This window comes from Peromyscus californicus, unplaced genomic scaffold (assembly GCF_007827085.1).
Source record: "Peromyscus californicus insignis strain IS unplaced genomic scaffold, ASM782708v3 Scaffold_16__1_contigs__length_79575227, whole genome shotgun sequence".
In the NCBI taxonomy this organism is placed as follows: domain Eukaryota; kingdom Metazoa; phylum Chordata; class Mammalia; order Rodentia; family Cricetidae; genus Peromyscus; species Peromyscus californicus.
The window spans coordinates 17,242,025-17,463,253 of NW_026294458.1; the positions used below are offsets into that span (position 1 = coordinate 17,242,025).

The 221,229-nt window shown below is 44.5% G+C and overlaps 6 protein-coding genes and 1 long non-coding RNA gene across 19 annotated transcripts in view; 3 read left to right on the forward strand and 4 right to left on the reverse strand.

The window, feature by feature from the left end:
* Positions 1 to 20,661, forward strand: part of LOC128111973 (nuclear cap-binding protein subunit 2) — a 29,857-nt gene extending 9,196 nt beyond the window's left edge. For 3 of the 7 annotated variants that reach the window (XM_052740573.1, XM_052740571.1, XM_052740574.1), the window contains 2 exons: positions 5,126 to 5,326; positions 7,160 to 8,990. In XM_052740573.1, coding sequence (XP_052596533.1) covers positions 5,209 to 5,326; positions 7,160 to 8,715 — 1,674 coding nt within the window. In that variant the 5' untranslated portion in view covers positions 5,126 to 5,208 and the 3' untranslated portion in view covers positions 8,716 to 8,990. Of the gene's footprint in view, positions 1 to 5,122; positions 5,327 to 7,159; positions 8,991 to 10,937; positions 11,134 to 16,283; positions 16,466 to 18,281; positions 18,421 to 18,876 lie in introns of those variants that run through there. The other 4 variants (XM_052740575.1, XM_052740576.1, XM_052740577.1 and 1 more) reach the window with 4 other exon arrangements.
* On the reverse strand, positions 3,241 to 10,822 carry LOC128111975 (protein NCBP2AS2-like). The gene is made up of 2 exons (XM_052740578.1): positions 10,146 to 10,822; positions 3,241 to 3,856 (listed from the first exon to the last, which is right to left on the reverse strand). The coding sequence occupies exon 1, from the start codon at positions 10,820 to 10,822 to the stop codon at positions 10,523 to 10,525; it is 300 nt and encodes a 99-aa protein (XP_052596538.1). The 3' UTR covers positions 3,241 to 3,856; positions 10,146 to 10,522.
* Positions 20,662 to 22,809: 2,148 nt separating the features above from the next.
* Positions 22,810 to 62,721, reverse strand: LOC128111971 (sentrin-specific protease 5-like). 4 transcript variants are annotated; one of them, XM_052740568.1, is made up of 12 exons: positions 62,519 to 62,721; positions 53,241 to 53,268; positions 53,021 to 53,148; positions 50,838 to 52,368; positions 45,408 to 45,513; positions 45,138 to 45,276; positions 44,869 to 44,916; positions 40,522 to 40,599; positions 32,242 to 32,379; positions 29,146 to 29,229; positions 27,263 to 27,313; positions 22,810 to 26,566 (listed from the first exon to the last, which is right to left on the reverse strand). In XM_052740568.1, the coding sequence occupies exons 4-12, from the start codon at positions 52,336 to 52,338 to the stop codon at positions 26,456 to 26,458; spliced, it is 2,256 nt and encodes a 751-aa protein (XP_052596528.1). In that variant the 5' UTR covers positions 52,339 to 52,368; positions 53,021 to 53,148; positions 53,241 to 53,268; positions 62,519 to 62,721; the 3' UTR covers positions 22,810 to 26,455. The 4 variants fall into 4 exon arrangements, with proteins under 4 accessions (XP_052596528.1, XP_052596529.1, XP_052596527.1 ...); XM_052740569.1 differs by lacking the exon at positions 62,519 to 62,721 and adding an exon at positions 62,142 to 62,508; XM_052740567.1 differs by lacking the exons at positions 53,021 to 53,148; positions 53,241 to 53,268.
* On the forward strand, positions 38,595 to 39,329 carry LOC128111976 (uncharacterized). The gene is made up of 2 exons (XR_008218807.1): positions 38,595 to 38,851; positions 38,951 to 39,329. It is a non-coding gene; the product is annotated as an uncharacterized LOC128111976 (long non-coding RNA).
* Positions 62,722 to 88,251: 25,530 nt separating the features above from the next.
* On the reverse strand, positions 88,252 to 151,716 carry LOC128111977 (serine/threonine-protein kinase PAK 2). 4 transcript variants are annotated; one of them, XM_052740582.1, is made up of 17 exons: positions 151,457 to 151,715; positions 130,678 to 130,912; positions 130,217 to 130,347; positions 129,762 to 129,969; positions 117,160 to 117,260; positions 115,220 to 115,367; positions 114,338 to 114,369; positions 113,323 to 113,430; positions 111,199 to 111,331; positions 108,025 to 108,088; positions 105,932 to 105,980; positions 105,034 to 105,146; positions 102,072 to 102,189; positions 98,119 to 98,218; positions 95,182 to 95,378; positions 92,636 to 92,773; positions 88,252 to 90,814 (listed from the first exon to the last, which is right to left on the reverse strand). In XM_052740582.1, exons 4-17 carry the CDS (start codon positions 129,946 to 129,948, stop codon positions 90,728 to 90,730), a joined length of 1,575 nt encoding a protein of 524 aa, XP_052596542.1. In that variant the 5' UTR covers positions 129,949 to 129,969; positions 130,217 to 130,347; positions 130,678 to 130,912; positions 151,457 to 151,715; the 3' UTR covers positions 88,252 to 90,727. The 4 variants fall into 4 exon arrangements, with proteins under 4 accessions (XP_052596542.1, XP_052596543.1, XP_052596540.1 ...); XM_052740583.1 differs by lacking the exon at positions 130,217 to 130,347 and having other exon boundaries at positions 151,457 to 151,716; XM_052740580.1 differs by lacking the exon at positions 130,678 to 130,912.
* Positions 151,717 to 152,744: 1,028 nt separating this feature from the next.
* On the reverse strand, positions 152,745 to 177,997 carry LOC128111682 (phosphatidylinositol-glycan biosynthesis class X protein-like). Its single transcript, XM_052739908.1, has 8 exons — positions 177,945 to 177,997; positions 176,261 to 176,766; positions 175,428 to 175,491; positions 170,753 to 170,894; positions 167,285 to 167,498; positions 164,334 to 164,434; positions 161,052 to 161,191; positions 152,745 to 153,192 (listed from the first exon to the last, which is right to left on the reverse strand). Exons 1-8 carry the CDS (start codon positions 177,995 to 177,997, stop codon positions 153,180 to 153,182), a joined length of 1,233 nt encoding a protein of 410 aa, XP_052595868.1. The 3' UTR covers positions 152,745 to 153,179.
* Positions 176,645 to 188,390, forward strand: LOC128111978 (centrosomal protein of 19 kDa). The gene is made up of 4 exons (XM_052740584.1): positions 176,645 to 176,887; positions 181,590 to 181,667; positions 183,060 to 183,223; positions 186,546 to 188,390. The coding sequence occupies exons 3-4, from the start codon at positions 183,094 to 183,096 to the stop codon at positions 186,905 to 186,907; spliced, it is 492 nt and encodes a 163-aa protein (XP_052596544.1). The 5' UTR covers positions 176,645 to 176,887; positions 181,590 to 181,667; positions 183,060 to 183,093; the 3' UTR covers positions 186,908 to 188,390.
* Positions 188,391 to 221,229: the final 32,839 nt, after the last annotated feature.

Here is a 221,229-nt window from a genome sequence, read left to right on the forward strand (position 1 = left end):
GAAGAATCTGCAACCAGCTGATAATCTAATCTTTGATGATATGAAATGAATCTATGTACACGAAACCCCTTAGTCCATACACTATTATTCTGTGATGGTTCTCTCTCTACACAGCCTCTGTTCTGCTCTCGTGTCTAGCTCCTTTCTTTCCTGATTTCTCTCCACATTTATCTGCTGTCTCCTCTAAGTTCTATCTTAATTCTCTCATCTTAATTTTACCTCATCTAGGTTCTCATCCATCTAGTTCTTTCCCATCTTAGCTCCTCTCCTCATCTCCTTCTCTCTCATCTTGTTCTTCCCCATCTGGCTCTTCCTCATCTTCCATCTCATTCCTCTAGTCCTCTCTTCTAGCCCTTCAATCTAGTTCTTCCCATCTAGTCCATTCCTCACCAGTTCTTACCCATCTAGTTCTTCCATTCTCTTTCCTCCCCTCCGTCTGGTCCTCAAGTTTTCTCGCCAAAATCCTCCTCTAAGTCTCCTTTTCCCTCTCAGTTCTCCCCAAGTCTCTGAGGTATTCCGTTGTAAACCCAAGCGATAGCACTCCTCCCGCTCCGGCCAGGTCCCCAGGCTTGAATTCCTACAGGGTCATAAAGGCAGTAAGAACTGTCCTCAGACAGTGGCCGTCAGGCTTTCTTTTACAACCCAAAAAGGAAGTGGTAAAAGGAGGAGGTCAACTGAGAGCTAATATTGGTTGGTATATCAAAAGGGGGAGCTATGTGCTCAGTCTACATTCCTAGAAGTGGTTAGGTAAGAAGTTAGGAGGCTATACTGTTAGTAAGGCTGTATAAGAAAGGAGGTTCTCGCCGGGCGGTGGTGGCGCACGCCTTTAATCCCAGCACTTGGGAGGCAGAGGCAGGCGGATCTTTGTGAGTTCGAGGCCAGCCTGGTCTAGAGAGCGAGATCCAGGAAAGGCGCAAAGCTGCACAGAGAAACCCTGTCTCGAAAAAACTAAAAAAAAAAAAAAAAAAAGAAAAGAAAGGAGGTTCTCACCTTAAATTGCACAAGAAATAAAGCTAGCTGCCTGACCGAGGAGACAGGCGTGTTTCCATAAGGGTGTTACCTTAGTTCAGGAGATGCTTGATAGGTATTTTAGATAAATACACTGTTAGGAGTTCTTGGAAGCAAGCATAGCATACAAGAAAACCATTGTAGGAACCAGCTAATATATACACAAAAGCTAAAATATCACCAAGACTTCTTAAGCCATGGCTTGACCTTTGGAAAAGTCCTTGACCTTTCCAAGTAGTAGTTTTTGTGATAGTAGCTGGAGTCCATTACATTTTCTTGCGGCTTGCAGCATACGTCCACACATACACACACACACACACACACACACACACACACACACACACACACACACACACATATATATATATATATATATATATATATATATATATAGAGAGAGAGAGAGAGAGAGAGAGAGAGAGAGAGAGAGATTCATTCTATAAGTTCTGTGACTCCAGAGAACCCTGACTAATATAATAATGACTATAACCCAGCACTCCAGAGGACAAGGCAGGAAGACTATGAGTTCAAGGCCAGGCCAGCCTGAATTACATATCAAGACCCTACCTGTCTTAAGGTTTCCTTGCTGTGAAGAGACACCATCACCAGAGCGGAGGTGTGTAGCCAGATGGAACCACACAGCAAGTTTCAGGACAGCCAGGGATGCATAGTGAGACCCTGTCTCAAAAAAAAAAAAAAATCCCAAAGCCGGTATAATCAGAGGAAAGTACCAGCAAAGGCAGCTCACGACCATCTCTGTCTTTCATTTCCCTCAGTTTCCAATGTTTGGGATCCCATTCCTCTACAGTTGATGTTCATCACATTCACAGCAGGCCCCCTCAGATGTTCACAGTAGACCCTCAGATGTTCACAGTAGACCCTCAGATGATGTTCACAGTAGACCCCCCGATGATGTTCACAGTAGACCCTCAGATGATGTTCACAGCAGACCCTCAGATGTTCACAGTAGACCCTCAGATGTTCACAGTAGACCCTCAGATGTTCACAGCAGACCCTCAGATGTTCACAGTAGACCCCCAGATGTTCACAGTAGACCCTCAGATGTTCACAGTAGACCCCCAGATGTTCACAGTAGACCCTCAGATGTTCACAGTAGACCCTCAGATGTTCACAGTAGACCCTCAGATGTTCACAGTAGACCCTCAGATGTTCACAGCAGACCCTCAGATGATGTTCACAGTAGACCCTCAGATGTTCACAGCAGACCCTCAGATGTTCACAGCAGACCCTCAGATGTTCACAGCAGGCCCCCTCAAGGCTGGGGATTCAGTTTGACAAGGTTTGGGCGCTAGTCTCCAGCTGTCTCATCCTTCCAGTTACAATAGACAGAGGCGTGGAAACTTGCAGGCTATTTTCTGACTTGTTGAGATTGAAGCCTCTGGTTGTCCGTGGTCCTCCTCTTCCTCTTTCTCCTGCTCTTCTCTTGTGAAAGGGCACTAAAAAAGCTTAGAGCCCAGTGTGGGGGTGCACAAATCCCAGCACTTGGAAGGCAGAGGCAGGCAGATCTCTGAGTTTGAGGCCAGCCTGGTCTACAGAGCAAGTTCCATGACAGCCAAAAACGACACAGAGCTGGTGAAGATGTAATTGAACGAGGGGGCCATGTTCCAGCCCCAGTAAGCAGCAGAACTTGGCAGCTTCGGCCATATTATTCTGGCTTTAGAGTTAAGGATAGAAGAAACAGACTGTGGAATTTCTCTCCACGCCTAAGGAAAGCCACTGAGGCCAGGCATGTGTCAGGGTTGTCCCTGAATGGAGGCCTAGAGAGGCCATTTCATGAAGCTGTGAAGTCGAAGCCTGGACTGCCTTGGAGAACCCAAGATGTCAGAGATGCCAGAGTCGTGGGATACCTGATGAGGAGAGCTGTTAACAGGGAGTGGAGCCAGCCCAAGAGAAAGAGTGTGTTGCAGTCAACAAAGCCGAATGGAGTTGGAGATCTGAAGAGTGTTTCAACATTCCTTTAATTCCTTTAATTCCACTTGGGAGGCAGAATCAGAGGCATCTCTGTGAGTTCGAGGCCAGCCTGGTCTACAGAGTGAGTTTCAGCACAGCCAGGGCTGGCTATACAGGGAGACCCTGTCTCAAAAAAAAAAAAAAAAAAAAAAAGGAGGAGGAGGAAGAAGACAAATCTAGTCTTTCCCCGATTCCTCTGTTGGCTTGATGTCTTAATTAGGGTTTCTATTTCTGTGATAAAAATCATGATCAAAAAGCAAGTTGGGAAGGAAAAGGTTTATTTGGTTTACACCTTCATATCACTGTTCATCACTGAAGGAAGTTGGGACAGGAACTCAAACAGGGCAGGATCCCGGAGGCAGGAGCTGACGCAGAGGCCGTGGAGGGGTGCTGCTTACTGGCCTGTTTTCCCTGACCCACTCATCCCACCCAGGACCAATGGTCCAGGGATGAGGGCTGGGTCCTCCCCCACTGATGACTAAATGAGAAAATGCCTTACAGCTGGCTCTCAAGGAGACATTTCCTCAGCCCCGAGGCTCCCTCCTCTCTGATGACTCCAGCTTGGGTCACGTTGACACACAAAACGACCCAGTACACTTGGATTGTGGGTATGGAGAGATGCCCCCCTCCCAAATGCCCTCTAATCCCAACATCGGCAGCCTCAGTTCTGAAGAACTCATACGGGGGCCCAGAGCTGGAGCAGTCAGGGTTTACTTCAGCGGGCGAGAAGGAAGAACGGAGGTGTACTCTCGAGTGGAAGGCAGACCCAGCCCGGAATCCACAGCAAAGCGCGGCCTCCAGTGCTGAGACTTGCAAGTCTTTATATACCGTGGCTCCTCCCATTGTCCATCTCTGAGGCTGTCTTGGGGACTGCTTCCTGGAAGAGGTGGAGATTTTCTTAGAAACCATCCTTTCCCACAATTCAGTCTGACACAATTAAAGGAATACGTATACAGGTACAACAAGCCATAAAGTTGAGAAGCTGACTATGGAACAGGCAAGGGTTCTTGCAGAATATACATATGTAAAGTTAACTATCCCAAAAGCTTAGAATTTACTAGGGAAAGGACAGTGATGTTTTGTACCTGCTCCTGGAGGTGGGGTTCTTCCTGGGGGTGGCACTTTCTGGGATCCTTCCAGAGCCTGCTGGGTAGAGCCTTGCCCTTCCTACCTGGTCTGTCTCATACAAGCCCTCTTATTCATCTTCCTCAGTTTACCAACCTTGCCATTTTAACCCTTTCATTTTCTTTTTAAAATTTATTTATTATGGATGCAGTGTTCTGCCTGCGTGTATGTCTGAACGCCACGAGAGGGCACCAGATTTCATTACAGATGATTGTGAGCCGCCATATGGTTGCTGGGAATTGAACACAGGGCCTCTGGAAGAGCTGCCGGTGCTCTTAACCTCTGAACCATCTCTCCAGGCCCTAATTTTCATTTTCTTAAAAATTTATATATTTTATTATTTTATGTGTATGAATGTTTTGCCTGCATGTGTACCATGTGCATGCCCATGGTGGAGGGCAGAAGTTGTTGAAACTGAGTGGTGGTGGTGCCTGCCTTTAATCCCAGCACTCAGGAGGCAGAGGCAGGTGGATCTCTGTGAGTTCGAGGCCAGCCTGGTCTACAGAGTGAGTTCCAGGACAGTCAGGGCTACACAGAGAAACCCTGTCTTGAAAAACACAAAACAAAACCAAAAACAACCAAAAAGAGGTCGTTGGACCCTCTGAGACTGGAGTTATAGGTGATTATAAGCTACCATGTGAGTGCTGAGAACCCAATCTGGGCCCCCCCCCCCCCCAGGAACAAGTACTTCTAACCATCCCTAACATTCATTTTCTTTGTAATGTGGTTTTTGTTCTGGTTTCTCACCTGAGCTTTCAACGTCTGCCTGAGTGCTGGGATTACTGGGTGCACTACCATGTCTGACTTCGTTTTTCCATTTTGTTTTGTTTGAGACAGTATTTCCCATGTATCCCAGGCTGACCTGGAATTTGAAATCCTTCTGTGTCAACCTGTCAACCTCTCCCATGCTGGGGTTACAGATGTGTACTAATCACATCTTATCATTATCATTTTTACGTTGACGTCTTCAGATTGTGGTATAGTCTCCGTTACAGTAACTACCGAATGTCATTCTCAGCAGATGTAGATCTCCAGAGTGGCACCCGTGACAGCCGTGAAGTCATTCCAGGCTGTCAGCCCTGTGTTTGACAATCTGATGTGAAGATGGCAGCCAGGGTGATCTGGGTTAGCCTCGGCCTGCTTCGAGTCTTGTGGTGTCTCCTTCCCCAGACTGGCTACATACACCCAGATGAGTTCTTCCAGTCCCCCGAGGTCATGGCAGGTAAAACCCCCATGTCCTGCTAATGTGATTGGGGCATCGGTCCCTATGTGGTGGGGAAGGACACGCACGTGGGGATGAATGAACAGGCAGAGTTGCAGCCTCTCTGGGATTAGAACTGGAAGTGGGGAATGGGCATTTTCCTCACCTTCTGGAGAATGGTTATGAAATACGAGCCTCTTCCATGTTTTCCTGCTTGGGCCAACAAGTCCTTCAGAATGATGGTTCTGCTGGACTTGTCAGCGGACTGACTTCAGAGCTGGGCTCTCCCAGTGGCTAGGGAAGCTTGCCTGACTTGGGAAAGTTGTAAAGCTGTTCGTGTAGGCTCAGGAGGAAGGGTCTCCTCCCTTAAGACCATGTTTAGTAGTTACACACAAATGCTTTTTCTTTTCTTTTTTTCTTCTTTATGTATTTTTTTATTTTATTTTAGGTATGAGTGCTCTGTCTGCATGTATGCCTGTAGGCCAGAAGAGGGCATCAGAGCTCATTACAGATGGCTGTGAGCCACCATGTGGGTGCTGGGATTTGAACTCAGGTCCTCTGGAAGGGCAGTCAGTGCTCTTAACTGCTAAGTCCTCTCTCCAGCCCTTCTTTTCTTTTTTAAGACATGGTCTATGAAGCCCTGGCTGTACTGGAGCTCACTATGGCCTCAAACTCAACAAAGGTCCTCCTACACAAGGTCTCCTGCAGCCCAGGCTGGCTTTGAACTGCCTATGACCATGAACCCCTGATTCTCTGGCTCCCACTTCTAGAGTGCTGTGATCATGCCACCATGCCTGGTTTACGCTGTACTTGGGATTGAGTCCAGGATTTTGTGCACAATGGGCAGGCAGGTTTTTGTTGTTGTTTTTTGAGACAGGGCCTTACACTGTAGCTCAGGCTTGCCCTTAAAACTCACGGCACTGTTCCTAGTAAGGCTTCTGGGAGTCACCACACACACCTGACCCTGTTCGACACTTCTATCCCACTGGTCAGAATGTATCACATGCCCACGTGAGCTAAAGAAACAGCTGAGAAAGTCTTTATATCCGGCCATGTGCCCAGCTAAGAGACTAAAGGAGAAAGTTCAAAGACACTTGGCTTGGCTTGTTTTTCTTGCCCTTTTGAGATAACATCTGTCTAGACAGCTAAGGCTGGCCGCAAACTCACTGTGTAGTCCAGGAAGGCCTCAAACTTGTAGCAGTCCTGACTCAGCCCCCAAATGTTACAGGTGTGCACTAGCACACTCGGCTTGAGAACAAGAATCATGGCATGGGGGACCTAACTCTGCCACAGGGCTCAACAGGTAGATTTGAACCGTGAGTTGGAAAGTTCAGGCTACTTTCCTGTATTTTTCAGATGAGTCTCCTCTCTCACATGGCAGAGGCTAGTCACAAACTCACTAATAACCTTAAACTTTTGATCCTCCTGCCTCTGCCTCTCACGCACTGGAATTCCAGGCACATGCCACCTGGCTTCCAAGCTCATTCCTGTCGGCAGAATTTTATTCACTTCACTTATGGAACCCTAAGTGTTTCCAGAGGTCATCCACACTGTCGCCGGCAGCCCCTTCGTCCTTAAACCAGCTGGGACACATAAAACCCTTTTCCCGCTGTGTGTCTCTGCCTGTCTTCTCTGCACGCAGGTGAAGGCTCTCTGCTGTTAAAGGGCTAGGAGGAGAGGACAGGCCACCCGAGACTCCCACGAAGTAGCTTTACCCAAGCATGAGTAAAACCCACCCTGTGCAGTCCCAGGGGTTGTCCACTAGGGGGCCGTGCAATCCTGGTGCCAGGCCAGAACGCTTCCCAGCACAAGCCTAAGCTTGGAACTGGCTCACCCCCGCCTCTCTCTCTGCAGAGGACATCCTGGGTGTGCAGGCTTCACGGCCCTGGGAGTTTTACCCCAGCAGCTCCTGCCGCACCGTGGTCTTCCCACTGTTGACCTCTGGCTCTACCTTCTGGTTGCTCAGGCTCTGGGAAGAGCTGGGGCTCTGGCCTGGTCTGGTGAGTGGCTACATGCTGCTGGTGGGGCCCCGACTCCTCCTCACTATCCTCTCCTTTGCCCTGGACTGGGCTGTGTACTATCTGGCCCCACTGTGGGGGGCAGATCGCTGGAATGCCATGTGCCTGCTGTCGGGGTCCTACGTCACCCTGGTTTTCTACACAAGGACCTTCTCCAACACCATCGAGGGACTGCTCTTCACCTGGCTGCTGGTGCTGGTGTCCCCTTATGTGGCATGGAGTCCCAAATCAAAGAAGCCTACCCCAGGTCCATGGTGGCACAGCTGCCTTCTTGGCGCTATCGTGGCGGCTGGCTTCTTCAATCGGCCAACCTTTCTAGCCTTTACTCTGGCTCCCCTCTCTCTCTGGGGCATTCACAGGGCCTTGGAACCTGGCGTCAAGGCCCTGATCCAGGAGGCCCTGGTGCTCCTGCCAGGGGCTGCTCTTGCTGCAATGCTGTTTATCACTACGGACAGCTGGTACTTCTCCAGCCTCTCGACATCCGGTAGCCTTGTCCTCACACCTGTCAACTTCTTGTCCTACAACCTGGATCCCCAAAACCTTGCAAGGCACGGCACGCATGCACGGCTCACTCACCTGGCGGTCAATGGCTTCCTGCTCTTTGGGGTACTGCATGCTCAGGCCCTTCAGGCTGCATGGCAGCATCTCCACAGCTGCCTCCGTGTGCTCCCGCAGATGGGCTTCTTGGGGGTGCTGGGTGCATGGTCTAGCTCCAAGTCTTATCTCCTCCTCCTCTACTTCACACCCCTGCTCCTGCTATCTGCCTTCAGCCACCAAGAGGCCAGATTCCTGATTCCCCTCATAGTCCCGCTAGTCCTGCTTTGCAGTCCACAAACCCACCCTATACCCTGGAAGGGGACCCTGGTCCTCTTCAATGCTCTAGGGGCTCTCGTCTTTGGCTGCCTGCATCAGGGAGGTTTGGTACCTGGCCTGAAATACTTGGAGCACATAGTCCACGCGCCTGTCCTGCCAGGCACGACCACCCGCTACACACTTCTCTTCGCTCACACTTACATGCCTCCCCGGCACCTCCTACACCTCTCCGGCCTGGGATCGCCTGTGGAGGTGGTGGACATGGGTGGCGCTGAGGACTGGGTCCTGTGCCAAGCCTTGAACGACTTCAGCAGACAACCAGCCTGCCAAATGGCTGGTGGGCCACAGCTCTGCCGACTCTTTGTGGTAACTCCCGGGACCAACAGGCATGCTCTGGAGAAGTGCAGTTTTCCTCTCAAGAATGAGACCCTCTTGTTTCCCCACTTGACCCTGGAGGACCCTCCAGCCCTGTCCTCTCTGCTCAGCCGGGCTTGGAGGAACCACCTCAGTCTTCATGTCATAGAGCTGGAGGGGAGGCCTGCTGTGACACAGGAGCCACGGCTCAGGAGCCAGCCATAGAACGGTGCCACGCGACCTTCTACACGGGCTGCTGGGCTGGGACACTGCAACAGGACTCCCCCTGCTGTCTCTCCCGGGCACAGCCGCGGGTGTTCCTCCAGGTGAGCCCACATTCCTTTCCCTTAGACACCAAAGACCTGACCAGTCACGGTCCCAATGCCAAGGTCCCCAAAGAAACCTAGCATACCCACTGGCACATGTCTCTCTCCATGCTGTCACTTCCAATAGCTGTGTCATGTTTCAAATACAGAGTAGCACCTGCTTATCAAAGACAATGAACTGCTGATGACATCCCCGAGTGGCCTCTCCCACCTCCCACAATGCCTGACTTCTTGCTACCATGACAATCTTTTGATTTCCAATCTGGCTTTCTAAACAAAGGCAGTGTGAAGTAGGGACAGCAGGTGGCTCCCATTCAGCTCTAGTCCCCGGTCTGTGACACACAAACTGTAATCTTAAGGAAGTCCCTTCCACTCAGTCAACCTACCACCCAATCTTACAACAGATCGGAGGGTCCTGAGGTCAGTGTCAGCCCTGGAGCCTGTAGCGCAGGTCCCCTAGTCTGATAAACACATTTCTACAAGGGTCTGTAACTAGGAAACCGTAGTTCTGTCTTATTTCATGGCACCTTGGAGTCTGTGGACTCAGTGTTTGGGTATAAGCAAAACAAGCCATTCTAGAAAATACCTCCCTAGCCTCTTCTGCTCCTTTGAGGGCAGTGGAGGGATTTTTCCAGCCATTCTCTCAAAGACTGGGTAATGTAGCTCAGTGGTGGAGTTCCTGTTCAGCATGCTCAAGGCTGTAGGAACTACCCCCGGCACCAAGAAAAAAAAAAAATCACGCTCCTACAATGAAGAACCCAGATGTCCTCCCTTCTTAGTGCTGTTGTGAGGCCTTCTCAGCCTGCCCCAGTGGGAACTGGGAACACAGACGGCTCAGAATCTGGTACTCAGTTTAAAAGCTTTTCCAATAGCTGCAAGCCTTCTAGATGCTAAGGTTAACTGAGGGGCTCAAATAGAGGTCTAGAAACTGAGTTAGGAGTCTCACAATGACAAGGCAGGTTACATGCATGGGTTCCCTAATCACAGTTGAGTTAGCTACCATAGCGAGTACCCCAGACAGACCCTCAAAATAGAGAAGGGGAAACCAAGCATCATGTGCCACCGTATCAGAGGCTTTAGCGCTCAGTAGTGGTGGAAAAGCAGCCCCTGAGTAGGGTAAATCCTGCAAAGAGTAGGGACTGATCAAGAACACAGACCTGGGAGTCCCATGCCAGGGCTCACCTCACTGCAAGACTTTGGGCCTCCATTTCCTCACACGAATGGGGTTTTAAGTCATAAACCACACAGAATGCAACAGCAAATATCAACACAGACGCTTAACGTGTTAACTATTATTAGCAAGATCCTACAGACTTATCACCAGCTTACATATTTAATCAGATTTTGGCAACTTTAGGGTTGTCATTCCATCCACCATCTTCCCTGGTATTCTCCTGAACCAGTGCGGATGCAGCAGCATTTATTCAGCTTCAGTCCCGCTTGTAGAAGGCAGGCGTTCTTTCTGGTTGTTTATCCATGGCTCTCAGTCATGCTATGTTCTGGTCTAGACTCCCCTCTGAGTCCTGCCTAGTCACAGGACCAGCACGCACAGGTCCACTTGACCTTAGGCATCTGCATGTTGACAATCCGAGTCAGGATTCGAAGCCGTGCATCGTGCCCGAGATAACTCATGAACACTGGGGTCGGTGTAGGTCACTGAAGGGAGGAGGGGACGTGACTTCGGCCCGGGAGAGTCCAGTCTGTGCTTACGCGTTGGCGCCCGGGCCCTTCTGATGACCTGGGGGTGGTCCTGGACGGTCCCGGAGGCGGCGGCGGAGTTCCTGGGTGAAGGTGTCCTTGAACCGCACGACGCGGCGACCCAAGGAGCCCGGGGGCTGATCCGCGAGGGCTCGCAGACGGCGGGCCGCGTCGTGGCCGCGCAGTTGCAGCTGCAGCAGCGCGAAGGCCGTGAGTTGCGCCGCCCGCCGGATGGGCCGCGACTCGGAAAGCCGCTCCACCAGCTGCGGGTTGTGCAGCAGGGCAGCCAGCAACCGCCGGAAAACCATCGTCCTCCGAGCTCCCCGGAACCCGGGGCCCGCCGCACTCGCCTTCCCACCGGCCACGCCGGACGACGGACACGCCGACGCCGCATGATGACGACACGGCCGCCCCAGGATTGGCCCCGACCACGTCCGCTTACAGCAGCAGGCCGCACACGCTTCCGTTTCCGCCGCCGCCGCCGCTGCCGCCGCCTGGTCGTTTCCAGCCGTGGCCGCGTCGTGGTTCGTGTCTCTGCACCATGTCCGGTGGCCTCCTGAAGGCGCTGCACAGCGACTCCTACGTGGAGCTCAGCGAGTACCGGGACCAGCACTTCCGGGTGAGGCGGGCCGGGCCACGAGAGGGGCAAGCCTTGGGCTCGAATGCTGAGAAACGGCTTGCACCTGCCTTACTGGGTCTTCCTGTTTTCTTGGGGTCCTAGCAGTGTTTGGAGATCACTGAGGCCACTTTATCTCCTAGGGAACTTGAGACCTGTTTTTACATTCTCTTGATGCCGCTGCTGGTACCAGCACCAAGGCAGGCAGGTCTGGGTAGTAGGGTGGCTGTTTGATGGGCTTGTTTGTCCTGCTTGGGGAAAGTGACTGTCATGAAGAGGAGGTATCCCTGCGGCGGCTGAGTAGACGCTATAGCAGTTTTTGTTTTTATAATCAGCCAGACCCTGCCGATTGGCACTGCAGTCCTTCCTTAGTGTTGTAAGTCAGTCCTACAAAGTTGGCAGTAGGGAGACTCCCCAGTTGAGTCTCGTTTTTACTGTCTGACAGGCATCAGAATGGACAAGCCACACGAGTCACATTAAGGTGGTCTGGATGGCAAAATCCAGTGCAGCCATTGGCTACGCAGAGAAACCCCGTCTCGAAAAACAAACAAAAACAAAAAGAAACTCAGCCAGCCTAATTTGAAAACGTATGCTGTGCGTCTGGTATGAGTTTCACTTCTACCGCTTTTTACAGTTCTCATTACTTTGAACAGTTCCGCATCAGTCACTTAACCCATTTTGAATTTAAAGCATCATGCAAGGTTAAAACCAGGAGAGGAATCATTCATTTCTTCTGTCAAAAGCCTGTAGCTCTCTTCGAACAGTAACAATTTCTGTCGTGTGCTTTTTCTAGTGTCTTCTGAATGCAATGTCAGTGCTGTATTGAGTGTGAAATTAAGTTACACTGATGCTGTAGACTCTTTGGATTTTACTTGTATCTGAGAAAAGAGCAGCAGTACAAAGTAAATCTGCTAGCCAGGTGTGGTGGTGGACAGCTGTAGTCCTAGCTGTTCTGGAGACTGAGGCAGAAAGATCACAAGTTTGAGACCAGCCTGCACATGTAAAAAGCAAATGGTGAAGGGATTGTTTTCTGTAACGGCTCATCTAAAGTTCTAAAACCTTGTGTTCATTTGGTTTGGTGATTTTGTTGTTTGGTTTTTGAGACAGGGTTTCTCTGTGTAACCGCCCTGGCTGCCCTGGAACTCCCTCTGTAGACCCAGCTGGCCTCGAACTCACAGAGATCTGCCTGTCTCAGCCTCACAAATGCTGGGATTAAAGGCGTGCGCCACCACCGCCCGGCTGTTTGTTTGAACACACAGTGACTATGGTTCCACAGACTTCACCTGTTCAGTCCCAGAGTGGTCTTAAGGCAATGTGGCAGTAGGGATAAGACCAGAATTTTACTTGTTTTGTGTTTTGAGGCAAGGTCTTACTATATAGCCTTGGCTGACCTGGAACTAAACTAGGCTGGCTTTGAACTCATCAGAGGCCCACCTGCTTCTGCCTCCCAAGTGCTGGGATTAAGAGTATACCACCATGCTCAGCCCAAGACTAAGTTCAAATTCTGGCTATAACTCCTGTGTTTCACCTTAGGTGACTCAACTGTTTTTTCTCACATGTAAAATGGGAATGATGCATTAGAACCTACCACATATAGTTCTGATAATAATTAAATAAAACAACGTATATGTAGCTTTCTGACCTGCAGTCCTTTGAGCCTTCTCCGGGGCAGGCAGAATTACTATTTTCTTGTGTATAGCTGCATGTCTGACTTTTAAAACGGTGATGTGGAGGGCTACAGAAATGGCTCAGAGGTTAGCACAGGCTGTTCTTGAGGACTTGGATTTAGTCCCCAGCACCTACATGATGCCTCACAACCATCTCTAATGAATTCCAGGGGATCCGATCCCTATTCAGCTCTCTGAAGGCACTAGCCATGCACATGGTGCACAGACATAAAAGCAGGCAAAACACCAATACGCATAAAATAATAATAAACCTAACCCACAAAACCGTAGCTTGGAGATGGGCATGGTGATCCATGCATTTCGGGGAGGTGGTAGCATGAATATCGGGAGTTTGAGGCCAGACTGGGCTCTATGGTCCTATCTCAAAACATAAAACAAACCAATTGGGCTAATAGACATAGCTCAATAGGTAGAATATTTGCCTGGCATGCACACATGAAGCCCATGGGTAAATCTTGAGCTGTACATAAACCTAGAGTGGTGGTGAATGCCTGTGCTTACTGGAAGGTGGGGGCAGGAGGATCAGAAATTCAGTGTCATCGTGGTTGCATTGTAGGTTCAGTAAAGCCTGAGCTACATGAAACCCTGTCTCAAAAAACAAAAGAGCAAACAATAAAACAAAACAAGGGTCTAGAGAGATGGCTGAAGTAGTACTCTACCAGAGGACCCTAGTTCAGTCCCTAGTACACAGGTATCTCAGCCAGTTTCAGGGAATCCTATGCCTATATGCGCGCGCGCGCGCGCGCGCACACACACACACACACACACACACACACACACACACACACACACACACGGGGGGGGGGGGGGGGGGGTGTAACTTGTTTTTTGTTTTTCAAGACAGGGTTTCTCTGTGTAATTTTGGTGCCTGTCCTGGATCTCGCTCTGTAGCCCAGGCTGGCCTCAAACTCACAGAGATCCGCCTGGCTCTGCCTCCCGAGTGCTGGGATTAAAGGTGTGTGCCACCACCGCCCGGCCGAGGGAATAACTTAAAAAGTAAACAAAACTACAGAGCTGGAGAGATGGGTCAGTGTTAAGAGCACATGCTACTCTTGCAAATGAGCCAGGTTTGGTTCCCAGTAGCCACACTACATGGGTTAGAACTGCTTGTAACTCCAGCTTCAGAGGATCCAACACCCTATTCTAGCCTCCAAAGCACTGCATTCACATGGATGTTCCCACACACAAACATACAGACATACATTTAAATTGACCCTTCATACTCTGTCTCTTCTTTCACTTTTCACTCCAACTTGGGATAGCTCAGAGGTTAAGAACACTTGCTGCTCTTGCAGAGCACCAGGGTTTGGTTCCCAGCAACCCCATGGTGGCTCACAACCATCTCTAACTGCAGTTCCAACTCCCTCTTCTGGCCTCCATGAGTACTACATGCAGGTGGTACATGTTCGTGTGTGTGTGTGTGTGTGTGTGTGTGTGTGTGTGTGTGTGTGTGTGTGCGCGCGCGCGCGCGCAAAACACATTAAATAAAAATCTTTAAAAACAAAAAACCAACCAAACAAAACTCTAGCAGTTCCTAGTCCTGGAAGACTGAAGCCCCAACTGGAACAAGCCATGGGGAAGTAAGCCAGACTCTTTAGTTTCCTCTCAGTTTTTCCATGTTTCTCTAATCTATCACTAAATTTGCTCACATAAAACCTACTATTCTGGGCTGGAGGTTAGGAGCACTGGTTGCTCTTCCACTTCCCAAGTTCAATTCCCAACAACCACATGGTGACTCACAGCCATCTGTAATGAGATCTGGTGCCCTCTTCTGGTCTGCAGGCATACATGCAGGCAGAACACTGTATACATAATAAATACTGCTAGCCTGAGTTCTGTGCTACAAAGAATTCAGAAGTGATTAATGCACTCATATTCTCAGAATAAAGAGAACTGGATCAACATTTCCTAAGGACTGCTAAATGGAAAATGGAGTGTTTCTGAGTGAATGCCCTGAACATGAGTCTTCTCAGCTACTCTCCAGCTGGATTCCATCATATGGCTAATGTCTGGGCCCTCACACTAGGCTAAAAATGTCTGGTCGTTGGTGGGCCTGTTGACCACATCTGTATATCTGTGTCCTTTCCAGCGGGAATGCTAGAAAGCGCAGGGATGACACCTAAAATACTGTACTAGTTGAGTGTGGTGGCTCGTGTGTAATCACAGCATTCAGAGAGCTGAAGCAGGGTGTTGAAAGTTCAAGACTGGTCTAGGCTACAGTGTAAGGTCCTGGAGAAAAGAGAAACAAAGCTGGCGTGGGGTTGTTGTTCAGCATGCTAACCTGAGTCTGTTCCCCATAACCACAGTGATCAAACACCAGGTCTAGGCCACAGTGAACCACTGTGGCCCTGGAGGTTGTTGTATGGGCTGAAGCCCACTTGACTCCCATTCCTAGCTTTCTGGCTTCACCCTGTCTTTTAAAGAAAGTGAGTCTTGCTAGGCGGCGGTGGTGCACATCTTTAATCCCAGCACTGGGGAGGCAGAGCCAGGCGGATCTCTGTGAGTTCGAGGCCAGCCTGGTCTACAGAGCGAGATCCAGGACAGCCAGGATACACAGAGAAACCCTGTCTTGAAAAAAAAAAAAAGAAGAAGAAGAAGAAGAAAGAAAGAGTTCTCTTTCCATGCCACTCGTAGGGCAGTGTGGTATAGGAGGAGTTACATGCTCTGTTTCTCCACTAAAAGCAGGCTGTATTTTAGAACGGGAATACTTCCAGGCTGGTAGAGTTCTTGCCTAATGTGTCACATCTTGTGTTCAATCTCCAACGCCACCCAAAACCAATCCACACTTTAAAATATATTTTATTTATGTACATGAGCGTTTGCCTGAATGTACGTTTGTGCACCACATGCATGCCTGGTGACCAACCACAGAAGCCAGAAGAGGGCGTTGAATCCTCTAGCACTGGAATTAGACAGTCCTAAGCTGCCATGTGGGCAATGGGAATTGAGCAGTGTCCTCTGGAATAGTCATCTCTGCATCCACCCCAACCCCCAAACCCCCAAAACCACCTCTCATGGCATGGAAGAGTATGCTAGGAATCAGGGTGATGAGAGGCTTTAATTTCCAAATCAGAATGGGCTTCTTTATTATACTTAGGAATAGGACTTTAAGCAAGGCTCAAGTCTGTTGTTCATTTTATGTATGTGTAATGCTTGCGGAGGGCACAGGAAACTTGAATGGTTTCTCACCTCTCTCCTCTTTGAGGATTCGTTCTTGTCTCTGCTCTGTCTGTGTACTCCAGGCAAGGCTGGCCTCAAGCTTCAAGGAGAATCTCCTGTAGGAGTTCTGGGATTTCAGGTGCATGCCACCACATCCAGCTTCTCACTTGGGTTCCAGGGATCAAACTCAGGTTACCAGGCTTGCACAGCTGGTGCTTTTACCCGCTGAGCATTCAGTAGCCCTAGCTGTAAGCAGATCTCTTTTTAGGTTGTAATGTTTAACTTCGTCTCTATTTGAAATTCTAGGGTGACAACGAAGAACAAGAAAAATTACTGAAGAAAAGCTGTACACTATATGTTGGAAATCTTTCCTTTTATACAACTGAAGAACAGATTTATGAACTCTTCAGCAAAAGTGGTGACATAAAGAAGATCATCATGGGTCTGGATAAAATGAAGAAGACGGCATGTGGGTTCTGTTTTGTGGAGTATCCTTGGGGATCTGATGTAACTGTCGAACCAGGACAGGACACAAGAGCCGGAGGACCTGCCTTTTTCTTTTCCTTTTCTTTTCTTGAGACAGGGTCTCACTGTGTGGCCCTGGCTGACTGGAACTCTAGCCATCACTATAATCCCTATAGTTTCCTCTCAGTTCTTCCTATGAGTCATATTCTGTAAACTGTGAAACTGATACTGCGTTCTGTTCAGAAATTTTGTTCATAGATGAATCTTTAAGAAAAAGTGTCTAATCCCAGCACTTGGGAGACAAAGGCAGGTGGATTTCTGGGTTTGAGGCCAGCCTGGTCCACCTAGTGAGTTCTAGGACAGCCAAGGCTACACAGAGAAATCCTGTCTCGAAAAACCAAAAAGAGTTCTAGCCATGGTGACACACACCTTGGATCACTTTAATCCTGGCACTCAAGGTGGAGTCAGGTGGATCTCTGTGAGTTTGGACTCAGCTTGGTTTATATAATGAGTTCAGGACAGCTGGAGATACAGAACGTCTCCAAAGGGGAAAAAAAGGCATCATCTTATGTTGTTTAGCTCTCCACTCTTGGGATAAGCCTCCAGGCAGGTGGGGCCCTTGCCACCACAATTTCATGATAAGTGGACAAAAAGAAGCCTACTCTTGCTCACTGGTTTTGCTCTTTGTCGAGCATTCATGAAACAAGTCATTAAATGCCTACTGCTTGCTAGGCATTGTCTAGGTGTCAGGTGCTGGAATTTCACCAAAGGTTTCCCTATCTAAAGACAAGGAAAGACTCATTTAAAGCAGCAAGTCCAGGGGGCTGGAGAGATGGCTCAGAGGTTAAGAGCACTGACTGCTCTTCCAGAGGTCCTGAGTTCAATTCCCAGCAACCACATGGTGGCTCACAACCATCTGTAACGAGATCTGGTGCCCTCTTCTGGCCTGCAGGCACACATGCTGTATACATAATAAATAAATCTTTAAAAAAAAAAAAAAAGCAGCAAGTCCAGCTGTGAATTATAATTGCTTAAGTCAGTAATTAGGATTTTTTTAATTTACATATGTATAAGCATGTATATGTTTATGCATGTATATGAGTAAGATTTTTCTTTTTTGGTGGTGGTTCTTAAACTTTTTATTATATTTAACTTTTGATGTTAGTGCTTTGCCTGCATGTATGTCTGTGCACTGCGTGCATACCTGATACCCTCTGAGGTCCTAAGAAGGCATCAGATCTGGGAACTGGAGTTCTGTTGTAAACCACCACATAGGTTCTGGGAATCAAGCCCAGGTCCTCAGAAAAAGCAAGTGCTCTTAACCATCGAGCCGTCTCTCCGGCCACCACCACCACCACCACCACCCCTTTTGACATTGTTTTTGTTTTGAGACAGAATCTTGGTCTGTAGTCCAGGCTGGCCTCACTCTCACAGAAATCCCACTGCTTCAGCCTCCTGAGTGCTAGGATTATGGACATGAACCACTATGTCCAACTTTATCATTGTTCTGCATAAGAAGTTTGTGGTCGAATATTACATTGACCATATTTTTCTATTTGCAAATCAAAACATGGACCAAATAATTATTAGCAGATATACCTAGGAAATCATGACTGACTCAGGTCTGGACAAATGTCATTTACTTATCCTTTATGTGTCCCTAAGTGCTGTTAGAACAAGGCTGAACTGGCTTCTACAAAATGAGTTTCTTTGTTATTAGTCTGGTTGGGCTAGCTTTTCACTTAATTTTTTTTTAGCAACTCTGTATCGTTAGATGTGTTGCTTCCTGTCTCTTGTTTGAAGAAATGCTGGTGGTGTTCCTTAATACTTCCACTTAAGATACTATTCGAGAGCAGATGCGGAGAATGCCATGCGGTACATAAACGGAACTCGTCTGGATGACCGGCTCATCCGCACAGACTGGGATGCAGGCTTTAAGGAGGGCAGGCAGTATGGACGTGGACGATCTGGGGGTCAGGTATGCATCTGAGCTAATCTGCCTGGGGTTCCAGTTATAATACAGGTGCTCTGTCAATGTGTGGAAATCCTTTTCTGTGAGCTTGTGTTTGTTAGTTTTGATGGGGTTTTCCTGAGACAAGATCTTGGCCATGTAGCCAAACTGGCATCAAACTTGAGATCCTCCTGCCTCTGCCTCCTGAATGTTGAAATCACAGATGGGTGTGCACCAGGGCCAACGATAAGGAAATTTCAGACTCTGAAATATTCTGTACATTTCTTTAAGTGTTACTGAACTCATGCTAGGGGCCTTCCTCCTGCAACAAGGTCTGGAACTAAAGCAAAATGCACATCAATGAGTTTTACTGTAATCTTTATGCCCTGCTTGTTCGTGGACATCTGAAAGGGTTTAGCTATGCTGCCATGATTGTTGGTTATATCAACGGCCCATGGTGCTCTGTTGTTTGTTTTCAATTAGGTTCGAGATGAATATCGGGATGACTACGATGCTGGCAGAGGCGGCTATGGCAAATTGGTACAAAAACAGTGAGTGGAGAGAGCCCCGAGTACACAGCTCACTCTTGACTGTTGATGAGCATGACCCAAGGTTTGATCAGATCTCTGTTGCACTGGAAGCCACTTCCGGTTTTCTTCTGAAATATTAAAAGACAGAATCCAAAAGAATGCCTTTAATTCTGGTCTTATTAGGTTGATTTTCTGTTACTAGGTCAAAAACTGTAATCCTGGGCAACAGACTCGTTCTGTGCCAATTAAACTGTCAGCCGGAATCAACACTTCGTTTTAAGAACTGACTTTATAGCCGGGCGGTGGTGGCACATGCCTTTAATCCCAGCACTTGGGAGGCAGAGGCAGGTGGATCTCTGTGAGTTCGAGGCCAGCCTGGTCTACAGAGTGAGTTCCAGGACAGGCTCCAAAAGCTACACAGAGAAACCCTGTTCAAAAAACAAGACAAAAAAAAAAAAAAAGAATTGACTTTACAAGTAGTCTGGTAGTCTTCATGGGAAGTGATGTCATTTTTTACACTTTAGGTTTGCATGTGTATTGCTGAGATTTTCCTATAGTCTGTAGCCTTGCTCTAAATTAGGAACAGGTACTTGTCAACTGGATTTGCTTTTTATATTTCAATATGGCTGGCACAAAAGTCAGCCTTAATTAAGGTCCTAGGCTGCTACCTGCTTCTGTGCTTTATATTATCAGGACAGTATCAGGACTTGAAGAGTGGTCACTAAACACATTCCTCAAAAGATACAAATGTTTCACTGACAGTTTAAAACAAAACAAGAAACAACAGAAAACGCAGAAACAAACAAAAACCTCCAAGGACTTTGTTAGACAGAGAGCCTCTGTTATCCTAAGAAGTCGGGGAAGACACTTGTCAGTGGGGAATGGAATGAAAGTTCAAACATTGCCTGGACATGGAAGCTGCGATTGGGCCATTGGATTATTTTTTCCTATTTTCAAAATGACTTGGACTAGAATGGGCTTTTAAAGGGGGCTTCAGCCAGGCCTATAATCCTGGCTACTTGGGAGGCTGAAGCAAGAGAATCAAAAGTTCAAGGCCAGCTGGGGCACCTTTGAGTCTGCCTCAAAATAGGAACAGAAAAGGGGTGGGGGAGGTGGGTGGGTGGGGGGGCACAGTGGTTAGGTACTTATGTGAGTGGTTCTGGGTTTAGGACTGCCTAAACAATAAAAGAGTTTGAAAACTGGTAGTGTTTAACAACAGAAAGCCTCCTCCAGGAAATGTCTGTTGTAACTGGTACACATCCTTCAGTCTGTTTTCTTATTTTCCCTCAAATTGTGCTTGCTGAGGCCCGTGCATTAACAGTATGCTGGAGGTCTCCACAGAGAGAGTCTAGAGGATTTTGCATTTTCTTTCTAATACTACATATGAGTAATTTTTCAAGATACAAAAAAAAAGGAAATCTCTTCATCTGTTACTTTACTAAAGCATCTTCTAATTCTCACTAGTTTTTCAAAGTTGGGGCAGAACATCTTTGAGGCTGAATTAAGTGTGATTTTCTTGGAGCTGTAACTACTGTAATGGAACAGCTTAGGAAGCTCATTTGCAAACACTTAATGAGGAGACACTTGAGTTTTAAAATAAAGGTTTTTGTACTGTAGTTTGAACTGTTTATCATATTCTTTTGTAGTAAAATATAACTCAGATTTCTATAATCTTGTGACCCAAAACAGTGGGAATTTTATCTTCTGTAACAAGTTTCAATAAATTTAGACCAACTTATTCTGTGTATATTTCCTTGCCTATAAAAAAGGATGTTTTGATGCCCTGTACCCTGGGAGAGGTAATGTACAAAACTCGTATGTCCATTTCAGTCTGACATTTGTAACTACGATGGCAGAGCATGAGAGGAAGTGTGGGTCCCCTGTGAAGACAAAGACGCACCAAGCAGCTACTGAAGGAGGAGGGCAGAGAGGCCAGTTTTCCCAGGATGTAGACTCTAGATGATGGGACAGGAAGGAGATGGGGCTGAATTAAGAGGATGTTTCTTGGGCTTGAGGATGCTAATTTTGACAGTCTTTTTCTATTACATCCCGTGCTGTAGGGTTTCTATTGCTGTAAAGAGACACCATGACCACCGCAACTCTTACAAAGGAAAACGTTTAATGAAGTGGCTTACAGTTTCAGGGGTTTAGTTCATTATCATCATGGTGGGACATGCAGGCAGACATGGTGCTGGAGAAGTAGCTGAGAGTTCTGTATCTTGACCCGTAGGCAGCAGGAATCTGTGTTCCACACTGGGTATACCTTAGGCATAGGAGACCTCAAAGCCCACCCCCACAGTGACACACTTCCTCCAACAAGGCCACACCCACTCCAACAAAGCCACACCTCCTAAGCCACTCCCTATGGGGACCATTTTCTTTAAACCACCACACCCCTCTTTCCTACTGCGGATACAGTATCTGAACTACATCCCATTTTAATCAAAGAAAGTGAGCTCTCAGAAATGTATGCTGAGATGGGTGTGGTGACACATGCCTGTAATCCTAATTCTTGGGAAGGTGAGGGAAAAGACTAGCCAAGGTTACACAGCAAAAACCTATCTCAACATCCCATTTTAATCAAAGAAAGTGAGCTCTCAGAAATGTATGCTGAGATGGGTGTGGTGACACATGCCTGTAATCCATTCTTGGGAAGGTGAGGGAAAAAACTAGCCAAGGTTACACAGCAAAAACCTATCTCAAAAGGCAAATCTCTAGCCCCAACAGCAACAAAACTACAAAGAACTTACAGTCCACAGAGACAGGTAGGCTGCAGTGTGTGAGTGAAGAGCAGAGCAGCCGTCCTGAGACCTGAAAGTCAATAGCTTCCTATGCACTGTAAACTGAGGTATAAACTTGAGACTTGGATTAGAGCTGTTACCCAATATGGTGGCAGAACACCGCAGGTGGCTATTTAAAAATCATACAGTGGTGGCTGAAGCAATGGCTCAGTGGCACCTGCTGTCTGCCAGAGGACCTGGGTTCACTTCCCAGCACTGATGTGGTGGCTCACAACTCTATGTAACTCTAGTTTCATGGGATCCAATGCCCCCCATGAGTACCGACTACATAAGCTATGGTACAGTTATGTGCAGGCAGAACACTCATAAGTAAACTGTAATGACTGTTAGCCAGATGTGGTGGTGCACATCTTTAGTCCCAGCTCTAGGGATTACTGGAAGGCAGAGGTAGGTGAGTCTAGAAAATTGAGTTCCAGGACAGCCAAGGCTACACAAAAACCTTGTCTCGAAAAACCAAAATAAATAAATAAATGATTGTTGTGATTCTTTGTTGTTTTGAGACAATATCTCTCTAGGTAGTCCTGGCTAGCCTGCAAGTCACTATGTAGACCAGGCTGGCCTCGAACTCAGAGGTCCTCCTGCCTCTGCCTCCTGGGTGCTGGGATTAAAGGCGTGCGCCATCACACATTGTAAATAAAAAGAATAAAATTAGCTGGGGAGTGGTAGCACATGCCAAAGGCAAGTGTGTCTCTGTGAGTTCGAGGCCAGCCTGGTCTACAAAGCAAGTTCTAGGACATCCAGGGCTGTTACACAGAGGAACCTTATCTTGAAAAACCAAAAATGAAAAGGAAAAAAAAAAAAAAAAAAGGAGAGAGAGAGAGAGAGAGAGAATTTGAAGCCTGAGTTTTCAGTCACACCAAGCACATTTTCTGTACTCGGCAGCTGCATGTTGGCAAGTAGCCATGGTATCAGATAAACTAGGACACATCCATCCAGGAAGGCGCTCCAGCTGCAGTGCCCAGCTCAATGGCTAGAGCTAGGTAGGGCTTACGATGGTCACTGTTCTTCAGTGAGCCTTGTTACCACTGGAATGACTCTAAGAAATACTATCCACCAAGCATTACATGTTATTCAACACAAGAACGCATGTTTATAAAGGCATTTAGTTTATTTTTCAAAAAAATAGTTTGCTAGAAGGGTTGAGTACTGACTGTAATTTTACATGATCATAATCTTTCAAGTGAACAACTTGTCTAGGTCTGCTTTTGTAACCCCAAATACAATAGCACTTCTTAGATGCTATTCCCCAGATCTTAGATATCTACCAGCCAGGAGGCAGAGCCTAGCACACAGCAGAAGTATGCGCTGTATAACTTGATTAACCTGGTCTCTTAATGAAGCAGAGCAGATAATCAGTGTATTTGAAGTACAGTATTAGCTCACTGTTTCTGACCCCGACCCACTCAGACCCCCGACTGCTTCTCATGCATGGACGAAGCAGTCCACAACTGCAGAGAAAAGGGATAACTCCCATTCGGCAAGTCCTGGCTGTGTCCCCAGTTAGGTCTGTTATTGTCGTATTCCAACGATAAACTCAAGATGACCATGTTATTCATATTCAATAGTAAACAGTACAGTGCAAAGTCAAACCGCACTGTGAAGTTATTGGCAGCAACTGCTCTTCCTTCCTTGAGCAGCCAACTGAAAGTTAATTCTCATGATGCCTAAGGAAACTAAAAGATGAATTAAACCTATATTCATTACTAGAAATTTAACAAAAGGAAAGACCACTGGACAGAAGCAACCACAGCCAGGTAAGTCTGCCGTGAGGATTGGGCAGCTTATGAAGGCTCATCCTATATGAATAGCTCTAAGTCTGTGCAGGGTTTACATTCATCCCAGTGACACAGTCTGCCTACTTTATGGGATCAACAGTTCGGTGCCAAGCCAGTGACAGAAAGCATTCCTGCAAACACCAAGACAAAAAATTACAACCTAAGACTTGAAAGCTAAACAGAAGTTTACATGTAGTCGCAAGAAGAGAGAGCGCAACTATGTATTCTGAAACCAAGCCTCACTAATGACAGAAAGACTTAGAACATACTCAAAACATCCAGCATTTAGGCTAAAGCAAGCTGAGCAGTACACCAGACGGTGCCCTATCATGTTAGAAGGAAGAGTAACTGACTGGACCTGGACAGCTGAGTTCCTGCATGCCTCAGTGCTGATATGACCATTTCTCAGTCGGGAGAAGAGGCCACTCAGGCTCTGGGCATTAAGATTCTCCTAGGATTGAAAATGCTAGTGCACCCATGTAATCCAAACATCAGGGAGGCTGAGGCAGAAGGACTGGAAATTTGAGGCCAGGCTGGGCTAAACAAAGACCCTGTTTCAACAAGATTCTCAAAGGAATACAACTGTAACTTCTCCTGATGGGTCTGTTATTGGGGAAGTGAGATAGATACTTCCTCACTCAAGACATTGAGTCCATCATCTCATTGCTGGCTATTTCAGTATAGGCACAGCAACGAAAACCCATGCTGTATCTCGGATATAAGTTTTGAAGATGCTCATGTTGGTGTAATTATGTCTGAAAGTCTTAGACCACATCTTTAGCTGGGCATGGTGACACAAACCTATAATCCTAGCACCTGGGAGAGAACTGGGAATTCGAGGTCATCTTCAGCTACCATAATGAGTTTGAGGCTAGCCTGACATTGAGACCCTGTTTCCCAAACCCCTTCCCTAGGAGATCTTCAAGCAGTCTGGCCTGCAGGGCTGGCCTGTAATTCCAGCTACTCAGGTGTCAGGGGTGTAGACGAGGCCAGGCTCAGGCACAGAGTGAATTCAAAACCAACAGGACAACTTCATGAGACCATGTCTCAAAATACAAAAGCACAAAGAGGGCTAAGGTGGCAGCTCAGTGGCAGAGCACCTGCCTCGCACACAGACGACGCTGGTTCAATCCCCAGTTCTACAGGAATGGAAGAGACGTCTCCCCTTCTAACTTCATCTTCCCCAGTGGTGATCACCTTACCTGTGACAAAGTACCTCTACTCTCAGGCTCTTTAATAACCTGAAGCACAAGAAACACTGACTGGTTTTATGCTAAGGACTTTGGAGTCTGGATGACTAAGGAGAGGAGAGTGCCAGGGCCACTGCCCAGTGTCCATGCTGTGGCAGGGAATCGTGCACGTAAACTTCAGTTTGATTCAGCCCTTACCTGTGGCAGTAAGCCCTGCTCAGCCATTTCACCTGTTCTGTTTTTCAAACGGCTCATGCCTAACTAGGCAGTTACCTTCTGCCATTTACTTGTAGTTTTCTGCACAAGTTTATTGCTCTCCCTCCTTCAATTCAGAAAAAACTGACTGGTTAGGCTTAATATGCATCTTACTTATTTTCTTGAAAACGTGTCACAAAAGACCAGATTAAAGACACAGGATCTACCACTTTCTTCCTAATCCACAGAACAGGCTACTCTACAGCCGTCCCCAGGGGACGGAGTTAAATAAACGGAGTTCTTGAGTACAGGATTCAGACTATTCTTGCAGAAGCTAAAGACCCCTCAAGATACTGGGCCACCAGAGAAGACTGGAGAAAAACATTCCTCGTGTGCTCTCTCCCCAGAGACCTCCTCCGTGTTGCCCTCTCTTCTCCCACCATCTGCAGAAGAACTCAGCTAGTCTTCTACTGTGACTGTTTGTATTTCAGATACCTTCAAGTAGAACCATTCCTGTAAATCTTAAATACCTTGGAGTGCATGGGAGGCAACAAAGAGAAGTGAGAACTAGCAAATTACTTCTATGAAAAGCCAAATTCTCGTTTATGAGTTTGATGGATGCTAAGGGTTTGTTTTTTTTTTCCACAAGTCAAACCCAGGAAAAAAATCCAAGAAAATTCAGTGTCCCAAGAAAAGCCTTTATGAGATTTAATCCATGTATTATAATCCTAAGACCAAAATGGAAACCTTATTGTAGAGTGTATTGGTATGTACCTATATTACCAGCCCTGGGGAGACAGAGACAGGATTAGCTTGAGTTTGAGTCCAGCCTAGCTACTGTGAGTTCCAGGACAGCTTGGGCTACATAGTGAGACCTTGTCTCAAAACAACAAAACAAAACGAAAGAAACCTTTAAATTAACTGGCCTTCAAGGACGCTGCTTTTTTTTCCTCTCATACCTTAATTCTTCTCAAATCAGCACTGTGCCTGCAAGCACTGTGTCCCTAAGCAGAACAGCCCTCTCACCCTCGAAAGGAATGCATCTCATGCTCAGAGACTCGTCTGAGGGACATCAGGAAAAGTGCTGCTGGTATACGTAAAACATGACTGGCTTTTTCACAACCACTCTGTGCTCCCCTTTATGCCATAGGGAACATCTATTTTGAGCTACACTGCATCAAAAACATCCTGCAGTTTTAAGTTCTGGGGTTAAATTTTAAACCTGTATTCAGTTCACATCTAACTATGTTTCAAAAGCGGCACCAAATCTACTAGGCTTTTTTTAATACTCTTTACTGCATGCTCTGTCTATATGCATGCGTTTGGATAATAAATATTAAATATGGGAGGGATGTATGGAATCCATAAAGTTAAAATGAAACTAAACTGAACATTAAAAAAAGTACATGATAGCAGGAGAAATGAAGAAGGGCAAAAATAAATTTGAGGTAACAATAGTGGCCCAATACCACCAATCTGAAAGATCTGTAAAAATTCAGTAAGTGTTTGGAGATTCAAGTAACAAACTCTCTGCTCCAACATGGCCAGCCTTTTGGAGTCCCTGCTGAGTCTCAGTCCAGGAGCCGGCACTCACACAGCTCCTTATAGATCCTCTTCCGTACTCGAGGCATGTCTTCTTGAGAAAACTGGAAAGGCTGCTCTAAGGCGAGGCACTTGCAGTACTGGAAAAAAAAAAAAAAAAAAAAAATGTCCTCCGTCCCAGAGACAGCTGGGTGGCAGGTGTGGCTGTGCTCCCTCCCCGCCACTGCCTTGTGGACACACACACCCCTAACAGTCTAAGGCTGCAGAGTAATGTTTTTGGTTCTTGGAAAATCATGTTGTTGTTTTTCAAGATGGTTTTTCTGTGTAACAGCCCAGGCTGTCCTGGAACTTGCTGTGTAGACCAGGCTGGCCTCACAGAGCTCTGCCGCCGAGTGCTGGGATTAGGGTTAAGCCGCTAAACTCAACCTGAGAATCAGATGAGAGTCAGCTCTCCAGGCCCGCGTACAGCTGGGCATCCTTCCACCCTGCCTGAGTGCAGTGTGCCGGGTCTGCACTTGGACCTCCCAGGGAAACAAAGTGCAAACTTGAGTTTCCTTATGAGGGTGTGAGGTGTACAGTGGGGCTATCTCCCAAGGTTGTAAAGCTGAGTTCATATATTTTCCCATAAACACATGTACTTCTCTGTCGCTGATTACTAAGGCCCGGGGTCGGGGGGGGGGGGGGGGGGGGGGGGGGCAGTTCTTCCTAATGATTTCATCCGCAAATACAGCCACAACAAAGGGAAGGGATGCCTTCCCTAATACTGTATACACACAGGACTACCATTCTCTCAGAACAAAACAACCAATTCACACACAGTAAACAACAGTATTTACCTGGAGCACAAAGACTCCACAGTCACTGTCATTTTTCTGTTGTGGAATACACTGAAGAGAAAAATAAGATGGTCATTAACATATATCAAGTATCTCTTCACATAAGAAAACTGTTTCCATGGGGAAATGAACAAGAGATGGGAAAACTCGCTCTCTCCCAGATAGCTGGTCTATATCTCCACTATCCAAATACCTTAATAAGGGAGGCCTATGGCCACATGAAAAGATCTTTCAAGTGGCCACCATAATTTAAATGTGGGAAACGAGAAAACCAAATTTTAAAATCATTTTAAAGACCTAGCTAATTAGCTGTGCTATCAATTCAATGTGGATCCAGGAGCACATGCTGGGACACCGACTTTCATCCCTCTGGGTAGAGATACAATGTAACCTCTGCTGCCAGCTAGAGACCCAATGTAACCTCTGCTGCAAGCATCCCCCACAGCCGTGACAGACTGTACTCTCAGACTGTGGGCCACGGGAAGACCTTTCTCCCTTATCTGACAAGTATGTTGTCACAGCAATGAAAAAAATTACCTAATAAAGTTCTCTGTAGTCTTAACCTTTCACCTCAGATTATATAATTGTCTGTTTTATTCTTTGAAGTAAATCATAAAGGCAAAGAGTGTGTTTCCAAAAGAACCGGTTACTGTATCGAAGGCAGGAATATGAAAGACTCTGGAGGGATGTAGTATACCTAGCCGAGCTGAATGTGTAAATCAGACAGTTTTTTAAAAATAAAACTCTACAAGTTCATTTCTCATGTAAATTATTAGAAACAAAAAACTATGGCTCAGTTTTAAAGTTTAGTATTTGACTCAGTTCAAAGATGAACTAATCTTCATCTTTTGAGCTTGGGATCAACATTTGTCAAGACCCTGCCTCTAAAACTGGGCCAATAACCTAGACAGACCTGAGTTCAAGGACCTACCTCTAAAAATAGTTCCAATATCCAGTTTTCTTGTCTATAAAATAAAGAGGCTTCCTAGCCCTAAAGAACTGCCCACCACACAGGCTGTAAGGATCACATGAGATCATCACAAGGAAAAACTGAGGGGCTCCGTTTGCCTCAGCACTCTGCTCCACGTAGAGCTGCTTTACTGTCTACGGGCCAGTGTGGTGGTATTGTGTTCCCCAAAATATTGTGCACGCTAATAAACTTATTATGCCTTTAATCCAGAAAGTGAGCCTTTAATCCCAGGGAGTGATGGCAGAAAGCAAAAAGATATATAAGGTGTGAGGACCGGGGAACTAGAAGCATTTGGCTGGTTAAGCTTTCAGGCTTTTGAGCAGCAGTTCAGCTGAGATCCATTTGGATGAGGACTCAGAGACTTCTAGTCTGAGGAAACAGGATCAGCTGAGGAACTGGCAAGGTGAGGTAGCTGTGGCTTGTTCTGCTTCTCTGATTTTCCAGCATTCACCCCAGTAACTGGCCTCAGGTTTGATTTTATTAATAAGAACCTTTAAGATTCCTGCTACAGGCAAGACAAAATTGGGTCTTAACTACATTCTTGGAAAGTACCCATCCTGGTCCCTTTGTGGGCAAAATTGTCATTTTAGCGCCATGTCTGAGTCTTTATGTATCCCATGGAAACATAACTACAAGGCAAGGTGTGACCCCTCCCTCCGAAATGCTGTTTTCCATAGAGTACCACTCAATTACTAACTACACCAAGGATGACATGATTTATGCTACCTGTTCTCAGCAAGTACTGGGAAACTGAGCCTCACGATGATTAAGTACTAAATAAGCTTTATTCTGAGTTGCCGGAATCTCCTGGAGGCTCTTGGTCCCCAGGCTTCAGATCTCTCAGCAGGCACCCACACTTGGGTCACTGCCCCCCCATGCACATGCTGGGGTTTCATTTCTATCACGCTCTTACCTTTGTAACAGCAGTCTGCCAACCCTGAAGAAATTCAGGTCTGTTTTTTTCTCTGGCTTCAGTCAGCAAATACTTTCTTATATTCTGGTTAAAAAGAAACCACAACACATATCTTGTGTTCCAATAGTTGGTGATAACATGGAAACTGCCCACCACCAGACAGAAACCAAGGTGGAGGCTACAGTCTCCAGCTACGTGACACCTGTATTCAAGTTTCCACTCAGCCTGTACTGAAGTAGGCACTCAAGACTTGGACACTGTATTAGCACATTTTATGAGGGTCAACTTGCTACATCTCAAACCTTGTCTTATATCTAAAGACAGAAGAAAAACATGCTGAAATCATTAATAATGAAAGTGAAATGAACATTCCAGCTCTCGTCTATTTCTTTTTTCTTTTTTTCTAATGTGCATCGTTGTTTTGGCTGCATGTCTGTCTGTGTGAGGGTGTCGGGTCCCCTGGAACTGGAGTTACAGACATTACAGACAGTTGTGAGCTGTCATGTGGTTGCCGGGAATTGAACCCGGGTCCTCTAGAAGAGCAGCCAGTGTTCTTAACCCCTGAGTCATCTCTCCAGCCCCTCTCTTATGTCTTTCTCAGGCCGTTTCCCAACCCTTACTCATTTGTAGAGATGCAGTTAGTATCACAAACATTTCTCCAGGTCTACCACTTGTCTGTAAACTTTATGAACCGCGGGCCATGTGTATGGTAAGCCTGTACTCTACCACGGAGCTATAACTCCAAATCTGACATAGACACAGATTTTGTGATCCAGTTAAATTTACCAAGTGGTTTCTTGTTTTCTTCTTCTTTTGTGTAAGAAGGCCTTCCCTGCTCCATGAATGAATAAAACATTTTCTATATTTTACCCAAGATTTCATGCTTTTTTTTCTTTTGAGATAGGGTCTCACTGTGTAGCCCTGGCTGAACTGGAACTTAAATCCATTTGTATCTGTCTCCTGAATGCTGGGGTTAAAGGCTGGCCCACCATGCCCAGCTTGTGCATGTTCTATCTGTTCTTATAAACAGTACAATGCAAGCCTCTGTAACTTTTCCAAATAGCAGCTAGTTTTCCCAGGGCCATAACTGAAAAATTGGTCTTTTCTCAATTTTACCACATATTAATTCTACACACAGACACACTTTTATTTGTGGATTCTTGATGGTAGATGTTCCAAACAATCTATGCCCCTAAGCCAATATAAGTAACATTTTAATTTTAAAAATTTGATAACATGCTCTGACATCTACTAGATGAGTCTCCTTCACTGTTCCAGTTCCAGCTCACGCACATGAATTTTAGAAGCTCATCAGGCCTCTCAAAGTTCTGTTAATGGGCTGGGGATGTAGCTCAGTGAAGTGCTTGCCTAGCATGCATAGAGCTCTGGATTCAATTCAGCACCATATAAGCCAGATGTGGTGACACACACCAAACATCTCAGCATTTGGGTAGTAAGGGCAGAACCAGGCGTTCAAAGATATCCTTGGCACATAGCAAGCTGAAGGCCAGCCTGGGCTATATTCGACCTCATCTCAACACCAAGCATGATATTGTATACTTATAATCCCAGGACTTGGGAGGCTGAGGGCAGGGTGATCATATGTTTGGTACTAGCATGGGCTACACAGCAGTCCTTCTCTGAATAAAACAAAACAAAATCTTGGGGAATTGATGAGATGAAAATTGCTAGAAGTTAGTTTGGTAAAAATGGATCTCTTTTTAATACTGAGGCTGCCTGTTTCTCGAGCTACTCAGATTTCCTCCAAATAATAAGCTTTAAATTCTTCACCCTAGAGGCTTTGTACATTCCTTACTGCAGAATACCCCAGATGATGGGCTCCAATACTTTAGTAATACAACCTGCTTCTTTTTGGTTTTCCAAGACAGGATTTCTCTGTGTAGTCCTAGTTGGCCTCGAACTTAGAGATCTACCTGCCTCTGCCTCCCGAGTGCTGGGATTAAAGTCGTGTGCCACCACCACCCAGCATCAGGCATACTTTTCTAACTGGTTCTTCATTAGGCAGAAAACCCAGGAAAGCTGATTTTTGTGATTCCCCACCTTGTTGCACTCGTACTGATATTAGCTGGACTCCACAGGGTGTGGTGCCACACCACTACAATTCCCATTTGGGGAGTAGACACAAAACCAGCAAGAGTTCAAGGTCATCTGACCAGTTCTGAGACCAACATGGGCTATGCCAGATCATGTCTTTACCTGAACTCTAATATTTTGTTCCAGAATAACAGTTATTTTGAAGATCTAAGACAATCTTAGCTCTAAAAGAAAGAAGAAAAAATAATTTCTATCCACACTCAATGCATTTTGTTTTTAAGGAAATACAGGAAAAAATGAATTTTTCTGTGTTTCCTTAAAAATGCTAAATCCCGGGGCTGGAGAGATGGTTCTGTGGTTAAGAGCAATGACTGCTCTTCCAGGGAACCCAGGTTCAATTCTCAGCACCCACATGGCAGCTCACAGCTGTCTGTAACTCAAGTTCCAGAGAACCTGACACCCCCTTAAAGGCAAAACACTAATGCACATAAACAAAAAAATAAATAAGTAAATAAATAAAAGATTAATCCAGCTGGGCGGTGGTGGCACACACCTTTAATCCCAGCACTCAGGAGGCAGAGGCAGGCAGATAGAGATCTAAGCCAGCCTGGTCTACAGAGTGAGATCCAGGACAGCCAGAGCTACACAGAAAAACCCTGTCAAAAAACTAAATAAATAAATAAATTAATTAATTAACTTTTAAAAAATGCTCAGCCAGGCGGTGGTGGCGCTCGCCTTTAATCCCAGCACTCGGGAGGCAGAGCCAGGCGAATCTCTGTGAGTTCGAGGCCAGCCTGGGCTACCAAGTGAGTTCCAGGAAAGGCGCAAAGCTACACAGAGAAACCCTGTCTCGAAAAACCAAAAAAAAAAAAAATGCTCAATCTCCAAAGGGGGCCCCAGATCTGACAGCTCAGTCGCCCTGCCCTGACCTATGGCCTCTTACCACCCTGAAGCAGCTCTGATGTCTACTGCTCTGCTAGGGCTGTGATCTATCATGGTCAATCACAGATAAAAAATAAAATAGACAGAATATTAACTTACCTCTACACAAAATTTAAAATGAATGCCTTGGGAATCATAAAATGAAATAATTCGATTGGAGAGTGTCACAGTAATGAGAGACCAGTGGACTTCCAGGTGGATAGGAATCAACAGAAGGCTCTTTTTAAACAAATCCACCTGATTAAGAGAAAGAAAAGGAGCTATCACCACAGAACCAACAACATCACTCATCTACTGACCTTTGCCCTGCTAAGAAGTGGTAAGGCAGAACTTGAACCTATGTCTCATCTTAAGCCCATGTCTGTAATTACTAAGTTAAAATACTCAAAAGTATGACAAATATAAAAATGTTCTCTTTCACTTACTCTACAAAAACTACTTTTGTCATCTGTCTGATATGACTTAGCTTATTGATTATTAATGTGTGAATGTACATGCATAATGTGTACGTGTGTCAGAGGACAACCTTGTGGGGTTGGTTCTCTTCTTCCACCTTTATGTGGGTTCTGGATTTTGTTTTAAAAAAGGGCTAGGGATCCTAGCATATACTAGGGCTAGTATCAAATAGTACTACAAAGCAACAAAGTTTAAAAAAAATAAAGTTAAAAAGTAAAGATCATGCAACCTCAAGCAAATCTCCTTAAATTCAAATACTGATTCTTTTCCTTTGGCTTTATCTGTTTTATTTGCCCTTTTATACCCTGATTTCCTAGAGTGTAACATGTAGGAAACAACAATACCTACTTTATGCAGTTCTAAAGAATAAGAGAAGAACATGAATACACATACTAATGTACTTCAGCACACGTGAACCCTGCAGTCTTGTCTCTGATGTTAAAAGGGAGAAAACATTCTTGATAATACTATACACCCTTTAGTTCAAATAAATCCTTAAATCCTAACATAGGCAGAGGTGGCACATGCCTTTAATCCTAGCACTTGGGAAGCAGAGGCAGGCAGATTTCTTGTGAGTTCCAGGACAGCCAGGGCTACACAGAGAAACTGTCTCGAAAAACAAGCCAACAAAAAAACTCCTAACATGCCCTTTATAGTCTAAAACCTGTCTTTTATAATCTGGAAAGATTGTTATTCTGCTCAGACTTCCAATGGATGGAGACAGTGAGATGGTTCTGCAGGTAAAGGCCACCAAGCTGATGACCCGAGTTCATTCCAGAACCAACACTGTAGAAAGAGAATTGACTCCCACAAGCTGTCCTCTGACTACCCACACACTCACACATAATAAAGACATTGATGTAATTAAAAATTCCAAAGGATAACGAAGTAGTAGATACTCCATAAACACCTATAAAAGTGAGTGAGCTGGACATCAGCACATCATGTAATCCCAGATTTTGGGAGGTGATAGCAAAAGTTGTCCAAAGTCACCCTCTGCTACAGGAGAGTTCCAGGAGAGTGGGCTCCAAGAGACCCTATCTAAATGACTCAGTGTCACGTGCCTGGAGGAGGACAGCACACACGTAAGGCCCGCCTATGTAACTGTGAATTCCTATCGCAAAGTAATAGTCTGGGGTGCTTGCTGGGCCTGATGACTAGTTCTGATCCGAAAGGTGGGAGAAGAGACCCTAGTCTGTAGAGTTGTCTCCTGACCTGCCTGTGTGTGCTGTGGTGCGCAGGCACCTGTGTGCACCCCAACAAGCACACTGGAACACACACAGAAACACCATTTTAAACTTCAAAGCTCCTTCCACATTTTGTTACTACTTTATTGTGTCTTCTTTCCCACCTATTCAAATCCTGGTTGACTTCCTTGTCTTTCTGGAATTGAATTTGGTGACTACTAGATAATAATGAGATTTAAGGCCATTCATTTCCTTCCCTTCATGTGTTTGGGAGAACTCACTGTATAGATGATGATGACCATGAACTCCTTTATAAGCCTCCTCTCCTGTTTCTACTTGCTTAGTTTGGATTACAGCTGTGATCCTATGGCTCCACCAGGAGAATCTTAGGGGTTTTTTTGTTTTGTTTTTTGGTTGGTTTGTTTGTTTTTTTTTTTTTTGGAGACAGGATTTCTCTGTAGCTTTGGAGCCTGTCCTAGAACTTGTTCTGTAGACCAGGCTGACCTCGAATTCACAGAGATCTGCCTGCTTCTGCCTCCCCAGTGCTGGGATTAAAGGTGTGCTCTAGGGCTGGAGAGATGCCTTAGAGGTTAACAGCGCTGACTGATAGGGTCTAGAGAGATGGCTCAGGGGTTAAGAGCGCTGCTTGTTTTTCCAGAGGTTCTTGAGTTCAATACCCAGAGACCACATGATGGCTCACAACCATCCATAATGAGAACTGGTGCCCCCTTCTGGCATGTAGGCATTCCTGTATGGAGAATACTGTATATATGATAAATAAAATCTTTTTAACAAACAAAATAAATAAAAAAATAAAGACATGCTCTACCATGCTGGGCTTTTTTTTTTTTTTCACATTTTAAAATTTACATTTGTGTGTGTGTGTGTGTGTGTGTGTGTGTACACACACACACACACACACACACACACACACAATGCAAGTCACAGGTCATGTGTGGTCAGATGATCATTTCCAGAGTGAGCTCTCTCCTTCCACAATGTGGGTTCCAGGGACTGAACTCAGGTTGTCAGGCTTGGAGGTAATCACCTTTCCCATGAGTCATCTCAGGAGCGACCTCACTGCCACATGTTCTCTTTTTAAGGAACAGAATGCTCTATTAATAATATACTTATGCAAGTCTACTGAATGTATTAAGTTTTGCGACCTTAATTATTTTCTACGAGGTTTACTCATGAGAGACATCTCCCACTAGCGATGTATTTCTTTTTTTTTTTTTTGGTTTTTCGAGACAGGGTTTCTCTGTGTAGCTTTGTGCCTTTCCTGAATCTCGCGCTGTAGACCAGGCTGGCCTCGAACTCACAGAGATCCGCCTGCCTCTGCCTCCCGAGTGCTGGGATTAAAGGCGTGCGCCACCACCGCCCGGCGCGATGTATTTCTTAAAAAGATTTGTTTTTATTAGTGTGTATCTGAGGGTGTTATGTACAAGCATATGTGTGTGTATTAGCATGTGAGTGTAGGTGTCTGAGAGGGTCAGAAGGCACTATGTAGACAAGGCTATCCTCCAGTTCTCAGGGACCCGCATGCCTCTGCCTGAGTGCTGGGCGTTTGGGGATTAAAGGCATGTATCACCACACCGGCTTCCCTGCTACTTCAGTTTGGTTTGCTTTGCCCAGAACATCAGTTAAGTGTCATTTATTTTTCAAACATTCATTTTCATATTATTTTGTTAATTTCTTAGCATTTAGCATATGGCTGGAATATTTTTTAGTTACCCTAATTGAAGAATTCAGAGACTAGAATAATATCTTTTCATTTAACAAAGTAATGTTTATTTTGCAAATATTTCCTATGAACATGACCATGGTCTCTAAGCAATCATGCCTACATAATGACTCTAATGATGGTAGTGTTTGGGGAGCCAAGCATTATATGTCTCCAAAAAAAAAGAAAGAAACAAACAAAACCAACATCAACAAAAACACATGTCCTGGGACATGAATTATCCACACAAAAAATATAAATTTTAAAATGTGAAAAAAAAAGCCAGGCATGGTGGAACATGTCTTTAATCCTAGCACTGGGGAGGCAGAGGCAGGCAGAGTTCGAGGTCAGCCTGGTCTACAGAGCTAGTTCCAGGACAGCCAGGGCTACACAGAGAAACCTTGTCTCAGAAAACAAAAGCCAAAGCAACACTCCCCTTCTGTCTGTTCAGTGTCTCCGCAGGCAATCAAACTACATTACCCACTCTCATTGGCTTTTATTTCCTGGTTGATCTGTAAAGGCCATGAGACAGAGCAAGGGCTTTATTTTCCTCATCTACTCCTAGAAAAGAGATCAGCACCCCTCAGCTGGGGAGTGCAGGAGTCAGTGCTTGTTCGGAGACTGCTCCCCAGGCCACATGGAGGAAGCTGGGTGTGTAAGACACATTTCAAGCCCCAGACTGGAGAGACTGAAAGAGTTACATCCTTAAAGCACACTGCTCAGACAGCTCAGCCTACTTGACAAGATCCGGCCAGTAAGAGGCCCTGTCTCAAAATACAAGGTAGGCCAGGAGCATGCCTTTAATCCCAGCACCAGGAGGTAGACAGAGGCAGGTGGATCTCTACATACTGAGTTCCAGGCCGTCCAAGGCAACATAAATAGCCTGCCTCAAGAACGACAAACAAAGCAACCGAAAAGCAAAGTAGACGGCCCCCTAGAAGAACAATACCCCATTCTGTCTCAGGCCTCTACAGACACGGGCACACACAAAAACCAAGGCAGCGGAACTCACTCAGTGTTGAACGACTGAATGCTGAATTCCACAGTGGTAAGAGCCAGAAAAACACTACTAGTACAATGAGCACAGAGGTCTTGCTTTTGGCCTCCTGCATGTTAGGACTGCAGACAGACCCCTGCCACCATACCCAGTTACCTAGAGTGTGTTTTCAGTCCTTACCAGTGCCTACCTTCATGGCATTCACTGTTCTGATATCACTACCTAAAACAAAGCCTGCCATGAAAAGTTCACCCCAATAGAGAGAAGGGACAATAAATGCATTCTACAAGCCAGGCAGCGAAATATACTGGGAAGGAAAACAAGCTGAGGTAAGAGAAGCCAGGGGAGGTGGCCAGTGATGGCACCTGGCATCCCAGCACTGGGAGGCTGAGCCAAGAGAATGACGAGTTCAAGACCAGCCTAAGCTACACACAGAGATCCTGGTTTGAGGGAGAAGATAGAAGACAGTAAAGGAGAGAATGTGCCGTTTTTGTGTATGTGTATACAGAGACACACTTCTCACAGGATGTATGTATGTGTATACACACACACACACACTTCTCACAGGAAGGGAGACGTCTCTGAGACAAAGCTGAGTGCTTCCAGAAGGCAAACAGAGCTGCAGCATGTGGCTGAGGAAGGAGGTACAAGTGAGGTGTGATTTAGCCTTTGGTTTTCAAATTCCAGAAATAAAACTATTGCCTTCCAACTGTGAAAAAAGGTAGGATACAGAGGTTGGAGACACGATGAGATAGTTCAATAATTGGGAGCATCACTGCTTCTGCACAGCACCTACATGGTGGCTCCTGACCACCCTCAACTCTGCTTCTGGGGCACCTTTGTTTTTACAGATTTGTTTATTTTATTTTGTGTGGTGAGTATTTTGCCTGCATAATGTAAGTGTTTTGCATCTATGCCCAGCGCCCACAGAGGCAAGAGAGGCACCAGATCCCCAGAACGGGAGCTACAGATGGTTGTGAGCCATCATGTGGATGATGGGAACCAAACCCAGGTCCTCTGCAAGAGCAACCAGTGCTCTTAATCACTGAGCCATCTCTCCAGTTCTATTAAAAATAATGATTAAATTAAATTAAAATTAAAAACCTTTAAGAATTAATGACATAGATGGATCTTTGTGAGTTCGAGTCTAGCCTGGTCTACAGAGCGAGATCCAGGAGAGGCACCAAAACGACACAGAGAAACCCTGTCTCAAAAAACCATAAAACCAAAAAAACAAATAATAATAAAAAAAAAAGATTTAATGGCATGTCTTTAACTTCTGGCTTTGTTAAAATTTTTATTGGTTTAAAATATATTTATTGGCCGGGCAGTGGTGGCGCACGCCTTTAATCCCAGCACACGGGAGGCAGAGTCAGGTGGATCTCTGTGAGTTCGAGGCCAGCCTGGTCTACAGAGCGAGATCCAGGAAAGGCACAAAGCTACACAGAGAAACCCTGTCTCAAAAAACCAATATATATATATATATATATAGCCCAGTGGTGGCAGTAGCAAACACCTTTAATCCCAGCACTCAAGAGGCAGAGGCAGGCAGATCTCTGAGTTCAAAGCCAGCCTGGTTTACAGAGTGAGTTCCAGGACAGTTAGGGCTACACAGGAAACACCATCTCAAAAAACCAAACCAAAACAAACAAACAAAAATATATATGTATATATGTACTATAAGAAATAGTCCCAGGAAAGGCGCAAAGCTACACAGAGAAACCCTGTTTCGAAAAAAAAAAAACCAACAAAAAAAGAAAAAGTGAGGGCTGGAGAGATGGCTCAGCGGTTAAGAGCACTGACTGCTCTTCTAGAGGTCCTGAGTTCAATTCCCAGCAACCACATGGTGGCTCACAACCATCTGTAATGAGATCTGGTGCCCTCTTCTGGCCTGTAGGCGTATGTGCAGGCAAAACACTGTATACATAATAAATAAATAAATCTTTTTTTTTTTTTTTTTTTGGTTTTTTTTTTTTTGAGACAGGGTTTCTCTGTGTAGCTTTGCGCCTTTCCTGGATCTCGCTCTGTAGACCAGGCTGGCCTCGAACTCACAGAGATCCGCCTGCCTCTGCCTCCCGTGTGCTGGGATTAAAGGCGTGCGCCACCACCGCCCGGCTAAATAAATAAATCTTAAAAAAAAAAAAAAAAAAGAAATAGTGACTAAAAACCATAAGGTTTACCAATGACTTAAAATTCCATGAAGCTGAAGTACCAATTTACTTAAAAATTTAATTTTACTAAAATTAGCAATCTCATAAGCATCTTTCTACAAATCTTTCTTTTTCCAGATTTCTTTAGAATAAAGACCTAGTGATTGGATCATCAAAAAACTGAAATGAGCACTTGGTGAGTTTCCATGTACATCATGACAATCAGCATCTTACTGTGTATTTTACAATGTGTTTACTGGTTTGCTAAATATAATCTCATTTATTCTCCCAACAGAATAAATACCTTGTAAACCTCTTGTTCTACAGAGAAGACTGACTTTCAGGATAATTAAGCAAGTGTGCTCAAGTCACAGCTAGTTAAGTCACCAAACTGGCATATAAATTCTCTCTCTCTTAGATTTGTATACTTCAGACACTGTACTTGATATAAATTATTTCCAGGTCTGGGGACATGGCTCCCTTGGTAAAGTATTTGCCTCAAATCCACAAAGCCCTGGATTCGATCCCCAGCACTACATAAGGCAGATGTGGTACTCCCACTGGGAATCCCAGCAGTCTGAAGTACAGGTAGAGAGATCAGGAATTCAAGGTCATTCCCAGCTATGCAGGGAATTCCAGGCCAGCTTGGGGTCTAAATAAAGAAATAAATCTTACTTCCATTGAGTTATTCTTGGTTTTGTTTGGTTGGTTTGAGACAGGATCTCACTGCATAGCCCTGGCTGGTCCTAACTCACAAAAATCCACTTGCCTCTACCTCCTAATTACTAGAATTAAAGGCGTGTGTCACCTTGCCTGGCTTCTTTTTAAAATGACAACAAACAGAGAGAGGTTCACTCAGCCCAGACCAGCCTCAATCTTCTGGTCTTCCTACCTCCACACAGGCTACAGAGTCCAGCGAGGACGCACCCTCACTTCCCGAGTCCTCCCAATCAGCTTAAAAGTGAAAAGTATGCCGCGCAGTGGTGGCGCACGCCTTTAATCCCAGCACTCGGGAGGCAGAGTCAGGCGGATCTCTGAGTTCAAGGCCAGCCTGTTCTACAAAGTGAGTTCCAGGAAAGGCGCAAACTACACAGAGAAACCCTGACTCGAAAAACCAAAAAAAAAAGAAAGTGAAACGTATGCCAGGCATGGTGGCCCGCGTCTACCTAGTACTCAGGAGTTCGAGGCAAGACGACCAGGCCAACTCTGGCTACATATCGAGTGTCAGAGCAGCTTGAGCTACATGAGTCTGATCCCTTTTATAAAAAACAAACAAAACACAAAATTATTTCGATATTTATTGTTTGAGTTTGAATGTATTAGTAACTTTGTCAAAAGTGCTTCCACTCGGGCCTCATGAAGAATACCTGTAACCAACACTTGGGAGACTGGACCAGGAAGACTGCAAGTCAGAGACCAGCCTAAACTACATAAACCAAGGCGAGAGCTGGAGCTCAGTGACAAAAGCACTTGCCTAGCTTATGAAAGGCCCTGGGTTCAATCCCAAGTTCACCACCACAAAAAAAAGGTTCTGACAGAGTCACTAAAGGCACTTTAGATATTTTAGCATTTTATTCTAACACTCAGCAATCTAATTAGACAAGTTAAATGTCCTGTCCAAGCTGTCCAGCAGGCTAAGAGGATTGCTGCAATCATGAACTCCCAGACTGGTACTCCTGCCGTACAGCTCATTCGAATCCACAGACTCAAGAGTTTACTAGTGTCTTATTCACCAAACATTAAGATAAGAGATATTCAGCACTCACATGAAGGCTCTAACTGACACCATAATGTTATTAAAGCTCTGATCCTCCAACCAAGAGTAGCTTATCCATTTGAAATTCAGTATAAAAGGAAACGGAATACCTTTTTAGTCCATCTCTTAACTCCATTATAGCCTTTGGTTACCAGCTGTCTGTGAAAAAAGCTGTTGAAGAAGTGGACCTGGAAGAGCAAGCACAATCAACCAGGTTACGTCACGCCACACTCCGAGTCAACGTCACAAAAAAATGGGAACTGAAGAATTGCAAAACATAAAATGAACAAAAGAGGAATGAAAAGTGTTTTTCTTTCTTTCTTTCATTCTTTTTAAATTTGAGATAGGGTTTTTCTGTGTAGCTGTGGGTCTCTTGGAACTCGTTCTGTAGACCAGGCTGGACTGGAACTCAGAGATCTGTCTGCCTCTGTCCCATCACTGCCCCTCGCCCTCCTCTCCCCCAGCGCTGGGACTGAAGGTGTGAGCTGCCCTCCTCTCCCCCAGCGCTGGGACTGAAGGTGTGAGCTGCCCTCCTCTCCCCCAGCGCTGGGACTGAAGGTGTGAGCTGCCCTCCTCTCCCCCAGCGCTGGGACTGAAGGTGTGAGCCGCCCTCCTCTCCCCCAGTGCTGGGACTGAAGGTGTGCGCTGCCACGCCAGCTTTGTCTTTTTTTGAATGAAAAGTTGTTTTGTTTTTTATTAAAAACCTAACCCTGGACAGGTGTGGATGAATGCCTTTAATCCTACACTCAGGAGGTACAGGCAGGTGGATCTCTGTGAGTTAGAGTCCAACTTGATCTACATAGTGATATCCAGGCTAGCTAAGGCTACACAGAGACCCTGTCTCAAAAACAAAATAAAACAAATGAGAAAAAAACTCAAGGCCCAGGAATGTGGCCTAACTGGAAGAGTCCTTGCCTCATAGGCACACAACCCTGGATTTGATCTCCAGGACCACAAAAGCTGGGTACGGCACCACACACCTGCAATCCTAACCTTTAGAGACAGGTGCTGTGGATATTGCTTTGTATATATAAAATGCTGATTGGCCAGTAGCCAGGCAGGAAGTATAGGCGGGACAAGCAGAGAAGAGAATTCTGGGAAGTGGAAGGCTGAGTCAGAGAGACGCTGCCAGCCGCCGCCATGACAAGCAAGATGTAAGGTACCGGTAAGCCACGAGCCATGTGGCAACTTATAGATTAATAGAAATGGGTTAATTAGCCGGGCGGTGGTGGCACACGCCTTTAATCCCAGCACTCGGGAGGCAGAGCCAGGCGGATCTCTGTGAGTTCGAGGCCAGCCTGGTCTACAAAGCGAGTTCCAGGAAAGGTGCAAAGCTACACAGAGAAACCCTGTCTCGAAAAACCAAAAAAAAAAAAAAAAAAAAGAAATGGGTTAATTAAAGATATAAGAACAGTTAGCAAGAAGCCTGCCACAGCCATACAGTTTGTAAATAATATAAGCGTCTGTGTGTTTATTTTATAAGTGGGCTGTCAGACTGCCGGGGCTTGGCGGGACCCGGAGAGAAAACTCCAGCTACAGACAGGAGGTTCAGAAGTTCAAAACCATCCTCAGCTACAGCAGAGTCTGAGGTCAGTCCAAGCTACATGAGATCCTCTCATGCAGCTATAAGAAAGGGGGGGAGGGAAGTTAGGGGGGAATGTAGGTAGGTCGGTCAAGAGGAAGAAAATAGATTACACAGTTAACAGAAGGGTCTATTCCAAATGTTCATTAACAGGATTATTAGCATCCCTTTAATCCTAGCACTCAGGAGGCAGAGGCAGATGGATCTGAGTTCGAGGTCTACAGAGCAAGTTCCAGGACAGCCAGGGCTACACAGAGAGACTGTCTCAAAAATACAAACAAGCAAGCAAAAACAATTAATGATTACCTTAAACTCCAGGGTAGGAATTATGAAACTAACCCAATTTGAAGGGTGGAGATTTGGAGATTTCTCTCTAATAACTATGAACACTATCATTTCTTTTCTTTCTTTCTCTTTCTTTAATTTTTTTTCTTTCTGATTTTTGAGACAAGATTTCCCTGTGTAACAGCCTGGAACTCTTATCCGTAGCCCAGGCTTGGCCTCAAACTCACTCACAGAGATCCACCTGCCTCTGCCTCCTAGTGCTGGGATTAAAGGCGTGCGCCGTCATCTCTAGCTACAAGAATTACCTTGGTCAATGAAACAGCAGGTCTTACATGCTAAGCTTAGAGTTCTTGTTTTAAAGCAGTATCTGCTCATCTGAGAGCATACTCATACTCATTACAATTGTTGCCATGTATTGAGTGCTAGAGACTGAACACAGGCTTTTGTGTATAGTAGACAAAAGCTCTATCACTGAGCTCAATCTCTAGTCCCACAGAGTTGTCCTAAAGTGTTCCCTCTACCTTTAACTCTCTTTCTAGTATAGAACTATCCATCCCCTGGGTGCTTGTGAATCTCAGGGTATGGTCATCAGACCAAAGTAATCACATCACTTGGGAATGTAAAAAAAAAAAATCAAAACTCTCAGGCCCACCCAAGATCTAGTAAAGCTGAAACTCCAGGATAGGTCACAGCAACCTGCTTTTATATGCCTTCAGGTTAAGTCTAAAGGGAATTCTTTTAAGAACTATGTAACCTGGGCATGGTGGTTCTAGCCTTTAATCCCAGCACTGGAGAAGATGAGGCAGGAGGATCCCAAGACCAAGGCCAATCTGGATACACAGTGAACACTGTCTTCAATATATATCCTTAAAAAAGAGCTAGGAGCCGGGCGGTGGTGGCGCATGCCTTTAATCCCAGCACACGGGAGGCAGAGGCAGGCGGATCTCTGTGAGTTCGAGGCTAGCCTGGGCTACCAAGTGAGTTCCAGGAAAGGCACAAAGCTACACAGAGAAACTCTGTCTCGAAAAACCAAAAAAAAAAAAAAAAAAAAAAAAGAAAGAAGAAAAAAGAGCTAGGAGCCCAGCACTTGGGAGGCAGAGGCAGGTGGTTTCTGTGAGTTTGAGGCCAGCCTGGTCTACATAGTAAGACCCTGTCTCAAAAACAAACAAACAAAAAAAGTTGGGTGTTGTTAGGCAGTGGTGGCACACACCTTTAATCCCAGCACTCGGGAGGCAGAGCCAGGTGGATCTCTGTGAGTTCGAGGCCAGCCTGGTCTACAAAGCAAGTTCCAGGAAAGGCGCAAAGATACACAGAGAAACCCTGTCTCCAAAAACAACAACAACAAAAAAAGTTGGGTGCACTGGGGTACATCTATCACCCCAGCACTTCAGCAGGGGCATGAAGATGGCCTAAAGTCATTGCCAGCTGACATACAATAGTGAGTTCCAGGCCAGCCAGAGCTTTATAGCAAGACCCTGTCACAAAAATCCAAATTAAAAACAAAAAAAGAACCATTCTGCTTATCACTGGATTTTATTTTAACTTATTCTTTGATGTTTTGGTTTTTCGGGACAGTTTCTCTGTATTGCCCTGGCTGTGAGGGGACTCAGAAGACATCCATCTGCCTCTGCATCCGGTGCCCTCAGAGGTCAGAAGAGGGCATCAGATCTCCTGAAACTGGAATTATAGACAGTTATAAGCCACTATGTGGGTGCTTGGAATTCAACCCAGGTTCCTTGAAAAAGCAACCAGGGCATTTAACCATTTCTCCAATAGCCCCATAGCCCCAAGACTATTATTTAAAATCTGTAATAACTCTTGTTGAAGATATCTTTAAAAAAAAAAAAAGCTCAGTTTGGGTGCAAATAAATACACACAAGTAAATAAGGAAGAAAATGTGAACACTGTTATTTTTTTGTTTTGTTTTTTCAAAACAGGGTTTCTCTGTGTAACAGCTCTGGCTGTTCTGGAACTTACTTTGTAAGCCAGGCTGGCCTCAAACTCACAGAGATCTTCCTGCTTCTGCCTCCTGAGCACTGGGATTAAAGACGTGCACCACCACCACCTGGCAGAACACTGATCTTAAGCAAAAAAAATTTTTTTAAACTTTATTTTATGTGCATTGGTGTTTTGCTATGGATGTCGGGTCCCCTGGAACTGGAGTTACGGACAGTTGTGAGCTGCCATGTGGGTGCTGGGAATTGAACCCAGGTCCTCTGGAAGAGCAGGCGGTGCTCTTAACCACTGAGCCATCTCTCCAGCCCCGCAAAAATGTTTTGTTTTGTTCTTTTTTGAAACATAGTCTTTTATAGCCCACACTGGCCTCAAATTTGCTATGAATCCGAGGGTGATCTTCTGACCCTCCTGCTCTACCTCCCTAAGTGCTGGATAAAGGTGGTGTACAATTGCACTCAGTTTGAGTGAAAATGATCTCATAGAAAATATGGCAGACTCTAATGCACAATCAAGACATAATCCAACCATTTAATCTAAAGATATCAGATAATTATGTACTGTTTAAAACAAAAACCAACCCCCACCTTACTATTAACAACATAAGCACACTAGTGAAGAGGGAGTTCCCACTTACTTTGTCTGGGACGGCATCCATTATCAGCTCACCATACATATTAATAACCTGTAAAATTAAAACCTGCTGATTAGTCTTGTACAATTCAGAACATCCCCAGCAGTATGAGTTAACATGTTGATAGTAGTGAAGGTAATAAAACCTGAGTCACTTCAGTAAAAATTAGAGACCTTGTTTCTAAAGATCAATGGAAAGGCAATCCAAAAGATAGGTTTAGTTGGGCAACATCCTGTGAAAGTTTTTACCCTGAAAGCCCACAATGCACTAACCTGGTCATTCAACCAATTCTGACCATCCAGGGTCACCAGATCATCCATATCTAGCATGTGCTTATTGTAGAAGATGCGGAAGTTGCACTTCTGATGTCTGGCCCGGTAGTTAGTTATTTCTCTATTGATAAATGGTTTTCTAAAACAGATTTTGAAAGAAAAGGTTAAAATGCATTTTTTCAACATATAATTATTTCTTTTCTCTTAAGGGAAAAGTCATTTTTGGCAATAACTGTCTTTAAGGACTTAACTTTTGCATCACTGACATACCTATTAGAAAAGTCTTCATTAAAGACATCTTTTAATCTCCCAAGGACATCTTTTTCACTGAGTGGGACCAAACTTCCATACTTTTTCATAACCTCATCTAGGAATCCTTACATAAAGGAAAAAGAAAAACATGGGAAATTTTTTTCAGCAAAGTTGTTCTCATAACACATACTACTTACATTTGTTATAGCATACAACCATCATCTGTAACAATACAGTTACATCATTTTTTAAAAAGGTGCGTGTCTGGGCCTCCACCATTGCCGTTCACAAAGAAGTGCTCGCAACTATTCTTTCACATCAGGTTTTGAGTTATTTCACGGTTGATCTTAGCGAAAAGCTGGGCAAGCAGTTCGGGGGTGGGGGTGGCGGTTTTTCTTTTTTGGAGGTTATATATAACACAGACTAGGTCTCAATCTCATCGGCCTCCTAACATGCCAGGGTTACAGGTGTGTGCCACCATGCCCAGCTCATACTATATTTTTAAACTACGGACACACTTAGAGGGGCTAGTGAAGACTAAAGACACTGCCATAGTGTGATCTTGAAGTGGAAACCTCTCCTTAGGACTTGTAAAAATCCAAGCATAGTGCTATGCTCCTGTGGTTCCAGCTCTGGAGAGGCCAATCACTAGGGCATTCTGGGATAGCAGGTGTGGTTTGCACAAGGATGGCCCCTACAGGCTCATGTATTTGAAAGGATTAGGAGGTTGGAAGAAGTGTGTCAATGGGGGTGGGGTTTGAGGTTTCAAAAGCCCACGCCAAGCCATGCCTTGCTGCCTGCAGATCAGGATGTAGAACTCTCGACTACTTCTCCAGCATCATGTCTACCTGTGTGCTACCATGCTCCTCATCATAATGGACTAAACCTCTAAAACTGTAAGCAAGCCCCTATTAAATACTTTTATGTTACCTTGGTCCACAGAACAGCGACTCAGACACCACGGTAACATAGCCAGATGCTATCTCTTAGACAGGAAGAGGAAGGGAGGATGAGCGCTAACCATTTGGTTAAATATGTCCTTTTTTCCTCCAGTAATTAAAGGAGTAATTTCTTAAAAAAAAATATGATTGTCATTGATCATTGTTAATACAACAATGAATTGGTCTCAGTGGCACATGCCTGTAATCCCAGCACTAAGAAGGCCCAGGTAGAAAGATCTTGGCAAGTCTGAGGGCAGCTTCATCCACACAGCAAATTTCAGACCACATGGTGAGTGAGACCTTGTCTCCAAACAAAGAGCAAACCCACTAACTACTGTGAGGGAAGCCTGACAAGGTAACAGTGAGCAAGGCCTTTCCCTCAGGTGCCTAGGTTGGCCTAAGACCTCCCACCTTAGCCTCCACGGCACCTGGGATTACAGACCAGGCCTAGCTCTAGAGAGACCTGGGTTTTTTTGTTTTTGTTTTTTGGTTTTTCAAGACAGAATTTCTCTGTGTAGCTTTGGAGCCTTTCCTGGAACTCACTCTGTAGCCCAGGTTAGCCTGGAACTCACAGAGATCCACCTGCCTCTGCCTCCCGAGTGCTGGGACAGCTCAAGAGACCTGTTTTAAAACAGGGAATTTTTAAAAAACAATTTTTTATTATTTATTTAGCTGTGGGATAAGAGTTCTCCCAATAGAGCTACATCTACAGCCAAGGAAACAATTTCAAAAGGGACCTTTCAGCCAGATTATAAGGCCATCTTCCAGTCAATTTATGTATATATTCATTTGATGGTTTCAATGATGGCCACCGAGCAAGCCCCAGGAAACAGAACCCCAACATTACTTCTCCGGGTAACAAGAAGCTGAGGAAGGTGTAAGGGCTCACAGAGGAAGAAACATGGTTGGGGGATGATGCTGAAAAGGAGGGCAACAGCCTACCAGGCTGACATTAAATCTGGACTATGATGGGAAAATCGTAACCAGCTCCTTCTGGGCTCCCAACAGTGGTTTCTGCTAGGCTGTCAGTTCAGAGTGGAAAGGACTCTTGCACAGGAAAACATGGGTGAAAACCCTGTTAATCCCCCACCAGAGTGGCTCCCAACTTTCTGCAATGCTGGGAACCCAACTCAGGGCCCAAACATGCTAGACAAACCACAGACCTGCAGCCCAGCCCTTCCTTCCTCTCTCTCCATTACATTCATTCACTGTGTGTGTGTGTGTGTAGAGTGAGGGACACCTGCCAGCAGCACAGACAGAGGACAAAGGACAACGTGTGGGAGATGGCTCTCAGGCCATCAGGCTTGGCAGCAACGCCTTTACCCTTCACCACGGAGCCATCTCCCCAGCCCGGCCCTACGTTTTATAAATCATTACCTCTGATTCTCCACCCACTCTACTGGAGGTTCTAACAATAAAACACATAACATTTTTAAATTTTTTATTTTATTATTTTATGTGTATGGGTATTTTGTCTGTATATATGTCTGTGCACCACATGCATGCCTGACACCCAAGGAGGCCAGAAGAGGGTGTCAGATCCCCTGGAACTGGAGTTACAGATGTGAGCTGTCATGGGGGGTGGGGTGGGGGTGCTAGGATATAACCTGGGTGTCAGCATAAGCCAGGTCTGTTAACCACAGAGCTAGTTCTCTAGTCCTGAGAGTATTGATGTTTGCTATACTCCCAGCCTGTCTATCTTAATAGTTACCTTGTTTCTACACAGGGGTCTTATGTCTACATGAAAGAATGGCCCCAACACAAGTCAGGAAACCTTAATATTTGGAAAGACTGCATTTAAGTGGAAAATTATATACAGGTAGAAAGAGACTATTAACTCCACAAAACTGTCCTCTGACCTTCACCTGGATATGCCCTGCCCACACAGAAACACCAGGTATGTATATACAATAATAAAATAAAAATTTGAATCGTTTTAAAATGTAATAAGGTTGGAAGGCTAAGCTCAGAGGTTAAGAGAGTCTATTATTCTTCAGAGGACCACATTTCAGTTCTCAGCACCCTTATTGAGTGGCTCACAATCGCCCGTGAATCCAGCTCCAGAGAATCTGATGCCTCTGGCCTCCACTGGCACCTACACTTGCATGGCATATACTTACACAGACACACGCATATACATGATTAAAAATAAATTAAAAATAGGGTTGGGGATTTAGCACAGTGGCAGAGCGCTTGCCTAGCAAGGACAAGGCCCTGGGTTTGGTCCTCAGCTCCGGGTAATTAATTAATTAATTAAAATATATAAATATTTTTAACGTGTAATAATGAAACCCATTAGTTTGTATGCTAACTTATAACAAATATTTTAAATTACAAAATGAAACCATAAAGAAATTTTACCCCAAAGAAAAATGGAGGGATATCCCAAACAACAACAAAAATTAAATTTTAGGTTCTACAATCTTGATTGATGTTCCTTAAACTAAAAAGAGCAGTCTTCTCATAGAGAAATCAAGCTGGAACTGTGCTGACAACTTCCTCCTACTGGCTGCTTTCAGAGTGCTGTGCAGGCTACAGGGAAAGAAAAAATATCAGTGGTCTTACCAGCACTTGGCCCTGGACCCTGACTGCTACATTACTGACAGGCGGGCACCATGTGTCCACTGGTGAGACGGTGGCATGAAGGCTACGATGTAACCCCCAACTTCCTGGCTGGATCTGAGCCCGCTCCGCAGGAAAGGAATTCATCCGTGATACTGAAGACCTGACCAGAAGCCCATGGGCTGGGAGGTTAAAGGCTTTAGTGGGGGACCTACTACTGTTTGTTTTCTAAATGAACAAGCTGTCAAAGTGCCTTCTAAATATTTATGTTTAGAACCATAGATTAGTACTTAATCTCAAACAGAGAAGATTCTTTTTGCCATGGACTGTGTTTAATGTAGAGACTCATAACTGATCAAAACGCTGAGAATAGGCTTGGCGGTGGTGGCTCATACCAGCACTTGGGATCCACCTGTTGAGTTTGAGGCCAGCCTGGTCTACAAAGTGAGCTCCAGGACAGCCAAGGCTATACAAAGAAGCCCTATCTTGGGGGGAAAATGATGCTGAGAATAAATGTCTCTTAAGTGGTCAGTCAGCCATAACTGGGGCATCTATCACAATCCTCTAATGCTCAGGGAACGCTGAGGAAGAGGGGGCGGAAAGACTGTAAGGGCCAGAGGATGGGAAGAAATGCTGAGAAACGCTGTCTTCTGGACCAGTTATGACCACTGCACCTGTGGGCTCACTGCAGCTATGGCTGCCAGCACAAGGTCAGGCCGACAGATCAGTCGACATCCCAACAGGCACCACTCTCCAATCAGGACTCGGTGGGGAGGGAGGGGTGGGGAAGCTTTAGGGAGAAAGTTAGGTTGTATATGATCAAGATACATTGTACAACACCAGGCATGGTGGCACACATCTTTAATCCCAGTACTTGAGAGGCAGAGGCAGGAGGATCTCTGTGAGTTCAAGGCTAGCCTGATCTACATAGCAAATTCCAGGACAGCAAGAGATATATAGTAAGATCCCAACTTAAAAAAAAAAAAAAAAAAAGGACACTGTACACGTATGGAATTGTCAAAGAAATAATAAACAATACTCTATTTTTAAAAAAAAAAAGCAATAAGAACTAAAATTTCTGTTAAAGCAACAATAAACAACATTGTGTATTAAAGAATGTTATATTTTGGGAGTGACAATCCTTGGCAATTACAATTAATTTAGCATCTTCACAATTAGACTGATATGGTGGTCCATGGAAGCAGAGATCAGTGTATTCTGCTTGTTGCTATGTTCATAGAAACCAGAACATTGGCTGGTATACAGGAGCTTCTTATATATTAATAAAAGAGAAACAATGCAAAGGAAAACTAGGAAAAGAAAAACTATGTACCAATAAAATGCAGTCAAACACACACACAAAAGTCATCATGGCTGGAGACAGAGCTCAGTTGATAGAATGTCTGCCTAGCATGCATGAGCTCTGAGTTCAATCCACAGACCCCCCCACAGCCCCCGTGTACGGTGGTAATACACATGTAATCCCAGCACTTGAGAGGATCACAAGTTCACAGTCATCCTCAACTACATGGCAAGTTTGAGGCCAGACTGGGCTACCTGGACACCCAATCTTACAAAATTCTCATCTGTAATCTGTAAGACTAACTGGTAAAACTTAAGTTTAAAAGGTAATTTGGCCATCCAATTAAAATGTTTAAGTATCAATATTCTTTACCGGCAATTAGAATGGAAATTTAACTTAAAGAAACAATTGGATAAGAGAGTTCACTGAATCCTTATAGCAAAATCGATACAAGTGTCCATCAACAAACCAAGAAGGGAGCTAAGCAACATCTCCATAACGGAGCATTGTAAAAGGCATCACGAACATCTAATGGCTTAAAGGGAAAGCCATGTGTGGGAGGTAAACCAAGACTCTTCTGGAAAGGATAATGGACACCAAGCGTGGGCCAGAGGTTGGAGGGCAACAAGGAACAGTGCATACCAGAAAGGCAGGTGGAGAGCTGCTCATCATCCACGGGAGAAGCTTTCTGACTGCTCCTGCCACCCGCCACTGGGCTTTCTACTTTGAGTTCAGTGCACACCAAGGGAGCATCCAGAGGACTTTTACAGTAGGGGTGGTCCAGCAGCTTAGAACTAAGAATGTTCTGCTTGAGAGATCCATCCTCCTCCATCTGGAAGTTCTCATTCTGAGGAGGCTCTTCAGACACAGGCCCATCGACACTACTCACAGACGTGTCTGCTCCAGACACTGACAGTGTGACTCTGTCGTCACCGGCAGCACTTGTCCCACTTTCCTGACCCAGAGTCAGACTCGCTCTGCCCGTTTCCGGAGGGAACTTAGTGCTAGAAGGATGCTGCTCGGTTAAAGGGGTTTCAGGAACTTGCTCTGTACACTCCCACTTAGGAGAAGAGGGGGACTGGTCCCAGGCGTATGTGGCACTGCCATTCTGTTGGTCAGGGAATGCTTCGTCTAAACTATGCTCCTTGTCCAAGAAAGGGCTTTCTTTAGTGTGGCCATCAGGTACATGAGAGCTCTCCCCCTTCACCGCAACACTGGCGTCCATGTCTGGAAAGTATGGCGGACACTGACAAGGGTCCTTAGGTTCTGGGGAAGGGACTGGGCTGCAACTGCCGCCACCCTCAGTGTTACCCCTAAGGTTCTCTTGATGGTCCCCAGTGACCTTCTGTACCCAGCTTCGCTGGGCTTTTCTTAGCTTGCAAACTCTGTTTTTCGTTCTGAAGTGCTGGGATCTCAAAATCCTATACCGAAATCTAATCATGGATAATTTCTCATACATCATAAGAGACACTTTGACTCTTCGATGTTGATTAAGTTGGAACTTTTTTGCAATCAATGGTTTCCCATTCCTGTGGTGCTCTAGCCCTTGGCAGCAGCCGTAGCAAATGCGTTTTCTATGTTTGTTCAAGACCACAATCTCGCCACTCTCACCTGGACTTTGGCTCTCCCCATTGAACTTCATGGGAAAGTCGGAAGCTTGTGCGCCTGTCAGAGGTTTGTGCCCACTGGCCTTACCCAAGACAGTATTTGCTGACAGGCCAGTAACTGCCTTCAGGAGACTTTCCTCTCTGCAGTACTCATGGTCTGAGGTCTTTGCTGATGGCAGTACCTTATCTGCTTGGTGTTTCGGGAGACGCCTGGAGGAAGAAACGAAGTGCTTGGGGTCCTTTCTTTTCACTTTGGCATACAAAGTACTACCATTGTGAGTGGCCGCTCCAGACTTCGCCCTTGCACAAGGTGGGACATCCCGGATCCATGATTTCTGGATGTGAAGAGTCTTCTTACTACACTGGAAATGCTTCAACTGTCGACCCCAAACAATTGGCCTTCCCACCTTAGCTTTCAGAAAGCACAAGTTTTGAGGAAAATAGAACTTCTTAAAGCTTCCAAATCCAGTATTCCATTTCTCAGAAAAAGCTAAATGAATTCCCTTTTTCCATAGAATTTTCTTCTGTCTTTTCATTTTTCTGATGCATAATGAGAACTGATGTACCTATACAGAAAAAAAAAATGTAAAGTTAAATTTCAGTGTAAATATGTCATAGAGGTACATAGCAATTAAGATTTTGAACAGGGCAGTGGTGGTGCACGTCTTTTATTCCAGCACTTGGGGAGGCAGAGGCAGGCAGATCTCTGAGTTCAAGGTCAGTCTGGACTACAGAGTGAGTTCCAGGACCGGCTCCAAAAGCTACACAGAGAAACCCTGTCTCAAAAAACCAAAAAAAAGGGGGGGGGGGCTGGAGAGATGGCTCAGGGGTTAAGAGCACTGGCTGCTCTTCCAGAGGTCCTGAGTTCAATTCCCAGCAACCACATGGTGGCTCACAACCATCTGTAATAAGACCTGGTGCCCTCTTCTGGTGTGCAGGAATACAAGCAGGCAGAATACTATGTACATAATAAATACATCCTTAAAAAAGAAAAAAAGCCGGGCGGTGGTGGCGCACGCCTTTAATCCCAGCACTCGGGAGGCAGAGCCAGGCGGATCTCTGTGAGTTCGAGGCCAGCCTGGTCTCCAAAGCGAGTTCCAGGAAAGGCGCAAAGCTACACAGAGAAACCCTGTCTCAAAAACCAAAAAAAAAAAAGAAAAAAAATGAAAAAGAGCATATGCACTCCAATTTATTCTATAAGCCATAAAGAAATCCTACCTTGGGCTGGAGAGATGGCTCAGAGGTTAAGAACACTGGTTGTTCTTCCAGAGGTCCTGAGTTCAATTCCCAGCAACCACATGGTGGCTCACAGCCATCTATAATGAGATCTGGTGCCCCCTCCTGGCCTGCAGGCATACATGCAGGCAGAATGTTGCATACTTAATAAATAAATCTCTTTAAAAAAAAAAAGGAAAAGAAAAAGAAAAAGAAATCCTACCTGATCGAGGTTCCCACTGCAAGGAGAACTGGGAAGAAGGAAGATGTGAGCATTTAACAAGGCCCCATTTTCTCTATACCTGTCTCTGATGGGGATGTTTCAAGAATCATTTCTGGCAGGATACAGTCACACATGCCTTTAATACCAGCATTGGGGAAGCTGAGGCCAGGTGGACCTCAATCCTGTGAGTTCAAGACCAGCCTCTTCTACCTAGTGAGTTCTAGGTCAGCCAGGGCTGTATAGTGACACCTTGCAACAAAAAAACAAAACTTGCGGGGCAGTGGTGGTGCACACCTTTGATTCCAGCACTCAGGAGGCAGAGGCAGGCGGATCTCTGTGAGTTTGAGGCCAGCCTGGTCTACAAATCGCGTTCCAGGACAGCCAGGGCTAAACAGAGAAACCCTGTCTGGAAAAACAAAAACAAAAACAAAACAAATAAACAAAAAATTTCTCAGTATACACCAGTTTTTGTGATTTATTTTTATTTTATGTGCATGAGTACTTTGTTTGCATACATGTGGTACACCACTTATGTGCCTACTGCCTGAGGAGGCCAGAAGAGGATGTTAGATCCCCTGGAACTGTAATTATGGATGGTTGTGAGCTACCATGGGGGTGCCGGTAATTGAACCTGGGTCCTCTGCAAAAGCAACAAGTGTTCTTAAATGCTGAGCCGTCTCTTCAGGTCACTGCACATCAGTTCCTAATAGAACACACAGGTCGCGATTCAGAAGAAAATTTCTGTGTTGTCAGTTCTTGAGCCACTTTGCCAGCTACAGAATGTCTTGTATTGACTCTGTTTCTCATTAGCTAAGTGACTTTCAGCAAGTCATTCAGATTCTGTGTTCTCAAGTGTAAAGTGAAAGATAGTAAAGTGAGAGGGACCAAAAACCACTTCAGACAGATTTCATATCTATTTATAACTTGCCCACAGAAAAACAACTTTCGATGGCAATGTTTTTAAGGGGAAAGTATCTTTGGCCCACATAGCCCTCAACCTCAAGGAGACCAGGCTCCGCGTTTACACGTCAGAGTCTAAGTGTCTGCAAGGAAGAAGACTTCATGTCCGCTGCTCTCATCCAGTTCTACTGGCTCTCAAGTGAATATAAGGACCACGGACAAACACAAACACACACAGAATTTCAGGAACAGCTCATAGAGGTGAAAGGTGAGGAGGAATAAATGAAAATCAGACACAAAGCCAGACTAGTCAGTGCCAGCCTAGCATGCACAGGGCCCTATGTTCAATAAACAAGACAAGATGAGGCTGGAGATAGAACACTTGCCTAGCATGCATGAAGCCCTGGATTCAATCCCCAGTACCACATAAAACCAGCCATAAAGACACACACACACAATCAACCCTAACACTCAGGGAATGAGGTAGGAAGACCAGTTCAAGGTCTGTGAGAGAAGGTCCATCAGTCTTACACAGCTATGAACCCTGCAAGCTACAAGCGACCAGGCAAGACATGCCACTGGAGCAGGAATGGCACTATTTTCAGTGAGATCTGAGGTTTGCCACCACAGAAGGGAATTCATGCCTGGTACTGTACACCTGGTCCAGGACTGGGGAGGTGACGGGCCCGACAAGTAGTAGAGCTCTGACTAATGCACACGGTATCACACTGCCGTCTGGCTATTTCTGTCCATACCCATGAGCCTGGGTCAGAGAGGCTTCTAGACGAGCAGGCAACAGTTAATGCAGACTCATAACTGATGAAAGTGGTGTATGTGACTCTCAAAGGGACATCTGTATCATACCCTCCAGGGCTCAGGGAACACGGAGGAAGAAGGGACAAAAGGTAAGTGCTGTGGAACGCTGTCTTCTGACGTGACGTGGCAAGGCTGCTGCCCCCAGGAGCTCACAGCAGTGATGGTTATCTACTTAGGACCTGTAGAGACTGGGCCCGTCAACATTCCATCAGGGATGGAGGACAGGCTCACCCACTCTGCCCTGAGGATAGAGATAATGAAAGATTACTGGGCGAGGGGGCTCATATTCTCCAGCAATGCAGCCACTGGGTAAGTTATTCTTTCTCAAGTAATAACCCCTCACCCATGCTCCTGCAAGCAACTACAATTAAATGTAGTGGGACACCAGAGGGGAAAAAGGAGAAAGAGGCCAGGTGATGGGAGCGCATACCTGAAATCCCAGCACTTGGAAGGCAGAGGCAGGAAGATCTCTGTGAGTTCGATGGCTCAGAGGTTAAGAGCACTGACTGCTCTTCCAGAGGTCCTGAGTTCAATTCCCAGCACCCACATGGTGGCTCACAACCATCTGTAATGAGATCTGGCGCCCTCTTCTGTGTACATAATAAATAAATAAATCTTAAAAAGAGAGAGGGGGGAGGGAGAGGAGAGATATGAAGTAGGAGGTAGACCTACAGGGAAGAAGGAGTTCTATGACAGGGGATAAGAAAGGATAATGAGAGATGAATACTGTGTGTGTTTATGTATCTAAAATTTTGAAACAAGTAAATAAAGGAAGAGGGGAAAAGGTCATCCTCAACCACATGAGTTCTAAGTCAGTCTGGGGTATATAGCCTGCCTCCAAATATGAAAAAGAAAAACCGAACACATGATTTCAGAAATTAACAATGTCTCCTATTACTAAAAGTTCTGCGGACACTAGCCACGAAGAGGAGTGGAAGAAACAGCAGACTGAACCAGAAACCAATACATACTACGTAATTTAAGTTTGCTAACAATGTATTAAGAAAAGGGCCCCATCTCCACTTCCCCACATACCACCACACACACATTACCCCCCTCTGTTTTGTTGTTGTTGTTTTTGAGACAAAGGTTTCTCTGTGTAGCCCTGGCTGTCCTAGAACTAGCTGTGTAGACAGGATGGTCTCCAACTCACAGAGAGCTGCCCGCCTCTGCCTCTCCCTAGTGCTGGGATTAAAAGTGTGCACCACCACCGCCCAGCCACATTACCTTTCTATACATCACTTTCCTGTGAGGAAAGAAACATGAGGGGCTAAATATACATTTACCTCGGTCGGTCCCTTCTCCAAACCCACTGATAAACACTGGACTGGAGGAGGGGCGAGATCTTTCTAAATTACTCAGGCTCGCCTTGAATTAGCAATCCTACTGCCTCTGCTTCACAGATGCTGGAGTTATATGCAGGCCACCACGCACAGCTAGAAGTTAGAGTTTTGTGTGTGTTCATGTGGGTTTTGGAGACAAGGTTCCTCTCTGTATAACAGTCCTGGCTGTCCCGGGATTCACTCTATAGTTCAGGCTGGCCTTAAACTCTCAGAGATCCTCCTGCCTCTGCCTCCTGAGTGCTGGTATTAAAGGCACAGGCCACCACCAGCCCAATGGAAGTTAGATTTTTAAAAAGGCAAAAGTCCACTATGTGCAGCAAGCACACACTCCGATAATCCCAGCAGTCAGGAAGCAGAAGCAAGAGGATCACAAATTAAAGACCAGTTTTGGTGCTATATAATGAGATCCTGTCAATCATAAAAATGCATGAATGAATGGGTGAATGAATGAATGAGCAAAAGCCCCAGAGACAAAGATAATGAAAGAGGAGACAAGACTAATTAAATTTCTAGAAGAAAGGCACACTTGGTGGCATACACCTTTAAAATCTCAGCAGAGTCTGAAGAATCTCCAAGTTCAAATCTCTAATGAGTTCAAGGCCAGCCTGGTCTACATAGCAAGTTTCAGGTCAGTTAAAGTCATATAGTGAGACCTTGTTTCAAGAAATAAACAGCAGATAATGAGTAACACACTCAGCAGGTCAAAAAAGGCGATGCCATGAAGTAAGCTACATGATTTCAGAAAGGCCCCAAGTGAGAGGTAACAAATACCTATGAAGGTTAGGAATACGGACAGAGCTGAAAAAGGAAGGTCCCAGGAAGTCTGAAGAGGAAGTTCCACCCCAATCCTGCCTTCTACCCTGAGAGAGAACCTGTTCCCTTTCTTGGTGAAGATGAGTCAGGAGAGTCACGCCAGTAGGAAAGCACAGAGCAGAGCAAGCTGAGATAAGTGAGTTCATGCTGTGAACCTGCCCTCCTCACCAACACTCTATAAGGATATACTGCCATGAGGAGACCACTCCTACGGGACAAGAGAAGATCATTTAAAGAGAAAAGATCATATCTAATGCTCCCCCCAAAAGGCCGAACAATTATTCTTCGATGTATTCTGACGTCAAAGAAATGTATTAGACTCCAGATCCTAATTTCACTGCTCCTTTCTTCCCCAAGAATACAAGTTTACCCTTCAAAAAGGGTAATATGTGAGGACAATTTGAAGGAGAATGATATAGTCAATGAGATAAACACTCTTGTTCAACTCATCCTCTGAGATTGTGGCATTCGCTGGTTCATCCTCTAGAAAAGTTGGTTAGTTTGTGAGAAAATCTGTAAATCAACACACAGATATTCCCCCAAGTTGGAACCCCATCAGCTAACCCACTGAGTCCCTGCATTAACTTTTTGGAATGTGATGTGAAGTGTCTTCTAATAAATACTAGCCACCGCACTGGTTCCTTCCATCAACTAACACACTAATAAACACACACTGTAACCACCACAAAGATGACGAGCCTAGAAAATACAGAAGTTGTATCAATGAAAATTCTATAAAAAGCTTACGGGTGGTTTAATCCCATGCCTTTAATCCCAGCACTCAGTAGGCAGAGCCAGGCAGATCTCTGTGAGTTCCAGGCCAGCCTGATCTACAAAGTGAGATCCAGGTCAGGTACCAAAACTACACAGAGAAACCCTGTCTCAAAACCCCGCCCCCCTCCAAAAAAAACCCATAAAAATATCTTCCACTTTACTCTTAAGAAAAGAGGTCATGGTTGGGGCTATGCTCAAAGATAGTGTTAACCCACATGTGTCAAAGGTCCAGGTTTGATCAGCACTGGCAAAGAAAAAGAAAAACTGTAACACATTCTCCTTCAGGAGATAAGTTACTTTCTTTACAGCTGGCCATCTCTCCAGCCAAAAGATACTTTGTTTTGAAAGTATCACTCTGTAGGCCAGACCTACCTCAAATATGCAATTCTCCTGCCTATGCCACCTGACTGAAAAGGGCATTTTCAAACTTGGCTGATGGAATTCCAAACTGACATAATCATTTTGGAAGAGAATTTGGTAAGATTTCATAAAAATCACAAAAGTATTTTTCCTTCAATATGACAAGCTTACTTTAAGCAATTTGAACAGAAGACGCAGCTATAACAATGACAAGGCTATCTATTGCAATATTGTTTACAATAGCAAATATTTAACCAATGCCCACAAGCAAGAGCATGGCTGAATAGACTAGTATATTGACATGAATGAAGCTTCATTGGAGTAAGGATTCTTTCAGCAACCAGCATGCAGTGATTTAGAGGATCCATCCTTAGATGACGAAGGTGAAATTCAGGTGAGTTCCAAGGGGGGTAAGTGGAGGAAATGAGAAGGGAAGGGCTGTTTCTCTGTACGTTGTGTTCCTGCTGGTCTGGCTTTAGGACAAACCTGATGCTTCACATCTCAAATGAACCTGGCTTGCTTGCTTTTCCTCTCTGCAGTACTGGACATTAAACTAGGGCCTCATGAATGCCCTGCAGGCGTTCCACCACTGAGCTGTATCTCTTAGCCCCTGTATTTCAAATGACTAATACAACCACACCACAAAAGGAGAAGATGAACAGACCTTAGAAAACAATATTCTGACTACATCAAGAGCTAAAGGCAAAGAGTGCTTACAGAAAATGCACAAAGCACAGCAAATGTGCTTTTCCACGGAAGGAGGAGTCAATTCTGATATCATCAGTATTCCAAGTTGAGCAAATAAGTAAAATATGCTGTGGATAGTTAAAGCTAGACTTTCCACACTAGAGAAACAATGACTCATGAAATGACGAGAGACAAACTGGAGGTACCACTATGGACCCAGCTGGATACAGACACGGAAGTGTACACACACAGACTGTCAGTGAAGCAGGGCACCCCCAGCAGAAAGTGAGCACCCTGACAACCAGACCTTGGTTTCTAAATATACTCATCTACGGCAAGAGGTGGCAGCATGGTGACTCAAGCCTGAAATCCCAGCACTCTGGAGGCTGAGACAGGAACATAAGGAAATCAAGTCATCACTAGTTACACAGACCATTGGAAAGCCAGCCTGAACTGTAGTCTCCAAAAAAAATAGATTGCAGAACTGGGCAGAAAAAGCAGAATATGAACCTGAAATGTCACTGTGGTGCCAGAACATACACATAAATAATCTAAGTGACAGAGACAGACAGACAGATAGACAGGATTTCACCATGTAGCCTTGGCTGGCCTAAAACTTGCTATATAGACCATGCTGACCTCGAACTCATAGAGATTAGCTTGCTTCTGCCTCTGGAGTGCTGGGATTAAAGGCATGTATCACTATGTCCTGTATAATTTTAAAGAGTAGCAAAACTGGTAGAAGGGACATCTTCCTTATACATAATTTCAAATTAAAAAAATACAGAATAAGCCAGGCATGGTGGTGCAGGCCTTTAATCCCAGTACTGAGGAATGGGGAAGGAGAGATTAGAGGTTGGTGGATCTCTGAGTTCCAGGCCAGGCTGGTCTACAAAGTGAGTTCCAAGACAGCTAAGACTGTTACACAGAGAAACATTGTCTCAAAAAACAAACACAAAAACAGAATGAATAAAAGAAATAGAAAAAATAAGATCTGCCATCTCTGTAAGAAGTAACTGACTAGCCTAGAGTGGTGGCCCCAGCCTTTAATCCCATCACTAGGGAGGCAGAGGCAGGTGGATCTCTGTGAGTTTGAGGCCAGTCTGGTCTACAGAGTGAGTTCCAGGATAGGCTCCAAAAGCTACACAGAGAAACCCTGTCTCAAAAAAAACAATTTAAAAAAAAAAAAGTGGCTGGGCAGTGGTGGCACACACCTTTAATCTTAGCACTCGGGAGGCAGAGCCAGGCAGATCTCTGTGAGTTCGAGGCCAGCCTGGTCCACAGAGCGAGATCCAGGAGAGGCACCAAAACTACACAGAGAAACCCTGTCTCAAAAAACCAAAATGAATAAATAAATAAATAAAATTAAAAAAGTAACTGACTCAGCCAGGTGTAACTACACTCCCATAATCCAAGTACTCAGGAGGCTGAGGTAGACAGATCATCAGATTAGCTAAATCTCCAGATTCTATCTCAGTTAAAAAAGAAAGAAAGAAAGAGAGGGAGAGAGAGAGAAAGAAAGAGGAAAGGAAAGGAAAGGGAAAGAAGGAAGGAAGGAAGGAAGGAAGGAAGGAAGGAAGCTAGGAGATGGATGTCTCAGTGGGAAGAATGGTTGCTACACAAACATGAAGATCTGATTTTGGGTCCCCAGGATCCACATAAAAGCTGAGAACAGCAACACATAATCCCAGAACTGGGTAGTAACAGAAGATGGATCCCTAGGGCTTGATGGTCTGCCTGTCAGCCAAATGGGTGAGTTCCACATTTAGTGAGAGCTCCTGTCTCGACACATAGCGTGTAGAAGTGATTCAGGATGATATCCTAACCTTCCCATCATGCATCCCCACACAGGCTAGTGTACCCCACTCCACTTGACTAGAAACTAGAAAACAGTGAAGAAATGTCTTCAGGTCTTCCTAGTTCTGAGGGAAAATTACTTAATATGAGAATTTTAGGCCCATCTAAGAACTAATGACTGAAAACAGAAAAAGGTTTTCAGACAGGTGACTTATCCAAGTATAACCTCCCATATACCTTTTTCAAAGAGCCACAAGATAAGAAGTACCATGACAAAATGAGAGAGTAAATCAAGAAGACATGGGAACCAGGCTCAGTGATCACCTAGCACGCATAATGCCCTGGCGTCACTCAAATGATAATAATAATAACAGCAATAATAATAACAATAATAAAATTAAACGAGGGGGAGAAAGGCAAAGAAAACAAGGGCAAAGGTAGGAGGGCAGGGGAGACGGCTCAGTGGTTAAGAACACTTGTTCTGTTCCCAGCATCCACACAGTGCCTCACAACCGTTCATAACACCAGTTCCAGGGGATCCAACACCCTCTTCTGCTCCCCACAGGCACCAGACAAGCATGTGGTGCACACAGATGCAGGTGAAATATGCATGTAGTTTTTAAGATAAAAGATGGTGAGGTGGCAGAAATGAGAGCAAAAGGGAGAAGATGTATGTACAAACTGGGCATGTAATCCCAACATTAGGGAGGCTGAGACAGGGGGACCACTGCAAGTTCAAGGCCAGCATAATCCACACAGTAAACTGCCTCCCAGCCAACTGCCTCCCAGCCTGAGCTATACACGAAATGTTTTAGGAGCAGAGTATCGGCAATCTGAGATATAGGTGCAAAGGCCTCCTAAATGGGACGAAACATCAATCAATCATCTCCCGGGCCTTTTCTAAAGGCCTAGTGCACAAATGTGACAGAAACTTATGAGTTATCCTTCTAATACCAGTGTTTTATCGATAAGCACAAGGCATCTGAGTGACTAGGTTTCTTGGATGCTGCACACTCAAAGCACAGATTGCAGTTAAGTTCCAACTACACAAGATTCTGGCATCTCTCCTGGCACCCTTCTCGATACTAAGCTTATTCTGGACAAAAGGCAAAAGCATAATTAGGAATGTACCATGTGTCCTGAATATTCTTTAACGGCGTTTTAACCAGAGCCTTAAGATTTTTCATTCAATTATTCCAACTAATTTGTATAGGTATAAGAACATGCCTATGTTCAGGTGGTGAATTAAAAACAATACCAAATGGCAGGCGAGCGCTTCAATTCAGCTCCTCCAGACTCTTAAGTACAAACTCCCATGACCTTTCTGCATCCCACTTTAATGGCCCCACAGTGGAATCGGAGTTAACACTGCCCAGCACAGACAGAATAAAAAAAGTAGCGTCACACCAACCTAAAGCCCAAGAGTATCAGGCATAAGCACGGTAGGAAGGAACCAAAGCAAGAAGGAAGCCGAGCTGTCGGATCAACTCAACCCCCCTCGACTTCCGACTGGGCAGGAGCTGGGAGCCTGACAGCGATCTTCAGGCAAAGCTTCCCCTGGCTTCGGAAGGAGCGGCCCGAGGAGTGGGTTTTCTGGCTGTCTGGCTCTCAAGGCTCGTGCTGCGGAGGAAGGAGGAGGAGGGCCGCGGTCCCCGGAGACCAGCGCCCACTAGGCGGCCTGCGGCGCGGCCGTGGGGAAGCGTGCGGGCCTCGGGCGGCGCTGAGCTGGCGCGGGGAAGGGCTGGTCAGCAGCGCTGCGGACGCCTGGGCTGCCCCGCTCCGGCTTACCTACGTTCTCGGCTCCCGGCACCGACCCCGCTGCCCGGACGAGCGCCGCAGCGGCCGGGACCGCTGCCTCGCCCACGCCCACACCGGGACAATCCCGGCCAGAGACCGGACTCCGGCCTGCTCACGGCCGGCGGGGCTGCCGAGCTTCCTCCCAGCCGCGGCGCGATCCGGGCGCCCGCTTTGCGCGTCACCTCCTCCTCCTGCTTCCGTGCCCTTCCGCCAGAAGCTCCGCCTACGCCTAGTGCGAGGGGCGTGGCTTAGAGGCGCCTGCTCCTAGAAGCTGGGTGTGCTGCTCCCTGGATGGGCACTGGCAGAATGGGGAGGAACTGCCATCTAAAGTTAGTCCAAGTGCCACAAGGCAGGTTTCCGACTTCCGGTTGTCAGCTCCCTTCAAGCTTTTGCCGTCAGCTAAAACAAGCCGGGCGGGGGTGGCGCACGCCTTCAATCCCAGCACTCAGGAAGCAGAGGCAGGCAAATCTCAGTGAGTTCGAGGCCAGCCTGGGCTACCAAGTGAGTTCCAGGAAAGGCGCAAAGCTACACAGAGAAACCCTGTCTCAAAAAACCAAAAAAAAAAAAAAAAATATATATATATATATATATATATATATATATATATATATATATTACAATTAAAACATCAAATATACAGAACAAAGAAAGTGTATGGACGTGGCAAGAGAGAACATCAATTCACAACAAAGGCTTGTCCGTCAGAATAACACAAGATGGTTTACCTGAAACTCAAACGCCAGAAGAACTTGGAATGACCTATTTCAAGTTCTGAAAGCTAGTAACTGGGGCTGGAGAGTTGGCTCAGTGGTTAATAACACATGTTGCTGTTGCAGAGGATCCAGGTTCAATTTCTAGCACCCACATGAAGGCTCACAACCATCTGCAACTCCAGTTCCAGGAGACCTGGTGCCCTCTTCTGACCTTCTCAGCTACCAGGTACTCCTGTGGTGCACACACATACATGCGGGTAAAATACTCATACACATAAAATAATGAGATAACTAAATCTAAAAAAAATTTTAATAAAGAAACTAACGACTGCTAACCTAGACTACTATACCCAGCAAAACTGTCATAACTGAAGAAAGATAACTTTTCACCATAAGAGTAGACTAAAGGGATGTATAGCACTAAACCAGTTCTACAGAAGATACTTGAGTGGATCCTTAGGACTGAGGGGGAAGAAAAAAAACAAATCCATCCATGAGGCTACAGGAAAGAACAGCCCATATCAGAAGAACAGTTAAGGAAGCAGGGGAGAGCAAAAACCCCAAACTCTATCAGCTCAACAAAATGGCAGGAATCAATAACTGGCCTCCGCTGGGTGTGGTGGCACATGCTTTTAATCCCAGCACTCAGGAGGCAGAGGCAGGTAAATCTCTGTGAGTTCGAGGCCAGCCTGGTCCACAGATCGAGATCCAGGACAGGCTCCAAAGCTACGCAGAGAAACCCTGTCTCAAAAAACAAAACAAAATAAAACAACAAAAAAACAAAAAAAAAAGTAAGGTAAAGTTCTAGTTTTTGAAAGCTATTATAAACTATACAGGACAATCAAGAAGCATAGGTCAGTAGTTAGTTTTTTATAACAATCAAATTTGTAGATAGGTTAGGTATGTTTCTTTAGTTTAAATAGATATATTTTAGGTAGGTGGTCTTCAAATACTTCAAAGACCTATAAAATATGACATTTAAAATGTTTTGTTGCCAGGTGGTAGTGCACGCCTTTAATCCCAGAACTCGGGAGGCAGAGCCAGGAAGATCTCTGTGAGTTTGAGGCCAGCCTGGTCTACAGAGCGAGTACTAGGAAAGGCACCAAAACTACACAGAGAAAACCTGTCTCGAAAAACCAAAATAAATAAATTAATTAATTGAATAAAATGAAATGTTTTGTTAACTTAAAGTTTTTTATGACATTGGGACACATCTGCTCCTGGCAGGCGGGCATTGATGGAGTTTGCTTTCCCTGCGGCAAGGTCAGCCACTGGGCAGAGAAACTGCTCTTTCCTTTGACTGCTGACAATTTGCTGTGCAGCCTGGACATGCAGGGCACACAGGAAAAAAAACTGTTGAACTTTGCCAAAACAAGTCAGGACAGTCTTTCAAAATTCCTGCTTCAGCGGGCAGTGGTGGCACATGCCTTTAATCCCAGCACTCAGGAGGCAGAGGCAGGTGGATTTCTGTGAGTTCAAGGCCAGCCTGGTCTAAAGAGTGAGTTCCAGGACAGGCTCCAAAGCTACACAGAGAAATCCTGTCTAAAAAAAAAAGTCCTGTTTCACAGAAGAGTCTGCCAGATGTTCTGCAGGACACAGAGGAAAGTGACTGATGAACATTGCCAACACAAGGCAGGACAATCCTTAAAATATCCTGCTTCACTGAAAAGTTTGCCAGGTATTCTGGGCCTGTAGGTTGAAGTATGCCCCAATGTTGCAGAGGAACTTTGGCTGACTCTCCAGGCAGTCATATGTCTCTGTCATTGCTAGAGTTTTGGAAATTGTTTACAATGCACTTTTTGTTTATTCAAATAATATCATATCCTTTTGGGGACCTTTAGTGGAGTTGAAGACTAATTAGTTATAGTTGCAGTTTTCCTTAGTTATGGTAGAGGGTAAATTAGGTGTAAAATTTTGGATTCACTAAGATAGGATAGATAATAAATTATTTTCTTTGAATATGCTAAGTACAAATGGACAGAAATATTGTGAATGTAATCCTTACTTAATAATTGTTATTGGGCCGGGCGGTGGTGGTGCACGCCTTTAATCCCAGCACTCGGGAGGCAGAGCCAGGCGGATCTCTGTGAGTTCGAGGCCAGGCTGGACTAACAAGTGAGTTCCAGGAAAGGCGCAAAGCTACACAGAGAAACCCTGTCTCGAAAAAACCAAAAAAAAAAAAAAAAAAAAAAAAAATTGTTATTGTATATAGTCTTACCATGTTTAAGTTAAAACCATTTCATTTTTATTTAAATAAAAAGGGGGAAATGTTGCAGAATATTATTTTAAGGTTTTGTTCCTTCTGTTTATGTTGCATTTGTTTAACTCTCTGAAGCTGTGTTAATGTACCTGTCTAAAATACCTGACTGGTTGAATAAAGAACTGAATAGCCAATAGCAAGGTAGGAGAAAGAATAGGCAGGGCTGGCAGGCAGAAAGAAGATATGGAAGGAGAAATCTGGGAGAAAAAAAGAGGAGAGAAGTTGTAGCTGGAGTTTCTCTCCGGGTCCCTCCAAGTCCCGGCAGTTCTGCAGCCCACTTATAAAATAAACACACAGACACTTATATTATTTAAACTGTTTGGCCTAATGGCTCAGGCTTCTAACTAGCTGTTCTTATATCTTAAATTAACCCATTTCTATTAATCTATAAGTTGCCACGTGGCTTGTGCCTTACCAGTATCTTAACATCTTCTCGTGGCAGCGGCTGGCAGTACCTCTCTGCCTCAGCCTTCCACTTCCCAGACCTCTCCTCTCTCTTTGTCCCGCCTATACTTCCTGTCTGACTACTGGCCAATCAGCTATACAGCTAGCAATGGAGTAAGAAAGAAAGGCATACAAAAATAGAGAAAGGTAGCCGGGCGGTGGTGGCACACGCCTTTAATCCCAGCACTCGGGAGGCAGAGCCAGGCGGATCTCTGTGAGTTCGAGGCCAGCCTGGGCTACCAAGTGAGTTCCAGGACAGGCGCAAAGCTACACAGAGAAACCCTGTCTCGAAAAACCAAAAAAAAAAAAAAAAAAAAAAAAAAAAGCTGGCAAGAAACAAGCCAAGCAAAGGCCGGGCATTCATACTTAGGAATAAGCCTCTGTGGGTGATCTATTTGGAAGCTGGGTGGCGGGCCCCCCAACAGAGCCAAAGAACAAACAACAACACAAGCTGAGTGAGCTACAGAGAACAGTGTGGTAAGCAGCGCCCCTCCACCGTCTCTGCTTCAGCTCCTGCCTTTGGGTTCCTGTCCTGAATTCCCTCTATGATGGCCTGAAAGATGAAATAAACCCTTTCCTCCCCCAAGTTGCTTTTGGTCTTGATGTTTATCACAACAGCAGAAAGCTAACTAGAGCAGAGAGGGTTGATTTGAGAGATTGGTGGGGATTTTCGTGGAGAAACTGAAAGAGCTGTATTATCATCAGGATAAACAAAGCCTTTTTCCGCCGTAGAACACTTTCAGGGGCCCTTTGAATTTGGAAGCCAGATTTACCTCCTCTGAGCAGCAGTGGCCATTGGCAAGAATGTGTACTGTGGCCGTGAAGTCTTAAAGTAGAACTTGAGATAGGTTGTCACCATAGAGCCTTTTAGGCCCAGGGTAGGGAAATCTGTGAGGGGGCACGCAAAAGGAGAGTTCCTCCGCATACTGGAGGGATTTTTGGTCTGTGGCTGTGAGGACGAGTTAGAAAGGAAATTTTTTCCTGGCCTGAAGTGGGCAAAAAAGCAAGGGCATCCCCACAAGTTAGACACTCTGCTCAGTGAGATGCCCATGGAGAGGAAGAGGGCCGTGTCCACTGGTCTCCACGACAGGAATAGCATGGTCAGGGGGAAGCTCTATCTGGCACCAAGGATTCTGGGAAGTCTACCTGGTGGGTGATCAGAATGTCAGTTTTCAGAGAAGAGAGAAACATCTCAAAACTCACTGGGTCTCTAGTGTGTAACAGGGAGCCAGGCCCTCGTTACAGAGCAGAGACACAGGAGTGAGAAGATTACAATTTTCTCTTTTTGGCCCATGGTTGGCCGTTGCTAGGGGTATCTAGGGAAACAAGATGAGTAGCAGGTTAAAGAATGTCAAGTGATAGACAAACATCTCCCTTGGGCAACCATCACTGGGGGAAGAATCTAGACAAATGAGTTACTTTAGTTTGGGGAACTGTCATTGTTTAACCAAAATGGAGACACTACAAAATGGCATTGTCATGGTGAACATACATACATTTTTACACAGAGAGAGAGAGAGAGACAGAGACAGAGAGACAGAGAGAGACAGAGACAGAAACAGAGAGACGGAGAGAGAGAGAGAGATTAAATTTTCTTTGTTGGGGGCTGGAGAGATGGCTCAGAGGTTAAGAACACTGGCTGTTCTTCCAGAGGTCCTGAGTTCAATTCCCAGCACCCACATGGTGGCTTACTACCATCTGGAATGAGATCTGGTGCCCTCTTCTGGCCTGCGGGGATACATGAAAACAGAACATTGTATACATAATAAATAAATAAATCTTTTAAAATAAATAAATAAATAAATAAATTTTCTTGTCAATGATTTCTCAGCCTGTTATACCCATTTCTCAAAACCCCCAGAGACCACCAAGGAGCCCGTTTCCAATGCAAACACATAAGGGTCCTTTTATTCAGGTTCAACCTGGGCCACTGCCCGGCAGATGGAAGGAAATGTGGTGGCGGCTGCGAGCCCAGGTGTAGAGGGTTTTTATAAGGAAAAACCACAAGCCGGGAATTGGCAATTTGGGATTGGGCAGAAGGGATGTGGGGCAAGGTGATTTTTTGAAACTATTGGTCTAGACTTTCGGCGCAAAACCACATTTGAAACCATTGGGTTAGACTTTTGGCAGGGAACCACAACCCGCTGAACAGGATTATCTGGGCTGCTCAACAGGATTATCTAGATATCTTCAAGGGCCTAAACTACAGACAGGATGTCTGCAGGAGGATACTGCTTTGTATCTGTTCAAGTTGTCATTCCTGAGGTCCTTCCTGGAACTGAGTACAGCAGGTGGTCTGAGATGGTGGACCTTTCCCTAAAATGAACCTGTAAAGTCAAGTCTAGGCCCTCACAAGCCATTTCATCACCAATGGCAGGGTCCTGAAACAAACATTTACAAGCTTTTGCCAAGCAGCATTGGTTACTCGCTTGTACCAAAAATGTAAGGAAAAGTTGAAGTAAAGTTTGCCATCTTCTGCCTTCATTTTGGTCTGGATTCTGATGGGAAGCACACTGGTAAGTTTCTTCTCAAATCTTGAATTCCAAGAAGAACAAAACCTTACAAAACAGAGCCCATCCCACCCCTAGATGGAGACTAGGTGCTTCTCAACCTTCCCAAGGCTTCCTTTGGCCCTTTAATACAGTTCCTCACATTGTGGTGACCCTCAGCCATAAAATGATTTTCGGTTTTTTTTTTTTGTTTGTTTGTTTTGTTTTGTTTTTCGAGACAGGGTTTCTCTGTGTAGTTTTTGGTGCCTGTCCTGGAACTCACTTTGTAGCCCAGGCTGGCCTCGAACTCACAGAGATCCACCTGGCTCTACCTCCCGAGTGCTGGCTAAAATGATTTTCATTGCTACTTCATAACTGCCATTTTGCTACTGTTACCAATTGTAATGTAAATATCGGTATTTTCCCTGATGGTCTTAGGTGACCCCTGTAAAAGGGTCATTCGACCCTCAAGGGAGTCACAACCCACAGGTTGAGAACCACTGATTTTTGTTTTTGTTTTTGTTTTTTGTTTTTCAAGACAGGGTTTCTCTGTGTAGTTTTGGTGCCTGTCCTGGATCTGGCTCTGTAGACCAGGCTGGCCTCAAACTCACAGACAGAGCTCTGCAAGCCTCTGCCTCCCAAGTGCTGGGATTAAAGGCGTGAGCCACCACCGCCTGGCGAGAATCACTGATTTATGCGGTTAGCACTGTCCCCTCTCAGACTGACAAGCAATTTAACAATGTATCCTAGCACCCTGCAGGCAGGAAGGCCCGGGACTAACAACAGCTCTGGGGTGGCCTGGACTCCCTCTCAACCAGGACCGTTTAATTAGGCATACCACTGGCTGTTTAATTGGGCATACCACTCGATTTCTATTTAACCCTAGCCCTCATATCAGAGCCTGGAAGACGAACACTGAACTCTTGATACAGATGTGGAACCACTGGGCTCCACTCATTCCCCTTCTTGCTGAGACCACAATGAGTAAGTCTTCTCTCTGCTTTTCACATCTCTGGAATTGGTGTCCGAGAGACAGGAAGCGGAGCCTAGCTTCCAAGGGCTGTTCAGGCAAAATTTTGCCCTAGGAAACTCCAGCCTCTTTCATGAGATCTTTGTTTTGCAAACAAAAGATACTCAGAAGGAAACTCAGGAAGGACAATTTTATTGGAATTTAAGAAAGATGCTGGGCAGTGGGGGCACAAGCCTTTAATCCCGGCACTTGGTGGCCAAAGGTAGATGGATCTCTGAGTTCAAGCCCAGCATGGTCTACAAAGCAAGTTCTAGGACAGCCAGGGCTACATATAGTGAAATTCTGTCTCGGAAAACCAAAAAAGAAAACAAAGAAAGAAGAAGAAGAAGAAGAAGAAGAAGAAGAAGAAGAAGAAGAAGAAGAAGAAGAAGAAGAAGAAGAAGAAGAAGAAGAAGAAGAAGAAGAAGAAGAAGGGAAGGAAGGAAGGAGACAGACTGACACACATCTTTAATCCCAGCACTCGGGAGACAGAGGCTTGCGGATCTCTGAGTTCGAGGCCAGCCTGGTCTACAGAGTGAGTTCCTGGACAGCCAGGGCTACACAGAGAAACCCTGTCTTGAAGGGGGGGGAAAAAAAAAGAAAGAAAAAGAAAAAAGCAAGAAAACAGCCAGGCACGATGCCTGTAATCCCAGCCCTTTGGAACTATGTGGAATCAGAAAGATCTGGAGTTTAAGTCTAGCCTGGGCTACATAACACCCTCTCTAAAAAAGAGAGAAAGAAGGAGAGAATAAGCAAGAGTAAAGATTGAGTGTATTGGGGTCACCTCCAGGAGTGTGGGGGAGGAGTCACCTCCAGGAGTGTGGGGGAGGAGTCACCTCCAGGAGTGTGGGGGAGGAGTCACCTCCAGGAGTGTGGGGGAGGAGTCACCTCCAGGAGTGTGGGGGAGGAGTCACCTCCAGGAGTGTGGGGGAGGGGTCACCTCCAGGAGTGTGGGGGAGGGATCACCTCTAGGAGTGTGGGGGAGGGATCACCTCCAGGAGTGTGGGGGAGGAGTCACCTCCAGGAGTGTAGGGGAGGAGTCACCTCCAGGAGTGTGGGGGAGGAGTCACCTCCAGGAGTGTGGGGGAGGAGTCACCTCCAGGAGTGTGGGGGAGGAGTCACCTCCAGGAGCGTGGGGGAGGAGTCACCTCCAGGAGTGTGGGGGAGGAGTCACCTCCAGGAGTGTAGGGGAGGAGTCACCTCCAGGAGTGTGAGGGAGGAGTCACCTCCAGGAGTGTGGGGGAGGAGTCACCTCCAGGAGTGTGGGGGAGGGATCACCTCCAGGAGTGTGGGGGAGGAGTCACCTCCAGGAGTGTGGGGGAGGAGTCACCTCCAGGAGCGTGGGGGAGGAGTCACCTCCAGGAGTGTGGGGGAGGAGTCACCTCCAGGAGTGTGGGGGAGGGATCACCTCCAGGAGCGTGGGGGAGGGACCACTTACAGGAACAGAAATGACTCAGACGCTGCATCACCAGAGTCCACCCCAGCAGGAATGGCAGCTCACAAAGCCGGGAACCTGGAGCGCACTGCACAGCCTGCAGGCAGCTGGACAGGGTGGAGAGTGTCTCTCCTCAGGCAGCTCAGCTGCTTTGAGAGCATGTTTCAGCAGTCCTCACTGCTTATATACGCTTGGGGAGGGTGGGGCCGAACTTGGCTCGTTGAGTTAGACTTGGGTGGTACCCTTACTTTCATCTGTTCATGGTTATCTATCTGGAGGGAGTAGATGCTTGTTGACATCTCCCTGGGAATATTGTCACACAACACACACACACACACACACACACACACACTGACCTGGTTAGCATTGTTAACTTGACACAGCCTAGAGCCATTGAAGAGGAGAAGCCTCATCTAAGGAACTGCCTTGATCAGATTCAGCTATGGGGGCTGTCTGAACTACTGATTGATGAAGGAGGGCACAATCCACTCCGAGTGGCACCATCCCTTAGCAAGCAGCCCCGGGTTGTATAAGAAAGCTAGGAGAGCATGCATGAGCCAGCAAGCAGTGTTCCTGGATAGTTTCTATTGCACTTCCTGCATGTGAGTTCCTGGTCAGAGGTCATGCTGAATGGAGCTGCAAGAAATCCTGCCTTCAGCCACTTGGAGTTCCTGCCCTGACTTCTTTCAGTGACAGACTGTGACCTCAAGTCTAACATCAAATAAACCCTCTTCCTTCCGTAAGCTACTTTTGGTCAGAGTGTTTATCACAGCAACAGCAAGGGAACCAGAACACACACACACACACACACACACACACACACACACACACACACACACATATACACACACAATAAATGTCATGTTTTTATTTGTGAGACAGGGTTTCACTATGTAGCTCTGGTTGTCCAGGAACTCACTGTGTAGCTCAGACTGGTCTTGAACTCATAGAGATCTGCCTGCCTCTGCTTCTAGAGTGCTAGGATTAAAGACATGTGCCACTATGCCCGGCAATACATGTAATTTTTAATTTTTTTTGTTGTTGTTTCAAGACAGGGTTTCTTTGCGTAGCTTTGGCTGTCCTGGAACTCTCTCTGGCATCAAACTCAGAGATCCCGCCTGCCTTTGCCTCCCAAGTGCTGGGATTAAAGGTGCATCACCACTTCCTAGCTAATTTTTTAAAAATTAGAAGAAACGTCCTGGTTTGGGGTTCAAGAGGGACACTGAGGTGCTGAGTTATCTTTCTGCACGAGAAATTCATTAGAAGAGTTATTTTATAACTTATTACATTTGCTTACGGAGGGATGCATTCCAGAGCACGTGTGTGCTGGTCAGAGAGCGTGTGGGAGTCAGTTCTTGCCTCCCATCATGTGGGTCTTAGGAATTGAACCCAGGGAGTTAGACTTGACAGCGAAAGCCTTTATCCGCTGAGCCATCTCACCCACCCTCTGTCTTCCAAAGACACACATTTGTAGGAAGGAACCTTCACTTACACACTGTAAATGACATGGACACATCTAACGGTGTGTCTGTTCTGACTGAACCCAGGAGCTGCCTCAGAAGGATGGTAGGTCTCAGCGGCCGTGGGAGCAGGCAAGCTCTACGGCAGAGACCGTCATGAGAGGAAGGGTGTAGGAGATAATAATGAGAGACACCAACATCAGCAATCTCAGAGACAAGGCTAACTACCGGACCAGAGAGGCAAAGCGGAACTTTGGAACGACTGACTGCCTTGGCTCCCCTCCTTCTAAAGCGCATAGCATGTTTTTGTTTGTTTTGTTTTGGAGGTAGTCTCACATAGCCCAGGTGGCCTTGAACACACTACGTACCCGACTATAACCTTGAACTCCTGATCCTCCTGCCTCCACTTTCCAGATTCTGGGATTACATCCAGGTGTGTTCCACTGCACCTGGCGTATTTGGTAGTCTTTAATGAACCAATCCAGAGCCTCATCTGTACCGTGAGAAACACTCCACTCACTAAGCTACAGCCCACACGGTGAGGCGGCGGTTTAAAGACGCTAGTGTGTCACTGTCTCAACCTGCCAGCTCTCTGGAATTGAGGAACAGCTCAAGGATTCAATGCCTGTCTCTGCTCACTGTGCTGACAGGCAATACACACTCTGGTACCATGGTTACAGTTACATGACGCCATCTTTAAAGGTAACAGAATCCAGGCTTCTGTTTCCTTCTCTGCCTCAGTTGAACCTTCAGACTGGGTATAGGCAGAGTACTAAGAGGCCTGAAGAGCTGGCCAAGGAACGGTCAGACAGGCTGGGCGCGTACTTCTGCTATTGACTTCTAGATGTGTGACAGAATCGAGGCCTGACGTTTTTTCTTCCACCCTTCCCTTCCCTGTCTCTCCCCCTCCCTTTTTTCCTTTCTTTCTGAGCTATGATCCCTTGTATCCCAGGCTGGTCTCAATCTATGTAGCCAAGTGTCTTAGTCTGGGTTTCTAGTGCTGCGATGAAACACCGTGACCAAAAGCAAGTTGGGGAGGAAAGAGTTTATTTGGTTTACACTTCCATACCACGGTTCATCATCTAAGGAAGTCATGACAGGAACTTAAACAGGGCGAGAACCTGGAGGAGCTGGTGCAGAGGCCATGGATGCGTGCTGTTTACTGGCTTGTGTTGCACACGTTTGTTGAAACCCCCAGAGACCGCCAAGGAGCCAGTTTCCGATGCAAGCACATAAGGGTCCTTTTGTTGTCAGGTTCGAACCTGGGCCACTGCAAGGCAGGTGGAGGGAAATGTGGCAGCTGTGGTGGGCCCAGGGGTAGAGAGTTTTTATAGGGAAAAACCACAAGCCAGGAATTACATGCTTTGGCAATTTGGGATTGGGTAGAAGGGATATGGGGCAAAGTGATTTTTTTGAAACTATTGATCTAGACTTTTGGTGCAAAACTGTAGCAGGAATCTTAAAAGGTCTTATTAATAAAATCAAACCCAGAGCCAGGTATTGGGTTGAACGCTGAATGATCAGAGAAACAGAACAAGCCACAGCTAACCTCACCTCGACAGTTCCTCAGCTGATCCTGTTTCCTCAGACTGGAAGCTTCTGAGTCCTTGTCCAAATGAATCTCAGCTGAACTGCTTCTCGAAGCCTGAATGCTTAACCAGCTAAAAGCTTCTAGTTTCTGGTCTTCACACCTTATATACCTTTCTGCCTCTGACATCACTTCCTGGGATTAAAGGTGTGAGTCACCATGCCTGGCTGTTTCCAGTGTGGCTTTGAACTCACAGAGATCCATGCCTCCAGAAGGCTAGGATTTTTTTTTTAAGATTTATTTATTTATTATGTATACAGAAGAGGGTGCAAGATCTCATTATAGATGGTTATGAGCCACCATGTGGGTGCTGGGAATTGAACTCAGGACCTTTGGAAGAGCATTCAGTGCTCTTAACCTCTGAGCCATCTCTCCAGCCCTGCAGAAGGCTAGAATTGAAGGTGTGAGTGCCACCATTTTCTAGCCTCTGTATCTAGAGGCTGTTCTGTTCTTTGACCCCAGATAAGTTTATTAGGGTGCACAATATTTTGGGGAACACAATACCACCACACAAAACCACATTTGAAGCTATTGGGTTGGATTTTTGGTGGAGAATCACAACTTGCCAAGCAGGATTATCTGGGCTGCTCAACAGTATTATCTAGATATCTTCAAGGGCCATAAACCGAAGACAGAATGTCTGCAGGAGCATACTGCCCTGTGTCTGTTCGAGTTGTCATGGCACATTCCTTCCTGGAACTGAGTACAGCAGGTGGTCTGAGATGGTGGCCCTTCTCTAAGATGGAGTCTGTATTGCCTCCACAGCTTGCTCCTCATGGCTTGCTCAGCCTGCTTTCTTATAGAACCCAGGATCACCAGGGATGGCATCACTCACAATGGGCTGGGTCCTCCCAGATCAATCCCTAGTTAAGAAAATGCCTTATGGGGCTGGAGAGATGGCTCTGAGGTTAAGAGCACCGACTACTCTGCCAAAGGACCCGGGGTTCAATTCCCAGTGTCCACATGGCAGCTCACAACTATCTGTAACTCCAGTTCCAGGGGACCAGACACCCTCACACAGACATACATGAGGCCAAACACTAATGTTCATAAAAAGAAAAAAGAAAAAAAAAAAAAAAAAGAAAGAACAGCCCAATGTTTTTTGTTTTTGTTTTTTTTCTTCTTTTTTTCCGAGACAGGGTTTCTCTGTGTAGCTTTGTGCCTTTCCTGGAACTCACTCTGTAGCCCAGGCTGGCCTCACAGAGATCCGCCTGGATCTGCCTCCTGAATGCTGGGATTAAAGGCGTGCGCCACCACCGCCAGGCAGAACAGCCCAGTGTTATGAGGTTCCCTCCTCTCAGATGACTCCAGCTCGTGTCAAAATGACATAAAACTCTCCAGCACATCAAGGATGACCTTGCACATTTGATTCTCCACTGTGTAAATGACAGAATTGTAGCCGTGCGCCACCACCACACCCCATTTAGGAGGTGCGCAGAATCCCACATGCTAGAACTCCCCCCAGGTGAGTTTCGTCCTTTGTCTTTCCTTCTGGTTTCCTTTCCGTTCTGTTTTGAGACTTTTGTTATTTTTAGCTTGTTAACATTTATTTATTTCTGCGGGCCGGTGGCTGTGTATGCGGTGTGGTGCACATTTAGAAGTCAGAGAACAGTTGTAGGAACTGGGTCTCTGCTGGCCCCGCCCCTTGCTGCTTACCACATAGGGCAAGCTAGCTGGGGTGGTGCTGGAGAGCTGGCACTGGTGTTGGAGATGGGGGAGAGCTGGCGAGCTGACCAACCAACCCATCAACCACCCAGGCCCAGAACCAGGAGTATGAGTTCCCCACACCCACCCCATCTGTGATCTGCTGGAGCATGTGAAGGGACTGACGGGTCCTGCAGACACAAAGCTGCAGGATCTCCAGGACACAGGGCAACAACAGGATATCCAAGAGGAGTCCCAGTATCGATAGTGTAGCAGAAACCAGAGGCCTTGAACCAGACCAATCATCTCTGCAATGAACACTTCCAAGTAAAGCTGTATGGACAAGAGGGTGTACTGCGTGACTCGCTGAGTCACACTACAGCTTCCATGATGGGAGTTTTCTTTTAATTTTACTTTGTTTTCTCTTGGGGAGGAGGTTGCAAGGTCCGAGGGCAGACTTGAAGGGACAGGGATGTGAGTGGGATCCAGATGCATGGTATGATATCCACAAAGAATCAATAAAAAGATTAGAATAAAGCATTTATAATGTTTTAGAAAAAAATAATTGGGAGCCCAGCACTGGTGGCGTACATCTTTGATCCCAGCACTCGGGAGGCAGAGACAGGCAGAGCTCAGTGAGTTCGAGGCCAGCCTGGTCTACAGAGTGAATTCCAGGACAGCCAGGGTTAAACAGAGAAACCTTGTCTCAAAAAAAAAAAAAAAAAAAAAAAATTGGTTCTCTCCTACCATGTGGGTCCCAAGGATGAAACAAAACTCAGGTCAGGCTTGGTAGCAAGTGCCTTACCTGCTGAGCCTACATCCTTTTTTGAGACAGGGTCTCGTGGCTCAAGCTGGTCTCAAGCTGGTGGAGCTGAGCTTGGCCTCAAATTCCTGATCCTCCTCTCTGCCACAATGCTGACGCAATACACCACTACCTCCCGTTTAATACTTGATTTCATTATACTTTGGCAGGGAGGCTGTTTTTTTATTTTATTTTTTATATTTATTTTTATTTTATGTGCATTGGCATTTTGCCTGCATATATGTCTGTGAGGGTTTCCAGGAACTGAAGTTAGAGACAGTTGTGAGCTGCCACCTGGGTGCTGGGAAAAGAACCCGGGTCCTCTAGAAAAGCAGTCAGTGCTCTTAACTGCTGAGCCATCTCTCCAGCCCCGAGACTGTTTAATTCACAGAACCTTTTCATGAAAGAACCCAAGCATGTCTGCCTTGGTGGCACAGGCCTGTAATTCCAGCCTCTCATAAGGCTGAGGCAGCAAGATCCTGGGCTGGTCTAGGCTACAGTGAATTGAAGGCCAGCTCGGAATGTACCAAGACTGTCTCAAAAAGTAGGGGGAAAAAAAAGGTGCTGGGAACCTAGTTTAGGGGTAGAGTACTTGCCTAGCATGTGTGAGAGCCTAGGTTCACCTCACAGTAATGGGAAGGGATCTAGGACACCTAAGCATGAACAAACTGAGTGCAAACCCGAACTTTCTTTCTGCTCCCTTCAGAGTCTACAGTCTCAAAAGTGTCTGTGGGGGCCGTGACAGGGCAGAGTGGGTAAAAGTGTTTGTTGCTAAGCCTGAAGATCTTGGTTCAATTCCTGGAATTCACATGGTGGGAGGTGTGAACCCACTCCGGCAAGTTGTCTTACAGGAAGTTGATGTCCACATTTACAATGTGAGATGGGAAGAGCGAGAGAGCGAGAGCGAGAGAGAATTTTAAAATGCAATTCTGAACAGGGCCAGTCTTCAAACTCAGTTTGTGCCTTCTTTCTCTGTTGGAAAAGAGTTTCCTCTGAGATAGAAACATTGCATCCTGTAGGGAAGCTCCTTAGATTTCAGTATGTCCCTGAAACTGACCAGCTACCTGGAAGAAGCAGAAACCAGCTGCCTGGAAGTTTCCACCAACTGAGTCACTTGGAAAGGACACTGTCCGGTCTGTTGAGCTGTCTGTAGGCTGTGCAGTGTGCTCAGCTTTGTGAGCTGTCTGTCAGCCGTGCTGGGGTGTTGCAGATGCCTTTGAGTAATTTCTGTTCTTGTAAGTAACCCTTCACCCATAATCCTGTTAATAACTCCAACAAAACTCATTGGTTCAGGGCTGGAGAGATAGCTTAGCGGTTAAGAACATTGGCAGCTCTTCAGAGGACCTAGGTTCAATTCCCAGCACCCACATGGCAGCTCACAACCGTCTATAACTCTGGTTCCAGGGGACCCAACACCCTCACACAGACACGCATGCAGACTGAACACAAATGAAATTAAATCATGAAAAAAAAAAAAAAAAGAAACTCATTGGTTCACAAAGTTGGACTTGGACTTCCGTGGGATCCATACTTTGGTTTATCGTGGGCTCCAGATATCCGGAGTGAGTAGAGGTGCGTTGTGTCTCCCCAGGGCATGTTTTGTCACAGGACATTCGCTGCCCCACAAGACAGGCTCACAATAGACCATACATATTCACCACAGATTAATGTAATAAGAAATTAAACTATGATAAAGAAATGGCTAGATCCCAGTTGGTGAAACACTTGGCTAACATTCACAAAGGTTTGGTCCCAGTATTGTCTAAATTGGGCATTGCTGTACTTGTTTTTGATCCCTTCTTTGCAAGGTAGAGGCAGGAGGGTCAAAAGTTCAAGGTCATCTTCAGCCACACAATAAGTTTCAGGTCTGCCTGGGATACATGAACCTCTGTCTTAGAAATGAACAAAAAGCGGGAGTGTGTCTTGGGGGGTGGGTCTGGCTATGCAACTTACTAGGTAAAGTGCTTGACTAGCAAGGGGGGTCTGGTCATGAAGCTTACTAGGTAAAGCGCTTAACTAGCAAGGGGGTCTGGCTATGCAGCTTACTAGGTAAAGTGCTTGACTAGCAAGGGGGTCTGGTTATGCAGCTGACTAGGTAAAGTGCTTGACTAGCATGCAGAGTACACATGGTATTGGTGGCACATGCCTGCAATCTCAATCCTTGGGAGGTGGAAGCAGGAAGATCAGCTAGTCAAGCTCATCCTTAGCTACATACCAGGACAGCCTGAAATAGATATACCGTAAAAACAAAAGCAAAGCCTGGCATGGTGGCTGGCACGTGCCTTTGGTCCTAGCATTCTGGAGGCAGAGGCAGGTGGATCTCTGTGAGTTTGAGGCCAGCCTGGTCTACATAACAAGCTCCAGGCCACTCAACATAGAGAGACCCTGTCTCAAAATGAAACCAAAAACCAAACAGAAAACACTGGAGAGGAAAAACTGGCTAGATTAGTATGGGTAACTTTTAGGACCTTGTGTCTTCCAGGGATTATGTATCCTGACTTCAAACCAGTGTTTCAGGCCGATTCTTTGTTTGGTGTGCAACGCTCAGGATCAAACCCAGGGCCCTGGGCAAGCTTGGCACCATCTATGTACCACCATGCCACATGCCCAGTCCCCGGTTGTACCGTACCACATTTTCTCTTCAATAACCCCAATTTAAACTTTCCTATCCATAAGCAGTTCCCAGTACAAATTACATCTTCCAACCAAATCCTCATATTTTCTCTGTAAAGTGTCATATACTTAAATTTTATCTATCTATCTATCTATCTATCTATCTATCTATCTATCTATCTATCTAATGTGTATGAGGATTTTGCCTGCATATGTGGTACATTTGTGGTGCTTGTGGAGGCCAGATGTCATCAGATCCTCTGGAAGTGGTCACTTCTGAGCTGCCATTGTGGGTACTAGGAATTGAACACTGGTCCTCTGGAAGAACAGTCAGTGCTCTTAACTGATGAGTCAATTCTCCAACCCAAGTGTTACACATTTTTTGGTTACTTGTTTCTAGATGATTCATAGTTTTGGTCTGTTATAGAATTTTTTGAGACACAACTCTCCTGCCTCAGTCTCCTAAATAACCGATATCTGCCTCCTGAGTGCTGGGATTAAGTGTACCACTGCATGTACATGACTCCAGCTCTTTCTTCCATATACCTGGGATTGAGGTCAGGACCTCACAACACTATGCACATGCTTTATTATTAAGCAATATTCTCACCCCACTTCTTACTTCTCCCCCTTTCTTTTTTGTTTTTGTTCTTTGTTTTGTTTTTGGAGACAGGGTTTCTCTGTGTAGTTTTGGTGTCTGTCCTGGATCTCACTCTGTAGCCCAGGCTGGCCTCGAACTCACAGAGATCCTCCTGGCTCTGCCTCCCGAGTGCTGGGATTAAAGGCGTGCGCCACCACCGCCTGGTTTACTTCTCCCCCTTTCTAAGGCAGGGTCTCACTCTAACTCATGCTAACCTAGACTCCCTCTATAGCCCAAGCTGTCATGGGATTTGCCATCCCTCTGTCTCAGCATCCCGAGTAGCAGGAATTAAGACCTGCACCACCATGATGCCTACAAATTCTTACTGTGGTTTTTGTTGTTTATAGAGTCACTTCGTCGTGTAAATGATGTTGACTCCAGTCCGCTTAAATATATATTTTAAGTTGTAATTGGTTTAAATTTTTTTATGAATGAAATTATGAATTTTTTCAAATGTCATGAACTTTGCACAGTCCTGCTTCACTCAAGATACAAAGAAACTGCTAGAATTGGCTCATTAGTGATCTGTCATTGGGGGCAATTGCCTCACAATTCTTCCTTGCCTGTATGGCTTTGCTCGTATCAGAATTTGGGGTGTCCCCACGTATTCTGAACTAGTTTGGCAGGGCTGCGATGGCTTTTCCTTTGAATATTTGCACCACTTGATAGTAAAACTGCTTGACTTCTCGCTCCAAATTTCATCCCAGGAATAAGAAAACACTATCCCCACAGCTGAGACAGAGCAGAGGCAAAGGAAAAGGGGCGGTACACCACACTGTGGGGAGCTGCACACGGCACACAGCTGGTCAGCGCCCAGAGGTAGGTGAGGCCCCAGTCACATGCCTCTGGGTTGTCCTCTTCTCTTGGCCAGGGTTTGTGGGTCTTTTCTGTCTCGTTGGTTCTTTGTATTGTCTGGTCGCCACATCACTGACTCCTGCCCTGCGCCCTTCTCCTTTCCTCTACTTCCTTCCCTCCCCCACTGTCCTTCTGTTTCCCGAGACAGGGTTTCTCAGTGTAGCCCTGGCTGTCTGGGAACTGCTTTTGAGACAAACTCGAATGTAGCCAGGCTGGCCTCAAACTTCCTATGCACCTGATGGCGATCTTGAACTCTTAAACATTTTTATTTTTGTATGTATGGGTGGCTTGCCTGCATCTATGTCTGTGCACCACATGCATGCCTGGTGCCTGAAGAAGCCAGAGAGGGTGTCAGATCCCCTGAGACTGGAGTTGGAGGCAGCTGTGAAGTGCCATGTGGGTGCTAGGAATTGAGCCTGGGTCCTCTGAAGAGCAGCCAGTGCTCTTAACCGCTGAGCTGTCTCTCTGGCCCCAAACTAGAACTCAGAACTCTTTTCTTCTTCCTCCTCTTCCTCCTCCTCCTCCTCCTTTCTGGTTTTTCAAGACAAGGTTTCTCTGTGTAGCCCTGGCTGTCCTGGAACTCTGTAGACCAGTCTGGCCTCTGCCTCCCAAGTGCTGGGATTAAAGTTAGTGTCCCCACCAGACCTTCAACTCTTGACCTTCCTTTACTGCTATGATTACAGGCATGCACCACTATGCCCAGCTAGGCAACCCTTGATCTTATATAAGGCCCACGTGGTTTTGCTGAGATAAGAAGGTGATCTGTCTCTCTCTGGTCTCAATCTGTAGTCCAGGCTGGCCTCAGACCTGCAGCAAAGCTCCTGTTTCAACCCCCTCAATACTGAGATTACAGGCACGAGCCACTATGCCTGGCTTTAAGCAGTTTTTGAAAAGGGTGCACTTTTGTTGTTAAATATAGGAAAAGGAAGTGAAGAAACTGAGGGGTCAGCAAGATGGCTCAGTGTGTTAAGGAGCTTGTCGCCAAGGCAAATTGAGTTTAATCCCCACAGCCTACATGATGGAAGGCGAGAATGGACTCCCAAAAGCCGTCCTGTGATCTCCACATGCGTACTGTGGCACACTCATGCCCATACTTAGTAAATAAATGTAAAAGCAAACAAGGGAACTGAGAAAGACTGCAATGTGGGTGGGGTGCTATGCCTATAATCCCAGCACTCAGGAAGGAGCCCATAACAGGATTGCTGAGAGCCTGAGACCATTTTAAATACAGTGAGACTATGTCCAAAAAACCAAACAAAGAGGCCAGGCATAATGGCACACGCCTTTAATCCCAGCACTCCAGAGCAGAAACAGGTGGATCTCTTGAGTTCAATGTCTGCTTGGTCTAGTAACAAGGTAGCTAGGGCTACATAGAGGCCCTGTTTCAAAACAAAAATAATAAACCCACCCCCTTTTGGCTTTTTTTTTTTTTTTTTTTGGAGACAGCCTTTCTCTAGTGGCAATGCATTTTGTTGTTGTTGACAGTGTCTCACCATGTAGCCCTGGCTGGACTGGAACTCACTGTACAGAGCAGACTAGCTTTGGACCTCACAGAACATGTCTACCTCTGCTTTCAGAATACTGCTTTCTGCAACCCCACCCAGCTGGTAATGCATTTTTAAATGTTTTATTTAGATGTGGAAGGGAGAGAAGTGGGGGAGGGGAGGAGGTGAAACATGGGCATGTGTGTGAGAGCAAGCAGGTGTATCTGCGCCATGGCGAACGTGGAAATCACGTTTCTCAGGACTCTTCTCCGCTGTAGATTTAGGGAACTGAATTCAGGTCTTTAGGCTCGTATGGTGTTCTAGTGTGCTTTCTCCTGCTGGGATAAACACTATGGCCAAAGCAACTCAGGGAAGAGAGGGCTTATTTTATCTCACAGTTTATAATCCATCATGAAGAGAGGCCATGGAAGGATCTGATTACTGATTTGCTCCCCATGGCTTTCTCAGTTTGCTGTATACAACCCAGGACCACCTGCCCGGGAGTGGCACTGCCCCAGGAGGCTGGGCTCTCTCACACCAGCCATTAATCAAGAAAATGCCCTAGTACTGTCTGCAGTTCTCTCTTTCCGGATGACTCTAGCAACTTGACAAAGAACCAATCAGCATCCATGGCAGTTTTTTTAACCCACGGAGCTAGATCTTGCTGGCAGAGCCATTAAAAAAAAAAAAAAGATTATTTATGTGTCTGTGTTGTGTGTCGTGAGTGTGCAGGTCACACAAGAGGGCACAAATGTAATTTGACCATTCTGGAGCCAGAGGCAGGAGGCTCTTAAGTTGAAGGCAACATAGTGAGATCCTGTCTCAAAAGCAAAACCAAACCTAAGCGTGAAGATACTAAGTGTGCATGGCATTCTTCCTGTTTGGATTTTTAGAAGGCAGCAAAGCAGGAAATGTCTCACTTGCCATGGAACATAACCAGGCAAAGTGACAGCAGGTGACGTAGCAGGCAGCTTTGGGGAACAGGTTAAGCAGCCCCAATCAGAAATCCAGAATGGCCCAATTCCAAAACTGTTGTGAGCACTGACATGGTACCACAAAACCTCACACTCGGCTCTCATGGAACATGTCACAGACACAGGTCTTTAGACTGTACGTGTGTAAGGTATACATGAAACATAAGATGTCTGAACTGGACCATGAGAGAGAGGGATGGAAGGCAAGAGAGGGAGAGAAGAGAGTAAAAAGGAGAAGGGGCCAAGAGAGGCCATTTCTCCACGCACTTTCTCTCCTGCTCCCCCCCACTTTTTAAATTTTGTGCACACTGGGCAGTCGTGCATGGCTTTACTCAGGACTTGGGTGGCGGAGGCAGGTAGTGTATACACCCAGTTCCAGGACAGCCAGGGCTATGTAGAGTCTTTGTCTCAAACAAGCAATTTGCGCTTGTATACCATGTGTGTTGTGTTGAGTAGTTGTAAATGTGGGCACAGACTTTACAGTGAGCAGGTGGAGGTCAGAGGACAACATCAGGTGATGGTCAACTTCTGCCTTCAGACAGTCTTTTTTTCAAAAGAAAACAAAAACTTCTTGCCAGGCAGCGGTGGCGCACACCTTTAGCCCCAGCACTTGGGAGGCAGAGGCTGGTGGATTTCTGTGAGTTCAAGGCCAGCCTGGTCTACAGAGCAAGTTCCAGGACAGCCAGCGCTACACAGAGAAACCCTGTCTCCAAAACAAAACAACAAAGCAAACCATCTTTACTTGAGACAGGGTGTCCTTTTCTGCTGTGTACACTAGATCAGTACACCCCATTAGCTTCTGGGATTATCTTGTCTCTACCTCCCACCTGCCCATGGCATGCTGGGATTACAAATGCTCCTGCTTACACATCCAGGACCCGCCCCTCCACCCCCCACCCCCCACCACAAGATTTCTCTGTGTAGCCCTGGCTGTCCTGGAACTCACAGAGATCTGCCTGCCTCTGCCTCCTGAGTGCTGGGATTAAAGGTGTGCGCCACCACCTGGCTACACATCTGGCCTTTATGTGGGCTCTGGGTATCTGAACTCAAGCCGTGCTCACGACGAGCACTTTAACCCACTGGCCCATCTCTCCCGCCCAGCAACAGCTTTAATCTTTTTCTTTGAGTCAGTCAGCTATGCCCAATATGACAGAAGTCACTCAGAAAGACTGAAGAGAGCTGGTGAAGGGCCAGACAGATGGCTCAATGGTAAATGCTCTGATGCTCAAACCTCAAGACCTGAGTTCAATCTCAGAACCCGCAGTGGAAGGAGAACTGACTCCTGCAAGTTGTTGTCTGACTTCCTGATGGTGCGCGCACACAAAACAACAACAACAAAGGGCTGGTAAACTTAACTAGGAGGTCACTGGTGATGTTGGCTAGTGTGGTTTTGCTGAGATAGAGGGGAAATGAGAGAGACATCACCGAGAAGCACACAGTAAGCCACAGAAACAGTTGGTATCAACCATCGAGGCACTTTTCAACCTTTCTTAGGCAAATGCTTTGAGAGCTGTAAAAAGTCAGAAGGCAGGTCTGGCAGTCTGTGCCTATGGCCGTGGCTACTTGGTAAGGGCGCTACTTAATTCTAGGAGTTTAAGGTCAGTCTGGGGAGCACAGAAAAGACCTTGCTGCAAGAAAAAAGCCACTGAAACAAAATTATGCATGCACTCATGAATGTATGTAAATGTGGCTTATTAGCACCCCACCTCTGGGACTTGCAGGCAGTTAATGCCTGCTGGGGAAAGAGAGACATTTTCTTCATGGTTAGTCACTGGTAAGGTGCCTATAAGCAACCATAATTAAGTTCATTGGGGTCTTTTCCCCAAAATAAAACCAAACCTGAAGTAGAATAGGGACTAGTGACATGAGAGTTATGAAGTGTGTGTGACTAAGATCAAAGACATTATATAGATTAAGGAAATATCAAACAAAATCCATTATATATAATATATGCTAACAAAAACTTTAAAGGAAACATATGCACAAATAAAGTTATAACATATGTTAAGGACGTGCATTAATTCATCTAAGTCCCCCATCCCCAAAATGTATATGTTAGAATAGAACCAAACCCAATAGTGTAATAAATACACCGTAAGTAATCATTGCTTATACCTTGTACCCCAGCCTAAAACAATACACATTTTCTGCTTTTTCATAGTGGACTTTTTGTGTTACAGGTGTTACACTCAAGTTATACTATCCATTACAAATGACATGTCTTAAGTAATACACTCTTAGGGAGTTCTTGGTGCACAAGAGAAATTCTGGCCAGTTCCTTAGTACCTCACCCAGGTAAACATTAGTTTCTAAGGTGCTCAAGCACATCAAAAATGCTTCCCCCAGCAGCCAGGACAGTGGGTTGTGTGTCCACATGTGCACTAGGAGGCCAGAGGTTGCTGTAAGGTGTCTCTCTCAGCTACTCTTTACCTTGTATTTTGAGGTAGTGTGGTGTCTGGCACTCACTGAATCTGTAGCTTACAGAATTGGCTGGAGCAGCTACCAGAGAGCCCCAGGGACCTGCCCGCCCCTACCCCATCTTCAGCGCTAGATTTTAAGTACAGGGCACCCCCGCAGCTCTTTTTGTGGGTGCCAGGACCTCCATCCTCATGCTTGTTTGGCAAGTGCTTTACTGACTAAAGTAAAGCACTTTACTATCTTGGCTACAACTGTTTTTAAGAAGCTTATTCTGAATCAGATTTAGAACAGAGAAGGACTGTGTTTTCTGTCTAACCATGGTTTATTTTTTAAAATTGTATGTTCATTAGTGTTTGGCTTGCATGGATGTATGTATACTATGTGCATGCCTGGTGGCCAGGGAGGCCAGAAGAAGGCATCAGATCCCCTGGAAGTGGAGTCACAGATGGTTGTGAGAATGCTCTACAAGATTAAGTACTCTTCATCCCTGGGCCGTCTCTCCAGTCCCCTGCTCAGGCTCTAAAGACCCTCCCTAATTTGGAGCTTTGGTAGAGTCAAGATAGTGCCAAGTGTGGCGGCACAGCCTGTAATCTCAGCTCTTGGAAGGTGGGGCAGGAGGATGATCAGGAGTTCAAGACAAACCATGGCTATATATCAAGTTCCAGGCCAGCTCGGGCTACAAACAAACAAATATGGTACCATGACACCATTAACTGGTTGTAAACAGTTATCCTTAAAAACACTAGCATACAGGGTGGGGATCTAGTTCAGCTGGTAGAGTACTTGTTAGCATAGTACAAATTCCTTGCACTGTGTGAAATTGAATGTGGTGGTGTATGCCCATAATCTCAGCACTTGGGAACAGGAGGAAGGGGAAGTCTGTCACCCTAGGCTACATAGCAAGTTTGAAGACAGTCTGGGCTATGCGAAACTCTGCCCCCCCTCAAAATGCTAATATTTTCTCTGAAAACCTTTTTTTCCTTTTTTTTTTTTTTTTTGTTTTTTTTTGAGACAGGATTTCTCTGTGTAGCCCTGGCTGTCCTGGAACTCACTCTATAGATCTGGCTGGCCTTAAACTCAGAGATCTGCCTGTCTGTGCCTCCCAGGAGCTGGGTTTAAAGGTGTGCGCCACCACTGCCTGGCTGGAAACCTATTAAGACTTTTAAATATTCTTTGATGCTATTCTGACAAAAAGTGGATATTTAAGAAAAGAAAAAATGGACATGAAATTTTATTTCTAGCCCTGAAAGAACAAATTATTCAGTCATGAGATACAGCAGTTAATAGCAAAATACAGTTAATTATGTGGGATTAAATTAAAAATAGAAGGCAATATAAAATTTGAAGATAAAACAGAAATAGGTTACTTTTTAAAATCCAACTCAATTTCTACCTACCATAACAAGACAACAAAAACATAGAAAAAGTGATTATTTTCCAAGCAAAAATTTGGAATTTCAACCAATTTTTTTTTTTTTTTTTTTTTTTTTGGATGCAGAATGAACATGTTTGACAAGGTTCTGTGTCTTTTCTTCTGCTCTTTGGGTAACACAGAGCAGGGAAGGAGAAAGACTTGAGCTCTTTCAAGGGCAAGCCAGTGCTTGATTCTGCCCCTAACTCCAGCATCTTTGCCAGAGTGGTCGCCGAATGGACTGACAAGGGGGTAAGCAAGTGTGGAGTTCCTTACAAAGGCTACAGAAGACCACTGGAATATCTATCACAGGCACAGGGGTGGCACCGAAGACCCATCTGTTTTGTATAGTGCTATGAGATTCTGTTAGAAAAACCAAATACAAGTGTTTAACTGGATTTTAGCAATAACTAAATTTTTTTATATTTGAAATTATGCAATAATGTCAAATAGTGGCCTAGATTCTGTTTTTACTGGAGCTAGGGAATCAAGCCTGGAGCTTTGTGCATGGTAGGCAAGTAAGCTACCACTGAGCTATACCTCCAGTCCCATTAACTACAGTCTGAAATTACATTAGAAACAGTTTAAGTGTAGGACATGGTGGTGCACGCCTTTCATCCCACTACTTGGAAGGCAGAGGCAGGTGGATCTCTGTGAGTTTGAGACCAGCCTCATCTACATGAGTTCTAAGCTAGCCAGGCCTATATAGTGAGACCCTGTCTCAAAAAGGAAAGAACAATTACATTTACCCATGTGACTGTGTGTGTGTGTGTGTGCGCGCGCGCGCGAATGTACATGCGCTTCTGTGTGTGCGTGAGTGTATATAGAGGTCAGATGACAACTCGCAGGAGTCAGTTCTCTCAAATCCTAGTGGCTAGGCTCAGCAGAAAATGCCCTTGACCACTGCTTGCTGGCCCCATAATATTGACAGTTTACTGACTACAGATCTCAGTATACTTCAAACATTCTCATATTCAAAACCAGATGCATGCTGTTTAAACACCTGCTTGCTAACTCTAACCAGAGTTAAGGCCTAGCAGCATTCTGGTAAGAACAGAGTGTATACACAGGAGCCCATGAAGAAATACTTCTAGGCAGCTTCAAGTTGCCTGTCAAAGGCAAAGCATGTTTAGGATACATTTCAAGCAGCTTAATATTTTATGTGGAATGGAACAGGATTCCTCCTTTGTTCCAGGAACTCAACCCATGAAGGCAGAGCTGTGCTGGTCATGGTGTGGAACACTGCAGTCACTCTTTACTGTTCTAGGTAGGACACCATGTTCTGTAAAGGCAGCAAAAGGAACAAGAGAAGATACCTTTGGGACCACCACCAAGTAAGACCACAGACAAGTGCGAAGGAACAGTTCCTGCCGACACAGAGGACGACTACCTACTAAAGCATGTTCAATGGGGCTTCTTCCTCTAAGAGATGACGAGAGTACAAAAGGTAATTATTAAAAAAATATGAATCATGAATTCATACAATTGTCTTTCAACAAGATCTCAACATTTTAATTTAAAATTAACTAATAAATCACAATTCTCTATTGCTTTAAAGATTATTTGTTTAAAAATGACACATCTCAAATGAACCATTACTATTAACTAGTACAGGTTAGTCTGTCCAGGTCAGGAGAGAATAAACAGCAGTGCAGCTCCCTTAACCTCGGAGTCAGGTCTGAGTGACAGAGTCCGTTGCCAGCAATGGACGTGCAAATAACCATCCAAGAAACTGTAACTACAAACCCCAAACTGCTTCTGTTGAGGGAAAGCCCTGTGGAGTCCCAGCATAAGGTGGGGCACTGGCATATGTCACAGGTAGTCTCTATGACTTAGGATGGAGTGCCTTCCTGAGCAGTCATGAGACAGACACCCAGTTCCATCATCTCCTTTGTCGGCAGCATCACCATCATAATCTATCCAGACAACTGTTTACAAACAATACTCACATCTGGAACTCAAGGGGCACCACAGCATCCCACCAGAAATCAACCAGTTTGTTTCTGTAATTTAGTGACAGTTGTAGAAGGCCAAATATAGTACAGAAAAAATGAAATCACATGGAAAATAGGTCATTAAGTGCTCTAGATGTTGAGTTTCACTGAAAACCTTTTCATTATGAGAACCCCAGAGACCTCCTCTTATCCCTGTTTGTTTGTTTTTTTTTTTTTTTAGGTTTTTCAAGACAAGGTTTCTCTGTGTAACAGTCTTGGCTGTCCTGGAACTCTCTTTGTAGACCAGGCTGGCCTTGAACTCACAGAGATCCACCTGCCTCTGCCTCCCAAGTGCTAGGATTAAAGGCGTGCGCCACCACCGCCCAGCTTTTCCCCATATCTTAATGGGCACAACAGGAAATGAAACTCTGACCCTTTTCCCAAGTATCCCCAAGAGCAAACTTATTCAATCATGATCTCTACTGTGCAGAGTGGCAAGCCTGTGTTAAGTTCTTCGAAAGGGGACGGTGGGGACAGGCACCTGAACCAACCACACTGCTTTCTCTTCTGTGGCCCCAGGAACGCAGAACGGACAAGTCCTCCTCCACAGGCCAAACAACAACGCAATAAGGAGAAGCAGAGGAAAGACAGGAGGGGAGGGCCGGCTAACAGCTAATGCTACAGGTCGCAGACCTTTCATTAAATCTTTAAAATAAAAGTAGTACTATCAATACGCACATTGCGGTTTTCTTTCTCCAGTTTTTTACGTCAATACTCTACTCATCCGGAAAAACAAAAACTCAAGTACCCCCAACACCTCAAATGACCCGCCACGTGCTTTGCTATTTCATCTCTCACAGTAAAACATTGATAATGGGTTGGGAACACTGTAAAGCAGGTGAGTCTTTACAGGCTACTGCCGCGAGCCTCATCTCTACAACATGAACATTTCATTGTTACAACTAGCCAGGAACTGAGCAAGGTTCAAATCGCTCTTGGTTTTTGCTACTCCCAAATACTTTTCCTTTAAATAGAAAAAAGTTCTTAGCTTTTAAATTCTGAAAATTCAATGGTTATTACTTGCCCTAGAGGGTGGAGGGGTGTATATGAAATAAGGGTTGATTCAAACAAAAGCCGACACCTAGAATCGCAACATATACAGACACTCATTTCCAAGGGAAGAGAGGGAAGGGGCGGCACCAGAGGCGTAAAGCCGGAGCGGAAGAACAACAGATCACTTTGGTTCCTAAAGCCAAATCTGGAGAAACAGGCAGAAAAGACAAAAATGGTAAGAACATACAGTCAGTGGGATTTTCTCTGTATCAATGATTTAGTTATAAATATAGATTATTAGTCCTCTTTCTATACATGTAACAAATGTCAAACTCACTACCATGAAATTTCTAAAGTTGACTCTTTCACATTTGTTAAAAAAGGTAAAAATCACATACTTTCCCCCTTTCAGTTTAAGCTCTAAACTGAACTACTACATGTACAACAGCTGGTCCTAACGTCTATAAAAAGTTAAAACATGTCAAGCTCCTTTGCCAATATAAAGAGCTACATAGTTCCTATCACACTTGCCTTGAATTTAGGCACGAGAAAAACTCAAAAGGAACGGGTCAGAGAAGGGAAGGCTACAGAGGAGAGAGAGAGAAGACCAGCAGATGAAATACTCAGACACCTCGAATCTGCCATTCAAGTATGGAAACACCCCAAAGGAGACAACAAACAGATCTACTGTAGTGGCAGTCATCAGAACAGTACGCAAACGTCAAGCGCTGTCTGCTGGAAATGTAAGGCTAGCAATGCAGTCCACGATTCCTTTTGGACCCTACAGCAGGGGTTCATCTGAAGTCCTAATTCTCTCACTGCAATTTTCTCTTGGTCATCTTTAGAAAATAGTAGTTTGCTTGTTTTCTCCATGTGATGCAGACTGTCTTTACACCCCTCAGAGTAACAATTTCATGTTTTAGAAAACTTCTTTTAGAAAATGGACAGAAGAATACGAGGCTTCAGTGACAACGTTAGCGGTTGCTCTTCATTGCTTCTTTAGCTGCCAGGATCAGTGGCGTCAAGCTAGATAATGGTTTGGCCAGTTTCAGGAAGGGATGCTGCGAGAAGGAGGGGAAAAAGGAAGTGCAGAAATGTTACTCAGTTAGAAACTAAAGCCCCCCAAGTTACCTATGGGTCATTATTTAATAAACTAAACATGTACTTTGATTCCTAAAATTCTCACACTCGGTATATCACTTTTACAGCTCCAAGGAGAGTTGGTTTGTGTGTGTGCATGAGCTTGTTTGTGTCCGTCCGTTGTTTTCATATTTGTGTGTATGTGTGGAGGCCAGAGTTCAATGTCAGGAGCCCTCCTCTATCACTTTTTCTTGTGTCTGTCACTGACTCTGGTGTCCACTGATTGGCTACAAGCTCCAGGGATCTGTCTGTTTCGCCAGCACTGGAGTGTACGGACATATAAAGTGTACAGAATACACAGACATCTCCCCTGCCCTGGTTTTGATTTTTGAGCTGTAGCTTATCTTGACTTCAAACTCACAGCAATGTCTGCCGACTCCCTAAGAAGTTGCTCCCTTCCCTTCTTCTCTTTTCGGCTTTTAGAGACGAGGTTTTGGTGTAGCCCTGGCTGTCCTCTTCACTTAAAGATCCTCTGAATGCTGGGATTAAAGGCGGGAACTATCATGCCTAGCTCTCTTTTTTTTTTCTTTTAATTTTTTAAAAATTTATTTTATGTCTATGAGTGCTGTCTGCATGTATACCTTTTTGCCAGAAGAGGGCATCAGATCTCACTAGAGATGGTTGTGAGCCACCATGTGGTTGCTGGGAATTGAATTCAGGGCTTCTGGAAGAGCACCAATGCTCTTAACCACTGAGCCATCTCTCCAGCCTGTCCTTTTTTTTTTCCCCTTAAATTACATTTTGTGTGTGTGTGTGTGTGTGTGTGTGTGTGTGTGTGTGTGTGTGTGTCTAGAGATAGAATTTAGGTATTCAGGCTTGATGGAAAGTACTTTCACCAAGAGAGCCATTTCATCAACCCCCAATAAGTTTTCCTAACTGCATAACATCTACAGATTTAAGGGGCCAGGAGAATAGCTCAGAAGGCAGAGTGCCTGCCTTACATGCAGAAAGCCCCAGGTTCAGTCCCTAGCGCTGCACAGGAGGATGGTGGTACATCTCTGTAATCCAGCACTTGGGAGGCTCAAGATCATTCTCCATCTTCAACCACACTGGTGAGCTGTAGGCCAGCCTGGGCCATATATACATAAATGAATAAAGACAAAATAGTTCTACAGAGTTAAGACCCATAAATATACTTATGACAGCAATGAACAGGTCCAAGATTTGATTTAGTATAGAAAACTTACTACTATGATTAAAACTTTATGCAATTAAAAATTGTTTTTTAAGGGCTGAAGAGATGGTTCAGCAGGTAAAGGCACTTGCTGGCAAGTCTAATGGCCTGTACCGATCCCTGAGACCTACTTGGTGCAAGGAGAGAACCAACTCTTGCAAGTTTCCTCTGACCTCCATAATGTCTGTCTACATATACAAATGTGCTCGAGACACACACACACACACACACACACACACACACACACACACACACACACACACACACACGCTAAATATTTTGTTTTTAGAGACAGGGTTTCTCTGTGTAGTTTTGGTGCCTGTCCTGAAACTCACTCTGTAGACCAGGTTGGCCTCAAACTCACGGAGACCCACTGCCTCTGCCTCCCGAGTGTTGGGAGTAAAGGCGTGCGGCAGCACTGCCCGGCCACCACAGTTAAGTTTTTAAAAAACTTCATTGCTAGAAATGAAAGCCTGCTGTGGGGGACCTGCCGGACATGTAGCCAGTGAATAGGGAGACGCCGACACTATGAAGTCCATCCCCCAAAAGTTACCTTCACCAAATTTACCTGTAACAGTTCTTTGGCTGAACCCCTCTTCTCCACATCCATCTCCAAACACCGGTTTAAGAAATCCCGAAATATTGGGGAAAGTTTCTCTGGATTCTGAAGTTCAGGAGTTCCATTTGTTGCTATCAGGTACAAAGCCTAAAACATAGAAGATTCTGGCATATTAAAGTCACTCACAAAGTGACAGTGCATCAAGCTTCATCCTCTGGCCGGTCGCCCTGTGCTCTCCAGGGGCAGCTGTCTTCTTTCCCACAACTCAGGCACTACAGGCTGAGGGCTTCTGGCTCCCCACTGCTCTGAGACCTTCACCATCCACCTCCTAACTCATGCTCTGATGGTGTATGGATCTTTGTTTCAACATCCAGGGACTCCAGGCTCCTCCTCCTCCTCACTTCTTCACTATAGCTCTTTACACTGCAATCTCTAATGTTACTCCTAATCTGTGGTGATTTCTGTAGCCATAGAGAAGCACACCACATTCCCTGACCCTTTCTCCCCTGACGCTTCCTCAGATGTATGTTTATGGGCACACACTCTCTTCACCAGGACTAGTAACTGCACTAACTCATTTACTCCACAGCTCGTCTTTTTCACTCTTAGTACCCCAACACTAGCAACTATTCATTCATTCATTCATTCATTCATTCATTATCTATCGATCTATCTATCTATCTATCTATCTATCTATCTATCTATCTATCTATCTATCTAGGTTTTTTTGAGACAGGGTTTCTCCGTGTAGTTTTGGTGCCAGGCTGGCCTTGAACTCAGAGATCTGCCTGGCTCTGCCTCCCGTGTGCTGGGATTAAAGGTGTGCACCACTGCCGCCACCGTTGCCAGGCCAATGCCAGCAATTCTAACCCAGGTTCCACTGATCTTCCCAGTGTCCATCATGCCCTTTTTGTGTGTGTGGGTGCATAGTGGGGATAGAACCCAGGGCCTCGTGCTTGTTAGACAAGCGCTTTGCTGTGGGGGCCAACCTGGTCTAGAGTTCCAGAACAGCTAGGGCTGTTACACAGAGAAACACTGTTTTGAAAAACCAAAAAGAAAAGGCAAAACCATTCTGGCTGACATCCCTTAAACCTGACATCTGCTTACACTAGGCATGGAATCTCAGCATTCCAGATGCAGAGGCAGGAGGTTTACTTGGTCTATGCATAGCAAGTTCTAGGCCAGGCTGGACACACAAAACAACCCAAATAAAGTAAAAACACCACTTACTACCTCATATAGGTTCTTAGTGCTTCCAATCAAGAATCTTCCAAACAAGACCCCCCCCCCCCACTCCATTTAGTCTCCTTCCTGTTATTTATTTATTTATTTATGTTGGGAGTTTAGGGGGAGGTTTCGAGACAGGATTTCTCTGTGTAACCCTGGCTATCCTAGAACTCACTCTGTAGACCAGGCAGACTTGAACTCACAGAGAGCTACCGGCCTCTGCCTCCTGGACTAAAGTCAAGGTCCTCTGCAAAAGCAGCCAGTGCTCTTAACTGTTGAGCCATCTCCCCTGACCCTCTCCTTGTCCCTTGAGACAGGACCTTGGCTTTGTAGCCCTGGCTACTCAAGATATAGCTGAGACTGGCTTCAAACTTGTGGCCATCCTCCTGCCTCAGCCTCTTGGTACCACATTAGAGGCCTGAGCTACTGTTAGGAAATGTAAAGGTTGGAGAGAGAGGTAGAGTCCATCCTCTCAGCTGCTGGAGCACTCAGTGCAGTCTACTCTTTTGTTTGAATATAGGCTTTAACATTACCATTTGGGCATCTTACCTCAGAGAACTAACTTTCCTCATCCTTGGGACTTAGGAGCCAAGATTCATTGGTGATAACCTTGCTATACCCAGGGTACCTAAATGTGTAGGAAAAGGCACCTAATGGGCTGGGGATGTGGCTCAATTGACAGTGTTTAGCATGCATGATGCCATGGGTTCAGTTCTCAGCATCACATAAAACTGGGTGGTAGTGGTATACATCTGCATGTCTAGTGCTTGGGAGGTAGAGGTAGGAAAATCAGAAACTCATGGTCATCTTCAGCTATAAAGCAGCCCCCACCCCCACCCCCCACACACAACAAGAAGGAAAAACCCAACTATCTAGGGTACTTCAACTCTGTAGAAAAGCAATTCCATTCACATTAACAAAACTGTATGACTCACTACCCCAAATCTATAGACTTTTGAACTCTCTACTCTGTAACTCAGAGGCAATACAATTTTTATTGTATACAGAGAAAGAGATTAGATCTCATCAACCATATTCTAAATTCTTGTCTAATGGTTGACATAAGCCAAGTACCCAGTTTGTTGAAGAAAAGGACTTCCTCCTGGCCTTGAGTGATGGCTCCCTGTGAAGACACCCCCTGCCAAGTCTGACAGCCTGAGTTAAGAGGAGAAACCATCCCCACCAGTTGTCCTCTGACCTCCAACACGTACTGTGGCGCGCGCGCGCACACACACACACACACTCAAAGAAAGAAAGAAATGCAAAACCTTTTTAAAGAAAAAGCGAGGTTTTTCCTTACAATAAGGCTAGCATCTCACTGGTCTTACCCTCAGAGGATTTTCATTGAGGTATGGAGGCTCTCCCTCAACCATCTCAATAGCCATGATGCCCAGAGACCATATGTCAACTTTGGGGCCATAGGCTTTCCGTGTAACCACCTCTGGTGCCATCCAGTATGGCGTTCCAACCATAGTACTGCGTTTGCTCTGCTCAGGGGTGATCTGGGCACAGAAGCCAAAGTCAGCTACGGAAGAAAGCAAAGCACCAGGGTTATTGGCTTCAAGGGATACTTCCATCTGTCCCCCTCAGCAGACGTGGCTGCACCCTCATCATCCACCTTCCTCTTTGCAAAGAATTTGAAAATAAAGCAGAACAGTAAGTTTAAAATTTGAGGATGTTATTTACTAATAATTTTCACATTTACTTTTGACAACAACATACACAGTATCAGGTCTTTTTCTTCTGAATAACTAATTCTTTTCTACAGAGTTAAAATTGAAAGTGGTAAAAAAAAATTATCCAAAGTGAACAATAAAACTAAATGCAGTGAGCCAGATGGTGGTGGCGCATGCATTTTAACCCAGCACTCAGGAGGCAGAGGCAGGCAGATCTCTATGAGTTCAAGGCCAAATGGTCTACAGAGTGAGTTTCAGGACAGCCAGGGCTACACAGAGAAATCCTGTCTCGAAAATCCAAAACAAACAAATCCAAAAACCTAAATGCAGTGATTAAACCTGGCAATGTTCAAGACATGGAAGCTACATTTCTTTCTTTTTTTGGTTGGCTACTGTTTCTTAATACTTTCTTTTAACATTTATTTTGTGTATGTAGGGTGCATGTGTCATAGATCACGTGGGAATTCAGAGGACAATATTCAAGAGTTCATTTTCTCTAACCATGTGGGTTCTGGGAACTGAACTCAGGCTGTCATGTTTGATAGCAAAACCTTTACTGGCTGAACCACTTGGCCAGCAGGAATTGAAATTTTAATAAAACAGCCAGAGCTAGATTCATTATGCATCCAACTCAGCAGAAGGCCTAGAAAAAGTCCACACTTAACTGTCTCATTTACGCTTAAAGAACAAGATGCCTACTGTAGTACCTGATACTACACTAGCTGGGATGAGAACTTATAAATTTGTTTCTTCTGTTGTTAAACCCATTTAACTCCTAATTTTTTAGATTTTTTTTTTTTTTTTTTTTTTTTTGGTTTTTCGAGACAGGGTTTCTCTGTGTAGCTTTGCGCCTTTTCCTGGAACTCACTTGGTAGCCCAGGCTGGCCTCGAACTCACAGAGATCCGCCTGGCTCTGCCTCCCGAGTGCTGGGATTAAAGGCGTGAGCCACCACCGCCCGGCTAATTTTTTAGATTTTATTCAGACTGGGTTTCAGGTAGCCTAGGCCGGCTTTGAACTCAAGATGTAGTCAGGAATGACCTTGAAGGCCAGTCAAGGTGGTGCATGCCTCTTAATCTCAGCAATCGATAGGGAGCCAGAGGCAAGTCCATCTCTGTGAGTTTGAGGCTAGCCTGTTCATACAGTGAGTGCCAGGACAGCCACAGCTAAGTGGTGAGATCCTGTCTCAAAACAACAACAAAAACAAATCCCCCCAAATGAATTTGTGAGACTCCCAACAGCCTTCTGAGTGCTGAGATGATAGGGATGCACTACCATGTGACTCCTTACATAACCTGTCAGCAAGTGGCCTTGTTACCCTTAGACTTTACTGTTATTATGTATAAAAACTATCAAAGAACTGCTTGTTTTTTTTAGTCTATAACTTTTTTTAAAAACAAACAAACAAACAAACAAAAAAAAACAGGGTTTCTCTGTGTAACAGTCCAGGCTGTCCTGGAACTTGCTCTGTAGACCAGACTGGCCTTGAACTCAAGAAATCCAACTACCTCTGCCTCCTGAGTGCTGGGATTAAAGGTGTGTTGGGATAGTCTTACTGTATAGACAAGACTGGCCTGGAACTCACTGGAATGAAAGGTTGTGTCATCACACCTGGCTTTATTTCTGGCTTTGTGAAGATAGGGTCTCATATTTATAAGATGAATACATATATAGCTTGAGGCCAGATGAGATACATGATACTGTCTCAAAAACATGGGGGTGAGGGGTGGGGGGGGGGGAGGCACAGTTTGGTACTCTGGGTTTAGTCCTAAACTGCATAAAACTGGGTGTGGTGGCACACCTGTGCCCTCAGCACTTGGGAGGCAAAAGGCAGGGCTTCTGCAGGTTCAGTCAGCCTGGGCTGTGTAGTGACTTTACAGCCAGTCCAGGCTATAGAGCAAGCCCCAATGCAAAAGAATAACAAGTGTTTCGACCACTTGATTATCAAATAACACTTTAGAGAGTGTGGCTAAGAGAAGGGGGTGGGGAGGGGAGAAGGCCCTTTTAGCAGATGAGATTTAAAATAAAAAAGCTTTTGGTTTCTTGATTCAAGATAATGCTTTGAGTTTTGAAAGTGGTCCTCCAGGGGATGTAGTTTGGACTGTGGCCCTGGAAAAAGTCTGGCTGGTTCATGACTTCCTGTGTCGGACAGATAAGGTTTTAGGAAAGGAGACTGTTCCATGTCACTCTGAGGTCAAGGTCACACAGTCTTTCTCCGATTAGGCTGTCTCCAAACACTCTATGAGGGTGAAGGGGCAGGCTGAGAAAAATACGCCAACAATTACACCCAGTCACATTTCCTACAAAACAGAATCCTATCAGGGTAGCCCAGATATCAGTCCTCTGCATATCATTTTGTTTTATTTTAATCTCCAAAAATAATTCCCAACATTAGTATTTTCCCTATTGTTCATATGAAAAAACAAAACAAAACACAAAAAACAAAGACACATCAAGTAATTTGCGCAAAATACTCATCAAGTAGTAAGATAAACACAAGTTGTCCAGTTCACAATGCACATTTAACAAGTCACCCACCCTTCAGACAGTAAACTACAGATACATTAAAACGTCACTTCATTGCTACTCACTAAGTTTAACTGAGCCTTCCATTCCCAAGAGCACGTTGTCACTTTTGATGTCTCTGTGGATCACTTGATTAGCATGTAAAAACTCCAAGGCCTGTAAACACTGAATACAGAGAACACCTATCAATAAAACAACCCAACAAGTCCAAGGGAGGTCACATACAGTGCAAGGGTCTGAGCACTGCCCTGCCCAGTAGGAGGCCCTCCAAGATTTAATATCTGGAGAGAAAAGATATCCTTTTACCTGCAAAGTCAAGAAAAACAAACAAAAGCTACAACTTTGGCTGGGCATGATGAAACATGGCTGTATTCTCAGCACTGGGAGGCTGAAGGAGAAGAATGGAGAGCTCCAGGATAGCCCAGGTTGAGTTGTACAAAGCAACACTGCTTTAAAAAAGAAGGCTGGTGGTGGCGCATGCCTTTAATCAAGCACTCAGGAGGCGTAGGTAGATGGATCTCTGAATTTTGAGTCCAGCCTGGTCTACAGAGTTCCAGGACAGCTAGGGCTACACGGACAAACCCTGCCTCTGACAAATAAGTAAATAGCCTAAAAAACAAACAAACAAACAAAACAACCCAAGATATTCTTCCATTGTCCGCCCTTGAACGCTATTGTATAGTGAAAAATGATCAGAAGTCCTGATCCTCCTGCCTCTACTTCCACAGTGCTGGGATTACAGGGATGGGCCATTACGTTAGGCTTATTAACTAATGCCTCATCTGTTTGCTTGGTCACTGCTTTTTTTGGGGGGAGGGTTTTTGTTCTGTACCCCATGTTGGCTTGGAGCTCCTCGTAAACCTGCTGCCTCAGTCTCACAAAGTACTAGGACTGCAGGTGCAAGGCACCGTACCTGGAGACTGTTTCTCCTCACTGATCTTTGATTATGTGTGGGGATAGCTGTGTACCTGGGTTCAATGCTTTTGGAGGCCAGAAGAGGGAATGGGATCCCCTGAAGCAGGAATTACAGGCAGTTGAGAGTTGCCAGACATTGGTGCTGGAAACTAAACTCCAGCTCCCTGGAAGAGCAGGAAGCATTTTTAACCACTGAGCCATCTTTCCAAGCTCCACTTCTCACTGATTTTCAAAACGTAGTTTTCAGTGGCTCACTTATAAAATGAAGACTGGGCCTATATAACTTCTAGGCCTTTTCAGGTTTAAATGTCTAAGACTGCACCGCACTTGGTAAGCACACACAGATTTTTGAGAAATGATCTCAACCTTAAGTGGACTTGTGACCAGGTATAACAATGGGGGTGCACACCTTTAATCCCAGCATTTAGGAGGCAGAGGAAGGAGGATTTCTGTAAGGCTAGGCAGAGCTACATAGTAAGATCTTGTCACCCACACAAACAGAGTGTATTTGTGATTATTCCTACTAGAACCTGAGCTACCCCAGAGTCTTGGTTTTAACTACAGAATAAGTAGTTAGGATTTGTTCAAGGCTTCAATGTGGTCTAAGCAGACGTCCTCATACTGTCATGGTGGAGTTCCTATCAAACTGTATCCACAGCCTGATGAAAGGAGAGGGCGGTGGCAGGGCTCAGTGGCACAGCACCAGCATGCATGAGGCTCTGGGGTTCAACGCCAGCACCGCAAAAACGAAATAAAGAATCCTTAGTATAAAAGAGTAACTTTCCGAGGCTGTAGAGACGGCTCAGCAGTTAAGAGCCTGACTGTTCTTCCAGAGGATGTAGGTTCAGTTCCCAGCACCCACAGAGCAGCTCACAAGTGTCTGTAACTCCAGGATCCAACATCCTCACACAGACATACACACAGGCAAAAACCAATGCACATAAAAGTAAAAATAAATGAATTTAAAAAAAAATACCTTTCCTCTGATGCCTCATACCAGAAAGCATTGAGTATAAAGACTAAGTTTCTCCTTTCCTTAAACGGAAAATGAGATTTTCGGGGGATTAGAGAGATGGCTCAGCCACTAAAAGCACTGGCCACTTTCCCAGGGAACCTGGGTTCACAGTAGCTCACAACTCTAACTCCAGTCCCAATGCCCTCTCCTGGCCTCCTTGGGTACTGCATGCATACAGTACACAGGCAAACGTGCAGCCCAAACACCCCCCCACACAAAATACAATACACAAAATCTCACACAAAACTCTGGTCTAGTGTTTCTAAACATAAAAGGAGACTGAATTGTAAAACTGAGAAAACTCAGTTGTATTTTTTATTATTCCCATCAGAGTAGATCAAAATTTGTATACCATTTTCAACAACTAAAAATCTTATTCCAAAATCTCAACTACTGCCCCCCCCCCCCCCTCTGGCTTTTTGAGACAGGGTCTCTTGTGTAGCTTTGGCTGTCCTTGTACTTAGAGATCCACCTGCCTCTGCCTCCCAAGTGCTGGGATTAAAGGTGTATCACCATGCCTGGTTATGAACTGTTCATTTAAGTTGGGGAGATAGATCTGTGTCAGTACACCTAATCAGGTTCTTGGGAAGGATAAAGGGTAGGGAAATATTTATACAATTTACAAATCTGTCACAGTTCTAAAATTCTGGCACAGAAAGAAAATCAAAGTGAATGGGTAACAAAACTTTATTTATTGAGTATACAGTATTCTGTCTGCATGTGTGCCTGTGGGCCAGAAGAGGTTGTGAGCCACCAAGTGGTTGCTGGGAATTGAACTCAGGACCTGTGGAAGAGCAGCCAGGTGCTCTTAACTGCTGAGCCATTTCTCCAGGTAGATAACAGAACTTCTAAAACTGTTGGATCAACTGAGCAGAACTGCTAGAAAAACCAACGAAACACAAATTTGTAAATTTTAGCCAGCTTTTAAGTGACCCAATGTACTCGTTAAAGGATGTGTGCTATTTGGAACTATTAAAGAGCTCTGTGTGACACCAGGCACAGCGGTGCACGCCTGTAATTCCAGCACCTAGGAGTACCACAATGAAGTCATCCTCCTGCATATTGCTTGAGGCCAGCCAGGACCACAGGAGGCCCTATCTCACAGAGCAGCAGTTGATATTTTCTAAGAATTGGGTTTTAAATACCTTTGGTAAAAGCCGAAAAAGAAAGACCTCCTATCTGCAACCTTTCCAGTTCACATTTGTATCACTGTACATTGCTGAAGGCTAAAGACAAACCACAGAGAACACAAAATAGTCCTATGAACTTAGCACAAACCTCCACAAGTTGTCCTCTGACTTCCATGTATGTGTCATGGTATGCACATGCCCACCCATATGCACATACATACAAGTAAAAATGTAATAAAAATTTAAAATATATGTATACAAGAAAATAACTAGGTTCATCACCTTCAGTGGTCTTACTAAAGCCAAGGGCATCGCACAGATACTTAAGCATATACATCTTGTTTGTCACACTGGTTCTAGTTTCTACTACTGACTCACACATTTTTGTATGTTTTTGTGTTTGGAGACAGGGTTTCTCTGTGTAGTTTTGGTGTCTGTCCTGGATCTCACTCTGTAGCCCAGGCTGGCCTCGAGCTCACAGAGATCTGCCTGGCTCTGCTTCCCAAGTGCTGGGATTAAAGGCGTGCGCCACCACCACCCAGCTTTGATTCACACACTTTTAATGGTATTCTATTTTCCTATCTAGATGATGATCACACTGCTAAAGTCTGCCTGTGACTTCTATACCTCACAGGACCATGTTTTGTCCCCAAATTATGTTCCAAAGGAAGGAAAGGGCTAAAGTTCTTTTTTTTTTTTTTTCCCTTTTTGTTTTTATTGGAGACAGGGTCTCACTATGCAGTCCTGGCTGGCCTCACATTTATAGAGCTCTCCCTATGCATCCCCATGCCCAGCAGGATTGAAGCTCTTATCTGGGATGAAATAATAGAGGAAGAACTTGCAAAAAAAAGAACACATAAAAAGTATACAGAGAAAAAGTCTCTGCACATACACAAAAAAATCCTTTTCTTCATCCTTGCTAAGTATGCACTCTAACATCCAAAGGACGCAGACCCACCTCTCTGCACACAGCTGCAATCTGTGCTTCGTCCATGCAGGTTTCTGTTACAACATCAGTGAGGGACCCACCAGCAAGGTACTCCATTACCACAAACAACTCATCTCCTACCAGGTAACTGAAAACAGAACATACAAAATACACGTGGGTTTTTATTTTTTCTAAGAACATGGCTCTCTGCACTGAGGAATTAAAATGCCAAGCATATTAACAACAAAAGCAAAGAGCCAACAGTTTGAGAACTAGGAAGAGCACTAGATAGGTACAACAGCAGCACAGATTTAGATGTTCTCAGCTGGGCAGAGTGGTGCACACCTTTAGTCCCAGCACTGGATCTCTGTGAGTTTGACCAGCGTGGTCTACATAGTGAGTTTCTGAACAGCCAGAGCTACATAATGAGACCCCGTATGAAAAAACAAAACAATCAAACAAACAAAAATTTAAGATGTCCTTAGCTGGTAGCAATCTACAATCCCAACACTCAAGAAGCAGATAGGAAGATGGCCCTGAATTGGAGGCCACAAGAGCTATAGATAAGACACTGTCTCAAACAAAACAAATGAAAGCCAGAAAACAAAAATGTTTCAGAATCATTTTAAAGTTATAGTTTTCCCACATTGTCAGAGTGTATAAATATGTTATTGCAATTAGAATAATCCAATATAATTGCTTTAAAAAAAAGAATCATTTGATTGGGGCAAGCTAGGCATGGTAGCCACTGAGGTAGGGAGCTGCAAGTTCAAAAACCCTGTCTCAAAAAAAAAAAAACAAAAAACAAACAAAAAGAAAAAACGAGACCCCCAACCCCCGTATGTGTGTGAGAGGGGGAACGAACAAGTGGGAGATCTGGAAATGTTCAGTGACTCATCCGAGGTCACACATATAGAAATTGACATATCCTCAGCCAACCAGTAACCCCAAAGCCTAGGCTTGGTCTAAGCTTTCATGTTGTGCTGATGGGAACAATATTTTATTTTTAAAAAATTTTAAATTAATTTATGCATATGGGTGTTTTGTCTGTGCATGTGTGTGAGTACCAATCAACATGCCTAGAGGCAAGAAGAGGGTGCTGGAGCCCCTGAGACTGGCATTAGAGACATGTGAGCTGCCATGTGGGTGCTGAGAACTGAACCCAGGTCCTCTGGAAGAGCAGCCAGTGCTCCTAACCACTGAGCCATCTCTCTAGCTCTGTGAAATTGATAGTTCAAAAAAGCAAAAATGGGTGGCTGGAGTGTTAAGAGAAGCTGTCTTTCCAGAGGACTCACACCAGGAGGCTCCAAACCTCTCTACCCAGTTCTAGGCTCCGACCCTCCCTCTTCTGGCCTCTCTAGACACCACCATCCGAAGCAGTGCACATAGACAAGCAGGCACACGCATTCACATAATTAAAAAATTCTTAAAAGGAGAAGGCACAGGTAATATCAGAATTTCAAAAAACAAAAAAGATTTCAAAAAGCAAGCAAGGAAATGGATCTGAAAATTTTGTTTCTTTGAATAAAGTCCTTACAAATAAGGGTCAAAGTCTAAGCAAATTTAAATATAGAACAAAATCATCTGCAATCTATTATATCTAATGCAAACTATGCTATCATTCACTAAATACTATATCTAATACAATCTGTTATCATTCACTAAAGTCTTACTATCTAATACAACCTAGGTGGTCATTCACTTAAGTAAATGAGATTCTTTTAAAAAAAAAAAAATCAGTTGTAGGGCCAGAGAGATGGCTCAGTGGTTAAGAGCACTGGCTGCTCTTCCAGAGGACCCAGGTTCAATTCCCTGCATCCGAATGGCAGCTGTCTTTAACTCCAGTTCCAGGGGATCTGGCACCCTCACAGACATATATGTAGGCAAAACACCAATGCACATAAAAATAAATAAATCTGTAAAGAAAACCAGTTGTAACACACACAATTTTATATTTTGCCCTTTATTTGTTGTTTAGCACAATAGCTAAGCTCAGAGATCTTTTGACAGCAACTTGAAATGGAAACATGAAAAGTAACACCTGTAATAAAAACTGTCTGGCCATGGGGACACATGCTCTGACCCCAGCTTCCTGAGAGGCCAAAGCAGGCCCACCACAGGCTTGAGGCTTTCCTCCTGGGTTACATAAAATAACAACTAATCTCACAGCTGGAAACCTGTGGCTAATCATCTCTGCGACAGACCACAGCACGAATCCCAGGCAGCCATTTCCTCATGTTTCTGCTCTGCTCATCTCAGTGACGACAAGCTCCACCAGCAGAGCCCTTCACTGAGATGTCCTCTCCCCTGCCCAGTGAGATGCTTTCAGAAAAGGCCCTCTGCAGTGTGCGCGTTTTCACCTTTCTGCCCTCCCTCTCTGGCTTCCTTTTCAGCATTGGTATTTCAATCTCAAATGCTGTATGTCTACAGAGACTGGAAGAGGGAGCTGACTGCCCTAGACCAGAGTCACGGTGGGTATGAGCCATTATGTGGGTGCTGGAAGCCAACCCTGGGTCCTCTAGAAGGCAGCAAGAGCTCTTAATTGCTCGGCCCTCTCTCCAGCCCTAAATGTCCACTTTTATCCCAGTGCATGTTTGTTTCTTTGCTCATTAATTTTTTGTTTTAAGATTTATCTATGTAATTTACCTGTGTATGTTTGCCACAGTGAGTTTATGTGCACTATGTGAGTGTTAGCAGAGGCCAAAACAGGGCATGGATCCTCTGAAGTGGAGTTACAGGCAGTTCTAAGTTACCATGTGGGTGCTGGGTCCTCCCCAAGAGCAGTAAGTGCTCAGCAAGAGCACAAATCATTTCTCCAGCCTCTTTTTCTCATTTCTTACTTTCCTTCATTCATTCTCCTTTTTAAGACAGGGCCTAATTAGGCTTGCCCTGAACTCTTCCATCCTCCTGTCTCAGCTCTCCAATGTTGGAATTACAGTCATGAATCACTACCCAAGTTGATCTCAATTTTAAAGAACATATTCATATTTACCTGTCCAAGAAGTTAACTATGTTGGGATTCTTTAATTCTTTCATCACCAGAATTTCATTAATGATCAATTCCTTCTTTGGTTGTTTCTGTAAATTAATCTGCTTAATAGCAACCTATAATAAAAAGATATTTGAAACATCAAAACAGCATTCCTAATTCTCTGACAAAGTTACAAGCACCAATTGGCAAGTTATTTAAATATGTATACCTCACACAGTGAGACTGTAACTTACTCATGCATGATGTTTTTACATGTATGCTGCCTATGCACAATGTTTTTGTGATACAGATTCTAAATTATATTTGAATTTGTTTTTAAAATGGCATTTTGTTTGTTTTATGTGTGTGGTTATGCATGTGCCATATTGCACATGCTGAAACCAGAGGGAACGAACTCAGGGTGGTGAGTGACTTTACCTGCTGAGCTATCTCACTGACCCTAGATTTATCTTCAAGTTTACTAACCAACTAAGGTCAGTCTATACCAGGAATTATTGTTTAAAATTCTAAACTGGCAAATATTTTTAAAACATTTCCTTATTTATGACAGTGAATACATACATTCTTCATTCCCCTAACATGACTGACAGATCAACTCTTACAATACATTCTAGGGCTGGGACGATAGCTCAGCTGCTAAAGCACTTCCCAGGACAAAGATCTGCATTCCTGTCCCCAAACCTGCTGTGGGGGCACGGATTTATAAATCCAGTGCTTGGGAAGTCCACAGAGGCAGACCCCCTAGGTCCCTGATCAGCCAGTCTCACTTATTTGGTGAGGACAGCCTCTGGCTGCTACACATTTATGCACACGAAAGCACACAAGCCCCGTGTACCCACAGCACGGTTCCACCCTGACCCCTTCTCCCTACACAAAGAGCCGATGGAACAGTAGCTACCTCTTGTCCCAGTGCCACATCAGTCGCAGTAAAAACGGTGCCAGAAGCCCTGGAGGAGAAAAGACAGTTACACCATTCACACTATTCCAACACTGTAAACAACTGAAAAGTTATTTAACATCTTAAGACTCAAGACTTCTAAAACAAAAAGAGGGGAAAGACAAAAAGACAATCCTTGTGGCCAAAACTTACCCAGGAAATATTTCAGAACTATAAAAATATAAGGGAAGAAAAAGAAGAGAACAGCATACACTCACAAATCTACTTCTATGCTTAAGAAACAAAGAAGTGGCAGGGCATGGTGTCCCACACCTTCAATCCCAGCACTCAGGAGGCAGAGACAGGCAGATCTCAGTGGGTTTGAGGCCAGCCTGGTCTACATAATGAGTTCCAGGACAGCCAGGGCTAGGTAGAAAGATCCTGTCATACAATAAACAACAACAACAAAAAAAACCAAACCAACAACAATAAAAAAAAAACAAACCAAAATAACAACAAAAACCAACCAACCAACTAAACAAACAAAAACCCCCAAGGGAAAAACAACACAAACCACTCCTATGAATAAGTAAGCCAGGGTGCATATGTCTATGAGCCCTTACTCAGGAGTTTAAGGCAGGAGGGTGATGCTGGCTCAATGCTAGTTTGGGCTTTACAGAGTTTGTCTCAAGAAAGCAAAATTCGGGCTGGAGAGATGGCTCAGAGGTTAAGAGCACTGACTATTCTTCCAGAGGTCCTGAGTTCAATTCCCAGCAACCACATGGTGGCTCACAACCATCTGTAATGAAATCTGGTGCCCTCTGTGGCCTGCAGGCATACATGCAGGCAGAACACTGCATACATAAGTAAATAAATAAATCAAAAAAAAATTTAAAAAAAAAAAAAAAGAAAGAAAGCAAAATTCAAACCAAACAACAAAATCAAACAATAAACTATGACAAAACTTGAAGGCTGCCTTTCTACCCTTTGTAACAGGACCTACTGGCCTGCGTTCTGTGTGTATTCTGGGTTTGACATGTACCACTCCTAAACATGTTTCTGGACTTCTAATTGCAAAAAAGACATGGATATGTTTCTGAAGAAAATATACTTGACTTCATTTTTAAACTTCACAAAGTTCTGTTTCAAGAATTTCTCTTCAATATCAACACTGGATTAGTGATTGTCATTCATATGCGTAAGCATTATTCTTATTCATTCATCATCATTACTATGTAATTAATTAATTATTATTATTCAAAAGTACAAACATAAAAAAGGCTGGAGATGGAGCTCAGTAGTAGAACCCTTGCCTGGCAGGCACAAGGCTCTACATTTAATCTCCAGCACTGAAAACAGTGACTTTCAATTTTTTTGTTATTAAAATCCATGTTAAATTAAGATTGGAAGAGGAAACAAAACGAAAAACCAAAAACTCAATACTTGACTTAAAGATTTTTTCTTTTACTGCCAATAGCCTGCAATAAATATTTTAATTATCTTTAAAATACATTATATATGTAATCTTTCTACCTATCTGATCCCTCATCACCTACGGGAAAAAGCAATGAAAGCCACACATGGTGACATACACTTTTAGTCCTAGCACCAGGGAAGCTAAGGATGGAGGATCACTAAGACTTGGATTACACAGTGGGTGTGGGGCCAGCCTGGGCTACATATACATAGGTCCCTATGGAAGACGATGATGGAGGAAGTGAAGGGGAGAACAGGTTGAGAGAAAGAGGAGGAGGGAGGAGGGAGGAGGGAGGAGGGAGGAGGGAGGAGGGAGGAGGGAGGATAGACAACATAAAGTTACTATTAACCAGTGCTGGATTACTTTTATTTTTTGAGACAGGGTCTTATTATGGGCTCAGGCTGGCCTCCAATCTGTAGCAATCCTACCCCAGCGTCTCAAGTGACAGGGTTACAAGTATGTATCATTATACCCAACTCAGAAGTACAGTGCTGCTGTAACAGTCTCGACACACAACTGTGTTATGTATTTACACAAGTTCCCAAGTAACACCCAGAATAGTTAAGTACTCAGTGTATGAGGGAAGATTCTGTATACCTAGGAGGACTGAATATGAAATCAACAGACTCAAACTTACCCTTGTCCAATTTTTTCATATCTTGTGTATTTTTTCTTAGGATCACCTATGCTCACAATAGTTCCTATTTTAAACAAACAAAATTAGAAGCCAGTCAAGCAAACTAAATGTAAATAAAATTTGGTAATTATTCCTTTTAATAATCTGCACTGATTATAAAGGTGCTTTTCCATACACGAAGTTTCAAAAAATAATTTGCTTTAAACAATCAATACTGAAGAAAAATAAGCAGGGGCTGGAGAAATGTCTCAACAGTTAAAACCATGGGACCTGGGTTCAGTTTCCAGCACCCGCATAATAGCTTACATACACCCATAACTCCAGTTCCAGGGGATCTAATATCCACTCCTGACCTCTGCTGGCACTAGGCATACACGTGATGCATATACATACATATAGGCAAAACACTCAATACACATAAAATTTTAAAGTTGAAAAGAAACCAAGAAAAATAAGCAATAAAAGGTGGTGACACTCTTCTCCATTGGGTTAGACCCCCCCCCCCCCCCACACACACACACAAGGTTTCTCTGTGTAGGTCTGGCCGTCCTGGAACTCACTTCTGTAGACCTGGCTGGCCTCGGATTCAAAGATCCACCTGCCTCTGCCTCCTGAGTGCTGGGATTAAAGATGTTTGCCTTCACTGGTTAGACCAGGTTAGACATTTTAATCACTTTCTTAAAAATCACGACATTTAGCCAGGTGGTGGTGACGTACGCCTTTAATCCCAACACTCGGGAGGCAGAGCCAGGCGGATCTCTGTGAGTTCGAGGCCAACCTGGTCTACAAAGCAAGTTCCAGGACAGACTCCAAAGCTATATAAAGAAACCCTGTCTCGAACCCACCCCCCCAAAAAAATCATGACATTTGCCAGGCAGTGGTGGTACACGCCTTTAAATCCAGCACTCAGGAGGCAGAGGCAGGCAAATCTCTGAGGTCAGCCTGGTCTACAGACTGAGTGCCAGAACAGCCAGGACTACACAGAGAAATCCTATCTCAAAAAACAAAACCAAACAAACAAAAAAGACATTTTAGTATAACCAACTATCTCAGTCAGCCTGAAACTCATGGGGTTCTCAGGATGCAGGGGGTATAGTGTGTGTGTGTGTGTGTGTGTGTGTGTGTGTGTGTGTGTGTGTGTGTGTGTGTGTGCGCGCGCGCGCGTGTGTGTAAAAACAAAACCAAAACCCAGGCTCCTGTATCACAGGCTAGTCTTGAACTTACTAAGTAGTTGAGGATGATCTTAAACTTTTGACCCTCTTGCTTCTACCTCACAGATGCTGGGATGCAAGTATGCACCATCCTGTCCCATTTATGTAGTGCTGGAGATCAAACATCTTAGGGCATTGATGGGAGAATTCCCACAAAGCTATAACCAGTTTGAAACTAGAGTATTAGTACCTGGCTTTGATCTGCCTTTTGTGATTGCACCCCGGCTCCATACCTTCTATTTGAAGTCTTATCTGAGAATTTTCCTATGCAAACTTACTAACAACCCAGAAAACTGTGGTACTGTTACTGAGAATTTGCATTTGGCATTATCCCTCTGGGGGGCTTAGATCAAAGACTTTGGTATATGGAAATTGACTTGTTAAAGGTGTAATTTGTGTAACAATAAAAGGGCCCTTTGCTGAGCAAGGGTGATTCAGTCCTTAGGGGCGAATTCACCCTGCAGCTGGAAAGGATAAAAGTTTATCCTTCAGGTGCCCAGTATTTCTTTCCATGGATCCATGTGAACCCATTATACAACAGGGCATGCTAGGTAAGCACTCTACCAGCTCAGCTCCACCCCCAGCCCTTTTCTTAATTGATTGAGATAGCCTTGGCTAATCCAGAACCTAATATGTGGTCCAGGCTAGCTTTGAACTCACACCAATACTCCTGGCTCAACTTCCTAAATGCTGAGATTACAGGTAAAAGCCACCATGACCATCTATGACTTTGATAAGCTGTGAAAGACTTACTATCAGAAATAATAAATGAGTAAAAAGCTAACTGAAAGACCCTTAAATGCCTTTCAAACTCTTCCAGTCCATCTTTCACCTTTTGTTTTGTTTTGTTTTGTTTTAAGACAGGGTTTCTCTGTGTAGCCTTGGCTGTCCTGGAACTCACTCTGTAGACCAGGCTGGTTGATCCCCCTGCCTCTGCCTCCCGAGAGCTGGGATTAAAGGCTTGCACCACCACTGCCCAGAAAAACTAAGTATTTTGAAAAAACTTCAATATACTAAGAAATAAATATTAAATTCAAGAAATTGGAAAAAAATCTTAAACTCATATTTACTATTAAGTCAAAACAGGAGAAAATGACTCAGCATTGTCAGCTGCTTAAGGCAAGACATGACTAGATGAAGCAAAGTTATAATCTACCTAAGTACTGCACCGCTCCAAGCTATAAACACAAAGCCAAGGCCCCAGTGAGACACTGAAAAGAACTTCGGCAAAGGGGCAGGTAACTAGAGGTCATGACTAAATGGTGGCAGCCACTGTCCTGGTCTAGTGTTTGAAAGGAGCAGCTTGCCAAAGAGAAGGACATTATGTATTTCCACAAACTGCTGGGGTAAAAGCAGGTTCGTACTTGAAAGTGTTGAGGAATAAAAGCAATAACTAGCTACAGGGAATCTTTCCTTGACTCCTAGGTCAGTGCTCTGTGGAGCTGCTGTAGATTTGTCAACAGATACTATTGTTACCTTTTAATGCTTGACCTAAGCCAACAATGGTAGACTATAAGGAAAGAAAAAGAACCCTCTACATACTGTATGCTGATACATATTACAGAAAGTCACATTCTTTAGGAACACTTTATGTTTCTTTTTTGTTTAGTATGTATGTATATGTGTGGGTGCATGCATGTGTCTGCATACACAGAAGTCAGAAAATTTGGGGTGGTCGGTTCTCTCCTTCCTCCATGTGGACGCTAGGGATCGAACTCAGTCATCAGGCTTGGTGGCAAGTGTCCTTTCCCACTGAGCCATCTCACCAGCACACAAGGGACATTTTTATAGGTTTGTATTGAGAAGCTGCATACAAGCCCCTTTGACAGGGTTTTAAACTATGTCCTTTGGATGTGGCTGGCAGGGACCAAGGGTTTTACACACACTAAGCAAATGCTTCCCCTGGGCAGCAGTTATCCCCAGCTCTGGGCCAAATATTTTTAGGAAAATATAGACTGCATACTTAATTTCTCCATAATCTCTTCATCTGTCATCTTGGCTTTCTTTTTCTGTTTGTCTGAAGACTTGGCACCACTGTCAACATTAGAATCACCAACTGGAGCAGGAATAGGGTCGATAACAGACCGTGTGTAAATCTGTAGAAATATAGTTCACTGTTGAGACTTGAGAAAAAAAACATTTTCAGATGGTCTTAGTAGCAGAAAATGCATTTTTTTTTTTTTAAAATAGCAAAACTAAGTTATCTTTCCTACAGTTTTGAAGAATGGGACAGTATATTCACACAACAAACACATAACTGCCAGGCATGGTGACGCATGTCTGTAAGCCTAGCACTCTGGAGGCAGATACAGGAAGTCAAAGGACAGACACTTTGAGCTACTGTAAGACCCTTTTACCTCCCCACAACAAGTAACCAGGAAAACAATGTTTAACTTTTTTTGGTCACAGCATGTATGTGTTTTGAAAGTATCTAGCAAAATAGGTCCATGAAATTCCAGTGTGGCTATATCTAAAGTACTGAGAACAATGTAATGAAAAGAAGCACACTTGTGGGGATAGAGAGATGGCTGAGTGATTAAGAGCACTAGTTACTTCTCCAAAGGACCCAGGTCCAATTCCCAGCACCCACATGGCTGCTCATAACCATCTGTAACTCAGTTCCAGAGGATATGATGCCCTTATCCGACCTCCATAGGCAACAGGTACAATGTAGTGCACAGATATATACCCAGGCAAAATATTCACACACATAAAATAAAAATAATAAATAAATAAAAAGCACACCTTAGTAACACACACCTTAGTAACAGAAAAGAATAAGTCTTGGTGTTGAAATAACTAGAACCACACCCTCTAGGTGAGTTACACAAACTCGACATTGATCATTTCCTCTCAGCCAGCCAGTCCTGGACTCATAAAGAAAACAGTCCTCTACCACTGCATCAGTCTCAGCTCTGTCTGCTGAGTGGAGTGGAGTCCCGGGCAGCACAGGCACCATACTGCATTCTACCTCATCACAGCAGGAAGGACAGTCCGGGAACGGGTTCTCACTGCTGGCACCACTAAGGCTCCTACTCTTAAAATTGCCGGGCGGTGGTGGCGCACGCCTTTAATCCCAGCACTCGGGAGGCAGAGGCAGGCGGATCTTTGTGAGTTCGAGGCCAGCCTGGTCTCCAAAGCGAGTTCCAGGAAAGGCGCAAAGCTACACAGAGAAACCCTGTCTCGAAAAACCAAAAAAAAAAAAAAAAAAAAAAAAAAAAAAAAATTCTCTTAGTCAGTAAGTAATTTCACTCCTAAATGCCTCTTGAATAAACATACAGTCTCTGAGAGCAAGGTCAAATATATAACCCAGGGAACAGCAATGATTTAGTTTTAGATATAATAGCTATCTATATTGAGAAAGCTAACAAAATAGATCTTTAGAACAGAGGGAAAAAAAAGGAAAACCCAGTGAGCTAAGTACTTTAACTTTTAAAGAAGCTGTTAATTGTCTTTTTTGTTTGCTTTTAGAAATGAGGTTCAGGGTCTTAGTATGTAGCTCTAGTTGGCCTGGAACTCACTAAAATGTGGCCTCCAGCTCCCAGAGATCCACCTATCATGCTGGGATTAGGATGGGCACCACCACGCCTACTCAAGACATTACTTTTCTAAGTAGTTTTTATTAGTTTTAATTTACTTATTGTGTGTATATGCACATGCATCATAATGTGCAGCAGGTGGTCAGAGGACAAGTAGTAGGAGCTACTTCTCCCTCTACCATTTGGGTCCTGGGGATTGAATGTACACTGTCAGGCTTGGTGGTAAACACCTTTATCTGCCGAGTCACTCCATCAGCTCCAAAAAGTACGTTTTGATAAATAACCAAGTTTCTCCACACTAATATATATATATTTTCGAGACAGGGTTTCTCTGTGTAGTTTTGGTGCCTGTCCTGGATCTCACTCTGTAGACCAGGCTGGCCTCGAACTCACAGAGATCCGCCTGGCTCTGCCTCCCGAATGCAGGGATTAAAGGCATGTGCCACCGTGGCCTGGCCCGTACTACAATATTTTAAGCTTGAGGGCCTTTAAGCATCTTGACTACGTTTTTAAAAACACACAGTGCAGGTCGTCAGTCAGTCACTCACTGATTTCGTATGATCTGGCCGAGGGGCAATGACAGGAGGAGCAGCGTCTTCATCATCATCGTCTTCCTCTGTCACTGCTGCTGATGTTTCTGATCCCTTGGTATTCAGCTGCACTCATCACAGGAGCAAAAAAGGAGGATAAGCCAAAAAAATTAAAAGGTTAAAATGTGACGCCCCTTTAAAAATATTTTTAAAAGTTTCTTTCTTTAACAGTTCATTTAAAAACACATGAATTTCACTGGATCTGATACAACCAATTACAAAGTAAATGAATACATACAGTCAGTATCATTTTTAGTGGGGAGGCGGCTCTGCTAAGGCTTGAACCCAAGGCCTGTGTATGGTGTAACTGCTCTACTACTGAGCTACATCCATGGCTCTCAAGTATACTGGAGTACTATTCCTGTCCTTTACATAAGCACACACAGTGCTCTGTAAGGAAGCAATCTACTCACAGGACAAAAGCAAAGGTCCTCGGATGCTGGAGACACAAACCTCACTTTGAGGCATTAAAGATCCAGGTTAATAAAGCAAGAAAAGGAGCGGGCATGTTTTAGCTACTTAGAAAGTGCCACAGTTTATCATACTCAGGATGGTAGTGATAGGAGGTTTGGGGAGAAGAGAGTAAGCCACCCAGTTCACCATATTCAAGTTCAATACTGCAACACTGGAGAAGTAGCTAAATTGCTCTGGAGGGCTTTATAAAGTTTAGTTGCTTTAAAGTGCCCACCCAAATCCTACTTACTTAATATGGCTTCTTTCCTTCAACTAATCAAGTAGCTAACTTAAAACAAAAACAAAAACTACACAGATATTTATCTGATGGCTAATGTTATGTCTTTTGAGACATGGTCCTTCAAACTCACAGTGAGTTCACCACCTTGGCTTCTTGAGTGATGAGGTTAGAGACATGGGTTATCACATCTAACTGTTTTATATTTTAGCAAGCAAAATAAAAAGGTTTGTTTTAGGTAACCTACATTAGAACATAAACTATAATAAATTATTAACTTACTGCTGGTGTTCCAGAAGGAAAGCCATCTTTCTCTAAATGTGAAACAGAAAAGATATTACCAATTTGAAAGAGAAAACTAGGATATGACCAGCAAAAAGCCCACCAAACAAACAAACAAACAACAAAACAAAACAAAAGGCAGAGAGGGTTTTGCTGTGTAGCTCTGGCTGGCCTGGTATTTGCTATATAGTCCCTGCTAGTCGTTCTTTCTTTCTCTCCCACCCCAAATGTAGATTTTATTTATTTTGTGTACACCAGTGTTTTGCCTTCATGCATCTGTGTGCATCACCTATGTCTGGTGCCCCAGAGGTCAGAAGAAGGCACTGGATTTCTTGGAACTGGAGTTAGGAATGGTCTGAGCCACTGTGTGGGTGCTGAGAACTGAACCTGGGTCTTCTAAGAACAACAAGTGCTCTTAATCCTGAGCCATTTTTCCAGTCCATTTTTTTGGGGGACGACGACGACAGGATCTTAGGGTGGTGTGGAGCTCAAAATGTAGACCAGAGTGGCCTTGAACTCACAGAGATCTGCCTATCTCTGCCACCCAGATGGAATTAAGGGTGTTTTTCAGCACACCCAGCTGAGTAGAAAAACACTTTTCATTTCAAAGCCTGCCATTTATTTATATAAAAACTTTCATTTTATCCCACTAACAATAACCATCTCCAGCACGAGCTTGTCTATAAATTCAGACCTTTTGTGCCTTCTATCACTGGCAGTCATTTAAAAGCACCAAAGAGGAAAAGATTGAAAAAACAGAGCCAAAACATGCCCTACTCCATTTCTGGCAAACGATGAGACCCCCGTCGTCACTCTCTGAAGGCAGATGTATGCAGGAGGAGGACAGCAGCTGGCCCCGTCTCTTCCTCCCTGCCGTCTTACCAGGCGGAGTGAAGCTCAGGTACTTCTGCTTCACAGTGTTCGAGTCGTAGAACTTCAGGACGTCCAGCACAGCCTGAGGGTTCTTCTTCTGCTCTAGTTTGGTGATGTTGGAGGTCTGCAGCAGCCTCGCCCACTGTTCTGGCATGCCCTAGCAAGAAGTAATCCATAGGTCAGTTATGATGTGAACTGCTCTAACAAAGAACATTTTCATAGACCAAGGACAACCAACCAATACACACACATTTTAGGCTTCGCTAAAAAAAGTTTCTAAAAAATGTATTATTCTTTTTTTGGATTTATGTATGAATGTTTTGCCCACATATATGTCTGTCTATACAGCACATGTCATGGATGGTTGTGAACTGAGATGTGAGTGTAGGAATTGGACCCAGGTCCTCTGCAAGAACAAGTACTCTTAACTACTAAGCAGTTCTACAGCCCCTATTTAGTTTTTAAACAAAGTTTTAACTATACAGCTCAGCCTGGCCTGGAATTCACAATACTTCCCTTAGGTGCTTTGGTATTGGAATTACAGATATATAGTTTTTTTGAGATAAGATTTCTCCATGTAGCTCTCTCTGGCTGTCCTGGAACTCACTCTGTACACTAGGCTGGCCTCCAATTCAGAGATAGGCCTGCCTCTGCCTCCTAAGTGCTGGGATTAAAGGTATACACCACCACATCCTGCCAAAAGTATAGTTTTGTTTTTTTTTTAAAGGACTATGTGGTCAAAAAACAGACTCTAGTGTAGTCCTCAGGTGGCTCCCCATTTTTGTTTGAGATAGGGTCTTCCACTGACCTAGAATGTTACAAGTAGGCTGGGAGTGCAGGATCACAGCATAACATCTGGCTTTTGAGTTTTAGGGACCTGAACTCAGGTCATCTGAGTCAATTGAGCCATTACTCAGCCCTAAAAGTCCATTCCTCTGTATCTGTTTTTTTTGTAACTATAATTGATAGTTTTAGCTCTCTAGAGAAAAAAGTCATCCAACTACTAATTTATTTAAAGGTTTTTTTTTTTTTTGAGACAGGGTTTCTCCATGTAGTTTTGGTACCTGTCCTGGATCTCACTCTGTAGACCAAGCTGGCCTCAAACTCACAGAGATCCACTAGGCTTTGCCTCCTGAGTGCTGGGATTAAAGGCGTGCACCACCACCACACAGCTAACAGTTATTTTATGTATATGAATGTTTTGCCTACATTTATGTAGTTCTGAGCCACCTCTCCAGCCCCAATTACTAATATTTTTAGGACAAACATAAAACAGTAAGAACTGACAACTAATGCTAGTTATAATAGTCAGCATGTAACCCCACACTCTTAGGAGGATTCAGAGTTCCAGGTTCTACTGGGATCATAGCAAGAATTTGCTTTAAACAAACAATAACAAAGGAAAAAAAACTAATCATCACATGGGATAGAAAAGCTCAACACCAGTCATGTTAGCCCATAGCTATCACCCCAGCACATGGAAGGCAGAAACAGGAGGACTGAGTTCAAGACCAGTCTCAAAAACAAAACGAGTTCACAGGAGGCCAGCCTGGGCTACATAAAAATCCTGTCTCAAAAAACAGGAGAGAAAAACTGATTTCAAACTTTACTAAAGATGCTTGAGTACCCTTTTCAGTTTCTTGAGTGTGTACACATCTGCAGGGGTCACAGGGTCATCTCAGACATCACTGTCTTCCACCTGGAGACAAGGTCTCTTGTTTTTACGACTTATATACCACGCTAGCTGCCCTGTGAGCCTTCAGATTCTCTAGTCTCCCATCATACTGTAGGAGTACTACAATTACTTCTGTATTGTGTTGTGTGCATTCTGGGGATTTAAACTTGGGTCCTCACACTTGTACAGTAAGTGCTTCTCTTCACTGAACAATCCCTGCAACCCTTCAGCACTGTTTTACTGTCAAAAACAAACCTCACTTAGGTAAACTTACAGTGAACTCGCCAGTAACAGCGTCAAAGCCAACATGGATGGTGTGTTCAAAATCAGATGGAGGAGAAATCTCTGGCCGTTCTTTTTCTTTCTTTTTACTTCCTAGAGGGCATGGGGGTAGGGAGAGAAAATAATCTCTTTAAACAGAGCTAATTACGGCATTTGTTATTGTGTTTGTATTTTTCCTGAAACTGGTGAGGAATGAAGTTATTGCAGAAGAATCTTCCACTGGGAACAATAGCTGATAGGAAACTGGCGCGCGCACGCACACACACACACACACACACACAGTCTGCACCCTGCTGGAGGTGCCTCCACAGACACATTTATAGAGGCCACTTGAGCAAGCTGAAGTTCTCCTTCTCTCCCTCCTCCTCCTCCAACTTGCTTTTCTGAGACAGGGCCTTATTCTCCAGTGTACACTGGCCTCAAATTCACGATAATTCTTCTGTATCAACCTATAGATATTAAGGTTGAACGCATGAGCCACCACACATGGCTTACACTTTCCTTTTATAGTTTATATATAACTATTTATAGTTAGTAAATGTAACATCTTTATATTATCCAACTTTCCTATGGTTCCACTGCAAAAATTTTTTTTTCAACACTCTTGCTACATCACTGTAACATCCTTTGCAAATTCAAACACACCAATGCCTTCTCCCCACCAGTCCTCCTCCTCTAACCTGTAGCTCCTAAACCTGTGGGTCTATTTCTGGATGCTCTGCTCTCTTCAAATCATGTCTATCATTATGCCAACCCTGGTACCTTGATTACTGTCATCTTTATACAAACACTGAAAGTACAGTCTAAGTCCTTTTTTTTTTTTTTTTTTTTTTTTTACTTTTTTCAAATCTGCTGGGATTATTTCAGGTTCTCTACATTACTCTAAGAAATGAAGAATATTTTAAATTTCTACAAAGAGCCTTCTAGGGCTGTGACAGGAACTGTATTTAATCTATAAATCTATTTAGAGTTTATTGACACCTTGCCTTCTGATCCTTGACCAACAGCAAATCTCAATAAATTAGGTCTTTAATTTCTCTCAGCAATGTTTGCTGGTATAGGGAGACAGAATACAGATTCTGCCACTACTTTATCATACTTCCGCACAGGAAGACTTATTAATTTTTGATGCTACTAAAAATGATAGTTTTGGGGTTTGGGATGCAGCTCAGAGGTTGCTTGTGCTCATCTAGCATGCTTGCAGTTTTGGGTCAGCCCCACCAGGAAATACAAAATAAAACTCATTCTTCAGGACTGATCTTTTCTACTTACTTTTAACCCCGCCCCTGGGGTTTCTTTGTGAAAGTCCTGGCTGTCCTGGAACTCACTCTGTAGACCAGGCTGGCCTCGAATTCACAGAGATCCCCCTGCCACTGCATCCCTAGTGCTAGGATTTAAGGTGTGCACCACCACCACCCGGCTATTTTTAAAATTTTTGAGGCATCACAGAATTTTCTATAAAGTAATGTTCTGTGGTAAACTAAGGAAAGGCTTGCATGTCCTAATTTGGATAATTTTATTTTATTTTTTCCTTCCATTTCTTTAAGAGAATTTTTTATTTTCTCTTTAAGGGAGTTTTTCTTTTCCTCTTTAAGGGCCTCTATCATCTTCTTAAAGTCATTTTTAGGATTGATTTCTTCTGCTTCTTCTGCCTTGGTATGTTCAGGTCTTGCAGGTGTAGAATCGCTAGGTTCTGATGTTGTCATATAGGTCTTTATGTTGTTGCCTGTATTTTTGCACTGGCATCTACTCATCTCTTCCTCTGCTCGGAGTAGGCAGTGTCTGTGTCTGAAGGTGCCTCTCTTGTTCTAATTGTTAGTCTTGGTCCACTAGGAATTCTTGGTTAAATCGGTGCTGTTAGGTTCTGTTTCTCCCAGAGCAGCTTAGTCCAATCAGTGTTAGTGGTTCTGTCTCAGGGAGCAGTTGTTCCCAACTGGTGCAGGTGGGCTTATGGCTCCAGTGGTTGTTAGGTTCGTAGGGGTTTTTTTTTTTTTTTTTTTTGATGGGGGAGCAGGGAAAGGTAGCTGTCTGGTCCCTGGGACTCCGATGGGTAGGGCCTAGGGGCTAGAGACCTGATCTGCCAGTCTGAAGATGGAGGCTTACCTGTTCCCAGTTGGTGTAGGGTAGGCTTATGATTCTGGTGATCTGGTTCAGTGGCTGGGCGGCACCTTCTTTTGTGTTCTCAGGTCACGTTTTGCTCATTCATCATCTCCTCAGCTGATCTTGTTTCCTCAGACTGTAGATTGTAGGCTTCTGAAACCTCTCCCGAATGGATCTCAGCTGAGCAAGTTGTTCAGTACAGCAATCTCACCCAACACCTCCAAGTTGTTGGGTTTTGAAAGATCAGCAGCTGGGCCCTGGGTTGGCCTCAGGCAGAATGTTCGGATCTGTTCTGGTTGCGTCCCACTGAGATGGCTCCTTCCCCGGGTGCTGGGATTAAAGGTGTCCCTGTTCCAAGCTCTTAATCTCCATGTTTTCACTAACTCCTCAGCGGGTAAAAGCTCAGTTTCTGTTCTTTATTATGATTGTGTCTCTGCCTGGCTCTGCTGCCACTCTGGCTATTTTTTTTTTTTATTTTACTTGCTTAACCTTATTGAACTGGCTAGTCCCTACTCTACAACATGGTTCAATAAAGGTGGTAATAGGAACTTTTGTGTTTTACTGATCCAGGGAGTGAAAACAGTCACTGTTTTTTAGTTTAATATCAACAGTCAATGTTTCTAACACGCCCTTATCAAATTTAGTACATTTTCTTCAAATTCAAGTTTGCTCAACACTTACATCAGAAATGAATATTGGATTATGTCAAATGTCTTTTCTGCATCTACTTAAATGATCATATGGCTTATCCTAAGTTACACCAATTTTCAAATGTTTAGGCTTGCAGTCCTGGGATCTATTGCCTTTTTTTTTTTTTTGGTTTTTTTTTTGGTTTTTTTTCCGAGACAGGGTTTCTCTGTGTAGCTTTGCGCCTTTCATGGAACTCACTTGGTAGCCCAGGCTGGCCTCGAACTCACAGAGATCCGCCTGGCTCTGCCTCCCGAGTGCTGGGATTAAAGGCGTGTGCCACCACCGCCCGGCTTATTGCCTTTTTATACACTGTTGGATTACCACTGTTAAGACTTTGCCAAGACTGTCTATGTTCAAGAAATGTATAGCTCTTTCTCTTTTTTGGTTTTTTGAGACAGGGCTTCTCTGTGTTGCTTTGGAGCCTTTTCTGGAACTCACTCTGTAGACCAGGCTGGCCTCAAACTCAGAGATCTGCCTGCCTCTGCCTCCCGAGTACTGGGATTAAAGGCATGTGCCACCACTGCTCGGCTAATCTTTTTTTTTTTTTTTTTTTTTTTTTTTAAAGTAAGCTTTGGAAATCTGTATCTTAAGGAAAGAAATTTCAGTGGGGTGGTAGTGGTGCACGCCTTTAATCTCAGCAAGTGGGAGGCAGAGGCAGGTGGATCTCTGTGAGTTCTAGGCCAGCCTGGTCTACAGACTCCAGAAAGAGTTCCAGAACAGCCAGGACTACACAGAGAAACTTTGTCAGTATATACCTGTACACAACATTACCTCTGTCTTCTCAGTGGAGAATGAACCTGGAACTCAAGCATTCTACCCTGACTTTTACCCCCAACCCCAGCAAACCTTTGAATCTAACCTAACATGCAAGTTCATACAAAAACGAAGTGGATTTCCTAGAGGATGTAGTTTTGGCTGCTTTACTGATCGTTTTTTGCAATCGTTTGAATCAAGTTTTATTATTCTCTTCCATCTCCTGTGTTACGTTTACCTGTTTAAATTGTACAATCCAATGACTTTTAGTATATTCAGAATCCCATAAACATTATCACCATGTAACTAGCATAGTTTCATCATCCCCTAAAGAAACCTTGTATCCATTAGTAATTACTCCTTATTCTACTCCTGCTTTACTGTAACCCTTCATCAAATAATAATCTTCTCAGTATTGTATTTATTTTTATGTGTATGTGTGCAGGTACCCTCAAGGCCAAAAGAAGACATTAGAGTTACAGGTAGATGTGATGCTGGTAACCAAACCTAGGTCCTCTGCAAGAACAGCAGTGTCCGCCGGGCGGTGGTGGCGCACGCCTTTAATCCCAGCACTCGGGAGGCAGAGCCAGGCGGATCGCTGTGAGTTCGAGGCCAGCCTGGGCTACCAAGTGAGTTCCAGGAAAGGCGCAAAGCTACACAGAGAAACCCTGTCTCGAAAAACCAAAAAAAAAAAAAAAAAAAAAGAACAGCAGTGTCCAGTGCTCTCAACTGCCGACTCATCTCTTCAGCCTTCCTTAGTGTGAACTAGTGTTTTACACACACAGGCTAAGTGCACCACCTATGTGAAGTGTCCACGGGGTCAGAAAATAGTACTGGATCCCTAGAACTGGAGTTTCAGATGGTTGGGAACCATCCTGTGGGTAGGAACCAAAAAGAACCAATCCCAGGTCTTCGCAGGAGGAGCAAGTGCTCTTAAACATTAAGCCACCTCTCCAGCCCCTGGGTCTTTTTTCTCATTATTTCTTTATTTCCTGAATTCTATTTAATTTGTCCATTATTGCAACATTGTAATTGTTTTCGTTTACATTTCCTATCTGAGTTTTTTTTTTTAAACTCTGGGAGAATGTTCTTGATTATCCTTTCACCCTTCCATTGATATCACATTTATTCTGTTAATTTTAAACAGTGATTTTCCAAGAATTATTTCTCATCATTCTTTGATCATTTTTTTCCCTCTGAAAATCAGCATTTTTTTTCCTCTGAAAATTCTTTTATTTCATGAATTTGTCTTTCCTCAAAGATTATGTTGTACATACATGTTTGCTGGCAGATGGATTTTCTGCTTTGTTGATTTTCTCCTGAAGTGGAATGCTTCTTCTAAATTTGTTTAATAAAATTACCTGATTCCTGGAGGCAGGGTCTTGCTATCTGGCTACGGCTAGCCTTGATTTCACTTAGTTATCCAGGTAGGCCTCATAGGCATGTGCCATCTGGTACTTCCCATTGTTCTGGGCTCTAATATCTAAGTGTTTTCTTCAGATGTCTGGTGTTCATTCTTACAGAAAAACATTACACAACTAACTGAGAGACAAGCTAGATCAAAGATGAGGATAAGGCTCAGGGCATCTGAAGTATTTTCCCCCCAGAACATTCTGTTTATCCAGAGGAAAGCCTCCCAGTGTCTGGTCTGAGGGCCAGGACAGGCAAAAAGTACTCTGCATGTTCACAAGGTAGAAGAAAGGAGTTTCGTGTGATGATTTGGACCAAATCTGCATTTTTTATTCTGATGCTTCAACTTTTTGGGATCTGCAATGAAAATATCTGTATGGCCGGCTTTATGGAGTGGATAACTTCCTATGCAGACTTAAGTGATCCCTCTCGTTTACCCTGGCTATCCCATTCTCCCCTCCCTACAGTCTCGAATCCTGAGTCACCGAGACTCTGAGAGGAAAGGGGACCCCTTCTCTCATACGCCCCACTCTGCAGTCACGGTCTCTCTGTCCACTCAGGCAGGCATGTTCCTTTTCTCTGCAATCCTCGAAGCGCCTGTTAACAACTCCTGGACACGGCCGCCGCCGCCGCTTCTCCTTTCCTTTCCCCTCACAGGGACTTTAGAAACAAATGACTCTTCAACTGACACTTTAGTTGGATCTTGAGGTTTGGCATATGCACGGAGACACAATGCAAATGTTTTAAAATAAAAAAATAAAATATTGCAGTATCTTAAAACCCAAATCTGTTTGACTCCACTTGTTTCTCACAAGTACTTGCTGTATTTTAGTAGTCTCAGGGGGAAGAGCAAAGTATTTTTTTTTTTTTTTTTTTTTTTGGTTTTTCGAGACAGGGTTTCTCTGTGTAGCTTTGCGCCTCTCCTGGAACTCACTTGGTAGCCCAGGCTGGCCTCGAACTCACAGAGATCCGCCTGGCTCTGCCTCCCAAGTGCTGGGATTAAAGGCGTGCGCCACCACCGCCCGGCAGTATTTTTTTTTTTTAAAAGAATCTGAGTAATTAAAAATGTGGTTAATATGCCATGTTTAACCAAAAAGATCCTACTGCACTGCTGTTTGATAAATCTGTACATAGACACACTAGCACATGCTTTTCTTTGCTCATAAAGACACTACTAATCTAGCACTCACAGGAAACAATACCATTTTTTGACTAATATTGACACATTTCTGCAAAATGTTCATGCTTCCTCTAGATTCTCCAGGTGTACATATTTACCAACAAGAGTTGTGGCAAGAAGGCAGGTCACACCCATTGTGGAAAGGAGCAGAAGGAAAGGCAATTATTAAGCTCACATAAAATTGTGTTGTCGCCGGGCGGTGGTGGCGCATGCCTTTAATCCCAGCACTAGGGAGGCAGAGGCAGGTGGATCTCTGTGAGTTCGAGGCCAGCCTGGGCTACCAAGTGAGTTCCAGGAAAAGGCGCAAAGCTACACAGAGAAACCCTGTCTCGAAAAACCAAAAAAAAAAAAAAAAAAAAAAATTGTGTTGTCTTTACTACAACACATAATTACATCTATCATAAGCAACCTTTCATTTTCCACCAGACTGACTTGAGTAATCTGAGGTCAGGACCTCTAGTTCTCTTTATGTCCCTGGGCTTCTAACTCATTATACTGCAAACAGGAGAAAGCATTTGTTGGCTATGAACTAATAGTTTACTTATATCATTTTTGTAAAGATGACAGAGAAACAAACCCCTGTGTATTATGAAAATATCTGCTGCTTCATTTTAAAAAGTCAGTTGTAGAGGCTTTTTTCCTGTTACCTGATGAATTTCTTCACTATTTCCCAATGTGTATTGTATGACTGGAAAAAATGCCATTTCCTTAGATGACCTAAGATGACAGATGCCTAATCCAAGGTGGGCACCAACTTCAGGCCACATTAGCCCTGGTCCCCCATCTAACATTCCGGCCAACTGCGTCACAGGGTGACTGAGCTATGCCAGACTTACAGAAAATCAACATGGCTCCAGTGACCAGATTATAAGGAAGGCCAGCTGGTGTTGAAAGCTCCCTTTCCTAACACAAGGAAAAAGTCCAGTCTAAATCAGCAAAGGACAGCAAACAAGTACGGGGAAGAGGAAAGAAGAGAGTGTAAGCAAAAACATCCCTGGGTCTTGTTGTATCTAAGGTCCAGCCAGTTTTGGGATTTGAAGAATAAAAAAATACATAAAAGAACATTTCATAAATGTTAGTGATGTAGAACAAAAAGTTATAGGAAGACATGAACATAATTAAGCAGCTAAGAGATGTACCTAGATATATTAGTCCACTCAAAGGAAAATGGTAGGATATTGGTGAAATTATTAAGGCCACTCCACGTAATTAAAAGGAGATTTATTTAATGGCGTAACTTACAAATTAAGGGATAGGTAGGTCGTGGGGTCTGGGGAAGGTGTATCACAGTCCAGCGGTGTTCTCTGGAGCTCTGCTTGGTCCACCTCCACTATCCAGGGTCCCGGAACCGAGAGAGCGCCCGCCGATCCAGATCTCTCCAGATCTCGGGTCCCCAGGCGCCTCCCTTGGCCCCGCCTTGTAGGCGTGACAGTTGCCCAAGTCTCAATGGGGGTTGGAACTTCCAGATCAAAGCTGGAATGGCTACCCACTACAGTGGGAGCCAGGTGGCTCAGTGGGTAAAGATGCCTGCTGCCAGGCCTGACAACTGAGCTCAATCTCCACACATCGTAGAAGGAGACAGACAACTCTCACAAAGTGTCCTCTGACCCCTACATATGCACCACAGTTTGCAGGTATGCATACAGACACCCACAATAAATATAAATCTTTGTTTTTTGAGGCAGGGTCTCTCTATATATAGCCATGGCTGTCGTCAAACTCAAGAGATCTGCTGGCTTCTACCTCCTAAGTGCAAGAATTAGAGACATGTGTCACCTGGTTTAATTATAACTTTTTTTTTTTTTTTTTGAGAAAGTGTTTCTCTGTGTAGTTCTGGCCATCCCAGAACTCACTATGTAGACTAGGCTGGCCTCAGACTCACAGAGAGATCCACTTGCCTCTGCCTCCTGAGTGCTGGAATTAAAGCGTGGGCCACTACATCCTTTTGTTTGTGTTTATTTTTTTAATTAAAAAAAGAGAATGACACAATATCCTAAAACTAAAATCTGTTTAATCGACTTGTTTTTTCACAAGTACTGGCCATATTTTAGTAGCACCTGGGTGAGGATTGAAGTTTTAGAAACAGCATCTGAAACATATGAAAGCAAGCCTCAGAATGAACATGTACTAGACAAACCTGCTCTACAGATTGGCTGCAACTCTAGATGCCAACACTGGGAAGAAATTAATAATTATGCAAGACATCCTATCTTTGGAGAAGAAATCTGCTCATGTTTAAAAAATAAGTCAACTTCCCACTTTTGCTTGTCAAACATAATAATCTATAAGATGTCTACAGATAGCAGATCACTTGATGGGAAATAATGGACCACGGAAACTTCTTTGAATCACTTCTGAAACCTATTAAATAACAAAACAGTAGCAGCAGGAAGGAAGGAAGTAAAATTCTGAGCCACATGCTGACATGGAATCTTAGGGCCACTGCCTTTTTCTACATTTGACCTAGCTGGAGTCACAATTACGAACAGCCTCATGTGAAACTGGGCCTGGGGGCTCATGCCTCCGACCCCAGCACTTGGCAGAATGAGGCCCAAGACTTCTGTGCATTCCAGAACAGAAAAGAGGAAGAAAGAACAATTATCTACTTAAATGGAAGACTCCTCAGTTTCTAGTCTAACAACCAGTGATGGAATCTCCAAATCAGTGAAACTAAACTTGTTCCATCACACAGAAGCGTCTTTATTCTCAAGTATTAATATTAATACTGGACTTCTGGACAAGAAAGGATGTTTACATACCATCTTCATAACCCATCGGATATGAAAAGTGCACACAGGCTGACTCCACTGATGGACACTATCAACTCAACACTAGCTATCTGACTAGAGCCTATAATAAGCCATTTTCATTATTAAAACTACTAAATTGGCTAAAGGCTCCTGCAAAAGCCTGACAGTTTCCAAGATAGTCTCAGACCTAAAACAAAACATGACTTGTATACGGCTACCAGTCACCTGTACCTCAAACAGAAATGTGGCCAGCTCTTGTCCTGGTTTACATTCTGCAATGGTTCCTCAGGAAACAAGAAAAATCTGAGATTTTTTTTTGCGGGGTGGGGGGGGTGTGGGGGGGTTTCAAGACAGGGTTTCTCTGTGTAGTTTTGGTGCCTGTCCTGGATCTCACTCTGTAGACCAGGCTGGCCTCGAACTCACAGATCCTCCTGACTCTGCCTCCCCAGTGCTGGGATTAAAGGCGTGCGCCACCACCACCCGGCTAAATCTGAGTTCTATAGCACAGAATACAAGGCCCTTTGTGACCAGATCTTTTCCCACTTTCTCAGTTTCTGTTGTGTGCAGTTCCATGTGAACATCACACTTGCCTGTAATTATCATGTGCCCTCTTTGTTTTTAAATCACATTGGCCTACATTCAGTCCCGTGAGTATACCATGACCCTGTGGCTGGGCCACTGATGGTTTTTTTCTAGGCACAGACTACACTTTAACCATTGCTTCATTCTAACCTTTTAGTTTTAAAGCTCTGTTTTCATGTCCTTAGAAAGCCTTTCTAGGGGGCTGGAGAAATGGCTCAGCGGTTAAGAACACTGGTTGCTCTTCCAGAGGTCCAGAGTTCAATTCCCAGCAACCACACAGTAATAGGATCCAATTCCCTCTTCTGGTGTGCATGAAGACAAGTCATTCATATACATAAAATAAATATTAAAAAAAAAAAGAAAGCCTTCCTAAACACTCTAAATTAGTCAGACATCTTACACTACCACTGTGTCAGCTTTCACAATTCAACTACATGCTATGGGACACTCCGTCCATCACTCAAAATGAACCTAGGGCCTCACAACATGCTAGGCAAGTGCAGTACCCACAAGTTCCAGTCCCAGCTCCACTAGCTTTTGGACTAGTGTTGTAAGGGTAGGGACACCATCTGCTTTGCTTATCATTTAATTCCTGGTGATTCACACAGAGCAAACATTAATAGGCAAGAAAAAAGGATCCCTTCAGTGAATTTGTTATAAAAGGTATAATTCCAGGGGATTATATCAAACTGACAAGCTTTTCCAACACAAAGAAAACAGTCAACAGAATGAGGAAACAACCTGATGAATGGGAGAAAATATTCAAACTATTTAATCAACAAGGGATCAATATTCAGAGTATATGAGGAACTCAACAATCAAAAAAACAAAGCAAAACAAAACAACAACAACAAAAACCCTACAAAAAAAAAAACTGACTAAAGATGGACAGGCCATCTGAACGGACCGTTTGGGATTGTGTTTGTTTGTTTTGCTTCGGCTGGCCTGGAACTCACAGAGACCTGCCTGTCTCTGCCTCTCAGTGCTGGCACTGTGGGACTAAAGGGGTGTGCCACTACTTTCAGCCCTGACAGACATTTCTTAAAAGACATGTGGAAGCTGCATCAATTCCTTCTGACTAGACAGAACACAGGACAAAATGGTACATTACCACTGAAAAATAAGAAACATTCTTAATTTCAAATCACAGCTGAGTAAAGATTTCAGAAGACTGTGACCTCCTATATTGTCCATCTCTTTTATGTGTATATGAGCACAGCTTGGAGGCCAGAGGTCTACACACTGTGCTCATCACCCTCTGCCTCATTTTCTGAGACACTGTCTCTCACTGAACCTGAGGCTCATCAGCCGGCTAGACTGACTGGACTGCCTGTCCCCTCCCTCCCCCACCCTCCCAATGTTGGCGTTACAGGCACACACTGCACATGTGGCCTTTTATGTGGTGCTGAGGACAGAGCTCAGACCTTCATGCTTGCCCAACAAGGACTTTACCCACTGATTCCATCCCACACTGCCTCTTTGTTTTCTTTTAACGTACATGTGCATGTGGTGTGGGAGTTTGTTCTCTTCATTAGGTGGGTGCTGGGACTTGAACTCAGGCTTCTATATTGCCATTCTTATACCAGCACTGTCTCAGTTTCATTTTGTTTTACTCTCATGTTGTAACTACAACCAGAAACTAAAAAAAGATGAATGTTTCCTTCGACTCAGCTCCCTTTTCCTACTGAGACAGTCCAGGATCCCAGGCAGGGAATAGTGCAGTCCACAGTGGGCAGGTGTTTCCATCTCGGTTCTAGATCAAGCTGACAACTGAGATTAACCATCATGAGCATGGGACCTCAAAAATATCACTGCTATGGTTTAGATATGGCTTGTTCTCTAATGGTTCATGTCTTGGAGGCTTGATCCCCAGTCAGCAGTATAGAAAAGAGCAGGGTATGGTTCTGCATGCCTGTAATCATTCATGCTCTTTAGGAGGTGGAGGCAGGAGGATTAGAAGTCAGAAGGCCTGTCTCTCCATTGAGTTTGAGGCCATCCTCAGCTATAAGAGAATGTCTAAACAAAACGAAAGACAAAAAACTCAACCAAACAACAACAATAAAAATAGTATAGGAAAGTAGTTGGAACTTTAAGAAGGACCTCATAGGAGGTAATGACAACCTTCAGAATAGATTAATGCTGTCAGAGAGCACAATGATTTCTGAGGAAGCAGGTTCCCACCAAGGGTGACTGGCCCCTCCTGACTCTTCTGCTTCTGAATCTTGAACATTCCCATAAGCAGCTGGCTCCTCTTCTGAATCTTCACCATCTGTGACACTGACCTCATCAGACACCAGGGTTGTGCTGTTTGGAGTTTCTAGCCACTAGAAACAGTTCACTATATAGCCTTAGATCACTGGAGCTTAATATATAGAGCAGGCTGGCCTCTGCCTCTGCCTCCTGAGTGCTGGGATTATAGGTGTGTACCACCAGGCCTACATAAAGTACAAAAGAGACTGGGGCAGTCACAAATCTCACTATGTCAGGAAGCAGTATAAAGGCCTCAGGAAACGAAGACACGAACAGAAACACACTGTCTGTAGCGAGCAGACTGAACCAACAATCGCACTTACCAGGTAGTTTGCTAGGCACGACAGCACACCCTGCAGGCAGGAGGACCAAAAGCTCGGGCTACACAGTAAGACGCTGCAAGTCTTGCTTGTTTGTGTTCTGTTTTACAGACAGGGTAGCCCTGTGTCCTCTAGGCTGGCCTTGAATTCCTGAGTTCAAGTGATCCTCCTGTACTAAGTAAGGGTTTGTGCCAGCAAGCCCATGAGAGTCTGTTTAATAGTTCCTATTACCAGCATTTTTTTAAAAAAGATTTATTTTTATTTTATGTGTATGGGTGTTTGCCTGTGTGTACGTATGTGCACCAGATGTATGCCTGGTGTAGGTGGAGGCTGGAGTCCAGAAAAGGGTGTTGGATCCCCTGGGAAACTGCCATGGCTGTTGGGAATCAAACCTGGGTCATCCTCTACAAGAGCAGCAAGTGATCCTTACTACTGGGCCATCTCTCCAGCTTGAAAGTGTTTTCATAGATCTGTTTATTATTCACCATAGAAGATATCAAGATGGGAAACATATCATAAGCAAATGTGAAGCTTCTAAAATTATATAGCAGCTGCTTACCTTTTTCTGTGCCTGAGAATATGGAGATGATTTTGTTTCTGGGTTTTTTTTCCTCTGGAACAGAAGGCAAAGGTTTCAAACTGTGATTGGCCGATAAAGGATCTTTTCCTCCAGTGCTAAAAATGGTACTGCTCATTCGCACAGGAGGTGCTGGGGGCTTGTCTTCTAGTTCTCCGTTATCAGACATGATTCAGAATTACGAAATGGCCTGCAAGAGAGCAACCCCCAAACAATTAATAACAAGGTTAAAGACAACACAGAGCCGGGCGGTGGTGGTGCACGCCTTTAATCCCAGCACTCGGGAGGCAGAGGCAGGAGGATCTCTGTGAGTTCGAGGCCAGCCTGGGCTACAGAGTGAGTTCCAGGAAAGGCTCCAAAACTACACAGAGAAACCCTGTCTCGAAAAACAAAAACAAAAACAAACAAAAACAAACAAACAAAAAAAAAAATCTTGCCTTTTGGGGCTGGAGAGATGGCTCAGAGGTTAAGAGCACTGACTGCTCTTCCAGAGGTCCTGAGTTCAATTCCCAGCAACCACATGGTGGCTCCCAACCATCTGTAATGAGATCTGGTGCCCTCTTCTGGCCTGCAGACAGACATGCAGGCAGAACATTGTATACATAATAAATAAATCTTAAAAAAAAAAAAAAGATAACACAGACAGTAATTACCCCCACCACAGCTGCAAATTAGAAAATGTGACCCCGTTAGGGACATTAGTAAAATTTGGATAAATAAATGATAAAAGATAAAACAAATCTGTCTCAATAAAACCAATCTCCACTAAATAGACACAAAAATGCTTGAAGAACATGTTCACACTAACACATCACAAGTGATTTAACTAACCAATGGTTCTGAGATGATTCCAAAATAAAAATGGACATGTTTGTGTGTTGCCTCATTTTGGAGTCACCTGGGAAGAGGAAAGTAAGTGAAGAACTGCCTCCATCAGACTGGCCTGTGGGCAGGTCTGTGGGTGGCTCCTTAGCTGATGACTAAGGTGGGAGGCCCAGCCCACTGTGACAGTTCCTCCCTGGGTAGATCCTGGGTCACGGGAAAGCAAGCTTCTCGAGCCACGGGGAACAAGCCAACAAGCAAGCAGCATTCCACATGGTTAAGCTCCTGCCTCGACTTTCCTTGATAATGGACTGCAATATAAATATAATATTATATTATAAAAATGGCCACCTTACCAAAAGCAATCTACTGATTCAAGGCAATCATTAAAATTCCAATGCCACTTTTCACAAAAATAGGAAAAATAAACCAGGTGGTGGTGGCACACACATTTAATCCCAACACTTGGGAGGCAGAGGGGCGGATTTCTGTGAGGCCAACCTGGTCTACAGAGCGAGTTCCAGGACAGCCAGGGATGGACACACACACACCCCTCATAATGTTTGAACTAAGTTTAATACTTTTGTTTTGGGTCTCTTTCTACCCATGTGGCCCATGAACTGCAGTTTGGACATGCCTGACAGACTATACAAACAACTAAAGAACAAAACAAAACAAACCTAAATAACAAGAAATCAAACAGCCTGATCAATAAGTGGGCTAATGAAATTAACAGTTCTCAAAAAGCAAAATCCAGGAGCAGTGGGGTGGCTCAGTAGATGGAGGTGCTTGCATCCAGGTCCGACAACATTGTGATAGAACCCTACAAGGTGACAGGAAGCAAACTGAATTCCAAACATGTCCTTTGGCACTATTGCATTCACAAACACTTGCACACAAAATAAATCTGAAATACAAACAGCAATAAACATATAAAGAATATCCAACCTCAATAAACCATCAGGATAATGCAAATTAAAGCTAAGCTGAGATTCCAATATCAGTAATTAGAATGGCAGTCATTAAGAAAACAACAATAAACGCTATCAAAGAGTCCAAAAGGAGCCCTTGAGGATTATTACTGGTGGGAGTGTGAACTGGTCCAGCCATTATGAAAGTAACAGTGGAGGTTTCTCCCAAAACCAGCACAAGAACTTCTGTTAAGACCCAGTGACATCACTGATGGTTTTACCAACGGACTCCAAGTCAGGATGTCACAGAGGCACTTGAAGGCCAGTGCTCACTACAGCACTGTTCCGGAGCTACACGATGGCACAGACATAGGCATCCAAGAAGATGATAAAGAAAATATGGACTGCATGTGACACATACAAGTGTCTGAAGGGACAGAGGGAACTAATGAGATAGGCAAGGAAAAGGGAGCACAGGGCATTCTGGGGAGTCAAGGGCTCAAATACAATATATACTTGCACAACAACTTGTGTGCTATGGACGCAAGGGTCAGTCTCTGAAAATCTGACACATGGGACCTGAATGATCCAAGTACAGTGATAAAGTTAAATGTATAGCATGCCCAAGAATCAGTGTGGCTGTAATGCCAAGAATCCATCTGTCACCTTGTAATGCCCTGCTCAGATACACAGGTAAAGGCGTGAGGAGACAGGAACTAAAGTCTTTTGACCGAGGAAAGCTTTTCAGGCTGAGGAGCCCAGAGGTAAGAGGTGGCTTGTTCCTTTGTCTCTCTGATCTTAGAGCATTCACCCCAATATTAGGCTCTAGGTTTTTTATCAAAAGACCATTTAGCAATTTGTGTTACACACAGATGACATATCATAGCTAACTTGGTGAAAATTTTAGCCTCATTTACGTACAAGTATAGATATTTAGTATGTCTTTTATATTTAAAAATAGTTACGTGTGAGTGTATTCTGTGTGTGGGTGCCTGAGGAGGCCAAAAGTAGGTGTCTGATCCCTTGCACTGAAGAACCTGGAGTCTGAACTTTATCCTCTTGAAGACAGCTGCTGAAGCTGCCTCTCCAGTTTCCTCGTCTTTGCTAATCTTCCTGAGAGTGTGCATATGTGTGCGTGTGCAGGTCACAGGGCAACTGCAGGTGTGAGCCTCGCTTTCCGCCATCTTTGGAGCAGTCAGTGTCCCATTTACTGCTGTGCATGCCAGGCATGTGTGTCACCATGCCTGACTCTACATGGGTTCTGGGGATCCAAACTCAGGTCCTAACACTAGTTTGGCAAGTGCTGCACCTTCAGAACCATCTCTCCAGCCCTACTTTGTTTTCAAATTATTTATTTATTTTGTGTGCACATGAAGGAGGGTGTTTGTGTAGGTGAATTTGCTCCTTTCAATGTGTGGGTCCTGAGGATCAGACTCAGGTCATCAGGCTTGGAGGCAGCTGAGCCATCTCACTGGCTCTCTTTTATCTTATTAAAACAGTAGGTTACAGCAGGAAAAGATCCCTACCTTACATAAATTCTGATAAAAAAGTATGTATGTTAGGAAACCAAAGAACTCCTCAGTAAACAAGATTTTGAATGGTAATTGGATATTAATCTTTTGTGAGGAAACTTTTGTTTATCTACAATAAAAAGCCAAGAGCATCCACATAAAATTTAAAATAATCTTTACTTCTTCAATTTAGTTCAAATTCTAGGACTTGGAGAAAAGCAGCTCTAATTTGAGAATAACTGAGATGCAGACATTATTATTTCCCTCTGAATCTTACAGCTTTCATTTCTTTCAGAGTATGTCACAAATTACTTGCTCTGGTGCACTACTCTGACATACATTATCTGCCACATTTGGTTAGTAAAAGAAATAACCCACCAAAAATCAAGAGCCTTACCTAAAACCTGCACACAGATCGAATACTAGGACCAGAATCCAAATATCCTCGCTCCTTCCTCGTGCTTTTCTCTGCTAATACAGAACTAGATGACTTTTGGCACTGAATTACAACTGTGACAATTAGTCATGATTTATGTCCTTTCCTTCCCCGACACTTCACTAAGTCCAAAGGGCAAGGGCTTTGCATATCTTAGACAGGAATGCTGACTGACTACATCAACCATTCTATTCCTGATGAAGTCTATCTTTCCTGAATGTAGTGGTCATTTTCTCACACAGCAGTTCACTAGACACACAGAAAGCATGCCATATTAGCAGGATTATCTCTGAAAAGCTTTATGCTTGCCCCTCACAGCTGACTTATGACCTTAGACTCTTTCCTACAAAGCAGCTGTCTGTGCAATGTTTCTACTGACAGAGGTAAGTGCCTGCAAGTGCCTAATAAGGTCCTGGTAAAATTCTTCCATCTTGTATTTTAGACAAGAACAATAGACACAAAAACAATTCATTGGATTGGAGACGTAGCTTAGTTGGTAGAGTGCTTGCTTAGTGTGCATGAAGCCCTGGCTGGGTACAACCCCCAGTGCTGTATAAAACTAGACAAAGGGGTGCATTGCATGTATCCTACCACAGGGAGGTTGGAGGCAAGAAGTTCAAAGTCATCCTTGACTGCATAAGGAGTCGAAGTCAGCCTGAGATACATGAGACTGTCTCAAAATCAAACCAAGTCAAACAAACTTCATGATAAAATGATAATATGCCGGGCGGTGGTGGCGCACACCACCAGCACTCAGGAGGCAGAGCCAGGTGGATCTCTGTGAATTCAAGGCTAACCTGGTCTACAGAGCAAGATCCAGGACAGGCACCAAAACCACACAGAGAAACCCTGTCTCAAAAACCAGATATAGATAGATAGATAGATAGATAGATAGATAGATAGATAGATAGATAGATAGATATAGACAGACAAAATGATAATGTACCCTATATTCTGTTCTACCACTACTCAAAAATGACGTATGAAAAAAAAAGCAAATAAGTAGTGCCACTTTCCAACCTGCTCACTTTTTGCTACTTTTCAGTGACAAACAAGTAACCAAACAGAAAGTGTGCCCAAACACACTGTACTCTTTAACAGGCCCATTGTTGAACTGCGACGAGCCTCAAACACAAACAATTACTCAATTGTGTACTGAAGAAGACCAGGGGTAGTTAAATACACAGCAGAAATAAAGAAGTGGTGTTTGGAACCAGTCAGTCCAACTAGTGAAAATGAATTTATCATAATCTACTGTGACTGACCATGGCACAGCAAGTGAAAAACGCATTACTGGAAAACACGGTAAAGTGTCATTCTGATTCAAACTTCTACTTACATTTTATATATTTTCAGTAACTTATTAATGTAGTAACACTGACCAGAACTCTAACAATTTCCCCATACGCTGATACCATTGCACCCCAACCGTTAAGAACCTCTCTGAGCATAAGTATAGATGGAGACACACCCAAATTACCTGCAGGTGCTGCCACACACAGACAGAGGCCTCCAAATTGGAGAGGAAGCAGTGCATCCCCCCCCTACACCATGAGAACAGCAGTCAGATCATCAGGCCAATGTGGCAAAGCTCCAAAGCAAAGAGGGGAGAACAAAGGGAAATGAGACCGCATCGATTCAGAGCAATACAAGTCTGCGTGACTGATCAAAGATCTCAAGTCATGGGGCCTGCGGGACGGCTCAGTGGGCAAGATACTTTCTGCCAAGCCTGACGGCCTGGTTCTATCTCAGAATCCACAGGGTGAAAGGGGCATCCACACCCTCAAGTGTTGTCCTCTGACCCCCCCCCCATGCATACACAAATTAAATGAGTGTAAAAACCAAAGTTTTTAAAGTTTAGTGCACAAATGATACCAGTAAATAAAATGAGAGAGAATTCTAGTGAGTCCACAAACAAGGTGAAAAGTTACTTGGAGTAAGCCATTTGTTAACCCACTTATTCTCAATGATGTTTGACTAAACCACTAAGCTACTTTGATGGGAGTCAGAAGGGACAGGAAACAAAACCAGTCTGCCTGAGTTTGAAAACTCTAATAGAAGTCCCTTTCACATAAAGCTAGGAGCTAAAACGCTGGAGTCTACAGGGACCAATCAAAATAAATCTCACCGGGCAGAAAAGAATGAAAAGACCTTAACCAGTGAGTCTCAGCATAGTGAAGGGAGCAAACAAAACCACTGAGAAATCCCAACATTTCACCATGCTTGTGCCTTTGCTTGCACTCAGGAGACAGAAGCAGGTCTGTGAGTTCGAGGCCAGCCTGGTCTACAGAGTGAGTTGCAGGACAGCCAGGGCTACACAGAGAAATCCTGCCTCGAAAACAAAACAACAAAACAAAAAAGGCAGTACTTACTTGAACAAGCATCACATGTAAGTTGAAAAAAAGACCAAAACGTTGTTTTATTCTGAGTTACAAGTATTTCTGAACGGTAACACGTTTAGTTTCCGACACCATCCACCCTCACTTTCTTACTCCACACTGACTATCGTCCTTCCATCTCAACAGCTACTTTACTACGTGGACATCAACTAGATCACGACCCAATGTTGAAGCTAGTCTTCCTAGAACAAGAAACCTGCTGAGTCCAATGGATTTTGTTCACTAACTCTAAAGTCTACAAATACTCCATGGTACCGATGAACTTAGCGGGGTGCCAGAGCCTTGGCATGGCTTGGAAACTGTGGACTTACACCATGTATATAAGGGGGAAATGTACTGAAAGACGGGGAAGCCCTAAGTGGAGAAAGATATCGATGTTTACGAATTTACTCAAAATTGTAAAGATGCAGACTTTCCTCAAACTGATCTATAAATTCATTACAATCATCACCAATTCCAAGAAGCCTTTGTGAAGCAATAGAACAGCAATTCTAAAATTTCTACGGAAGACCAAAAGCCCAGGGAACAGTAAGGACGCTTTGGAAGAATAATTATATGGATATATAATTATACATTTAGCTCATCCTAATAGGAAAACATTTTACATTGCAAAATTAGTTTCTGATATTGCATTACTTGCAGCTTTTCAGATCCTCTGGGCACATCTTCTCAAACTACTACTACCTCAGCAAACAGCTTTTTGTTGAGGTCAACTTTTTCATTCAGATACAACATGATAACACTTCACAACACTGCCACGTTATGTGGTACCCATACATATGCAATCTGGTGGCACGGGGGATTAATTGTGGGTGGGTCATTCCTCTTTCTCACCCTGTGTTGGATGAGACAGTGCAATGAGCCAATGGTTACACTTCCCTTTGGCTACTTACTACTCCTTCCAGGCTTCACTTCCCTTTCCTCACACTTCTGTTCTCTGGGAATGTACTTCCTAATAAGGTATAGTTACATAAGCCCTTAGCCTCACCTTCTGCCTAGAGGGATCCAGGCAAAGAAACAGCTCTACTTTATTTTATAGACATAACATCAAAAATACTTCAAACTAAAGACTGAATATGAAAGTCAAAATTCTTTAAATGATTACAGAACACCTTTACACAGGAGACTGTATTAAGACACAGAGAGCATGTCCTAGTAAAGAGGTCTACAGTCTACACAAGACAACCAAAGCAGGAAACTGGCTGATATTTAAAAGAACGATTTTTAAATATACTTTGGATAAAGAAATGAAAAGACAAAGAAACCCAATAAACAGGGCTGTAGAGATGGCTCAGCAGTTAAGAACACTTGCAGGAAATTGGGTTTGACTGCCAGCACCCACCTGGCAGCTCAGGACTACCTGTGACTGCAGTTCTGGGAATCCAATACCTCTTCTGACCTTCTGAGTCATCAGGCACACACATGGTACTCACACATACATGCAGGAACTCATGCAGACATATAAAACATGTAATAATGGGAGCCAGAAAACTACCCCATATCAGGAGGATGGTGGTATATATCATCCTTTCTGAAACAGTGATTATTATAATAAATCTTAATAAGAATCTAATAAATAATAATCAAATAGCATGTGACTATGGCCAACCTCAGATATTGCAGCAATGTAAATAAGGCCACCAGCAGATACCACTTTATCCTGGCAATAATTAAGAAGATTAACCAAGCCAGTAGTGGTGGCACACGCCTGGAATTCTGGCATTTGGGGAGTGGAGGCAGGGGGATCAGAATTCAAGGCCAATCTCAGCTATACAAGTTTGAAAGATAACAAGAGGCAAAACAGTGGTAGGAGTCTTCTAGTACCCTGCTCCTGGAACTCACTACATAAACCAGGCTGGCCTCACACTCATAGAGATCCACCTGCTTCTGCCTCCCAACTGCTGGGATTAAAGTATGCACCAACATGTCCGATTTATTTTAGTATTTTATGTGCATGAGTGTTTTGTCTACATGTATGTCTGTGTACCACGCATGTGCCTGGTGCCTTCAGAAGTTAGAAGAGGGCATTGGATCCTCTGGGGCTGGAGTTAAGGTTGTAAGCTACCACGTGAGTGCTGGGAATTGAACCCCAGTCCTCTGCAAGAGTAATAAGTGCTTTTAACTGCTGAGCCAACTCTCTAGCCCCACGGTGTTGGGGTTTTTTTTGTTTTGTTTTGTTTTTTTCTCAATATGGTCATTCTGCTGATTCTGAAATGGTATTACACTGTGAGTTTAATTGGATAGAATATCGCCAAATGGTGGGTATAATAGGAAAGGGCAGCTTTATGTAATGATGCTGCCACAGCTCTTATAATTTTGTTTATAGAAAAAAAATTAGCCAGGTATGGTAGTGCATGTCTTTAATCCCAGCACTTCAAGGCAGAGGCAGGCATATCTCTCTGAGTTCAAGGCCAGTCTGGTATACAGAGTGAGTTCCAGGACAGTCATGGCCACACAGAGAAACCCTGTCTCAAAAAACCACACACACACACACACACACACACACACACACACACACACACACACACACACACACACACACGCTAGAGATGGCTCAGAGGATAAGAACACTGGTTGCTGTCCCAGAGCAGCTGGTTCAAGTCCCAGCATCCATATGAATAACTCCACTTCAAGAGGACCACATGCCCCCTCTTCTGACCTCCATGGTCACAGCAATACACATACATAGTGCACAGACATCCATGCAGTCACAATACCCATACATATAAAATAAAAATTCTTTTTAATTTATGAAAAAATAACTAGGCTCTGCAGAACATATCAGGTGTTTCTAGAACAATTTAAAAAGTTCTAAAAGTGATTTGAATAATGAAATGGTAGCACCAGTGGTGTATCACACAGCTCTTGAGTACATCTACTTTAGAAAGCGACAATACCATTTATAGATTCTGTTATGTTCTGGGAAAGTCATTTTCATGATTTTATCCTTCTGTATTTTATGTCATTGTTGCTTTGTTTTTGTTTTTTGAGACAAGCTCTCACGTTGTACCTCTGGCTGTCCTTGAACTCACAGAGATTCACCTGCCTCTGCTTCCCAAGTGCTAGGATTAAAGTAACGACTACCATGCCAGGCTGTCAAAGTTCTTTGAACGGTGTCTGTGTGTGTGTGTGTGGGGGGGCAGACATTGTTTATCTAGATTTATTCTTCTAGTAAAAATTCCACTTAGTGACAAAAATAATTAAAGTAAAAATATTTAGGGGTTGGAGAGATGGGTCAGCAGTGAAGAGCACTGGCTGCTCTTCCAGAGATCCCAGGTTCAATTCCCAGCACCCACATGACAGCTCACACCTGTCTGTAACTCCAGTTCCAGGGGATCTGACACCTTCACACCAATGCACATAAAATAAAGTTTAAAAAAATTTAGGTTTTTCCATTTTTAAGAAATTAACATTTTAGAAGATGATTTTTAAAAATCATTAAGTTTTCGGCCGGGCGGTGGTGGCGCACACCTTTAATCCCAGCACTCGGGAGGCAGAGGCAGGCGGATCTCTGTGAGTTCTAGGCCAGCCTGGTCTCCAAAGCGAGTTCCAGGAAAGGAGCAAAGCTACACAGAGAAACCCTGTCTCAAAAAAAACAAAACAAAAAAAATCATTAAGTTTTCATATCTTGCTCTAATTTTCAATTCCCAAACTCTCCACACCTTCCAAAACAGATTTCTCAAATCACTCTAGCCTATGATTTAATCATTGCTACCAATTACTCCAAGATTACTTTTCACTCTCATATTCTCAGAGTCTATCCTTCACAAGGCAGTTAGTAACTTTAGAAATATCACAAGGTATTGGTTCACTGTATAAAATTTGCCTTTCAAAGGGGTTTGGGATAAAGCCCAATGATACCTTCAGGACCAGGCCACTTTATCCAGACGCACATCATTTCAGTTGCTCTCTTTGAGCTTTTTTGTATATCCACTTTAGTTTTTCTACCAGCCACCTCAATTACCCATGACCTCCCCAAAAAGGCTTTCTGCTTGGTGACTAACCATTCCCTCTCCCCAGAACCAAGGGGGTTCCTGGGTCGTAGGACTTTTCAGTGCTCAGGGCAAACCAGGATCACCTATTTTCTCTATCTCGGTGCTATCCGGTAAGCACCTCTCTAAGATTGGCCTGTCACTATGCCCATGGCATTAATTTTCCTCTAACATAATACTCACTACAGTGAATGAATGTTTCTTCCCTATCCACTTATATAGCCCTCAAGCAGCGATCCAGTGAGTCCTCTGCTTACCAGGATTCTTCACTCAGACTGAACACTGTTCCTGGCCCACAGTAGTAATGGACAGTATCTGCTGGGCTGGCCGGATGGCTCAAGCTGGTGAAAGCACCTATTTATCAAGTCTGACAACCTGAGTTCAACTTCCAAGACGCACATTGTAGGACAGCACTGACTCCCACTGACATTTATGAGCACCTTGGCATGTGTACCCTCAAGCATGCATACATACATACACAAAAAAATACTAAAAAAATTTAATTAGCTGTGCAGTGAATATGGATGAAAGGATTTTTCTGTTCAATGGTATTAGAGTTGAATAATGGGCTTTTTTGGTCTTTAGGATGATAAAGATCCTGATATTAGAAGATATATTACTATTCTTTAAGGTCATGTTTTAGAAAACCAAGACAATAAAACTTTTCATTTCTCTTGATCCTAATAATTAATCAAACAGGTCCAGGAGCCTCACACTTTCACCACTTCATGTTCAAGACAAAGCCAGGCCCTTAGATGCTCTGAACTTACTCATCCAAGCAGCACTCAGCAGAAGGTGGATTTGGGCAAGAGGAACAGGAGTGAGCTAACTCCCTAGACAGTAAGGTCGGAGGGCACACCGCAGGTGGTAGGAAATACAGCTACACCTGCAGTTCCTGGGCAACAGGAAACCACTACAAATTTGTGAGGGGTTAGTTTTAGTAGTGTTTTATTCTCAAAATAAAAGCAGTATATGGCCAGTCATTACAAAATCCCCAACCCTACAATGCTCTTAGAGACCACACACATGTCCTGAGGCAAGTCTTCCTGAGGACCCCTCCCTTAATTGTCTCTTAAGCCTATTTTAAAATATCTTAATAACCGGTCCAAAAATAACCCTTCTCAACCCAGGATAGAGTCTGAAATAAAGAATACTCATTATCCTACTTTCCAGAAATAACCTATTTTTTATATTTTTGCACTAGAAGTGAAATGACACTACTGGAGAATAAAGATTCCTATTGATTCTCCATTCATTCATTCATTCATTCATTCATTCATTCATTCAAGTATTTACTTAAGCTGGTCATAGTGGCTTATGTCTTTAATACTAGCACAGAGGCAGGTGGATCTTAGAGAGTTCAAGGCCAGTTCCTAGTCTAAAAGAGTTCCAGAATAGACAGAGGTACATGGTGAGACTGTGTTTTAAAAACAAACAAAACAGCTGGGTGGTGGCATAGGCTGGTGGATCTCTGAGTTCCAGGACAGCCAGAGCTACAAAGAAAAACCCTGTGTCAAAAAAACCAAAATAAATAAACAAATACAGAACAAAACACTAAAATATTTAGTTAGTGTACAACATTTGCCAGATCCTAGAAGGCAAAGATTTAGTCCTGGTTTTGACGCCAGTCCATGGGAAAATAGCATCCTGCTGCAACAATGCAAGGCTACCAGGGGCCAGTGAGACGTGGTGGGAAAAAGGCTCCTGATTCTACGCACTATTAGCCAGAAGTCACACCGTCTTTTGAAACTAAAGAAGGAATTTGCCAGGTATTCAGAGGGAACAGCAAGTGTAAAGAAATTTTGTAATCCACAGTGATACCTTCTTTTTCCTTGGCCTCCCCCTAAGCACCACACTTATAGACTAAAACATGACCAACAAGGAAGTGCTGTGCTCAAAAAATGCTCTGAAAGAGAACAGGCAAGCAACACAGATTACTAAAAACTAAACAATGAACTGAATACTAGAAATCTAGTTTTCCTTAAGTCTAGTCACAAACTCTAAATGGCAAAGGAAACAACAACAACACACACACACACACACACACACACACACACACACACACACACAAAGCAGAGGGCAGAAAGGGCAGTAAATACATGAGAAGCACAGCTTCACTCAATAGCAAAGAGGTGCAAACTGGGACAATATGCTTCTTTCCTATCAAAGTAATGCCACACAGTCTAAAACAAAGTACTTTTTCACTGAAGGATGAAGGTCAAGGCTGAGCTGACTAAGTATCAATATGTCTTCCCTTTCCTCTTTCTTTTCAGACTGGAACTGCCCATCTCTCCTTCAGTCTTGGGAGTGCTGAGATTGCAGGGTTGTGCTACCGAACCTGGAGTGTAGTATGTCTTAAAAATCTAGAATAAGGCTGGAGAGATGGCTCAGTGGTTCAAGTGGTATGCAAGCGTAAGGACCAGAGTCCATATCCCTAGAACTCACACAAATGCCAGGTGGAGCTGCTGGCCTGTTGGGAATCCCAGCTCGTAAGCAGGTAGACACACTGGGAGACCCCAGGAACAAGCTGGTTTACAGAGCAAGCTACTACTACTGGCTAGCTGTGAATTCAGCTGTGACTCTGACTTAATGGGTAAGGCAGAGAGGGACCAAGAAGATACCCCATGTCAGCCTGCAGCCTCCACACATATGTAAAGCACACACGAGTCCACGGTACTCTCTCTCTCTCTCTGACACACACATACACACAGGGATGTGAAGATGAGCTGCGTTCTTTTTGTTGCATTTGTTTAACTCTGTGAAGCTGTGTTACTGTGCCTGTCTAAAACATCTGATTGGTATAATAAAGAGCTGAACAGCCAATAGCAAGGCAGGAGAAAGGATAGGTGGGGTTGCCAGGCAGAGAGAATAGAGGGAGAAAAAGAGAGAAAAGAGACCAAGGAACGAGAAAAGGAGGAGAGGAAGACTCCAAGGGCCAGCCACCTAGCCACAGGTCTAGACACAGAATAAGAAAGGAAAGAGAAGGGACTGGAGAGATGGCTCAGTGTTAAGAGCACTGGCTGCCCTTCCAGAGGATCCAGGTTCAATTTCCAGCACCCACATGGCAGCTCACAACTGTCTGTAACTACAGTTCCAGGGGATCTGACACCCTCACATCAATGCACATAAAATTAAGTAAATTATTTTTAAAAAAAATAAGAGGAGGAGGAGGAGGAAAGAAAAGCTGGGCAGTGGTAGTATACACCTTTAATCTGGAGGCAGGTGCAGGTGGATCTCTGTGAGTTCGAGGCCAGCCTGGTCTACAGAGTGAGTTCCAGGACAGACTCCAAAACTACACAGAGAAGCCCTGTCTCGAAAAACCAAATAAATAAATATAAATAAATAAATAAGTAAACAAATAAAAAAGAAAGAAAGAAAAGGTATACAGAAATAGAGTAAGGCAGATGGCACCATGGTTCACACACTGAGGGTGCTCCTTTTCTCCTTACTCCCAGAACTGGGGAACCAGAACAGCACCCCCCCCAACAAACACACACACACACACACACACACACACACACACACACACACACACACACATCAATTCTAACAGGAAAAGAAGGATAGAGGAGTCTGGAGTTAGCACAGGTGACAATGTAAATTATTAGATGTTTTGGTTGCATTTACTTTGCAACTTTTTTCTTTTAGATAGGGTATACTATGTAGCCCTGGTTGATATGGAACTCATAGGCCTGGATGGTCTCAAACTCACAGAGATCCTCCTGCCTCAGTCTCCCAAGTGCTGGAATTAGAAGCATGAGCCACCACACACACACCTTGTAATAAGCTATTTTTGTATCATAAAAAATGAAAGCAAAAATGTTAAGATAGTCACTTCATAGTACAAGGCAATCATTAAGTAAAATGAACATCAGAAAGCAATCATTTATTATCACCTATACAATAAAACATAAAACTTTTAAACACCCATTTTCGAGTAAAGTAAGAATAAACTGTACACAGGTATTTCTTATGAGTATGTAACCAGGTTCCAACTTCCCACCCTCTTGCCTCAGCCTCAGAAGTGCTGGCATTACAGGCCTGTGTGCTACCACACCAGACGACAGGTAAGTGAAAAGAGAGAACAAAACCAAACTGGAAAGGAAGACAAAGCTTAATCAAAAAGACACAGACTTTAGACAAAACCTAAGATAACCAGGCAGAACAGCACACACCTGTAACGCCAGTTGTCCCAGCACTTAGGGAGGTGCAAGGAGTTAGGCAGGAGGATCAGAGTTCAAGCTCATCCTCAGCTACAGTGAGTTCTAGATCAGCTTGGGCTGCATGAGACTCCTTCTCCAACAGAAAACAGGGAGACTGGTGAGATGGGTAAGGCCCCTGCTGCCCAGCCTGACAACCTGAGTCCATCCATTGAACTGCATGGGGAGATCTCTGCAAGAAGTCTGTCCTCTGAAGCACCTGTGCCCCATCACAGAAATGCCAAAATTAAATGTTTCGTGCAAAAATACTGAATACGACAATTATTTTACTGATAACACAATCTGTAAAAAAAAAGATCAACCAGTGCAGAACTCAGTCACCAAACAATCTGACATCAGAACACAAAGTCATTAGTTAGGAGAATGAGAAGCCAAGCTACAGACAGGAGAGACACTCACAAAAAACGTTCCTGATATAAAAGACTACTACATGAAATACATACAAAGAACTCATAACCCAGCAACAGGAAATGAACGACTCTATTAAGAACTGACAAAATAGCCAGGGAGTGGTGGCACACACCTTTAATCCCAGCACTCGGGAGGCAGAGCCAGGTTGATCTCTGTGAGTTTGAGGCCAGCCTGGTCTACAGAGTGAGATCCAGGACAGGCACCAAAACTACACAGAGAAACCCTGTTTCGAAAAACCAAAAAAATAAAAATAAAATTAAAAAAAAATTTAGAAAAACAGTACTGAAGTTTCTCATGCAACTAAATATACCACTGCCACAACACAGCTCCTTAAATTAACCCCATCAGCAGAAAAGTTATGTCCTCAGAAAAACTGACTTGTAGCTGGGCGGCGGTGGCGCACGCCTTTAATCCCAGCACTCGGGAGGCAGAGGCAGTCGGATCACTGTGAGTTCAAGGCCAGCCTGGGCTACAGAGTGAGATCCAGGAAAGGTGCAAAGCTACACGGAGAAACCCTGTCTCGAAAAACAAAAACAAAAACAAAAAAAAAATCTTAGTTGACATTATCATAAGATATATAAATGACAACAAACACACAACAAGACGTTCAATGTCACTAATAATTATAAAAATGTAAATCAAAACAACAACGAGATACTTCATACAAGTAAGATGGCTGCTGTTAAAACAAAACAAAAAACGTAAGATGAAGACCTGGCAAGGACGTGGAGAAACTGAAGACAGTGGCTGTTGGTAGAAATGTAAAACGACACAGACACAGCCACCATGGGAAACAATTTAGTGGCTCCTCAGAAAAGTAAAAGTAGTCGCTACACAAGCCAGCAGTTTCAGTTCTGGAGAAAACGACGTTTTGAAGAAAAAGCTGTACATATATTGATATCCATATTGCACCATTCAGTCTTTGGCTCTTTTGGTTAAGCAAAATGTGGTGCATACAACAGAATGAAGTATTCGACCATAAAAGGAAGGGTACATTAACACATGCTACAACACGGATGAACACTGAGCGTTATCAGGCTAGGTGAAATAAGCCAAAGGTAAAATGAACTTACATAAGCAGTCAAGATCATGGAGACTGAAATAAAGCAAGGAATGCCTAGTTAGCAGGCACAGACTTTCAGTGTCATAAGATGAAGAGTGCTATAGTGGTGTGACCGTGGAGCTATAATGCATGGCATGTAAACCTAGAGACCGTTACAGATGGTAAGCATCCTCATGTGTATTTTATACCACAATGACAAAATGGAAAAGAAAGTCCTGGGCTGAGAAGACAGCTCAGTATGTAACAGCACTTGCCATGCAAACCTGATGATGTCCTGGGTTTGATTCCCAGAACCACCAAAGCTAGACACTGTGTGTGTGGCATGCACCGCTCAGGAGGCCGGGAAGCAGGGACAGACAGGAGGACCATCTGGACACACGGCAGACAGAACCAAGAGAGTGGCGACTCAATAGTAGGGCTACGTAGTTTCTCAGAGAGCCCAAGTTCAGTTCCCTGCTACCGGCTCAGGGAAAGAGGAATGAATAGAAAGAACAGACAATGTTTTTTGGTTTGTTTTATAATTTTTGAGAAAGGGTCACTCTGTGTACCCCTGGCTACACTTGAACTCACTGTGTAGACCAGGCCTAACTCTGCCTCCCAAGTGCCAGGATTAAAGACCTAAACCACCACATCTGGCCAGCACAAAATTTTGATTGTGTATAAAATGATTGTGTGTATTTCTTCAACACATTATTATACGTTTGTGAAAACCCATACAACATATAACAAGTAAACTCTAACATAAGCTTGGACTCTGGGTAGTACTAACATGTCACTGCTGGTCCATCCTAAGTTTATCAAAGACCTACTTACAAGCACAGTTACTGATGGTGGGGAAACTTTGAGAACTCTATACTTTCTGCTCTATTTTGCTATGCACCTAAAATTGTTATATAAAGTCTACTAAATTAAATTTTAAAATAATTAAAAACATATAAGAAATTGACATTTACTTAACGAACACATACTTATTGCCTATATATTTGTTTGAAGATCTGAGTCAAAGAAATAAAGAGAGAAAAAAAAAGCATTCAAACATGGGGGGGCATTTTCATTCAAAGCACACACAAATACATACATACATACACATATGTAAATAATTATTATTAAAAGTTCAAAATAAAATATGGATTTTTTTTGGGTAAGTGTAATAGGCAAGATTTTACAACAGAGGTAAAATGAATACCCATTCAATAAAGGAGGACAGATAAGGAAACTTACATGGGTGAGAGCTTTCTAGAGGTCAGTTTACCAGCTATCAAAATGTAGACCGAGGTGGGCAAGACGGCTCATAGGTAAAGGCAACCAAACTTAAACTACCTTAGAGTTTAATCCCCAGGACCTAAGAACCCATCCCAAACCACCCCCTTGCAATGCACTCAAGTGTGGTAACAGCATATGTCTGGAAACCCAGCATCAAGAGAGGCTGATGCATTCTAAGCCAGTGTGAGCACCACAGCAAAAGAAAGACATCTGAGAGCATCTCCCCCATTACCTCACTGCCACAAAACAGAAACAAACACCTTAAAATGCCCATTTAAAATCAAGCCAGGCAGTGATGGCACACACCTTTAATCCCAATAGGTAGAGGCAGGTGGATCTCTGTGAGTTTGAGGCCAGCCTGGTCTACAGAGTGAGTTCCAGAGAAACCCTTCCTGGAAAAACCAAACCAAGCCAAACCAAAAAAAAAAAAAAAAAAAAAAAAAATCCTCGTGGTTGGGAAAATGGTGCCTGCTGCCAGGACTGATGGTCTAAGTTCAATACAACCCACTGTAAGGAGAGAGCCAGCTCCCACAGGGTGCCCTCTGACCTTCTCATGTCCCTCCCCCACAACACACACAAAACAAAATAAAATAAAAAATGTTTATTATTTTAATGTTTATTTATTTAAAAAAATTCAGTCCTCTTAGAGAAAGCACATGAACATGCACATGTGCAAAAATATCTGACAGGGACTCTGGTTAAGCTCTCCCACTCAGATCCAGAAAACCACAGTGAGCACAGATAACTCCTCACTGTTAAGGAGACAGGTACCACTGTGTGTATTGATATGGAAATCAACACACAAGGGTCCTCCCCCACTCCGCCCCATTTAAAAATCAAGGTAAACAGGTCATGGTAGCTCAACATATAATCCAAGCACCTGGATGGCTCAGAAAGAGGATCGATCACCATGAGTTCAAGGCCAGCCACACTACATATGGAGACCCTGTCCCAGAAGTACTAAACAAAATAATTTAAATCAACTAAAAAACACACTCTGAATAGTTGCTTCCTTCGAGCTTCTTATTAAATAAAACTGTCAGCAATGGGGGACTGGAGAGATGGCTCAGCAGTTAAAAGCACAGAGTGCTCTCCCAGAGGACTGGTGTTCAATTATCACCCACATGGCCGCTCCCAACTGTCTGTAATTCCAGTTCCAGGGGTCTGACTCTCTCTAATGGCCTTCATTGGTGTCCATGTGCTGCATACACACACACACACACACACACACACACACACACACACACACGCAGGCAAAACACATATACACATCAAAAATAATTCTTAAAAAATAAAAGGAGCCCCGGGTGGTGGTGTCCCCGACTTTAATCCCAGCACTCAGGAGGCAGAGGCCAGCCTAGTCTACAGAGTGAGTTCCAGGACAGCCAGAGCTGTAACACAGAGAAATTCTGTCTTGAAAAACCAAATAAAGGGGGCTGGAGAGATGGCTCAGAGGTTAAGAGCACTGATTGCTCTTCCAGAGGTCCTGAGTTCAATTCCCAGCACCCACATGGTGGCTCACACCCATCTATAATGAGATCTGGTGTTCTCTTCTGGCCTGCAGTCATACATGCTGTATACATAATAAATAGATAAATCTTTTAAAAAAATAAAAATAGGCCGGGCGGTGGTGGCGCACGCCTTTAATCCCAGCACTTGGGAGGCAAAGCCAGGCGGATCTCTGTGAGTTCGAGGCCAGTCTGGGCTACCAAGTGAGTTCCAGGAAAGGCGCAAAGCTGCACAGAGAAACCCTGTCTCGAAAAACCAAAAAAAATAAATAAATAAATAAATAAAAATAAAACAAACAAAAAAAGGAGGGCTGGAGAGATGGTCCAGAAGACCCAGGTTCAATTCCCACCACCCACATGGCAGTTCACCTGTAACTCCAGTTCCAGGACTTCTGACACACTCACACAGACATATATACAGACAAAACATCAATGAATATTTAAAAAATATATATACAAGAAGAACTCAGAAGCACAATTTGCAAGTAACAACCTCCTTCTCATTAGACAAGAATCAGTTAATACTGTAACTAGAAGCACTTGAGTGGTGGGTGTGTGACGGGTGAGTGGCGGGTGAACCTGATCTAGTCTCAAGACTTGAACCACAGTCCAATTTAAACCAAAACCAGAAATCTCAGAAAGCCAAAAGAAATGCATACTGAACATTATTACTGTAATAATCAATAATGATAATGATAGTAAGGATTCAACCATACCTACTTGCTACCTATACAAGCTCTTGAGTTCTGTGAAAGTATAATTCAAAGTTTATTCTTAACTAACCAGAACAAGTTCTAAGTTCCCTCATTTAAAACATGTAATTGAACTGAAATATAAACTACCCCTCATCATGTCTACTTGGAAACCTGCCTATGATAAAGATCAAAGAAATATGAGAAGCCCCACTCCTTTAGCAGACATACATCAACTAAAAACTATACTTCATAAATTTAGGTTTGCAGCGTTGGTATCATATAACACAAGGTCCAGAAGAATTAATCTCTTTTTCTCTGATGGTAAACTTAGAATCATGACCCCAAGAGAAGTGAAATATCCAAGAATACTTTTTTTTTTTAATGTCTGCTTGCCAACCACAATGGTGCACACCTGTAATCTCAGTTACTAGAAGCCTGATGCAAGACAAACGTTTGAGTCCAAGAGTTTGCAACAAGCCTGGGTAACACGGAAAGAGCCGATCTCCAAAGAAAAATAAACAGACACCTGCTTTTGGAAAGAAGTGAGCCCTTCTGTTGGTGCAGGTCTGTAACCCAGAATCTAGGGAGGCTGAGACAGGAGAACACACAGAGTTCAAGACTGTCTCAAAGGTTAAAGAGGGCTGGGGTTGCAGCTCAGTGATCGAGTGCTGACCTAGCATCATAGGGAGGGCTTTGGTTCAATCCAGTACAAGGGGTTAAAAAAGAGAAAAAAACAGCAGCTGACCTCAAGGCACTTTTTCATTCCCCGACACTTCTACATCTAAACCCCTCATGCCAAGACATCTCATTAACGTAAGAACAACTGACAGTACCAATGGATGACAGTACCCGGTACTGAGCCATGTTTTTCCCCACAGCCTAGTAGAGGGAAAGGTAATGATAGACTATTTAGTGAAAACAACAAAACATTTTGAATTTAGGTCAACCTCTTTTACCGAAATCCAAAAGTTACTTTAAAATGATTATCTACCTACCTACCTAGCTATCTAAGCAACATGAAATTCAGTTTCCATGATGTAAATGTACAATAATGTTCCTGGCTAATTAATCTCTAGAACGGTTTAAAAGCAGAGGCTGCCAAATAGGTTAGCTCACACGTGTGAGCCTAGCACCTAAGGCTGAGCCTCCTAGGAAGTGTCAGGCCAGCCTGAGCAGGAATGAGGCAGCCCTGTCTAGAAAAAAGGCAGAGGATACATGTAAAAGCACATGAAAAGGGCCTTCCCTTTTACACACACACACACACACACACACACACACACACACACCGACTGAAGAGCTGGGGTACAGATGGGCAAGAATGTTCTACAAATGCCACTGAGCTTCTGGCAGAGTTGACATGCCCTAACCTGCTTTAAAAATTACTATTCACTGCCTTCATCCCAACCTAATTTTATTCGTACTATTCTTTTGGATAACTCTACCAAAAAAAAAAAAAATCCCCAGAGCAAATTCTTGTGTATTTATTTCAATATCCTGCCTACTTATATGAGCGGAAGAGTCAAACAGCAGGGGAAAAACGTGACGTGCACAACCTTCATCCAAAACACAGTTCGTCTAATTTTGGGCCTAACCGGTTTGGTTGACTTTAAATGGTTAGAAATGAAAAGACAGAAAATCGGCAGGTCACTTGTAAAGAAGAACCTGGCTGCTATCAATGGGAGCTGTTTTTTTTTTCTTGTTTTTTGTTTTTTAATCAAAGAGGAAACAAATCTCTCCCACTCTACCTATTCCTATTAAATTAAGATAAAGGATAAGGGAGAACCTCCCATCAAGCCACAACAGCCATTATTTCACACACTTCTGTCTTGGATGACTTGATCTCTGAAGAACTAATCAAAAGGTTGAGTCCACTAAGTTATTTGCGGCAACGTTTTTGTGAGTAAGGAGGGCGCGCGTGTTTCAGACAGCCAAACATGGTGAAAAGCCAACCTCAACGCAAGTTAACCTTAAGAAGCAAATAGTCACCTCCTGGCTGAAGATCAAGCAAAAACTGTGAGAAGATCCTTAAGTTCTCTTCTTAAGCGGAGGGTCCCGGAGCCCGGCAAAACTTTCTCCTGATGTGGAGAATGAGGAAGAGCTTACAGACGGAACCTAAGGGGCTCGCGACAGGATTCTGGAGCCACAAGGCTGCAGCGAACGCAGCTGGTAAAGGAGGGACCATCCAGGAACAAACCCGAGCTGTCCGGTGCAGCGCCGCGGCAGAGAGGGGCGAGGGCGGCGGGGCTGGGGCCGGGCAGAGAGGGGTCCCCGCAGCCCGGCAAGCCTCCTCTCGGCCGAAGCCGAGGAGAGCCCGGGCGCAGACAATGAGCCACCGCCCGGAGCCGGAGGCCCGCTCGCAGGTGCCTGCGTCCCGGCCCGCTGGGCCCAGGCCGCGGAGGCGGGAGGAGGGCGGCGGCCGGGCCCGGGCGAGAGCGTCCGCACTTACCAGAGAGGGAAGGAAGGTCTCCGCCCGTCCCGGGGCGGGCTGCCGGGCCGACGCGGGCGAGCGCTGCGCTGGGCAGCAGAGAGGCAGGAGGGCAGGGCAGAGGGGAGCGGCTCGGGGCGCGGCCGTCGCTACCGAGGCCGTGAGGCGCGGAGCCCCGCGGGCCAGGGAGGGGAGGGCAGGAGCCTTCGGCAATGGCGACGGCCCGGGCCGGAGGGGAAGCGGAACAACCGCTGCTGCTGCGCGTGGCCACAACCCTGGGGGAGGGCGGTGGCAGGGCGAGGGGCGGGGCCTGAGCACGGACCCGCCCCACCCGTGGCGTCACTCCCGAGGGGCGGGCCCACACAGGGCTGCTGGGAAACGTAGTCCAGTCATTTGCTGGAGCGGGGCGGGCGGGAGGTAGTTTTGGGATTAGAGAAAGCTTGTCCCTCATTTAATTCAGCATTCTGCATTGTCTGCAGTAACGTTTTACCTACTGAAGATGCTGACGGAGAACATCTGATCCATACATGTTTGTGTATACAGGATCTTTGTTTCTGAGAATTTATCCATTCATTATTTAACTTTTTTTAACCTACAAAGTAAACCAGATTATGCTGCTAAATAAGGTCTTCCCTATTTGCAAACAAATACCTCTATATTTTATCAACGGAGGAGTTAATCTATATATTCTTATTCTACAATTATGTCAGTGTCTAATGCCTATAAAAGACACCTTTAGGTACCAGGGATTCAAGGATGGACACGCTTTCCCTAGTCTTTGTAAAGTTTATAAATAATGAAAACAATAATCAAAGCATTGATATGTTACAAGGAAAAAACTGAGGGAGATTACTTGACAGAGAAGGTGATATTTAAAGTGAAAACAGAAAGAGAGAGCCAGAAACACATAGAGGAAAGGATTACAGGCAGGAAGGAAAAGGAATGCCAAGGTCAGTTAAGAAGACCCACAGAGGGTTGGGGATTGAGCTCAGTGGTAGAGCGTTTGTCTAGCAAGCGCAAGGCCCTGGGTTCTGGCCTCAGCTCCATGTAGAGATGGAGAGATGACTCAGCCATTGAAAGTTAGGCTCACAAACAAAAATATAAGAAGATCTGTGTAGCTGCAGTTTGGTGCAAGATGGGTATATTATGGTGCACTGGAGTACAACAGATATGATGGAGAAAACCTGCAATTCCAGCACTTGGGGGGCTGAGGTTAGATGAGGAATTGAGTTTGGGGCTGACTACAAACCAAGACCCCATCTCAAAAAACAAACAAAACCAAGCCAAACAAACTTCACAGCAGACAGGATTGATATGGTAAGAAGTGTGCACTTTACTTCAAGAAGCCATTAAACAATTTTAAACAGGAGTAATGTTACCTGGTTTACCCTTTAAGCTCATTAGATTGTCAGATTCGATGGTGCATGCCTGCAATCCCAGCATTTGGGAGGTTAAGGCAGAAATGTTCAATACCAGCCTGGATCACATATAATAATTCAGTTTTGTTTTTTTTTTTTAAAAAGAGGAAGGGGGGGGCAGGGCAGTGTTAGTTGAAAGCCCAACAAGCCGTGGCTCCTCTCCCCAGAGCTGCTCAAGACCAAGCCTACAGGGTATTTAAGCTCTGGTCCATAGACCTGCCATGTGATTCCACCCCCCTCACTTCTGGGGGGCTTGAGAGTCACCTGAGAGAGTGCTTGGCTCATTAACCCTGGACTTTTAATTCAGCTTGATATGGTTTATTGCATCAGCAGAGAAACCTAGAACCAAGGATACAAAAATACTTATCAGGCAGCTAGACAGCTAGATAGCTCAGCAGGTACTGAATGGTACTTACCACCAAGACTAACCATCTCAGTTGCATTCCCCAGAATCCACATGGTAGAAGAGAACTCTAACCTCCACACCTGCACCCTGCCCCACCCCCCCCAAAAAATGAGAGGGAAATGAACTAGGGAGAGTGATTCCAAGAGGATTCCAGAAAATGCTCTCTGTTTCGAGAAAAACTGCTAGGAAGAGCAGAGAAAAAGACTCAAGATAACTTGAAGTGCTCTCACTGTCAAACCTATGGGCACTTGCTGGAATGTGACACCCTTACAGAAACAGAGGGAAGTGGTCACTAGAGAAGAATGCCCCTCTGGTAGTTCTCCAAACCCCAGGCTCAGCCCCAAAAACAAAGAGAAAAGCAGAGTGAATGAAGCCATGTTTGTTGAGGTTAAAATACCAGCTTTCCTTGAAAATCTCTAGGGTTTTATTGCTACTCTGGAGAGGGCAGTGAGGCTATAGACTACCAAAGATATAGACCCAAGATAAAGCGACCAGGAAAAAAAACCCAAACAAACAGTTCTCTACCAATGAGCAACTACTCAATTCACACCCATTTCTTAGCTGGGCACAGTGACTCACACCTGTGAATCTGAGGGCAGCCTGGGCTATAACATGACACCCTGTTACAAAGAGGCAGTAAGTCTTCTATCTCCAAAGCAACCATGGGTGCCAGTCTGTAACGGAATAAAAACCTGAAAGTACTGAGGGAAATAACTAAACCTAGAAATGTACATGTAGCCAAATCATCAAACTAAAACAGAAACATTACCAACAGAGATCTAGAAAGATATAATTCATGCCAGGCATAGTGGTGCAAGCTGGAAATCCCAGCACCTGGGAGGTAGAGGAAGGGTAAGGGGTTCGGGAGTTACAGTGAGTTGGAGGCCAGATGAGCCATATGACACCCAAGGGGGGGATATTAAGGTAAAATAGCTGAGAATAAGATGAATAACTACAACTATCACTGCTTAGGTCAATTCTGAAGTGAACACTTGGTGCATAGCATTCACTCTCTTGTAGTTTATCAAATCCTACTTCAGCCACCTGCTAGGAACCTGCTAGGATGTATGTCTGAGGGATATGGATGTTGGTCACTTTACTCTAATTCCATTTCCAAATAATAGCATTGAACATTTAAGTAGCTTCCCTAGAATAATCCTGAAATTCATTATATCCCAACTCATTAGAGCTGCAAAAGCTCATTCTAGTTCCTAAAGCATGTAGCATTCTCCAAAATAGATAAACAACTAAGATACACACTAATACACATCCCTACCACCACACCTATTGAGATGAGCTGTTTTTCTGTTTTCTGCATCCAAAAGAACCTAACACAATTCTTTAAGATAAATAAATCACAAAGGTGGAACAAATACTAGGACATAATGAACAAGACAGCAGGATCCATTCTCTTGGCCTGACACAAAAAGGACCACACATGGAATTACAAAACTGACTGAAAATATAAAACACCTACTTGTATCTATCAAAGGAAGATAATTTAAGGAGGCCAAACACAGACATGTGCTTATATCAAATTTAGCATCATTTACTGATTAGGCAATGAGAGTCATATCAAAGTTTGTGTTGTCATTCACATGTTTTTCTTGTACTTCTTGAAACCCGTATAAATGAATACAAGACTCGATTATATAATAAGACAATCTTAAATATTAACTTTATGCTTAAAGACGGATAAAATTTGGTTCAACTGAAGAAAACAAATATTTTACTTAAATACACACACATATATGCACACACATGCATACTTGCATACACAGCTACATTCACGAGGATGCACACAATGCATATCCATATTTAAGCAAAGGTGAAGTTTATTAAATAAAGGTTTTAGAAAGGCTAGAGAGATAGCTCAGCAACTAAAAACACTAGCTGCTGCTCTTCCAGAGGACCTGTTGGTCTCCCAGCACCCAAATGGCAGTTCACAACCATCTGTAACTCCAATTTCAGGGGATCTGATGCCTTCATCTGGCCTCCGTGGGTACTGAACACATGTGGTGCACATACATTCATGCAGGCAAAACACTCAGACATATAAACAAAATAAAATAGAAACAGTTTTAATACAGTTTGACTCTCCATAGGATAAAGGAGTAAGTAGTAGGATCTAGGTTTTTATATGACTAGTTTTCTCTCTGCTTTGTTTTTATCTTTAAATCTTCCTTCCAGGGGCAGGAGAGAGGGCTCAGCAGTTAAAAGCACTGGCTGTTCTTCCGGAGGACCTGAGTTCAATTCCCAGCACCCACATGATGGCTCACAACCATCTATAATAGGATCTGATGCACTCTTGTCATGTAGGCATACATGCAAGTAGAGCACTCACATACATAAATAAATCTTCCTTTCTTGTGTATATTTTCTCTCTCTCTCTCTCTCTCTCTCTCTCTCTCTCTCTCTCTCAGAAGTCAGTTCTCTCCTGCCACTTTGGCGATCCTGGGATTCAACTCAGGAAGAGTTAGGCCTGTGCCCAAGTAACTCTACTTATAATCCATCTCACAAGCCCCATACCCTGCTTCTTTTGAGCTTCAGATTCCAAAAGAAATACTGGTAAGGCCTGGTAAGACTCTAGAGCAGTGGACTCAACCTTTCTAATGCTCTGACCCTCTAATACAGTTCCTCTTCGTTGCTACTTCAGAGCTGTAATTTTGCTACTGTTATGAATCTAATACCTGTGTTTTCCGATGGTCTTTGGGGGTCAAGGCCCATAGGTTGAAAACCACTGCTCTAAGGCTGGGTGTTGATGGTGCACGCCTTTAATCCCAGCACTTGGGAGGCAGAGCCAGGTGGATCTCTGTGAGTTCGAGGCCAGCCTGGTGGTCTACAGAGTGAGATCCAGGACAGGCACCAAAGCTACACAGAGAAACCCTGTCTTGAAAAACAAAAAACAAAACACAAACAAACAAAACAAAACAAAACAAAACACTGCTCTAGAAAGACCAGGACAAAAATGATTTCCCACTCAGAGCAAGGCAGCTTGCAATTCCCTCCATTCACCTACCCCTGAAATTTAGGATGATCATCTGTGGACAGGCTCAGCTGCTGCTGAGAAGAGAGCAGTCATCCTGGAGTACCTCACTGCAGAGTTGTCAGAAGCGGCAGGAAATGTACCAAAAGACTGAAACGTAAGGCACATCACCCCACACCACTCACAACTTGTTACTGGTGGAGATGAAGAACTGGACTCTGATTGAGGCCACCACTGCTAGTGGTGGTACCATGCTACACCTTCACAAATCTGTAACTGGGAAGAAAGGACAACAAAAGAAAGGTCTTGGATGCTTGGTTAAGTATTATCTCAGGACACTAAATTCTCTCTCTCTTTTTTTAAGGAGTGAGTAGGTGTCATGTAGTCCAGGCTGACCTTGAATTGGCTATGGAGTGAAGGCTAGTCCTGAAAGCCTGATTATCTTTCTCTATTAAGTGCCGAGATTACAGGTGGGAGCTGTCAACCCCAACACCATTCCCACTCTAAATAGCCTGGGGTTTTTGTTTAATTTTTGGGACAGGGTCTCACTAAACACAAACACACAAGATAACAAAACAGGATCTCGCCGGGCGGTGGTGGCGCATGCCTTTAATCCCAGCACTCGGGAGGCAGAGCCAGGCGGATCTCTGTGAGTTCGAGGCCAGCCTGGTCTACAAAGTGAGTTCCAGAAAGGGCGCAAAACTACACAGAGAAACCCTGTCTCGAAAAACCAAAAAAAAAAAAAAAAAAAAAAAACAGGATCTCACTAAACACAAACTCACTAAACAAAAACATAAAACTCTGGCTGTCCTGGAACTCATTATGCCGACCAAGTTGGCCTTTAATTCACAGAGATTCACCTGCCTTTGTCTCCTAAGTGCTGGAACTAGAAGCATGAGCCACTACGCCTAGCTCTAAAAATTCCTGATGGCTGTCCAATGTTGGTGAATCTAGTGGACTCTGCCTCTTCGAAGCCACAATTGTGACTTTTTGTGATATTATTTGAGCAAGCTGGAAGTTTAATCAGCTTTCCAAACAACCAACCAATGAAATTTCTGCGTTCAATTCTTAAATCCTATTTAAGTATTATTGTGAATTAAAAGAAACTATTGATTCTGAAGTAATGAGTTTTGATTGAGTTTACTATTTTTTAAAAACCACTTGAGTCGGGCGGTGGTGAGTCGAGGCCAGCCTGGGCTACAGAGTGAGTTCCAGGAAAGGCGAAAAGCTACACAGAGAAACCCTGTCTCGGAAAAACAAAAAACAAAAAAAACACACTTGGATGCCATCCCGTCAAGAGTCTCTGTGTACTCCTAGCGGTCCTTGAACTCACAGACATCCACCTGCCTCTGCCTCCAGAGTGCTGGGACTAAAGGAGTGTGCCACCACCACCTGGCAGAAAACACCTGGATTTTAATTGTGTTATGGAAGTATAGTAACAAACATTTGGAAGTTTATAGACATTATTTCCACTCTAGCAGATAAACTCAATAAATGTCATATCCCCACTCCAAAAAGAAAAAAAAAAAGGTAATCCCCATTTCAATGTCACATTATTAATCCCATAGTTCACACTTGTAAAACATAGGCTGAGAGGGCTGGAGAGAAGGCTCAGCAGTGAAGAGCACTGGCTGTTCTTCCAGAGGACCCGGGTTCAATTCCCAGCATCCACATGGTAGCTCACAACTGTCTGTAATTCCAGTTCCAGGGTACCTGACACCCTCAAACAGACATACATGGAGGCAAAACACCAATGCACATAAATACAAATTAAAAAAAAGAAAAGAACCACTATTTAAAAAATACTTTTCTTCATATCATATATATTAATATCAAATATATATTTGCATTTCAAATACATATGAAATACACATATACACGAAACAGTGTTACTATGTAGTCCAAACTAACCCTCAAAGTCCTGCTCCTTCTTTTTTTGGTTTTTTGAGACAGGGTTTCTCTGTGTAGTTTTGGTGTCTGTCCTGGATCTCGCTCTGTAGACCAGGCTGGCCTCGAACTCACAGAGATCCGCCTGGCTCTGCCTTCCAAGTGCCGGGATTAAGGCGTGCGCCACCACTTTCCTCCTGCTCCTTTTTTTCTTTTTCTTTTTCTTTTTTTCCTGCTCTTTCTTTTGACTTAGAACCCTAGCACAAAACTACAGTCAGGTGCTACCACACCCAGCTTGGAATTCTTATACAAAAACACAAAACAGGTATGGAACTAGATTGGGTTGAAACTTTATAGATTTCTGGTGGTGGCACATGCCTTTAATCCCAGCACTTGCGAGGCAGAGGCAGGGGTAGGAGAAACCAAAATCAAAAAAAAAAAGTTCTAATTTTCTAACTTTATAGCACTGGGTTGCCTCTTCTAATATTTAAACCCAAATATGACTTCAGTAAGGGTTGTTGTGACAAATCAAATCATAAGCGTAAAATTATAAAAGATTTATTTTCATAAAAACACCAAAATACTTTGGAAAAGTAAGTAATTATATGTATATAAACACTTAATCATCTTCCATTACTCAATATAAAAATAATCCCAGCCTCTCAAGTGCTAGGATTAAAGGCGTGAACCACCACACCCAGTCAACACTCTTACTCTAAAAGGTAGATGTGTGTGTGTGTGTGTGTGTGTGTGCATGTGTCTGTAGAGACCGGATGTCAATCTTGGGTGGATACTCCCCAGAAGCCATCCACCTAGTGTTTTAGTTTTTGAGCCAAATTTCTTCTCTGGGACCTGGGCTCACCAATCAGTCTGGGCCAGCATGGGATCTCCGCCCTCAGGCCTGAAGCGATAAGCACTCACCACACAGTGTTTTATAGGGAACGAACTCAAGTCTTCACAAGTGCGTGCGTGCGTGCGTGCGTGCGTGCGTGCGTGCGTAGCACTTCACTGACCAGACCGTCTCCCTTAGCTGTGAAGTGTGTTTGTTAATTAGCCTGTGGCATTTATGTTATTTTGTTTTCACCAAGTGTAACACTAAATCAAAACTGTTTTAAAAAGAAAATCACCTTTAAAAAAATCACCTGAAGATTTCTTTTTTTGTAAATACGTAAGTTCATAAAACATATTTACTTATTTATTTTTATTTTATGTGCATTGGTGTTCTGCCTGCCTGCACGCATGTCTGTGTGAGGGTGTCAGATCTTGGAATTACAGACAGTTGTGAGCTGCCGTGTGGGTGCTGGGAATTGAACCCTGGTCCTCTGGAAGAACAGTCAGTGCTCTTAACTGCTGAGCTATCTCTCCAGCCAAAATATATTTTTTCAAATGACAATCTGAGCCAGAGGTGGTGGCAACATGTGTAATTACAACATTTGAGAGACAAAGGCAGGAGGGTCAAGAGTTCCAGATCATTTTCATATACTTAGCCAGTTTCAGGCCAGTCTGGAACACATGAGCTCTTGTCTCAAAAAACTAAAACTGAGTTAACAGATGAGGTGTCTGACAAACTCATCGGTAAGTCCTAGTGCTCACTTTCCCCAAACCCTTTGCTAATCTGTATAGTCAAAGGAAATACAGTGACTCTCAGCTTAAGAAATGGCTCAGTGGGTGAGAGCCCTGGACCAGTGCTGTAGACCAGGCTGGCCTCAAACTTAAGACATTTGCCTGCCTCTACCTCCCAGTGCTGGGATCGGCATGTGCCACCTAGCCCGACTTATATTAATAACTGCTTAATTGCCAACTTTATTTTTTCTGAAACTCTATATAAGTAGCTTTAGTATTTTCATGAAACTGAAATGTAATTTTTGTTTTAATTTGATGACTGTGGGTGTTCTGTCCGCAGTTCTCTCTGTGCACCACTTGGGTGCCTGGTGTCTGAGGAAGCCAGAAGAGGGTACGGGGTCCTCTGGGACTGGAGTTGAAGACGGTTGTGAGCCACCAAGTGAGTACAGGAATTCTGCAAGATCAGTAAATGCTTTTGTTTTTGTTTTTGTCTTTTGAGACAGGGTTTCTCTGTGTAGCCCTGGCTGTCCTAGAACTCACTCTGTAGACCAGGCTGAACTCGAACTCAGAGATCTGCCTGTCTCTGCCTCCCAAGTGTTGGGATTGAAGGCGCGTGCCACCACCACCCAGCCAGCAAATGGTCTTAACAACTGTAAATTACTTTAATTTTCATCCAAATTATTTTATTCTTAATTGTAAGGGTGTCTCTATGTTTAGTGTAAATTAAAAGATTCTATTCACAAAATGAGAACAATTTGACACTAATAATGAACTCGGGGCTGGAGAGATGGCTCAGCAGTTAAGAGCACTGACTGCTCTTGCAGAGGACCCAGGTTCATTACCAGCACCTGGATAGCAGCTCGCAACTGTCTGGAGCTTCTGTTCGTGGGGATCCAACACCCTCACACAGACACACACATACACACACACACACACACACACAAACATCAGTGCACATAAAATACAAGTAACTAGCTTAACAATGAACTTACTCTATACCAAATGAAGACAGCCACTTCTAAGTATTATCTAACATGAGGAAGCCTCCTCCACTAGACCACCCAAGAGCACTTGAGGGTCACATCACAGAACACTATATTTTGCAATTAGCTAGCAATGACCCAAAATTTCCTGTGTGAAACATAATTTTGTTGTTGTTGTTGTTTGTTTTATAGACAGGGTCTAACAATGTAGACCAGGCTGGCCATAAACTGACAGAGACCTGCCTGGAAACATAATTTTACCCACAAACAAAGAAAAAATAGCCAGTTAATTCTGAAAAGAACACTTCTTGTCACAAAGGAATAGATCTCATTTATTAGGTTCCTAGAAAACATCTAACTATATAAAACTTACAGGGAAAAATGGCCATATTTGAAAACAGCTAACAGGATCAAAGTAGAACACAGGATGGTAATAAGCAGAGTCACAGAACACACTAAAGTGGTGTGTATAGTCAGTCCCACAGGAACTTGCAGGGTCAAATTCTTAAGTATCTGTGGAGAGGGAGAAACAGAAAATCAGAGACATTTAATAATTCTGCGTGCTCAACCATGGATGGGTCATCTACATCAAGCTCCTACCATTCAAGGCTCTAGGAACTTCTCATAAGAAGGGCAGAAAGAATGTAAGAGCCAGAATATGTGGAAGACAGCTTTGAATGCATACTTCTGGACATGCCTGTTGCCTGTATCAGTTCACAGCAGCTGGAATTACATGCACAAGACATGTGCAAGATCAAGCCAGTGAAATCTGCAGCACAGCTGGGGGAGGGGCCTCTGAGGCCTCACTGCTAGTGGAGGAGCTATAGGCAGCTGATGGCTGCTAAGGGAGGGAGAGTCCCTCTCCTTTGGGAACATGTCACTGGCAGGTTGCTCATGCCCCTGTGGATGGCCACACAGCCACACATCCATGTGTACATGGACAGCACTGACTAGATTCATCAGCTTATAAATATTTTTTTAAAAAGAGGACATGAAAGCCAGGCGGCTGTGGCACACGCCTTTAATCCCAGCACTCGGGAGGCAGAGGCAGGGGGATCTCTGTGAGTTTGAGGCCAGCATGGGCTCCAGAGTGAGATCCAGGAAAGGCGCAAAGCTACACAGAGAAATCCTGTCTCGGAAAAAGAAAAAAAAAAAAAAAAGAGGACATGAACTTGGGAGGGTGTGTGGCATTAGGGGGAGCTGGAGGGGCACAGTGGTAGATAGATATTATCTATATACATTGTGTAAGAAATGTGTGTGTGTGTCTGTCTGTCTGTCTGCATGTGTGTGTCTGGGTGTGTTTCAAGACAGGATTTCTCTGTGTAACAGTCCTGGCTGTCCAAGAACTGGCTCTGCAGACCAGGTGGGCCTCAAATTCAAGAGATCCACTTGCTTCTGAGTACTGAGATTAAAGGCATGTGCCACCACCACCCTGCTGTGGGATGTTCTGTATGGCAAATGTGTTGCTCTGATTGGTTAGTATATAAAACACTGATTGGCCAGTGGTCAGGCAGGAGGAAGTGTAGGTGGGACAAGGAGGAGAAGAATTCTGGGAAGTGGAAGGCTGAGTCAGAGAGACACTGCCAGCCGCCACGATGACAAACAGCATGTGAAGATGCCGGTAAGCCACGAGCCATGTGGCAAGGTATAGATTTATAGAAATGGATTAATTTAAGCTGTAAGAACAGTTAGCAAGAAGCCTGCCACGGCCATACAGTTTGTAAGCAATATAAGTCTCTGTGTTTACTTGGTCGGGTCTGAGCGGCTGTGGGACTGGCAGGTAATAGAGATCTGTCCTGACTGTGGGCCAGGCAGGAAAACTCTAGCTACACCACCCAGCTTTGCTTTCTTTTTTAAAAGAATATTTTTTATTCTTAAAAGTTTTCTTAGTCAGGTGTGGTGGCTCCTACCTTTGATCTCAACACTTGGGAGACAGAGTCAGGCAGATCTCTTAGTTTGAGACCAGTCTGATCTACAGAACTAGTTCCAGGACAGCCAGGGCTACATAGAGAAACCCTGTCTCAAAAAAAAAAAACCTAAGAAAAATTAGATTCAGCCGGGCGGTGGTGGCGCACGCCTTTAATCCCAGCACTCGGGAGGCAGAGCCAGGCGGATCTCTGTGAGTTCGAGGCCAGCCTGGGCTACCAAGTGAGTTCCAGGAAAAGGCGCAAAGCTTCACAGAGAAACCCTGTCTCGAAAAACCAAAAAAAAAAAAAAAAAAATTAGATTCACTTAAATGCATATCTCATGGTGAGAATATTTCTTTGATTCTCATAACTCAAAAGTTTACATTAATTCTAACTTTTTTTTCTTAAAAGACAGGGTCTTACTGACAGGATAACTCAGTGGGTAAAAGCACGTATTGCTATCCAAATCTGATATCCTGAGTTTGAGCTCCAAACCCACAGTGAAAGGAACCCTTGCTGTGTGGTGGTGGCTATGCCAGGCCATGTTAGCGCATGCCTTTAACCCAGCACTTAGGAGCAGAGGCAGGCGGATCTGAGATCAAGGCCAGCGTGGTCTACAGAGCAAGTTCTAGGACAGCCAGGGATACACAGGGAAACCCCGTCTCAGAAAGAAAAAAAAAAAAAAAAAACCACAAGAAGAGAAAGAAACCCTGGGTAGAAGGAGATAACTAACTCCTAAAAGTGTCCTCTGACCTACACACCTACACACACACACACACAAATAATAAATAACAAGGAAAATTAAAAAGAAAGAGACAGAGTTGTTTGAACCCAATAGGTTTCCTAGTGGCTGTACCCAGCAGGACTATACGGGAGGTTGATTGGACCACCGGCCTGGGTACTTGGTGTTTGTAAGGGTCTAACTAGCAAGGGGGAGGTCTTTTGCTCCACCCCTTGGCATTGTTATAAACAGACCTTTGGAATACAATTCTGGGCCAGTGGATAAGGATCCAGGCCCACCTGAGTCTATCCTGTGTTTTTTATCTCTCTCTATTTCTAACTAAGTCTCTTATCCCTCATTCCTCAAGAGTTCCTGGGGTAAATAAGTGTGAGGGCTGGTCCCCTACACAGGGTCTAACCTTGAACTCCCTATGTAGTCCAGGCTGGCCTGGGACTCACATTCCTTGTGCTATAACCTCCTGAGTGCTGGGATTATAGACATGTTATATCATATTTGGCCTTTTCTCCATTTTAAATTTTTAATTTTTATATTTTGAGGTACAAACCCAGTGTCTTTCACATGTTATCAAGCACTCTACCAGTAACCTACATCCTGGGACCTCCTTTTCTAAAAACAGTACGTTCTTTTTTTGGTTTTGTGTTATTTTGACACATGTTTTCATACAGCCCAGAGTGGCCTTAAACTCACTATATAGCTGAGGGTGGCCTTAAATTTCTGATCTTCCTGCTGAAGGAAAACTGAATGACTCTGCACTGTTTGTCTTTGCCATTTCACACCTTTACAAAGTATACCAGCTACACGGACACTCTGAACCAATGAGGCCTGGACTCACTGACTACCAGCCCCCAATTCAAAGAATACTGACTTTACCCACTGCAGCCACCAGTAGCAAAGGAACAATATTAAAACAACAAAAGTGCTCTGTATGGACTACAACATGCTGACCCTTTACAGAAAGACATGGAAGCGAGGCAGTGCCATTGAAGAGCAGCACAAAGCATCTTACTGATTTATACTGCATGCTGTTCCACTGGCAGATCTCCTCACTTTTCAAAGCACAGGGAGCTGCCACTTTTGACTGAGCCCAGCATTTCAAAACAGGAAACTCTGAAAAAAGGGAGAAAACAAGATCTCAGAAAACTCGTATTTGGATTCAAGGCTGTAGCTTGTCTTGCACTTCACCAGGAATCATGCACGCTAGGATATGAGAATTCAAACATTTCAACACACAGCACAGATGATTTGAACCCACATCCATCATATGATGGTACGCTGATGTCCTTTCTTATGTGGATGCCCAAGCAATATGGGATTGTAGTCGTGATCACAGAAATGAAACACATTTTGTTTACAGATTTCATTAAAAGTGTAATGTTACCTTTTTTTGAAGCATCACTTCAGGAAAAAAAAAGACATTGTTTCAAAAACCTCTTCTGAAGGATATGAATTATATTCAGAAAAACGAACACATCTTCAGTACACAGCCTGATAAATTTTCATATCAAACATTAATACAAAGAGCACTCAGATCAAAACAAACTATCAGAATTCTCTGTGTTCTCTCAGGAGAAACACTTCTTCAAAGCTTATTTAGGACAAGTAATGGTGTCATTAACAGGAACAGAAAACATGCCTGGATAAAGAACGTGAATAGAATGAAAAAGCCTTGAATATTCTCATAAGGAAAGGCTTCCCAGTGACAACATAAGACTAAAAATTCCCTCTACTGGTTATTAGTAACAATGTTGTTAGCTTTCCTAAGTAACCCACATTTAAAGACTAGGAAGAATCAAAATTTGAAAGAGCTTCTCAAACTACAAAAAATGCCTTGACTCTGAGCTACTGTGAAGAAACAGTCAAAGAAGAGGACTTTTAGTCTTGTTTCACAACAATTTCCAGCAGCCTAAACTGGCCTTGAACACACTGCATGGGTGAGGATGGTCTTCAACTCCTGATCCTCCTGTCTCCACACTCTCTTGTATTTTGGAGACAGGGGCTCACTGCCCAGTCCAAATGCCTTCCAAGTCTTTATCCTTCTACCCTAACCACCAGAGGACTGGGACTACAGTGTGCACCACCAAACCCAGCAAGAATAGTTTTGTAAGTTACCCAAATCTCCACACAAAAACACAACTGCAGAGTGATTCTCAAAGCTCATGAACTAAGTCTGCAACCAGTGTAGGTGATCAAGTATCCCCACCAACACAGCACAGGACAGAAGAAACGAAGCACAAACCCCTCTAAGTCCTATAAGCCAGTTTTAAAAACAGAAAGCAGGGACTGGTCTCTGCAGTTCAAGAGCATTTGCTCTTCTTTTTTTTTTTTTGGTTTTTTGAGACAGGGTTTCTCTGTGTAGCTTTGCGCCTCTCCTGGAACTCACTTGGTAGCCCAGGCTGGCCTCGAACTCACAGAGTTCCGCCTGCCTCTGCCTCCCGAGTGCTGGGATTAAAGGCGTGCGCCACCACCGCCCGGCTGCATTTGCTCTTCTTACAGAGGACCCAAGTCTAGTGCCCAGCTCCCACAGGGTAGCTCACAAACACCCATAGGCACATATGTGGTGCATATACATACATGCAAGCAAACGCTCATACATAAAGTAAGTCTAAAAACAAAACAGAAAGCAGCAAAGGGGAGGTAGATCACTATAAAAAGGAGACAACACTCAGGAATATGGGACAAAAGGATCAAGACTTTCAAGGCTGGGCTGTGAGCTACAAAGAAAGTTTAAGACAAGAGTGGCCTACACAGGAAGATCCTCTCTCATTCCCTTCCCCTGAAAAGAGAAATAACCAGATATTACATGTCTACTCATAAAAGGACTTAGTATTACCTATGGTCTTACCAAAGGAAGCAAACATGAATGAATCTGATCCTATCTCTGGAGTCATTAGCCAATTCCAGAAAACAAGAGTTTTACATGAGTGCAATCACAAAGGCCCAAACCGTAAGAAAGAAACCTTCAGGTCAATGGGCCTTTCAAAAGAATTTCAAAGAAAAGAGAGAGATACAAGGGAAACAAAACTAAAGAAACTTAATAGAAACAACATTTTGTTGTTGTTATGGACAAGACTAAAATTATAGTATTTAAGAATCATGCTCACTGCCAGGCGGTGGTGGCGCACACCTTTAATCTCAGCACTTGGCAGGAGTTGGAAGCCAGCCTGGTCTACAGAATGAGTTCCAGGACAGCCAAGGATACACAGAGAAACCCTGTCTCGAAATCGCCTGCCCCCCAAAAGAGTCATGCCCATTAAGGAAGTGAGGGTTGGGGGTGGAAAGAAGGCTCGGAGATTACGAGCACCTCTCGCTCTTCCACAGCACCTGAGAACCTGGTTCCCAGCATGCATGGTGGGTGACTCACAACTGCCTTTGATTCTGGTTCTAGATATGACACCTGCTTCTGGCTCCTGGGCACTGTACTCACAGGTTCACATACCCACACAGAGACACACAAACATACACAGAATGTTAAAAACCTTCAGAGAGGAAGCAAGTGTTCAAGTCAGGAAACTCAGTCAGTCTTTCAGAGGAAAGAGGAGACTGTAATAGAGACAGAACACATGGGCTAGCTGCCAGAGTAAGTGGAAAAGTTGTTTTTCTTCTAAAATGTTTTGTTACAGTTGTGTGTGTGTGTGTGTGTGTGTGTGTGTGTGTGTGTGTGTGTGTACACATGTGCACCTTGCACACATATGGAGGTCAGAGAACATCATGCAGGAGCTGGGCTCTCCCTCCACCATGTGGGTCTATGGATCATGCATGCGGCTGGTCAGGCTTAGCAAGCACCTTCACTGCCGAGCCATCTTACAGGCCTGTAAAGTTTCATTTCCTGACCTAGGTGGTACTTAGAGGTATCTGTCTTACAACAATTCACTACAAGTTAACAAAGGAAGACATTTGCCATTCTTGTCCTTGACTAAGGCCTGCCACCACATCTTTACTCTTCTTGTCAACCCTCACCTTGGTCACAGTACATCAGTAACTCTGGGTTGTTGACCACAATCAGGGTGTCTCCATCTTTCTTATGTGGCCGATGATAGCGATAGTGCACAGGCAAAAAGGCCTGGAAGCAATCGATGCACTGTGCATCTTGTCGTGCATAGATGAGGACTTCGGATTCTTTGGACAAATAGTTGGGGGCTTCTATATTAAAACTTTCTGATACCATCACTGCCTGTTGAAGAGAAAACAAATATTAATCAAGAAGAAATACTAATGAAGAAAAATAAAAAAGAAATAAAATAAAATACAAAAGTAAAACCCAGAAACTGCTGTACAGATAGGCAGAGACATCAAGTGTATTCCTGTTATAGGCCATTTCCATTCCCTTTTCATCCTCACTTGTATGTAGAAAACACAGGATGTGATCCACGAATAATGAAAGTAAACTAGGGAACAACCAGGACAGAAACCATTTGGCTTGTGTTAGGTTAAAATGACTGGTATCATCCTGGCCATTTCCTGTTCTCTGGTGAAGTAAAATGGTAGTGAGTACGGCAGGCAGGAAGCCGAACAAAGATCAGCAACTTTCTAGAGCGGGGATATGACGGAGAGGTGAAAAACAGCTTCGTTCTTGTGGTGCTGGGGCTCAAAACCAGGCTTTATACACTCTAGGTGAGGGATCTACCACTGAACAACATTTAACCACTTCAAACAAATCACACACACACACACACACACACACACACACACACACACACACACACACACACACACAGTGTCTCACTGTTTAGCTAAGGCTGGATTTGAACTTACTCTACAGCGCAGGCTGGCCACAAACTTGAAAATCTGCCTCGCCCTACCAAGTGCTAAAATTATAGGTATGTACCATCCACCATCATTCCCAACCAGCAAATTACATCCATCCCCCCACCCACCCTCCACCCCCGAGACAGGGTTGCTCTGTGTAGTTTTGGAGGCTGTCCTGGAACTCGCTCTGTCGACCAGGCTGGCCTTGATCTCACAGAGCTCTGCCTCCCAAGTGCTGGGATCAAAGGCGTGCACCACCGCCCTACGCAAATCACATTTTTTGTTTTAAACCTCCGAGAGATGGCTCCATAGATAGGAGGACTAGCCATGCAAGTCTTCAAACTCTGGAACACACAGTGGAAGGAAAGAGCTGACTCCCAGAGGTTTTCACCAGCCTGAAGAGATGGCTCAGCGGTTAACAGTACGTGTTTCTCCATCTTCTAGACCAGTGCTGGAATCCAAGTGTCCACACTGGATAGCTCAAAAATGCCTGTGAACCCTAGTTCCAAAAGATCTGACAACACCCTCTTCTTGACTCTGTGGACACCCACACACGTACACTCACACAGACACATATATAATTATCAATAATAAAAATATAAACAAATCTTTAAAAAAAAATGTCCTCTACTCTCTCCATGTGTGCCATGGCATGCACACCTGCACACAACACTAAATAAAATAGGGGCTGGAGAGAGAGAGAGACAGTGAGACAGAGAGAGACAGAAAGAGACGGCTCAGTGAGGGGTTAAAAGCTCTTATGGAGGACCTGAGTTTGGTTCACAGTGCCCATGTTGGTCAGCTCATAACTGCCTATAACTCCAGCTCCAAAAGATCTAATTCCTCTTTTGGTCCCCATAGGCACCCACACATACATACACATATCCACACAACACACACACATATGTATACACAACTAAAAATAAAATAAAAGTTTTAAAAAATAAAATAAAAATTATGTGTTTTTTAAAAAGTGCTAAGAGCTCAGCATGGTGGTGTATGCCTTTAATTCCAGCACTTGAGAGGTAGAAGCAGGTGGACTTCTATGAGTTCAAGGCTAGCCGGGGCTACATAGTCAGACTCTGTCTCAAAAAACGAAAACAAACAAAAATTAAATGTTTTAGAACTAAAGCCAGACATGGTGACACATACCTATAATCCCAGCATTTAGGAAGCCGAGGTCTTTTTTGTCTGCGTTGTGTGTGTGTGTGTGTGTGTGTGTGTGTGTGTGTGAGATCAGTCCTTGCCTTCCAACTTATTTGGGACACTGCTATGGTGGCTTCGCTGGCTTGTGAGCTCCCAGCACCCCTCCGATGCTCCTCTCTCTGCCTCCCCTTCCCCCATAGAAGCACTGGATTACAGATGCTTGCTATCAGCACCTGGATTAACGGGTTGTGGGACTTGAATTCAGGCCCTCATGCTTGTATAGCAAGTGCTTTTACTCACTGAGCCTTCTCTCCAGATCCTTAGTTGTTGTTGTTATTATTATTATTTTGGTTTTGTTTTGGAGACAGGGTTTCTCTATGTAACAGTCCTGGTTGTCCTGGATCTCACTTTGTAGACCAGGCTGGCACTGAACTCACAGAGATCGGCCTGCCTCTGCCTCCCGAGTGCTGGGATAAAAGGTGTGCACCACCACTGCCAAGCTCAGAACCTTAATTATTTATTTCAGATCTTTCTACTTTTTTAGTCATTTAGGGCTATGAATTTCTTCTTAAGTAGTTTTAGCAGCCTACTAATTGTGAGGGTGTATTTTCACTTTTCTTTAATTTGCTATTTTTTACTTCCTTTAGAAATATGTTGTTATGCTGGGCGTGGTGGTACACGCCTGGGAACAGTTGGTGGCTATCTGGGAAGGGTTAGGAGGTGTGCCCCTATTGGAGGTGTGTCCCTGGTGTAGGTGTTTCGGTTTCAAAAGCTTCCACCCAACCCCAGCATTGTGCCTCTGCCTTCTGCTTATGGATGAGTTCTCAGCTACTGCTACAGCAGCCGCCACAGACTCTAACATCTGGGACCATAATCCCAATTAAAATCTCTTTTATAGGGCTGGGGATTTAGCTCAGTGTTAGAGCGCTTGCCTAGCAAGCACAAGGCCCTGGGTTCGGTCCTCAGTTCAAGGAAAAAAAAAATCTCTTTTATAAGTTGTCTTGGTCTGGTATTTTATCACAGCATTAGGAAAGTAACTAATACAGACCCAGCCACAAAAAATAAGATGGGGAGAGAGAGAGGGAACATATCCTATGTCAACCTGTGGCCTTCACATGTACGTGTATAGGTATATGCACAAATGCAAGCACACATACACACTAAAAAGTAAAGCAAAAAGCCAGTATGTCTTTCCTGTTAACAAAGCTGAGTACTATTTAGCAATCCTTAATCTTCTTAGATGCAGACACACACACACACACACACACACACACACACACACACACTAACTTCCTTAGTCACTGAACTATGAACTATACCAATGAAAAGCATTCAACTACCTCAGGTTAGTTGGCTTAATCCTGACAATTGTCGCTCATTTATTGAAGAATTCACCTATGCTATTGCAAAAAAAAGGACTCAGAAACTTTAACAAAATTTAAACTACAATGTTGTCTTATCTACCATTTTACCTTAATCTAATCACAGCACTCCTGTATTAATTTCTCTTTAAAAATCCCCCAATAACTGTACCTCTGTTACGTTTCTCTCTCGTAATGAAGCCAACTCATACGGATCCACAAAAAATCCTGTTGGGATGTAATGTCTAATTAAGAGCCGGCAAGTCTGTAAGTCCTCAATGCTTTCTCCAAATTTCACTTTTATTACAAGGTCTCTGTAAGATAAGGGCATTTAAAGTAAATCTCTCCACTCAGTTATTAAATAAGATAGATTAACATTACATCCAGAATAGCACAGACACTATATTTCAAATTCATTGTCCAAAAGTAGATTATCATGTCAAATGAAATACTTATACCATAAGAGATCACCCATTAGATGTCTCATAACTCATGTCAGGAGTCATAGCACAGCATTAATGTAAAAACAGATAAAGGCCAGGCGGCGGTGGAGCATGACTTTAATCCCAGCACTCGGGAGGCAGAGCCAGGGATATTCCTGTGAGTTCAAGGCTAGTCTGGTCTACAGAGTTCCAGGACAGGCATCAAAACTACACAGAGAAACCCCGTCTCAGAAAAAAAACAAACAAACAAAAACAAAACAAAACAAAACAAAAACCCACCACAGATGAGATCAATAGAAAGGAATAAAACCCAAAAGTAGTCACACATGCATTAACATTTCCAAGAAAAGAATTAATATGATTTGACAGGAAACCAATGTCTTTTCAACAATGGTACTGACACTGTAGAAAAAGAGCGATTACTTCATAACCATCTACAAAAATTAACTTAGGTCTGGAGATGGTTCCATGGTTAAGAGAGTGCTGCTCTTCAGAGGACCTGAGTTCAGTTTCCAGTGCCCATGCCAGGTGGTTTACAACAGTCTGTAACTCCAGCTATAGGGGGTCATATGTCTCTCTTCAAGTACCTGCATTCATTCACATATACATATCACAGGTACACACACTTGCATTCACATATACATATCACAAGTATACACACCTATATTCACATACACATACCCACAGGTACACACACAACTGCATTCACATACACATACCCACAGGTACACACACAACTGCACTCACATACACATACCCACAGGCACACACACACCTGCACTCACATACACATACCCACAGGTGTAGTGGGTAGCCATTTTAACTACGTGGAGTGGCCTTAATAATTTCACCAATACACAGGTACACACACAATTGCATTCACATACACATACCCACAGGTACACATACCTGCATTCACATACACATGCCCATAGGTACATACACCTGCATTCACATACACATACCCACAGGTACACACACAATTGCATTCACATACACAGACCACAGGTACACACACCTGCATTCACTTACACATGCCCACAGGTACACACACCTGCATTCACATACACATGCCCACAGGTACACACACCTGCATTCACATACACATGCCCACAGGTACACACACCTGCATTCACATACACATGCCCACAGGTACACACACCTGCATTCACATACTCATGCCCACAGGTACACACACCTGCACTCATGTACACACATTTTAAAACAGATTATAAACTGGGAGAGCCGGTACACACAATCTCAGCACTCAGGCCAATGCAGAAGGATCTCTCCAAGTTCAAAGCCAGCCCAGGCTATTTGGTGAGATCTTATCTCAAAACAAACAAAACAATGATATGAAATGAGATGTGTAACTGCCCCAGCTCTGTCCAGAGGCAAACTCTGGACCACAGTGCAGAGAGGACCCAAGCACAGCATGGTGCTTTTGCTTAAGGAAACAGCAAGACGGGCTGCCAGAGACTGAAGGAGCTGGGAAGTCACAGAACTAAATCCAGAAAGGAGATTATATTAAAAATAAATGGAGGGGGGGGGCTGCTGTTGTGATGTATGGTATGAGAGAAAAATAAATAAAATCATTTTTTTTAAGTTCAAAAAAAAAATCCAACTAGAAATTTCTTGTTTTTGCCAAATGCTAAACATAAACAAGAAGTCCAGAATATTGAACAAAAAAGTGACCAAGGAGCTGAAAAGTAAAACATTCCAAAATCTCATGCATGATCAGAAAGCATTCAAGTTCTGACCAATCAAACATAAACAGAAGCATCAGGGAGTCCCCAACAGGGGACTTAGACAACAGGGGACTTAGACAAATTAGCCCCACAGCGAAGACCACTGTAACTTGAGAACTCAACAAACACCAAGTTGACAGGATCAAGCTGATCAGTGAAAACCTTTACAGGCAGCAGGAGGAGCCCAACAGTCTTGAAAGGAAGAAAACTAAGTCGACAAACATCAGGGCTTTGTCCGGGTTCAGCGATCAATCAAATACGACTAAACATGTCGAGAGCCCAGAAAATATGAGCAACTACCAGAAAACGTCGGCAGGAAGAGGCCAGCGTGGGCCTGCTGCTTTCTGCCTTGTCGTGTGATGTCCTGTGCTACCTTTAGATTTGGTCAGCAGGAAAGCCACTACCAGGTGCGGCCTTCTGGGCTGGTTAGGGTTTTCTGGGGTTTGTTGTTGTTGTTGTTTGTTTTTGTCAAATGAACACAAGCCAAGGTCAGATGGGAGGAGGAAACTTCGACTGAGACAATGCCTACATGAGACTGGCCTGCAGGCCAAGTCTGTGGGGGAGTTTTTTTTAACAGTACAAGAGAGCAAACTGAGCAAGCCATGTGGAGCAAGCCTGTAAGCAGCATCCTCCATGGTTTCTGCTTCAGCTCCTGCCTCCAGGTTCCTGCCTGAGTTCCCTGGGTGATGGAGCGGGACCTGAGAGTCGCTGCGATGAATCAACCCTTTCCTCCCTGTGTCGCTTCTGGTTCAAGTGTTTAATCACGGCACGAGAGACCCTAACTTCAAACCTTATGCCTTCAGAATAAGGAGCCTAAAGAAACCTTTTTTCTTTATGATGGTAAGAAAGAAATGGAATGGCAGGTGACCATTAAAAGTCTTTATATGGGACAGGAGAGATGGCTCAGAGATTAAGAGCACTTGCTGCTCCTGCAGAGGACCCGGGTTTGATTCCCAGCACCCACGTGGTGGGTCACACCAGTTCCAGGAGATCCAATGCCACACATACATGCGTGCAGGCAAAAGATCATAAAATAAAATGAATAAATCTAACGAAAAAATTTAATGTGTTTATAAAGCACCTGCCATGGCTCACATGTGAGTGTCAGAAGACACCTTGTGGGGGTCAGCTCGCGCCTTCCACCATGTTAGTCTCGGGGCTCCCACTCAGGTCATCAGGCTTGGTGGCAAGCACCTTTACCCACTGAGCCATTTAACAGCCCAACTTCATTTTTAATTTTTAAAGACTGGACTGTAACTTCAAAATACGTAAAAATAAAAATTTTAAATGTGTGATTAAAAGCAATTAAACAATGAGTAATAAAAGACCGATGACTTGGAGACAGCCACAGAAAACCATGAAAACTGGAGTATAAAAGAGAAGAAAAATAGTGTAAAAACGAATGAAAAAAATTACTTAATTAAAAAAAAAGAAGAAAAAAGACAGGCAGGTGGGGGCTGGAGAGAGCCAGTGGTTAAGAGCACTGGCTGCTCTTCCAGAGGACCTGAGTTCAGTTCTCAGCACCCACATGGTGACTCACAGCTATCTGTAACTCCAGTTCCAGAGGATCCAACATCCTCACACAGACATACATACAGGCAAAACACCAATGTGCATGAAATAAAAATTTAAAAAAAAAAAAAGGACTTGACAGGGAAGAAGGAACTGAAGCAGCGACCTCGAAATAAAGCGCGCATATAGGAACTGCTTCAGTGGCACCCAGGAAAGACAGAGAAGGACACAGAGAGGGCATACGGCCCCACGTTGTCCAGATTTGATGAGAACTATGATTCCATAAATCCAAGCAGCTCGGCAAACCTCAAGCAGGAAATACACACACACACACACACAACCACACCAAGGCATGTTACATACAGTCACTGGAGACAAAGGCTATCAAAGCGAAAGGTCACACAACGAAGTCAAGAACAAGCCAGAAGGGAAAGGACTTATCCGTCCGGAATTAGCTTTCCGGGAGCAAAATTCTACAAAAAGAAAAAAAAAAAAAAGAGGCAAAATATATTTGATCATAAACAAAATGCTGGGAAGTGATTTTTTTCAAAGACAATTAATTAATAATAATAAAAGCAAAATAAGCCAGGAATCATAGTATACACCTACAATTCCAGCAAGTTGGAAGGCTGAGTCAGTAGGATCATCTTAAGCTCCAAGCCACCCTGAGCTATACAGCAATACTTTGTCTCAAGCAGTGGTGGTGCCCACCTTTGATCCCAGCACTCGGGAGGCAGAGGCAGGTGAATCTCTGAGTTTTGAGGCCAGCCTGGTCTACAGAGTGAGTTCCAGGACATCCAGGGCTACACAGTGAAACCCTGTCTCAAAAAAATAAAAACAGAGAGAGAGAGAGAGAGAGAGAGAGAGAGAGAGAGAGAGAGAGAGAGAGAGAGAGAGGCAACAGCCAGGCTTGGTGGCACACACCTGTAATCCCAGCACTTGAATGAGCAGGAGGATCAAGGAAGTCAAGGTTATTCCAAACTACATAACAAATTTGAGGCCAGCCTGGACTATATGAGACCCTTTCTCAAAACAAACAAAAATGGAAACAATTTTTCAATTTATCCATATTTCAACTATCAATTACTTGTTGTAAATCTTGAGCCAGTATTTTAATATAAGTAGAAATCAATGGGCAACTTACCTGTGGAAACCATCTTTCAAAAATTCTTGCCTCAAAATGATTTCAGAACAAGTGGCCCTTATACCTACAAAAAAAAAATCAAGATGTTAAAAATTAAACATACTAAAAGAAATATTAAATAGTTAGAAAATAACTACTAGAATATGCTTTACTTGCTAGAAAAATCTAACCATCTAACAGCAAGGTAAAATTTTTCAATGCAAGCAGTTTGAGCTACATATAAATCTATTTCCAGTAGTACATCGTGGAGGTTGAGAATATCGTCACTGGAGTTGGATTGTCTGGATCCAGGTCCTAGTTCATCACTTAATAGGTGTGTACAAAGGCTACCTTTCTGGGGTGAGTAGACCTGTGTGTGTGTGTGTGTGTGTGTGTGTGTGTGTGTGTGTGTTGCATCTCCCTTAGAAGTCTGTCACTCAACACACCAGCTCACCCCTTCACCTTTACACGCTGTTGGGGCATTCTCACACCTCCTGGGACGCGAAGGGTTCCCTGGCCTCTCAGCCAGCACAAAGCAGCTTCTGGGGTACCACCCTAAGCATCCCAAGACGCTTCGTGGCTGGACTTGTTTAGTACTTTTGTCACAGTGTGGCCAGTCCCTCCTCGGAAGGACAAAGCCCGGCTCCGACGTCCGGGATGGAATCCCGAGCAAAGATCACAGGGAGGCAGGGAGGGGAGCGACGCACGCGGCCTTTGTTGCTACCCTCCTCCCGCCCCTGGTACCCGTAACACCTCGGCAAACCGCGGGGCTGAGGCGCCACGGCTGCTCCCCACCTCCGTCCCACCTCCGCCCCAGCTCCGCGCGCCCCCTCAGCCGCCCCCCGGCCCTTTACCAGAGCTGAAGGGGGCATCGCTGAGGTCCGCGGCGAGCCTGCCGACCAGCCCAGCCGCCCAGAGGAGCAGCCAGGCCAGGGCGCGGGCAGCCAGGACGCCGGAGCGCCGACGCCCGGGAGGGGCGCGCGTGACAAGCTGCGGGGGCCGAAGGAGGCTGCGCACGCCGCAGCGCGCACTCCCGCCGGCCCGGTGCCGGGGACGGAGCGCTCCGCGGGCAAGTCCCCTAGGACCCACTGAGCGCCCGCACTGGGTTACCACCAGGTCCCCGGGAAGCCCGCCCTCGGCCCCGCCCCTTGCCGTCCCAGCCGGGGCGGGGCGAGAAGCTGCGCAAGCGCAGCCCGCGCGCCCGCGCTGTTGCTGTGGAAACCAAGCGCGCAGTCTTGGGCCCGCACTCGCCGCGTTCAGGCCCGCTTCCGGTCCACAGCCGGATGCGTGCGGACGGTGCCCGCTGCGTCTGAGTTCACCCCATGGTGTTACCCCTGTAGAGAATGGCTGTCGCCTCTTCCTGCAGCGTCAAGCTCCACTCCGCCTCAAAGTCGATATAAGCGCTCCTCTGTGCAATGCGGTTGGATGGAAACAACCCTTTCACTGCTGTTCAGATGTGCACTTCCTGTACTTCTTCACGGGTAAGAAGGGTCGGTCGCCTTGCACTAGTGAGGACATCAGTAAGGAAAACTCGGGTCTGTGCTCGGGGAAATCCGTACCCCTTTAGATGCTGTGGAGAACACAGTCATTGATCCCCGGAAAGAAAAAGTGCCTCCCAGGCGGTGGTGGCGCACACCTTTAATCCCAGCACTCGGGAGGCAGAGCCAGGCGGATCTCTGTGAGTTCGAGGCCAGCCTGCCAGCCTGCCAGCCTGGTCTACAAAGCAAGTTCCAGGACAGCTAGGACTGTCACACAGAAAAACCCTGTCTCCAAAAACCTAAAAGAGAGAGAGAGAGAGAGAGAGAGAGAGAGAGAGAGAGAGAGAGAGAGAGAAAGAGAGAGAGAAAAGAAAGAAATATGGACACTAGCCACTCCCCCACCCCCCCAAATATCCAGGCCACCCTTAATCCCAGCCCTCAGGAGGCAGAGGGAGGTGGGTGTCAGAGTTGAAGACCAGCCTGGTCTACAGAGCAAGTTCCAGGACAGCCAGGGACGTTACACAGAGAAACCCTGTCTCAAAAAACAAAATTAAAAATAAATAAAAAGCAAAACTCTATAGTCAAAGCCCTACACTATTGTCAGTTCTATTCACAAGTGTGGCCATTGGTTTGTGTTTGTGGACCATGTAGTGTGTTTAGTAGTACTTTTTAGAAAGTATGCTAACATCATACTTTAACGAGGTGAGCTGGGAGTCGTATCTGGTCATTGACTCGGATCAAAGGCAGAGCACAGCAATATGAAAAGCAACTCTTATTATGACCTCCTAAAAGTAAAAATTCTCACATCTAGCAGTAGGGGTAAGAATACAGATTATGGCCCTGTATGACAAATCTACTTGGCAACCGTAAAATTTGCATTTTAATTCAGGAAATCCTATGATATAAAAATATACTGTGGTGTGCGTATGTATGTGTGTATCCCTATAGCTAGAAAAAAAGAAGTTAGGTGAATAGTTCATGTTTCCGCCCTCCTTTGTCCCCATTTTCCTGTAATGAACAAATATAAATGCTGTCAATTTCTTAAACAGTGTGCCTGTACTTGTTCTCCAGCAGAACTAAGTCGCAGCTCTTGGGGGCCTTGAGATTCTCCATTCCTACAGTGGTTCATATTATCGCTGTTGGGCCTAGGGTAGAAGAGCCCTAAGCCCTTAGGCCTGAAACCCCCTGAAACTCTTCAGCACCTAGGCCTCAGAGCTTCTGCTGCCTCTACTCTCTAGGGTTTCTGCTTTAGCTGTTGTCTTAGTTAGGGTTTCTATTGCTGTGAAGAGACACCATGACCACAGCAACTCTTTTTTTTTTTTTAATATTCTCAGAGACTCAGATTTTAACAACAACAACAAAATGTACTGGTTGACAAATTTGTACAGATTGATTCAATTATCAGAATTCTTTTTTTCTTTTATTAAGAGATTTTCTATTCATTCTACATAACAACCACAGATTCCCCTGTCCTCCCTCCTCCCAACCACAGCAACTCTTATAAAGAAAACGTTTAATTGGGGCTGGCTTACAGTTCAGAGGTTTAGTCCATTATCGTCATGGCATTAAGCATGGTGGCATGCAGGCAGACATGGTGCTGGAGAAGGAGCTGAGAGTTCCACACTGTGATGTGCAGGCAGCAGGAAGAGATCTGTGACACTTCTTCCAACAGCGACACACCTACTCCAACAAGGCCACACCTCCTAAAAGTGCTGCTCCCTATCCTGGCCCCCACAGGCTTGTAGCCATAACATAATGCAAAATACATTTAGTCCAACCTCAAAAGTCCCCATAATTTATCACAGTTTGAACAGTGTTTAAAAGTCCAAAGTTCAAAGTCTCTTCTGAGATTCATGAAGTCTCTTAACTATAATCCCATATGAAATCAAAATAAAAAAACAGATCACATACTTCCAACCTGTAATGGCACAAGATATACATTACCATTCCAAAATGGAGGATAGGGAGGAAATACTGGACCAAAGCAAGACCAAAAACCAGCTGGGCAAACTCCAAACTCCACATCTCAATATCTGATGACAAAACACTCTTCAGATCTCCAACTCCATTCAGCTTTGTTGACTGCAACACACTCTTTCTCTTGGGCTGGTTCCACTCCCTGCTAGCAGCTCTCCTTGGCAGGTATCCCACAGCTCTGGCATCTCCAGCATCTTGGGGTCTTGAAGGCAATCCAGGCTTCTCCTTCACAGCTTCATGCAATGGCCTCTGTAGGTCCTCCATGTAAGGAAACCCCTGACACATGCCTGGCCTCAGAGGCTTTCCTTAGTCATGTCGGGGTGGGGGAATTCCATAACCTCTTTCTTCTTTCCTTGACCCAGAACCACATGGCTGAAGCTGCCAAGCTCTGCTGCTTTCTGGGACTGGAATATGACCCCCTTGTTCAAATGCATCTTCACCAGCCTTCTGGTTTTGGGGAAGGATGCCTGCACTTCGCTGTCCTGGAACTCACTCTGTAGACTCAAAGGATCTCAAACTCAGAGATTGGCCTGCCTCTGCCTCTGGAGTGCTGCACCACCACACTGGCTCTGAGATTTTCTTTAATTCCTTTTCACAAGTTGGAAGTTTAACTGGGTAGCATCTTGCCCTGAGGTCACTACTCCCTTTATTCCATCTAACATCAGGTTTTCTTTAATCTGTTTATCTCCTTGAGCACAGGACTTAGCTCCCTCCACTTTCTGGTGCCCTTTTCTCCTTGAACTGTACATTTTGTATTTTTCCTTGCTCAGTTTGCTTCTTTTCATTATAAATCTTGTTAAGAGTGAACACTAATAACCACACAACAGGTTCAATACTAGGCTGTTTTGTTATTTCCTCTGTGTGTGGGGCCATCCCACCCCCACTTTTTCCCCAGGGTACTCTTAAGTAGGAGCAGCAGGAAATATTAGTTAGAAGGATAGAGGGGATAGAAAACACAGGATAGCCTCGGGAGGGCCTAGATCCTGTCTCTGCCCTAGGGTATTTATAGAAATGCCAAGGGGTGGAGCAAAGGACCTCCCCCAGCACAGCAAGTGCAGACATCTCAGACACCTGCACTCAGGCCCGTGGTCCAGTCATACTCTCCATGCGGACCTGCGGGGTAAAGCCACGAGGAAACCCAAATGGGCTCCCATACCTCTGTTAACACAAATAATCCAAAACTCTTCAATTTAGCTCAGGCAGATTTTTTTTTCCTGCGGGGTAAAGCCACGAGGAAACCCAAATGGGTTCCCATACCTCTGTTAACACAAATAATCCAAAACTCTTCAATTTAGCTCAGGCAGATTTTTTCTGGACAAGGGCAGAAAGCTGTCACATTCATCACCAAAACACCACAAGAACGGTCTCTAGGCCACTTACTAGCATTCTTTTCCTCTGAAACCTCTTGAGTCAGTCCCCACTGTTCAAATTGCCCTCAGCACCACTGTCTTCCATGTTCCTACTAGTATGACCCATTAAGCCCCACTTAAAGATTTCACCTGCTTTTCTAATCTGGAGTCCACATTCCTCCAAATAAAAGCATTGGTCAGGCCTATCACAGTAATACTCCACTCCTGGCACCAACTTCTGGTTTTATTTATTTATTTATTTTATTTTATTTTTTGGTTTTTCGAGACAGGGTTTCTCTGTGTAGCTTTGCGCCTTTCCTGGAACTCGCTTTGTAGACCAGACCAGCCTCAAACTCACAGAGATCCGCCTGCCTCTCCAACTTCTGTATTAATTAGAGTTTCTATTGTGGTGAAGAGACACCATGACCATGGCAACTCTTATAAAGGAAAACATTTCATTAGGGCTAGCTTACAATTCAGAGGTTTAGTCCGTTATCATCATGGCAGGGAGCATGGCAGCAGGCAGACAGACTTGGTGCTGGAGAAGGAGCTGAGAGTTCAACATCTTGATCTACAGGCAACAGGAAGACATCTGTGACATACTTCCTCCAACAAAGCCACACCTACTCCAACAAGGCCACATTTCCTAATAGTGCCACTCCCTATGGACCTTTAGGGGCCATTTTTATTCAGACCACCACAGTTACCTACTCTCTGGAACCTTCCATTGTCTTCTTGGGGCTGTGACTACTACCGCCAGGATGGAGGCTGCTATGAGTGTGCCAATTTTACCATGTCTTCTTTGTGTCGATAGCTCAGTCTGGTGTGCTAATACTAAAGATCAAAAGCAGGATGGAAAAGGCCGTTTGAAAAGCCTTTTAATGACCCGCTGCTGAGTCACCAGGGTTACTGCCCCTCTGGCTTGGGTGAACATAGGATTACCAACACTCACTGAGGCTTGGGCCTGGTGTGCCCTTGCTTTCCAAAGCCTGTGCAGGCTGGCTGGAGTGCTCATGATGGCTCTCTTCAGCTGTGGTTCTTCTACAGTATCCTCAGAGAAACAGTAAAGAAAGGAAGGAAATCTGAGTCTGTCCAGTTACAAGGAAAGGGGCTGCTTGGCTTACAGTTCCCCACTCCAGGCAGCGAGGTGTAAGAGAAGGGCCTGCGAAACCACTGCCCTGCATGATCTCAATCATTCACAGAAAGAAGCTGCAACACAAACTAACAATTCTAGTAACAGCTCACAGTCCTTCATATTATTTCACAATGTGTAACAAACAGCACTTAACTCCTGCCCCAGTGCCCCAGGATAATGTATAGGAACCTTAGTTTATATTAATACACAGCATTAAACAAGTATTACCCTTATTGTGTTCCAGATATGTGCTAAGAGCTTAATGAAAATGGACACACTTCTTGACTTCCTAGAGCAAGTAGACTAACAGGGAAGATAGATGGTAAGTAATGATTTTAAAAATAACCTCTTGATGAAGAAAAGAATTAAGACAGTGGGGGGGGGGTAGATCTGGTCTAGTGAACTGTCGTGGGGAATATTATTTCAGGGTGTGTTACTTTTGTTTATGTTGCATTTGTTTAACTCTGTGAAGCTGTGTTACTGTGCCTGTCTAAAACACCTGACTGGTCTAATAAAGAACTGAACGGTCAATAGCAAGGTAGGAGAGAAAAATAGGCAGGACTGGCAGGCAGAGAGAATATACAGAAGGATAACTCTGGAAGAGAAGAGCACTTGAGAAGGAGGAGAACTCAGGGGCCAGCCACCCAGATACACAGCAAGCCACGGAGTAAGAAACAAAGAAAGGTATACAGGAATAGAAAAGGAAAAGCTCCGAAACCAAAGGTAGACGGGATAATTTAAGTAAAGCTGGCTAGAAACAAGCCAAGCTAAGGCCAGACATTCATAATTAAGAATAAGTCTCCGTGTGTGATTTATTTGGGAGCTGGGTGGCGGCCCCTTAAAAAGAGCAAAAACAACCAACAATAGTGAACCTCTCAGTATAAAATGTTTATCTAAGCCAAGCGGTGGTGGCGCATGCCTTTAATCCCAGCACTCGGGAGGCAGAGCCAGGCGGATCTCTGTGAGTTCAAGGCCAGCCTGGACTACCAAGTGAGTTCCAGGAAAGGCGCAAAGCTACACAGAGAAACCCTGTCTCGAAAAAACCAAAAAAAAAAAAAAAAAAAAATGTTTATCTAAAAGAAAAAAGTGCTGGGGATGTAACCTAGCTGGCAGAGTGCTTGCCTAGTGTGCATGAAGCCCTGGGCTCCATTTGTAGCACCCCAGAAACCAGGCTCAGTAGCACATGCCTATAATTCCAACACTGGGAAAGTAGAGACAGGAAGATCAGAAGTTTAAGATCATCCTCCACTACATAACAAGTTCAAGGCCAGTCGGGGCTAGATGAGACACTGACTCAAAAAAGGAGAAAGTGTGAAGGACCATAATACCTTGCTATTGACAGAGGTGATTCAGACGTCCTTTAACTGAAAATCCAAATGGTTCTGTAGGTCAACTGTTGGGCTCAGGTTCCTGTGTAATCTCTGGTAAGAATGCAGTACACTAAGGGGTCCAGACCAAATGGCATTACCTAGCTCATGTGGGAACGAACTGCATCCCAACCAAGCAGAGACTCAGAGATCCAACAAACGAGGCTAGCCTGGGCCAAACTGAACTTCCCAGGTAGCCCTCAAAGTCTTGAACTTCATTAGCTGAGCAAACAGTTCTGGGGCTAAGATCCACTAAGGAGAAGGAGAAGGCAGATTTATTCAATACCCAGCTCCATTCAACCTGTCTTTTTCTGGAACTTGTTATACAGCTATCCCATTTTTATCAGATTTCCTTCAGTTTACCCTGAATTTTATGTGAAAATGAAATGTGTTGCCAAGAAATGCGGAATTAGGTTTCAGCCCCCAGCCATCATCTTAATATATGACAACGAAACCCAGGGAAAGAGTCGCCAGCGCATCATGCCAGTCCGAAACTTCTCCAAGTTCTCAGGTACCCCTGTTTTATCTTGCCACCTATCTTTTAAATTTTATTTTTATTTATTTATGTATATGTGTCTGTGTGAGTGTTTGCCATGCACGTGGTGTCTACAGGGACTAGAAGAGGACATGAGATCCCTGAAGCTGGAGCTCCAAGCCTGTGAGTTGCTTGATTGGGTCACTGAACTTGGGAACCCTGTAAGAACAGCAAGTGCGCATAACCATTGAGCCATCTTTCCAGCCCTTGCCTCCTGTCTTAAATATTCTTCAATCACTTAATAAAAATAGCCTGACGGGGCCGGGCGGTGGTGGCGCACGCCTTTAATCCCAGCACTCGGGAGGCAGAGCCAGGCGGATCTCTGTGAGTTCGAGGCCAGTCTGGACTACCAAGTGAGTTCCAGGAAAGGCGCAAAGCTACACAGAGAAACCCTGTCTCGAAAAACCAAAAAAAAAAAAAAAAAAAAATAGCCTGACGGGGCTGGAGAGATGGTTCAGTGGTTAAGAGTGCTGGCTGCTATTCCAGAGGTCCTGAGTTCAATTCCCAGCAACCAAATGGTGGCTCACAACCGTCTGTAATGAGATCCGGTGCCCTCTTCTGTCTGCATGTATCCCTGCAGGCCAGAACACTGTATGCATAATAAATAAATAAATCTTTAAAAAAAAATAGCCTGACATAATCAGGTGTAGTGGCATATACCTATAATCCAAACACTTTAAAGAGGCTGAGACCAAAAAATTGAAAATGCAAGCCTGCATAACTTGAGATAATCTGTCTAAAAAAACAAAAAGTTCTGTTGGGGAGGGAATGTAGAGCACTTACCTAGCATGTGCAGGGTCCTGGATGCAGTCCCCACTGAGAGAGAAAAGGAGAGGGAGGGACAGAGAGAGAAGAGAGAGGTATTTAGTTTCATGCAATGGAATGAGAGGTTCTTCAGAGTTAAACTTAGGTTTAAATCATGACTTTATCAGGGACTAGATTGTTACCTTGATGAAATCACTTATTGTTTATAAACTTCAGTTCCTGTGCTGGTATTTTTGTGTCAGCCTGACACAAGCTAGAGTCGTTTAGGAAGAGGGACTGTCAATTGAGAAAATGTCCCCAACAGATTAGCCTGTAGACAAACCTGTGGGGCATTGTCTTGGTTAGTGATTGATGTGGGAGGACCCAGCCCACTGGGGGGGGTGCCACCCCTGGGCAGGAGGTCCTGGGTGGAATAAGAAAGGCTGAGCAAGCCAGTAAGCAGCACCCTCCATGGCCTCTGCAATAGCTCCTGCCCCCAGGTTCCTGCCCTGTTTAAGTTTCTGTCCTGACTTCCTTCAATCATGGACTATGTCATGGAAGTGTAAGCCAAATAAACCTTTTCTCTCCAACTTGCTTTTGGTCATGGTGTTTTATCATGGTCATAGAAGCCCTAACTAAGAGTTTCCTAATCTATTCTTTTTAACGGTTAAAGAATTGGTGATTTAATATTTTAGAATAGTTATGAATTAAATGATATACTACTGTTTAATAATACTAAATTTCCTTCTCTCTTTCTCCAAATGTTTTTTACTTGTAGACAGCATTTTATTAGTGTCACACGGCTGCCTTTTAAAAACTATGCCATTTTTTTTTTTGCCAGGCATGCATGCCTTTAAACCCAGCACTCAGGAGGCAGAGGCAGGTGGATCTCTGTTAGTTCAAGGCCAAACCTGGTCTTCAGAGTGATCTCTAGGCCAGAAAAGGCTACATAGTGAGTCTCTAAAATAAATAAAAATTATGGCATTTTTCTTCCTTTGACAGTTGAAAGTTTTTAACATCCCCCAAAGTAATTTTTTAGTTAAGAAAGTAAAAAAGAAAAGAAAAAAATCCATATTGTTCTCTCCACACCAAAGCTAAGTTTATTTACTTATTTAAAATGTTTTATTTAGGGTTTAGAGAGATGGTTCAGCAGTTACAAGCACTTGCTGCTCTTGCTGAGGACCTGGGTTCAGTTCCCAGCACCCACCTGGTGGCTCACAGCTATCCTCTAATTCTTCCATGTGATCCGACACCCCCTTGTGGCCTTTGCTGGTACTGCACACACATGGTACACATACATTTAGGCAAACATACATATAAAATTAAAGGCATGGTATTAAAAGCATGTGACACTACCAGCCAGCTATTTTGGGTATTTTTTGAGGCAGGATCTCTCTGTCACCTCAGCTGGCATGAACTCATGAATATCCTCCTGCTTCAGCCTCCCTAATGCTGGGATGAGAAGCAATTATAAACATGTACCTCCATATCATCCAGTTGTGTTTTTTGTTTATAAGTCAGGATCTGGTTAAGTAGTCCAGGCGAGCCTAAGACAGTCTGTCTTCCCAATTCTTCCAAATGCTAGGATTACAGGCGTGTGTGTGCTATGTGACAAACGTTTCCTAGGGAGACACAACATATTTATGTGTATTTATCTCAGATAGGGAGCCCATGACAGACCAGAGTGTAAATACCACTGAAGTTCAGTCTGGTGAACCAGTGAGCTTTAGAGGGTTCCTTATAGGAATATGGGTGAGGGGTTGCTCACAGGAGCAGAAATGACTCAAAGACAGCTGTGTCACTCACACCTGGCATGAGTGACAGCTCACAAAGCTGGAGCACACCGCACTGCCTGCAGGCAGCTCCCAGGTGGGAGAGCGTCCTTCCCGGGGGCCTCAGTTGGCCGGAGCCTCTTTTAGGCAGCTGCACTTGTTTTTGTTTCTTTTAGGTGGTCTGGCTGCTCTCAAGGGTCTTTTGTGCCGCTTGGCTCCTCTGAGAGTGGCCTGGGCAGTCTTGTTTATTCCAAGGAAGGAAGGATGTAGTGAATCTGGTCAGTTTTAGGGATTTCCTGGAGTTGTTCTGAATCATTTTCTTTTTGTCTGAAGGAGCTTGCCTATAGGATGGAATGCTTGTTTTGTTTTGTTTTTTGTTGTTGTTTTGTTTTTTAAGCTTTCTTTCTTTGTTTATTTGTTTATCTATTTATGTATGTATGTATGTATGTATCTATTCATTTATTTATTTATTTATTTTACATCCCGGCCACAGTTTCCCCTCCTTCCTCTTCCCTCCCCCTTCCCCCACACCAGGTTGTTATGTTTTAATCTCAGAAAAAGTAAATAAATAAACTGCTACATAACAACATGATTATATCCCATGAAACTCAATTTACTGTAAAAGAATAGTTCTAAAGAATAATAATTGATTTCCATAAACCTCTTTAGCTAGTTGGCTACCTTGGAGCTAGTGATCTCAGGGTTTTGGTCTGTCTTAGTCCTTACAGTAGTTTGTGGTAGGTATGATCTGTGTGTTTTATGTATGCTTTTCTCCCTCCTAGATTGTACCCGAGCTGCTGAACAACTAAAGAATAATCCACGGCACAAGAGTTACCTAGAACAGGTGTCCCTGAAACAGCTGGAGAAGCTGTTCGTCTTTTTACGCGGTTACTTGAAGGGACAGAGCTTGGCAGAAACCATGGAGCAGATTCAACGGGAAACAACCATTGACCCCGAGGAAGACCTGAATAAACTGGATGACAAGGAGCTGGCCAAAAGGAAGAGCATCATGGATGAACTTTTTGAGAAAAATCAGAAGAGAAAGGATGACCCCAGCTTTGTGTATGACGTGGAAGTTGAGTTCCCTCAGGATGAACAGCTGCTGTCCTGCAGCTGGGACACAGAGTCAGCGGATGAGTTCTGAGACCTCCTGCTCCATGTCTCCACAAAGAACAAAGATCGGTCCTAGAAAATGTGTAAACACTAATGTACATATAAAACCAAAACACTTGCGTGTGTTGTGTGGGTCTATGAGAAACACAGAAGAACAGTGTGGGAATGCTCTGTAAGGAGCTGGCAGTCTAAAGGGAAGGTAACTCAGAAACGTGTAAACAGATATTTTAATAATATTACTCAGGAGAGAGACTAGAGCCAGGTTTTCAGTGAAGGCTGAAGAGGGTGAGAACCTGGATTATGGCTCCCAGAATAGCAAGGAAGACTTTCTCTCAGCAGAAAGGGTCCTGTGCATGGCCCTGGAATGCTACAGATGTTTTTGTAAAAATCTGGATGAAATAAAGGGGGAAGGGTGTAGTAAAGAGTCACGACATAGAAGATTTTGGGAAAGAGTGAATAATTATAGTTTGACAAGATTGGAATTAACCTGTGTTCATTATGTCTCCCTGTGTATTTGACTCCGGGGTAGACAAAAGCACCTGCAAAATGCCTCACAGTGCAAGTGTAGGCAGTGTGACAGACAAAGGCAATTCTGTCCCCCCACGATCAGGAAATGTACACTAAAGTTACTCTGAAACCAGAACCACTTCCTGTGAGAGGCTGGTTTATACGGTGGGAAGTTCACCCACAATGAGTGAGCAATAGGTTCTCCTGTCCAGACCTGCACAGGAGTTAGATGTGCACTGATCTGTTTAGCACGGCCACTGTGTGCAGATGTGTTTGTTCTTACTAGACTATTATCTGATTGATAGAAATCATAGGTTTTCTACAAGGGAACTCTTACTCTTTGAATAAAGCTGGAGCTGAGTGTTAACTCTTACCAGTTTTTCTTTTCCTCCCTTTTTTCTTTCCTTCAGTCTGGTGTTTTGGTTGCCAGGGGTTGCTGATTTGTGAAAGTTAGACAAAGGATCGTGCTTTATTATGGCATCTTCAGGGGTATATCAATAACCTCTGTTCCTATCCCCCCGACCTCTGTCCCCTTGTCTTCTTACTGACCCCCTTCTTTCCAGTCACCCTCTTCTGCTTTCATGTCCCCTGTGTTCTGTTGCCTTCTGTACCCCTTAAAGTTCCTTCTCATAGTGCCCCTTTTAGTCCCCCACCCCAGCACATCCATACCCATATAAAAACCTAGATTTTGGCCAGGTGGTGATGGTGCACGTCTTTAATCCCAGCACTCAGCAGTTCGAGGCAGGTGGATCACTGAGTATGAGGCCAGCCTGGTCTACAGAGTGAGTTTCAGGACAGCCAGGGATACACAGAGAAACCCTGTCTCAAAAACAACAACAACAACAACAAAAAATAACATAGATTTTTGGTGTTGTTGTATACGAGAGAAAATGTTGTATTTGTCTTTTTGAACTTTTATACAGCATGATGTCCTTTTCTCTCCATTTCCTGTAAATATCATAATTTCATTTATTTAAGGCTAAATAAAATTGCATTGTGTATATGTATACATTTCCTTTACTGTTTTCTCTATTAATGGATATCTAGGCTGGTTTCATTTCCTAGCTGTTGTGAATATAACAGCTGTAAACATGGATGTTTGAGTATGTCTGTAGTTGTTGACTTAGAATCATTTGATTCTTCAAGGTCTTTTGTGCTTTCATATGAATTTTAGTACTGTTTTTTCCTACATCAGTAAAGATCGTCACTGGAATTTTGATAGGGACCACATTAAATCTTTAAATTTCTCTCAGTAATACAAACATTTTTCCAATATTAATTTTTCTAATCCATAGGCATGGGCAGTCTAATGTTTTATTTTTTTTCAGTGTTCAGTGTTCATTATAGAGTTCTTTTACCTCCTTAGTTAGGTTTATTCCTAGGTTTATTTCTTTGTTTCACACATGAATACGATGTGTTTAGATCATCTCCACTGCCCACTCCCCAGCTCCACCTCCTCCTTGACAACACCTCCCCAAATCTCCTTCCCACCTTCATGACTTCTGTTTGTATACCACAGAGTCCAGTTAGTGCTTTCTGTGTGCCCATGGGTATAGGGTGCCATCCACTGGTGCATGGGCAACCTACCCCGGGCCACACCACTAAAGAAAGTGGACTCCCCTCCCCCAGTGGCTGTCAGCTGCCAATGGCCCCTCGGCTGAGGGTGGGGCGTGATTTATTTCTTCCTAGGCAAGTTGGTTATTTGTATGTAGAAAGACTAGTTATTTTGTGTGTTGATGCTTGGTATAAGGGTTTTCTGGTAAAGTCTTGGGGTCTTTAGGAATCTTTAGGGTCATGTCATGGGGATGAATTGACTTCTTTGTCTCCTTTCTGCCCTAATGAGCTCTCTATTGCTGTGATGAACACCAGGACCAAGAGCTTGGGGAGGAGAGGGCGATTTCATCTTACAGAGTTAGTCAATCATTGAGGAAGTCAGGGCAGGAACTTGAGGCAGGAACTGAAGCAGAGAGCATGGAGGATCTTCACAACTTGCTCACCTTCCTGTCTTTTTCTTTTTTGTTTTTGTTTTTGTTTTTTGGGGATAGGGTTTCTCTGTGTAGCCCTGGCTATCCTGGAATTCACTTTGTAGACCAGGCTGGCCTTGAACTCAGAGATCCGCCTGCCTCTGCCTCCTCAGTGCTGGGATTAAAGGTGTGCGCCACCACTGCCCGGCTCAGCTTCATTTTTTTTATACAACCCAGGACACCTGCCCAGGGGTGGCACCACCCACACTGGGAGGGGCCCTCCCACATCTATCATTAATCAGGAAAATGCTCCACAGACTTGCCTACAGGTCAGTCTAATGGAGGCATTTTCTCAGTTGAGGTTCCCTGTTCACAGCTCATCCTAGCTTGGGTCAAGTTGACAAAAAACCTAACCAGCACACTCTCCTCTCTGTTCCCCTTTTCTGTCGTCTTTTCTCGCAGCTTTACTGGAATCTCAAGCAGAGTTGGTTCCTGTTGTAGACTATTAGTTGAAGATGTGTTACATTTGTTTATTCTGTTGAACATTTATTTAATGATGCAAAGATACGTTGCATTTGTTTAACTCTGTGAAGCTGTGCTACTGTGCCTGTCTAAAACACCTGATTGGTCTAATAAAGAGCTGAATGGCCAATAGTGAGGCAGGAGAGAGAAATAGGCAGGGCTGGCAGGCAGAGGGAAATCTGGGAAATATAGGAGAAATCTGGGAAGAAAAGGAGGAAAGGAGCAAGAAAAGGAGAGGAGGACATCAGGAGCCAGCCACCCCACTATATAGCCAGACATGGAGTAAGAAGTAAAGAAAGGCAGACAGAAATAGAGAAAGGAAGAAGTCCAGAGGCCAAAGGTAGACGGGATAATTTAAATTAAGAAAAGCTGGCCAGAAACAAGCCAAGCTAAGGCCAGGCATTCATAAGTAAGAACACATCTCGGTGTGATTTATTTGTGAGTTAGATGGCAGGCCCCCCAAATAACCAAAGGAAAAAAAAATCCAACTGCAGGTACCATTGTCTCATTCCTGATTTAGAAGAAATGCTTTAACATTTCCCCCACTTAGAATTATGTTGACTATAGGCTTGTCATATGTACCTTTATTTTATTTTTATTTTTTTCTTATCTGAGCAAATAGCCAGTATTTACTTCAGCATTTGAAAAGCCAAAGGCAGACAGTAAGCACACTATTTATTGCAAGTGGCAAGGGTGATATGTGTCATTGTTGTGTTGTGATATTTTCCTTTATTTCTAGTCTCTTTGGGGCTTAATCATGAAGGAATGTTGAACTTCGCCAAAGGCCATTTCTTTACTGAACTGGTCATGTGATTTCTATCCATTTATGTATTGTATTACATTTATTGAACAGCATGTACTAAATCAATTGCATCCCTGGGATGAAGCCAACTTGGTTATATTAGGTGGTCTTTCTGAATGAGTTTTGAGGTATTTTATTGAAAATTTCTACATGTATGTTCATGGAAATCTGTCTGTAGTTTTTTGTTTGTTTGTTTGTTTTTAAAGTTTTATTATGTATACAGTGTTCTTTCTGTATGCATGCCTGCAAGCCAGAAGAGGGCACCAGATCTCATTACAGATGGTTGGGAGCTACCATGTGGTTGCTGGGAATTGAACTCAGGACCCCTGGAAGAACAGCCAGTGCTCTTAACCTCTGAGCCATCTCTCCAGCCCCAACTCTCTAGTTTTATTGTTGTTGTGTCCTTATCCAGTTTTGGTATCAGGGTATCAGGCTGGCTTTATAGAATGGTTCTGATGCTATCCCTTCCCTCTCTGTGTTTTGGAGGCGTTTGAAAGATACTGGCATTAGATTATCCTTAAAGGTTCAGGAGAATTCAGCAGTGAGTCCATCAGGTCCTGGGTTGTTGTTATTGTTGTTTGTGGGTACACCTTATTGGTTGATCTCATTGCTTGTTATGGATGTGTTTGTGTTGTTTATGTCTGCTTGATTTAATTTTGCTGTACCCTGTGTATCTAAGAATTTATCCATTTTCTCTACATTTTCTGAGTGGTTGTTTTTGGGGGTTTTTGTTTGTTTGTTTTTATATGGGTTTCAGGATTCTGTAATGGTCCTCCTTGATAGTGCATGTTTGGGACAGAAAAGAGTGTTCTTCAGATCAAATGAATGCTCTTTATTTCCTGGACACCTGACCTCGGAAACTTTCAGTTTAGCACGTTTGACTGAGACTGCTTCCTCATTGCTCATGACCTTGTGAGTTGTAGCCAAATATAGTTTGGTTCTAAGCCTCTCATCTTAGAACCAGAGCCAAAAAATCTATGATTGCTACTATTAAATATTTCTTAATTACATTGTCCTCTCCCCAGTTCTATGTAGGTGCTAGAGAATCTTCATAGTTACACTAGATTCTCTACTCCCCCAGCATTAGTTTTAGTGTGGTGGCACCTGCCTGTACCCCAGTGCCCTGCACTAAGGCAGGAGGATCATGAGTTCAAGACTAGCCTACCCTACACATTGAAATCCTGTCTTCAAAAACAAGACAAAAGTATCTTTTATTTATGATAATGAAGTACATCAATAGAGTAGGTGAATTAAAATTTATAAAATAATACCACACTGATATGTACAATTTGTGTGTATGTGTCTATGTATCAGTTATTAAAAAAAAATTGAACTGATGATTTTTGGCTGTAATCCCAGCACTTGGGAGGCAGAGGCAGGCGGATCTCTGTGAGTTCAAGGCCAGCCTGGTCTACAAAGTAAGTTCCAGGACAGCCAGGGCTTGAAAAAAATGAGAGCAAGTTAGGGAAGGAAATAAAAAATGAAATTTTAATATAATTCTCAAGGTTCATTTTCTCCCAGACCTCTAATCTCTTCTCCCCACTTTCCTCTTTTCTCATCACTCTCCACAAATCTACCTCTCCCTAAAAGTGGGGTTGCCAGTAAATGTATCAACTTATAGTGATTGCCCATGTTTTAAATTTTATGAATGAGGTGAAAGGTAAGACTGCCTGTCTTCTCAACTATTCTAGAGCATTGCTTAGAAGCTTCACTAGGGATTTTTCCCTGGAGCTTAAGACTGAACCCAGCACTCTACCACTGACCTGAACCCCAACACTAATCTTCTATGAAATGACTGCTTAACTTTGCTATTTACATTTTTATTAGAGCCTAGGTACTGTGCATTTATATGTTAACTTGAAGATCTCTGTCCAATAAAGAAGATAACCATGGAGAACATGGTTTATTTTCCTATAGCCATTAACCACTCTATATCTAACCTAAAAATCATTTTAACAACTTTCTGTGAATGCCTGTAAATTCTCAGTTCTTCAACATTATCTGAATCAAAACAGAAAGGAAAAGACCACATAAAGTTGGGAGAGAAAATGGAGGGAATAGGGAAGGAATAGAACACACACAAACAGGAATATTAAAGTATTTAAGCCAGACTTGCCTCTTTTTCTCTTCATTAACTAGTTAATACATTTTTTTTTTCAAGACAGGTTTCTCTGTGGAACCACCTTGCCTGTCCTGGAACTTGAGTAATCTGTAGACCAGGCTGACCTCGAACTCACAGAGATACACCTGCCTCTGCCTCCCGAGTGCTGGTTTTAAAGGCATGTGCCCTGACCTCCTGGCCCAAGTTATTACATCTTCATATGTATTCATTTTATATTTATATGAGTTCTTAATTTTTTTTTTTTTTTTTTTTTTTTTTTTGGTTTTTTCAAGACAGGGTTTCTCTGTGTAGCTTTGCGCCTTTCCTGGAATTCACTTGGTAGCCCAGGCTGGCCTCGAACTCACAGAGATCCGCCTGGCTTTGCCTCCCGAGTGCTGGGATTAAAGGCGGAGTTCTTAATTTTTAAATTGCATTTGTGTATGTGTTTGTGTGTGTGCACATGTGTATATGAGTGTGTATGTTCGAGTGCAAACATGCTTGTATAGAAGTCAGAGGACAGGGCTGGAGAGATGGCTCAGTGGTAAAGGGCACTGGCTGCTCTTCCAAAGGTCCTGAGTTCAATTCCCAGCAACCACATGGTGGCTCACAACCATCTGTAATGAGATCTGGCGCCCTCTTCTGACCTGCAGGGATACATGCAGACAGAACACTGTCTACATAATAAATAAATCTTTAAAAAAAAAAAAAAAGAAGAAGTCAGAGGACAACTTGCAGGAATCCTTTCCTGTTACCATGTAAGTCTTGGATCAAACTCTGGTCATTGGGCTTGGTGGCAGGCGTCCTTTCTCACTAAGCCATCTTACTGGCAGGCGCACACACGCACACACACACACACACACACACACACACACACACACACACACACAAAATGGGTCTAACTGTGTTGTCCAGGCTGGTCTGGAACTGCTGGGCTTAAACAGCCCTTCTTCAGTCTCCCAAGGATCTGGCATTACTGCAGTCAACCTGAGTGTTAACCTTGTTCTTTTGTGACATAGTCTCATGTAGCCCAGGCTGGCCTCAAACTCACTGTGTAGTCAAGGCTGGCCCTGAATTTCTGCTCCTCTTACCTCAACTTCCTGAATACTGGGATTACGGGCATGCACCGCCACACCTAGCTTGTGTTTCTTTCATGTGTGGAGACCAGGGGGCAGCCACTGGCAGCCAGTTCTCTCCTGCCACGATGTGCTTCTTGGACCTTGAGCTCAGGTCATGGAGCTTGATGTGAGGTTCCTTTACCCACTAAGACATCTCACATACCCCTTTCTAATTGCAATTTTAAATTTATTTGTTTATTTATTGGTTTTTCAAGACAGGGTTTCCCTGTGTGTAGCCCTGGCTGTCCTGGAACTTGCTCTGTAGACCAAGCTCGCCTCGAACTCACAGAGATCTGCCTGCCTCTGTCTCCTGAGTGCCAGGATCAAAGGTATGTGCCAACACTGCCTGGCAAATTTTATTTATTTTATTATTTAATGTGCATGAGTGTTTTGCTTACATGTACACATGTGCACCACGTGTGTCTTGTGCCCTTGAAGATCTAAGGCCTTGGATCCCCGGGACTAGAATTACAGACGATTGTGAGCCACCATATGGGTGCTGGGAATTGAACCCAAGTCGCATAAGAATAGGTTCTCTTAACCACTGAGCCAAACCTCCAGCCCCACCACACTTTTTTTAAGATAGCATCTCACTCTACCTCAGGCTGTCCTCAATAGTCCTCAAAGTGCTGGAAGCTGAGAACCACAACACCCAGTACACCACCACCACCACCACCACCACCACCACCACCCCCCTCAAGACAGGGTTTCTCTGTATGGCTCTGGCTGACCTGGAACTGGCTCTGTAGACCAGGCTGGCCTCGAACTCACAGAGATCCGCCTGCCTCTGCCTCCCGAGTGCTGGGATTAAAGGCGTGTGCCACCACACCTAGCCTGCGTGCAGCACATTTTCATCATAAGAAAAGCAGGATGTTTATTGCTGCTAAAACGAAAAGTGGGGGGAAAAAAACTACCGTCAGAGGGCAGTATTTGTTTTTTAACTTATCAAAGACACCTTCCCCTTGGCAGCAGAAGGATGTAAGCAGTGTGTTTTGTCACTTATGCCTTGGTTAACATCCGTGGTGAGCCTTTCTCGACCTTTGTCACCTTTTAATAACCTTTTTACGGTGCCAGGATATCTGGTTAGAGTCATTCTTTATTCATCTGATTTATTTCAAGCACTGACAAGATGCCAAGTGCTGTCCCCAGTAATGGAACACAGAGGACAAACAGCTCACATTTCATTAAGGAGAAATGTCAATAAAAATATCATATGGCCATAAGTGCCATGCAGGTTAAGTGCGGTGACATGAGGTCAGTGTCCACTGCCATCATTCCCTGCTGCAGAACCTGAAAGGTCAAGGAGGGGAAGGTTCAGGCCTGACAGAGCCACTGTTTGCAAGTTATGGTTTCTCACAGGAAGGATACTGCACGGCCGAGTCACACTTCATGGGAATTTACGATCAATCGCTTCATGCCTAAATCCAAGTTGATCCTTGTAGTTTGGAGTTCTTTCCCTCTGACTTCATTCACAAGGCTGAAAACCTGTCACCCCATGTGGAAGGGACCAGCAGTTCTTTCTGTCCTTCCAAATCAGAGGGCTTCATCTGGTGACTGCGGAGCCTGGCACCTCCTCCTGTGGCTGGTTGTGTTTTGTGTTTTGTTTTTTTAAACTCTTTTGCTCTTTAGTTCTTTTAGCTCCAAATAAATACATATGGAGGCTTATTATTTCTTATAAATATCCGGCCTTGGCTTGTTTCTAGCCAACTTTTCTTAAATTATCCCATCCACCTTTGGCCTCTAGGCTTTTTCTTTTTCTTACTTCTGTGTATCTTACTTTCACTCTTACTCCAGGGCTGGCTGTGTGGCTGTGTGGCTGTGTGGCTGTGTGGCTGTGTGGCTGGGTGGCTGGGTGCTGTGTGGCTGGGTGGCTGGGTGGCTGGGTGGCTGGGTGGCTGGGTGGCTGTGTGGCTGTGTGGCTGGGTGCTGGGTGGCTGTGTGGCTGGGTGGCTGTGTGGCTGTGTGGCTATGTGGCGGGCCCCTAACGTCCTCCTCTCCTTGTTCTCTGGCTCCTTCATCTCCTCATATGTTCTCCTTCTGTATATTCTCTCTGTCCTCCAGCCCCGCCTATCCTTTCTCCTGCTTTGTTATTGGCCGTTCAGCTCTTTATTAGACCAATCAGATGTTTTAGACAGGCAAAGTAACACAGCTTCACAAAGTTAAACAAATGTAACGGAAAAGAATGCAACACATCTTTGCATCATTAAACAAATATTTCACGGCATAAACAAATGTAACACATCTTAAAATAATATTCTACAACATTCTCCTGTGAGACTGTAGATTGTCCAGCATCTGCATAGACAGTGGCAGCTGTATACTTGGTCATTCCTGAAACTAGTAGCCCCCAAAAAAAACCTCAATGCAGAGAATACTCCTCAGTTCTTGCCGGGGTACCAGTTTTATTTTGAATTAATACTTATTAATTGTGGGGATGGAGCTCAGCATGTGCCAAGTGTGCTGCTGGAAGTCTGTGCACTGAGAAGTGAGGACAGCTCCCAGGAGTCGGTTCTCTCCTCCACCACGTGGACCTCATGGGTTCAAACTCGCTTCAGCTTGGCGGTGGGTCCCTTACCACTGGGCCATCTCATTGGCACCCAGTTGTACAGAAATGGGATAGCAGTAGCTGTTTTCAACTTGCTTCACATCTTCTGGGACTTTTGAGTACAAAACTCACTACTTTATCAAGACATGACCTTCGAGCCTCTAACTCAAGGTCGTGGTTTTCAGGGTGGGCAGACTTATCTACCCATCGCAACTCAGATCACTGGCCCAGGGATTCTGATCCCACAAGCCTAGGGTAGGACTGAGAACCAGCATCCTCAGACCATACTTTGAGAACCACCAGGCTAGGCTTTTGTACTTGAGTTTTGGAAATCCACAATTCTCCTGTGTTCCTGAGAACTCCACCACTGTGGCTCTGTTTATGGAACACTCATAATAATTCTATTAGATCCAAGTTTACCTTCCCACAGCCACCCATGTGGCTCACAGGTTCACCCTCACACCGGCACTATGCCGAGGAAGGGTTGATGTAGGCTGAAACAACTGGGACATATTAAAAAGTGGACTAGGTTCAAGTTCGTCCTCAAAGGGACATTTATCTGTTCAGGAGGAAGGGGCATGCTGACACAGGAATCGTGTTGTTGGTGACCCGGAAAGCAGGAGCATGTTCTGGGACAGCACTGAGGCAGTACATTATTCCACAGGAGGGGCCTGTCTGCTGCCGGAACCAATGTGACCTGAAAGTACAGCCAACCTGCACTGAGAATTCCTGACTTTTGTGCCAGCAGATGATTGAGCTCTTTGGGAGCCTCTGGGCGCGGAGGTGTGCAACCACCGGGGGAGCGGATGTGTTTCCTCAGGCCCAGGGCCCGTCCTTCTTCTTCTTTCTGTGGAAAAAGGGCTCGCCCCTGCAGGGTGTGGCAAGAACCGACCTGAGGAGGAAGCTTTGCTCAATAGGAAATGAGCTACAGCGGTAAAATGGAGAAGCAAGGCTGCCCTCGGCTCGCCGGTTTTGAAAAGAAGAGTGAGAAGTGAACATGAATGGCAGGGGCCCCTGGAAACAACCCACGCATCCATCAGGCAGACATCTGTGAAATTAATTGGAGCATCTACACTGTGGCAACCTGAATGAGCTTCATTTCGGCTCCTGCGGAAAAAGTGTCCTTACAAAAGCAATTTGGGGCGGAGGTGGAGGGGGGTAGCCTAGCTCACACTCCTCGACAGCAGGGGGGTCCCAGTGGCAGGGGCTTGGAAGAGCTGGTCACAAGATAGCCTGAGCAGAGAGAACTAGTGCATGCGCACTTCTCAGCTCCAGCTTTTTCCTGTCTAGCTCCCAGCCAATGAAATGGTGTTGCCCACAGTCAAGAGGAATCTTCCCACCTCAATTAAAATCCCTCACAGACACCTGAGAGCCAACCTAATCTGGGTAACTCCTTGAGACCCCCCCCCCTTTCCTAGGTAACTGTAGACTGGTTCAAACTGATGGTTAAGACTAACCATCACTCCGAAGGGTGGTGGCACACTCCCTTAATCCCAGCACTCAGGAAGAAGAGGCTAGCCTGGTCTACAGAGTGAGTTCAGGACAGCCAGGGATACACAGAGAAGCCCTGTCTCGAGAAGGGAAAACAAAAATAAAACAAATCTAACCATCCCGTATGTACCGGAGACGCTAGCAAAAGCAGGGAATGCCAGAGCGGTGGCCTGGAAAGAGATTTGGCTCCATGACAGATGAGAAAAAGCAAGTTGCCAAATAGCCATCAGCTTCTAAACCCCTCCCAACACCCACCCACCTCCTGAGAAGCCCCAGCAGGGCAGCCTGCTGCAGAGGGACAGAGCCAGAGCTGGGGGCAGCATTTGAAGGCAAAGACTTGGTTTCCGCCTCTTCTTTTACCCAAATCCCATCTCTTCTCTCTCTCTCTCTCCCTCCCTCCCTTTCTTCCTCGTCTTTCCCTAAGTAGTTTGCTTCCCTCTCCCTCTCCAACTCCACACACACACATATAAATCAGATACTAGACTTTTTAAAGAAGAGAAGCGCCCTGCCACAGGGTTGGAGTTGGAATCCCCTTCCCTTGAGTTCCCTGAAAGCCTAACTGACTTCAAGATCTTTTCCACTGCAGCACCTGCTATGGTTGGCGGAACTTCCACGACCCAGCTGCTTTTCCCCTTAGTTAAACCCAATTAAACAATTTGCTGCTTCGTTCAGTCTTGAATTCTTTCTGTGTTCTTCCACCTGCCCATGCCTCCGTAGGCCTACTCATTTACATTGCTGTTGGTTGGATTTTGTATCTGTCCCGAGGCTTGGACTCTGATCATATCCCCTAATGACAGGAAGACAGGAACAGATCCAAGTTCACTAAAGGAGAATTAAAAATAAAAAGGAAAGATGCGGAGCTTCAATTCCTGTGAGTAGGTGAGCGGCTTCTGAAACTTCCTGCAGGGTGTAATGGACACTAACGTAAGGACAGGAAGCGCCGGGGAGGCAAGGAAGGTAGCCAGTCATTCGCGGTTTGGTTTCATGGTTTCCACATTTCACACACACAGCGCGGACACACACACACACATACACACACACACACACACACACACACACACACACACACACACACTCGCCTCCGGCCCTGTCCACACAGTTGTAAACATTGCCACCAGGGGGCAGGAGTGTTCTGGTGGCTCAACGTCTCTAACCAGCTGGGGTTGGGCTTTCTGTGAGATCCTTGGGAGGAATTGGGAAGTTACAGACGTTACTTAGGAGTGGGTGAAGTGAACAGGAGGTGACCTAGCATTTGGTGAATGGCAGAGGCAGGGCTTAATGCGTGGTTTAGGGTCTGTAGAGCTCACTGGAAGTTATAACTGATTTCTGCAAACCCCCTTCCCCTTACTAAAGGCAAGACTGCATTAAAGAGAACATCAGACCCACTGGGTGGTGATGGCACAAGCCTTTGATCCCAACACCAAGAAGGCAGAGCCAGACGGATCTCTGCAAGTTCGAGGCTAGCCTGGTCTATACAGCGAGTTCCAGGACAGCCAGGGCTGTTACACAGAGAAACTTTGTCTCAAAAAAAAAACTAAAAAGAAAAACAAAAAATTAAAAATCAGATAATGTCACTAATTTTTCCTGTTTTTCCCCCCATTTACTTTTATTTATGTGTTTGTGTTCATGTATGTGAGGTACCTCCAGAGGCCAAAAGAGGACATCAGATCACCTGGAACTGGAGTTACTGACAGATGTGGGTGCTGGGAACTGAACCCAGTCCTCTCCAGGAGCAGCAAGTACTCTGAACCACTGAGCCATCTCCCTAGCTCTCCATGCCCCCCTCCCTTTTAGAGAGAGCCCTATGTACCCCAGGCTGGACCCACGCTCACTATGTAACTGAAAATAACCTCGGCCTTCTGATCCTCCTGCATCCCCCTTAGGTGAAGGGATTATAGGTGTGCAGCACCTGTGATAATACTTTCGTTTGGTGCTTCATGCATGCTAGGCAAGTACCTTACCAAAGGAGCCAAATCCTAGCCAAGGTTTTACCCTTTCAGTCCTTCCTGCCCTGGACTGAATATCAAAGAGAGAGGCGTGGCCACATCCACTAACCTTGCCATTATGTCTGCCATTGAGAAACCCTGCCATTGTCAAGCAGGGCCACAAGCCTATGACCCACATGACTGAAGGGCATTCGAGCCTGTTCTAAATGGTCCTGCAATTCACTGCTGACTCAGAAAGACTTTTGTCTTGGCCCTTAGTACTTGACAAGATGGCAGCCACCTCCTTGTGGGAGAACGGGGGTGCCGTTTTTTGTTGTTGTTGTTGTTGTTGTTGTTTTTTAAGACAGGGTTTCTCTGTATAGCCCTGGCTACACTGACACACATGCTGAGACCAGGCTGGCCTTGAACTCACAGAGATCCTCCTGTCTCTGCCTCCTGAAACCTAAGGCTTCATAAATCCACAAACATGTTTTATGATGATTTCTTTATGTATCTTACAATAAACATGGTACACATGTGACCAAATTGGGGCTATTTACTTTTCTTGTGGCATTGAGGTGGTGGGTCGGGAACCCCTAATGGTTGTTAGCAGCCAGTTTGCCTTGGGCTGTTTCACAATATCTTGTTCACACCTGTTTCCCAAAAGTCTCCCTGACAAATACATCTTCCATGAGAGAAGGGTCTTTATGTCCTAGTAGAGGAAGTGTCTCTCCCCTTTCTGCTACTTGAAGGACTTTTTTTCTTTTAAGACAGGGTTTCTTTGTGTAGCCCTGGCTGTCCTGACACACATGCTGAGACCAGGCTGGCCTTGAACTCACAGAGATCCTCCTGTCTCTGCCTCCTGAATACTTGGGATTAAAGGCATGCACCACCACCACCTGACTGAAGGACCATTATCTACTGCTTTATACACAAGATGTGTTCAGTAATGAACAAGCCCTTTGGCAAATTTTCTGAAGGTAGATTGTAACACTTACGTGATTCTTTGTTTGTTTCTTTCTTTTTTTCTGTTTTTTGTTGGTGGTGGTTTTTGTTTGTTTGTTTGGTTTTTCAAGACAGAGTTTCTCTGTGTAGCTTTGGTGCCTTTCCTGTAACTCACTCTGTAGCCCAGGCTGGCCTTGAACTCACAGAAATCCACCTGCCTCTGCCTCCCGAGTGCTGGGATTAAAGCTTCTGCCACCACTGCCCAGTGCTGTTTTGTTTTTGACAGAAGGTATCACTATGTAGCCCTAGCTGGTCTAAAAATTGCTACATTCTGGGTCTTTTGTTTTTGTTTTTTTGAGACAGGGTATTATTGTGTAGCCCTGGCCACCCTGGTAGATCTAACTGTGTAGATCAGGATGGCCATTAGCTCACAGCACCCTCTGGCAGCGATTCACTTTTTAAAAAATGTTTCTATCAAATATTTAAGGAATTAGTGTTCTTTAAAATATAAAATTGCAAAGAAAATACATGTATATGTTCATCACAGGATGCCTAATGTTAGCCCTTTCTTTTTTCTAGGGAGATGTCCTTGTTGTTTCTTCCAAGTCCCCAGGCATCAGTCTCACGAACTGTGACTCCCTCCCTCATGAAATGTCCACGTTTGCTTTCCTTGTCTGCTGTCCACTCTCCAGTTTCCCACCATTGTTATCCCATAGTTACCTTCATCTTATAAGTACAAGGCGCACCTGCTTTACATGTCCTGCCCAATAAATGTACGCCTGTGTGGTCACCCCCAGGATGCAGGTACAACACATCTGCACGTGACAGGTACCTCACCTCCTCCCCAGTCAAAGCCCAGTGCCCAAAGGAAACAGCTGTTCTAAATTCTGCCCACACTGTTTCCATCTTAAACATCACTGGATCTTGCAATGCATACTCTGGCAGCTGATTTCTTTGCTCTACACAGGACAGTGAGGTCACTGTCGTGCAGTGAGGTCACTGTCGTGCAGTGAGGTCACTGTCGTGCAGTGAGGTCACTGTCGTGCAGTGAGGTCACTGTCGTGCAGTGGCAGTTTACTATTTTGAATTGCTGTGTGGTGTTCCATTGACAGCTGGGTTACAATTTGGTCATCTAGCCCCCTGTGGACAGATTTTTAGACTGTTGCCAGTTTAGGGTTATTGTGAATAATGTCAAATGTTCATATAAATGCCTCTGTCAAGCTTGTTTTCCTTGTATAGTAGGAATGGAATTGCTGGACTGTAGAAAACATATATATGTATTCTATATTTGCTTTAGTAGATATTATCATAAAATTCCTCCAATTGCCTCAGTTTGCCTTCCTATCAGAGATTAGTGGTTCCCTATCCGCAAAAAATTGGTATCACCTGTGTTTTTGAGACCAGCTCTTTCTTGTAGGGGTGTGTTAGTAAATTAACAGAGGTTGAATCTGCATCTTTTCCTGAGTTGAGCATCTTATGTATTTTCTGGCTTATTTGGAATCCTCTGTTTCTGAGAGAGGGTCTTGCCACACAGCCCTGGCTGGCCTCAAGCCTCCTGCCATCATCCTGCATCTCCCTCCTGAGTGCTGGCATTATGGGCATGAGCCAACACTGGAGCTGGAGAGATGCTCAGCGTTTAAATACACTTGCAGCTCTTCCAGAGGATGGAAATGACACTCAGCACCCACATGGGGAAACTCACATCACTTGTAACTCCACGGGGTCTGTGGTGGTCTGAATAGGAATGGCCTCCATAGACTCATGTGTTTGAATGCTTGACCCATAGGGAGTGGCACTATTAGGAGGTGTGGCCTTGTTGGAGGAAATGTGTCACTGCAGAGGATTGCTTTGAAGTCTTTTATATGCTCAAGCTACACCCAGTGTGGCACACAGTCTCCTGCTGCTGCCTGCAGATCAAGATGGAGAACTCCCAGCACCCTCTCCAGCACAATATCTGCTGTACGCTGCCATGTTCCACCATGATGCTAATGAACTGAACCTCTGAACTGTAAGCCAGCCCCAGTTAAATGCCTTCCTTTATAAGAGTTGCTGTGATCATGGTGTCTCTTCACAGCAATAGGAACCCTAAGGCAGAACCTCCAAGATCCTCCAGACCTTCTGGCCTCCAAGGATACCTGACCTCACATGGCAGACACTCATACAGATAAATTAAAAAGCATTAGGGTGCTTGCTTTTTTCTTTTCTTTCTTTTTTTCTTTTCAGTTTTTTTTGAAACAGGTTTTCACTGTGTATCCCTGGCTGTCCGGAAACTCACTCTGTAGACCAGGCTGGCCTCAAACTCAGAGATCCACCTGCCTCTGCCTCCTGAGTGTTGGGATTAAAGGTGAGCGCCACCACTGCCTCGCTAGGGCGCTTGACTTTTTTTTTTTTTAAGACTTATTTATTTTTTATTTGATGTGCATTAGTGCTTTGCCTGAATGTATGCACGTGTACCACATGCATGTCTCATGCCCTCAGAGGTCAGAAGTAGGTGGTGGATCCCCTAGAACAGGAGTTATGGGTAGTTGTAAGCTACCATGTGGAAGTTGGGAGTCAGACCCAGGTCCTCTGCAAGAGCAGCCAGTGCTCTTAACTGCTGAGCATCCCTCCAGCCCCTTTGTTGTCCTTTCATTGATTATATAAGTTGTTTCTATATACAGATAGTGAGTCCTTCATTGGCTCCACACATTATGAATCTCTTCTCCCAGGGCAAGGTTTGTCTTTTCACTTTGTAAATAGTGTCTTCAATAAATAATCTCAATTACTTATATATTTTTATTTTCTGTGACAATCTCACTCCATAGCCCAGGTTGACTTGGATTTTGCTCTATAGCCCAGAGTGACCATGAATTCAAAATCCTCCTCCGCTTTGTTCTTCCAAGTAATAATCTCAATTTTCTTGTGTGTTTGGGTGAACACGCACACATGCGTATGTTGGGCCATGAGACAGCCTCAGGAACGCTGTCCACCTTTGAGACCGGGTCTGTCATTGGCCTGGAGCCCACCAATCAGACATTGTGGCACAATTAGACATCGAAGGGCTCGGGGGCTGGAGAGACGGCTCCCTGGTTAAAACCGCTGCCTTCTCTCTCGGAGGACCTGAGTTCGATTCCTGGTGGACTCACAACCATCTGTAACTCCAGTCCCAGTGGATGGAATTTCCTCTTTGGGCCTCCTCAGGCACAGATGCTTCATGGTACATAGGCACACATGTAGATGAAACACACAAACTTACAAAAAGAAAGAAAGAAAGAAAGAAAGAAAAAGAAGAAGAAGGAAAGAAAGAAAACTGAGAGATTCAAACATGTTTCAGCAACCTGAGCGTGTGTGTGTGTGTGTGTGTGTGTGTGTGTGTGTGTGTGTGTGTATGTGTGTGTGTGTGTGTGTGTGTATGTGTGTATGGTGATGGTGGGGGGAGGGTCTAGTCTTGTGCTAGTTTCATTTATCTCCAGGTTTTGTGTTTTTTCTTCTTTATAGTAGCTGGTAGAGCCCTCCGGTCCATACACTACAGTCTTACCATCATGCTTCTGGTATCAGGGCAATGGAATAATATATTAAGTTTTATATCTATAGGCCTTTTTTTTTGTTTTTTTTTGGGGGGGGTTTGTTTGTTTGTTTGTTTGTTTGTTTGTTTGAGACAGGGTTTCTCTGTGTAGCTTTGCGCCTTTTCCTGGAACTCGCTTTGGAGACCAGGCTGGCCTCGAACTCACAGAGATCGCCTGCCTCTGCCTCCCGAGTGAATCTATAGGCTTTTAATAGACGCACATAACTTATCAGAAATTTTTACTGTGGTTGCCCAAGCTTTACTACATAAACACACGTTATATTCTGTCCAGGGCCTTTGGCACCCTGAGGTAGCTGCAGCTGTTCTCTTAGTCTGCTGCTGTTAAATTTGCACTCACTGGTTTTGGAGTCATACATTGATATAGTCCTTGGATACACCTGGCATTCCTCATCCAGGTTGGAGGGACACTAGCCCACCGGAGCACGTGGCTCTGGCAGGCCTTGCTGACAACCGTGAGATCACAGGCCTGAAGCTAGCCCCCAACGTCCTGTCCCTTATTTGTCACTTCCTCCTCCTGAGGCTGACTGCCGAGATCTGGCAATCAGAAGCCCCCTGTGGCTCACCAAATTAACACGCCCAATTAAAATCAAACACCTCATCCTGACACAGGGTCTCCCATCTTACCTTTATAAACGGCCATTTTCCTATGGGCCACATCTGTCTCCTGTCTATCCAGAGGCAGTCCTTTACCCCCTGGGACAAATGTCCCTGCCCTTTCCTTGTCCCCTTCCCCATCTCCCTGCTCCTCGATCTCCTTTACCCCTAGCGCATCCTAACACACACCTCCCCTTTCTCTTGAAAATCACATCTGCAAAGACATTTGCTGCTGTTTTTCTGCCTGAGGCAGAAAGCAGCCACTTTAACTTTTCTTCCCCACTTAATAGAGGATCTCTCTGTGAAAACAGGGGTTTAGGTGTGGTTTGTGCCTAATTGGGGTCTGGGAGGGAGGCCCCACCGTGGCAGTGGGGTCTCCTTCAAAAGTATTGTGTCTTTTTTTTGTATAATTCTGCATTTGATTTCTTAGCATTTATTTAGAGTAGTTGTGTGTGGGCTCATTAAAGGTATCATTCAATCATCTGTTTTTGCAATGTCATTTGTAGGTCTGATATTAGGATTATGCATATCTCAAATCAAATTGGGTGGGGTATAGTGGCGCATGCCTTTAGTCCCAGCACTCAGGAGGCAGAAGCAGGTGGATCTTTGTGAGTTTGAGGCCAGCCTGGTCTACAGAGCGAGTTCCAGGACAGACTAGGGCCGTATAAAGAAACCTTGTCTTGGGCTGGAGAGATGGCTCAGAGGTTAAGAGCACTGACTGCTCTTCTAGAGGTCCTGAGTTCAATTCCCAGCAAACATATGGTGGCTCACAACCATCTGTAATGACATCTGGTGCCCTCTTCTGGCCTGCAGGGATACATGCAGGCAGAACATTGTATACACAAGAAATAAATCTTTAAAAAAAAAAAAAAAAGAAAAAGAAACCCTGTCTCAAACATACAAATTGGACTAGGCATGATGATACACAATCCCAACACTTGGGAGGCTGAGGCAGGAGGATTTCTACTTAGAGGGCAGTCTAGGCCACATAGTAAGAGCCTGTCTCAAAGCAAAAAAAAAAAAAAAAAAAAAAAAAACGGAATTGGAAAGTATTCTTTTCCCACTGTTTAAATGTTCTTGAAGAATATGTTTCTTCCTTAATCATCTCGGTAGTTGGCAAAGCCATCTGCAAATGGAGTTTCCTTAGTGGGAAGCTTTAATTACAGATTCGGTTTATAGCTCTGTTCAGATGTTTTTCTTTCTTTCGTATCCGTTTTATTTACTTGTGTTTTCCAAAGAACTTGATAATTTCATTCCATATTGTTCAATGTGGGATGAGACGTGAGGATTTCCTGAGCCCAGGATTTTTGAGCCAGCCTAAGAAACACAGCAAGAATCAATGTTCCTCCCCAGCCTCCATGCTCCCCCGCTCTCTCTCTCACACACACACACACACACACACACACAAACACACACACACACACACACACACACACACACACACACACACACACACACACCTCACTGTGTACGCCAGGCTGGCCTCAAACTCATAGAGATCCTCTTCCCTCTGCCTCCTGAGTGCTGAGATTGAAGGCATGTTCCACCATCTCTTAAAATGTAAGGCTTAAACTGGGCGGTGGTGGCACACGCCTTTAATCCCAGCATGCGGGAGGTAGAGGCAGGTGGATCTCTGTGAGTCTGAGGCCAGCCTAGGCTACAGAGTGAGTTCCAGGAAAGGTGCCAAAGCTAAGCAGAGAAACCCTGTCTGGAAAAACAAAACAAACAAACAAACAAAATTTAAGGCTTAAGCCTGGCTGTGGTGGTGCATGCCTTTAATCTCAGCACTCTGGAGGCAGAGGTAAGTGGACTATGAGTTCAAAGCCAGCCTGGTCTACAGAGTGAGTTCCAGGACAGCCAGAGCTGTTACAGAGAGAAACTCTGTCTAGAAAAACAAAACAAAACAAAAACAAAAACAATAAAAAGATATATCATCTTATCATTTCACAATGTAGCAATATTCTAATTTTTATTTCTTCTTCCTTTCCTGTTTTGCTTTTGGGTTCTTGTTTTGTTTTGTTTTGTTTGTTACAGAGTTTCTCTGTGTAGTCCTGGAATTTGACTCTGCTTCCCAGGCTGGGATTAAAGACCTACACTCCCACCTGGCTAAAATAAGTCTGTCAGTGGGTGTTCAAGGCCAGCCTGGTTACAGAGCAAGTTTCAGGACAGCCAGGGCTACACAGAGAAACTCTGTCTCCAGAAAACAAAACAAAAAACTCCAAAGATTTATTTTATTATTTGTGTACGTGTGTGTGTGTGTGTGTGTGTGTGTGTGTGTGTGTGTGTGTGTGTGTGTGTAGGTCAGCAGAGGGCTGGAGATCCCTCAGAGCTGGAATTGTAGGCTGTCGTGAGCCGCCCAGGCGTGGGTGCTTGGAATCTGACTCAGGCCCTCTGGAAGGGCAGGATGCATCTTAACCACGGAGCGGTCCCTCCCTCCAGCACCTGCCCTCTTCATATTCTCTTCTTCTGAAATGAGTCATAAACTCCAGCCCACACTCAGAAAACTAGGAAGCAGGGTGGAGGAGGGGGATGGGTGGGTGTTGACCGTGACATCCCAGATCAAGGGGCGTTTCTATACATGACTGACATTTTGTAAGGAAGATTCTCCCCCCTCACATTTAAGAACTTATTTGTATACTATGAATGGACACAGAGGAAAGCAGAGCAGAGTGAAGACTAGTCTAAAAGTAAGGAGGCTGTGGACTGGTGTCAGGGCGAAAGCGATATTGTTTAGTTTCTTTATGATTCAGAGATGAGAGCCTGGAGAAATGTACCTGTGTGATGACTAAATCTGTGAATGTGATATTCTGTGTCACCCAGCTTTGGGACCGATTATGTCCCATGACGAAGCAAATGCACAGATCACACAGGGACAGAAACTGGTCCCTCTCTTGGGACCTCACCGAATTAAGAAAGCTGAAGGGACCCAAGAGGGATGATACTGCACACACGCTCGTGGCTAGTCCCACATAGGCCAGCAGTCAGTTCTCAGCTCTCACAGATGCTGAGACTCAAACGCAGTGGAGGGACGGAGATGCAAATGAGGAGAGAGGATTTGTAACAACCAATGAGAAAAAAATCCAAAGCCCCCAAACCCCACTCTGGATGTTGCCCCAGGGCTCAGCAGTACCTGGCACCAAGTTGGGGCTCTACAAATGTTTCCGAGTGGATGAGTGGCCATTTTTCCCTCGGCAAACACAGAAGGGAACAGAAACAAGGGTATAGTATTTTGGTGTGTTCAGACAAAAAAAAAAAAAAAAAAAAGCCAAAATAATAAATGCATGTTCCTAAAGATTGGCGCGCTTACTGTTCATGATCCTGAAATCACAGACAACCCTGAGCTACACACAGCTCGCTGGTCCGAGGATATGCGGGTGGGCTGACGAAGCTGTTTCTCTAAAACACCACTAGACAGATACCAAGAAATCCGTGGGCAGTTCTCTGGGGAGTACCCTTTGTCATGCTCAGTAACTTGTAATCTTCCTCTAGCCCTGTCTCTCTGCTTGCTGTCTGTTGGTTTGGGAGCTGGGGGGAGGGGAGTTCCAGCCCATCTGGGGAGCACTTAAGAGAGAGGTTCCATCCTGGTCATTCTGCCACAGGTGGATCCTGGAACTCCCGTGGAAGGGTAGGGCTGAGACCCATCGGTCCTCAAGAAGGTTACTGGATTTTTGAGCAGGTTCCAGTTTCATGTTGAGTTAGGTAAAACTCTCAAGCATGAGAAAGATCCGTATAGGTCTTCCCACACACCTGGAAGCTCACATTATCTACAAGAAATGTGAGTGGTAAATATAGACAGCAACACTTGCCAGGTATGGCGGCCTACAGCTGTATTCTTAGCACTCAACAAGCTGAGGCAGGAAGATTGTTGCCTGCCTGGGCTATAATAATTCCAGACTAGCCTGAGCTAAGGTGTGAAATGCTGTCCTGGTTAGTTATTTGTCTACTTGACACAAGCTGGAGTCTTTTGAGGAGAGGGAACCTTGATTGAGAAAGTGCCCCCAACAGATTTGTCTGTGGGCAAAGCTGTGGTGCATTTTCTTGACTGATAGATAGATATGTCAGAGCCCAGCTCACACTGGGGTGGTGCCGTCCTTGGGCTAGTGGTCTTGAGTGCTGTAAGAAGAAAGACTGAGCAAGCCATGAAGAGCAAGTCAGTAAGCAGCACCCCTCCATAGCCTCTATGTCAGCTCCTGCCTCCAGGTTCCTGCCCTGTTTGAATTCCTGTCCTGATTTCCCAAAGTAATAGACTGTGATATGGCAGTGTAAGATCAAATAAACCCTTTCCTCCCCAAGCTGCCTTTGGTCACGGTGTTTTATCACAACAATAAAAATCCTAACTAGGACAGATACTGTCTCAAAAACAAAAGCCAGTAGTTAAAGTGCTTGTCCTGTACGCACGGGGGGGCCTGAGTTTGGATCTCTAGCCTTGCATTAAAGGCAGGCATAGTAGCATATCCTGCAATCCTTTTGCTGGGGAGGTGGAGACAGGAGGATGCCTGGGTTCAAGGTGAGATCTTGTATAAAAAAAAGAAAAAGGGGAAGGGTTGACAAGATGGCTTACCAGGTAGAAAGCATTCGCTGTGCAAGCGCAATGACCTGAGTCAATCACCGGAACCCAGAGCAGAAGGAGAGAGCCAACTCCTGAAAGTTATCCTCTGACCTCTGCACATGTGCCAAGCACAGACATGCCTGCATTCGTGTGCAATCATACAGACATGAATAATAATAATAAATTACTTTTTAAATGTTAAAGGGGAGAGCGGTCGAGGAAGTTACCCACTTCTGGCCTCCGAACACGCACAGGAACGTACACACATACAAAATAAACGAAAACAAACCCACATTAGAAAACCCAGCCCACCTAAATGCAATGTCATTTTGTCATGAACTCACAAGAGCACATCCAAGAACATCTATGCCTGAGGAAAGGGAGGGTAAGTATGTTTCAGAGACAGGACCTTTGGACATAGAAATAGTACTGAGGACACCAAGCCAAGTACCACAGACACACAGTCAGGTCTAGCTGGGACTTCAGCTTATGAGCAGAAACCAAACAGTACTGCGAAGACACACCAGGCCACGCACTGAAGAGAACCTGGTATTGATTTCCTGGAATGATTTAATGTAAGAGCTGGAAATTCTCCACTGGCAATGGACAGTTTCAAAAGGTGTTTTACTTTTTGTGTGCAAACATCCTGTCTTATAGTTCACAGGCAGTCCCATTGTCCCTAGGCTGCTGGTTTTCCCTTGCAACTGACACCATCTCCCTGCATAAACATTCTGGCCAGGAAGTCCTGTTTGGGTCTTTTTGTTCTTCTTTTTCTTTTTATTTTATGTGTGTGGGCGTTTTGTCTACATGTATGTCTATGTGCTGTGTGCATGCCTGGTACTCACTAGCATGCAGAAGAGGATGTTGGGTCCTCTGGAACTGAAGTTACAGACAGGTGTGATCTGCCACGTGGGTGCTGGAAATTGAACCTGAGTCTTCTGGAAGAGCGGCCAGTGCTCTTAACCACTGAGCCGTCTCTCCAGGCCCTATCTGGGCCTCATCATGAAGAACTTTAGGTGCTCCGGCTGCTGAAGTTGCTGACACAGCATAAGGATGGAGTAGAAGAGCACACCAGCTCCAGTGCTGTGGGATGTCCTTCTGTATGCTGTGAATATGTGTTGCTACGATTGGTTAATAAAGAAGCTGCTCTGGCCTATGGAGAGTCAGGTTATAGCCAGGCAGGAAATTCAAGGGAGAGACAGGAAGGAGAAAGGAGAGTGGGAGGAGACGCCAGCCCACCACCCAAGGAGCAACATGCCAGCAGACCGGTAACGCCACGGCCACATGGCAATACATAGATTAATAGAAATGGGTTAGTTTAAGATGAAAGAGCTAGCTAGCAATAATTCTTAGCCATACGAACTGTATGCAGTTTGTAATTGATATTAAGCCTTTGAGTGATTATTTTTATAAGCGGCTGCAGTCCCGTGGGCGAACGAGATTTGTCCCAACAGCGGGCTGGGCAAGATACAGGAAATCTTTCGACTACACTCCAGCGAACAGTCTACAGAACAAGGACAACCCAAGAAAAAGGTTAAGGCAGCAAAGGAGACAGACACAGTATGAAGAGATGTCTAGCCTTCCATCCCATTCCCGTCACCCCTCAGATATCTGCCGGCCTAAGAGAAGAGCCAGTGCTTCAACAGAAGTGACCCTCGGGTCCCAGTCATGTAACCTAGGCAGCTGTCACTGCAGCCTGAGGTGGGACATGTTACCTACAGCGAAGCTGGTGTGCAGGTGACAGCGCACTGCCCAGCTGTGTGGCTAAGTGGACCAGGAGACAGAGAAGCCACAAGGAGTCTCGGGCTTTTGCCCTCAGCGACAGGCAAGTGCAAAATTCAAGAAGGAAAAAACAGACTCAATAAAAACCAGGAAAGGAAGACGATACCTTCATTGATGAACTACATTCAGTGATGAACTACTGAGGTCCTACCCCAGGCCCAGGTCTGAACTTCCCAAATCAACAAGCATCAGGGCTTTCCTCCCTTTGAAGCCCAAGAAACAGATTGTACTTATTTATAAGATTTGTTTTGTTTTGTTTTGTTTTTGAGACAGGGTTTCTCTGTGTAGCCCTGGCTCTCTGGGAACTCACTCTGTAGACCAGGCTGGCCTTGAACTCAGAGATCTGCCAGCCTCTGCCTTCTGAGTGCTGGGATTAAAAGTGTGTGCCAACACCAATACCAGGCAATTATAAGATTTTAAAAGACCAAAAAGAGAGAGAGTGCTCAAGTTAGCCATTAGAAGAAGGAGGGGAAGAAAGATGGGAACGTAGCTCGTTTGGTAGAATGCTTTACCCTCCAAACACGAAGCCCTGGGTTCAATCCCTTGTACCCATAAATAGAGCATAGAGGTGCATGGCTGTAATCTCAGCACTTGGGAGATGAAAACAGGAGGGTCCTGAGTTCAAGGCTATTCACAGCTTCATAGGAAGTAGAGGCCAGCCTGGACTACTTATGAACATGTTTTAAAAAATAAAGTTTCTGGGGCTGGAGAGATGGCTCAGTGGTTAAGAGCACTGACTGCTCTTCTAGAGGACCCAAGTTCAATTCCCAGCAACCACGTGGCAGCTCACAACTGTCTGGAAACGCCAGTTCCAGGGGATCTGACACCTCACACATTAAATAAAATTTACAAAAATCAAGTTGCTAAAGTATTTTTCCTTCAGTCTAAATAAGCTTTTAATTATATGAACAATGATGTTTTAGCTCCTGGATTCTGGATAAGGTCAGGGGAAAGGAAATTTGGGACACCCTAAAACCTAAAGCTAAATAGTTGAAGAAGGGCATCCTGTATTGACCCCTCAGTAAAAACACCAGCAGTCCTAAGTTCCTTTTTAAAACTTGTTTATTTTTAAATATACATACAAATATATATACGTATATATATGTATATATATATCTATATATATAGTCTGCCTATATGTATACCTATGTACCACATGTGCATAGAGCCTGAGGAGGACAGAGGATGGTGTCAGATCCTCTGGGACTGGAGTTACAAATGGTTGTGAGCCACCGTGTGGGTGCTGGGAATTGAACTCAGGTCCTCTGCAAGAGCATCCAGTGCCCGTAACCACTGAGCGATCTCTCCGGCCCCGTAGGCACCCCTTTCCTAGTGAACATTTGTGTTACGTTTGTTCTGATCATCGTTCTAGTACAAATTGCTTCAAGTTTTTGTGTGTTTGTGTGCACGTGTGCACTGTTATGCCCAGATTGGGACCCCAAAGATAACCACCACAGACCTTAGGTACAGAATGCAATAGCATGGTTTATTTCTGTTTGTTTACAAGCCGTGGGCAGGGAAGCTCGATCCAAAGCACTCACTCGTAGTAACCATGAGGCCAGGAGGAACTTACTTTTTCTTTGTGTGGCTAGCTTTTTAAAGGAAAAATCCACAAGCCCTTCAGGGGGGTTGGGGGAGTTTTGCACGGGTGCAACTTGGATTGGTTTATTTTTAATCTCTGTTCTCTTTTAATTGGGTGAGGGTATGTAACCTTTGAATTTACTGGTTGGTGGTTACAATTTATTACTTTGGGGGCAGTCCAGCACAAGTCCCAGGCTTTGTCCTTGAGCCACCATGGGGGCTGGCTGGCCAAGCACGTACTGCACATAACTCTAAGTTGGTGAGGGGCCCCAGACAGTAAACATCTGGCTGAACTTTGAGCAGTCAGAGTATGTGCAGAAAGGGAGCTACTGCAAGGACTATGTCTTTTGTTCATGGCCCTCCCAGAAACTGCTTGTTCAAGTCTCAGGAAACTGAAATTGAGGCTTGATCTCTGAGAGAAGACTGAGCAGCCTGTTATGGCATCTGCTTGGTCCTTTCATGCACATGCTATGGAAGCCAGAGTTCCTCAAATCACTTCTTCATATTATGTTTGAGACAGAGTCTCACACTGCACCTGGAGCTCACAGATTCAGCTAGTCTGGCTGACCAGGGAGCCTCAGGGTCTTCCCTCCCCAGCGCTGAGATTGTAGATGTAATTGCCATGGTTAGCTTTTGTAAGACAGTTCTGCAGCTCTAAACCCAGGTTCTTATGTTCGTGCAGCGAGCACTTTCTCACCGGACCATCTTCCCAGCCGTTGACTGATGCTTTAGTACAAGTGTGATCACCTGGGCAACATGACAGTTGCTGCTTTTTCTCCTCCTCCTCCTCCTCTTCTCCTCCTTCAGTTTTCAACAGGGAAAAACCAAAGAGAATTTAATTCATTTCATGTCACAATGTTGCCACCACTGCAGCTTTAACCCAGCTGACAGAGCAGGCTGCCTCTATGGCCATCTTGTCATTTTGTCACCCATGGGGACCTAATGGAGATTATGGAGCATTTGACAAGCTTCCATTAAAGTTGGTCCAAAAGTCAATGAACATGCAGTTGGCACTTCAGGTTAAAGGGAAAAAGTAGGAAGCATCTTTAGAAACAAAAGTGCAGGGCTGGAGAGACACCTCAGGTCAAGAGCACTTCTTGCTCTCTAGAGAATCAGAGGTGGGTTCTCAGCACCCAAGTCAGGAGGCTCACAAGTGCCTGTAACTCCAGCTCCAGGGGATCCAGAGATTTAGTCTGGCCTCCGTGGGCACCCACACCAGCATGGTGTGTGAGTGTACACACACACACACACACACACACACACACACACACACACACACACACACAATCAATTAACCAATAAATACATAAATAATAAAATCTTAATTTTAAAAAGAGGAGGGGGGGAAGAGCTCAGTATGACTGGGTGAAGGACCGCAAGGGAAAGCGTGGCACTTCTGAAAAGTTAGAAATCTGGAGGGCATTTCCTAATCAAACATTAAGATCAAAGTGGGATTTTTTCGTTTTTGCTATCTCTCTTCAGAGAAAGGATGTCCTCTCCACTGAAACGGGCACCAGAGGAAGGCAATATTACTTGAGATCTAGTTCAAGAAAACCAGGACTGGCCCAAAAGCTAGTATGAAGCTTCTTGCTCACTTTCCAAATGTTAGGAGCAGTGACCCCAGTGTGAAAGGTCTCCTCGTGGCGTTAAGAGGAGAGCGGGAACAAGGCATGTGGCAAACTGCCCCGGCCATTGGAGGGGAGGCTGGTGGTTTTTGAAGAATAAAATATCAGAGACATGTTGTAGAATATTATTTTGAGGTGTGTTACTTTTGTTTATGTTGCATTTGTTTAACTCTGTTACGGTGCCTGCCTAAAACACCTGATTGGTCTAATAAAGAGCTGAACGGCCAATAGTGAGGCAGGAGAAAGGACAAGCGGGGCTGGCAGCAGAGAGAATAGATAGAAGGAGAAATCTGGGAGAAATGAGATGGAGGAGCGAGAGAAGGAGGAGGACATCAGGGCCACCCACCCAGCTGCACAGCAAGCCATGGAGTAAGAGTAAGATTTACAGAAGTAAGAGAACGGGAAAAGCCCAGAGGCAAAAGGTAGATGGGATAACTTAAGTTAAGGAAAGCTGGCAAGAAACAAGCCAAGCTAAGGCTGGGCATTCATAATTAAGAATAAGCCTCCATGTATGATTTATTTGGGCGCTGGGTGGCAGGCCCCCCAAAAGAGTAAAGAGTAAAAGCAAACAACAGAGAAAAGCTAGGCATGGACAGGCTCTTCTGAAAAGGGCAGGCTGGTGGTGCTGTGGGAAAGAAAGAAAGGTATGGGCTAGTTTTTTGTTTGTTTGTTTGTCTTTGTTTTTTTAATTTTACGTGCATTGGTGTTCTGCCTGCATGTATGAGGGTGTCAAGATCCTCTAGAACTGGAGTTCCAGACAGTTGTGAGCTTCCATGTGTGTGTTGAGAATTGAACCTGGGTCCTCTAGAAGAGCAGCCAGTGCTCTTAACCACTGAGCCATCTTTCCAGCCCCTTGGCTTGGTTTTTGTGATAAAAATAAACATATAGCCGGGCGGTGGTGGTGCACGCCTTTAATCCCAGCACTCGGGAGGCAGAGCCAGGCGGATCTCTGTGAGTTCGAGGCCAGCCTGGTCTACGAAGTGAGTTCCAGGACAGGCACAAAGCTACACAGAGAAACCCTGTCTCGAAAAACCAAAAAAAAAAAAAAAAATAAACATATAAACATCCCATCATCACCTGTCAGCAGCGCCTGTGGACTTCCGTCCAGAAACCAGGATGCTGTTTAAAAAGCTGTTCCTGCTAAATCCTATGAAACAGCTTGTGGAAACAAAGATGTTCCTCCCAAGGGCAAAAAGCAGAGTTTTGTATTAAATGATTAAAATGATCTTATTAAATGATTAAAATGATTCTTTCCAACATTGCAGGGGCTGGAATGGAAAAAGTCAAGGGCAGCGTTTGGGCTTCGTGTATTTCTTTGGCAGCTCACCCTCTATGAATCTCTTCATCCCTTTCAAGATCTTCAACTGTCCTGTCCATTCAGATGCTTCTCAAGGTGCTCTTTTCATGTGGAGAAATTATTTCCTGGGTCCTGATTGATCTGAGCATCTGGCATGGGAATGGTGCCTCTTCCTGGGCATTTCCAGCACAAAAGCCAGCTGGGTTCTTCTGGAATCCGGCATCCTGAGGCATCCTGACCTAGCAAGAGCTTCCCATTTCTTCCCTTTCCCCATTTTTCTTCACTTCTTGTTTGCGTTTTTTTTTTTGCAGCATTGGTAAGAACAGGAAGTGCCGGGCTTCCTCTCCAGGCTTTCCGTCAAAGGGATGTGCTCACCACATCGAAAACATCAGCCGGAAAGAGAAACGCACACACCCTCTAGAAAGCATGACCCTCTCTGCCCACCCACCCCCTCTATGCCCTCTCCCATCCTGGCCCCAACCCACCCCCAAGATCTTCAGAGGTCCATGGGGTTGCACCACAGTTTGGGCTGCAGCAACACTCAGGCCACCTTTAACTCCACTGAAAACTGATTCAGCTTGTGGGTAACGGTGCTTGCCAACAAACTTGACAGCCTGAGTTCAAACCCGGGGCCTGTGACAGGAGAAGACCAACTTTACAAGTTCCCTGGCATGCATGTGCATCTCTCTCCCTCCCTCTCTCTCTCTCTCTCTCTCTCTCTCTCTCTCTCTCTCTCTCTCTCTCTCTCTCTCTCTCTCTCTCTCTCTCTCACACACACACACACACACACACACACACACACACATTAATTTTTTTTTTTTTTTAATGGAGGAAGCCCATGCTGATCATGGTGTCATGGTGCCGTGATCCCAGCACTTAGGAGACAGGAGAAGGGGAGATTCAAGGTGGGTTTGAAGCCAACCTGGGTTGCATGGGACCACCTTCTCAAACAAAAAAATAAAGAACCAAGTGAGACTGACTGGCTGTGAATGACCTCCAGGCTGTCTCCATGTTGTGCAGTCGGTGACAAGTACAATTCTGAGCCTCCTTACCTCTGCCCCATAAGAACCAATCTGCCATTTAATCAGTAAACGTGTGTTTTTCAGGGACCACTAACCATGCAGGGCTAACGGTTTGATCTACCTGATAAAGACAGGCAAGGCGCTGAGGTTGCCTACACTGATACCATCTTGACCTTAATTCTATATGACCTTCAGCAAACCTTAACTGCTCTCAGCCCAGGGTTTTCTTCAAATTAAGTGAAATTATCTAAAACATTAGCACAAAGGAAACGTTTGGAAATTGTTGGAGACGATGGAGGAGGAGATGACAAGTGGGGATTTCTAAAGTTAATGCCAGGACACTGCAGTATCCTGTTTAGTTTTGTCCTGAATTTCCGGCTGCATTCCAACAACATGATCATCTCTAACTCCATGGAACAGCAGAATCTCTATGCTGAAAGCCCACAGGGAGCACCTTGAAACAGGCAGGGCCACGCCCACCATGGAGTCAAGTTGCTGTGGGCAATAGTATTGTCCTTATTAAAAAGAAAATGCACTTTAAAAAAATCACTTTTATGTTTTTTACTTTCTCTTTTTCTGTAGATAAATATTTTGGCTCCAAATACAGTCACACTCTGATGTTCTTTTTGCTCCATCACTCTTGTGCTCCCCCCTTCCTCCTGTTAGACCTTTAGTCCCCCTTCTCTCGTCCATGCAGGAGAGAAAATGTGATGTGGGAGTGTTCTGTTTTATTTTAGTGTGTGTGTGTGTGTGTGTGTGTGTGTGTGTGTGTGTGTGTGTGTGTCCATCCACAGAGGCTAGGGACATTAAGTCCCCTGGATAAAGATGGTTGTGAGCTGCCCAGCATGGGTGCTGGAAACTGAACCTTGGTCCTCCGCAAGAACAACAGGTGCTCTTAACCACCAGGCCACTGTTAGGTCCCAGGAAGTGCACAGGACAGCCTTGGCTTAGCTCAGACTGGATTATAGAACGATTTCTGGTAGTTGAATAAAAGTCAGCATTCCCCAGGAATTCGAGAAAACCTCAGGGTTTTCTGTCCACCATACGGAGTCATTTTCCTTGCCTCTGGCAAAAGGGACATATGACTCTTCGTTGACATACACCTATGGTTGCATATCAAAGCCCATGCTGGCCACCAGGCCCCTCAGTCCCTGTTCACAAGTACCTGTTAGACATTTCAAAGGCCCCTCAATAGCATCCTTGTCCTTCTCACCTCCTCCTCTTCCCTAAACTCCCAGGCTGCTCCAGTTCACAGGCCCTCTCCCCCAACTGCCAATCCTCCTCATAACCTGCATGGCTTTCCACACCCTGCTGCCCTAGCCCTGGCCATGTCCAGTCTGCGGCTTTTCCTCTTGGCTCTGGACAATTCCAGTTGCCTCTGGATGTTCTCTCTTATTCACAATGAAACTGCGGCCATTTGGGAGGTCTCTTTACTCAGCCCCTCACTCACATATACCATCAAGCTCCAGGGAGTATTCTCTTTTTCTTTTTTTTTTCTTTTCTTTTCTTTTCTCTTCTCTTCTCTTCTCTTCTCTTCTCTTCTCTTCTCTTCTCTTCTCTTCTCTTCTCTTCTCTTCTCTTCTCCTCTCCTCCCTTCCCTTCCCTTTCCTTCCCTTCCCTTCCCACCCCTCCCCTCCCTCTCCTCCCTTTCTCTCTCTCTCTCTCTTTCTTTTTTTACTGAGACAGGGTTTCTCTGTGTAGCTTTGGCTGTCCTGGATCTCACTCTGTAGCCCAGGCTGGCTCGAACTCCCAGAGATCAGCCTGCCTCTGCCTCCCGAGGGCTGGGATTAAAGATGTGTGTCACCACGGCCTGGCAGGAGTATTTTGTAATAACACCTTCTCCCTAGCTCCACTGCCCCTTCCCTTAGCTGTCACAACACCCACACTCTTTGGGTTAGAAATATCTTCCATGGTAATTTGGGCAAAGTCTAAATCAATTTGTAATATAGTGAGATATGCCAGTTATTTATAGCCACTGCCTTCCTCCAGTCCACCCATACTGAGTCCGCGGGACACCTTTTTCAGGGCTGGCCTTCCCGGCTCTGGCTGTGTTCTCAGTATCCTGTGGCTTTTTGATGCAAACACTAGGGTTTCCAAGCTAGTATTACTAAATAAGGGACTTTACCACCCAGGGTCCCCAAAGGAACCAGAGAGTACATTCGAGGGAGAACAAAGCCCCGAGGTACTACAAAGCAGCCATTAGGGAAAGGCACCCCTTAAAGGACAAGGCACTGACGTGGGTCTGGTGACACAGAACTGCTACCCATCCCTAAACCCAGAGGGTAGGGACCGTTGGAGCCAGTGGGGCCCAGACCCCAAGACAGAGATTTAACAGACCACCCTGAGAGAAGTGTGACCTCTGGCTGATAGGTGCAGTCGGCTTAAGACAAACCACAAAGAGAAATCAGGGAAACAAAATCACACACACACACACACACACACACACACACACACACACACACACACACACACACCGTCCCCCCTCAAATCTGCTGAGGCTCCTATTTAGCCAAATTGCCTCCCAGGTAGGGTGGACTACCCCGATCTGGTACGGCAGAGGAAATTATCGGACACACTAAGTAAACAAAAGCAGACCACGAATGGCTAAATGATGACCAGACCGAATCAGACCGAAGGTCATTCAATTCCTGGAAACTGGGGACTATTAAAACTCCGATGATCTCCAACAACTCGCTTTGCATTTCTAGGAAGACCTCAAGCTTTTGCTTCGTGACTAGATTGTCAAAATCTGAGCGCCCGTGACTCGTGCCAACAAACAAGCCTCCCATTATCCTTTGATTCTCAATGTTCTCTCATCTGAGTATTCCGGCATGTGGCAATTTCCTACCCACAGTCTGGCTATAGAAGAGATCTCAGGCAAACAGACATTTGGGTCCCACCAGAGAACTCTGGCAGCAGGCTGTGTGGCTCTCCCCTCTCCAGTGTCCTGAGAGAATGTGTTACAGTGTACTCTTAGGGAAGAGGTGGGTGGGGAAATCAGGGAGGGCAAAGGTACAGAATTTGTTGGAAGAAACCACAGATCAAGACTAGAGACAGAGCTGGACAGTGGTGGCACACATCTTTAACCCCAGCACTTGGGAGGCAGAGCCAGGCAGATCTCTGTGAGTTCGAGGCCAGCCTGGTCTACAGAGCGAGATCCAGGGCAGGCACCAAAACTACACAGAGAAACTTTGTCAAAAAAAAAAAAAAAAAAAAAAAACTTAAAAAAAATCCACCTGCCCTAACCAAACTTTTCACCCCTTTGAAAGAAGCCTTCAGACACTAGTGACAGACCAAACTAGCAGGACAGCCACAACCTTCTGAAGCCATGGACAGCAGCAGGATAGGGCTCTGTCCTGAGTTCTCTGCAGTCCTGATAAGATGGGTCCTAAGGACATTGGTTACATGGTATAACTCGAGGAGCTTCCAAGGGCCTCATAGACCCCAAATATCTCCCCAGTGAACTGAAATTCCTCTTGAAGTTTCCATCTTTTGAGTAAATCATTTATGCTGAGAACCTGCTTTTAGAAGTCTTCTGCTAAAATGTGCATGATTGCCTAAAAAGGCATGATGCTTTTTGGCTTTTGGTTTTTTTCAGCATCTTTTTTCTTTCCCATGTTTGGAGACTCTGTCTGATCTGAGCATCTGCCGAAGCACAGCGCCTCCTTCCCCTCCTTTTTTTAAAAAACATCTCACCTAGAGGCCCATCCTGTGGTCGGCCAGGCAGGGTCACGGAACCTATGGTCAGTTTACCATGCACCGGCTCCAGGCCGTGCATCAGCTGGTGGCACAGGAGAGAGAATGTAGGGAGCAGTCGCTCGTGTCAGCAACGATGACTGTGGCCCTAGGAGCTGTGAACTGTGATCCACGGCTGGTTGCAGTCACATTCTCAATATCGTCGTTTCCGGCACGGTTTAGACTGTGGTCCTAATGGTGACATGTCACCCTCTGTTCCCACCCACTCCCCAAGGTGGAGCCTCAGCCTCCCCAGAGTGTTCAGAACCTCCCAAGATCCTTTTGCTTAAATTCCCATGATGCTTTAATCAGGTAGAATCAACCTTTTTTTGTGTGAGATACTCAAAGCACCCCACTGACACAAGACTGGCATACTAACTCAAGACCAGCCACAGATAAGTTCCTTTGTCAAATCCCCCCCCCCCCCGCCCCAAACAGGGTTTTTCTGTGTAGCCTTGGCTGTCCTGGAACTCATTCTGTAGACCAGTGTGGCTTTGAACTCAGAGATCCACCTGCCTCTGCCTCCAGAGCGCAGGGACTGAAGGCGTGCGCCACCACCGCCGCCTGGCTGAGTTACTTTGTCTAACTAGCTGGTCATGGCTCTGGAAAACAGCAGGACCCCAGGGAATGGGTCTTATTAACGGGGAGATTGTGTGAGCCCGGGTTTCCGAGCAGCGGCTGAGAGG

What these genes read in the sequence shown, in the direction of transcription:
- LOC128111971 (XM_052740567.1), bottom strand. Translation starts at nt 52,338, where the DNA reads ATGAAAAGACAGAAGAAAATTCTATGGAAAAAGGGAATTCATTTAGCT. An exon ending in GCTCTCCACCTGCCTTTCTG is followed by an intron (nt 45,514 to 50,837) that starts GTATGCACTGTT and finishes CCTTTATGTAAG; the next exon opens with GATTCCTAGATGAGGTTATG. An exon ending in AGAATTGGTTGAATGACCAG is followed by an intron (nt 44,917 to 45,137) that starts GTTAGTGCATTG and finishes TTAATTTTACAG; the next exon opens with GTTATTAATATGTATGGTGA.
- LOC128111682 (XM_052739908.1), bottom strand. Translation starts at nt 177,997, where the DNA reads ATGGAGAATCTCAAGGCCCCCAAGAGCTGCGACTTAGTTCTGCTGGAG. An exon ending in GAGAGAGAAACGTAACAGAG is followed by an intron (nt 167,499 to 170,752) that starts GTACAGTTATTG and finishes TCTCTTCAACAG; the next exon opens with GCAGTGATGGTATCAGAAAG. An exon ending in ACTGATGTACTGTGACCAAG is followed by an intron (nt 164,435 to 167,284) that starts GTGAGGGTTGAC and finishes CCCTTTTTTCAG; the next exon opens with AGTTTCCTGTTTTGAAATGC.
- LOC128111975 (XM_052740578.1), bottom strand. Translation starts at nt 10,822, where the DNA reads ATGGTTTTCCGGCGGTTGCTGGCTGCCCTGCTGCACAACCCGCAGCTG.
- LOC128111977 (XM_052740583.1), bottom strand. Translation starts at nt 129,948, where the DNA reads ATGTCTGATAACGGAGAACTAGAAGACAAGCCCCCAGCACCTCCTGTG. An exon ending in ATGTGGCACTGGGACAAGAG is followed by an intron (nt 105,147 to 105,931) that starts GTAGCTACTGTT and finishes TTTTTATTATAG; the next exon opens with GTTGCTATTAAGCAGATTAA. An exon ending in TTGCAGCTGTGTGCAGAGAG is followed by an intron (nt 98,219 to 102,071) that starts GTGGGTCTGCGT and finishes CTCTGTATTCAG; the next exon opens with TGTTTACAGGCCTTGGAGTT.
- LOC128111978 (XM_052740584.1), top strand. Translation starts at nt 183,094, where the DNA reads ATGAAATGTGTTGCCAAGAAATGCGGAATTAGGTTTCAGCCCCCAGCC. An exon ending in AAACTTCTCCAAGTTCTCAG is followed by an intron (nt 183,224 to 186,545) that starts GTACCCCTGTTT and finishes TCTCCCTCCTAG; the next exon opens with ATTGTACCCGAGCTGCTGAA.